General features: G+C 42.7%; 1 protein-coding gene and 1 pseudogene across 4 annotated transcripts; both read left to right on the top strand.

The window, feature by feature from the left end:
- The first annotated feature begins 65,258 nt into the window (after positions 1–65,258).
- Positions 65,259–251,231, top strand: lrfn2b (leucine rich repeat and fibronectin type III domain containing 2b). Of its 4 annotated transcripts, XM_070986869.1 has the most exons (5): positions 65,259–65,770; positions 118,841–118,901; positions 182,545–182,617; positions 224,187–225,583; positions 247,900–251,231. In XM_070986869.1, exons 4-5 carry the CDS (start codon positions 224,208–224,210, stop codon positions 248,864–248,866), a joined length of 2,343 nt encoding a protein of 780 aa, XP_070842970.1. In that variant the 5' UTR covers positions 65,259–65,770; positions 118,841–118,901; positions 182,545–182,617; positions 224,187–224,207; the 3' UTR covers positions 248,867–251,231. The 4 variants fall into 4 exon arrangements, with proteins under 4 accessions (XP_070842970.1, XP_070842972.1, XP_070842971.1 ...); XM_070986871.1 differs by lacking the exon at positions 182,545–182,617 and having other exon boundaries at positions 65,290–65,414; positions 247,900–249,038; XM_070986870.1 differs by lacking the exon at positions 182,545–182,617 and having other exon boundaries at positions 65,290–65,770; positions 247,900–249,038.
- Positions 251,232–278,450: 27,219 nt separating this feature from the next.
- LOC139348083 (uncharacterized) overlaps positions 278,451–280,664 on the top strand; it is a 7,132-nt pseudogene continuing 4,918 nt past the window's right edge.

Genomic DNA, 280,664 nt, shown 5'->3' with positions numbered 1-280,664 from the left:
AGCCTAGACATATGAACAACTTTAGTCACTCTTCTTACTCTAAACATACATGAACTATTCAATTCTATTTTTATTGCAAGTGTGTAAAAAAAAAAAAAAAAAAAAAAAGCATGTGTAAGAGATGTTTATAACCTGGCTTATCGAACGCATTTTTTATTGATATTGATGACGTGTCTATCGCGAGACATATCGCTATCGTCTTATCGCCCAGCCCTAGACAGGTAACAAGGCAAAGCTGTTGTTATTCGAAGATTGAGACTGTGGGATTGTGTTTGGACTCTCTGAATGCCAAGGTTTGTACTCCACTGCAGCTCTGTACTGCTAGCTGCTGGTGTATGTTTGTGTGGATGTCAAAACTAATAATTGACGTGAAGTAATTGGGGCAGGACTTTGATAAGCTATAAGGTTTTTCCCGTAGCCCTTTTCGCTCACGTGATGTATTGCAAAAGATGTTATTGCAATTTATGTGAGATGAAGTGTGCTTAACATGCCCAATAATAAATAAAAAAAATATAGGCGGTTTCATTGTTCAAACCTTTACCACATAGACTACAGTATAGTTTTGTGGTGGTGGGTATACAGAGTATACCTGCAGAGCTGATGATCTCCTGAATGTAATCATTAAGGACCAAGCCTTACTTGTCTTAAATAGGCCTATGTTAATGAGCCAGGGTTGGCATAAAATCAAACAATGTCCCACTCAGGTGAAGATGTTGTGTCAACAGTTTGACGTGAACAACAAAAGGACAATAAAAAAAAAAACAGATATTATTCAAAGGGAAGGGCATAACAAATCACACATTTCGCTCTTATCCCACAAATAATTTTTGGGATTTTTTATTTAGCCCACTAAGGTAGCTCTACATTTCTAAATCAAGTATAGGGCTTATATTTGGTCAAAAAGTCAAATTTCTCAGTAACAATTGACTCTAATGGAAATTGGGTGTCATCACTGCAGTCACTTTCTCAGAGCGAAACTGAAAGAAATATTATCACACGTGCTGTCACGCAGTATTTTTTCTCAAAACCAATAACAAACTTTCTGATAAGTGTGTGCATTTAATTTAATTTAATTTAATTTAATTTAATTTAATTTAATTTAATTTAATGTGGGGGGTGGGGGTGGGGGGTGGGGGGGGCAAGGGGAGGACCCGAGGTAAGAATTTAGATTTAACTCCCACAAAAACCTAAAATTCACAAGTCTATGTCTGCTTATCTAAGTTCAACACACCTTTCCAGACTATGACTTATCCGATTTGAAAAACTGTTAGGCCATTACAGTTAGCCGGCTCGCTAACGTTAGCATGACGTAGCGATAAAAGCTAGTAGACCGGGGCCGCACTGCTAACTGTCTGGTGTCTCCCAGGTTTTGTCGGATGATTTAAAGCTAACCAGGGGGTCATCTGTTGCCTGCTTTTCCACCGAAGTCTAAAAACCCAGGGAGCTGCTGGTCATGCCAGCTGTACAGTGGCTGTGACGGTCTACACATGGCTACCTGAGTCTTCAGCTGCGTTAGCAACTGAAATTTTTCCTTAAGTCTTGTTTCCGATGTCATGTATGGATAGGAAAACGACAATTTCTGTTTGTCGTTAGAGGGTGTGTTTTAAAGCTCATTTAAACACCACAGTAAATGCATCAGCACCGAGACAGTGCTGAGGTCTATGAACATTACTGTTTTTTTTTTTTAAGTATTTTAATTTGATTTTTTTTGGCCGTTTTCTTTCAGCTGCTATGATGCAGTGGGACCCCACAGCCACTGAATCAACCATAAGGACGGCTGCTGATCATTTAAAACATGCCCCTGGAAGAGTGGGGTGTGTGTGTGTGTGTGTGTGTGTGTGTGTGTGTGCGCGCACATGTTTTTTTGTGTGTGTTAGTGTGAGTTCAGTGTTTTATATTTTCATATACATTCATGTTGTTACAAAAGTTTTGCTTGTTTGTTGTGAGAGTGAGCTTGTGAGTGGGAAAGAGTGTTATTGTGTGTGTGTGTGTGAGAGTGAGATTGTGTGAGTGAGTTTCTGTTCAGAAAGTTCAGTGTTTTTCTAGATTTCTTCGTATAAAACTGTTTTTTTTTTTGTCATTTTTTGTATTACTGGTTTGTTACAGGTCATATTAAAAACAATTATGTCAGAAATCATGTCTGTTGTGGAAAATCCATGTAGAATGTTGCATCAGATACTGTTTACCGTGAAATGCAATGACTAGAGTGTAAAGAAGCTGTTATACAATGTAGAAAGCTTGAACAGGTGAAGTATACAACTTTGATAAGATGTTCTTACTAATAAACCCTGCAAAAAAAATAAATAAATAAATAAATAAAAAAAAATTGGAGCCAGAGAAAATGTGGGCTATGTTGACATACATTCAGGATTTCTGGATGTCCAATAATTGTCTAAAATGTATTGCAATGAGTAAATAACAATGCCCAAGACGCAATAATGTTCATTCTGACGCCTTCAATGAGGTCTTCATGATGTTAAACAACTTAGTTTAGTGACGCCTGTAACCTTTCTAACGTCCTGAAAACCTATTTTAATGTTGTCTATAACATTGAAAGTAAAACGTCTTTTCAACGTCTAGGAAAGATGTAGTAAAAACATTCTTTCTGGCTCCCTGTACAACATATGCCAGATGTTTAGTAATGACGTGCAGAAAACGTGTTTTAATAATGTCTATATAACATTGAAAGTTAAACATCTATTCAACATCTCGAAAAGACATAAAGAAACCTTTCATTCTGGCTTCTCTGAGAACGTCTTCTGGATGTACGAAGAACACATCTTCTTGACGTTTTTTGGACCACTTTTTGCTCACTGGGATAAGTCTCCTAACTGTTCCTAAGCAAACTAAATGCATGTAGTCAAGTACAAAACTTGAAACCATCCCCATTCCCAGCTCTAGTAAAGGTGAGTCACAATGGTGATGTCCCTCATCACACCTACTTTCAAACGTTATATCAGTTCTGAGTGGTTCATTCAGGTCAGGAAAAACAACCTTGCCATTTAGATAAAACCCGTGCTCTACACAGCGCTCACAGGCACTATAGCTTGTATGGCCCTTGATACCTTTTAAGAAGGCACGGGCAGGTGCATCACAGATGAAGGCACCTGGAAGAGCGACATTATAATGTTTCCCATTATAATCTAAACCCTGGGAAGTTAATAGCTTGAGGTCCTGAATAAAATCTTTCAAGTATTCACCAACAGAAGGGGGTTTGAGGGGCCTGCATACAGACCAATGATAAATACATCAGATGTCGGAATTTCTTTAATCTTGGCCAAAATAGGCCACAACTCATTTTTCGAGCTTTTGGAGAGGGATAAGCCATCATTGTTGACCCGGAGAGTTAGAGTGTCTACTACAGGAGGTGATTCACGAGATAGTTGTGAACTAATAGCATTTGCAACTCCAAATAGCCTGATTGTTCCAAATTTTTGCACTGGCTAAAACGCTAGTTGTTAACCATGGCAACAGAAACTCAGAACATATGTTAGTTTCTGTGTTGCTTACCTTACTTACTTACTTGCTTGCTTGCTTGAGTGAATGGTGGACAATATTTATAAAAACAATTTAGGATAGACTTACTTGCTTGATGCACATTTAATGATCAGAGTGAATGGTGGATAATATTTCTTGCGATAAAAACGATCTGTGGACTTTGATTCTTTGAAACAAAACACACAAGCGGTTAGAGGTGCACTTGCCCTCTGAAATGGTACTTTTCATCACGAAACATAACGTTAAGCAATCATCTCACTTCCCTCCACTGATTAGGCCTAATATAACAGCTGCAGGTTCTGTGGCTTCGCATTGGACGGGCATTATTCCTTACTTATAGGCCCTGCAGGAGTTTCAGGTGGTTCCAGGGTGTATCTTATATAAGCAATAATAAATTATGTAATGATGATTTTGGCTCTCATAAAAGTGTTATATATTATTGGAAAATGGACAATCTATCGATAAATGGAAGACCAGAAGGCAACTTTCTAAAAAACAAAATATGGGACTTCCAATGGGAAGTTTTTGGACAAATGAATGATGAAACAAATAACAAACAAGTAATTTGTGCTTCACAGTAGTAACAATAATTGTTATAAAAGATATAAAAGATAAAATAGCCTAGTAATACAGATGATGACAATAACAATAGCCTAACATTGATGATGATGATGATGATGATGATGATGATGATGATGATGATGATGATGATGATTGTAGTGGCTATCTTTAGTCAACATTTTTCTAACTTCTTAATCTAAGGACGACATGAGACGTTTTACACGTTGAGTCGGCTAGGTGGCAACGCCGACGGTAAAACAACCGTGTTGCTCCACCATCACTCGTTTATTCATGAAACGGAACTTTCACAATAAAATTCCACTTCCTCTTACTGTCTTGCTAATTAAGGGAAACTACACAGAATGAGAAAATAAAGCTCAGAGGGCAAAACAAACAGAAACAAAATCTCACAAAAGGCTCAGCAATATTCTTTAACCCTAAATTTAAACTCTCACATTTTTGCTCAACAATAACTACAATTCAACAATTCAATTCAATTCAATTTTATTTGTATAGCGCCAAATCACAACAGAAGTTGTCTCAGGACACTTTCCATATAGAGCTGGTACAGACCAAGCTCTTTTATCTACAAAGAAACCAACAATTCCCCCATGAGCAAGCACTTGGCGACAGTGGCGAGGAAAAACTTCCTTTTAACAGGCAGAAACCTCGAGCAGAACCAGACTCTGGGTGGGCGGCCATCTGCCTCGACCGGTTGGGTGAGAGAGGAAGAGCAAGAGAGGGAGAGTGAGACAGACAGACAGACAGACAGACAGACAGACAGACAGAAATGCAGTCAGAGGGAGAGAGAGAGAGAGAGAGAGAGAGAGAGAGAGAGAAAGAGAAAGAGAAAGAGACAGAGACAGAGACAGAGAGACAGACATGCAGTCACAGTAACAGTGACAGTGGATGTAATAACAGCAGTAGCAGTTGCAGTGGATGTCAGGCAGGGCCAAGGCAGGAGATGCAGCTGAAATCCACAATCCAGATTCAGCCACTGTCCATGGGAACCTGCAAGACGACAAAGCACAGAGACTCCGGGGAAGGAGCTAAGTTAGTAACACGCCGTGGTAGGACATGAGAGCGTGCGGATGGAGAGGGACAGAAGGACAGAGGAGCTCGGTGTATCTTTGGATGTCCCCCGACAGTCTAATCCTATAGCAGCATAACTAGGGGCTGGTCCAGGACAAGCCTGAGCCAGCCCTAACTATAAGCTTTATCAAAAAGGAAAGTTTTAAGCCTACTCTTAAATGTAGAGACAGGAAAACAGTAAACAAACTTACAAATGATAAATGGCGCTTACAATGATGATGAGGTTATAGACTAAACAAGTAACAGGGTGCTTCACAACAGTAACAGCTGGGGTCAAAAATAAGCCAGCCCCGGGCCCCATATAAGGCCCCAAAATGCCCTCTTATTTTGTCTTATTGTTTTTATAAAAATCTCTTTACAATATGTCTAATTCAGGGCTTCTTCGGCATGATGCTGCATTTCCAACATTGGCGCTGCTTCAGCATGAGCCGTTTTATTGTCACAACCATTTTATAAATAGTAGTTATGTCTACATACAGCTCATAGACACACACTGGGGTCTTGCGCAATGTCCGCCCCCAGCACATCTGATTGCTTAAACATCACAAATTGTAAAGTCAAATGTGAAGGCTGCATTAGAGATGTACATGATTACGGATAATGATAACATTTTTTTTCCTTGAAATTAGCTCCTTATGTCATCACCTCAATGGGAATGTGACCTCCACTTATGGTAAAAAGTTACACTGGAGGATTTACATATGTGCCAGTTATGCAGCGCAGCCCCTGTTAAGGGGACAAAAAACACAGACATCTGCATGTGCATCACCTGATGGTGGATGGTGCTGTGCTCAGCTGACTCACCTGCAGCTCACCTGTCAGAGAAGTCTCTGTCTGCCGTTCCTCTCTCCTCTCTTCCCATAAGGAAGTTACGTAATTTAATTACAAATTTTATGTAATTGTAATCCATTACATTACTGGGAGAAAATGTGTAATTAAATTACAGTTGCTTTTGGAAATTTCCATCCATCCATCCATTCTCTTGATTGTGATGAATGAATCAACCTCCAAGTCCCCAGTCTCTACTTGCTCTACGGAAGACATGACAGAGGGATTGAGGAGATCCTCAAAGTATTCATTCCACTGCCCGACAATATCCCCAGTTGAGGTCAACAGCTCCCCACCTCCACTGTAAACAGTGTTGACAGAAAGCTGCTTCCCCCTCCTGAGGCGCCGAACGGTTTGCCAGAAATTCCTCAAGGCCAACCGGTAGGCCTCCTCCATGGCCTCCCTGAACTCCTCCCAGACCCGAGTTTTTGCTTCTACAACTGCCCGAGCTGCCGCACGCTTGGCCTGCCGGTACCCATCAGCTGCCTCAGGAGTCCTATGAGCCAACCAGGCCCGATAGAACTCCTTCTTCAGCTTGACGGCATCCCTTACTTCCGATGTCCACCACCAGGTTCAGGGGTTGCCGCCACGACAGGCACCACCAACTTTACGGCCACAGCTACGGATGGCTGCATCAACAATGGAAGTGGAGAACATGGTCCATTCAGACTCAATGTCTCCAACCTCCCTCGGGATCTGGTTGAAGCTCTCCCGGAGGTGGGAGTTGAAAACTTCCCTAACAGCGGGTTCCACCAGACGTTCCCAACAGACCCTCACGGTACATTTGGGTCTGCCAAGTCTGTCCTGCTTCTTCCCCTGCCAGCGAATCCAATTCGCCACCAGGTGGTGATCAGTTGACAGCTCAGCCCCTCTCTTTACCCGAGTGTCCAAGGCATACTGCCGAAGGTCAGATGATACGACTACAAAGTCGATCATTGACCTCCGGCCTAGGGTGTCCTAGTGCCACGTGCACTGATGGACACCCTTATGCTTGAAGATGGTGTTCGTTATGGACAAACTGTGACTAGCACAGAAATCCAATAACAGAACACCACTCGGGTTCAGATCGGGGAGGCCGTTCCTCCCAATCACACCCCTCCAGGTGTCACTGTCGCTGCCCACGTGAGCAGCGAAGTCCCCCAGCAGAACAATGGAGTCCCCGGTCGGAGCACTTTCCAGTACCCCTCCTTGGGACTCCAAGAAGGCCGGGTACTCTACGCTACTGTTCGGCCCGTAGGCCGAAACAACAATGAGAGACCTATCCCCGACCTGAAGGCGCAGGGAAGCGACCCTCTCGCTCAGTGGGGAGAACTCCAACACATGGCGGCTGAGCTGGGGGGCTATAAGCAAGCCCACACCAGCTCGCCGCCTCTCACTGCGGGCAACTCCAGAGTCGAAGAGAGTCCAGCCTCTCTCGAGGAGTTGGGTTCCAGAGCCCAGACTGTGCGTAGAGGTGAGCCCGACTATCTCTAGCCGGTACCGCTCAACCTCCCGCACTAGCTCAGGCTCTTTCCCCCACAGTGAGGTGACATTCCATGTCCCCATAGCCAGAGTCGTCCAGGGTTTGGGTTGTCGGGGCCCCCGCCCACGACTGCCACCCATATCACATAGCACCGGCCCCTTCTGATCCTTCCTGCGGGTGGTGGGCCCACGGGAAGGCGGGTCCACGTCGCTCCTTCGGGCTGTGCCCGGCCGGGTCCCGTGGGCAAAGACCCGGCCACCAGGTGCTCGCCTGTGAGCCCCAACCCCAGGCCTGGCTCCAGGGCGCGGCCCCGGTGACGCCAATACGGGCGACGTACACTTCCTTGATTTAATTTCTTTCATGGAAATTTCCATGATTACAATTTTAGTCACATTTGGAAAATTGCCGCAAAAGCTCGTATTCATCAATAGTGTCTTTAAATCTCTTTTTCCTTTTTTTTAAATAAATCTTTATTTAACCCTGGATTAACAAATGTCAAATAATGAATAACCAAGGTTTTATGAATCTTTGTTAAGAGTTTGAAGAATCTAGATTATCTTGTCAATGAGAACATGCTTCAGGGGCTGAAGATCAGGAAAACCAAAGCTGAAACAAATTCAAATCTATTTGCACACATCCATGCTTTAGCACAATATTAGAGTTTGCAATATCCATAGCAAAGGATGTTTAATCCAATATGGATTACACTGACACTGACTACATTAGACTGGTAGATGCAGGGGCCCCCAAATGACTGTTCGCCTGGAGTCCCCAAATGGCTAAGTTCGCCACTGGCCAGGGGTATGGTAAAATAATTACATGAGTTGGATTTTTTCATTGTGGTTTGTTATTTTATCCGTCTGTTTTGCACTACTGTCATGAGACACCGAAAAGGCTCATAGCCCATACATAACGCTAATGGGTTATATAACCCTAAGCCCTTACTCAATCCTAAACAGCACTTCTTTGAAGGCACTTATTTTATGTTTTTAGCACTTATGTTTTACTAATCCCTCTTGTTTTATGTCTGACTCCTTACATTCACATCTTAGCACTTATAATTTATTCTTTTATTATACTGCACAAAGCTTGCTCTTTTTTAAGTAATGACAGCCTGAAATGTTACAGCAGAGACCCTGGAGAGAGAGGGGGGACTTTGATAAACATACAAGTTCCCGTGGCTGGCCTGCACTGTGGCCCAATCCTCCAAGCACATTTTATTTAACATCACACTGGGCCAGTCTTTTAAGTATTCCCAAGGATCAAAGATCCTTTGAGCCCCGAGAGCCCATGCCCCTCGGAGTGCTCCCCCAAGAGCACTGCGCCTTTATCTAAACCTAACTAGATGTGGTTGACCAGTTCTAACCCATGCCCACTGGCCTACACAGAACCCATACGGCACCCAGATATGGTTAACCAGTTCAAACCCATGCCCACTTCACCCATACATAACCCTAATGGGACCCAGCAATGGTTGCCCAGTTATAACCCATGCCCACTTAGCCCATAGATAGCCCATATGGGATCCAGACATGGGTGACCAGTTCCAGCCCATGCCCACTGAGCCCACACATAACCCATACGGCACCCAGATATGGTCCTTAAAACAGATAAAGTAATTATTGTAGGTGACTTTAATGTTCATGTCGACGTTGATAACGAAAGCTTTAGCACTGCGTTTATCTCAGTATTAGACTCAGTTGGCTTCCATCAGAATGTACATGAAACGACTCACTGTTTTAATCACACCCTCAACCTTGTTCTGACATATGGCATTGAAATTGAAGACTTAATAGTCTCCTCACAGTATCCTCTTTTGTCGGACCATCATTTAATAACTTTTGAATTCATATTACCAGACTACCACCCAGTCGGCAAAAATTCTTATACCAGACTCCCGTCTGATAGTGCTGTTGCTAAATTTAAGGATATGATCCCATCAGTATTTAATTCTATGCCATGTCTCAATACAATGGAGGATTCTTAAGCTAACGTTAGTCCCTCCCAGATTGACTACCTGGTTGATAGTGCTACAGGTTGATTGAGTATGACACTTGACTCTGTTGCTCCCCTAAAAAAGAAGAAAATTAAACAGGGGAGGTTAGCTCCATGGTATACTCCTCAAACCCGCAAATTAAAGCAAACTTCACGGAAAATAGAAAGGAAATGGCGTTCTACCAATTTGGAAGAATTTCGGTTCGCCTGGCAAGACAGTCTCAAAATATCCAGGAAAGCCCTCCGCAGTGCCAGGGCAGCCTATTACTCTGCACTGTAGGGGATACTAACTTAATTTGATGTTGCATTCGTTGATAAAATGACGGGGCACCACCTTCCTCAGCTAAGAAGGACTGCAGAAATTAACTGCTATAACGCTGATAAAATTCTAACGAATGAACTAACAGTAAAACAGTCTGATAATCTGAAGTGTAAACTCTGGATACAGGGATCGTATATATTCAGCTTAAAAGGACACCGTCTAACCAGGACTTAAATCAGAATCTCATTTATTAAGTACATTTATGGGTAATGAATAATGTATCATGAATGGTAAGACAGAAGATATGAGGTCATATGACATAACACAAAAGAAACTTATGGCAACACAATGGTAAAACAAGTTGACGATAGTGAGAAGTAGTTGAAAGAGAATAATGGGGACGCGAACACAGAGTTAAGGGACTAAACGACTAATGGAGAGAATTTGGATAACTTGACCATCTCTTAACCTCACGGACCAACTCTTATTCAAACCTGCTTAGCATGCCTACTTGACTGATGGCATCCCGGTGCGTTCTGCTCCGAACTAACTCGAAGATGTTCCAGATGTTCGTCCGTGGCTCGATCTGCTTGGTGGTCCAGTGGAAGGCCCAGGCACACCAAGGTGAAGAGCTGATGTTAGACGGTGACGTCTCTGGAACTGGTTCTATGGTGTCGGTTACAGATGAGGGACGGCTCGGGATGGTCATTAGCCAGACCAAGAATCAACAGCTGGCTGCAGAGTTTGGTTCGGTTGAGTCCGTAAAGAATTATTTTAGACTGATAGTAACAAAATTGATAGTCTCTTCGATGGCCGGTCGAAAAGGGTCTACAAAATTCTTATTATTTGACTAAAATTTACAGATACTAAAACAAAAAAATGTGACTTAGAAAATTAAAGTTTACGGCAAAACTATAGAAACACGTCTTCTGAAAAGTAAATCACGCTACTCGGTATGGCTTTTGAGTAGCTCGAAGACGGGAAAAACTTAACGAGCAAAACGACTGTACAAGACTAAGACAACTAAGAAGTAACAAACAAACTAAAACATAACGTAACATAACTTAAGACAAGACTGAGTAACGCGCATTGAATTCATGCTGCGGCTACAGACATTTAAATCCCGCTCCGGGGCGTGACTAATGGGCAGGCCGTCGCACACGTGAGACGGTTTGCGGCGCGCAATGTAATCTCGCCTCATGGAGCTCGAATTAATTAATGACTCATACGAGGGGCTCATCTACTTCTCACTATGGTCAATCACATATATTTTGAATGGACGATTTTCAATGACATTTCAACATTGTTCACAACATGTATTAGACAAGTCCTTTGAGTGGATGACAACATTAAACGATAATCATGGTAACAATTTATAATATCCATCCTAATATGTATGATGACTCAAGGTATAACTAACACAAAATAAAGAAACAAAGAAAGGCAGACTATATTTGCCCAAAATGATTATCACTATTACAGTTACTTATTAAACGCATCACATCAAACATATTCAACCTGACCGTTACGAACCTCTAGATGGCAGTATGGTTCCATGGTAAAAATTCAGACAAACTTTATATAACAGTTAAAATCACAACTTTGTCATTCTTCAAGTTAGAGAAACTGGAAAAACATCAATATTATACACATGTAGCGGCCTCGAAATTCCCCTAATCTCATGCTGGGGCCCTGGCGAGTCCGTGACCGGTCCCTGCTCTGCAGTAGGCGGGTTCGTGACTGTAATGAGATCCCCCGTGATGATGTCATCGGCGCGGGGCCAACTCGTAACGCCCCTAAGCTCCATTTGCGGAAACTACCTGCACTCACTCGATCAGTACACCAGGAGGAGCAGTCATTATAATTGGTTACCGTGTCAGCTTTGCTGAGTCGTTCATTAGATCTGCACATAGCCTCCACTGCTGTAAGAAAAACTGCTTGTCTAGTAGAGCACCCTGTGCAGTTTTTTAAATATAATTATGCTTAATCATCCACATTATTGTAGTGCTCGTTCACAAACTTCTTGGATCTGCTCATCTGCCCATCCTGCCTTTTCCTCCACATCTCTCTCCACCTTTGGAGAGGCTCCCAGCGCATCTCCGCGTGCCGAGTGATTTGTGCCCAGAAAATTAATCATGAATAACAGAAGTTGTGCGTCGTGTTTTTCTAGTATTTTGAACTGCTAAACAGTTAAATGTTTAATACTCTGCCTGATTCGCGGAGCCACTCAGCTTTTCAGTTGGTGGGTTTCCTGTTTGTAGCGCATTTTAGATTTGCGGGTCGCTATTTGATGCGGCGACCAGCAATATGCAGTTTCTGTATGTGTGTGTACTGTATATTACTGGACAGAAATCATTTACAGTGCACTGAAGAGGGAGGGACGGGAGGATGAAATGCCAATTTCAGCCTGTGATCTGATTGAACAGCCTCACGGAAGTGATATTTTACAGTTCTACATATTTTAATCTAACGAAATTCGTTAAAACAAGTCACTTGGTGCTTTCAAAGTCATGTCATTGAGCTGAAAGGTTCCAGATTTCGTTCGCCTTCACAGGCGGCTGCGGAGCGCAGCAGATGGCTCGCACTGCGCACTGCGATGTTCAACATCATAGGCTTAATATACTGTAGTTAATTATCACTGATCTTTTTCATCACTCTGTCTGTGTGACTGTCTGTGTCCTCTCTGTGTCTCTGTCTCTTTTTTCAGACTGTTCACGCAATGAATATAAACAGTAACTATTGAAAAAAAGTTATAGTCGCGGGTAAACATAGTACTCAGAAGCGCACCAAGAATGCGTTTTTTTACGTCAGGCGTTGTGCACGCGTGTTTGATATTAATATTGTGCCGCTGCACCTCAAATAAATGTTTTTTTGGGAAACGGAAATGTTCAACAGGACTTCATCATGTTAGACCAGGCAGACACAGGTTCTTACTACAACATCAACTCTCCCTCCGCAGCCAGCGAGCCTCATCCCCTGCACGGACACCTACATTCAATCATGAATAATCCTAATGGGCCAATCAGACCAATGAAAAAAAACAATGTTGTGGGGCATAAAGGGCCAATGGGCCAATGTAGATGGGCCAATCTACTTGTTTTTATTGACCAATCAGTTAACACACACACATGAAAACGCCCAATAAACAGTGAAATCAGTATCATGAGTATTTCTCAGATGATGATTTCTGTATCTATCTAATCCGTGGCATGCAATATTTCACCCCGATTTTGGATAAAGTATAAATCCAATTGTTTCATTGTTTCATATTTTGAAGTATTTCCACACAAAGCTGGTGGCAGACAGCCCGTTATGCACGTAAATAAATAAATATAAAGGCGACTAAATTGACAGTAGACATTGAAAAGTTTGTGATCCTTCTCTAGGCTGTGATATTTTGTTGATTCTTCATAATTTCCGGAGTAAAAAATGCATTCTTGATGTGCTTCTGAGTACAAAGAAGATGCACGTGATTTAAAACGCTTCACACTTAGACATCAGAAGCAAACACAGTTTTGCATCACAGAAGTTTACATTTCAGCTGTCGTGGCCAAATCTCTTGTTAACTTATTAAGCTCTTCCGCACAGTGTGACATCTATTTTAATTATTAGAGAGCTGCTCTAATGGCCACTGATAGACAGTCCATCCTATTCTATAAACTGTTGGTGGTTTGTGAACTTCACTGCATTTGTGCATTTGAAGCGATTAACTCCCGGCACACTTCAGAGCTGAGTAAACCTGTAGTTTCACTGACACATCGCGCATCATCACCACGGGCGTCATGATGTTCTCCTGTCTGTCACTCTGTCAGGCATGTGTAGTGTCGAGCCGGCCGCGTTGTTGGCTGAAAAGTCCGACCAGGAAATCTTGCGATCGCAAAAATTAGCGCATATTCAACCAATACTAATATGACTGTCTACTGGCCGCTTCCTGGTCTATTTTTGCCGAGAGCCGCGCGCCTGTTGCGGAAAACATAGGCGAGCCCTGGAATCTCCAGATGACGCGCTCTGCTCCTGCAGCTCTGTCTCTGTTCCAGCGCATGTAAAGTAAAATTAGGTCATCATTTTTGTTGATAATTATCAAAAGCAAACTCTATGTAAACAGATGGAGCCTGTTTATTCTTGGAGTCACAGGCTGTTTTGTAAAGCTACATCACTTTTATGACTCAGGAATGATTTTGTAACTTTTTTTTTCAAAGAAGAACATAACATGCAGCAAAGGGCTGAAAGAGGGAATTGAACCCATAGCCGCTGCAGAGAATTTCATACATGGGGCAGACGCTCTACCAACTGCACCAAATATCCGCCCATGATTTGGTAACTTTGAGCTGATACTTCATATTCTCAACTTAAAACTTGTTTTTTTTAAGATGGGAACTGAATCTTTTCGACTGTCTCTGTAATGTGAAGTATGCTTATTATCATATAGGAAGTGATTATATACAACTTTTTTACATGAGTTTGTTTTTTTTGATCGCAACAATCACAAAAACATTCATACAGTATATTGTAAGTTGTAAGTTGAAAAACTTAGGAATTTTCTGTTTGCAAATCGAAAATATGCATTAAAACAGGCTGATGGAAACACACATTTAAGACTTTTTTAAGACTTTGTGCGAGAAGTATTTTTCTAAGTTGATCTAAATAATCAACGTAAAATAGTTGAGTAACTGTGACTGCCTAACTACAAATAAGCCTACTAAAGCAGGTGAATGTAGTGGAGTAAAAATCTTTGCCCCTGAGATGTGTTCCTGTGAGGGACACGCCATCTCCTGGTGACACCCTGCAATTGAATGAAGAGGCGTGTTTATAGTGGATTCTGGGCACACCCCCAAGAGGAGGGGGGGACTGGTAGCTGGCTGGCAGCCGGCTGGGAGCCGGCTGGGAGCTGGATGGCCTCTGGCTTGGAGGGGAATTTCGAGGCTGCTGCATCTGTACATATTGTGAGTCCTGTAAGGTGAAAACATCAAAAGTTAGGTTCAACATAGAAGTTTGGTTATCCTGGAGTATTAGGAAAAAGCACACAAGCATACACCACAAGTTCAGGAATGTCCAATTTACAACCCATCAGCCCTATCTGGTTTGTGGATTCCTATGAGGCATGGCATTTGTCCCTCCAGTTTTACTGTCTTGATCTCTCTTGGGGCTATCAGGAGATAATTAGCATTGCCATGAGAAACATAGTGAGGAGAAGGTGAGGAGGGGGCAACCTTTGATGTTGAGGTGTCTGTGTCTCTGGCTTCCCTGAAAAGAAAACATGGAGGAGATGCCTCTTGTCCATACATCTCTGAAATTAACACCTTCCCTGTAAACAGTTCAAATGGTTAATAGCTCTTGAAAGTTGGGATGCTTTACAACCCCATTTCTCCTGAAGGAACGCAGAGAGGGTAAGAGAAGGTCAGTTAGAGGCCAGTTCTGCTACAGCACTAATAGAGGAAAATAAGAATAATCTCAGGTTTCTCTTCAGCACTGTAGCTAGGCTGACAGAGAGCCATAATTCTGTTGAACCATGTATTCCTTTAGCTCTGAACAGTAAACAGCTTCTTTAATGATAAAATTCTAACTATTAGAGACAGAATTCATCAGCTCCTGCCGTCAATAGGTACTGTTTTGTCTTCAAACACAGAAACCGTAGAAACTGTTACTCAGCCTGTCGCAGTTTTAGACTGCTTTACTCCCGTCGACCTTCACCAACTAATTTCAATAATTGCATCATCAAAATCATCAACCTGTGTTTTAGATCCCATCCTGACTAAGCGGTTTAAAGAAGTATTACCTCTAATTGACTCTTCAGTATTAGACATGATCAGTCTGTCTTTATCAACAGGCTATGTACCCCAGTCCTTTAAAGTAGCTGTGATAAAACCGCTTCTTAAAAAGCCTACTCTTGATCCAGGGTTTTTAGCCAACTATAGACCGATATCCAACCTTCCCTTTCTCTCAAAAACTCTTGAGAAAGCAGTTGCCAATCAGCTGTGCAACTTTCTAAACAATAATAGTTTATTTGAGGATTTCCAGTCAGGATTTAGAGTGCATCATAGCACAGAGACAGCACTGGTTAAAGTTACAAATGACCTTCTAATTGCATCTGATAAAGGATTTGTCTCTGTACTAGTCTTATTCAATTCAATTCAATTCAATTCAATTCAATTCAATTCAATTCAATTCAATTCAATTCAATTCAATTCAATTTTATTTGTATAGCGCCAAATCACAACAGAAGTTGTCTCAGGACACTTTCCATATAGAGCTGGTGCAGACCAAGCTCTTTTATCTACAGAGAACCAACGATTCCCCCATGAGCAAGCACTTGGCGACAGTGGTGAGGAAAAACTTCCTTTTAACAGGCAGAAACCTCGGGCAGAACCAGACTCTGGGTGGGCGGCCATCTGCCTCGACCGGTTGGGTGAGAGAGGGAGAGCAAGACAGACAGACAGACAGACAGAAATGCAGTCAGAGAGAGAGAGACAGAAACAGAGACAGAGAGACAGACATGCAATCACAGTAACAGTGACAGTGGATGTAATAACAGCAGTAGCAGTTGCAGTGGATGTCAGGCAGGGCCAAGGCAGGAGACGCAGCTGCAATCCACAATCCAGATTCAGCCACTGTGTAACCTGCAAGACGACAAAGCACAGAGACTCCGGGGAAGGAGCTAAGTTAGTAACACGCCGTGGTAGGACATGAGAGCGTGCGGATGGAGAGGGACAGAAGGACAGAGGAGCTCGGTGTATCTTTGGATGTCCCCCGACAGTCTAATCCTATAGCAGCATAACTAGGGGCTGGTTCAGGACAAGCCTGAGCCAGCCCTAACTATAAGCTTTATCAAAAAGGAAAGTTTTAAGCCTACTCTTAAATGTAGAGACAGTGTCTGCCTCCCGGACAAAGACTGGAAGATGGTTCCACAGGAGAGGAGCTTGATAGCTGATGCTCTGACTGTTCTGCTTTTTGAGATTTTAGGAACCATAAGTAGACCTGCATTCTGGGAACGCAGTGTTTGAGTGGGGCAATAAGGTACTATGAGCTCTTTAAGATAAGAAGGTGCCTGGTCATTTATGGCTTTGTAAGTAAGGAGGAGAATTTTAAACTGTATAAAGGATTTGTCTCTGTACTAGTCTTATTGGATCTTAGTGCTGCATTTGACACCATTGACCATGGCATCCTATTGCAGACACTGGAACACTTCATTGGCATTAAGGGAACTGCACTAAGCTGGTTTAAATCCTACTTGTCAGATCGCTCTCAGTTTGTACGCGTTAATGACGACTCCTCTGTGCTCACTAAAGTCAGCTATGGAGTTCCGCAGGGTTCTGTGCTTGGACCAATTCTATTCACCTTATATATGCTTCCTTTAGGTAAGATTATCAGGAAGCACTCAATAAATTTTCATTGCTATGCAGATGATACCCAGCTATATTTATCAATGAAGCCGGAAGAAACCAGTCAGTTAACTAGACTACAAGCATGTCTTCATGACATAAAGACCTGAATGACCTGCAATTTTCTGATGCTAAACTCAGACAAAACTGAAGTTATAGTAGTAGGCCCTAAACATCTTAGAAAGTCACTCTCTGATGACATAGCAGTTATGGATGGCATTGCGCTGGCCTCCAGCACCACTGTAAAGAATCTGAGAGTTATCTTTGACCAGGACATGTCCTTTCACTCCCATGTAAAACAAATTTCAAGGACTGCCTTTTTTCACCTACGTAATATCGTGAAAATCAGGCATATTTTGTCTCAAAATGATGCAGAAAAACTAGTCCATGCATTTGTAACATCCAGGCTGGATTATTGCAATTCTTTGCTATCAGGCTGCTCAAATTCGTTGCTGAATATTCTCCAGTTGCTCCAGAATGCTGCAGCACGTGTTCTGACAAAAATGAGGAAGAGAGATCATATTTCTCCAATATTAGCCACTCTGCACTGACTCCCTGTAAAGTTTAGAATAGAATTTAAAATTCTCCTCCTTACTTACAAAGCCATAAATGGCCAGGCACCTTCTTATCTTAAAGAGCTCATAGTACCTTATTACCCCACTCGAACACTGCGTTCCCAGAATGCAGGCCTACTTATGGTTCCATCCATCCATTTTCTCCCGCTTATCCAGGGCCGGGTCGCGGGGGGAGCAGTCTAAGCAGGGACGCCCAGACTTCCCTCTCCCTAGTCTCAAAAAGCACAGGACAGAACAGGAGTCAGAGCATTTAGCTATCAAGCTCCTCTCCTGTGGAACCATCTTCCAGTCTTTGTCCGGGAGGCAGACACTGTCTCTGCATTTAAGAGTAGGCTTAAAACTTTCCTTTTTGATACAGCTTATAGTTAGGGCTGGCTCAGGCTTGTCCTGGACCAGACCCTAGTTACGCTGCTATAGGATTAGACTGTCGGGGGACCTCCAAAGATACACCGAGCTCCACTGTCTTTCTCTCCCTCTCCATCTGCACGCTTTCATGTCCTACCATGGTGTGTTACTAACTTAGCTCCTTCCCCGGAGTCTCTGTGCTTTGTCATTTTGCAGGTTCCCATAGACAGTGGCTGAATCTGGATTGTGGATTGCAGTTGCGTCTCCTCCCTTGGCCCTGCCTGACATCCACTGCAACTGCTACTACTGTTATTACATCCAATGTCACTTTTACTGTGACTGCATGTCTGTCTGTCTGTCTGTCTGTGTTTCTGTCTCTCTCTCTCTCTATCTCTCTCTCTCTGACTGCATTTCTGTCTGTCTCTCTCTGTCTGTCTCACTCTCTCTCTCTTGCTCTCCCTCTCTAACCCAACCGGTCGAGGCAGATGGCCACCCACCCAGAGCCTGGTTCTGCCTGAGGTTAAAAGGAAGTTTTTCCTCGCCACTGTCGCAAAGTGCTTGCTCATGAGGGAATCGTTGGGTCTCTGTAGATAAAAGAGCTTGGTCTGTACCAGCTCTATATGGAAAGTGTCCTGAGACAACTTCTGTTGTGATTTGGCGCTATACAAATAAAATTGAATTGAATTGAATTAAGCCATGCCCACTGAGCCCACACATAACCCATACGGCACCCAGATACGGTTGACCAGTTCAAACCCATGCCACCTTAGCCCATAGATAGCCCATATGGGATCCTGACATGGGTGACCAGTTCCAGCCCATGCCCACTTAGCCCATATAAAACTCTTACCGGACCCAGATGTGATTGACCAGTTCTAACCCATGCCCACTGGGCCCACACATAACCCATACGGCACCCAGATACGGTTGACCAGTTCAAACCCATGCCCACTTCACCCATACATAACCCTAATGCAGGGGTGGACAACCTGTTCCGCAAAGGGCCGCTGTGGCTGCAGGTCTTCTTTCCAACCAAGCAAGAGCTCACAGTTTGACCAATCAGCTGTCTGAAGAGTGAGATCAGTTGATTGAATGAGTCAAGTCTGGTGTGCTGCTGCTTGGTTGGGAAGAAGACCTGCAGCCACAGCGGCCCTTTGTGGAACAGGTTGCCCACCCCTGCCCTAATGGGACCCAACCATGGTTGCCCAGTTCTAACCCATGCCCACTTAGCCCATATGTAACCCATATAGAACCCACCAAATTTGCCTAGTTCTAACCCATGCCCACTTAGCCCATATGGAACCTATATGGAAGCCAGACCAATTGCCCACTTCTAGCCCATGCCCACTTGGTACCCAGGTAACACACATTGAGCCCATATGGTACCCAGGTGGACATGTTGTCTGGCCACACACACACACACACACACACACACACACACACACACACACACACACACACACACACACACACACAAAAGTGAATCACTAGTATGATTTTCTAGATTATTCAACAACTGTTAATATAGGGAGATTTTGCACTTTGAATTTTGTAGTTTCTCAGGTATTTAAGTGTGTATTTTTTTGGTTTACTTATTGTGTTGAAAGTACTGAGTTGCTGTATTTTGTGTCACATACAATATAAATGTTTGTTTTTTGAGTGAAAAAAAAAAAAAGAGAAGTTAACACTTATTAATATGGCTGGTGGGTGGGAGTATGCAAATGTGCGGGCTTGTTACAACCTTTAAGACTGACTACAGTTTGTAGGTTAATTCTGATTTCATTTTCATTGTGATATGTTTGGAAGAGATTGATTAATAAAGTTCTGGGAAGATATACACTTTATCTGTAAAGAATAACATTGTCAGGATCATTTCATGGAAAGAGGAAAAAAATATTTTATTCCAACTTTAGGAGCAACAGTGTACATGCATGTCCATATGTGCAAATACACACACACACACACACACACACACACACACACACACACACACACACACACACACACACACACTCATATTCTCATATTGGGTGAGGGGTGTGACATGCAACAAGGTCACTGGCTGTTATCGAACAGGCAGTGTTGTAAGGGCCATACTGCCATGTGGCATGTAAACATTTAGCTATCAAGAACTCTTTATTATTGCCATTTTATTTTTAACATTATAACCATAAATCTAATAGTTTCTAGTATGGAAGCAGAGAAAGGCAAGAAGGACTTGAATCTAATACTATGTTACGTGCAGTAGTCTGCTTTCTCGCTCTCTCTCTCTCTCTCGCTCTCCCCCCTCTCTCTCTCTGCTGCGCATCTGAGGGCAATTGGCACTCAGGTCGAGAGAGGAGGAGGGGATAAGAGGGACAGGGAGTGTAGGGATGGGTGGCACATGGCACAGACACCTGCACAGGTGGTGAGAGGTTTTCTTTTGTTCCTCGTCTGTTCTTCTTTTCCCCAAGTAGGGTTGGTCTCCCTCATGCTCGTTTAGGTGCTGGGGTCTTCCCTTCTTTTGTTCTTTTTGGCCGGGGTCTCCAGCCCCTTTTGTTTTTCTTTAGGTTGTTCTTGTGTTTGATTAATAGTTTGGATTAGATGACCAATAAAGCTTGTGAAAAAAAAGCAATACTCCTAGTGTGGCGTCCTCCTTTGTATGTTGCTGCCTCTTACTCCCTATGGAGCCATTATTATTATTATTTTTTTTTTTGGTTGTCTGTATGGAGGCCATAACATATTTGGGGGCTCGTCCATTCATGTGTCTGCGTGGACGGTTGAAGTGCTGGTGGCATTGTTAAGTGCTGGTGGCTTTATGACTTTTTGTTTCTTTCCCGGTGTAAATTGATGCGTAGCTTAACACTGTGGGTTGTTACTTTGATACTTTGTATTGTTTGCCATCGTTGTGTATTGCCTACTTTTGTGTGCTTTTGGTAATTGTTGTGAGCACCATCTTTTTGGACGCCACTTTGGTTGTGTGGTAGTCTGTGCCAATTGTTGGTTTTTGGTGTATGTGTGTGCTGTGCCAGGTTTTGGGTGTTTTGGGCTTTCAGGCCATCCTTTGGGTTTTTTTTAACTTGGAGGGATTTTTTTTGTAATCGGTTTTTGTGCGCTGTGCTTATGGCTATGGAGTTTAATCTTGATGATTTTGTGGCACATCCTAGTCTTGATAAATTGCACCCTTGCACAAAAGGTCAATTAATTGTTATTGCAGATTATTTTGATGTCACCGTGTCTAAACAGGCGAAGAAACAGGTGATTAAATCCGAGTTATTGACCGTGTTGTCTGACAAGGGGGTTTTGCCTTCTGCTTCCACTGTGTCGGCAATGAGTCCACCTGCCGTACAAGAAGATCTGGGGGAGCAGATCACAACAGAAGTTGTCTCAGGACACTTTCCATATAGAGCTGGTGCAGACCAAGCTCTTTTATCTACAGAGAACCAACGATTCCCCCATGAGCAAGCACTTGGCGACAGTGGTGAGGAAAAACTTCCTTTTAACAGGCAGAAACCTCGGGCAGAACCAGACTCTGGGTGGGCGGCCATCTGCCTCGACCGGTTGGGTGAGAGAGGGAGAGCAAGACAGACAGACAGACAGACAGAAATGCAGTCAGAGAGAGAGAGACAGAAACAGAGACAGAGAGACAGACATGCAATCACAGTAACAGTGACAGTGGATGTAATAACAGCAGTAGCAGTTGCAGTGGATGTCAGGCAGGGCCAAGGCAGGAGACGCAGCTGCAATCCACAATCCAGATTCAGCCACTGTGTAACCTGCAAGACGACAAAGCACAGAGACTCCGGGGAAGGAGCTAAGTTAGTAACACGCCGTGGTAGGACATGAGAGCGTGCGGATGGAGAGGGACAGAAGGACAGAGGAGCTCGGTGTATCTTTGGATGTCCCCCGACAGTCTAATCCTATAGCAGCATAACTAGGGGCTGGTTCAGGACAAGCCTGAGCCAGCCCTAACTATAAGCTTTATCAAAAAGGAAAGTTTTAAGCCTACTCTTAAATGTAGAGACAGTGTCTGCCTCCCGGACAAAGACTGGAAGATGGTTCCACAGGAGAGGAGCTTGATAGCTGATGCTCTGACTGTTCTGCTTTTTGAGATTTTAGGAACCATAAGTAGACCTGCATTCTGGGAACGCAGTGTTTGAGTGGGGCAATAAGGTACTATGAGCTCTTTAAGATAAGAAGGTGCCTGGTCATTTATGGCTTTGTAAGTAAGGAGGAGAATTTTAAACTGTATAAAGGATTTGTCTCTGTACTAGTCTTATTGGATCTTAGTGCTGCATTTGACACCATTGACCATGGCATCCTATTGCAGACACTGGAACACTTCATTGGCATTAAGGGAACTGCACTAAGCTGGTTTAAATCCTACTTGTCAGATCGCTCTCAGTTTGTACGCGTTAATGACGACTCCTCTGTGCTCACTAAAGTCAGCTATGGAGTTCCGCAGGGTTCTGTGCTTGGACCAATTCTATTCACCTTATATATGCTTCCTTTAGGTAAGATTATCAGGAAGCACTCAATAAATTTTCATTGCTATGCAGATGATACCCAGCTATATTTATCAATGAAGCCGGAAGAAACCAGTCAGTTAACTAGACTACAAGCATGTCTTCATGACATAAAGACCTGAATGACCTGCAATTTTCTGATGCTAAACTCAGACAAAACTGAAGTTATAGTAGTAGGCCCTAAACATCTTAGAAAGTCACTCTCTGATGACATAGCAGTTATGGATGGCATTGCGCTGGCCTCCAGCACCACTGTAAAGAATCTGAGAGTTATCTTTGACCAGGACATGTCCTTTCACTCCCATGTAAAACAAATTTCAAGGACTGCCTTTTTTCACCTACGTAATATCGTGAAAATCAGGCATATTTTGTCTCAAAATGATGCAGAAAAACTAGTCCATGCATTTGTAACATCCAGGCTGGATTATTGCAATTCTTTGCTATCAGGCTGCTCAAATTCGTTGCTGAATATTCTCCAGTTGCTCCAGAATGCTGCAGCACGTGTTCTGACAAAAATGAGGAAGAGAGATCATATTTCTCCAATATTAGCCACTCTGCACTGACTCCCTGTAAAGTTTAGAATAGAATTTAAAATTCTCCTCCTTACTTACAAAGCCATAAATGGCCAGGCACCTTCTTATCTTAAAGAGCTCATAGTACCTTATTACCCCACTCGAACACTGCGTTCCCAGAATGCAGGCCTACTTATGGTTCCATCCATCCATTTTCTCCCGCTTATCCAGGGCCGGGTCGCGGGGGGAGCAGTCTAAGCAGGGACGCCCAGACTTCCCTCTCCCTAGTCTCAAAAAGCACAGGACAGAACAGGAGTCAGAGCATTTAGCTATCAAGCTCCTCTCCTGTGGAACCATCTTCCAGTCTTTGTCCGGGAGGCAGACACTGTCTCTGCATTTAAGAGTAGGCTTAAAACTTTCCTTTTTGATACAGCTTATAGTTAGGGCTGGCTCAGGCTTGTCCTGGACCAGACCCTAGTTACGCTGCTATAGGATTAGACTGTCGGGGGACCTCCAAAGATACACCGAGCTCCACTGTCTTTCTCTCCCTCTCCATCTGCACGCTTTCATGTCCTACCATGGTGTGTTACTAACTTAGCTCCTTCCCCGGAGTCTCTGTGCTTTGTCATTTTGCAGGTTCCCATAGACAGTGGCTGAATCTGGATTGTGGATTGCAGTTGCGTCTCCTCCCTTGGCCCTGCCTGACATCCACTGCAACTGCTACTACTGTTATTACATCCAATGTCACTTTTACTGTGACTGCATGTCTGTCTGTCTGTCTGTCTGTGTTTCTGTCTCTCTCTCTCTCTATCTCTCTCTCTCTGACTGCATTTCTGTCTGTCTCTCTCTGTCTGTCTCACTCTCTCTCTCTTGCTCTCCCTCTCTAACCCAACCGGTCGAGGCAGATGGCCACCCACCCAGAGCCTGGTTCTGCCTGAGGTTAAAAGGAAGTTTTTCCTCGCCACTGTCGCAAAGTGCTTGCTCATGAGGGAATCGTTGGGTCTCTGTAGATAAAAGAGCTTGGTCTGTACCAGCTCTATATGGAAAGTGTCCTGAGACAACTTCTGTTGTGATTTGGCGCTATACAAATAAAATTGAATTGAATTGAATTAAGCCATGCCCACTGAGCCCACACATAACCCATACGGCACCCAGATACGGTTGACCAGTTCAAACCCATGCCACCTTAGCCCATAGATAGCCCATATGGGATCCTGACATGGGTGACCAGTTCCAGCCCATGCCCACTTAGCCCATATAAAACTCTTACCGGACCCAGATGTGATTGACCAGTTCTAACCCATGCCCACTGGGCCCACACATAACCCATACGGCACCCAGATACGGTTGACCAGTTCAAACCCATGCCCACTTCACCCATACATAACCCTAATGCAGGGGTGGACAACCTGTTCCGCAAAGGGCCGCTGTGGCTGCAGGTCTTCTTTCCAACCAAGCAAGAGCTCACAGTTTGACCAATCAGCTGTCTGAAGAGTGAGATCAGTTGATTGAATGAGTCAAGTCTGGTGTGCTGCTGCTTGGTTGGGAAGAAGACCTGCAGCCACAGCGGCCCTTTGTGGAACAGGTTGCCCACCCCTGCCCTAATGGGACCCAACCATGGTTGCCCAGTTCTAACCCATGCCCACTTAGCCCATATGTAACCCATATAGAACCCACCAAATTTGCCTAGTTCTAACCCATGCCCACTTAGCCCATATGGAACCTATATGGAAGCCAGACCAATTGCCCACTTCTAGCCCATGCCCACTTGGTACCCAGGTAACACACATTGAGCCCATATGGTACCCAGGTGGACATGTTGTCTGGCCACACACACACACACACACACACACACACACACACACACACACACACACACACACACACACACACACAAAAGTGAATCACTAGTATGATTTTCTAGATTATTCAACAACTGTTAATATAGGGAGATTTTGCACTTTGAATTTTGTAGTTTCTCAGGTATTTAAGTGTGTATTTTTTTGGTTTACTTATTGTGTTGAAAGTACTGAGTTGCTGTATTTTGTGTCACATACAATATAAATGTTTGTTTTTTGAGTGAAAAAAAAAAAAAGAGAAGTTAACACTTATTAATATGGCTGGTGGGTGGGAGTATGCAAATGTGCGGGCTTGTTACAACCTTTAAGACTGACTACAGTTTGTAGGTTAATTCTGATTTCATTTTCATTGTGATATGTTTGGAAGAGATTGATTAATAAAGTTCTGGGAAGATATACACTTTATCTGTAAAGAATAAATCACATTGTCAGGATCATTTCATGGAAAGAGGAAAAAAATATTTTATTCCAACTTTAGGAGCAACAGTGTACATGCATGTCCATATGTGCAAATACACACACACACACACACACACACACACACACACACACACACACACACACACACACACACACTCATATTCTCATATTGGGTGAGGGGTGTGACATGCAACAAGGTCACTGGCTGTTATCGAACAGGCAGTGTTGTAAGGGCCATACTGCCATGTGGCATGTAAACATTTAGCTATCAAGAACTCTTTATTATTGCCATTTTATTTTTAACATTATAACCATAAATCTAATAGTTTCTAGTATGGAAGCAGAGAAAGGCAAGAAGGACTTGAATCTAATACTATGTTACGTGCAGTAGTCTGCTTTCTCGCTCTCTCTCTCTCTCTCGCTCTCCCCCCTCTCTCTCTCTGCTGCGCATCTGAGGGCAATTGGCACTCAGGTCGAGAGAGGAGGAGGGGATAAGAGGGACAGGGAGTGTAGGGATGGGTGGCACATGGCACAGACACCTGCACAGGTGGTGAGAGGTTTTCTTTTGTTCCTCGTCTGTTCTTCTTTTCCCCAAGTAGGGTTGGTCTCCCTCATGCTCGTTTAGGTGCTGGGGTCTTCCCTTCTTTTGTTCTTTTTGGCCGGGGTCTCCAGCCCCTTTTGTTTTTCTTTAGGTTGTTCTTGTGTTTGATTAATAGTTTGGATTAGATGACCAATAAAGCTTGTGAAAAAAAAGCAATACTCCTAGTGTGGCGTCCTCCTTTGTATGTTGCTGCCTCTTACTCCCTATGGAGCCATTATTATTATTATTTTTTTTTTTGGTTGTCTGTATGGAGGCCATAACATATTTGGGGGCTCGTCCATTCATGTGTCTGCGTGGACGGTTGAAGTGCTGGTGGCATTGTTAAGTGCTGGTGGCTTTATGACTTTTTGTTTCTTTCCCGGTGTAAATTGATGCGTAGCTTAACACTGTGGGTTGTTACTTTGATACTTTGTATTGTTTGCCATCGTTGTGTATTGCCTACTTTTGTGTGCTTTTGGTAATTGTTGTGAGCACCATCTTTTTGGACGCCACTTTGGTTGTGTGGTAGTCTGTGCCAATTGTTGGTTTTTGGTGTATGTGTGTGCTGTGCCAGGTTTTGGGTGTTTTGGGCTTTCAGGCCATCCTTTGGGTTTTTTTTAACTTGGAGGGATTTTTTTTGTAATCGGTTTTTGTGCGCTGTGCTTATGGCTATGGAGTTTAATCTTGATGATTTTGTGGCACATCCTAGTCTTGATAAATTGCACCCTTGCACAAAAGGTCAATTAATTGTTATTGCAGATTATTTTGATGTCACCGTGTCTAAACAGGCGAAGAAACAGGTGATTAAATCCGAGTTATTGACCGTGTTGTCTGACAAGGGGGTTTTGCCTTCTGCTTCCACTGTGTCGGCAATGAGTCCACCTGCCGTACAAGAAGATCTGGGGGAGCAGATCACAACAGAAGTTGTCTCAGGACACTTTCCATATAGAGCTGGTGCAGACCAAGCTCTTTTATCTACAGAGAACCAACGATTCCCCCATGAGCAAGCACTTGGCGACAGTGGTGAGGAAAAACTTCCTTTTAACAGGCAGAAACCTCGGGCAGAACCAGACTCTGGGTGGGCGGCCATCTGCCTCGACCGGTTGGGTGAGAGAGGGAGAGCAAGACAGACAGACAGACAGACAGAAATGCAGTCAGAGAGAGAGAGACAGAAACAGAGACAGAGAGACAGACATGCAATCACAGTAACAGTGACAGTGGATGTAATAACAGCAGTAGCAGTTGCAGTGGATGTCAGGCAGGGCCAAGGCAGGAGACGCAGCTGCAATCCACAATCCAGATTCAGCCACTGTGTAACCTGCAAGACGACAAAGCACAGAGACTCCGGGGAAGGAGCTAAGTTAGTAACACGCCGTGGTAGGACATGAGAGCGTGCGGATGGAGAGGGACAGAAGGACAGAGGAGCTCGGTGTATCTTTGGATGTCCCCCGACAGTCTAATCCTATAGCAGCATAACTAGGGGCTGGTTCAGGACAAGCCTGAGCCAGCCCTAACTATAAGCTTTATCAAAAAGGAAAGTTTTAAGCCTACTCTTAAATGTAGAGACAGTGTCTGCCTCCCGGACAAAGACTGGAAGATGGTTCCACAGGAGAGGAGCTTGATAGCTGATGCTCTGACTGTTCTGCTTTTTGAGATTTTAGGAACCATAAGTAGACCTGCATTCTGGGAACGCAGTGTTTGAGTGGGGCAATAAGGTACTATGAGCTCTTTAAGATAAGAAGGTGCCTGGTCATTTATGGCTTTGTAAGTAAGGAGGAGAATTTTAAACTGTATAAAGGATTTGTCTCTGTACTAGTCTTATTGGATCTTAGTGCTGCATTTGACACCATTGACCATGGCATCCTATTGCAGACACTGGAACACTTCATTGGCATTAAGGGAACTGCACTAAGCTGGTTTAAATCCTACTTGTCAGATCGCTCTCAGTTTGTACGCGTTAATGACGACTCCTCTGTGCTCACTAAAGTCAGCTATGGAGTTCCGCAGGGTTCTGTGCTTGGACCAATTCTATTCACCTTATATATGCTTCCTTTAGGTAAGATTATCAGGAAGCACTCAATAAATTTTCATTGCTATGCAGATGATACCCAGCTATATTTATCAATGAAGCCGGAAGAAACCAGTCAGTTAACTAGACTACAAGCATGTCTTCATGACATAAAGACCTGAATGACCTGCAATTTTCTGATGCTAAACTCAGACAAAACTGAAGTTATAGTAGTAGGCCCTAAACATCTTAGAAAGTCACTCTCTGATGACATAGCAGTTATGGATGGCATTGCGCTGGCCTCCAGCACCACTGTAAAGAATCTGAGAGTTATCTTTGACCAGGACATGTCCTTTCACTCCCATGTAAAACAAATTTCAAGGACTGCCTTTTTTCACCTACGTAATATCGTGAAAATCAGGCATATTTTGTCTCAAAATGATGCAGAAAAACTAGTCCATGCATTTGTAACATCCAGGCTGGATTATTGCAATTCTTTGCTATCAGGCTGCTCAAATTCGTTGCTGAATATTCTCCAGTTGCTCCAGAATGCTGCAGCACGTGTTCTGACAAAAATGAGGAAGAGAGATCATATTTCTCCAATATTAGCCACTCTGCACTGACTCCCTGTAAAGTTTAGAATAGAATTTAAAATTCTCCTCCTTACTTACAAAGCCATAAATGGCCAGGCACCTTCTTATCTTAAAGAGCTCATAGTACCTTATTACCCCACTCGAACACTGCGTTCCCAGAATGCAGGCCTACTTATGGTTCCATCCATCCATTTTCTCCCGCTTATCCAGGGCCGGGTCGCGGGGGGAGCAGTCTAAGCAGGGACGCCCAGACTTCCCTCTCCCTAGTCTCAAAAAGCACAGGACAGAACAGGAGTCAGAGCATTTAGCTATCAAGCTCCTCTCCTGTGGAACCATCTTCCAGTCTTTGTCCGGGAGGCAGACACTGTCTCTGCATTTAAGAGTAGGCTTAAAACTTTCCTTTTTGATACAGCTTATAGTTAGGGCTGGCTCAGGCTTGTCCTGGACCAGACCCTAGTTACGCTGCTATAGGATTAGACTGTCGGGGGACCTCCAAAGATACACCGAGCTCCACTGTCTTTCTCTCCCTCTCCATCTGCACGCTTTCATGTCCTACCATGGTGTGTTACTAACTTAGCTCCTTCCCCGGAGTCTCTGTGCTTTGTCATTTTGCAGGTTCCCATAGACAGTGGCTGAATCTGGATTGTGGATTGCAGTTGCGTCTCCTCCCTTGGCCCTGCCTGACATCCACTGCAACTGCTACTACTGTTATTACATCCAATGTCACTTTTACTGTGACTGCATGTCTGTCTGTCTGTCTGTCTGTGTTTCTGTCTCTCTCTCTCTCTATCTCTCTCTCTCTGACTGCATTTCTGTCTGTCTCTCTCTGTCTGTCTCACTCTCTCTCTCTTGCTCTCCCTCTCTAACCCAACCGGTCGAGGCAGATGGCCACCCACCCAGAGCCTGGTTCTGCCTGAGGTTAAAAGGAAGTTTTTCCTCGCCACTGTCGCAAAGTGCTTGCTCATGAGGGAATCGTTGGGTCTCTGTAGATAAAAGAGCTTGGTCTGTACCAGCTCTATATGGAAAGTGTCCTGAGACAACTTCTGTTGTGATTTGGCGCTATACAAATAAAATTGAATTGAATTGAATTAAGCCATGCCCACTGAGCCCACACATAACCCATACGGCACCCAGATACGGTTGACCAGTTCAAACCCATGCCACCTTAGCCCATAGATAGCCCATATGGGATCCTGACATGGGTGACCAGTTCCAGCCCATGCCCACTTAGCCCATATAAAACTCTTACCGGACCCAGATGTGATTGACCAGTTCTAACCCATGCCCACTGGGCCCACACATAACCCATACGGCACCCAGATACGGTTGACCAGTTCAAACCCATGCCCACTTCACCCATACATAACCCTAATGCAGGGGTGGACAACCTGTTCCGCAAAGGGCCGCTGTGGCTGCAGGTCTTCTTTCCAACCAAGCAAGAGCTCACAGTTTGACCAATCAGCTGTCTGAAGAGTGAGATCAGTTGATTGAATGAGTCAAGTCTGGTGTGCTGCTGCTTGGTTGGGAAGAAGACCTGCAGCCACAGCGGCCCTTTGTGGAACAGGTTGCCCACCCCTGCCCTAATGGGACCCAACCATGGTTGCCCAGTTCTAACCCATGCCCACTTAGCCCATATGTAACCCATATAGAACCCACCAAATTTGCCTAGTTCTAACCCATGCCCACTTAGCCCATATGGAACCTATATGGAAGCCAGACCAATTGCCCACTTCTAGCCCATGCCCACTTGGTACCCAGGTAACACACATTGAGCCCATATGGTACCCAGGTGGACATGTTGTCTGGCCACACACACACACACACACACACACACACACACACACACACACACACACACACACACACACACACACAAAAGTGAATCACTAGTATGATTTTCTAGATTATTCAACAACTGTTAATATAGGGAGATTTTGCACTTTGAATTTTGTAGTTTCTCAGGTATTTAAGTGTGTATTTTTTTGGTTTACTTATTGTGTTGAAAGTACTGAGTTGCTGTATTTTGTGTCACATACAATATAAATGTTTGTTTTTTGAGTGAAAAAAAAAAAAAGAGAAGTTAACACTTATTAATATGGCTGGTGGGTGGGAGTATGCAAATGTGCGGGCTTGTTACAACCTTTAAGACTGACTACAGTTTGTAGGTTAATTCTGATTTCATTTTCATTGTGATATGTTTGGAAGAGATTGATTAATAAAGTTCTGGGAAGATATACACTTTATCTGTAAAGAATAAATCACATTGTCAGGATCATTTCATGGAAAGAGGAAAAAAATATTTTATTCCAACTTTAGGAGCAACAGTGTACATGCATGTCCATATGTGCAAATACACACACACACACACACACACACACACACACACACACACACACACACACACACACACACACACTCATATTCTCATATTGGGTGAGGGGTGTGACATGCAACAAGGTCACTGGCTGTTATCGAACAGGCAGTGTTGTAAGGGCCATACTGCCATGTGGCATGTAAACATTTAGCTATCAAGAACTCTTTATTATTGCCATTTTATTTTTAACATTATAACCATAAATCTAATAGTTTCTAGTATGGAAGCAGAGAAAGGCAAGAAGGACTTGAATCTAATACTATGTTACGTGCAGTAGTCTGCTTTCTCGCTCTCTCTCTCTCTCTCGCTCTCCCCCCTCTCTCTCTCTGCTGCGCATCTGAGGGCAATTGGCACTCAGGTCGAGAGAGGAGGAGGGGATAAGAGGGACAGGGAGTGTAGGGATGGGTGGCACATGGCACAGACACCTGCACAGGTGGTGAGAGGTTTTCTTTTGTTCCTCGTCTGTTCTTCTTTTCCCCAAGTAGGGTTGGTCTCCCTCATGCTCGTTTAGGTGCTGGGGTCTTCCCTTCTTTTGTTCTTTTTGGCCGGGGTCTCCAGCCCCTTTTGTTTTTCTTTAGGTTGTTCTTGTGTTTGATTAATAGTTTGGATTAGATGACCAATAAAGCTTGTGAAAAAAAAGCAATACTCCTAGTGTGGCGTCCTCCTTTGTATGTTGCTGCCTCTTACTCCCTATGGAGCCATTATTATTATTATTTTTTTTTTTGGTTGTCTGTATGGAGGCCATAACATATTTGGGGGCTCGTCCATTCATGTGTCTGCGTGGACGGTTGAAGTGCTGGTGGCATTGTTAAGTGCTGGTGGCTTTATGACTTTTTGTTTCTTTCCCGGTGTAAATTGATGCGTAGCTTAACACTGTGGGTTGTTACTTTGATACTTTGTATTGTTTGCCATCGTTGTGTATTGCCTACTTTTGTGTGCTTTTGGTAATTGTTGTGAGCACCATCTTTTTGGACGCCACTTTGGTTGTGTGGTAGTCTGTGCCAATTGTTGGTTTTTGGTGTATGTGTGTGCTGTGCCAGGTTTTGGGTGTTTTGGGCTTTCAGGCCATCCTTTGGGTTTTTTTTAACTTGGAGGGATTTTTTTTGTAATCGGTTTTTGTGCGCTGTGCTTATGGCTATGGAGTTTAATCTTGATGATTTTGTGGCACATCCTAGTCTTGATAAATTGCACCCTTGCACAAAAGGTCAATTAATTGTTATTGCAGATTATTTTGATGTCACCGTGTCTAAACAGGCGAAGAAACAGGTGATTAAATCCGAGTTATTGACCGTGTTGTCTGACAAGGGGGTTTTGCCTTCTGCTTCCACTGTGTCGGCAATGAGTCCACCTGCCGTACAAGAAGATCTGGGGGAGCAGATCACAACAGAAGTTGTCTCAGGACACTTTCCATATAGAGCTGGTGCAGACCAAGCTCTTTTATCTACAGAGAACCAACGATTCCCCCATGAGCAAGCACTTGGCGACAGTGGTGAGGAAAAACTTCCTTTTAACAGGCAGAAACCTCGGGCAGAACCAGACTCTGGGTGGGCGGCCATCTGCCTCGACCGGTTGGGTGAGAGAGGGAGAGCAAGACAGACAGACAGACAGACAGAAATGCAGTCAGAGAGAGAGAGACAGAAACAGAGACAGAGAGACAGACATGCAATCACAGTAACAGTGACAGTGGATGTAATAACAGCAGTAGCAGTTGCAGTGGATGTCAGGCAGGGCCAAGGCAGGAGACGCAGCTGCAATCCACAATCCAGATTCAGCCACTGTGTAACCTGCAAGACGACAAAGCACAGAGACTCCGGGGAAGGAGCTAAGTTAGTAACACGCCGTGGTAGGACATGAGAGCGTGCGGATGGAGAGGGACAGAAGGACAGAGGAGCTCGGTGTATCTTTGGATGTCCCCCGACAGTCTAATCCTATAGCAGCATAACTAGGGGCTGGTTCAGGACAAGCCTGAGCCAGCCCTAACTATAAGCTTTATCAAAAAGGAAAGTTTTAAGCCTACTCTTAAATGTAGAGACAGTGTCTGCCTCCCGGACAAAGACTGGAAGATGGTTCCACAGGAGAGGAGCTTGATAGCTGATGCTCTGACTGTTCTGCTTTTTGAGATTTTAGGAACCATAAGTAGACCTGCATTCTGGGAACGCAGTGTTTGAGTGGGGCAATAAGGTACTATGAGCTCTTTAAGATAAGAAGGTGCCTGGTCATTTATGGCTTTGTAAGTAAGGAGGAGAATTTTAAACTGTATAAAGGATTTGTCTCTGTACTAGTCTTATTGGATCTTAGTGCTGCATTTGACACCATTGACCATGGCATCCTATTGCAGACACTGGAACACTTCATTGGCATTAAGGGAACTGCACTAAGCTGGTTTAAATCCTACTTGTCAGATCGCTCTCAGTTTGTACGCGTTAATGACGACTCCTCTGTGCTCACTAAAGTCAGCTATGGAGTTCCGCAGGGTTCTGTGCTTGGACCAATTCTATTCACCTTATATATGCTTCCTTTAGGTAAGATTATCAGGAAGCACTCAATAAATTTTCATTGCTATGCAGATGATACCCAGCTATATTTATCAATGAAGCCGGAAGAAACCAGTCAGTTAACTAGACTACAAGCATGTCTTCATGACATAAAGACCTGAATGACCTGCAATTTTCTGATGCTAAACTCAGACAAAACTGAAGTTATAGTAGTAGGCCCTAAACATCTTAGAAAGTCACTCTCTGATGACATAGCAGTTATGGATGGCATTGCGCTGGCCTCCAGCACCACTGTAAAGAATCTGAGAGTTATCTTTGACCAGGACATGTCCTTTCACTCCCATGTAAAACAAATTTCAAGGACTGCCTTTTTTCACCTACGTAATATCGTGAAAATCAGGCATATTTTGTCTCAAAATGATGCAGAAAAACTAGTCCATGCATTTGTAACATCCAGGCTGGATTATTGCAATTCTTTGCTATCAGGCTGCTCAAATTCGTTGCTGAATATTCTCCAGTTGCTCCAGAATGCTGCAGCACGTGTTCTGACAAAAATGAGGAAGAGAGATCATATTTCTCCAATATTAGCCACTCTGCACTGACTCCCTGTAAAGTTTAGAATAGAATTTAAAATTCTCCTCCTTACTTACAAAGCCATAAATGGCCAGGCACCTTCTTATCTTAAAGAGCTCATAGTACCTTATTACCCCACTCGAACACTGCGTTCCCAGAATGCAGGCCTACTTATGGTTCCATCCATCCATTTTCTCCCGCTTATCCAGGGCCGGGTCGCGGGGGGAGCAGTCTAAGCAGGGACGCCCAGACTTCCCTCTCCCTAGTCTCAAAAAGCACAGGACAGAACAGGAGTCAGAGCATTTAGCTATCAAGCTCCTCTCCTGTGGAACCATCTTCCAGTCTTTGTCCGGGAGGCAGACACTGTCTCTGCATTTAAGAGTAGGCTTAAAACTTTCCTTTTTGATACAGCTTATAGTTAGGGCTGGCTCAGGCTTGTCCTGGACCAGACCCTAGTTACGCTGCTATAGGATTAGACTGTCGGGGGACCTCCAAAGATACACCGAGCTCCACTGTCTTTCTCTCCCTCTCCATCTGCACGCTTTCATGTCCTACCATGGTGTGTTACTAACTTAGCTCCTTCCCCGGAGTCTCTGTGCTTTGTCATTTTGCAGGTTCCCATAGACAGTGGCTGAATCTGGATTGTGGATTGCAGTTGCGTCTCCTCCCTTGGCCCTGCCTGACATCCACTGCAACTGCTACTACTGTTATTACATCCAATGTCACTTTTACTGTGACTGCATGTCTGTCTGTCTGTCTGTCTGTGTTTCTGTCTCTCTCTCTCTCTATCTCTCTCTCTCTGACTGCATTTCTGTCTGTCTCTCTCTGTCTGTCTCACTCTCTCTCTCTTGCTCTCCCTCTCTAACCCAACCGGTCGAGGCAGATGGCCACCCACCCAGAGCCTGGTTCTGCCTGAGGTTAAAAGGAAGTTTTTCCTCGCCACTGTCGCAAAGTGCTTGCTCATGAGGGAATCGTTGGGTCTCTGTAGATAAAAGAGCTTGGTCTGTACCAGCTCTATATGGAAAGTGTCCTGAGACAACTTCTGTTGTGATTTGGCGCTATACAAATAAAATTGAATTGAATTGAATTAAGCCATGCCCACTGAGCCCACACATAACCCATACGGCACCCAGATACGGTTGACCAGTTCAAACCCATGCCACCTTAGCCCATAGATAGCCCATATGGGATCCTGACATGGGTGACCAGTTCCAGCCCATGCCCACTTAGCCCATATAAAACTCTTACCGGACCCAGATGTGATTGACCAGTTCTAACCCATGCCCACTGGGCCCACACATAACCCATACGGCACCCAGATACGGTTGACCAGTTCAAACCCATGCCCACTTCACCCATACATAACCCTAATGCAGGGGTGGACAACCTGTTCCGCAAAGGGCCGCTGTGGCTGCAGGTCTTCTTTCCAACCAAGCAAGAGCTCACAGTTTGACCAATCAGCTGTCTGAAGAGTGAGATCAGTTGATTGAATGAGTCAAGTCTGGTGTGCTGCTGCTTGGTTGGGAAGAAGACCTGCAGCCACAGCGGCCCTTTGTGGAACAGGTTGCCCACCCCTGCCCTAATGGGACCCAACCATGGTTGCCCAGTTCTAACCCATGCCCACTTAGCCCATATGTAACCCATATAGAACCCACCAAATTTGCCTAGTTCTAACCCATGCCCACTTAGCCCATATGGAACCTATATGGAAGCCAGACCAATTGCCCACTTCTAGCCCATGCCCACTTGGTACCCAGGTAACACACATTGAGCCCATATGGTACCCAGGTGGACATGTTGTCTGGCCACACACACACACACACACACACACACACACACACACACACACACACACACACACACACACACAAAAGTGAATCACTAGTATGATTTTCTAGATTATTCAACAACTGTTAATATAGGGAGATTTTGCACTTTGAATTTTGTAGTTTCTCAGGTATTTAAGTGTGTATTTTTTTGGTTTACTTATTGTGTTGAAAGTACTGAGTTGCTGTATTTTGTGTCACATACAATATAAATGTTTGTTTTTTGAGTGAAAAAAAAAAAAAGAGAAGTTAACACTTATTAATATGGCTGGTGGGTGGGAGTATGCAAATGTGCGGGCTTGTTACAACCTTTAAGACTGACTACAGTTTGTAGGTTAATTCTGATTTCATTTTCATTGTGATATGTTTGGAAGAGATTGATTAATAAAGTTCTGGGAAGATATACACTTTATCTGTAAAGAATAAATCACATTGTCAGGATCATTTCATGGAAAGAGGAAAAAAATATTTTATTCCAACTTTAGGAGCAACAGTGTACATGCATGTCCATATGTGCAAATACACACACACACACACACACACACACACACACACACACACACACACACACACACACACACACACTCATATTCTCATATTGGGTGAGGGGTGTGACATGCAACAAGGTCACTGGCTGTTATCGAACAGGCAGTGTTGTAAGGGCCATACTGCCATGTGGCATGTAAACATTTAGCTATCAAGAACTCTTTATTATTGCCATTTTATTTTTAACATTATAACCATAAATCTAATAGTTTCTAGTATGGAAGCAGAGAAAGGCAAGAAGGACTTGAATCTAATACTATGTTACGTGCAGTAGTCTGCTTTCTCGCTCTCTCTCTCTCTCTCGCTCTCCCCCCTCTCTCTCTCTGCTGCGCATCTGAGGGCAATTGGCACTCAGGTCGAGAGAGGAGGAGGGGATAAGAGGGACAGGGAGTGTAGGGATGGGTGGCACATGGCACAGACACCTGCACAGGTGGTGAGAGGTTTTCTTTTGTTCCTCGTCTGTTCTTCTTTTCCCCAAGTAGGGTTGGTCTCCCTCATGCTCGTTTAGGTGCTGGGGTCTTCCCTTCTTTTGTTCTTTTTGGCCGGGGTCTCCAGCCCCTTTTGTTTTTCTTTAGGTTGTTCTTGTGTTTGATTAATAGTTTGGATTAGATGACCAATAAAGCTTGTGAAAAAAAAGCAATACTCCTAGTGTGGCGTCCTCCTTTGTATGTTGCTGCCTCTTACTCCCTATGGAGCCATTATTATTATTATTTTTTTTTTTGGTTGTCTGTATGGAGGCCATAACATATTTGGGGGCTCGTCCATTCATGTGTCTGCGTGGACGGTTGAAGTGCTGGTGGCATTGTTAAGTGCTGGTGGCTTTATGACTCTTCCCTGGAGTTACCTGTGGGAAGGGAATAGTATCATTGTAATTTTTGTTTCTTTCCCGGTGTAAATTGATGCGTAGCTTAACACTGTGGGTTGTTACTTTGATACTTTGTATTGTTTGCCATCGTTGTGTATTGCCTACTTTTGTGTGCTTTTGGTAATTGTTGTGAGCACCATCTTTTTGGACGCCACTTTGGTTGTGTGGTAGTCTGTGCCAATTGTTGGTTTTTGGTGTATGTGTGTGCTGTGCCAGGTTTTGGGTGTTTTGGGCTTTCAGGCCATCCTTTGGGTTTTTTTTAACTTGGAGGGATTTTTTTTGTAATCGGTTTTTGTGCGCTGTGCTTATGGCTATGGAGTTTAATCTTGATGATTTTGTGGCACATCCTAGTCTTGATAAATTGCACCCTTGCACAAAAGGTCAATTAATTGTTATTGCAGATTATTTTGATGTCACCGTGTCTAAACAGGCGAAGAAACAGGTGATTAAATCCGAGTTATTGACCGTGTTGTCTGACAAGGGGGTTTTGCCTTCTGCTTCCACTGTGTCGGCAATGAGTCCACCTGCCGTACAAGAAGATCTGGGGGAGCAGATCACAACAGAAGTTGTCTCAGGACACTTTCCATATAGAGCTGGTGCAGACCAAGCTCTTTTATCTACAGAGAACCAACGATTCCCCCATGAGCAAGCACTTGGCGACAGTGGTGAGGAAAAACTTCCTTTTAACAGGCAGAAACCTCGGGCAGAACCAGACTCTGGGTGGGCGGCCATCTGCCTCGACCGGTTGGGTGAGAGAGGGAGAGCAAGACAGACAGACAGACAGACAGAAATGCAGTCAGAGAGAGAGAGACAGAAACAGAGACAGAGAGACAGACATGCAATCACAGTAACAGTGACAGTGGATGTAATAACAGCAGTAGCAGTTGCAGTGGATGTCAGGCAGGGCCAAGGCAGGAGACGCAGCTGCAATCCACAATCCAGATTCAGCCACTGTGTAACCTGCAAGACGACAAAGCACAGAGACTCCGGGGAAGGAGCTAAGTTAGTAACACGCCGTGGTAGGACATGAGAGCGTGCGGATGGAGAGGGACAGAAGGACAGAGGAGCTCGGTGTATCTTTGGATGTCCCCCGACAGTCTAATCCTATAGCAGCATAACTAGGGGCTGGTTCAGGACAAGCCTGAGCCAGCCCTAACTATAAGCTTTATCAAAAAGGAAAGTTTTAAGCCTACTCTTAAATGTAGAGACAGTGTCTGCCTCCCGGACAAAGACTGGAAGATGGTTCCACAGGAGAGGAGCTTGATAGCTGATGCTCTGACTGTTCTGCTTTTTGAGATTTTAGGAACCATAAGTAGACCTGCATTCTGGGAACGCAGTGTTTGAGTGGGGCAATAAGGTACTATGAGCTCTTTAAGATAAGAAGGTGCCTGGTCATTTATGGCTTTGTAAGTAAGGAGGAGAATTTTAAACTGTATAAAGGATTTGTCTCTGTACTAGTCTTATTGGATCTTAGTGCTGCATTTGACACCATTGACCATGGCATCCTATTGCAGACACTGGAACACTTCATTGGCATTAAGGGAACTGCACTAAGCTGGTTTAAATCCTACTTGTCAGATCGCTCTCAGTTTGTACGCGTTAATGACGACTCCTCTGTGCTCACTAAAGTCAGCTATGGAGTTCCGCAGGGTTCTGTGCTTGGACCAATTCTATTCACCTTATATATGCTTCCTTTAGGTAAGATTATCAGGAAGCACTCAATAAATTTTCATTGCTATGCAGATGATACCCAGCTATATTTATCAATGAAGCCGGAAGAAACCAGTCAGTTAACTAGACTACAAGCATGTCTTCATGACATAAAGACCTGAATGACCTGCAATTTTCTGATGCTAAACTCAGACAAAACTGAAGTTATAGTAGTAGGCCCTAAACATCTTAGAAAGTCACTCTCTGATGACATAGCAGTTATGGATGGCATTGCGCTGGCCTCCAGCACCACTGTAAAGAATCTGAGAGTTATCTTTGACCAGGACATGTCCTTTCACTCCCATGTAAAACAAATTTCAAGGACTGCCTTTTTTCACCTACGTAATATCGTGAAAATCAGGCATATTTTGTCTCAAAATGATGCAGAAAAACTAGTCCATGCATTTGTAACATCCAGGCTGGATTATTGCAATTCTTTGCTATCAGGCTGCTCAAATTCGTTGCTGAATATTCTCCAGTTGCTCCAGAATGCTGCAGCACGTGTTCTGACAAAAATGAGGAAGAGAGATCATATTTCTCCAATATTAGCCACTCTGCACTGACTCCCTGTAAAGTTTAGAATAGAATTTAAAATTCTCCTCCTTACTTACAAAGCCATAAATGGCCAGGCACCTTCTTATCTTAAAGAGCTCATAGTACCTTATTACCCCACTCGAACACTGCGTTCCCAGAATGCAGGCCTACTTATGGTTCCATCCATCCATTTTCTCCCGCTTATCCAGGGCCGGGTCGCGGGGGGAGCAGTCTAAGCAGGGACGCCCAGACTTCCCTCTCCCTAGTCTCAAAAAGCACAGGACAGAACAGGAGTCAGAGCATTTAGCTATCAAGCTCCTCTCCTGTGGAACCATCTTCCAGTCTTTGTCCGGGAGGCAGACACTGTCTCTGCATTTAAGAGTAGGCTTAAAACTTTCCTTTTTGATACAGCTTATAGTTAGGGCTGGCTCAGGCTTGTCCTGGACCAGACCCTAGTTACGCTGCTATAGGATTAGACTGTCGGGGGACCTCCAAAGATACACCGAGCTCCACTGTCTTTCTCTCCCTCTCCATCTGCACGCTTTCATGTCCTACCATGGTGTGTTACTAACTTAGCTCCTTCCCCGGAGTCTCTGTGCTTTGTCATTTTGCAGGTTCCCATAGACAGTGGCTGAATCTGGATTGTGGATTGCAGTTGCGTCTCCTCCCTTGGCCCTGCCTGACATCCACTGCAACTGCTACTACTGTTATTACATCCAATGTCACTTTTACTGTGACTGCATGTCTGTCTGTCTGTCTGTCTGTGTTTCTGTCTCTCTCTCTCTCTATCTCTCTCTCTCTGACTGCATTTCTGTCTGTCTCTCTCTGTCTGTCTCACTCTCTCTCTCTTGCTCTCCCTCTCTAACCCAACCGGTCGAGGCAGATGGCCACCCACCCAGAGCCTGGTTCTGCCTGAGGTTAAAAGGAAGTTTTTCCTCGCCACTGTCGCAAAGTGCTTGCTCATGAGGGAATCGTTGGGTCTCTGTAGATAAAAGAGCTTGGTCTGTACCAGCTCTATATGGAAAGTGTCCTGAGACAACTTCTGTTGTGATTTGGCGCTATACAAATAAAATTGAATTGAATTGAATTAAGCCATGCCCACTGAGCCCACACATAACCCATACGGCACCCAGATACGGTTGACCAGTTCAAACCCATGCCACCTTAGCCCATAGATAGCCCATATGGGATCCTGACATGGGTGACCAGTTCCAGCCCATGCCCACTTAGCCCATATAAAACTCTTACCGGACCCAGATGTGATTGACCAGTTCTAACCCATGCCCACTGGGCCCACACATAACCCATACGGCACCCAGATACGGTTGACCAGTTCAAACCCATGCCCACTTCACCCATACATAACCCTAATGCAGGGGTGGACAACCTGTTCCGCAAAGGGCCGCTGTGGCTGCAGGTCTTCTTTCCAACCAAGCAAGAGCTCACAGTTTGACCAATCAGCTGTCTGAAGAGTGAGATCAGTTGATTGAATGAGTCAAGTCTGGTGTGCTGCTGCTTGGTTGGGAAGAAGACCTGCAGCCACAGCGGCCCTTTGTGGAACAGGTTGCCCACCCCTGCCCTAATGGGACCCAACCATGGTTGCCCAGTTCTAACCCATGCCCACTTAGCCCATATGTAACCCATATAGAACCCACCAAATTTGCCTAGTTCTAACCCATGCCCACTTAGCCCATATGGAACCTATATGGAAGCCAGACCAATTGCCCACTTCTAGCCCATGCCCACTTGGTACCCAGGTAACACACATTGAGCCCATATGGTACCCAGGTGGACATGTTGTCTGGCCACACACACACACACACACACACACACACACACACACACACACACACACACACACACACACACACAAAGTGAATCACTAGTATGATTTTCTAGATTATTCAACAACTGTTAATATAGGGAGATTTTGCACTTTGAATTTTGTAGTTTCTCAGGTATTTAAGTGTGTATTTTTTTGGTTTACTTATTGTGTTGAAAGTACTGAGTTGCTGTATTTTGTGTCACATACAATATAAATGTTTGTTTTTTGAGTGAAAAAAAAAAAAAGAGAAGTTAACACTTATTAATATGGCTGGTGGGTGGGAGTATGCAAATGTGCGGGCTTGTTACAACCTTTAAGACTGACTACAGTTTGTAGGTTAATTCTGATTTCATTTTCATTGTGATATGTTTGGAAGAGATTGATTAATAAAGTTCTGGGAAGATATACACTTTATCTGTAAAGAATAAATCACATTGTCAGGATCATTTCATGGAAAGAGGAAAAAAATATTTTATTCCAACTTTAGGAGCAACAGTGTACATGCATGTCCATATGTGCAAATACACACACACACACACACACACACACACACACACACACACACACACACACACACACACACACACTCATATTCTCATATTGGGTGAGGGGTGTGACATGCAACAAGGTCACTGGCTGTTATCGAACAGGCAGTGTTGTAAGGGCCATACTGCCATGTGGCATGTAAACATTTAGCTATCAAGAACTCTTTATTATTGCCATTTTATTTTTAACATTATAACCATAAATCTAATAGTTTCTAGTATGGAAGCAGAGAAAGGCAAGAAGGACTTGAATCTAATACTATGTTACGTGCAGTAGTCTGCTTTCTCGCTCTCTCTCTCTCTCTCGCTCTCCCCCCTCTCTCTCTCTGCTGCGCATCTGAGGGCAATTGGCACTCAGGTCGAGAGAGGAGGAGGGGATAAGAGGGACAGGGAGTGTAGGGATGGGTGGCACATGGCACAGACACCTGCACAGGTGGTGAGAGGTTTTCTTTTGTTCCTCGTCTGTTCTTCTTTTCCCCAAGTAGGGTTGGTCTCCCTCATGCTCGTTTAGGTGCTGGGGTCTTCCCTTCTTTTGTTCTTTTTGGCCGGGGTCTCCAGCCCCTTTTGTTTTTCTTTAGGTTGTTCTTGTGTTTGATTAATAGTTTGGATTAGATGACCAATAAAGCTTGTGAAAAAAAAGCAATACTCCTAGTGTGGCGTCCTCCTTTGTATGTTGCTGCCTCTTACTCCCTATGGAGCCATTATTATTATTATTTTTTTTTTTGGTTGTCTGTATGGAGGCCATAACATATTTGGGGGCTCGTCCATTCATGTGTCTGCGTGGACGGTTGAAGTGCTGGTGGCATTGTTAAGTGCTGGTGGCTTTATGACTCTTCCCTGGAGTTACCTGTGGGAAGGGAATAGTATCATTGTAATTTTTGTTTCTTTCCCGGTGTAAATTGATGCGTAGCTTAACACTGTGGGTTGTTACTTTGATACTTTGTATTGTTTGCCATCGTTGTGTATTGCCTACTTTTGTGTGCTTTTGGTAATTGTTGTGAGCACCATCTTTTTGGACGCCACTTTGGTTGTGTGGTAGTCTGTGCCAATTGTTGGTTTTTGGTGTATGTGTGTGCTGTGCCAGGTTTTGGGTGTTTTGGGCTTTCAGGCCATCCTTTGGGTTTTTTTTAACTTGGAGGGATTTTTTTTGTAATCGGTTTTTGTGCGCTGTGCTTATGGCTATGGAGTTTAATCTTGATGATTTTGTGGCACATCCTAGTCTTGATAAATTGCACCCTTGCACAAAAGGTCAATTAATTGTTATTGCAGATTATTTTGATGTCACCGTGTCTAAACAGGCGAAGAAACAGGTGATTAAATCCGAGTTATTGACCGTGTTGTCTGACAAGGGGGTTTTGCCTTCTGCTTCCACTGTGTCGGCAATGAGTCCACCTGCCGTACAAGAAGATCTGGGGGAGCAGCTCCGTTTTAAACAGTTGGAGGTTGAAATGCGCCGTTTAGCATGAAAAGAGAGAGAACTTGAAAATGATTTAGCCTTGCGAAGACTAGAGGTGGAAGGACAGCTTCGCTTAAAGGAGCTTGAGTTACAGCATTCATCCTCACCCGGTGTGTCTCGAATTCAATCTGGTGAATTTGATGTTAATAAATGCATTCATTTTGTCCCTCCCTTTAATGATAAAGATGTTGACAAGTACTTTGTTATGTTTGAGCGTGTCGCAAACACATTAAAGTGGCCTAAAAACGTCTGGCCATTGCTTCTACAGTGTGTGTTTACGGGCAAGACTCAAGAAGCTTACGCATCCCTGTCACTCAAGATGAGTCTAGACTATGGGGCAGTTAAGTACACCTCACGCAGAGAGATAACTTTGAAAAATCCAACTTGTCCTCTGAAAGTGGTGTGCCTGTTGCCAGGCCTGTTGTTTTTCTGGTGAAGACAAATTTTCAGGGCGAGGTGAAGACTGGGAGTAAGGAGGGCGTAGACACTAAAGACAAACCAGTTTGTTTTTATTGTAACAAGCGTGGTCACACCATAAAACACTGTTTTGCCTTGAATAAATGGAACAAGTCTCCAAAGGCAGTTAATTTGTTGAAAACCGAAGCTTTGTCCGATCAGCTATCTTGTCCCGAACAGTCCATTTCAGCTGACCTTGAGGTCCTTTTATTATGAAAGGATTTGTTTCCCTATCAGAGGGGGACCTGAAAATCCCTGTCACCATTCTTAGGGATAGTGCAGCCTCACAGTCGGTCATCTTGGAAGGGGTGCTTCCGTTGTCGGCCCAATCCTCAGTTAATTCTGAAGCTCTGGTTCGAGGGTTTGGAATGCGGTTTGTGGGTGTGCCTTTACATACTATTTACCTTGACACCGAGTTGGTTAAGGGGTGTGTAGTGGTGGGAGTTAGTCCGAAATTTCCTATCGAAGGGATTTCCTTCATTTTGATAATCCACTTGCTGGCCATTTAGGCCTCAATAAAACTTACGATTGGATCTTGCGGTGTTTTTTCTGGCTGGGGTTGAAGCAGGACGTGAAGCAATATTGCAAAATATGTCATGTTTGTCAAATCTCTGGAAAACCAAATCACGGTCTTCCACTTTATCCAATTCCAGTCATTGCTGAACCTTTTGAATGGGTTGTTGTTCACTGTGTTGGTCCCTTTCCGCGCAGAAAGCTGGGAACAAGTTCCTGTTGACCATCATGTGCTCCGCCACTTGGTTTCCTGAAGCCATTCTCATGCGCATAATCACAGCTCCAACTGTTCCTGGGATGGCGGGGTACTACAGAAGCTTCTGTAAAAATTTCTTGGCTGTGGCGGCTCCGCTCAATGACCTGTTGAGTCCAAAGACTCACTTTCATTGGTCTGACAGTTGTCAGCGTGTGTTTGACTGTGTAAAAGCTTTACTAACTCATGCTCCAGTCCTGGCTGCGCCCACATTTGATCGGCCGTTTAAATTATCTGTTGATGCGAGTGATGCGGGGGCGGGTGCTGTACTCCTTCAAGATGGAGATGATGGGGTGGAGCATCCAGTGTCCTATTTTTCAAAGAAATTTAATCCACATCAACGGGTGTACTCGACGATTGAGAAAGAGGCTCTATGCTTATGTGCTTATTTTGGCCCTTTAAACATTTTGAGGTTTATGTCGGCTCTGCTAGTGTGCCCGTCGTTGTGTACACTGACCAGAATCCTCTTGTGTTTATTAATCAGATGCGAAACGCCAATCAGATGCTTATGTGCTGGCCATTATGTTTACAGTCTGTCAATGTGGAGATCCGGCACATTAAAGGCCGAGAAAATGTCCTGGCCGACACATTGTCCAGATGTTAGCTAAGGCGTGAATGATGTCCGAGGCATCCCCCCCATTCACGTTTTTAGGGTGGGGGTGTTATGTGCAGTAGTCTGCTTTCTCACTCTCTCTCTCTCTCTCTCTTTCTAAACAGCAGCTCATCATGGCGGAGGCTGAGATGAAATTCACCCGGTGCCTGTTAGAGCTACCAGAAGTCAGCATTAATGACGTACGTCGGATTGTCCGAGCGGCCAGCAAGACGCCCAGTTCTAAACTTCAAAAAGGTTTCAAGTTTTATGTGTCGTCGTATCTGTGTGATTTTGAAGGTAAGTTGCTAACGCGTATTCTTGCTAGCCTGAGCAAGCTGTGGCTGTCATATGTCCTGCTTCACGATAACTTCATGTGTTAGAAAGTGTGATGCTAGAAATGTCACTATTTTAATGTTTGTGTTTTTAACTAAAGTCTCAGGAAAAAATAGGGCATATGAACTCACAGTAAGAGCTCACTGCTACCGCTCAATGAAGAAAGCAGAGGCGCCACACCAGCTAAGAGTAGGACTAGTTAAAATGACACTGTTCAAAGTTCTGTTTCGTGTCACTTTCAACATTTTATTGAACATGTTTCAAAGGTTTGTTCAACACAAGTTCTATCCTTGGTTTTACTTCTTTTCCTGTTCAAGCTTTGCTTCAAAAAAGTTGGTAGCCAAATGCAGATACAGAGTAGCTGCGTGGAAATTAGCTTGGTCTGGGCTGTAGTAAACAAATGGGAGTTTCACACTTCGTAACATTTTGAGAAGTCGTGCTTTTACCTAACGTTATGCCTGCAAACGCAGTTCTTCAATCTGCATGTTCTAACTCAAATCAGGGTAGTGTTTCCCAAAACCTCTGTAGCCCTAAGTTGTTATGATCAACTATGCTTTTGGGAAACGGATCCCTGATCTGCAAAATTGCACCCTTCTTCTCGCCAACTCCTCTCCTCTAGCTGTTGCTCCTATTGCTGTTGAATGAATGAATGAATGAATGAAGTCTTTTTATTTCGAGCATGGTCATGGATATGAAGCATGAGACAACAATGAATAAAGTAACAATAATAATAATGAATAACGCAATAAATAAGGAAATAAAGAAAACAAAACAAAAAAAAACAAAAAGAACAAACAAAGTAATGAGTCCAACATGCTCGAAAAGGAGTAGGAAGAAGTAAAAAACTTATTTAATCCTACCCCATCCCTATTTTGTTATTACTATAATTGTTATCATAGTGAATTCGTTCTATACATGCATACATGCATATTCAAATATATAAATAGTTAGATATGTGGGTATCTACATATTATGATTTATTAAGCCAAGTTTTATATAGATATCAATATAGTAACATAGTAATAGTGGATAGTAAATAGTAATAAAATAGTAATGGTGTAGCTATAATAGTAATAGTAATTTCATTCATTTATAGTTTTTTGCGCCTAGACGTAGCCAAGAATGCAAGGACAGGCAAAAGGTATGCATATATATCTCCATATCTACATAGACATATACGTAAAAAAAACATAAATATCCATATATATACACAGTCAGATATGTAGATATCTATATATAATTTCTTACACAAAGTTTTATATAAGTATCAAAATAGTGATATAGCAACAGGGCAAAAAAAGGTATACATATACATTTCTCTATATACATATATATAAAACAAGTAAATATATAAATAGTTAGATATATAGATATTTACATATAATTTCTTAAATAAAGTTTTATATAGATATCACAACAGCAGTATAGCAATATACAGTACAATAGATACACACACACACACACACACACACACACACACACACACACACACACACACACACACACACACACACACATCTATCTATCTATCTATCTATCTATCTATCTATCTATCTATCTATCTATCTATCTATCTATCTATCTATCTATAGTCATACTCCGTTGTTTGTTATGCAAAATCTTTTCATTGTAGTTCGACATCTCTGAGTCTTAAAGTTTAGTTTTTCCCTTAAATCATACCTTCCCTCTCTTTCCTGGAACATTTTTTGTAGGTGACCCGGTAATAAATTGTTTCTGGCTTTGTACAGAAATTGTGCTGTTTGGAATTCTATAATATCATAAAGTTTTATTATTCTAGATTTGATAAACAGTGGATTGGTGTGATCTATGTAACTAACATTATTAATTATTCTAATGGCTCTTTTTTGTAGTATAAATAACGGCTCTAGTGAGTTTTTATATGTATTGCCCCACACCTCTGAGCAGTATTGTAAGTACGGTAAGATGAGTGAATTGAACAGAATGTGCAATGATTTGTGGTCCAGAAAATACCTTGCTTTGGCCATTACAGAGATGCTTCTGGATATTTTGGTGCAGATATGTTTAATGTGAGGTTTCCAGCAAATTTTGTCATTTATCATCACTCCAAGGAATTTAATTTCATGTACAGTTTCTATATCGACGCCCTCTATCTGTACTTGTGCTTGATGATTTATTTTTCTATTGCCGAATATCATTATCTTCGTCCTGCTTAAATTTAGTGATAGTTTGTTTTTGTCGAACCAATATTTAATCTTGATAAATTCTGAAGTGATGATGTCCAAAAGTTGCTGTAAATTCTCACCTGATCCAAATATATTTGTATCATCTGCAAATAAAATGAATTTGAGTATTTGTGATATGTTACATATGTCATTGATATAAATGATGAATAATTTAGGACCCAGCACTGATCCCTGTGGAACACCATACACAATGTCCATGCATCTTGATTGGTATTCTCCCATTTTCACAAACTGCCTCCTGCTTTTCAGATAACTTCTCACCCACTGTAGTGCCGTCCCCCTGATCCCGTATTTTTCTAGTTTACTGAATAGTATATCATGATTTATTGTATCGAATGCTTTTTTTAGATCAATGAATACCCCTACAGCGTATCTCCTATTATCTATGGCGTTTGTGGTTTCTTCTATTAGTTTGACCAGAGCTTGTGATGTTGACCGGTTACTTCTGAATCCATATTGATTGTCATTGAGTAAGCTGTTCTTCTCTATAAAGCTGTCTAATCTGTTATTGAAAACTTTTTCCAGAATTTTTGAGAATTGTGGGAGAAGTGAAACAGGTCTGTAGTTTGTGAAATGGTGTTTGTCTCCATCTTTATACAGGGGAACAACTTTAGCTATTTTCATATTGTTAGAAAATTGACCTGTTTGTAGTGACAAATTAAAGATGTGCATTAGTGGTTTGGAAATCCCATTAATTACCCTTTTTACTATTATCATGTCTATTTCATTATAATCAGTGGATGACTTACTCTTACATTCATTAACAATATTTATTATCTCCTTTTCTTCTACAGGCATAAGAAACATTGTCTTTGAATTTCTGGCTATTAGATTATCATTGGATGTCACTGGATCTTGAATTTCCTCTGATAGTTTTGGCCCAATATTTACAAAAAACTCATTGAATTTATTAACTATATCATTCATGCTATTTATAGTTTTGTTATCTTCCATAAAATACCTTGGATACTGTATCTGTCTCGATTTGTTTCTTATTATTGAGTTCTGTGTATTCCATATGCACTTTATGTTATGCTTATTTTTCTCTAGTAACCTATTATAATAATCCTTTTTACAGTTTCTCATGATATTTGTTAACTTATTTTTTATATATTTTATACTTATATTTTATACTTATTTTCAGTTTCCTAAGTTCTGTGTTTTATGAATTCTTTATAGTGTGTTTTTCTTTTTACATGCATTCTGCAATCCTTTTGACATCCATTGATTATCTTTATACTAATTGGACAATTTTTATCGTACAGATTTTTAAACACTCTCAGAAATTCATCATATGCTTTATCAGTATCATTTTCTTTATATATTGAATCCCAATCATGTTTTACTAAATCATTTTTAAGTGCCTCCATGGTTTCCTCTGTCCTGACCCGTCTGTACAGTGGTATCTTTTCCTGTTTGATTTTCATGTAGTTGTCATTATAGACTATAAAAACTGGAAGGTGGTCACTGATGTCATTTACTAATAGTCCACTTACTGTATCGTTATTTATTTCATTTGTAAATATGTTATCAATTAAGGTTGCACAATGGAATGTAATTCGGCTGGGTCTGGTAATTTTGGGGTATAGGCCAATACTGTATAGTGTATTAATAAATTCATTAGTCATCTTATGATTATTTGGATTCAACAGATTGATGTTGAAGTCGCCACCAATAAACATGACTTTGTGATTTGTTACTGTAAAATGTTCCTCCATCCAGTTTTTAAATGTGTCTATATTTGACCCTGGTGTTCTATATATACAACTTACAATAATGTTTTTCATTTTTTCTCTACTTATTTCTATTGTTATACATTCGAGTACATTTTCCACCACAGTTGACATATTTTCAATAACCTTATACTTATAATTTGTATCCACATACACAGCTACACCACCACCACTTTTGTTTCTCCTATTAATACACATTAGCTCATATCCTTCAAGTCCAAAATCCATGTCCCTTTCGTTGTTAATCCAAAATGATGTGTGAACTGATTTAAATAGACCTTGAAAGTTGGCATACAAGCTTCTGCTGTTAAAGTGTATTATTGAGAACTTGTTTTCATTCTTGAAAGTTCTGTTATACTGCTTGTCTGAATAGTAATGGCAATCATTGTTGATGTTCACAAAAAAGTCGTTTTCAGGATCAATATCATTTAATGTCTTGTGACTTGTTGTGTCTTTAATGGAGTTTAAATCCACATAGTCCAGTCTGTTTGGTAATTGTTGCAATTCAGCATGCGTAAGAGTTGTGTGGAGTGTCATATGTAGTATTGTTGTTCAGCATACCCTTTGTCCAGAATCTTGTGGTTATTTTGGTGTACTGGTGCGTGCATGAACGATCAGTTTGTCATAGCGCAGGTAGGCAATGTCCCTTTTCTCTCTGGCAGCTCTCAGCTCCGGCATCAGGTCTTTCCTTTTTTGTCTGACAGCATCTGTGAAGTCCTCGTTGATAAAGATTTTTGTTCCTCTGAGAGACTTTGCGCGTTGTAATATGGCTTCTCTGTCCTTGTACCTGAGGAGTTTTACAGCAATGGGCCTCGGTCTGTCACCTCCACCGGGTTTCCCTGTGCGGTGCGCCCTCTCCACCTCCCGCTTGTGCTGCAGCTGTAGTTTCTCCTTCAGGATTTTCATAATTTTTTCCTCTGTGTCTGCCCAGGTTTCTCCAGGTGATTCTGCTACACCATTAAATACAAGATTATTCCTTCTGGACTGTCCCTCTAGATATTCCATCTTGTCTGTGACAGTCAGCAAACTGTCACAGATTTTGTAAATATCTGCTTGTAGTGCATCACCTCGTACCGCCTGTTTGCTACCTTCAGCCATTAGATCATCGACTTCTTTTTGTGTGAACTGCAGGCTCACTTTGACCTCCTGTATTTCCTTGGATATTGCATCAAGTCTGGTGTTTGTAGATTCCATAATGATTTGGACAAAGCCTTTGAAGTTCTCTTGTTGTTGCTGGAGAAGAGCCATAAACATGTCCCTCTGTTGTTGTATCAGGTCAGTCACCTGACTGAGTGACATGTACTCCTCATCTGGCTTACTCTCCGCTTTTTTAGGTGGCATTTTAATCTCTGGCGGTGCTGATCCTTTGGCGAGCATTGGTGATGGAGTGGGCCTCCCAGCTGCTAGGCTAGACGCCGTCGGCACGACCCCGCTGGAGGCCACTGCTGGTGTTCACCCCGACCCGCGTCGGTGTTGCCGGCGTTAGAGTTAGCCCACTGGCTAGGATGTTGGCCTCTCGGCTAGCGCTGGTGTTGCCGCTGCTGGTGTTAGCCCCCGGCTATCGCTGGTGTTACCGCTGCTGGTGTTACCGCTGCTGGTGTTACCGCTGCTGGTGTTACCGCTGCTGGTGTTAGCCCCCCGGCTAGCGCTGTTGTTGCTTCGGCTGGTATGGGCCGTGCTGTGCCGTCGGTCTCCCAGCTGCTAGGCTATACGCCGTCGGCACGACCCCGCTGGGAGCCGCTGCTGTTGTTAGCCCCCCCAACCCGCTGTTGGTGTTCACTGGCGGTGTTGGGGCCCTGGCGAGCGTTGGTGGTGGAGTGGGCCTCCCAGCTGCTAGGCCAGACGCCGTCGGCACGATCCCGCTGGAGGCCGCTGCTGGTGTTCGCCGCGATCCGCGCCGGTATCGTCGCCGTCAGCATTAGCCCTCCGGCTTAACTGCTGGACTCACCTGGTGAGACACTGTTGTGGCTGCTGCTGCTGCTGCTGCTGCTGCTGCTAGCAACGAAACTGGAAAGAGGAGTGTGCACAACACGATCTGGAAAGAGGAGCGTGCTGGCCTTCGGTTACACCTCCGGCCTGGTAGCTAACACCAGTTGCTTGTTAGGCTATCTTTTCAAAATCCATTCAACTTCGCCTCTATGTATTTCAGGTGACATTACGTGACTCACAGCCAGTTGTTTTGGTCAACAGCCACAGTTCCTGTGTGGCTGGATGTGGAATGTGCAACCACTTGGTTGCTTTGATTCAGAGACTGTTTTGCTGTTTATCGGACTACAGTGTGTTGTAAAAATGCATGTTATTGACTGCCTGATGTTATTTCAGATCTAAACTTTACAAGGACTATAGTGTTGATCTCCCAGCCCCTTCCACCCTCAACCCTGGACCTGCCTACGCTGAAATAACAGCAGAAAATGTCCCCCTCATCTGCCAAATGAACATTTCAGCTGACAAGCCACTTGTTGATTCCATCTTCAGCAAGGTGCAAGCTGGCAGTGTGCTGTCTTACCAATACCCTCCGCCTCCAGCCGACAGTGTTGTCATCCATGAAGATGCACCTCCATTCCCTAGAGTGCCACTTGAGGGTTACCATCTGCAACCCACTGAGTGTTCATTTGTGCCTACACACCAACACCTGCATCTAAGCTCCCTGTCTGTGACCTTGTTGCAGTGCCATATGATTGAGGAGGCCACCAGAAACCAAAGTGCAACACCTGAGTGGCATTCACTGAGGAAGGAGAGGGTAACTGCTTCACATTTCAGGGAGGTAAGCCACGCAAGAGGTTCAAGTACTGCAGAAAACCTGGCTGAGAGGATGATTAGAGGGACAAGACAGACTGCACTCATGAAAAGGGGAATAGAAATGGAGGCAGGTACCTTAAAGGACTACGTGGTTCTAAAAAACCTGAACCTGACCAAGTGTGGGCTTGTTGTGCATCCAGATGCACCTTGGCTGGGTGCATCACCTGACGGGCTTGTGTTCGATCCACTTGAGCGACCATCATTTGGTCTTGTTGAAATGAAATGCCCAAATGCTCCAAGTTATGTTGATTGCAAATTTCTTTGAGTTGACCATGGAGAACACAAACTGAAAGAGAGCCACTGCTACTATTGGCAAGTCCAGGGACAGTTGCTCATTACTGGTATGCAGTGGTGTGATTTCGTTGTCTGTGCCCATGATGACATGTTTGTTGAATGCATTTATAGAGACAGTGCTGTGCTAAGGGAGATAAAACAAAAGTGTGATTTGTTTTTCTTTAACACTTACATGCCCAAATACCTCTCCATGTGCAAGTAATCAAAGACAAAAAATGATGACATAATCAATGTATTATTATTATTATTATTTTTTTTTTACAATTTATTATTTCAATTGTATTTCATATTGTATTTGTATTTGTATGTGACACATTTTATTCTGTGTTTTTATGTGTTAAAAATTAAAAAGAAATTACATGCAATCAATTGACATCACAGCCTATTTTTTCCATAGTTGTACAGGTCCTAAAGTATTCATTTAACCCTTGTGTTATGTTCACTTTTTGGACCCTTTGGTACTGTTCAGGTCAAATTGACCCAGGACATTATTATAGGTTTTAAAAGAAATACAAAAATAAAAATTAACATAAAAACCTCCAACATATATTGTCTTCATCTCAATTCCAAGCAATATAGATAACATACATGATAAATGTTTTCAATTAATCTCTGCTAGACAACATTTAGCAATGGAAGTGTCATTCGTTTTTTTGTAATAAAGTTATAATGTATGTAAAAACTATAATAAAGCCTTGGGTGGTATTTATGCTTATCTATGAAAAAATTAAATGAAAATGTTTTCATTGATGATTTTAAACTTATATTCTCAATTGATTTTCATCTTTATCTTATTATAACCAAAGCTGGAGAGCAAATACAGGTGAATAACATCAAGGGGAACACGAACCAAACTCTGACTGTTACATGAATGAGTGAATTAAGTGAATTGAATGGATGAATAAATGAATGAATGGATGAATGAATGGTTATGAAATACAAATAGAACACATAGAGCAAGACAAAACAAAAAGACAATCATTATTTACAATTGTTGGGGAACTACCTTAATTTGATGTTGCATTCGTTGATAAAATGATGGGGCACCACCTTCCTCAGCTAAGAAGGACTACAGAAATTAACTGCTATAACGCTGATGAAATTCTAAGGAATGAACAAACGGTAAACCAGTCTGATAATCTGAAGTGTAAACTCTGGATACAGGGATTGTATATATTCAGCTCAAAAGGACACCGTCTAACCAGGACTTAAATCAAAATTTCATTTATTAAGCACATTTACAGATGCAGCAGCCTCGAAATTCCCCTCCCAGCCAGAGGCCATCCAGCTCCCAGCCGGCTCCCAGCCGGCTGCCAGCCAGCCACCAGTCCCCCCCCTCCTCTTGGGGGTGTGCCCAGAATCCACTATAAACATGCCTCTTCATTCAATTGCCTCTTGTCACCAAGAGATGGCGTGTCCCTCACAGGAACACATCTCAAGGGCAAAGATTTTTACTCCACTACATTCATCTGCTTTAGTAGGCTTATTTGTAGTTAGGCAGTCACAGTTACTCAACTATATTACGTTGATTATTTAGATCAACTTAGAAAAATATTTCTTGCACAAAGTCTTAAAAAAGTCTTAAATGTGTGTTTCCATCAGCCTGTTTTAATGCATATTTTCGATTTACAGAAAATTCCTAAGTTTTTCTCTGACAATATACTGTATGAATTTTTTTGTGATTGTTGTGATCAAAAAAACCAAACTCATGTAAAAAAGTTGTATATAATCACTTCCTATATGATAATAAGCATACTTCACATTACAGAAACAGTCGAAAAGATTCAGTTCTCATCTTAAAAAAAAACCAACTTGATAATGAGAAGTATCAGCTCAAAGTTACGAAATCATGTGGCGGAGATTTGGCGCAGTTGGTAGAGCGTCTGCCCCATGTATGAAGTTCTCTGCAGCGGCTACGGGTTTGATTCCCGCTTTCAGCCCTTTGCTGCATGTCATCTTCCCTCTCCTGAACCACTTTTATGGCTGCTCCTCAGCTGTCCTATACACTAAAGGCCAAAAAGCCCAAAACATAACTTAAAAAAAAAAGAAGCTACAAAATCATTCCTGAGTCATAAAAGTGATGTAGCTTTACAAAACAGCCTGTGACTCCAAAAATAAACAGGCTCCATCTGTTTACATAGAGTTTGCTTTTGATAATTGTCAACAAAAATGATGACCTAATTTTACTTTACATGCACTGGAACAGAGACAGAGCTGCAGGAGCAGAGCGCGTCATCTGGAGATTCCAGGGCTCGCCTATGTTTTCCGCAACAGGCGCGCGGCTCTCGGCAAAAATAGACCAGGAAGCGGCCAGTAGACAGTCATATTAGTATTGGTTGAATATGCGCTAATTTTTGCGATCGCAAGATTTCCTGGTCGGACTGATAATATACATTTTGATGCATGAGGGAGATGGGAAAGTTGGCTTATCCATAAATGTAATTAAGTGTAATGGAAACATTTAGTGAAGTCTATAAAGTAGCCCGCGACACAATATTAATATCTGTGGCACAAATTGATTTTTAATTCCTGGAGGTACACGCTCCCCTCAGCCCTCCACCTATTTTACTGGCCATAGCTAGTCTGTGGGACAGTGGGGGCTGGCGACCATCCATTGAGTTAGAACAAAGGATACACTGTAATGCAAATAATGACTTTTCAGCCAACAACGTGGCCGGCTCGAGACTACACATGCCTGACAGAGTGACAGACAGGAGAACATCATGACGCCCGTGGTGATGATGCGCGATGTGTCAGTGAAACTACAGGTTTACTCAGCTCTGAAATGTGCCGGGAGTTAATCGCTTCAAATGCACAAATGCAGTGAAGTTCACAAACCACCAACAGTTTATAGAATAGGATGGACTGTCTATCAGTAGCCATTAGAGCAGCTCTCTAATAATTAAAATAGATGTCACACTGTGCGGAAGAGCTTAATAAGCTAACAAGAGATTTGGCCACGACAGCTGAAATGTAAACTTCTGTGATGCAAAACTGTGTTTGCTTCTGATGTCTAAGTGTGAAGCGTTTTAAATCATGTGCATCTTCTTTGTACTCAGAAGCACATCAAGAATGCATTTTTTACTCCGGAAATTATGAAAAATCAACAAAATATCACAGCCTAGAGAAGGATCACAAACTTTTCAATGTCTAATGTCAATTTACTAGTCGCCTTTATATTTATTTATTTACGAGCATAACGTGCTGTCTGCCACAAGCTTTGTGTGGAAATACTTCAAAATATGAAACAATGAAACAATTGGATTTATACTTTATCCAAAATCGGGGTGAAATATTGCATGCCACGGATTAGATAGATACAGAAATCATCATCTGAGAAATACTCATGATACTGATTTCACTGTTTATTGGCCGTTTTCATGTGTGTGTGTTAATTGTTTGGCCAATAAAAACAAGTAGATTGGCCCATCTACATCGGCCCATTGGCCCTTTATGCCCCACAACATTGTTTTTTTTCATTGGTCTGATTGGCCCATTAGGATTATTCATGATTGAATGTAGGTGTCCGTGCAGGGGATGAGGCTCGCTGGCTGCGGAGGGAGAGTTGATGTTGTAGTAAGAACCTGTCTGCCTGGTCTAACATGATGAAGTCATGTTGAACATTTAAGTTTCCCAAAAAAACATTTATATGAGGTGCAGCGGCACAATATTAATATCAAACACGCGTGCACAACGCCTGACGTAAAAAAACGCATTCTTGGTGCGCTTCTGAGTACTATGTTTACCCGCGACTATAACTTTTTTTCAATAGTTACTGTTTATATTCATTGCGTGAACAGTCTGAAAAAAGAGACAGAGACACAGAGAGGAGGACACAGACAGTCACACAGACAGAGTGATGAAAAAGATCAGTGATAATTAACTACAGTATATTAAGCCTATGATATTGAACATCGCAGTGCGCAGTGCGAGCCATCTGCTGCGCTCCGCAGCTGCCTGTGAAGGCGAACGAAATCTGGAACCTTTCAGCTCAATGACATGGCTTTGAAAGCACCAAGTGATTTGTTTTAACGAATTTCGTTAGATTAAAATTGTAGAACTGTAAAATATCACTTCCATGAGGCTGTTCAGTCAGACATTAACAGATCACAGGCTGAAATTGGCATTTCATCCTCCCGTCCCTCCCTCTTCAGCGCACTGTAAATGATTTCTGTCCAGTAATATACAGTACACACACATACAGGACTCTGCGTATTGCTGGTCGCCGCATCAAATAGCGACCCGCAAATCTAAAATGCGCTACTAACAGGAAGCCCACCAACTGAAAAGCTGAGTGGCTCCACGAATCAGGCAGAGTATTAAACATTTAACTGTTTAGCAGTTCAAAATGCTAGAAAAACGCGACGCACAACTTCTGTTATTCATGATTAATTTTCTGGGCACAAATCACTCGGCACGCGGAGATGTGCTGGGAGCCTCTCCAAAGGTGGAGAGAGATGTGGAGGAAAAGGCAGGATGGGCAGATGAGCAGATCCAAGAAGTTTGTGAACGAGCAGTGGAGGCTATGTGCAGATCTAATGAACGACTCAGCAAAGCTGACACGGTAACCAATTATAATGACTGCTCCTCCTGGTGGACCGATTGAGCGAGTGCAGGTAGTTTCCGCAAATGGAGCTTAGGGGTGTTACGAGTTGGCCCCGCGCCGATAACATCATCACGGGGGATCTCATTACAGTCACGAACTCGCCTACTGCAGAGCAGGGACCGGTCACGGACCCGCCAGGGCCCCAGCACGAGATTAGGGGAAATTCGAGGCCGCTACATGTGTATGGGTAATGAATAATGTATCATGAATGGTACGACAGAAGATATGAGGTGATATGACAGAACACAAAAGAAACTTATGGCAACGCAATGGCAGAACAAGTTTGGCGATAGTGAGAAGTAGTTGAAAAGGGATAATAGGGACGCGAACGTAAAGTTAAGGGATTAAACGAGCAGTTGAGAGAATTTGGATAAATTAGCAGTATCTTAACCTCACGGACCAACTCTTATTCAAACCCGCTTAGCATGCCTACTTGGTTGATGACGTCCCGGTAAATTCTGCTCCGAACTAACTCAAAGTTGCCCAGGTGTTTGTTGTGGCTCGATCGGCTTGGTGGTCCAGTGGAAGGCCCAGGCACATCAAGGTGAAGAGCTAATGTTGGATGGTGATGTCTCTCGAACTGGGTTCTACGGTGTCGGTTGGTTGGTTGGATGGTTGTTAACCCAGACCAAGGATCAACAGCTGGCTGCAGGGTTTTGGTTCGGTTGAGTCCGTGAAGAATTATTTCAGACTGAAAAAATTGATAGTCTCTTCGATGGCCGGTCGAAAAGGGTCTACAAAATTATTATTATTTGACTAAAATTTACAGACACTAAAACAAAACGTGTGACTTAGAAAAAAGAAAGTTCATGGCAAAACTATAGAAACACGTCTTCTGAAAGATAAATCACGCTACTCAGTATGGCTTTTGAGTAGCTCGAAGACGGGAAAAACTTAAAGAGCAAAACGACTGTACAAGACTACGACAACTAAGAACTAACAGACAAAACTAAAACATAACGTAACATAACTTAAGACAAGACTGAGTAACATGCACTGAATTCATGCTGCGGCTGCAGACATTTAAATCTCGCTCCAGGGCGTGTCTAATGGGCAGGCTGTCACACACGTGAGACGGTTTGTGACGCGCAATGTAATCTCGCCTCATGGAGCTGGAATTAATTAATGATTCATACGAGGGGCTCATCTGCTTCTCACTATGGTCAATCACATATATTTTGAATGGACGATTTTCACTGACATTTCAACATTGTTCACAACATGCGTTAGGCAATTCCTATGATTGGATGACAACATTAAACGATAATCATGGTAACAATTTACAATACTCGTCCTAATATGAATGATAACTCAAGGTATAACTAACACAAAATAAAGAAATAAAGAAAGGCAGACCAAAATGATTATCACTATTACGGTTACTTATTAAACGCATCACGTCAAACGTATTCAACCTGACCGTTACAAACCTCTAGATGGCAGTATGGTTCCATGGTAAAAATTCAGACAAATTCAATTCAATATTCCTTCATTCGTCCCTCGAGAGGAAATTCTGAATTTCACAGCAGCATCAATAACAGAATAGAATATTAAAAGACAAAGTGCATGCAGTTAACACAAAGTATATACAAAAGGGTGTACCGGGAATAGTATTTACAGACTTTTATGTCCTGAAATCTTATTTCCAGGTTATTGCACAGATTGTTTCCCAAAAAATTGTTCAGTTCAGTTATTGCACAGAATGTTATGCAGATTATTGTGCTGCCTGCTTGGAGCAGTTTCTATTGTAAAGTCTGATGGCTGCAGGACGGAAAGACCTGCAATACCACTCCTTCACACACGTTGGATGTAGCATCCTGTCTCTGATGGAGCTCCTCAGTGCAGTGAGTGTGTGTTGGAGGGGGTGGGAGTCATTGTCTGTCATGGAGGACAGCTTGGCTGTCATCCTCCTTTCCCCCACCTCCTCCACCTGTTCCAGAGGACATCCCAGGACAGAGCTGGCCTTCTTGATGAGTTTGTCCAGCCTCTTCCTGTCAGCTGCTGTGATGCTGCTCCCCCAGCAGACTACACCGTAGAACAAGGCAGAGGCCACAACAGAGTCATAGAAGGTCTTCAGGAGTGCCCCCTGCACCCCAAATGACCTCGGCCTCCTGAGCAGGTAGAGTCTGCTCTGTCCTTTTTTATAAAGTGCAGTGGTGTTATGAGTCGTCCATTTTGTTGTTCAGATGAACACCCAGGTACTTATAAGATGTGACCATCTCAATGTCCCTTCCCTGATTTTCACTGGTGATGGGGGAGAGTGCGGGCGCCGACGGAAGTCCACAACCAGCTCCTTGGTTTTATCCGCATTGATCAGCAGGTGGTTCTGCTGACACCAGTTCACAAAATCCTGAATGAATCCTCTGTATGACAGACTTTATATAACAGTTAAAATCACAACTTTGTCATTCTTCAAGTTAAAGAAACTGGAAAAACATCAATATTATACATATTGGGAGTCCTGTAAGGTGAAAACATCAAAAGTTAAGTTCAACATAGAAGTTTGGTTATCTTGGAGTATTAGGAAGAAGCACACAAGCATACACCACAAGTTGCTTCAGGAATATCCAATTTACAACCCATCAGCCCCACCCAGTTTGTGGATTCCTATGAGGCATGGCATTTGTCCCTCCAGACAGTTTAATTGTCTTGAGCCCTTAGGGGCTATCGGGGGAGAATTAGCATTGACATGGGACATCCTGGGTAGGAGATAGCCCATGAGGTAAAGACGTTGACCTTTCCGCTCTCCCCTCTGAAAGAGTGTCGAGGAGAGTCCACTGAACTGGACATCCTGTCTCTCTCCGAAATCACATCTCCTTATAAGCAAACCAGATGGTCTATAATTCAATCGGTTAGACTGGTTTACAACTCCGTTTCTCATGAGAAGTCAGAGAGGGTAAGAGAAGGTCAGTTAGAGGCCAGTTCTGCTACACAATGCATTATTTACAGTCATTATTTACAATGCATTACCATCTGTTTCTCAGCACTGACATTACTGATTGCTTGCCCAGGCTTTAACCAAGGGCTTTTTCTGATAGTTGACCAAAAGACAGGCAACTGTGTAAAGTTGATTGATGCTGCCTGTGAGTGAAAGGGGGATTACTGTACAGAATATTTTATGCTCCTTCACCCTGCGAATGAGACGTTCCACGTGGACTCTAAGTCTGGCCCAGACAGTTATGCTCTTTTAGATAAGAAGGACGGTATGTGGACTTTGCAGGGCACACAGTCTTCCACAAGGAAACCCTTGTCGGCCATAATGGCCAGGGCTGGGTTTAGGAGAGGCACAATACTGGACTGCTTCAGAATCTCCTTATCACTGATGGCACCCTCATAGAGAGATGACACGAATGTCACTGCTCTGTGAGGGGCCATCCCAATCAATCCTTTGAATTGTTGGTTTCTTTGTAGATAAAAGAGCTTGGTCTGTACCAGCTCTATATGGAAAGTGTCCTGAGACAACTTCTCTTGTGATTTGGTGCTATACAAATAAAATTGAATTGAATTGAATTGAATTGAATGTACAGTGTGATTAGTAGCTTGAGAACACCTCACTCTGAAGTAGAAGAGAATTTAGTGTTTGACAACGTAGCTCTGTACAGTCTAGAATGATCTGAGTGTCGGAGTAATCCTTAAACACCAGGTGAGCTCTCACTGTCTCCTCATCCAACCAAATACCCACAGCCCCTATCACAGTATAAAGGAAATAAGCCCATGTGTTGATGATGCGGCTTACAGTGGATTGGTGGACTTTGAAACAGTGTGCCAAATCCTTCTGCATCAGACCCAATGACAAGTAATTCATAAAAAAAGGAAAAACTCATCAATGGGTTGAAGAACCTGAGGATAAAAACAGTTCATCATTACCTTACACCAACCAGTCATATCATTATGACCACCTGCCTAATAAGGGGTGGGTCACCCATTCTGCTGCCAAAGCAGCATGCATTGTGCATTCTTTCACCTTTTTACCAGAACCTGCGTTGACAACTTGAGCAATATGAGCCACTGTATTGGTATCTGGTCTGTTGGATCTGTTCAAATTGCAGAATTTGTTAATGCTGGCTCTGATATAAAGGTGAAGAGCACACAGTGTATGCTGTTTTTTTACAGCAAATGGTTGGGACCCGCCAAGTATTTTATTTTGCTGTGTAGATGGTGAAAGAGATGTACTCCTGTGCCTGATGGCATGATTTTATTTTACTTTGTTAAGGAAATAAGTACAATTCTACAGCCTCACCCTGAGCCCTGACAGCCTTACCACTGTTATATATGGCTGAGCAGTGTAGCCTTGAAATGCATTTTAACTAGCCTAACTTAACTTGACATAAGGATCAGTCTGAAAATGCTGGTTGTTATATGCTTAGTAGTACTAGAGACAACAGGGAAATATTCACCGTTGCACTTGCAGTATGAGGGACATGACTAGTTTCAACACTCCGTGCTCTTGTCACCCGTACAATGTTGTGGATGGCTGGCTCTACTTGTTTCCAAAAGGCCATCAGGTGGGCGTGACTGGCAAATCTGTAAGACATTAGGTAAAATTAATAACTTTATTCAAATCTATATTTGAGGCACCAGAAAAGGGCCATAGCATTAAAGATGCTAAATGTGGGCGGAAATTATGTAAAAACATTACCATCAAATCTAATTTGTAAGCAGTGGGAGATGTGTCGTGGAATGTGAAGGCCAAATGCACAAACCACAATCAGGCCCAAAACACTCAAAAATAGCCGTCCAGTTGTTCTCAAAGGAATCCTTCTTTTTTAACGAAATGCCCAATAAAGATAAAAATTGTAAAAATCCAATAAAGATAAAGGGTGTCGAATAAAATAGAGGATGTCCAATAAAAATGAAAAAGAGTCGAATAGAATAAAAAGGTGTCCGATAAGCAGTCCGATAAGAGTCCGATAAGAATGAAACTCTGCTGGAGTCAGAAGTCCGACAAGAGTCCGATGAGAATAAAACTCTGCAGGAGTCAGAAGTCCGAGGAGCAAAAATACTTTATTGTGCACAATAAAGGGGAACACGCTCAGAAACACACAAAGTGCAATCCTGACAAGCTCCGAAGTACAATGGTCAGTGCTCTATTTTTATACACTTCAGGTAGGTGTTTACCACGCCCTGTGGGCATCTTTTGTTTTTTGTGAGTTGCTTCTCATCTTACACCGTAAGGTCATCTCAGGGCAGCTGCCCTGACCTTAAAATCCCCTATCTTTCCCAGATTTGCATTGTTACATCAAAGGTGCATCCCAAGGAGGCAGTCACTTTATTTTTCTCTCTATTCTTCCCAAATTACATCATTATCTTTTGGTTTTTGTTTCATACTTAAAGTAAAAAGTTTACAACTTTATTGCAGGCACAGAGTATATAACAGAAAGCATAAAAACAATACTTTGGTCATTAAGTGCACATAAAGTGATTATGAGAACTTTCAATCCATCAGTGATTATAGTAAACACACAATTCTAAAGAATATATGCTTTAAGGTTACTTCAGGACAGGTTATGTTAGGTCACACAGAGTAGCAGCTGCCCGAACACTTGCACACCCCCGAAGGGGGTTTCAAAATCTCAGGAGTAGCAGCTGCCCATACACCTGCAAGGCCACGAAGGGGGGTTTCAAAATCTCAGGAGTAGCAACTGCCCATACACCTGCAAGGGCACAAAGGGGGGTTTCAAAATCTCGGGCTACGAACACTGTCCTCAAAATCTCAGACCATGAGCATTCTCCTTCCGTCATATCCATGATCACTCCGCCTTCTGTCTCAGTGTATCACAGATTCATGCTCAGTATATTGGCTGTGGCCAGGTGTCATTCTGAGGGCAGTGCATCACAATAACACACTTCATCAGAGCTACTATAAGGCTCAACAAATCTATCTTCTTCAGTCATTTGCTACCATTGATTACAACACTATATTCTATTTCTCCAGTGAATACATGACATCATCACATATCTGTTAGAAAAATTTACACTACAATAGTGGCATGTCAAACGTGGGATATACTACAAAGGTGGTTAAGATATAAGTCTGGGTAAGTCAACCCAGAGATTGATGTAAATCTGATAGTAGAGAAGAGCCCAATGGCATTTATTTAATTAAGAGAATTAAGCCCCGGGCTCTTCTGCTATCAAGTTTATAAATGTCTGTTAACTTACCCAGACTTAGAGATTGACCACCTTTGTAGAAGTAGGTTGTACCTCAACGATCTTGTCAACAAAGTCAAACATGGTTATTTACCTTGTATAGAATCGTATGTCATCATCTGATGCAGAAAAACACTCCAAACAAAACTTGCTGCTGAGAGTAATGTCTTCGATTTTTTGTCGGAGCCGTGCTATTTCTGCATGCAGTTCGTCGTTGGCTTGGAGAGACAGATCCAGTGCAGCAGGCTCAGCAGTGGCACAGTAGTCATGGTCAGGGTATTGTGATTGTGGGTCGTCATCAGTCATTAAATCATCATTCATGTCGTCATGGGTAGGTCGGTCTGTTCTCTCCAAAACCCCAAGCCTTGGAGCAGAGACAGTGGAGGGCTCCATTCTTCAGTCCCCGACGTCCATCTGGAGTCTGTGGCTATTTGTAACTATAAATTTGTCACGTCTGATGTTAATTACCCAGCGGCTTTGTAACTCCTTATCTTTCAGGAAGGTGTGGAAGCTGAGGTAGGAGTTACACCTAGCCGACGCCGTGCATAAGGGTACCCAACAGTGGTGGCTGGCTGTACTACCAACACGTTTCTGGAGTGTAACTTTTGTCTGTCTACACGTCATCGTAAATGAAAAATAAACTAAAACTAAAAACAAATACAAACATGAGGAAACATAACGACATCGACGTGACCACAGAAAGACTAGCGTCGCAGTTAGCATCACACTCTATGGGTGCCGGAAGTAAACATGCGTCCTGAGATTTCAACGGAAGTTACGTCATGTTTCTACGTGCAACTAGCCTATTGGCACTCAAATAGAGAGAGGAGGAGGGGATAAGAGGGACAGGGAGTGTAGGGATGGGTGGCACATGGCACAGACACCTGCACAGGTGGTGAGAGGTTTTCTTTTGTTCCTCGTCTGTTCTTCTTTTCACCAAGCAGGGTTGGTCTCCCCCATGCTCGTTTAGGTGCTGGGGTTTTATTGTTTTAATTTGTTGTGTTAGTTTGGGCTGGAGGTTGCCGGTAGTTACATTATTCGTTTCTTGGTTTATTTTAGGTTTAGGTTGGCGGTAGGTAGGTTAGGGGAGAGACAATGGGAGGGACGGCCCACTGCGTGGCTGGCCCAGCGTCTTCCCTTCTTTTGTTCTTTTTGGCCGGGGTCTCCAGCCCCTTTTGTTTTTCTTTAGGTTGTTCTTGTGTTTGATTAATAGTTTGGATTAAATGACCAATAAAGCTTGTGAAAAAAAAAAAAAAAAGCAATACTCCTAGTGTGGTGTTCTCCTTTGTATGTTACTGCCTCTTACTCCCTATGGAGCCATTATTATTATTAATTTTTTGGTTGTTTGTATGGAGGCCGTAACAACTATATTGTCATATTTGGATCTAATAATTCAAGTGCAGTCAGAAAATTGCTCAAATTGGATTTGTGAAATCCAGATCGAAATTTAAGATGAACAATTAAAATGTTTACATCTGGGATACCAGGGGTGGATCATACATCTGACCAATCAAGTTACATTCAGTCAGTTATGATCCAATAATAAGAACTTCAGAAGGCAGGCTGGAAAGCCCAGCACTGGAATTTTCTTTTTGAAGTTGTGTAAACATACCTGAAAAGGGGAACTACATTTCAAAACTGAAAATTACCCATAGGAGTTTTGCAGGATAGATTTCAATCCACATAAATTCAGAAAATGACTCGTGTTTACATTAGGCCTACGTATAATATTTATCTAATCTGCACAATTAGGTATTCAGCAGCGTTATAAAATGCAAGTTGAAACAGCATTAATAAATTATTAAGAAGATATTAAGAAGAAGCCATTACTGAGAATTTGTTAATCTGCTATAAAGACTGCCTTTGACAAGGTTGCACTCAGTTTTTAACTCCCGTTTTGCAATAATTCCTTGGTATTGTTAGGATTGTTCTTAGCATCATTAGCCTATTATGATTATCATCTCTTATAGAATTGCTAGCTTGGCTGTCTGAGTATGATGACGAACACCAGTGTTTGCAGTTTAAATGTGTCACATGTCCGTGAAATTTCAGTCCAACTGCCGTGTCTACCTCTCTCTCTCACTTGCTCTCTGCCGTCAACACACAGCGCAGCCAGTACGGAGAGAGCTACAAATTGCAGGTATTTGCAGTTAAATCAAGACGCAGACTGCAGCACAGAGCACGGAGATCTTTCCACTCTGCAAAGATATTATTGTCTTTCTTCCCACCAGCGCAGTGTGAGTGGTTATTCATTTAGACGCTTGTTAGAACAGAAATGTCTGACTCCGGGAAAGTGTTTATGTTGTTCCGTGTTCTCAGACTTACAATTGCCGACATTTGGAGCCGATCGATGTCAGGAACAACTTGAGTTGGTTGTTCACCAGTTGTGTTCTAAGAGCGAACAGGGAGCAGCGGAGCGGTACGCGCCTCTGTCGATTTTCACGCTTTTAGTTCGATTATACCGGGAATCCAAGATGGGAATGGGAAAAACAAACGGTACTGGAATTAATGTATAAGTGAAACTACAATGCCTTGATTATCAACTGCATCTTCTGGACAGGGATACCGTCAAACGCCTGATAGGCAGCAGGAGGTAAGTCGCACTAAGCCACACTGAGAGTCCTTTGCTATTCTGTAACTTACCGTGGATGTTTACGTGGAAAATTAACTATACATTTTTAACTGCCCGACACATTACCACGTTGTCTGTGCATGTAACCTAGTAGATGTTGCAGCAGGGAGTCAGTTAACGGTCGTGTTACCGTTGTGTCCTTATATCTGTGAAACCAATGCCTTTCCATTATCTCCGCCTTTATCGGAGTGTCCTATTTAGCTCAGATGGATCAACGCTGTGGTTATTTTCCTACATGCGTGATCCCAGGCTGTTAACATACTGTAGGTGAAGAGATTCTCCAGTTAATAAACAGTATCTCTCTGCTCCACAACAGCTCTACTTATTTTCGCCAGATAAATAAAATACAGCTGGAGTGTTCAGCCAACATTATATGTCATTGTTCTTAAAGCATCTAAGTGTTTTCATATCTTCAGGCAGATGGCTGCACAGCACATACACTGTACCAGCATAGTCCTAATGGATTGAAAAAAAGACATGTTACTTGTTCAGCTGTTTCTCCAAAGATCAAGTTAGCTGATTTAAACCCACTGAATCAGCAGCAGGTAAATCTGCCCGATGCCAGCCTTCTGCTTGATCATATGTGTGCAGCTTCATTATTGAACATTATGTGCACTTGGAAATCAGTTCTCCTCTCTTGTCTCATTGTGGCCACAGGAGCTAAGAACTGTAAATGTGTGTGGCCTTTATCGAGACACTTCATAGATTGCAACCTTGACTTTTCCCATGCTTCTTGATCAGGTGTGTGTGGGCAGGCTGAGGGGGAGAGGGAATTCAGGGCCCTGAATAATACATGGCCTTGCACATTCCTCTTTGTGGTGAGGTAGACACAGATGGGGGCTGATGACTGGAAGTTGTTTGCTGGGCTTCAGCTTTCTTGCAGAGGATTGGGATGTATAGACAGGCAGTGTGTATTCAGATGACGTAGCCAAGGGAGGGAACCTCCGGCCTTAATCCTACTGTCTACTAAGAGATGACCTTTGCTTCACGCGGTTTAGAGCCATACTGTAATTTACTTACCATTAACCTTTCCATCACATATTTTGCTCTCATGCTAGAGATGGCAGAGCTGCAGGAGCCAGAGCACCGCAGTGTCCTGATTGTTTGGACACACACACACACACACACACACACACACACACACACACACACACACACACACACACACACACACACACACACACACACATTAATCTACCTCATCATCCATCACTGAGTTCCCAGGCGAGGCCCCTTTCAGAACTATGACTTGCTTTACCTTGTTAGTGCACTAAAATGGAGTATGAGGAAGAGTGCTTTACTGTGAGCATGAAATATGTCAAGGGACATGAGTTCTTTAGTTTTTCATATTCTAGTGTTGCAGAAATGAGAAACTGGTTTCCTGTTGTCTTAAATCACTGCTATTGCTCCAGCTCAGCACTTGGGACCAAGTATACTGGTCTCAGCAAACAGTTATCTTCACTGTAATTCATTTCTGATGACAGTATTAGTTCTTTACCTGAGAAGAGATTTGTTGTGTTGTGCCTCAGGGTTTTTTTTGTTTTTGTTTTTTTTACTGCTAAAAATTCTGTGTGCTCAATGTTGACCAGGTTGGTCTTTGGGTTCTCAAATAATACCCTCTCTAAGCAGCCCCTGGGCCTCTCAGCGGATATACTTGCTATAAATAATGGCACATATGTCACCATGCTCTTTACTTGCGAACACTAAGCCACATGCTGAGCTCCATAGGGACCAGAAGAGAGCTCTGTCTATGTCTTAACTAAGGCCTAGATACAGACTAAGTCACACCTCACTCTCCATCAACCTCTTCCAGAGCAGTATTTTCATTTGGCCCTTCCTCACTGCTATCTCTGCTCATCATCTCTCTCTGTCTGGTTAGCCAGAAACACCAACAGTCTCCAAAGAAATTGTTAGCACATTTGCAACAGAACATTCCAATTTCACAGCAGCATCAATAAAGTGAATAGAATGTTAAAAGACAACAAGTGCATGCAAGTAAACACAGCAAGGATATACAAAAGGATGGTAAAGAAAGAGAAACGTCATCCTAAAAAAATTGTAAATAGTATTTACAGACTGTTATGTATCGGAAAATAGTATTTACAGGCTGTTATGTACCGACAGACTTTTATGTACTGAAATATTGCACAGATTATAGCACAGGTTATTGCACAGATTGTTTCACACTGTGCTATAGTGTGCAATACTGTGCTCATGTGCTCATAAATGTCATTATAAAACTACTCCAGTACAAAGGGACCTGATAGGTGAGTCAGCTGAGCAGGCAGGTGACTGAGGGGCTGTGTCAACAGTTTGGAGATATTTTAGGATAAGAAATGATGACAACCAACACAATACAGAGTTCAAGGAGTTTGCTAATTCTAGCTGCGGGAAGCAGCAACAACCAACTTTGCAGCAAATGCTGGAGAAAATGTCCATAGACAACCCATGGAAGGTACATTGCACTGGATGACCAGCACTTGTCAGCTGTAGATAATACAGGATTTCATCATCTTCTTGGTGCTTGGGGACAAGGTATCAGATTCCAGCCATCACCACATCACAGAAACCATATTATGAGCAGAACAATTACACCACAACAATTACACCACTCACCAGAGGACCCTCCTGGAACAGTTCCATCAGAGATGTCAGTATGAAAAATGAACTCCTCTGATGAATTGGAATCAAATTACCATTACTGATGTGACTGTTCTTCAAAATTTGGGATGAAAATTTGTGGTAAATTTGAAATAAATTTGGGGTAGAGCATGGAAGCACATGCACAAATTACATTGCCTACGGAACGTTCTGTCATCACTTTCATAGCATCTTCACCACACAGACAGTGGTGCTGGAGAAATACCTATTTATAGGCCTTTATTATAGACAGTGTTTCCTCTAGGATTTTTTTCAGGAGCAGGGACAGCATAAATAAATGACACTTGACTTCAGATTTTACTTTTGCAACCTATTTATTGTATGGCCAGTTGAAAATTGCTTTTTAAAGGCTGAATGTTTGTGTTTGTGTGTGTGCGTGCGCTGTGTCTGTAACCCCCACTCCTCCCCCTCCTGCTCAGTGCGTACACACTGAAACCACCACACATCGCGTAGTTGACCAATCACGTGTGGCTTGAACAGAAAAAAAGTCGAGAAAAAAAACAAAAAAACCCCCCAAAGCTGCTCTCGCTCCAGCTCCCAGACAGGAGGCTCCAATCGTTCACTTCAAAGAGTGGCTCTAAGAGCCGTTTCGTTTGCGAGCGACACATCACTACTGACTAGCGTCATCTTCATCTTAGAGGAATATTTGAACAAGCTCACCTGAAAATGCAGTCAGCAGTTACATTATGGCATGTAGATATTAACTTAATGCTATCAATTAGTTTACTTACGTTAGCGACACTGAGTTGGCACCGGGCCCAATTAACTTAAGCTACTGATATGTTACATAATGTTAGGCCTGGGTGATATATTGATTTTTTCGATTAATTCAAATTTTTTGCTGTGGATGATTTAAAAAATAATAAATTCAAGTTTTTTCTCCTCTTGCTATGACGCGCCTTATGCCCCCCAGGAGCTTCCGTGGCCAGGAGCTCCCTCCCCCTCCCCTTTTGTTTCTTTCGCAGAAATGCACACACACACACACACAGCAGCAACATGGCTATTGCTAATGAGAGCGAGTAATGAGTAATGAGTTGGTGCTGGTCGTGCTGTCTACGTCTTACAACACATGTATGTTTAGTGCCGTGGAGACCTGGCTTTGTATGGCCAATGTTCCATATTATAGAATAAAACTGTTGAGTGAAATCCCAACTTCTCCGCCTGTCGACTCTCTGAGAAGGGTTGCCACCTTGGATTTTGGAAAAAGAGGGACAATTGACCAAATGTTTGGGGCGGGGGGCTCGGACATTATTACCAGTTCAGACTAACCAAATTAACATGAAATTTGGACATAGGAGACAGAAACAAAGTCTTGTTAATACATTTAATCATTCAAGGGTCAAAATCTCACACACGATGCTTACTGCTAGGCAAACCAGGGTAGATGTAGGCCTGCACCAGCTGATAAGTTTGATGAGTCACCCCAGCCGTGAGACATCTGAGTTCAGCAGCCATGCCAACACACTAGAACACAGAGAGAGACATCACAGCCATGTTTCACTCCATGGTACAAACTGGTAAGCTCTGCCACTGCAATCTTGTCTTCTTCTGGTGAACCTTTTTTGGTCATAAAAGTTGCAATGGCTGCCTGTTTTTGTTTATTTGATACCACAACTTGATGCTTTTTTGTTTTCGCGTGGATTTCCAAAGCGTTTTTTCCTTCATATTTTCCAGAGATTTTTGCCGGACACAAAACACAAGTGGCGGAAAAATGCTCTTCCTGGGTCGGCCGTAGCCATTCAAACTCTGAAAGTGTCGCCCAGTGAGGATTGTAACGAGTATATCATTTTTTTTCGTGCCAGTGGCTTACATGAATTTGCTCCTTCTCCTTCCTCGTCGGTCGTCTCTCCTCCCATTTCAAATCAAAACGCCAAAACCTGGTGAAAAGAAGACGGACGCCTGCTAATTCAGCTTGTTCTGTCTCTCTTCCGTCAAGTTTCCCTCCCTGCTGCTGCTGCTGCTGCTGCTGCTGCTTCTTCTTCTTCTGCTGCTTCTTCTTCTTCTTCTTCTTCTTCTGGTTTAACGGCGGTTGGCATCCAGCTTATTGGTGCATTACCGCCACCTTCTGTTCCGGAGTGTGGACCAAACAGTAGACTTACAGTCTTATTCCTTTACCCAACTGAATCAAAAGCCATATTATACACATAATATGGAAATTAAATAAAAAAACAAAACATAACAAAACAAAACAAAACAAAACAAAAACCCCCACCTTACTTTAAACCCTCCATACCCATGTCATCTACAACCCTCTATTCTTTCATCCCTGCTTATCCATCAAATTCTATCATAAACCCCTGTCCTCCTTAAGAATTCTATCAGCGCCCTAATCTGTGCCCTCTCTCCCATACTTAGCAATCCTTTCAATATGAATTCCTGTATCCCTAAGTCCTTCATCCTATTCATGTATATATACTTGTTTTGAATTTGCCTTGCACCTGTTCTAATACTTTATACACTTTACTGATGCTGCTGTATATTGGAATTTCCCCTCATGGGACTAATAAAAGGAATATTGAATTGATCATCTCCTCTCTCTCCACTTCATACCTCCTACACCTCAGAACTACATGCTCCACTGACTCCTCCTCCTCCTGACACCCCTCACACAGGCCTGTCTGGTGCTTCCCTATCAGTTAAAGGGTTTTATTTAGTGCACTATGCCCCAACCTTAACCTTGTCAACACAATCTCCTCTCTCCTGTATCCACTGCTCATCCTCCCACCTCTAACACTCTTTTGAATTTGATAAAGATGCCTCCCTTTCTCCTCTCCATCCCACCTTTCTTGCCACATTACATTGGTCTTTTCCCAGACTACACTTTTAACTTCTGCTTTGCTGATACTGAGCTGCATATCTACATTTCCTTTCATTAAAGCTCTCTTAGCCAACTCATCTGCCCTCTCATTCCCCCTCACCCCTACATGCGCTGGAACCCACAGGAACTTTACCTGACCTCCCTGATGAACTATTCTTGTAACTGACTGAAGGACTGAATACAGTATGTCTTGACGGCTGTTTGAATAGAATGACCTTAAGCTTGCTAGCACTGAAGATGAATCTGAACATATCAATGCCTTATCCAGACCAGCTTTCTCCACCCACCGTAGCGCAACCAGCACTGCCACCATTTCCACTGTGTACACTCCTAACTTATTAGATGTTCTTCTATTAATCCCAATTCCTTTTGCTGGCACTGCCACCCCAAATCCTGTCACTCCTGTCTCAGGTTGTTTAGCACCATCTGTGTATATATGTGTAAAATCACTATACTCTATACTTACTATACTTCCCTACTTTTAGCTTCTAACAAATACCAGTCAACCTCAGGCCACACAAGTCTCCATGGAGCCACCTCTGGATAAACTACTGTTGGACTTACATTCAGATTGAATACTCCAAATTCTTTTGCGATATTATTCGCTTCTCTAGCAAAGTTTTGTCTCTGGCTCCTCCCATCCTCCCAGCACTCCTTCAAGACTCCCTTCGTGGGATGAGAATCATCGTGCCCCTTCAAATTAGCCCAGTAGTTTGTCATCAATTGCCTTCTTCTGATTTCTAGAGGCATTTCACCCAGTTCTACCCGTAGGGCAGGAACTGGTGAAGTCTTTATTGCCCCACTACACACTCTCAGAGCCTGTGCTTGAATCACATCCAATTTGTTTAAAAGAGACTTAGCTGCTGACCCATAAGCCACACTGCCATAATCAATCACAGACCTTATCAGTGCTACATATAGCCTCTTCAATGCTGAACAGCTTGCACCCCATTCCCTTCCAGTCATACATCTCATAACATTTATTACCTTTTTGCATTTCTCTTCAATTCTCCTGAAATGATCTGCCCATGTTAGCCGTGAATCAAAAAGACTCCCAGAAATTTAAATGTTCCAACCCTTTCTAATGTTTCCCCATACATCTTCAACTTCATCCCTTCCTCAATTCTTTTCCTGGTGAAAAATACTGTTTGTGTTTTTTCCACTGAGAACCTGCACCCCCAATCATACCCCCACTCCACCACTTCATCAATTGCACCTTGAACTTTCCTTATTGTGTGCTCCATGTTCTCTCCTCTTTTCCACAAGGCTCCATCATCTGCAAAAAGTGATCTGCCTATATCTGGCTGGCACTTTTGAAAATATATCGTTGATCATGATGATAAAGAGTAGCGCTTATCACACTCCCTTGAGGTGCACCATTTCCAACTATATACTGACATGACATTTCTGACCCAATGCTACCTGGATTTTTCTTCCAAATAGAAAATCCTTTATCCAATTAAAAACTCTCCCACCAACACCCATCTTGTGTATTTTTATCAACAACCCCTCCTTCCGCATCATGTCATAGGCTTTCTCAATATCAAAAAATACTGCAACAACTGATTCTTTATTTGCCTGAGCCTTCCTTATTTCAGACTCTAACCTTACCACTGAATCCATGGTATTCCTGCCTTTCCTGAAACCACTCTGATAGCCTGCCAAAAGTCCCCTCTTTTCAAGTTCATAAGATTATCATCATTACCTTACACGTTTGTTGTCAACGCTATTGGCCTGTAACTACTGGGTTTGGATGGATCCTTGCCAGGTTTTCTTATTGGAATCACGACTGCTTCTTTCCAGGCTCCTGGTAACCTTCTGTAGGGGAACTACCTTAATTTGATGTTACATTCGTTGATAAAATGACGGGGAACCACCTTCCTCAGCTAAGAAGGACTGCAGAAATTTACTGCTATAATTCTGATAAAATACTAACGAATGAACTAACGGTAAACCAGTCTGATAATCTGAAGCACAAACTCTGGATACAGGGATCGTATGTATTCAGCTCAAAAGGACACCGTTTAACCAGGACTTAAATCAAAATCTCATTTATTAAGCGGAATTATGGATAATGAATGATATATCATGAATGGTACGACAGAAGATATGAGGTGATATGACAGAACACAAAAGAAACTTATGGCAAAGCGATGACAAACAAGTTGGCGATAGTGAGAAGTAGTTGTAAGGGGATTATAGGGACGCAAACGTAAAGTTAAGGGATTAAATGAGCAGTTGAGAGAATTTGGATAAATTAGCAGTATCTTAACCTCACGGACCAACTCTTATTCAAACCCGCTTAGCATGCCTACTTGGCTGATGACCCGGTAAATTCTGCTCCGAACTAACTCGAAGATGCCCAGGTGCTCGTCCGTGGCTCGATCTGCTCGGTGGTCCGGTGGAAGGCCCAGGCACACCAAGGTGAAGAGCTGATGTTGGACGGTGATATCTCTCAAGCTGGGTTCTACGGTGTCGGTTACAGATAAGGGACGGCTCCGGATGGTTGTTAACCCAGACCAAGGATCAACAGCTGGCTGCAGGGTTTTGGTTCGGTTGAGTCCGTGAAGGATTATTTTAGACGGATAGTAACAAAATTGATAGTCTCTTCGATGGCCGGTCAAAAAGGGTCTACAAAATTATTATTATTTGACTAAAATTTACAGATACTAAAACAAAAACATGTGACTTAGAAAAATGAAAGTTTATGGCAAAACTATAGAAACACGTCTTCTGAAAAGTAAATCACGCTACTCGGTATGGCTTTTGAGTAGCTCGAAGACGGGAAAAACTTAAAGAGCAAAACGACTGTACAAGACTACGACAACTAAGAAGTGACAAACAAAACTAAAACATAACGTAACATAACTTAAGACAAGACTGAGTAATGCGCACTGAATTCATGCTGTGGCTGCAGATATTTAAATCTCGCTCCAGGGCGTGTCTAATGGGCAGGCCGTCACACACGTGAGACGGTTTGTGACGCGCAATGTAATCTCGCCTCATGGAGCTGGAATTAATTAATGATTCATACGAGGGGCTCATCTGCTTCTCACTATGGTCAATCATATATATTTTGAATGGACGATTTTCAATGACATTTCAACATTGTTCACAACATGCATTAGGCAATTCCTATGATTGGGTGACAACATTAAATGATAATTATGGTACAGTTTCATCCCAACATGTATAATGACTCAATGTATAACTAATACAAAAATAAAGAAATAAAGAAAGGCAGACTATATTTGCCAAAATGATTATTACCATTACAGTTACTTATTGATAAATGTGTCAAGTCAAGCATGTTCAATCTGACGGTTAGGAACCTCTGGATGGCAGTATGGTTCTATGGTAAAAATTCAGACAAACTTTATAAAACCGTTAAAATCACAACTTTGTCATTCTTCAGGTTAGAGATACTGGGAAAACACCAATGTTATGCGTACAATGAGTCCTGTAAGGTGAAAACATCCAAAGATAAGTGTAACATAGAAGTTTGGTTATCCTGGAGTATTGAGAAAAAGCACACAGCCTATGCCAGAAGTTGCTTCGGGAATGTCCAATTTACAACCCATCAGCCCTATCTAGTTTGTGGATTCCTCTGAGGCATGTCCTTTGTCTCTCCAGACAGTTTAATTGTCTTGATCTCTCATGGGGCTATCAGGAGAGAATTAGCGTTGCCATGAGAAACATAGTGAGGAGAAAGTGAGGAGAAGGCAACCTTTGATGTTGAGGTGTCTGTGTCTCTGGCTTCCCCGAAAAGAAAACATGGAGGAGATTTCTCAGGGCCAGACATCTTGTCTCTGAAATTAACACCTTCCTTGTAAGCAAACCAGATGGTCTATAACTCAACCAGTTAGACTGATTTACAACTCCATTTCTCTGGAGTATTGCAGAGAGGGTAAGAGAAGGTCAGTTAGAGGCCAGTTCTGCTACACCTTCCCTCCTCCCATACTCTGTTATAAAGCTGCAGCAACTTCACTAATGCTCCTTTCCCCAAATACTTTAACATGCTGTAGCACACCTGATCTTTCCCTGGAGAAGTGGGTCGTGATCTCTTTATAGCCCTCACCATCTCTGCCAAGGTAAATGGCTCATCGATCATGCCAGCCGTATTTTCCCTCCTGTTTAAGACCCCTGGATACTGAGTCATAGTTCTTTTTCTTCTCTGTTTCCCTTCCTCTGACAAATTTTCTCAGCTATGCACCTTTACAAAAGCCTTAGCCATGATCTCTGCCTTTTCCCTGTTGGAAACTGCTGTCTCCTCCTCAGATGTTATGACCGGATAGTCCAAATCCCTTCTATCCCCTCCCATCTTCTTTATCATTCCCCATACTTCTCTCACTGGTGTAGTTCTTCCTATCTCATCACAGAAATTCCTCCATCTTGCCCTCTTAGCTTGACGTATTGTTCTTCTTACCACTGCCTGTGCCTTTATGTACTGAATCAAATTCTGCATGTTATGGGTTCTTTTAACTTGTCTGAATGCTCTGTTCCTATTTCTTATAGCCTGATGACATTCTTCTGTCCACCATGGTACCATCTTCCTGTTCCTCTTGTCTTTACTCTTGGGTATAGCGCCATCTGCTGCCCTTATAATTGCTGAAGTTACCTGTTTATTTATCTCATCAATGTCTCTAAGCATTTCTATCCTGTTCATTGATTCCTCACTCAATCTCTGAAACTCATCCCACTCTGCTTTTTGAAATACCCATTTTCCGATTCCCTCACTTTTTCTCACTTCTACTCTCTCCCCCACCATGCATAAGACTGGGTAATGATCACTTCCTATTGTTGATGTTGTCCAAACTTCCCAGCTACTGATTCCAGCCAATGTGTTAGACACTAAAGTAATATCCAGTGCTGATTCAGTACCCGCTGTTATGATTACCCTTGTTCCTCTGCCATCATTCACACACACCAAATCCCTTTCATCCATCAAATCTTCAATTTCTGTCTTGTCCTTTTATCCTTAATAGGCTATCTAAAATCAACCTCTTACATGGATTTTAGTAGTTAATTATAACCACTTTCTCCCCTCTTTCCCATACTTCCACCATGACATATTCCTGGCCCACTCCTTTTTCCAGTATCCTATATGGAATATCGTGTTTGATAAATGTAGCACAACCTCCTCCTCCCCCTTGGTTTCTGTCTTTCCTTATCACTGTATACCCATGTATCACAAAGTCTAGATTTGGTTTTAACCACGTTTCCTGCACACACATTACATCTGGTTTTTCATCCATCTCTTTAATGAAATGCTTGAATTCCTGGCCATTAGCCAGTAAGCTCCTGGCATTCTATTGTAGGATTATTACCATAATTAGTATTAAACCAACCCATGGTGTCTCCTGACTTGACTGATTAGTGAGGTTGTCCCTCACTTCTTCCCATGTCAGTCCTACTAATCCCAAATGATGCACTGCTGCTTTAACAATCAGCTGGACTTTTTCACTTTTTGATTTCACCTCAGCCGTGCTGTTGACCACCCCTGCAATGAATGTTACTAAATCCTTTTTATCCACATACATCCTGTCATTTGTTCTTGCCCCTCTCGACTTCCCATTACTCCTTAATCAATAGTTCGATTATTCTGCCCCCTTGACACTCTTACAGCTTCAGCATATGATATCTTTCTTTCCACTCTTACTTTTTGGATATTGTTCTCCCTTTTCTTCACATCCATTATCATCCATCCATTAACATCCATTAACTTCACATCCTCCATATGCTGTGTTATGGGCTCCTCCACAGTTACAATATTTTGGTTGCACCCCTGTTCCACACCCTCCATACTCATGGTCTCCCCCACACCTAGCACACCTCCTCTTCTCCTTGCAGTTCTTGGCTATGTGTCCAAACCTTTGACAGTTAAAGCACCTTAATGGTTTTGGAACATAAACTCTCACTGGGTAGCTCGTAAAACCCAGGAAAACTTTCTTAGGCACACACTCTTCTTCAAACTCAATCAATACAGTTTCACTATCCTTTTTCACTCCTTCTTTTGTTGTCTTCATTCTTTGCACATTCATTTTTTTTCCTCCTTTGATATTCCTCTTAAGTTCCTCCAAAGTCACACTCAGTGACACCCCTGTAATCACTCCTTTACATCCACCACCATTTCGTGTTCCCACCCTCCCTGTGCTTGCCACCTTGTTTTTCCCCAACTCTTTCAATGTGAGTGCCTTCTCAACTTGCTCTTATTATTATTATTAGCACATTTTACCAATAAATTGCCATCACTCAGGACCTTTGCAAACTGTATCTCTCCTATTTTATTTGCTAGAATTGTTGTTAGCACAAGGGGGTTAAGCTTCTTCATGTTTTCTTGTGTCTTTTCATTGAATCGTATGATGACAAAACAATTCTCAGGTTTCTCCTTCTCAATATGCTCAGCTCCTTCCTCCTCACTGCTATAACTGTCATCATTGCCGTTCTTCTTCCTTTTATTCCTCCCATTACTCCATCCACTCATTCTTCTTTCAAACTCCCAATCTCCCCCTTCCTCCTCATCCATATCCACCCAACTGCCTACTTCTGATCCATTCACGGAACAGTTGTGCTCAACCGCCAGGGAATTATTTTCATCTCGACTGGGGTTTCCCACACTCTGCTGATTATTTTTACCCCGTCCATGCCCGGCTGACGCCGCCGCCATCTCCTCTGACTGCTTCTCTCCACACTCTTGCTTCTGCTCATCCAACTCTCGCGATCGATCTCCAACTCCAACCGCTTCCTCCCTCCCTGCTTGGCTTGCGTGAGCCGCTTTCAGTGCTGGGGCGCGTCTGTGACATATGCATAGACGGGAAGCAAACAGAGACAATTTTAAATAACCACAGAAGCACAGGGGACCTTTTTAGACTACAGAACGAAGGAAATCAAATTAGGTTTTTGCATTTTCCCTAAAAAAACGGGATAAATTGTGTCCCGGGAGAGATTTTTCTTTTTCCCGGGACAGCTGGTAAAAAGAGAGAACAATTCTGGGAAAAACGCGACAGGTGGCAACTCTATCTCTGAGCTAACTCACCAACCGGAGCCTCCGCTAACTGCTAATCCTGCTAGCCTCTCCGCCTGCACCTACGCTTGTTACGCAGTGGCATGGAACTGGCTTGGGTTTGCAGCAACAGACGTGGAACAGGTGACTACATGCTGCAAAGTTTGTCTGAAGCCCATAGCAACAAAAGGCAGCAGCACAACAAACTTATTCCAGCATCTAAAACAGAGGCATCCTGCCGAGTGGTAGAAATGCCACTCTTTACGAGGGAACAAGACCGCTACGACCAACAAGCCTTTTTGATAACAAAAGAACAGCTTGCACATTTTCAAAGACGACACTCCTCTGACTCTCTGACCTGGTGCCTCGGTGCTTGACATGATGTCACTTTCAAGGCTGCGCTCTGGCTAGTAATTAATGTCAGACTCTGCTGTGAAGGAGGAGACATGCAGCGGTGGTGTAGTTGCAACAATAAAAAAACAAAACAAAACAAAAAAACCCGGCATTTTTTCCATCATTGGCTGTTTTTTCCTCCGATAACCGATAAAATTAATTAATGTATTTTAAAATGTATTGGCGATGGCAGCAGCGTACCAGATGGTGATGGAGGAGGTGAGGATGGACTCAATGATGGCTGTGTAGAAGTGCACCATCATTGTCTTTGGCAGATTGAATTTCTTCAGCTGCAGTAGGAAGTCCATCCTCTGCTGTACTTTCTTGATGAGGGAGCTGAAGTTCAGCTCCCACTTGAGGTCCTGGGAGATGATAGTTCCCAGGAAGCGGAAAGACTCCACAGTGTCAATAGTGGAGTCACAGAGGGTGATGGGAGCAGGTGAGGCTGAGTTCTTTCTGTAGTCCACAACCATCTCCACTGTCTTTAGAGCGTTGAGCTCTAGGTTGTTCTGGTTACACCAGGTCACTAGATGGTCAACCTCCTACCTGTAGGTGGACTCATCACCATCAGAGATGAGTCTGATGAGGGTGATCTCGTCCGCAAACTTCAGGAGCTTGACAGACTGGTGACTGGAGGTGCAGCTGTTTGTATACATGGAGAAGAGCATAGGAGAAAGAACGCAGCCCTGGGGGGATCCGGTGCTGATGGTCTTAGCGTTGGAGACGTGTTTCCCCAGCTTCACGCACTGTTTCCTGTCAGACAGGAACTCTTTAATCCACCTGCAGGTGGAGTCAGGCACACTCAGCTGGGAGAGCTTCTCCTGAAGCAGAGTTGGGATGATGGTGTTAAAAGCGGCATAGGTTCCTGCGGAGTCCAGGTGCTGGAGGATGAAGTGGAGGGCCAAGTTGACTGCATCATCAACAGACCTGTTTGCTCTGTAGGCAAACTGCAGGGGGTCCAGGAGAGGGTCGGTGATGTCCTTGAGGTGTGAGAGCACAAGGCGCTCAAAAGACTTCATGATCACAGAGGTTGTCATGTTTCTGTCCAGTAGTGATGATTACTAATGCAGAGACAAACCTTTGCTTCAACCGGATGGAGCCTTGCTGGTAGTGTTAACAGTCTATGCCCTGTGGCCAGGTGTTGCTTTAATGTAACAGTTGGCCTGGCTTGCTGTTCTAGTTAAGTCAGTAAAGGAGCAGCTAGGAGCAGTCAATTATAGCTGCCAGGCACTGAGCTAGAAGGAATGAATGCTGGATATAGGCAGGTCAATGCACAGCAGGACTCTCCTGCCCCTGCATGAGTCCTTATGTTAGACTCTCATCTGGACGATTGGACTGTCTCCTCATTTGCCATGATTATTAATAATCAAGTGAAACTGATAGCCGATATTTAGAACCGATATTCGTTTGCAGCAAAAGTGAAAATTTTGGTGTCAGAATTTAGAGTAACACAACTGGGATTAGAATGAATACAGCATACTCTTTGTTTGTTTTGTGTACACTGAAACACAGCGGAGGATGATGGCGGCCCACACAGTTGCTGCGGCTAGTTGCTCTCCCAGTTGGTGCTTTGTATGTGTGTTTGTATGCATGTTGTTTTTCGATTGGTGTACACTCAACCTATCTCCTTAAGATAGAAGCTTGTTGCAGAGTGTTACAGCCGAATTTGTCCGCTCACACAACATTCCAGCGGATCTAGCAAGGAGACTGGGTGCTCTGTGGACTACTCTCCCAGCAAGGAGGTTGCGGCGGCGGCGCAGAGACAGGAAGCAGAGGCGGGGCTGTAGAGGCGGGGCTGTAGAGCCGGTGCGCTAGCCAGGCTACGGCGACAGCCACATCGACCACCGCTACCCAGTCTCTTCCTCTCAAATGCCAGAGCACTCGTGAATAAGATGGATGACCTGAGGCTACAGATTGCAACAAACGCCGTAAGGAATACCAGCATTCTGTCGATCACTGAGACCTGGCTGCATTCATCCATTCCAGACAGCGCCATCGAGCTAGCAGGCTACACCATACAGTGCCGCGACAGGACGAGGGACTCCGGAAAGACCAGAGGAGGTGGGCTCTGCATGTACATTAATAACAGCTGGTGTACAAATACAGTGATTGTAGACAGCCACTGCTCCCCAGACCTGGAGTATGTGACTGTCAAATGTAGGCCCATCTACCTCCCCAGAGAGTTTACCGTTGTCATGGTAACAGCTGTATATATACCACCCGACGCCAATGCTAACTCGGCTAACAGACACTTATATGGCAGTATTAGCAAGCAGCAGAACTTACATCCTGACACTGTGCACATCATAGTAGGGGACTTTAACCATGTGGACTTGAAAAAAGTGCTCCCTAAGTTCCACCAACATGTCAAGTGTGCCACTAGAGGAGCCAATACACTGGACAAGGCATACACAAACATCATGCAGGGCTATAGGGCCACCCCACTTCCACATCTGGGCCAGTCTGACCACATGTCCGTGCTTTTAATTCCTGCGTATGCCCCTCTCAGGAAAACTGCTCTCACCATCACAAAAACTGTTAAAACATGGCCTGATGGTGCAACTCAGCAGCTGCAAGACTGTTTTGACAGGACAAATTGGGATATTTTCAAACATACAGACCTAGAGGTATTCACGGACAGTGTGCTGTGCTACATTAAGAACTACACTGTCACAGCGGATAAATCCATCCGGATCTACCCCAACCAAAAGCCCTGGATGACCAAGGAGGTTCAGCAGCTGGTGAGGGAAAGGAGAGCTGTTTTCAGGTCAGGCGACAGGGCTCATTACAGCACAGCCCGCGCTAACCTGAGAAGACAAGTCGGACTACAGGAGGAGGATAGAGGACCACCTGGACAGTAACAACAGCAGGCAGGTGTGGCAGGGGATTCAGCAACTCACCAACTTCAGAACCAACCTCGGTGCTGCTGAAGGGAACGCCTCACTGGCAGAGGAATTAAACACCTTCTTTGCTCGTTTTGAGGTGGAACCAGCAGAAGCAGCAACAACACATTCCACAGCTCTCAGCAGCCTGAGCCTCATAGTAGAGGAGCATCAGGTGAGGCGTGTGCAAAGGGCTCTCAACCCGAGGAAGGCTCCTGGACCTGACGATTTCACCGGGCGTGTACTGAAGGACTGTGCAGACAAGCTGACTGGAATCTTCACCAAGATCTTCAACTAGTCCTTGTTCCGGTCCGTCATCCCACTCTGCCTAAAATCCTCCACAATAGTCCTCCTACCCAAAGAACGCCATATCTCCAGCCTGAATGACTACCGGCCAGTCGCTCTCACCCCAGTGGTGATGAAGTGTTTTGAGAAACTGGTACGAGGCCACATTACATCACTTCTCCCCCCAAGTTTGCACCCTTTGCTTACAGGGCAAATAGATCCACTGATGATGCAGTAGCCACAGCCCTCCCTGTTGCACTGTCCCACATGGAGCAACCAGGGAGCTATGTGCATATGCTCTTCGTGAATTATAGCTCTGCATTTAACACCATCCTTCGCAGCAAACTGGTGCACAAACTGGGGGACCTGGGGCTTCCACATTCCACCTGCACATGGATTAACAGCTTCCTGTCAGCCCACAGCCAGAGGGTTAAAGTGGGACATCACACATCCACTGCCATCAGCCTCACCACCGGCTTCCCACAGGGCTGCGTGCTAAGCCCCCTGCTGTACAGCCTCTACACCCATGATTGTACCCCCACCCACCAAAGCAACCACATAATTAAGTTTGCCGATGACACCACAGTCGCGGGGCTCATCTCTGGAGGGGATGAGACCTGCGACAGGGATGAGGTGCTGCGGCTGACAGGGTGGTGCAAAGCTAACAACCTGCTCCTCAACATCACAAAGACAAAGGAGGTCATCATAGACTTTCGGAGAAAGAGCACGCACATCTTACCACTGACCATCTACGGGGAGGGCGTGGAGAGGGTGGAGGGCTTCCGGTTCCTGGGAGTCCATGTTGAGGAGGACCTGACCTGGAGTGTGAACACTTCAGCACTGCTGAAAAAGGTCCAGCAGAGACTGCATTTTCTGAGGGTGCTCAGAGGGAACAACATCTGCCAGAGACTGCTGGTGTCCTTTTATCGGTGCTCTATTGAGAGCACTTTAACATACTGTATTTGCATATGGTTCAACAGCTGCACAGTGGCCCAGAGGAAAGCACTTCAGGGGGCCATCAAAACTGCAGAAAAGATCATTGGCTGTCCTCTCCTCCCATTGGAAGCACTGTACCATGCCCGCTGCCTCAAAAAAGCACAAAACATCGCGAGAGACACTTCTCACCCTGGTCACCACCTTTTTGAACCTCTGCCATCAGGTAGACAGTTCAGGTCCATCAAAACACAGACAAACAGACTGAAAAACAGTTTTTATCCAACAGCAGTAACCTACCTCAACTCCCTAAAGCTGTAAAAAAAAACAAAAAAAACTGGGATGGTGCCATACTCTAGTGTTTTATCTTTCATCTTTTTATTATTTGGATGCACTGACGGGACTACATTTTTAATTTCGTTGTACTGGTTACAATGACAATAAAGTTCTACTCTATTCTATTCTGAGTCCAGGTGCTGTAGGATAAAGTGGAGGGCCAAGTTGACTGCATTGTCAACAGACCTGTTTGCTCTGTAGGCAAACTGCAGGGGGTCCAGGAGAGGGTCGGTGATGTATTTGAGGTGTGAGAGCACAAGGTGCTCAAAGGACTTCATGATCACAGAGGTCAGGGCGACAGGTCTGAAGTCGTTAAGTCCTGTGGTCCTTGGTTTATTGGGAACGGGGATGATGGTTGAAGAGTTGAAGCAGGCTGGCACGTGACATGTCTCCAGTGAGGTGTTAAAAATGTCTGTGAACACTGGAGACAGCTGATCAGCGCATGTGCTTCAAGGCAGATGGGGAGACAGAATCCGGTCCAGCTGCTTTCCGGGGGTTCTGTCTCTTGAAGAGTTTGTTGACGTCCCTCTCATGAATGAAAAGAGTCATCACTGAGGTGGATGGTGAGGGGGAGGGGGGGACCTTTAAGGTGGGCATTGGTGGAGGTGACTGGAGCTGGAGCTGTTGGGAGGTGGCGTGGGGGATGGTTGCTGGACTGTCCCTTTGTCTTTCAAAGCGGCAGTAGAACTCGTTCAGGTTGTTGGCTAGGTGTCGGTCGTTGATGGAGTGGGGGGCTTTAGGCTTGTAGTTAGTGATCTGCCTGAGCCCTTTCCAGACAGACGCAGAGTCATTAGCTGAGAAGTGGTGTTGGAGCTTCTCAGAGTACAGTTGTTTAGCCTCTTTCACCACCTTTAAACTTGTACTTCGACTCTTTGAATCTGTCCTTGTCCCCACTCCTGAAGGCCTCTTCCTTTGCCAACCTTAACTGTCTGAGTTTGGCTGTGAACCAGGGCTTGTCATTGTTGTAATTCACCCTGGTGCATAATGGAACACAGCAGTTCTCACAGAAGCTGATGTAGGACGTCACAGCCTCTGTGTACTCATCCAGACTGTTGGTAGCAGTCCTGAACACATCCCAGTCAGTAGAGTCCAAGCATGCCTGGAGATCCTCCACAGCCTCACTGGTCCATTTCCTTGATGTCCTCACTACGGGTTTGCAGAGCTTTAGTTTCTGCCTGTAGGCAGGAATCAGGTGGACCATGACGTGGTCAGAGTGACCCACTGCAGCATGGGGGACGGCGTGGTAAGCATCCCTGACTGTGGTGTAACAGTGATCCAGAATATTCTCCTCTCTGGTCGGGCATTTAATAAACTGTCCGTATTTAGGGAGTTTGTCAGTGAGGGAGTGAGGTCACCTTTGTTAAAGTCACCAAGATCAATAACTAAAGAATCGGGTTGGTCCGCTTCACATGCAGTATCTGGTCTGCGAGCATACACTGTGCATCCTCCATGTTGGCCTGCGGCGGGATGTAAACGCCGAGCAGAATGAATGAAGCGAACTCATGGGGTGAATAAAAAGGCTTACAGTTAATGATAAAAGATTCCAGGTCAGGAGAACAGTGCTGCTGGATCACTGTCACACCGTTGCACCAACCACTGTTGATGTAAAAAAAGATTCCTCCACCTTTAGTTTTGCCGGAAAGTTCCGTGTCTCTGTCCGCACAGAGGAGTTGGAAGCCAGCCAGCTGCAGCGTAGAGTCCGGTATTAATCCACAGAGCCACGTCTCGATGAAGCACAAAACCGCAGATGAAGAAAAGTCCCTGTTTCTACCCAACAGCAGTTGCAGTTCCTCCAGTTTGTTGGGCAGTGAACGTACGTTAGAGAGAAATATTCCCGGTAACGCTGTGCGTAGTCTACGCTGGCGAAGGCGCACCAGCGCAAAGGCCCGCTTTCCTCTCCTCCGGCATTTCACTGCGTGAGCAAAGGTGAGTGCACCTTTGACCAGAATGTCCAAAATTTCCACTGTTGGGAGCAGGAAATTAGGAAATAAATCCTCTGGTGTTGCTCCCCTGATGTTCATGAGCTCATCTCTGGTGAAAGAGCTCCAAGTACCGTCACAAAAAACAGATTTAACACACAAAATAAAACAAAACAACGCGCACCCACACATCGAGGCAGCTGTCCACGGTGCCATCTTGAGGCCTGTAAATAGACCAATAGTGACAAAAAGGAAACTGGGGCCCCGGGCGCTGGTCCATTTACCATTTGTTCAGTCTTCTTCTGCCCCTCTCAGAGCTCTCACAGCCCCAGCAGATAACAGCATAGAAAATTGCAGATGCTATCACAGTGTCATAAAACATTCATCACAGTGCATACTTCAAAGGACCTCAGTCTTCTCCGCATATGTAGTCAACTCTAGCCTTTCTTGTACATGACATCTGTGTTGTTAGTCCAGTCCAGTTTGTGGCTGAAGTGAATACCCAGGTATTTGTGCTCTACCATGAGTTCAAACCCTGGATGTTCACTGGTGTAGTCTGTTGCACCTTCTTGCGGAAGTCTATCACCACCTTCTTTGTCCTGCTGGCATTTAAGTGCAGATGGTTCCGTTAACACCATTTGACAAAGTTGGTGATGACCTCCTTGTATTCTAGTTCATTTCCCCGTGATACATGTCCAATGATGCCTGCATTATCAGAGAACTTCTTGAACTGACAGTTGTCTCTGTTGTGTCTGAAGTCTTATGTGTTCCCACATACATCAGTGAGCCTTACCCACCCGCCAATTCACCATGGTTCCTTCCTTGGATCACTTTTGATAGATACTGACCACTGCAGACTGGGAACACCCCACAAGAGCTGCAGTTTTGAAGATGCTCTAACCCAGTCGCTTAGCTGTCACAATTTGGCCCTTGTCAAATCTGCTCAAATCCTTACACTTGCTCATTTTCCTGCTTCTGACACATCAAGTTTAGGACAAAACTTGAATAAGTTGCACCATATGTCATCCTCAGTTTATACCCTGGATGCAGATGTTCACTCACCCCATTCGCTCCCGGCTCGCGGCAGTTTTAAAATACTCCCACATCTGCGTCCTCGGAGAGGGGCTCAGAGGGAGAGAGTGCAGAGGAAGCATCGGAGCAGCATGCTCATAAGAGAGACAGCAGTACGGTAGAATAAAATCTGTTTTCTCCTGTCCGTTGACTCGCACTGGTTCGTGCACCATCTCTGTTCCATCTTCCGCGAATCAGTGGGTTCGTCATTTGGATCACTCCATTGTTGACGGAAGCCAGTCTGCTTTCCACGCCGGACGCCAGCGGCCAGATTCTGGACCAGATTCCGGACTGACTGGACTGACTGACTAACTGAAAAGACGGTACAGTGTGTAGACGATTTCCCTTGGTTGATTTTTTTTAAAAAAGGCCTATAAACGGAACTTAAACTGAACTGAACGTTTTGGTTATTGTGGAATTGAACTGAATCGTTCCTGTTTTTTGTTATTGGACTGAAACAAAACCTGGAGTGGAATTTTGAGTTAGATTTTTGCCTGAGGTTGTGGATTGTTGATTTTGAGTTGGACTTTGGGGAAGGGGATTTGGTTTTCTGCATTGATTTTTCTTTCAATATATGGTCCTGAAATTGAATGAATTGAGTGTGTGTTTTCATTGTGTTTGTTGTTTAATGTGCAGGGGGTCTGTATATCTATACTGGCCTCCCTTGTGTGGGTTTGAGGTAAAACAAACAAACATTAACTAAATAATCACAAAAAACCAACTGACTGATTCCGTTGATACAAAATTAGCGTTCAGACTCAACCTGTCACATCCTGCTGCCTAATATATCCTACCCACTCACAGGTACCATGATGCAGAGATAATCAGTGTTATTCACCTGTCAGTGGTCATAATATTATGCCTGATCGGTGTATTTCTTTTAAAAAAAGGCTTGAAACTTATCTCCTCACTTTAGCCTTTAACTATTTATGGCATTCTTGATACAGACCTGAAGCTGTTACGTTTTGCCACATAATAATAATCCTAATAATACTAATAATAATGATAATGATAATACTACTACTAATAATGATGATAACCACAATGAGGTTAAACCCAGGGGAAGACATTTTGGGATAGGCTAAAATAGGCTTATTTCAGTGGTGAATCTGTGTCCATCGTGAAATTGGGAAACTCTGTTGTCTTGTTTGCATCAGGGGCGATTGTGCACATGAGGTAAAGCACTTTTTGAGTTCTTGCCTATTCAGTCTCAAATTGCTGACTGGCACTTTTTTAAAGGAATATGAAAATGAGTATGGTGACCTTTGATGCTTCTATTTTCATCCTTATTTTTATCTTATTTTACATAAATTTTGTATCCTTTTTGCATTCATTCTGTGTTTTTTCATGTCATTTGTCAAGAATCAGGATGACAGCTCATGGTAAAGACACAGTCCCTCATTTCTTTAAATATATTTATTTATTTATTATGGGATCTGCCCGTGGTATCAAATCCTAAACTGTCCTCCCAGCTCACTGGTTTGACTCAACTATGACATCATAATGATGTTAAATAAGGCAAGGCAAGGCAAATTTATTCGTATAGCACACTAGGCAATTCAGAGTGCTTTACAGAAGCATAAAAAAACATTAAAATCATACATTTCAAAGAAAGAAAGAAAGAAAGAGAATCGAAGAGAATAGAAAAATAAAAATAAAATATAATTAAAGGAAAATTTAAAACAGAAGCAAGTAACACTGCATGAAAAGTAAAATTTCCGTCAATTTCCGTCACTGTAAATTGCCGTGGAAGTTCTCTCTCAGCCCCTGTGACCATGAGGTGTTAAAATGCAAATGTAAATGCTGCAAGCTATACAAATGCAAATTGGGATTGTGTGTGTGTGTGTGTTCTGTGCCTACAGAAAACAAAGAATTTTTTTTTTTCATGAGGATTTAAAAGTGTGTTTAAATAATTTTATAGGGTACATACAGGATAAGTGTCCTGACTCTCAAAAGCCTTTAAATTTCCACTTAAATTGCTAAATCAAATGAAAGTGAAAATTTAAGCATCTACAGTTCTTCACAATCGCATTTTGCCACCACACCACCAGATGAACAATGCTTGCGTGATTACCTTGCAAAATTCCAGCAGGGTAAGTCCACTGATGATTCTTTAAGTAGGAATAAAAAGGGAACACACCAAAGTAGCTTTTCTTTTTTTAATTTCGATGATGTCAGTTTAAAGAAGTTTACATGTTTTAGAAAATATTCAGGTACAAAAATAGAAAATCAAAGTACCTAACAAAATCACAGCATGTTTTTCTTTCTACGCAACAAAAATGGTCTTACGAGAAATTCCGAGAGCGCGACCTCGCATATGATTGGACGCCTCCTCTGACGCAATGACATCGGCAGAAAACGACCTCAGAGTGTCTGTGAATGCGAATCGTGTTTGGATCAGAACAGTTACATTTCGGGTCCTGTTAAACTTTAACTCCGTTCATACAATGGCCGGACGTCGTCTTTAGTTCACCCCAGAAGGCACTCCTCTGCGACGAGTGGACGGCCTGGCTGCAGAGCGACCATATCCAGAAAGTCCAAAAAATTTAGAGAAGAAACTGCTGAGCGCCTTCAGTGGATTGTCTCGGCTGCTAACGCAGCTGATCGCGCAGTTGGTGAGGAGAATGGCCGTAATAAAAGCCAGACTGCTCGCTCTGGAGGAGCAGCCTGACCGAACTACAGCTGTGGAGATGAAGAGACGGGTGCATAAGTTGTAGTAAGTAACGTTAGCATTTAGTACTCCATTGTGCAGTTTTTAGGGCGCCAAACCTTTATTATTCTTACTGCACTACGTTCCGAACGTTTGGTAACCGTTCACGTTACATTTAACATTACAATGTATTTTGTATTTTAAAGGAAAAGGTGCGACGTCTGCACAATAATGATGGAAACGACAGGCGATATGAACCTGAGCAGGGGTAAGTTAATTAAATACACAGGAAATATTCTGCAGAATATAAGTAAATGTAAACGTTGCATGACCTGTACTTTTTGTGTTTTACAGACTAAACTCACCCCACAACAAAACGGTGACGTCATATTTGATGGCGACTTTAACTGGGAGTCCAGACATGGATGCTGTGGAGAGAGATGCTGTGGAGAGAGAAGTCCTTTTATGTAAGTTTTTTTTTATTTATTTAACCCCTTTCTGTTGTTTCTTGTTGTTGTTGTTTGTACTTTCCTGAAGCCTGTCTTAATTATTTCAAACCAATATATATTTTGTTCCAGCGGCCTGTAAGACATATTATGAGACGGTGCGGAGGAGCTTCAGGTATGCCCAGCCAGCTCTTTCAGGTCAGGCAGCAGCTGTGAAGATTTCAGCTCGCAGTTGACAAAGAAGGAAGCGGGTAAGAGTTACATGAATGCCGCTTTATTTTCACAACAACGTATAAATGGGCTGAATTTTATTTATTAGCTGCATTGTTTCTGAGAAACATTGTCACATATGTTATCACATGTTATTGTTTCTTTGCAGTACTAATATTATATTAATACCTGTATTTACAGCTTCTGGAAGCAAGAAGGAGTGTCCTAGCCACCCAGCAGGATTTTTGGCAGGGGGTCACTGCTGACATGATGTCTCATGACGAGGATGACACCGTGGAAGGGGAAGCTGGGTGGGTCGTAAAGCCTCCATCTTTCCACAGTCAGAGGCTCTCCCGACTCTGCCAGACACTTCAAGAGCGGCTGGAGAGCGTCCCAAAATATGTGGTGACACACCGCAAGAGGCTTTGCATTGAGTCCCCATCAAAGCGACCGGCACCAACTGTGTATGACCCAGAGGCAGCAAAAAGGCATTTTCAGAGGCCTTAGGCATGCACCGTAGAACAGTGGCATGGCCCAACCCAGAGACTGTGTGAACCCCCACATTTCCTTTCTTTTTTTTCCCTTCCCTTGTTAATGTGTGTGGCACAGTTTCATTAAAGACTTTTTTCAAAATGTTTCTGTCAACTGTGTTCTTTGTGTTCTACTGTGTGGTAGTGTAGAAGGTGGATCGCCAAATAAATGAATGAATCATCAATCAAATAAAATATATATATCATCTATATTTTATATATACATAAAGTCAGCAGGCCAGCCTGAGTAGATCAATGTCGGTAGCATTCATGTGCTAATTAGAGCTATTTGCACACTCGCGAAGGCGCAATTAACCACGCCCCCCGCCGACAGATGGTTCGTTTCGGACGATATTCGGAGCCGGCGAAGTTCCCCGTAAACTTGCTGTAAATCGCCGAAAATCAACGAACTTCGCAGGAATTTACGGGTCGAAAATGTGGTTTTTCATGCAGTGTAAAAGACAATAATTTAGCATTATAATGATTAAAACCATTGAGCAAATACATTTACTTTAAGTAAAAGCTGTAGCAAATAATAATGTTTTCAACCCTGATTCAAATGAGCTGACACTTGGTGCAGACCTCAGGTGTGCAGGGAGAATGTTCCACAGGTGAGGAGCATAATAACTGAAAGCTGCTTCACTTTGTTTGGTTCTCATTCTGGGAACACACAATAGACCTGTCCCTGATGACCTGAGGGGTCTGGATACCTCATATGGAGTTAATAAATCTAGAATATATTTTGGTCCTAGACCATTTAATGCTTTGTAGACCAACAGTCAGATTTTAAAGTCTATTCTTTGACTCACAGGAAACCAATATAGTGATCTGAGGACTGGTGTGATATGGTCCATTTTTCTGGTGTTTGTAAGGACTCGTGCAGCAGCATTTTGGATCAGCTGTAGCTGCCTAATTGATTTTTTGTTTAGGCCAGTAAAGACTCCATTGCAATAGTCCAACCTACTGAAAATGAATGCATGAACCAGTTTTTCCATGTCTTCTTTGAACAGACATCCCTTGATTCTGGTTATATTTTTCAGGTGGTAGTAGGCTGATTTGGTAATCAGCTTTAAATAGTTGTTAAAATTCAGGTCCGAATCAATAATTACACCAAGATTTCTGGCTTTATCTGTTGTTGTCAGTGACATGGAGTTAAGTTGAGCACTGATCTTTGACCTTTCATTTTTGGGTCCAAAAACAATCACTTCTGTTTTATCTGCATTAAGCTGAAGAAAATTCTGGCACATCCACTAATTGATGAATACACTCGTTCAGTGAAAGTAAGGGACTGTAGTCATGTGATGACACAGAAATATAAAGTTGTGTATCATCTGCGTAAATATGATAAGAAATATTATGATGCTTCATAATCTGAGCGAGGGGCAACATGTAAATATTGAAAGGAAGTGGTCCAAGAATGGACCCTTGTGGCACCCAACACATCATCTTTTTTCGTTCAGACACATGCTCACCAATTGACACAAAGTAGTCTCTATCTTGTAAATAGGATTTGAACCACTGTAGTACAGTGCCAGTAAGTCCCACCCACTTTTCCAGTCTGTCAAGAAGTATGTCATGATCAACCGTATCAAAGGCAGCACTGAAATCTAATAATACTAAGACTGAGGTTTTGGAAGCATCATTATTCAGATGTATGTCATTTACAACTTTGATGAGTACAGTCTCAGTGCTGTGGTGTGGACGAAATCCAGACTAAAATGCATTAAAAAGATTGTTCTGCATCATGAAAGCATGCGTTTGTTGAAAAACAACCCTTTCAATAATTTTTCCTAGAAAGGGAAGATTTGATATTGGCCTGTAGTTACTAATTACTGAAGCATCCAGATTAGTCTTTTTTAGGAGAGGTTTTATTACTGCAGTTTTCAAGGCCTGGGGAAACTGACCAGACTGAAGAGAATTATTTATTATCTGCAACACATCTGGAGCTATGCAATTAAAAACATTTTTAAAAAACTTTGTTGGCAGAGTATCAAGGCAGCATGTTGTGGATTTTAACTGTGATACAGTTTCTGTCACACTGGCACACTGTTGTCTTATCTGTGTCTTATCCTTGAAATTTTATCTGTAAAAAAGGCTGCAAAATCATTGCATGACTTGTTGGATAGTAGCTCAGGAGAGACTGATGCTGTGGGGTTTGTCAGTCTATCCACAACAGAAAACAAAGTGCGGGCATTATTACAGTTTCTGTTGATAGTCTCTGAGAAGAATGCTTGCCTTGCCTTCTTTAGTTCATAGTTATAGGTGTGGAGACTGTTTTTGTAAATTTCATAGTTAACCTGGAGTTTGGTTTTTCGCCACCTGCACTCTGCCTGTCTGCAGACTCTTTTCTGGACTTTGACCAGTGAGGTGTTTCTCCAAGGTGCCCTTTTCCTTCCTGACAGAACTTTGGTCTTAATTGGGGTGATGGAGTCAATAATAGTCATAACTTTGGAACTGAAATTATTTACAAGGTCATCAGTTGAAGCTGAGGGCAGTGTTGGTGATGGTGTAAAATACTGAGTGAAGACTGTTAACACTAATGTAACGTTTTTTGATAACCTCTGTTCCACTTTTGTTACAAATAGCAGGTGTGGCCATTTTAAATGACACACAGTAGTGATCAGAAAGAGCAACATCCGTCACCACAACCTCAGAGATATTAAGCCCTTTGGAGATCCATCCATCCATCCATTATCTATACCGCCTATCCCTTTCGGGGTTGCGGGGGGCTGGAGCCTATCCCAGCTACAATGGGCAAGAGGCGGGGTACACCCTGAACCGGTCGCCAGCCGATTGCAGGGCCACATGCAAAGACAGACAAACATTCACACTCGCACTCACACCTATGGACAATTTTAGAGTCATCAATTAACCTAATGAGCATGTTTTTGGTCTGTGGGAGGAAGCCGGAGTACCCGGAGAGAACCCACGCATGCACGGGAAGAACATGCAAACTTCACACAGAAAGGCCCCGTCTGACCCGGGGATCGAACCGGCAACCTTCTTGCTGTGAGGCACCCGCACTACCTGCTGCGCCACCGTGCAGCCCCTTTGGAGATAACCAAATCAAATATATAGAATAGAATAGAATAGAATAGAATAGATAAATCTTTTTTGTCCACCAAGGTGGAAAATTGTCTTCGGCTCACCAACATATAAAAACAGACAGCTCTAAGAAATACATAAACATACTAAGTAAAGTGACAGATGAAGGTACAAAAATAGAAAAATGTAGCAGTTCATAACCATTATCTGTGGATTGGTCACTTTGTTGAGTTGAGAATGCTAATAGCATTTGGTATAAAAGATTTTTTAAAAACGCCTTTGGCCAGAGGGACTCTGTAGCGCCTCCCAGACCTCAGGGGTTCAAATTGACTGGAGAGAGGATGAGAGCTGTCTGCCACTATTCTCTCAGCTTTCCTCCTCGTCCTTTCACTATAGAGGTGGCTAAGTGGCTTTTGGGGTTTTCCCACGATTTTGCTCGCCATAGACACAATCCTATTGAATTTGTTCTTGCACTTCACACTTAAATGACCAAACCACTCAGAAAGATGAAATGCTAGGACACTCTCAATGTGTGTGGTGTACACAAGTTCTAAAAATTTTGGGCTGACACCAAGACAGCTCAATCTTCTAAGGAGATTGAGTCGCTGAGAGCATTTCTTAAAGATAACAGCTGTGTTTTCAGTAAAACTCAGCTGGCCATCAAGAACTGTACCAAGGTATTTAAACGTATCCACTGTTTCAACAGGTTGACCGTCAAGCAAAGCTGACTTTATTGTCAGATCCTGCTTAGTGCAAAGACACATCTCCTTCGTTTTGGACACATTAATCACGAACTGGCTGTTTAGACACCAGGCTTCAAGGGCCCTAGTGTGACTAAGATAGAAGGCCTCACCAGAGGGGTCTGTTTTCTGCAGCAGACCAACTAAGGCCATGTCATCTGCATATTTAATCAATTTAAAATAACTTTCATTTAGTGTAAATTCATTTGTAAAAAGAGCAAAGGTGAAAGAACGCTGCCTTGTGGCAGCCAGTGCTTATAGTAAACACTTCTGACTGAGAGCCATTAACACAGACCCTTTGAGGGCGACAAGAGAGAAAATCTCTAATCCAAAGAATCAACCCCTTATCAATATTTAGATCAGCCAGCCTTTTCAGGAGAATATGTAGCTTCATAGAGTTAAAGGCTGCACTGAAGTCTATGAATAAGACCCTAGCATATCCTTTAGGAAGTGCAAGCTGCTTTGAGACTGAGTCTAGCAGAGTCAGCACAGCATCATCTGTGCCTCTGTCACTCTTATAAGCAAACTGAAGCAGATCTAGTAAGCTGGTCACTGTGGTGGTCAGAAGATCAACCAGAACTCTCTCCATTGTTTTACACAAAATGGAGGTTATAGCAATTGGCCGGAAATCTTCAGGTTTGCTTGCACCTTGCTTTTTTGGTATGGGCCTTATTATTGAGAATTTCCAGGATTTTGGTGCTCCTGTAACTGAGAGGAAGTTAAACAACCTGGTGAAGACTCCTTTTAGCTGGGGAGCACAGTCTTTAAGTAAACGGGCTCTCAGGCCATCTGGGCCAGTGGCCTTGTTAGGCTTCAATTTAAAAAGACTTTTAGCCACAGCATCCTCTGTAACAACAGTCGGTGATCTAGCAGGGAGATGTGTACAGATCTCATCACAATCTAGCTTGTCATTCACAGTATCAAATCTACAGAAGAATTGGTTCAATTCATCAACAAAACTTTGACTGCTGCATACAGGACTTTCACCTTTTTCACTGTTTTTTCCCAATAAAGTGTTTAGGCCTTCCCAGGCCTGTTTTATATTACCACTAAAATATTTACTCTCAATTTTATTTTTGTACTCAATTTTTGCCCTAAATATATTCCCTCTCAGCTGTCTCCTTTTTTCCTGTATTAATTCCAAATTACCAGAACAGAAAGCAGCCTTTCTTTCGTTAAGACAGGTTTTCAGTTTTTTGGAAACCCAGGATTTATTATTAGGAAATATTTTCACAGTCTTTGTTTCCAACACATAGTCCTCACAGAATTTAATATAAGATGTGATAGTGTCCGTGAGTTCATCTAAATCCTGACAGGCTTCAAAGATATGCCCTTTGTTATGTGTTGAATGTGTTACGTGCTGAGATAGGCCAAAGTGATCCAGGATGTTTAAAAGTTCTTTAGCACATCCATCTTTGAGATTATCAACATGAATGTTGAAGTCACCCACTAACACAACACAGTCAAAATCAATACAAACAACAGACAGTAGATTGGCAAACTCATCAAAAAACTTTGCATTGTATTTTGGGGGCTTGTAGATGGTTACGAAGACTGATCAACAGGGAGACTTTGATTGAATGGCAACGTATTCAAAAGATTCAAACTGACTGTAAGAGACTCTCTTGCATTGATTGCTATCATTAAACAAAATGGCGACTCCGCCTCCTCTCTTATACATTCTTACTTCACTTATGAAACTGAAATTTGGAGGGGCTGACTCATTGAGAACTGCTGTGCTGTTATCTTGTCCTAACCAAGTTTCAGTTAAAAACATAAAATCAAGCTTGTGCTTGATGATAAAGTCATTGATTAAGAATGATTTGCCTGCCAAAGACCTAACATTTAAGAGCTAACTTAAATGTGCTAAAAAGTCTAACATACCCATGTTTTAGAACATACTGTGGCTGACATGGAATACATGTTAAATTCGATGATGTGATGTTTCTGGAGAGATGGGCCGATCTTCTCCTCCTACCTATTGAGACATGAATCAATGAAGCTTCCGGCACAATGGGCCCTGGCTTTTCCTTTGAAAAGTCAGGCATAACATTTGCCTTAAAAGCTGGACCCAGAACACATCAGTTACCAACACAAATAGGTGGCTGTGCTGGGCTCTTACTAGGGGACTGGAGTAGGTTCAGATCAAGCTATGGAGGGGGTGGAGGTGGTGCCCGTCGGCGCTGTGGTGGTGGAGGGGGACAGGGTGGTTGTAGGGCACGGGGTGGAATTTGGGGGGGCAGGATCCCAGATGGGCGAGGAGTAAGCTTGATGCCAGTGCTGACAAGTTTGTTCATTTGGTCAATAAACTCCAGCAGGGGGGAGGAGGGTGATGGGACAACCAATGTAGATGATGAGCTAGATGGAGTTTGGGCAGTTGGAGATGGTGACCCAGGTGGAGTTTTACTGGTTGGAGTCAGTGAATCCTAATGAGCAGTGGCCTCTGGTGGAGGACATGAGGCATGCACTTTTTTGCTCTGGAATCCCTCATGGTTAGAGCACACAGGTGGGGGGAGAGTTGGTTCTCCTTCATGTTTTGGTGTTTGCTGCTTTTGTTTGGATTCCTCTTGTCTCTTATCCTTGGGAGTGGGAACAGTGTGACACAAGAAGAAAGATAGGTTGGAGGCAAAAAGTTTTACTCCTGACTTGTTTAGGGAAAGTCCATCTCCTTTGAAAAAATGTCCGCCGTCCCAGAAAAAGTTGAAATTGTCAATAAAATGCACTGAGTGGACATCACATGCAGTTGAAAGCCATCTGTTTACTGCCAACAATCTGCTGAATCTCTCTCCTCCTCCTCTGACTGGTGGTAAAGGTCCACTGAAGAAGACTTCAGCATTCAGAGAGCTCACTGTATTTAGCAGTTTACCTAAATCTCGCTTGAGCACTTCAGATTGTCGTTTCACAATATCATTTGCCCCTGTGTGCAGTACAAGGTATTTCAGAGATGGAATTTCTGCAACAATACTGAGGATTTTGTTGGTCATGTTGGAGACTGTATCATCAGGAAAGTACAACACTTTTGTGTTTCTGCTGTACATTCTTCCCACATCTTAAATAGCAGAATCACCAACAACCAGAGTCAGTAGCTTTCCTTATAGCTTTTTTTTTTTTAAAGTGCTTTAGAAATAAAGTTGAGTTGAGTTGAGTTGAGTTTCTAGCTTCTGACTTCCTGTCAGGCCTTACCCTTCTCTTTGAGTCAGAGAAGTTATCCAGGTTTTCACTTGGAGATCCGGGGTCCTGCAGTAGTGGAGCAAACCGATTTTGTAACTGCACACTAGCTGGTTTGGGAGCTTTGTTGCTCAACTTCCCTTTAGCTTTTATCCACGGCTGTGTCTTACTCTGCACAGGTGTTGAGTAGGATGTTAACGCAGGCCAGCCTGTCGCATCACAGATCTCTGGGTGCTGGGTTCTACCTGTTGGACGTCTTCCCGGATCAGCTGATTTACTCTTGAGCTTTGGCCCAAGAGCATTCCAGGGAGAACTAATACTGGCAGATTTATTTCCCAGTACACAGCCCTTTAGTTTCGAGGGAGCTGTATCAGAGCTAATTAGCTGGATGTTAGCATTCTCCAGTCCGCTGTTTTGAGTCAGCGGGAAAGTGCTGGACTTTAGTTTCCAACACCGCAACCTGCTGCAGAAGTTTGTAGAGGTCATCTGTGGAGAAAAGAGGCATCTTGGTGCTAATTAGCTTTAGCTGCTAGCAGGCTTTTTCTGTTGGTAGGCCGAAGCAGGCTTTTTCTGTCAGAAGGCCAGTGCAGAGTGTATCCTTGAAATATCAGAACTCGCAAGGGTCATCCACAACTTTTAAATGTTTGTCCATAAAATTTCAATTGCAATTTCAATTTCATTTGTATAGCGCCAAATCACAACAGAAGTTGTCTCAGGACACTTTCCATATAGAGCTGGTACAGACCAAGCTCTTTTATCTACAGAAAACCAACAATTCCCCCATGAGCAAGCACTTGGCGACAGTGGCGAGGAAAAACTTTCTTTTAACAGGCAGAAACCTCGGGCAGAACCAGACTCTGGGTGGGCGGCCATCTGCCTCGACCGGTTGGGTGAGAGAGGGAGAGCAAGAGAGGGAGAGTGAGACAGACACAGACAGACAGACAGACAGAAATGCAGTCAGAGAGAGAGAGAGGGAGAGAGCGAGAGAGAGAGAGACAGAGAGACAGACATGCAGTCACAGTAACAGTGACAGTGGATGTAATAACAGTAGTAGCAGTTGCAGTGGATGTCAGGCAGGGCCAAGGCGGGAGACGCAGCTGAAATCCACAATCCAGATTCAGCCACTGTGTAGCCTGCAAGACGACAAAGCACAGAGACTCCGGGGAAGGAGCTAAATTAGTAACACGCCGTGGTAGGACATGAAAGCGTGCAGATGGAGAGGCATTTGACTATGGTCGCTGGTGTCGCTAACTTCACGTTTCTCAAAATGGAGCTGCCAATGATCAGAGTTGGTTTCTCAGCGGGTGTGTCGCTGAGTGGGGAGAACCTGTTAGAAACATGAAGCGGTTGGTGGTGACCGGTGGGCTTCAGCTTGGGACTATGCTTCCTTCGAACAGTCACCCAGCCTCCCTGGTTTCCCGGCTGCTCGGGAGCTATCGAGGGACGGCTAGTAGGAGCTGCACTTGGTCGGTCCGCACCGGCTACGGGGGCCTGGCTAACTACAGCTAATGGTTTGGTTTCCATAGTGCAGAGCCGAGCTTCCAATTCACTAAGCCTCCCCTCCAACTCACCAAATAAACTACATTTATTACACGTACCAGTATCACTAAAGGAGGCAGAGGAGTAGCTAAACATGTGACACACCAAGCAGGAGAGAGCTGGAGAGGGACAGAGGGAAGCCATCGCTAGCTGCTAGGCTAAGCTGGTGTAGCTAGCAGACAGACATCACCAGTCACATCACCAGCTTTAAAAGCATTATCCCCCACAATAACAATAAGTAAGGTCATTAACGACTGACCCATGATGACTTAATACATTTGCATATGTTACAAATGTTCGTCTTGCCGTAATACCATACATAGACTCCCAAAACTGAAACAAAAAAAATTTATTGGTAAATAATTTTCATGGATTAGAACATAATAAAACACATAAAAATATTCTATGAAACAGAGTTTGAGTTTGAGAGTTATGAGTGTGTATGTGTATAAGGGAGACATAAAAACTGTAAAATCAGAATGTTTTATATTACTTGTTTTTTTTTCCTTACACTTTTTGTGAAATAATGCTTTGTATTTGCAGTCATTGCAACCGCACAAACATAACATTTACAGCGGGACAGTTACATTAGTAGTGTTACTTTGTCATCTCAGTTGGTGGAAGCAGCATTTCCCCAAATGTGACCTGAAGTACATTTTACTGCACAATGCAGTAGACTGAAATCTCTTGAGTCCAAAATGAGTCCAAACGAGTGAACTAAATGAGCCTGTCTGTTTTACGGCAACAGAAACTGATAAATTTGTAAATGAGAATGACTAAGTTGGTTTGGCTATTTTAAAATGTAGTGCAGATGTTGCTAGTGAGGACAGAATAGAGTTTTGGGCATAAACTCAGCAGAGTAATCAGACTAGCTGTCCCTTTGTGATATATTGTTTAATTGGTTGCTCCAAACAAATGAATAGATTTACCTGTTTGTTTGTTTGTTTGTTTGTATGTATGTATGTATGTATGTATGTATGTATGTATGTATGTATGTATGTATGTATGTGTGTGTGTTTGTTTGTTTGCAACATTTTAGTGTAATTGGACATTGCTTTCACATATAAATGGCATTTTTGAATTTACCCAGCTCAGTGGGTGCTTCATGTTAGTCTTTAGAATTGGTAATTGGTCAAGCTTCAAAAGCATTAGTGTTTTGTACATTGGTACCAAATGCTGAACTCAGACAAGGAGGAAGGAATAGTGTAAGAAAAAGTAAATGTTGAAAAAATGTGCAATAGGCCTGCACAATAGGGATGGGAATTCTGGCTCTTCCAGCTCTCATGAAAGAGCCGGCTCTTTCAGCTCCCAAGTGGCTCCTCAAGATTTTTTGTTGCTTAAATTAATTTATTACCAAAATAATGTCAAATTATGTGTAAAATTAATTACTAATCAAATCAGATCAACTTTATTTATATAGCACTTTTCATACATAAAATTGTAGCACAAAGTGCTTCACAAAACAAACAACAAAAACAAGAACCCCGCCCTCCCGCCCCCATATGTCCCTCCCACCCCCACCCACTGACAGAGACCCACACATCCACGCACACACACGCACACACACACACACACACACACACACACACACACACACACACACACACACACACACACACACACAGGGCCTATTAAAACCAAATAAATAGATGAATGAACAAATAAAATCAATTAAACGCCAGACTAAAAAGGTATGTCTTGAGCCTCCGCTTAAAAATATCAACGGTCTCTGCGGCCCTGAGGCTCTCTGGCAGGCTGTTCCACCGATAAGGGCCATAATGGGTGAATGCAGCCTCACCGTAGCTTTTTGTCTTAATTTGTGGAATGGTTAAAAGGCTGGTACCAGAGGACCTCAGGGTCGGATAAATAAGATGGCCCAAGACCATTAAGACATTTAAAAAACAATAAAAGAATCTTAAAATCAATCCTGAAGCGGATGGGGAGCCAATGCAGCGATTCTAAAACTGGTGTAATATGCTCCAGCCCTCTGGTCCTCGTCAGCACGTGCGAGTGGCTGAGTTCTGTAATAATTGTAGGCTATTGATGTTCTTTTTAGGAAGACCAGAGAGCAGGCCATTACGATAATTTAAATGACTCGAGATAAAAGCATGCATTAGCACCTCCGTACTTGCCTGAGAGAGAAACGGGCGGACTCTGGCTATATTCTTAAGATGGTAAGATGGTATCTTCGTAATATTCTTTATGTGGGGAATAAAAGTGAGCTCAGAGTCAAAAATAACACCCAGGTTCTTTACACATTGTGAGGGTTTAAAATCTTGTAGTTTTGGTAAAAGTTTCTCTCTCTGGCCTTCAGGACCGATGACTAAAACCTCTGATTTATCCTGGTTGAGCTGGAGGAAATTATCTACCATCCATGACTTTATATCTAAAATGCAGTTAAGAAGGGCATCAACTGGCCTTGTGTCATCAGGAGACACGGCGATGTACAGCTGCGTATCATCAGCATAGCTGTGGAAACTGATGCCGTGTCTCCTGATGACATCCCCCAAGGGAAGCATGTAAAGATTAAAAAGAAGTGGGCCTAAAATTGACCCTTGGGGGACCCCACATTTAATTTCATGTGTTCTGGAGGAACATGTATCCATACTTACAAAGAAAGATCGATCCGTGAGATAGGAGCGGAACCAGTTAAAAACAGTACCAGAGAGGCCAACCAGGTGCTTCAGTCTGTTCAATAAAATGTGATGGTCTACTGTATCAATGGCAGCGCTAAGATCCAGTAAGACCAATACTGCCAGTTTTTGGTTATCTAAATTGCACCTGGTGTCATTTAAAATCTTCAAAAGTGCTGTCTCATCTGTGGTTCATCCTAAAACCAGACTGAAATTTCTCAAAAATATTATTTCTCATTAAAAAATCATTTATTTGGTTAAAAACAGCTTTTTCTAAAATTTCACTTAAAAATGGTAAGTTGGATACAGGTCTGTAGTTGTTAAAAATGTTGTAGTCTAGATTGCTCTTCTTCAGAAGGGGCTTCACCACTGCCATTTTATAGGCAGTGGGGAAGACACCCATCTTATTCATCCTAAAACCAGACTGAAATTTCTCAAAAATATTATTTCTCATTAAAAAATTATTTATTTGGTTAAAAACAGCTTTTTCAAAAATTTCACTTAAAAATGGTAAGTTGGATACAGGTCTGTAGTTGTTAAAAATGTTGTAGTATAGATTGCTCTTCTTCAGAAGGGGCTTCACCACTGCCGTTTTATAGGCAGTGGGGAAGACACCCATCTGAAGAGAGCAATTGACTATGTTTAAAATCTGTTCCTCAAAGAATTCATAAAATGTCTTTAAAAGTGATGGGGAATTGGAAGGCCCATTTATACCCTCCGGATCCGGACAAAATCCGTCCGTCCGTCCCACACGTTGCCTCCGTAGGGGGCCTTCATACCTCCGTCCGTTTTCAGTGTTTTGTCAGTGTGTGCTCTTGGGTGCAATTTCGAGTCATAAATTACAGAGCCGTTGTCATGGCAGCCGTTGCCTTGTCAACGCTTCTGTCAGCATATACCGGCATCAGTAATGGCGTCAGTAGAGGAGGTTATTATAATGACAGTACTGAGAAATAGGAAAAAAAGAAAAAATCAGAGGTCTGCGGGGCGGTGGCATGTAAGGCCACTGAATGAAGACCTCACTCGTGTTGCCCATGCGGGAAATGAATGAAGAAAGGCATTTCTCCTACTTTTGGATGTCCGCCGCAACTTTCGACCAGTTGCTTCACCGGTTCTCTTCTTCGTCGGTTTTTAGTTTGACTCATTTTGCTCATTTTGACTCTACACTGCTCCCACGACTTCCAGTGGTTTCGAGTGGTTTTGTCCGGAGAGCTCCGGATGGCTAAGCTCAGAGCCGACGGACAAACTGACAGATGAAACAGCCTCCGGATACGGACAAAAGCGTCCGATATTTATTAATATCAGTGCTGGTTAAAAGATCGAAGGTGGAGAAAAGAAACCTTGGATTGTTTTTATTGTCTGCGATGAGTTTTGAGAAATGAGCCCTTCTTGCCAGTTTGACTGAGTTATTGTAGGTTTTGAGGTGATCCCGGTATATTTCATAGTGAACTGTTAATTTGTTTTTTCTCCACCTTCTTTCTGCACTCCTGCATTTCCTTTTCAGTTTTTTGATGTTGTCATCTCTCAACGGTTGTATTTTCTTTGTTCTTATTATTTTAGTTAAAAGTGGAGCCACTGCATCTAGTGATGTCTTTAACTTGCTATTAAAATCATCAACAATAAGATCAGGAACTGGCAGGAGCCGGCTCTGATCGTTCACTTCAAAGAGCCAGCTCACACACATCACTACTACACAAACAGAAACAAACAGAACTACACAAAAGGCTGATGAAGTGACTGAAAGTGAACAGGCTGGGAGATTGCCCAAATCCACATAACTCACTAGACACCGACTGACAGGGCATGGAGGGGAGCAAACGAAGGTTCAGGACCTTAGCAAAAAAAAGAAAACAGTCGGGAAGGGAGGCAAGCAGACAAAAAAAATAAAAGCAACAACAAGATATCAAAAACTTAAGTGTCACAACCACATGGATGAACTGAAGATTCAGTGAATACTGGGTGGGTGGCTGGTCCTTATATACTGTGGCTGCAGGTTTTAATGGTATCATTTGAGGCAGATGTGCTCAGGAGAGGAGGAGGCTGAACCAGGCCTGCCAGCCGCGCCTTCCAGTTATGACTTATTCAGACTACATGATTTTAGCTCAATTTTGACACAATTTTTTGACACTACTCCTGTAGTGTGACATGCCAAATAACCTGTCGTGTGGTGTCTGGAACGCCCCAGGGATGCAAAGACTATCATGACAGAATTTTTTGGCTTGACTCAACTCTCCAGAGGAGGGGTCAGGTGGGACAATGAAAGAGATTAAAAGTTTGTTGAGCTGTGGCCACAGTAGCCCTGCCTGTTTCATGACGTGACATTTCCCAGAGGGAGTAGGACCGAGTCAAAAAAGACAAATGTTGCCAAGAAATAGTGGAAGCTCTTCATCAGCCTGGCGAGTGGCTGGCTATGTGCTTCTATCCCTGGTCCTAACTGTAAGAATATGCTTATCTGTACTAACTCCAAATCTGACATTAAAGTAGTATTTTGATGCAGCCAACACAGCCAAGCCCGCTCCTTGTAGAATAAATAAATATTGTGCTGCCCCCTTAAGAGTTAGGTTATTGTGTGATGTGTTTTTTGTCCATGTAGGCTTGCCGTAGTTCTTTTCCAGTGAAGGAAGTCTTGAAGCAAAGCTGTTGTTTTTCTGCTCCCCATTTACTTTTTCTTGGCTGAACCCTAAAGAGCATATGTCTGTAAGTAATACTTACCTTTTCATGCTGAATTTACCTGTGATAGTCTTCTGAAACGGTTCATAATTTGTGTGGAAAACTTAAAAACGGGAGCGATGCTAACGCGTTAGCCGGTCTATGGTGTTTTTAATGTTAAGTTAGCATTAAGCTAATCGCTGGTTTGCTGTAGTGACTACTCAATATTTTCAGCACGTTTGTGTATATTTGTATTGTGCATAATAAGTGATGACTCAGCATTTGTTGTTTAAAAGAAAGAGTCAAATACATTATCTTTGTAACATTCTATATTCATTTCTGTATTGCAGTTTCACAGTGCTTCTGACAGTAAATATCTGAAAGCTTACTTGCTGACTCCTGGATGTTTATTAAGGAACCTGTTTATCTATCTGCCAAGCTAGAAATCAGCTCTACATCCTAGTAAGGGCAGAATAGTGAAAAGACACACAACTGACGGGTTACCTACAGAAAAGTGGATCTTCGTGGAAACTCACAGTTTTCTTCTGCCATCAAAGCTGCAGTAAACACAATGGAAAATAATGACATGTTTGAGACAAGATCAGTATGTTCCAACATCTCACATGTCAGTCAGCGTTCCTCTGCCAGTGCCATTGCAGCCAGAGCACGGGCAAAAGCAGAGGCTGCACGTGCGCAAGCGTCATTTGCACAAAGAGAAGCAGACATGATAAAAGCACAAGCATACATTGAAGAGGAACAACTAAAAGGTGCAGCCGAGGCTGCTAGAAAGAAAATGGAACTGCAAGCCATCCATCCATCCATCCATCCATTGTCTTCCGCTTATCCGGGGCCGGGTTGCGGGGGGAGCAGTCTGAGCAGGGACGCCCAGACTTCCCTCTCCCCGGACACTTCCTCCAACTCTTCCGGGGGGATCCCGAGGCGTTCCCAGGCCAGCGGAGTGACATAGTCACCCCAGCGTGTCCTGGGTCTTCCCCGGGGCCTCCTCCCGGTGGGACATGCCTGGAACACCTCCCTAGGGAGGCATCCAGGGGGCATCCGATAGAGATGCCCGAGCCACCTCAGCTGACTCCTCTCGATGCGGAGGAGCAGCGACTCTACTCTGAGCTCCTCCCGGGTGACAGAGCTCCTCACAAGGGAGTGCCCCGCCACCCTGCGGAGGAAACTCATTTCAGCCGCTTGTATCCGGGACCTCGTTCTTTCGGTCATGACCCAAAGTTCATGACCATAGGTGAGGGTAGGAACGTAGATTGACCAGTAAATCGAGAGCTTCGCCTTTCGGCTCAGCTCCTTCTTTACCACGACAGACCGATACAGCGACCGCATTACTGCAGCCGCTGCACCGATCCGCCTGTCAATCTCACGTTCCATCCTTCCCTCACTCGTGAACAGGATCCCAAGATACTTAAACTCCTCCACTTGAGGCAGGAACTCTCCCCCAACCTGAAGGGAGCAAGCCACCTTTTTCCAGTCGAGAACCATAGCCTCGGACTTGGAGGTGCTGACTCTCATCCCAGCTGCTTCACACTCGGCTGCGAACCGCCCCAGCGCATGCTGAAGGTCCTGGCTCGAGGTAGCCAACAAGACAACATCATCCGCGAAAAGCAGAGACGAAATCTGCCGGCCCCCGAACCGAACCCCCTCCGGCCCCTGGCTGCGCCTAGAAATCCTGTCCATAAAAATGATGAACAGAACCGGTGACAAAGGGCAGCCCTGCCGGAGTCCAACATGCACCGGGAACAGGTCCGACTTACTGCCGGCAATGCGGACCAAGCTCCTGCTCCGGTTGTACAGGGACTGTACAGCCCTCAACAGAGGGCCTCCAACCCCATACTCCTGGAGCACCTCCCACAGAATGACGCGAGGGACACGGTCGAATGCCTTCTCCAAGTCCACGAAGCACATGTGGACTGGTTGGGCAAACTCCCATGAACCCTCAAGCACCCTGTGGAGGGTATAGAGCTGGTCCAGTGTTCCACGGCCAGGACGAAAACCGTATTGTTCCTCTTGAATCCGGGGTTCGACTATCGGCCGGATTCTCCTCTCCAGTACCCTGGAATAGACTACCAGGAACTGCCAGGAACTGCAAGCCAGTCTGCATAAACTGAGGCTAGAGAGTGCGGCTGCAGCCGCCATTGCTGAAGCTGATGTTCTGGAAGCAGCTGCGGAGAACGAATTTGGAGAGCTAGATCGTGCTAGCCTAAAAAGTGAATACACTGAGCATAAGTATGTGCAGAATCCAAAACCTGAACCTCACCAAGATTCAAAGCCACTGGAACCCACATCAACACCAATGCGCCAGCTAACAATGGACGATGGTGAGACAGCTGAAAACGATACGGGGGAAGATAAAGAGGAGCCAAGTGAGATCAGCTGCTATGGATTCTGTGACTTACCCGTTCAGCAAACATCCAAACTGAGGAACGATGCTACTCCATTTTACCCTCATGCTCAAAACTCATCAAGGACTGGCCACCTGAAGCGGGAGCATCAGCACGGTTTAAATCCATCCAAAGACACTTAAAGCCACCAAACGCAGTCACACAACACTAGACCATTCAGTGGTAGCTACCAACCTCCTGAGCCACATAAAGGTGCAGCTCCTAGAACCGAAGAGCCCCGTTCATCATCTACAACAGATTTGGCCAAGTATTTGATACGTCGTGAGATGATGAGCTCCGGGTTGTTAAGGTATGACGATCATCCTGAAAATTACTGGGCCTGGAAGGCATCTTTCTGCAGTGCTACGGAGGACCTAAACCTAACAGCAAGGGAAGAGCTTGATCTGCTTTGTAAATGGCTCGGGCCAAAATCATCCGAGCATGCAAAGAGAATACGAGCAGTCCACATTCATGATGCAGCAGCTGGTGTGAGCATGGTATGGCAAAGGTTGGAAGACTGCTATGGAGCACTGGAAGCGATAGAAAACGCACTCCTTAAGAAGGTGGATGATTTTCCAAAAATCACAAACTGAGAAAATCAAAGGTTTAGAGACATTCTCTTGGAGCTTGAAGCTGCCAGGGTGGATGGATTTTTACCTGGTCTCAATTACCTGGACACATCTCGTGGCATCACTCCGATCATCCAAAAGCTGCCATACTCCATGCATGACAAATGGGTCTCTCTAGCATCTCGGTACAAGGAAAGCCACCGGACGTCTTATCCACCTTTCTCCTTCTTCGTTTGTTTGTGATCAAGCCAAAACACTCAACGACCCAAGCTTTGCCCCACTCACAGGCGGTTGGAACACAGGAAAGGTAGAGCATTCCTTTAAACACAACATGAAAGCGCCCGTCTCGGTCAAAAGGACAGTCGTCTCAGTAGACTCTGACAGCAGCCATGACAACCCCTCAGAAAAAAGGATGGCTGACCCAGACAAACAATGCCCGCTCCACAACAAACCACATCCCCTTAAGAAGTGTCGTGGTTTCAGGAGCAAATCCTTGGATGAGAGGAAAGCCTACCTTAAAGAGAAGAATATTTGCTATAGGTGCTGTGCATCATCCAGTCACCTAGCCAAAGACTGTGGACAGAATGTTCAGTGCAGAGAATGCAATTGTGACAGACACTCTACTGCACTACATCCAGGGCCGGCTCCGCGGATAACTGAGACCTCTGTAACCACAAGAGATCAAGGCGGGGAGCGAGGGGAAGAGGCCCTTCAAGCTGTCATGTCAAAATGCACTGACATCTGTGGGACTACAGTCAGGCCAAGATCGTGCTCTAAAATCTGTCTCGTCAGAGTTTATCCAGCAGGCCAGAGAGAGAGAGGTGTTAAGGCTTATGCTGTCCTGGATGAGCAGAGCAATAAGTCCCTGGCAAGAACAGAGTTTTTTGAACTCTTTGGTATTACGCAGGGCACGGCAGCATACACCCTGAAGACCTTCTCCGGGGTCATTGAAACTACAGGGCGACGAGCAAACAATTTCATCATGGAGTCATTGGATGGTAAGACTCACATTCCACTCCCTACACTAATCGAATGTGACATGTTACCAGATGACAAGTCAGAAATCCCCACGCCTGAGATCGCCAGACATTATACACACCTCAAGCGGGTCATGGATAAGATCCCAGCTCTAGATCCCTCTGCAGCTATCCTTATCCTGCTTGGCCGAGACATACCACGGGCACACAAAGTTCGAGAACAATGCAATGGACCCCACGACGCCCCCTACGCCCAGCGTCTCAACTTGGGCTGGGTGATTGTAGGAGAGGTCTGTCTTGGAAGAGCCCACAAACTGGATTGTGTCAATGTATACCGAACTAATGTGCTGAGTAACGGGCGCACCTCTCTGTTTGACCCCTGCACTAACAGCCTCCACATCAAAGAGAAGCTTGACACTTCAATGCATCGCCATCAATCTCCAAGGGCTAACGAGATGAAAGACTTGTTCGATGAAAAAGACAGCCTTGGTGAAGGAGTCTTCCAGCATACGCCAAGTGATGACAAGCCTGCCATGTCCATGGACAACAAGGCCTTTCTGGAAATAATGGACAGGGAGGTCTTCATGGATGACTCAAACAGTTGGGTGGCGCCACTACCCTTCAGAGAACCAAGGCGCAAACTCCCTAACAATAGAGTGCAAGCAGTCAAGCGCATTTCAACACGACGCCACACTCTTGGAAAGAAGCCAGACATGAAGGAACACATGGTTGCCTTCATGCAGAGGATCTTTGAGGCAGGTCATGCTGAACCAGCTCACCACTCAGTGAGGATCAAGAGTGTTGGTTCTTACCAATCTTTGGAGTTTACCATCCACGTAAGCCAGGTCAGGTACGAGCGGTGTTTGACTCCAGTGCCAAGCAGGACGGTGTCTCCCTTAATGACATTCTGTTGAGTGGCCCTGACCTAAATAATACACTTTTGGGAGTCCTCACTCGTTTCCGTAAGGAACCTGTGGCAGTGGCAGCGGATATAGAACAAATGTTCTACTGCTTCAAAGTCTGCCAAGAACACCGTGATTTCTTACGTTTCCTCTGGTTCGAGGACAATGACCCTGCCAAAAAGATCACAGAGTACTGCATGACCGTACATGTATTTGGCAATAGCCCCTCTCCTGCTGTCGCCATATACGGCTTGAGGAGAGCTGCCATGCAAGGTCAGGAAGAATATGGCATGGAGGCAAAACAGTTTGTCGTAAGGAACTTTTATGTTGATGACGGACTTGCCTCCTTCTCCACCGACGATGACGCCATCCAAGTCCTGAAAAAGACCAAAGAAATGTTGGCAGACTCAAACATCAGACTTCACAAGCTAGCTTCCAATCATAATGCAGTGATGGAAGCGTTTCCATCCGAGGAACGTGCTAAGGAGCTGAAAGACCTGGAGCTAGGTGTGGATGATTTACCCCTGCAGAGAAGCCTAGGTCTCAACTGGCACCTTCAAACTGACAGCTTTACCTTCCTTGTCTCTAGAGAGGAGAAGCCATTTACCCGTAGGGGTATCCTCTCTACGGTCAACAGCATATTCAATCCGCTGGGGTTTGTGGCTCCAATCACAGTACAAGGCAAGGCGATACTCAGAGAACTATGTATTGAGCATTGCGAATGGGACGCCCAAATACCTGCTGAAAAAGAGACACAGTGGAAGTCTTGGAAAGACTCACTCAAAGCACTTGAGCAACTCCACATACCAAGGCCATACCTACCTGTTTCCTTGCTCACCACACGGTGCAGGGAACTATGTGTCTTCTCTGATGCATCCACCGTGGCCATCTCTGCAGTAGCCTACCTCAGAGCAGTCTACAATAAAGGACAGTCACGTAGGATTCTGCATGGGGAAATCAAAATTAGCACCACGTCACTCACACACTGTGCCCCGTTTGGAGCTTTGTGCGGCCGTGCTCGCAGTCGAGCTAGTCGACATGTTAGTGGATGAACTAGATGTCGAAATCCACACAGTGAAGTTCTACACTGACTCCAAAGTTGTGCTGGGTTATATCTATAACACCAACGTGTATGTTGCTAACAGAGTTGCACGCATCCGGAAGTCCTCCCAGCCGGAACAGTGGCACTTTGTCAGCACGGACCACAATCCTGCAGACCATGGTACACGACCAGTACCAGCGGCACTTTTGGGAGAGACAAATTGGTTTTCAGGACCCTCCTGGCTAAAAAAAGATGATGGAGCTACACTTATTCAGCCAGAGTCCTTCGAGCTCATTGAACCAGACGCAGATGCAGACGTGCGTCCACTGATTGCCACCTTTGCTACAAAAGCTTCTGAAACACTGCTTGGTTCACACAGATTCGAACGCTTTTCCAGCTGGAAGCGGCTTACACATGGTATAGCCAAGCTCATTCAGAAAGTCAGATCCTGTTCTAGAGCTCCGGAAGGAGGTATTCCAAAATCAGATGAGCTTACGCAGGCAAGGATTGTAATTGTCCAGACTGTACAGCAAGAGGCCTTTGAAGGGGAAATAAAGAGCCTGTCTAAAGGAGAGATTGTCTCAAAACACAGCCCTCTCAGAAAGCTTGATCCCATCTTGGATACTGATGGAGTGCTGAGGATTGGAGGCCGCGTGTCATCAGCTGCAATCTCCTGGGAAGAGAAACATCCGATAATCATCCCTAAAAACAGCCACGTCGCTACCTTGTTGGTGCAGTATTACCACGAACGAGTCACACACCAGGGTAGGCACATCACTGAAGGGGCGGTCAGGTCTGCCGGGCTGTAGATTCTGGGAGGAAAAAGACTCATATCCAGCATCATACACAAGTGTGTCACTTGCAGAAGGTAAAGAGGGAGCATGGAAAAACAAAAAATGTCTAACTTACCTGCTGATCGTCTGACCCAAGCTCCTCCATTCACTCAGGTTGGATTAGATGTATTTGGACCATGGAGTGTCTGTGCTCGATGTACCAGGGGAGGCCTCTCAGAAAGCAAGCGCTGGGCCGTCACGTTTTCCTGTTTGGTCACAAGGGCAGTTCATATGGAGATCTTGGAGTCTCTGTCTACATCAAGCTTTATAAATGCGCTTAGAAGATTCACGGCCATCAGGGGTCCAGCAAAGCTCTTTCGTTCGGACCGAGGAACAAACTTTGTTGGCGCATGCAAAGAACTTGGCATAACAACAGAAAATGCAGAGCTTCAGTCTTACCTCAAAGACCAAGGCTGTACTTGGGACTTCAATCTTCCACACTCTTCCCACATGGGCGGAGTGTGGGAAAGAATGATAGGGGTTGCTCGACGCATTTTAGATGGCATGTTGCTCAAAGTGCATTCCCCCAGCCTTTCTCATGAAGTTCTTGTCACGCTGATAGCGGAGGTCACTGCTATAATTAATGCACGGCCGATAGTTCCTGTGTCATCAGATCCAGACATGCCCACTGTACTCACTCCTGCTATGCTCTTAACACAAAAAGTTGACTCTGTGTCTGCTCCTTCAGGAGACCTTGACCTTAAGGATCTCTACCGGAGTCAGTGGAAGCAAGTCCAGGGCCTTGCAGATTCGTTCTGGAAACGATGGCGTCAAGAGTACCTGGCGACACTCCAGCCAAGAAGGAAATGGCAAGCAGACCAACCTAGTCTGCAAATTGGTGATGTTGTGCTTCTAAAGGACAGCCAGGCCAAACGGAATGAATGGCCTACAGGACTTTAGTAAATACCTTTCCTGGTCAGGGCGACAGGGTCCGTAAAGTGGAAGTGAAAGTGGTTAAAGGTGATTCCCCCAGGGTGTATACAAGACCTGCTTCGGAAGTAGTGCTGCTACTTAAAGGGAAATAGTGGTATAGCACATTATACCAGGCGGGGAGTGTGCTGCCCCCTTAAGAGTTAGGTTATTGTGTGATGTGTTTTTTGTCCATGTAGGCTTGCTGTAGTTCTTTTCCAGTGAAGGAAGTCTTGAAGCAAAGCTGTTGTTTTTCTGCTCCCCATTTACTTTTTCTTTGCTGAACCCTAAAGAGCATATGTCTGTAAGTAATACTTACCTTTTCATGCTGAATCTACCTGTGATAGTCTTCTGAAACGGTTCATAATTTGTGTGGAAAACTTAAAAACGGGAGCGATGCTAACGCGTTAGCCGGTCTATGGCGTTTTTAATGTTAAGTTAGCATTAAGCTAATCGCTGGTTTGCTGTAGTGACTACTCAATATTTTCAGCACGTTTGTGTATATTTGTATTGTGCATAATAAGTAATGACTCAGCATTTGTTGTTTAAAAGAAAGAGTCAAATACATTATCTTTGTAACATTCTATTTTCATTTCTGTATTGCAGTTTCACAGTGCTTCTGACAGTAAATATCTGAAAGCTTACTTGCTGACTCCTGGATGTTTATTAAGGAACCTGTTTATCTATCTGCCAAGCTAGAAATCAGCTCTACATCCTAGTAAGGGCAGAATAAATATGGAAATAAAATGACTATATGTGTTGTGTTGCCATTGCCAATAGAGTTAACAGCTTCTGCCCACTTGCACAAGTTGTTAATCACTTCCCATTTTCTTCATAGTGTGTATATCCAGTGCAAGTTTTTTACTATTTATATTGTTCATAACAGTTCATACCAGTATGAAGTCGTTTTTTTTTTTTACTCTGATATGTAGCTTAGACTTGACTTTGTTGATCCCAACTTGGGAAATTCTTTTGTTGCAGCAACAGGCTAAACATACACACAAACACAGAATATGTACAATAAAGGAGAATCAGGATGAGAACAACACTAGATAGATAGATAGATAGATAGATAGATAGATAGATAGATAGATAGATAGATAGATAGATGGCTCCCCTTAATGAGACATGAACTCCCCTGAAAGGATGATTTGTGAAATTGTGTGTGTGTGTGTGTGTGTGTGTGGGTGGGGATGACAATAAACAAATAATAAAGTTAATCAACATAAAAATAAAAGTTCTCCAATTAATTGTTTACAGAAATAAATCTCTTCTTACACAATTTTTGCCATGTATTTCTATCTTTCTGTATCATCATCGTCATTGACGATGTGTTCAGGCTATTATTGATGTATGTTCTCATCATGTGTGAGGTTGATTCACTCTAGTAATAATGATTATGATGTACTAGCATTCGTTCTATTCTTGCAATCACCATTGAAGCGTGGCGGCGCTATATATATATATATATATATACACACACACACACACACACACACACACACACACACACATATATATAGGGCCTATAGAGTAAAACTTACTATGACCAACACACAACTTGTGTCTCTCGCATGTGTCTTTCTCATATGTCTTTCATTTACCAAGAAAACAGTGATTTCTGATTGGCTTAGTTGCATCTCCCCAGAAAATGGATTGGCTTAGGTTACATTAGTCAAACAAACTCAAAATACACTGGCCCATTAGACAAGATATGGTAACTCATAATTAGTTATTTGGCAGACACTTTTTTTATCCAAAGCAGCATACATATGAATTCACACACCAATGGCATCGGGGTTCAGTATCTTGCCCAAGCCGAGACCAGGGTTCTGGTCCGACAACCAACACAAGTCTGCATTCACCCACTTACACACTCAACACGAATAAGTTGCACCATACTAGTCACGTCACACCAGCGCACGCACCCCTAGAGAAAACGCCTGTCATCGTCTGTTACCCCTGATGCAGACATTCACTCACCTCATTCACTCCCGGCTCACGGCAGTTTTTTTAAATAGTCCTGCATCCGCGTCCACTGTGAGGGCTTGGAGAGAGAGAGAGAGAGAGAGAAGACTGACTGACTGACTGACTGACTGACTGACAGTTTCCGTGAGTCAATTATTTTCGTTGATATTTTTAAAAGGCCTATAAACTGAATTTGAACTGAACTGAATGTTTTTGGTTGTTCTGTAAACAAAGGAATTGAACTGTTTTCCTTCTTTTTTGATTGGGAAAACCCAGAGTGGAATTTTGAGTTGGATTTTTGCCTTAGGTTGAGGATTTTTTTGAGTTGGACTTTGGGGAGAGGGGGGATTTGGATGTTTCTGCATTTTTTCCCCCAATATATGGTTTTGCATTTGACTGATTCGAGTGTGTGTTTTATTGTGTGTGTTGTTTAATGTGCAGGGGGTCTGTATACCTATCCTGGCATCCTTTGTGTCGGTTTAAAGTAAAACAAACAATCACGAACGATAATCAAAACAAATTTAAAAGAAAAACTGAACTCAAACGACTGACTGACTCGATTTAACATCTTAAATGCCAGGAGAGAGACCTGGCTGGCACCCCTAAAAAATCAACATCAAAAATAATTAGTGCTGTCAGTCGATTAAAATATTTAATCGCGATTAATTTCATGAATGTCATAGTTAACTCGCGATAAATCACAAATTAATCGCACATTTTTATCTATTCTAAATGTCCCTTGAATTATCATTTTAATACTCTTATCAACATGGAAAAGTGGATAGGCTTGCTTTGTGCAAATGTTTTTTTATTGAAAACAACAACGTGTAGTGTTGTATTTCACACTAACATTCTCACTTTGAACAGTCATTCACATTTGAATGAATCAAATCTCACACAATTTGACACTGTCAATAAACAGATGACAAAAAAAAAAAAAAATATTTGGTTACAAAAAAGCCCCTTCAACAACCCTTACTAAGGGATCAAAACAGGGTGATCCAAAATAAAGTTACAAAATGCACATCATTGTAAACTAGGAATCCATATGCCTCTGCCATCCATTGTCGCCTTGTTTTGACCAGGAGGTGGCGGAGAATTCACATTGGCTCTGTGTTTGGCCATCAAGTGGTATTTCAGACTGGATGTGCTACGGTGATCAGAATCAGAATCAGAATCAGAATCAGAATCAGAATCAGAAAAAGCTTTATTGCCAAGTACGATTATACACATATGAGGAATTTGCTTTGGTGAGGTTGGTGCGTGACACATCTATTAAAAAGAAGCTATCAGAACAGTAAAAAATGTAACAGTAAGTAAAAAATATAAAAATAAGTAAAAGTTATAACAATATTAGAAACTAACTGTAACATTAAGTAAAAAATCTAACAGTATAAATATATGTACACAAGTGATAATTCAGTTCACACCAACAATACACACAGATAACTTTGGTCTTGTCAGTCAACCCATCTGACAACTTGAAACTAAACCTTCCATTCAGAATCTTGTTTGCATCCACTTTTGTTTTGTTTCCTGTTTACAACTGGTTCCAGCTTATAACAAACTACAAGTTCACTAGGTCACAAAGAGTGTTAATCTCACATTAAAAAAAAGACACTGTTAAAATTGATTTGCGTTAACGCGTTAATAATGCAATATTTTTGACAGCACTAAAAATAATACAAAATTAAAGTTCCCAGACTCGACCTGTCACAATACAATGGTAGGTAGGCCACCTGCTCTTTATGAGTTTTAACCATTCACACACAGAATCGGCACAGCATTTGGGATTCAATATCTTGCCCAAGGATACCTCGACACGTAGACTGCTGAGGATAGGGATCGAACTACCAACATTCTGATAAGTGGACAAATGCTCTACCTATCACAGCCACCCCAAGGTAGAGTGTAGTGAAGGGGGCAAACACATGGCCCTCACCCTGGAGATTATAGTTTGGGTACCATATGAGTCAGTTCTTATGTAGTTGACTTAAATACAGTATGTCCAATTTTTTAATTTCAGTTTTGGTGCTGAAGTTTGGTTAGGTTTAGGCAACAAAACTACTTCTGCCAAATGTCATGCATTGACCATGATTCTCACACAACTGACACTTAACAAGTCTATTTTCTTGTGAACTGAAAATCTGATAACTGAAAACATCATGGCATGTAAAGAGGACACAGACAGACAAGGTGAAGTAGCACTGTGCCACAGCAAGTTATTCAGACCATTGGGGAGAGAGCAAGAAATACACACAAGTTGAATTGAAATATAATATACTGTTCGCATGTTGCTCAGCAGGGTGCCACAGTATATCTCCCTTCTCTCACGTTACAGGGAGGCTCTGTGTCTCTATAACTCTGGAGCTTTCTCATGGTTCTTAGTAAGAGATTTGTGGGTCAGTGTAATGCAAAAATATTAATGTAGTTATATGCCAATCTTGAAATCTAGTAATACAACAGAATATAACATTTTTGGTTAACATTATACAGCTTTGCCAACATGATCTCATGCTGCATGAACAAATTTAAAGCCAAATAAGGGAAAGACTCAAAGCCACCCCTTGATGAAAAAATATTGTTGTAACATTAAATAGGCATTCTGTGCATACAGGACAAAGAATCTGAATCAGAATCAGAAAAAGCTTTATCGCCATGTATGATCTTACACATATGAGGAATTTGTTTTGGTGAAGTTGGTGCATGACACATCTACTAAAAAATAAACTATTAAAGAAGTAAAAGAAATAACAATATAAATTGTCTTTCTGTGTGAAGTTTGCATGTTCTTCCCGTGCATGCGTGGGTTCTCTCCGGGTACTCCGGCTTCCTCCCACAGACCAAAAACATGCTCATGAGGTGAATTGATGACGATAAATTGTCCGTAGGTGTGAGTGTGAATGTGTGTTTGTCCTTACATGTGGCCCTGCAATTGGCTGGCGACCGGTTCAGGGTGTACCCCGCCTCTCGCCCATTGTAGCTGGGATAGGCTTCAGCCCCCCGCAACCCCGAAAGGGATAGGCGGTATAGATAATGGATGGATGAAAATATATATACAGAAGTCTGTATTGTTTTTTTTTTTTTCCCCAGAAGCACAGTCTTTTTTTTTTTCCAGAAACACTGTCTGTTTTTTCAGAAAGAAGTCCAAGCTGAGCGCTAATGTAATGCATAGAGTTATGGCAATGTCAGTGTGACAAGATGAGGCACAGGTGAAGTGTGAAGAGTGTCGGGGGGGGGGTTCCGGGCCTTGTCGATAAGGCTGACAGCAGGTGGGAAAAATCTGTTCTTGTGGCAAGAGGTTTTGGTCCCGATGGACCGCAGCCTCCAGTGAAAACCTTTATGATTTATCTTTTAATGTGATTAAGAAAATTTAGGTTAGATTAATTAGGCTAACCAATAATGTGACCATAGAACCATCAGTGGAGCTGAGTACTACAAATACGAGTGTGTATACATACGTGTGTATACATATGTGTGTGTGTTTGTGTGTGTATATATATATATATATGCAATTGTAACAGTTACTTTCCATACTGCACACACACATATGCACAGAAATACCAGCTAATATTTTTAAACTTACGACTAAGATAAAGGAAGCAAACTGTTAAAGCGCCAGAGGTACTTTTTGCAGGTCTGAAATGACATTGAACTGTGGCCAAGGGTTGGATTCAAGTACAAACAAGTGTGGTTCCTCCTTTTCTATAATTTGAAATTTTGTGTTTTGTGAAATGTCATGGTGTTTCCTGATATGTGATTTTGTGAAATTTTGTTGAGTTTTCTGAGGCTACATTTACGCGGAAACAATCTGAACAGAAACGCGAAAGTGGCATTGCGTTCTCACTTTTTATTCAGTGTTTTTTTGGGGGGGGGGGTCTGCATGCATATAGTGACGCAACAGTGTGTGGAATCAGAGAATGTAAGGGACGGGCTCTGGCAAATTGAAGCACACTTGCGTTTTTACCCTTTAGACAGGTATGTGACGTTGGAGCATTTTTAAGATTTCCACTCTGGAGGGGGGTTTCACTTTTTTTGTGTTTTTAAGCCCCCAAAACGCCATTGCTATCTAAACGAAAGACACATCCGATAAAATATTTTAGCGTTTTCACCCGCTAGCGTTGTTGTGTAAACGGGGCCTGAGATGTCATGTGTGTTTTCACCCGCATGGCCACTGTACAAAGCTAATATCGTGTCTTCTTCTTGCTGAAGGGTAAAATATAAAAGACGACAAACTCATTCAATTCAATCATTCAATTACTATCTTAATTTTTTGGTTTCTTGCAAGCCAGCCGTGCCTCCTTGAAATTTCATGCATATATAATTAATTTGCAACAGCAAATACGTTTTATAGTGCCAACTGGATTACGTTTCTTAATAACATGATAAAAGGAAATGTTGTTAAATTCACATAACAGACAAGTGTAAAAATGTGTATACCGAATGTATATTCACTGAGAATATATTTCATTAATTTTCCACCAAAATAGGCAAAATGCCTGAATAATTTCTTAGGACCCCAAATGCAGACCAGAGAGGGAATTTATCAATCAAAAATAAGAAGACTGAGGTCCTTTAGAGTATGTAGGACACTGTTAAAAACATTTTATGACTCTGTGGTGGCATCTGCAGTTTTCTATGCAGTGGTCTGCTGGGACTGTCAGAGCTCTGACAGGGACAGAGAAAGACTTAACAAACTGGTCAGGAGAGCTGGCTTGTCCTGGACTGCCCCTGGACACCGTTTATGTGACTGTGCTTGCTCTTTGTAATACTTTCTGGCTGTAACAACTAAATGTCTCCGGTGTGGGATCAATAAAGTCCTATCTATCTCCTTCAATGACAGTTCCCTTCACATTCAATGTAAGTCATTACTTTCTTGCTGATTAGCTCCTAATCATCTATTGTTTGAAGATGTTTTAAGATGTCAGCTTGGGCTTTCTGAAATTGTGACTGGGACAATTTTTTTTTCACATTTTTATTGTTTGGTTAACAAAAAATAGCAGATTAATTTGAAACAGATATAACTGTTAGTTGCAGCCCTAATCACACCCACGTTATCAGGGAAATTCAAACCATTTAGTTTACCCTGATTATATAAAACCACTATAAGTTATTGGTATAAACAGATTTCTCAGAGCCGCATACTGATTCAGCTTTGACCTACTGTTCTTGTAGTACCTCTCATATTTTGACAACTGCTCTCACACTTCCTTTTCAGATGAAATTTCAGCTCTGTGGTAGTTGTCTTTTAACTGGCATATCAGTTGTTTTCATTGTCTGCTGTTCAACTCAGTTTGATGCTTACACTTTGATTGACACTTCAAATCTTATCAATACTTCAAGTGTAACTGAAAATAAAATACATGTTAAAGCAGTTATATCCATTTAAATTTTTCAAATTCTAAGTTAATTTGTAGCACAACAGACACAAGAGAACACACTTTTTTCATAAAATGTAGCCTTTTGTATTTGGGTCACTGGACTTTAAAAACTGATCTTCATGTTTGGTGTATTCTTTTTACAGAAATGCCCTTGAACTCCACTGTAAAACATTGTCCCTTCAACCACATCTCAGCAATTATCAGGTGAGTAAATGTTTATCATACTTTTGCGTACTAAATGTCTTGACAAAATCATTTCAACCATAACCTTCTTATGATCATAATAATTTGGACCAAAGAAGCTTTATATAAATAAATTTTAACATTCTAAGTAGATCATTACTGAATCCTGGCTGGAACTTGGGTTGCATGTTGCATGCAGAACTTCAAAGCAAACTTTGCATCTTGCTCATAATTTTGTTAAGACTCCCAAACACAATTGTACATCAAGGAATTATAAGATACATCCTGATTTGATAGTGCTCCACAGAGTGCTGGATTTGATAGAAGCTAAGTTCTACCAAAACTATCCAAGACTCTCCACTGAATGGTTTTTCAGATGATGTTTTGGGTTACAGAATGAATACTGCAACCTCTAATGACTCATTTCTAGCCAGTACCGGACCTGATGGAGGAAAAGCTCTTCCTGGCCGATATCACCATGATCTAGCAAGCCAGCAAGGCAGCAGATTTAGATAACTTAAGCCCACCAAGAGCCAACAAAACTTGTTGTGGCTGGTTCAGCTCATTCTGTCGACTTGTGGTGATGGTTCAGTCTTGGCTGTCAAAACTCATTTTTATATCTACTTGACAATCAGCATTTGTCCCTGGAAATGTGTGAAACAGTAATGTTGTCATGGTTTGGTTTGTCAGCCATTTTTAACAGAGTTTCCAGAATTTCCATAAATTTAGCTTATATATTTATATAATATTTATATAATATATTTATAATTTCTATATCATGAGCAAACAGAGACCGAGAATAGGACTAGAACATTTGTATTTGTGACAGTGATATTTAATTTGAGCTTTTGTTTGGCAGCCATAAACTCATCAGGACTCATTGAACTGCTTTATGTTATTCGTTGAGATTACTGCCTGTGTTCCAGCAGAGCCCCAAGAACTCATCCTGTGACTCACTACAAGTCACCAATCCATTATTTATACCCTCTGAAAACATCAGAAAGGTTTTCTTGTCCACATGTCATGCTGGTGTTTGTTGTTTTCATGAGTTCAATGACATGGGGTGCTTCATAATCAATGGATTATGCAGTCCTGGGGTTCCTGTATCCCTTTACCCACTGAAGTGCTAACATACAGATTGGAGGACTGATTTATGATGCTGCTGGTTAGATGGAAATTAATAAATTGTAACGTTTATAAGTATAAACAAAGAATTGTACCTACTAGGGCTGGGTGGTTGGATGAATATATCGGCTATATTTTTCTCACTTTATTTTGATTGTGGGCTGCTGCTCGGTGACAGACTCTCCATCAGTAACCCACTGACACAGAGAGGCCAGCAACAACAGTTGGTGACTTTTGGAACAGTGGAAAGTGTTGGTTCACAACTGCCTGCCTTTGGGCCAGAAATGGTCAGGCAGCAGTGTCCGACCTGCAGTTCATGCATAATTCTGGATCAATTATTGGTGTCTTCACAAAGGATTCAAGAAATAGGCTACACAAGGTTTTCAAAGCCTGATGTGATGTTGTTTATTCAAAGCAAAGACAGTTCAAACAGACACCGGGGTCCTGCACAAAACCTCTCAAAAAACTCTCAAAAACCGTGACCCTCAGGTCTTCTACAGCTCTTTATATACTCTAGAATGCTCCTCCTTTGTTTTCCTCCCATTTCCGAGAAACCCCAACCCATTCTTTTAAAATTCATTCTTGGTTAACATTTGAATTGCAGAATGCACCTTATTGTTTAACTGCAATTCAAAAATTTAAGAATACATTCATAGTACAGTGAAGGCTGTGGCTCAGGAGTGGTCATCCACCTATCAGTGGTTCTATTCCTGTCCTTGGCAGTCCACATGCCGAAGTATCTTTGGGCAAGACTGAACCCCAGTGAGTGGATGATGCTTGTAATGAGCAGTTGCCTTAGCTGCCATATGAATGTGTGTGTGGACGGGTGAATGCAGACTTGAGTTGTAATAGTGCTTGAAAAGTGAGTGGTCTTCAGACAAGAAAAGCGTGTAGTGTAACTAGGGGAACTACCTTAATTTGATGTTGCGTTCGTTGATAAAATGACGGGGCACCACCTTCCTCAGCTAAGAAGGACTGCAGAAATTAACTGCTATAAGCTGATAAAAATTACTAACGAATGGACTAACAGTAAACCAATCTGATAATCTGAAGTGTAAACTCTGGATACAGGGATCGTATATATATTCAGTTCAAAAGGACACCGTCTAACCAGGACTTATATCAAAATATCATTTATTAAGCAGAATTAGGGATAATGAGTGATGTATCAGGGATAATAAGACAGAAGATGGAAGATGATATGACAGAACACACAAGAAACTTATGGCAACACAATGGTAAATAAATTGGCGATAGTGAGAGGTAGCTGAAAGGGAATAATGGGGACGCGAACGTAGAGTTAAGGGAATAAACGATTAATGGAGAGAATTTGGACGAATTGACCGTCTCTTAATCTCACGGACCAACTCTTATTCAAACCCGCTTAGCGTGCCTACTTGACTGATGGCGTCCCGTTGTGCTCTGCTCCGAACTAACTCGAAGACGTTCCAGATGTTCGTCCGTGGCTCGATCTGCCTGGTGGTCTGGTGGAAGGCCCAAACACCAAGCTGAAGAGCTGATGTCGAACGGGGCTTCTCTGGAACTGGTTCTGCGGTGTCGGTTACAGATGAGGGACTACTCCGGATGGTCGTTAGCCGGACCAAGGATCAACAGCTGGCTGCAGGGTTTGGTTCGGTTGAGTCCGTGACGGATTATTTTAGACTGATAGTACAAATCAAGAGTCTCTTTGATGGCCAGTCGAAGAAGGCTACAAAATTTACTGATGTTGAACAAAACGTTTGGCTAAACAAAAAGGTTAACTTGAAAACTTGCGGCGAACTATAAGAATACGTCTTCTGGAGATAACTTACGCTACTCGAATGGTTTTGAGTAGCTCGAAGACGAACAAACGAGAACAAAACAACTGTGCAAAACTTAAGAAAAAGAACTAAAAGACGAAACTAATCGTAACGTAACATAATCTAAACAAAACTGAGTAACGCGCACTGAATTCATGCTGCGGCTGCAGACATTTAAGCCTCGCTCCTGGGGCGGGTCTAATGGGCCGGCCGTCGAACATGTGAGACGCTTTGTGATGCACAGTCGCCTCAAGGAGCTGAATTAATCAATGACTCACACGAGGGGCTCATCTGCTTCTCACTATGGTCAATCACATATAATTTCAATAACAAATTTTCAATGACATTTCAACGTTGTTCACAGCATGCATCAGGCACTTCCTATGGTTGGGTGATAACATTAAATGATAATCCTGGTACAGTTTCATCCCAACCGGTATAATGACTCAATATATAACTAGTACAAATATAAAAGAAATAGAAAGAGATAAAGAAGGAAATAAAGATAAGAAATAACGAAATAAAGAAAGGCAAACTATAATTGCAAAAATGATTATCATCCTTATGACTGTTCCTTAATAAAAGTCTCATAAAGCACAATCAACTTCAAACCCTACGAACCCTTAGATGGTAGAAAGGCTCCATAGCAGAGCCTCAGGCAAATCTTTAAAACAAAGTTAGATTCACAGCTTGTCATGGGACATGGGAAAACATGGGCAGCATCCAGATCATGGGCTTAGTCCTGTGAATATATCCAGCGTTGATTCATACAGAGATGCAATTGTCAGGTATACCAAGAGACAAAGTCCTCCGGCTTACAAACAGTTAATTTCAAGGTTGGCTACTTTGCAACACATCAGCAGACTCTGTTTGTGGATTCAGTTGAAACCTGGCCTTTGTTCTTCCCAGCCAGCTTTACTGTATTGGGTCCTTTGGGCTATTGGGGGAGTGATTAGCGTTTGAGTGGGACACCCTGAATAGGTGATAGGCGTTAACCTTTTGGCTCTCCTTTTTCAACATGTGAGAAGAGTACTTCACTGAGCCAGACATACTGTCTCTCTCTTTGAAATCTGATTGCATTATAGATAGACCAGATGGTCTACTATTCAATCAGCTGACGGGCTTACACCTCCGTTTCCCTTGAGTATCACCAGAAAAGGAGGGAAGGAAGGGGTCAGTTGGAGGCTAGTTCTGCTACAAGCGCTATACAAATACAGTGTGTTTACCATATTAGTCTTGCTGCTGCTGCTGCTGCATGCAGTCCTAGCCATTAATGCAGCGTCTGTTTAGTTTACATAGATCAGATTTTAACTGTATGAAATGTTCTTTGTGATTGACATAAGGGTGAGGGCTTTATTATGTGCCTACCCACAATTTGAGGCCTAGCAGACAGGCCCCCTGTAAGCTGCATAGTGGTATTGCTTAGGGATAGGGACACAATATCTACAGCTAAACTTGTCTTATTATCAATAACACCGATTGTCTGAATGTGGAAGTATGCAAATATGAGCAACTTGAAACAGAGAAAGAGAAAAAAAAATGTTTTCAGATATGTTGTTCAGGTTTAGTTTCAGTGCTGCCTCTAATGTTCTATTTATCTGCATATAAGTGCTTTTTAGCTGTATTATTTGCAAGCTCAAATTGGTGAGGCTAACTTAATATACAAAATATCAAGTATATGATTTAAAAGCAGTGACTTTTGGGTTTAGATACCAACTGAAGAGAACCAGTATGCACTCTATTGGTTCACAATGCTTTTATAAGTGATGGATGAATTATTCAGATGCCTTACTTAAGTGAAAATACTAATACCACACTGTGAAAATACTCCACTTCAGATGAAAGCCCTGCATTCAAAATCTTACTTAAATAAAGCTATAAAAGTGTTGGAGCAAAATATGCTCAAAGTATCAAAAGTTAAAGTAGTCAGTGTGCAGTAGAGTGATTCCTGTCACTGTTTTGCTATTATATGATATTTTTGTATTAATATTACTACTGCATTAACATCTCACTGAAGAAGAATTCATAATTTAGCCCCTTCAGAGACAAAGTCTCTAAAGCTATATCCTAAAGGCTTCAGACATTTAGATATTCACCTGCTTGGCAGTTGATGTACATTAATCTTGTAGTCCACTGATTGGATAATTTAGCCAGCATTTACATCCGTCGAGCTGTGATGCTTGCGATGCTTGTTCAAAATTCTATTGAATTCTGAGTGTCAGCTAGTTACAGCAGCTCCGTCGCTTTTCTCTGTTTCAGTGTTTTGTTTTGTGTTTTTTTTTTTTTTTTGGGGGGGGGGGTGTTTTTCTTCTGTCACTAGTCTCAGTTGATCACGCCCACTTTAGGGATGTACAACTTGTGAGACTCGTGATTTGCTTTTCACTCTTTCCTGGACTATTTAAGACAATATCAGGAAATCTGTTCAGCCATGGCTCAATTGTTTACACTCAGGAACAGCTGTTAGTGCTGTGCAACATGAATGTACTCCAAGTGGAAAGACCATGGATCCCCACAAAAATAAGGAGAAGTAGGAGGGGATGCAGGGCTGGAGTGAAGTGCTGTGAGAAAAGATGGTAAAAATGTGAGATCTCTCCCTAATAAGATGGACACGCTAACAGTGCTAACCAGACTGCAGAGAGAGTACCTGGAGTGTAGTATCATGTGCTCCATGGAGACTTGGAGGATGGATGGGCACACAGCAGACTCGCATGTTGTTTTGAATGGATTTCAACTGCTGAGGGTGGACAGGAGAGCGATGGAGAAAGGTAAGAAGAAGGGTGGGGTGTTTGAGTAGCAAAGCAGTGTTTGTAAACAACAGATGATGTAATCCAGGGCACATCACTGTAAATGAGCAGCATTGCATAAGAGACATAGAGCTGCATCAACTCAGAAGGGGGTTTTTAGATCTGGGGAGAAAAGTGAGGAAGGTGCATAGGTAGCCATTGACAGCTGTCACATTCAGAAGTTCTCAGAAAGCCATTGTTGGATGTGTTATATATACATTATATTTATCTACTGTGCAATTGTGCAAAACGCTGTACCTGATTATTCATATCTCAAAACAAAACATGCAGTTTAATTTGATGTGCAATTTTTTTTTTCCCTTAGCAATATTTTTTAATACCCCCCTTTTTTGAATAAAATGTACATATATATAGCTTATTTTATTTTATTTTTTACTCTCTACTACGTCTATTTTTTAATTCCTGCTACTATTGCTGCTGTCTGCAACAGCCACATTTTGTTTGTGACTGACGACAAGGGCATCTTCAGAGATCTCATCAATGACTTGCCTGTGGGTCGCTCTGTGGATGAGACTCTATGCCTGGTCCAGACCTTCCAGCACATCAGCGAATATGGATTGTGCAATGCAGCCTGGAGACCTTAGAGCAACAAAATCATCCCCAATGTCGGGAACAGTGTTGGAGCTAGTTACTCAAAAAACTAATATATTACATATTACTCTCAAAAATAGTAATGCCTTACTTTACTTTATTACTCCCTGGAGAAAGTAACTAGTTATAGTACTAGTTATATTACTAGTTACATTTTTTTTCTTAATTACTCTATAATTACGCTATCCCCCCCTGCTATCGGTATTTTGCCGATTATCTTTCGAAAAGACAGCGATTCGACGGTAGAAAGAGGTAACATTTCTTCTACTACGTACGAGGCAAAAAGATTATTTATCTCGGATTTTGATGTCGGTAGTACTTTATGTTCAAATGAAAGTTTTTGCTGCTTGCGGGGCTGCTCGTTCATGTCACTCCATCGCTTCGCAACAAGCTTGATGTGTCTGTGCTGTCGCTCCAAAGTTGGAGGTAGAGTTACAAACGGTGGAGAGCAGCTTTCTCCCCGGGCAGAGTGTGCACTTCACCATCAAGTTATTTTCCTTCCATTGAACATATTCAAAATAATGACTGAATCTCCACCCGTCGAAATTAGCTTTCTGCTGCTGGGAACCTTCCTCTGAAAAAGAGCTTGCCGTTGTTGACGCTTCCATTTTTTCTGATCTGTCTTTGCGGGTGCCGCTCTGCTGCCGGGTGTCGACCAATCGGTGATGGTAAATAACACCTCGTGCCAAACCCAGACCAATCACTGTTCCATTCACGCCCCCTTCCCTTTCCTTCTGTTCTCTGTGTTGTGTGCGTTGTGTGTGATGAAGGTGCTACTGGCAAATGTAACGCAAGTAACTAGCTCGGGAAAACTGTAATATTATTACCATTTTCAGACGAGTAATGCCTTACACTACTAGTTACTGAGAAAAAAAGTAATGTTATTACAGTAACACAGTTTTAAAACTTGATAGGTAAATCCTTTGTTACAAACTTATCTTTTTACATCCAATGTACAATAGTACATAGTCGTGAAGGAATCATGCTGGTGCCTGTGTGTATGGCTGGCCTTCTGCTGCTCCTGCAATGTTTGGTGTTTTTAGTGTTTTTAACCACTGGCACTAAACAAATCGAGTCTCTGTTGGTGTATGATCGCCAGTCCCTTTTGTTTCTCCAGCAGAATGTCAGAGATCTAGGTGCTTTTAATCATGGTGGACAGAATACTTTGCCCCTGCTCCTGGCGGGGATTCCGCCTCACCTATACCGAGCCTCGGCCCTACCTTCTCGGCGGAAGTGTCTCTGGCGTCGCGGCAGATGCAGCAGTCTATTGGTGAAGCTGAAACTCCGGCTGGCATGCCCTTCGTCCATTTCCCGGACAGGACATGGATTATTCCCTCCTTTTGCTGTGCCCCGGTGTTTCCTGGATCCCATCGATGCCTGTCCGGTACCTGTCACCAGCTCATGTGAGGGATTCCAGCCCCGCCGCCTCTGCCCTCTTCGGCTCTCTCAGCACGGGGTAAACCACCGGCTCCTGAGGATGCTGCCCCGGGCTCCCCGAACCACCGGACCACAGGCCCCAGCTCCCACCAGGATTGGCTTGGTGAACGCTAGATCCCTGGTGAACAAAACCTTCATCGTGAGGGATTTCTTCAGCTCCTGTGGCCTGGACATCCTCTGTGTGACAGAGACTTGGATCGGTGCCGGTGAGTGCAGCGCTCTGGTGGAACTTCTACCTGCCGGCTGTTCCTACTTTAACTCCCCGCGGACGTCGGGTCGTGGAGGAGGAATGGCAACGGTTTACAAAAACAACTTTACATGTAAGCAGCGCACCGCCTCATCCTCTTTTTCCAGCTTTGAGGTGACTTTATTTGAGGTGGGTCGCTCCGACCTGGACTTCTCTGGTCTTCTGGCTGAAATTATGCACAAAAGAATGACTGTGTTCTCCTTCTCGGGGATTTTAATATTCATGTGTGTTGTCTTGATAAGCCATTGGTGAAGAAGTTTTTAAGCCTAATTGACTCTTTTAATTTGGTGCAGTGTGTATCTGGTCCCACACATGAACATGGACACATATTAGACCTTGTTCTCTCTCATGGGTTATCTGTGTCTAACTTGGAGATCTGTGACGACGTGATTTCTGATCATATGTCTTGTTTGAAGTTGCTCTCTCCTATGCTTAAATCCAGCGCTCCTGCTCAGAGACGTCAGATTTTTAACTCTTGTACTGCCGGTCAGTTCTCTGTGGCTTTTGATTAGCTCTGTGTCCGTCCTGCCTCTGTTAACACAGAGGAGCTCAGCACCTGGTTTCACTCCTCCTGCCGAACCATACTGGACTCTGTGGCTCCATTAAAAACTGTGCAGCCCAAAGCTAAATCTGAGCCCTGGTTTAACAAAAGAACTCACGCAGCTAGATGGGAGTGCCGCAAAGCTGAGTGCAAGTGGAAGATGGACAAGCTGCAGGTTTCCTTCCAAATCCTAAAGGACTGTTGGTGCTGCTGCCAGAGCACAGTTAAAGAGTCCAAAAGAAAATACCTATCAAATATCATTGAGTCCAATTGTCACAACCCATCCATCCATCCATTATCTATACCGCCTATCCCTTTCGGGGTTGCGGGGGGCTGGAGCCTATCCCAGCTACAATGGGCGAGAGGCGGGGTACACCCTGAACCGGTCGCCAGCCGATTGCAGGGCCACATACAGATGTAGCGGCCTCGAAATTCCCCTAATCTCATGCTGGGGCCCTGGCGGGTCCGTGACCGGTCCCTGCTCTGCAGTAGGCGGGTTCGTGACTGTAATGAGATCCCCCGCGATGACGTCATCGGCGCGGGGCCAACTCGTAACGCCCCTAAGCTCCATTTGTGGAAACTACCTGCACTCGCTTGATCAGTCCACCAGGAGAAGCAGTCATTATAATTGGTTACCGTGTCAGCTTTGCTGAGTCGTTCATTAGATCTGCACATAGCCTCCACTGCTGTAAGAAAAACTGCTTGTCTAGTAGAGCACCCTGTGCAGTTTTTTAAATATAATTATGCTTAATCATCCACATTATTGTAGTGCTCGTTCACAAACTTCTTGGATCTGCTCATCTGCCCATCCTGCCTTTTCCTCCACATCTCTCTCCACCTTTGGAGAGGCTCCCAGCGCATCTCCGCGTGCCGATTGATTTGTGCCCAGAAAATTAATCATGAATAACAGAAGTTGTGCGTCGCATTTTTCTAGCATTTTGAACTGCTAAACAGTTAAATGCTTAATACTCTGCCTGATTCGCGGAGCCACTCAGCTTTTCAGTTGGTGGGCTTCCTGGGTTTCCTGTTAGTAGCGCATTTTAGATTTGCGGGTCGCTATTTGATGCGGTTACCAGCAATACGCAGAGTCCTGTATGTGTGTGTACTGTATATTACTGGACAGAAATCATTTACAGTGCGCTGAAGAGGGAGGGACGGGAGGATGAAATGCCAATTTCAGCCTGTGATCTGTTAATTTCTGACTGAACAGCCTCACGGAAGTGATATTTTACAGTTCTACATATTTTAATCTAATGAAATTCGTTAAAACAAGCCACTTGGTGCTTTCAAAGTCATGTCATTGAGCTGAAAGGTTCCAGATTTCATTCGCCTTCACAGGCGGCTGCGGAGCGCTGCAGACGGCTCACACTGCGCACTGCAATGTTCAACATCATAGGCTTAATATACTGTAGTTAATTATCACTGATCTTTTTCATCACTCTGTCTGTGTGACTGTCTGTGTCCTCCTCTCTGTGTCTCTGTCTCTTTTTTCAGACTGTTCACGCAATGAATATAAACAGTAACTATTGAAAAAAAGTTATAGTCGCGGGTAAACATAGTACTCAGAAGCGCACCAAGAATGCGTTTTTTTACGTCAGGCGTTGTGCACGCGTGTTTGATATTAATATTGTGCCGCTGCACCTCAAATAAATGTTTTTTTGGGAAACGGAAATGTTCAACATGACTTCATCATGTTAGACCAGGCAGACAGGTTCTTACTACAACATCAACTCTCCCTGCGCAGCCAGCGAGCCTCATCCCCCGCCGGACACCTACATTCAATCATGAATAATCCTAATGGGCCAATCAGACCAATGAAAAAAAAACAATGTTGTGGGGCATAAAGGGCCAATGGGCCGATGTCGATGGGCCAATCTACTTGTTTTTATTGACCAATCAGTTAACACACACACATGAAAACGGCCAATAAACAGTGAAATCAGTATCATGAGTATTTCTCAGATGATGACTGTATCTATCTAATCCGTGGCATGCAATATTTCACCCCGATTTTGGATAAAGTATAAATCCAATTGTTTCATTGTTTCATATTTTGAAGTATTTCCACACAAAGCTGGTGGCAGACAGCACATTATGCACGTAAATAAATAAATACAAAGGCGACTAGTAAATTGACATTAGACATTGAAAAGTTTGTGATCCTTCTCTAGGCTGTGATATTTTGTTGATTCTTCATAATTTCCAGAGTAAAAAATGCATTCTTGATGTGCTTCTGAGTACAAAGAAGATGCACGTGATTTAAAACGCTTCAAGCAAACACAGTTTTGCATCACAGAAGTTTACATTTCAGCTGTCGTGGCCAAATCTCTTGTTAACTTATTAAGCTCTTCCACACAGTGTGACATCTATTTTAATTATTAGAGAGCTGCTCTATTGGCCACTGATAGACAGTCCATCCTATTCTATAAACTGTTGGTGGTTTGTGAACTTCACTGCATTTGTGCATTTGAAGCGATTAACTCCAGGCACATTTCAGAGCTGAGTAAACCTGTAGTTTCACTGACACATCGCGCATCATCACCACGGGCGTCATGATGTTCTCCTGTCTGTCACTCTGTCAGGCATGTGTAGTGTCGAGCCGGCCGCGTTGTTGGCTGAAAAGTCATTATTTGCATTACAGTGTATCCTTTGTTCTAACTCAATGGATGGTCACCAGCCAAACAGGCTCCCAGCCCCCACTGTCCCACAGACTAGCTATGGCCAGTAAAATAGGTGGAGGGCTGAGGGGAGCGCGTACCTCCAGTAATTAAAAATCAATTTGTGCCACAGATATTAATATTGTGTCGCTGGCTACATTATAGACTTCTCTCAATGTTTCCATTACACTTAATTACATTTATGGATAAGCCAACTTTCCCACCTCCCTCATGCATCAAAATGTATATTATCAGTCCGACCAGGAAATCTTGCGATCGCAAAAATTAGCGCATATTCAACCAATACTAATATGACTGTCTACTGGCCGCTTCCTGGCCTATTTTTGCGGAGAGCCGCGCGCCTGTTGCGGAAAACATAGGCGAGCCCTGGAATCTCCAGATGACGCGCTCTGCTCCTGCAGCTCTGTCTCTGTTCCAGCGCATGTAAAGTAAAATTAGGTCATCATTTTTGTTGATAATTATCAAAAGCAAACTCTATGTAAACAGATGGAGCCTGTTTATTCTTGGAGTCACAGGCTGTTTTGTAAAGCTACATCACTTTTATGACTCAGGAATGATTTTGTAACTTTTTTTTTCGAAGAAGATAATATGCAGCAAAGGGCTGAAAGACTGAAAAACTATGCCAAATCTCCGCCACATGATTTCGTAATTTTGAGCTGATGCTTCATATTCTCAACTTAAAACTTGTTTTTTTTAAGATGGGAACTGAATCTTTTCGACTGTTTCTGTAATGTGAAGTATGCTTATTATCATATAGGAAGTGATTATATACAACTTTTTTACATGAATTTTTTTTTTTTGATCGCAACAATTCCAAAAACATTCATACAGTATATTGTAAGAGAAAAACGTAAAAATTTTCTGTTTGCAAATCGAAAATATGCATTAAAACAGGCTGATGGAAACACACATTTAAGACTTTTTTAAGACTTTGTGTGAGAAATATTTTTCTAAGTTGATCTAAATAATCAACGTAAAATAGTTGAGTAACTGTGACTGCCTAACTACAAATAAGCCTACTAAAGCAGATGAATGTAGTGGAGTAAAAATCTTTGCCCTTGAGATGTGTTCCTGTGAGGGACACGCCATCTCCTGGTGACACCCTGCAATTGAATGAAGAGGCGTGTTTATAGTGGATTCTGGGCACACCCCCAAGAGGAGGGGGGGACTGGTAGCTGGCTGGCAGCTGGATGGCCTCTGGCTTGGAGGGGAATTTTGAGGCTGCTGCATCTGTACAAGGACAAACAAACATTCACACTCGCACTCACACCTACGGACAATTTAGAGTCATCAATTAGCCTAATGAGCATGTTTTTGGTCTGTGGGAGGAAGCTGGAGTACCCGGAGAGAACCCACGCATGCACGGGAAGAACATGCAAACTTCACACAGAAAGGCCCCGCCTGACCCGGGGATCGAACCGGTAACCTTCTTGCTGTGAGGCACGCGCACTACCTGCTGCGCCACCGTGCAGCCCTCGTCACAACCCGCGTGTGTTATTTAAAACCATTGACACTGTTCTTAATGCCCCACAGCCTGTCAGCTTGGAGGCCTCTTCTGAAATGTGCGATAGCTTCCTGCACTTTTTCATTGATAACGTTGCTACTCCTAGGGCTCTCATCTCAGCTCCTACATCTGATTCCTCTGACCCTGTCCCATTTTCTGTAGCTCTTGATAAGTTTGAGCCCGAGTCTCTGTCGTTTTTAGAAGATCTGGTTGGCCATATTAAGCCGTCAGGTTCTCCCTGTGACGCTGTCTCTCCTCGTCTTTTTAAAGAGGTTTTCCTTAGTATAAGACAGTCAGTTTTAGCTATCATTAACAGCAGTCTGTCTTCTGGAGTTGTTCCCGTACGTTTTAAACATGCAGTGGTGCAGCCCCTACTTAAGAAATCTGGCCTTAATCGCAGCGCATTGGCCAACTTTAGGTTGAGTTAATTTGCCTTTTATTTCTAAAATCTTGGAGAAAGTTGTGCATGCTCAGTTGAAGTCTTTCCCGGATAAGCATGGTGTCCTGGAGGTCTTTGAATCTGGTTTTAAAACTCTGCATAGCACTGAGTCAGCTTTGTTAAGAGTTTTTAACGATATCCTCCTGGCTACTGACTCTGGTGACCATGTAATCCTGATTCTGTTGGACCTAACTGCAGCCTTTGACACTGTGGACCACAACACCCTAGTGGCTTGGTTACATCACCTAGTGGGCATCTGTGGTACTGCACTGGAGTGGTTCAAGTCTTATCTGGCCGACAGGAGTATGAGTGTAAGCCTTGGAAATTCGGAGTCCAGCTTATTTTGGAGTCAGCCAGTCCTCCCTCGCATGCCTCCAGCTGATGCAAAATGCAGCCGCTCACCTTGTAACTGGAGTGCGTAAGAGGGAGCACATAACTCCTATCCTGGCCTCCTTCCACTGGCTGCCTGTGCACTTTAGGGTCCATTTCAAGATTCTTCTATTTGTTTTTAATTCCTTAAGTGGTCTCATGGCAAACTAGGTTTTAGGTAATTCAGAAATGGTGTCTCCATTGCAAAGCTTGTCCACGAGAGAGCACTGACAAGTTGATTCTTCAGCTGTATGTAAATGTCCCACTTAGTGTTTCTCTTGTCACAATTAGAAGACATTAAATTTAATTTTGAAAAAAATCTAAGGGATGTGTATAAGGTTGTTATGTTGCTTCTTAATCTAAATAAAATTGGTTGTCTTGGTTGTGTACAAGTAAAAAACACAAAAAATATTGTCAATGGAATGAAAAGGAGAAAACAAATGAGGCCATAATACAAGAGAATGACGGGAAAGTAGCAAGTGTGAGCTGCAATATTTGCTTGAGGGCCATATATGTCTACATGTTGGCAGTGTACTTGGAGGGTGTCTGGATAAGAACTTAAAACATAACAAATTGATTCATGGAATAAATTGGAGCTTATGGGTGAGGGAGGAGGGTAAGTGTGAAAAACTGCTAGCTCTCCTTGAGTTTCACAGATTGTGATATCAGAAGTGGGAAGCAGATACGGTGCGTGTGCAGGATTAATAGCGTTTGCTTTGCCCCAAGGGAAGGATTGCATTTTGCAGTAATGAATTGCAAGCCAGACAACCTTCTTGGGTCCGCTACCTCATGTGAGCACACATGATAGATATATATTGCGTTTTCTTTAGGCATGTGGACTGAGTAGTTGGCGGATATCTAAATTCTTGCTCTTCATTTCCGACCAAGCAAAGAGCACTGCATGCTGCTCTATACTAGTCGGTCCCAGTCTGGTTTCTCCTGGCCTCATTTTGTCTGTAACTATTTTGCCAATGTCACAAAAAATTGTTATATCTATTTGTTTTCCCTACTAGGGACAGCATGACCCAAAAAAGTATGATATCCTTATGTAAAAGGAAGAAAAGTTCCAAAGTTTTACTCAGTCTGCATGGCAGAGGATAATGAGAGAGCTAACTTATGTGTCAAAAAATGCAAATGCTTCTCACAGAGCTTTTTCCCTTTAAGTAATTCTTTCTAGAGGGGAGTGAGAAAGCTGTATGTCAGTAAGCTGTAATAATGCGGACCGGTTTCAAGTAAAGCAGTATTTTTGATGGCCCAGCATAGAAACAAATAAAAACAAATTATTAAAAATACAACTCACCACTACACTGAATGAAGTTGTTGTAATTAGTGGGAGCCTGTTTGTTTCTCTTCAACGTGCTGGTCCCATCTTGGGGTAATGGGTGATAAATAACACCCGAAATGTGTTATTTATGCCCAGTGTATTTCGTAATTTTGTTTTGGTCGCCATCATTGCATGAAATCCCGCTTCACAAAGATAGGATGTTGGAAATGGAAGCAAGGCATTCAGTGCTTTTTGGCAATCTCTGGATATTCCGCCTTGACTTTAATCCAGAGCACCGGCAGAGTAGTTGTCTGAAATATACTTTTAAGACCACTGTCATTTGCAATCTCCAGCAGCTGATCTTCTAGCACTAACAGGGTCGATTCACCTGGTTTGTTCACAACTGGGTCCTAGATCCAGTCTTTCAAAGTCTGTGGGTCCTTTGTGGTTGGGAAGTACTTTTTTTTTTTTTTTTAACTCATTTTTGCTAGCTTGTGGGCTTACTTTTTTACTATTGTACTACTGGACACAATGGATATTATGTTTTTAACAACACTGCAATGTAGGGGCTGATCAGAAATTATCCAGTGTTAATGTTAATGCATTAATGTGTGAACTCTGCAGCAACAACACACAACTCTCTGTACAGCAGTCAACCTCACCCTGACAGCGATGTCAGTGATAGGGAAATAGGGAACAGGACTGCTGTGAATGATCACCAGCTACACTGAATGAAAGCAATTTATTTATTTATTGATCAATCAGAAATTTTTTTAGAAATAGAAAATACTTATTGTACCTACTCATAATATTAGGTATGGCAGAGGTCCTCAATTACATTTGTGTAAGGGCCAGAATTTTACTGTGGGGGCTGAATTAAAGAAATAATATTAATTTAATTAATTGTATTAATTAATTGATCATTTAAACCCATCGTTCTATTACCAATGAATGAGTCCTCATCTCATCTTCTGGGACTTAATACAACAGTTGGCAATGAAAATGAATCCAAGTGAACCCTCTTGCACCGTCACTATTTTCTATTACTACTGCAAAGTGGATGAATGTAAAATACAGACTTTTTAGTTAGTTGAAGGGGTTGGCAAGAAAATCTACACTCATTCTCAGAATGGACTGGACCTCTTCTACTGATGAGTGGAAGAGGTGAGTGGTGAGTGAGTTCATTAATTTTCTGGATGCAAATGGTTGACCTGGTTGATTTAGTTATGTTTCAATGAGAGCAGTGGTTCTAACCTTTTAAGTTTTAAACTATGTGATGAGCTGACATGCCTCGGTAAATCCTTAACCTGAGGGAAATCCCCTGCTATATATTTGTGATTCCACCCGTACAACAATTCAATTCAATTCAATTCAATTCAATTTTATTTGTATAGCGCCAAATCACAACAGAAGTTGTCTCAGGACACTTTCCATATAGAGCTGGTACAGACCAAGCTCTTTTATCTACAAAGAAACCAACAATTCCCCCATGAGCAAGCACTTGGCGACAGTGGCGAGGAAAAACTCCCTTTTAACAGGCAGAAACCTCGAGCAGAACCAGACTCTGGGTGGGCGGCCATCTGCCTCGACCGGTTGGGTGAGAGAGGAAGAGCAAGAGAGAGAGAGTGAGACAGACAGACAGACAGACAGACAGACAGACAGACAGACAGACAGAAAGAAAAGCACAAATGCAATTAGTCATTTGGCAAACGCTTTATCCAAAGCAACATACATATGAATTCATACACAGATGGCACAGCATCAGGGGCAGTTTTTGGGGTTCAGTATCTTGACCAAGGATACTTCAGCATGTGGACTGCTGAGGCCAGGGATCGAACTACCGACCTCCTGATAGGTGGACGACTGCTCTAACTCTTGAGCCACAGCACAGCAGCCCCTACTAAATACTGTGCATAAATCACCTTATGGGAAGAGTTTGTCTGTGAGGAATAGCCGAGTGGGAGAGAAGCACTCCTACCTGCGAGTCTTTCCAGTTGTTTGCAGCAGAGCTCCACAAGGCCTTCAGTCTGGGGGCACAGGGAGCCGCTGCAGCCAGGGGCCTCCTAAGTCTCCAGCAGGGGTTGCAGTCGGTGTCATAGACTTGCACACCAAGGCCTGACAAAGTGACTGGACTGTGGCCACTCGTGATGTCTTCAAGCATGGGCTGGCAGAATATATCAAAGATGAACTTGTTTTGGACAAACTCCCATCATCCATGGATGGGGTCATCCAGCTGGCAACCCAGGTGAACTTGCACATCCAGGCTCATCGACAGGAGAGGTGTTGGGGAACACCAGTATGTCAGTTGTTGACTGAACGCCCTCGACAGTCACCTATTGGGTCCAGTCACACACCAGACCGCTCCTGTCCATGTCCTGCTCTCTCGAAGCCATCCGAGACAATCCAGGCCACCACACATACCTCTCATCCTGGGCTTCCATTGGCTCAAGCAGTATTTCAGACTGGATGTGCTACGGTGATATTTCAGTTCACACTGACAATACACACAAATAACTTGTTCTTGTCAGTCGAACCATCCGGCAACTTTTTGAAACTAAAATTTCCATTCAGAATCTTGTTCGCATCCATTTCGGCATTTCGCGCTTGACATCCACACAAACAAGCCGACTCTTTTACAGCTAGCAAGCAGGCAAGACCAAACACGTGGGTGGGGCGTGCCTATTGTTTTGTTTCTGGTTTACAACTGCATCCTGTAGTTTCTCTTACATTACTAGCAGTGGCCACAGCTTATAAAAAACTCCAAGTTCACTAGGTCACAAAGAGCGTTAATCTTGTGATAAAAAAAAAAATGACGCCGTTAAAATTGATTTGTGTTAACGTGTTAAGATATTTTTGACAGCACTAGATATAACACAAACAACTGGATGAAGAAGCTATAGCAAAATAATAAAAGGAGTGAGATGGCAACAGTGAGAAGTAGTTTGAAGAAAATTGAGGACACGAATGTAGTGTTAATTTCTTGAATGAATGACTAAGCGAATCTAATGAGAATTAAGATTGTTTTAGCCTACGACACCAACTCCTATTCAGTGCAACAAGGAAAATGTCTACTTCTGTGCCAGCGGTGCTCTGATGATGGCCTTTCCCAAACTGACACAAAGGGGGACAGACAGATGGGTTGAGGCTGGCTGAGGGACTCCAGTCAAAGGGGTTGACGACCGTATGGTAAAACTTCTCGGTCAATAAAAAAGGTTCAGAATATTTTTGATGGCCGGTCAAAAAATATCTACAAAAATGTTATTATGTGATTACCTTAATGGTTAAAGAAAAGAAGACTTTGGCTTTAACTTTGAAAAAGTTATGTGGTTTAACATGGCGAGCAAAAGTGGACAAAAGATTACAATAGGAGGGCAAAAGAAAAAGACAAGAAGAAGTAAGCATTTACTTCTAAACGGGGAATATACCCTCCGGCACTCTGGGGTGTCTGTGAAAAACAGGCCTTCGCTTACTTTAGAATGATTTACAGGTGAACACTGTTATTTCATCCTATAGAAAGAATCATCTGCTTCTCACTATGGTCAATCACAGAGTTTAAATGATCAATTTTCAATCACACATCAACATTGTTTACAACATGTATGTTGACACCAATATACATGCATCAGATATATTTTGTTGATTAATGGCAACATTCTTCAATACTAATACTAACTTACATGATAACAAATAATATAGCTAACAAATAGAACAAAGGAACAAGGAAAAGCAGATTATATTTGGTGAATTAAGCACCACTAATTCTAACTGTCTCTTGTCGCGTATTTGAAACCTAATCACTTCTAGTCTCTAGATGGCAGTATGGTTCCATGAGTTTAGTGCTGTGGGAACATCCAAAGTTGAATCAAACACATTGTTTGCATTATCCTGATGTGGTAGTAAAGCACACAAAACAGTTTGCTACAGGAATGTCTAATTTACAACCTGTCAGTACTATCTGAGTCTTGAGACCTGTAAATTGTCCATTCAGATGGTTTTAACACCTTCATCTTGTGTGTAGATGGAAGAAAAGATTAACATCTCCATGGAAACAGTTTAAGTGATAGGTAACCCTTTGTAGTTGAAATGTATTTCCTCTCCAGCTCTCCTGAAGGTATGCAGGAGGAAAAGGTGAGATAAAGGCTACTTGTTCTCTGACACTGGTGATGCCTTTTCCACTAACCAGTGCCCCAGCAGTGTTCCAGGCTCTGGTAAATGACATCCTCAGAGATATGCTAAACCGCTTTGTGTTCATCTACCTCAACAACATTCTGATCATGCATGCATCATGTCCAGACTGTCCTACAGCATCTTCTGGAGGACTCGCCTTTCGTCAAAGCAGAGAAGTGTGAATTTCACGTCCCTTCTGTCTCCCTCCTAGGATACATCATGGCTAAAGGCAGAATTCAGATGGATCCAGCAAAAGTTTCTGCTGTCACCTCCTGGTCTGCCCCCGAGATAAGCAAACAATTACAATGGTGTCTGGGGTTCGGCAACTTCTACAAAGGTTTCATGTGAAAGTACACTTACATTGCCACTTCTCTTACGAGTCTCACATCCTCCAAAGTGACTTTCCACTGGACCCCAACAGTGAAGGTGGCCTTCCAGACCCTCCAGGCACAGTTCATGTAAGCACCCATCTCCAAATCCCCGACCCAGAGTGCCAGTTTGTTGCGGAGGTTGACACATCAGACTTATGAGTGAGTAGGGGCCATGTTATCCCAACACTCTGCCAATGACCAGAGGCTCCACCCATGTGCCTACTTCTCTCAACATCTGTACCCAATGGAGAGAAAGTAGGACAATGGTAACCAACAATATTGGTGGCCAAAATAGCATTGGAGGAGTGGTGACACTGGCTAGAGGGGACCAAGACACCTCTCCAGGTCTAGACCGACCATAAAAATCTAGAATGGATCTGCACATCTCAACTTCAGACAGCCTTGGTGGACGTTGTTCTTCACTTGATTCAACTTTTCTCTTGGCCTGCATCCCCCAATGGGGGCACTCCTCCAAGCTCACCTGCCATCCGGGAATTCAATGGACCGGACATGTCCTACGCCAACCGTGGCCCTCACCGGATGGTGACATCAAGGGCCTTGTTAATGTGTGCAATTTATACAACTGGCATAAACCCTCTTACCGTTCTCCTGCTGGTGTCCTCCAGCCTCTTCCTGTCTTGCATTGCCCCTGGTCACATATCGTCACTGTCCGATAAAAAACACGTATCTCCACTTTTAACGATTTTGACTTTCCATTAGCTAAGGAATATTCACATTCTCCCTCAGCAACAGGTAGCATTGGGGATCCAAGTGACCAGTGGAAAGACGTTTTATTACATCATATATTTAACACGTATCTCCATTGGGTGTCAGAAGTGTCCATCAATGCGCGTATCTCCCGCCTCTGGTGTTGGCTGTATATCAGATGATTTGCCATGTCCGTAAACACAGACTGTATACCGTCAGTACTTGGCAGACTTATTATAGCATCTAACGCTAGGCTAATGTTGTCCTTGCATCGAGCGATGCCGTTCAAAAACTTTTTATAACCATGACAGTGTTGTTTACGTTAGATTACTGACTGAGATGTATTCATTGACGTCTGATGTGTCTGTTATGTGCACTGTTTTCTCCTTTTCAGGCTAGACATGTCTCTCACGTTAGAGGAGCTATGTGCAATAGCAAGCAGCAGTGAAGCGATAGACGATAAACTCTGTGATTTCCTTGAACCGAGTCAGACTGATGCATGCGCGTTAATACAGTATTAGATGACTCTTCGCCTATATGGACTAATACCAAAAAAATCTTAGATTAGGGTAATGTGCTATGTGGAAATGTAGGATAGCCTGCTATCAATAGTTTACGGATTTAGTGGGACATGAATGGGAGACTCGAGGCTCGTAAATGACCGGACATCATTGGAACGCATTATTTAAAAAACACGTATGTCCAATGTCACTCACAACAAAGCACGTAAATCCGATTAAAATACTAAACGGGTTGCTAATCACCGTGTAACTATAGGTTTTCATTTCGAGTCCTAAGTGTGTCTAATTACTGTGTTTTGGGTTTAATTTGTAAGTTAATTGACGAGTAAAACACTTTTTTCATGCTCCTGAAAAAAACGAGTTTTGGAGATATGTGCTTTTTATCGGACAGCAACGATATCTCCCTAGACTTTGTCACTGGACTCCCTCCATCCCAAGGTAAGACGACCATTCCGACAATTGCGGGCCACTTCAGTAAAATGACTCATTTCTTTCCTCTGCTGAACTGGTTCTACTTCACGTTTTCCATCTACATGACCTTACGGTGGACATGATGTCAGCTAGGGGACCCCACTCCACATCAGAGCAAACAATATACCCCTCCCCCGACCTCACTCAACAGGAGCCACCCCCCAAGTCCCCCCTCTCCTGAACAGCACATCAGGTGAGAGAGGAGCTTCGGAGGATGAAAGCGCGCAAGGCTACAGACCCTGATGGCATCAGCTCCAGACTGCTCAAAGACTGTGCAGAACAGCTCGGTGGGGTTGTTCTGCACATCTTCAACCTGTGCCTCAGTCTGGAGAAAACTCCAGCCCAGAGGAAAAATTCCTCTGTGGTTCTAGCCACAAACACCAGAGAGAGCAAAATAACTTTTAACAAGTAGCCTTAACTTTTCACCTGATGAAAACCATGGAGAGGATCATACTCAACCACCACTGACACCTGATGAGCAGATCTGGACCCCCTACAGTTCTCATATTGACAAGGCATTAGTGTGGAAGACACGGTCATCTACCTGCTTCGCAGATCTTTTTTCCATGGGAGAACATTGGGAGCACTATGAGGATTATGTTTTTTAACTTGTCCAGTGTTTTCAACACAATCCAACCATCATTGCTCATTGTGAAGCTGGAAAGAGCTGGAATAGACTGCCACCTGGCTGTGTGGACCATCAACTACCTCCCCAACAGACCACAGTATGTGAAACTGGTTGATTCAGTAATTCAGTGGTCTCTCCCTTGCTCTTCATCCTGTACACATCAGACTTCAGACACACTGACCGCTGTCATGTCCAGAAGGTCTCTGATCCATCGTTGGATGTGTATCACAGGGGAATGAACTGGAATATAGGGAGGTCATCACCAACTTTGTCGAATGCTGTTAACTGAACCACCCACACATAAATGCTATTAAGACAATAAGGTTGTGATATATGTCCACAGGAAGGCACTGGTAAAATCCAGGGATTGGACATCAAGATTGTGGGTGAGTACAAGTGTTTTGATGTTCACCTCAACCACAAACTGGACTGGAAGAACAATACAGATGTTCTGTACAAGGAGGGCCAAAGTCCATCTTTCCATCTAACCCATTCCAAGCAGCTCCTTTTGCAACAGACTGCTACATCCACTGTGTAAGAAGGAAAGTTTCTACAGGTACTTCATTCCAACGGCTTTCAGACGGTTTAACTCCACCATCATTTAACATTGCACTGTGTTGATGTTGTGTTATAGATTCCATCACATCTGTGCAACTTATCTTCTGCAGTATTCTGTATTTCTATTTCACTTTGTTTTACCTTTTACCTATTTTTACTACTACTACTACTACTATTTCTACTACTACTACTACTACTATATTCTTCACAGTGTTATATATCTTCTACTGTGCAATTGTACAAAGCCAGTGAACTTTACATACACTAAATACCTCATCTGTTCACCTAAACTTTTTTACTTTTTTTTTTTTACTGGACTTCTACTTACTACCTGTTGCACATGTCACTTGTTTACATACCGTGTTACACATGTTTTTATAGTTTCATCGAAATTGCTTGCAGTACCTCATACTGTTTATACCTTATGCCACTTGCACTACTTGCATGTATTTATATTTTTTTGATATTATGACTATTTCCACTCCTGGTTAGATGCTACACTGCATTTCGTTCCCTCTGTGTTGCACTCTGACAATGACAATAAAGTTGAATCTAATCTAATCTATGTGCATTTCAGATCCCCTGTGAAATTGAGCCATTCTTCACAAGGCAATATTTTTATACTCTCTTTACTTTGTATCTTTTTTTTTTTTCATTGTCCATATGTTGTTTTTCTACTTCTACTACTTTCTATATATTCTTCCTGTTCTAACAAATAACTTTCCCTGGCATGGGATCAATTAAGTCTTACCTAGTTACAAGAAGTTTACTCATCTGTAAAGAGTCAAGCAAAAAAAAAAAAAAACAGGACGGGGCACTTCGGAGGCCCATCGGATTTCAGCTGGGGTCACTGACCCCGTGGCCCCGCCCCTGGATCCACCCATGTACTTGGTTAGGTTTCGGCAACAAATATTGTGTCTAATATTGCTCGGGTTGGGTGTACACTGGAGTTAGCTGAAAGTCTGGTGTGTCATATATAGACACAAAAGGGTAACTTGTGGATCTGTATGAGATGCCGAGGGATGCAATAGAGCATTGGTATTTGACAGTCTGGGAATGAGACCAGGTCTTTCAGGAATGCTGTTTTCATACCCAATCATATTATTACTTGTTACCTGTTGACTCATGGACTGTTCCAAACAAGTGTTTCTTGAGCATTCTGTAACATTCCCAGTCTTTTGTTGCCCCTTTTTGAATGTGTTTGAAACATAGTGCTGGCATCGCATTCAGAATAAGCATATATTTACAATTACGGTTTCAAATTAAGTTGACGAGGTAGGACAGTAATTATATTGTCTTTGTACTGTTTTCAATTGAGTATGTCAAAAAGGAGTAGAAGGTTATCACATTTTGTTTTAATTATTTTTACACAACGTCCCAACTTTTTGGAATTGGGGTGCAGGACTACTATTACTTGACCTGGTACTATTCCTCATACTGTTGATATTGTATAATGTGCTGTACCATGTTGGGTCACAAACCTACCAGCCTTTGGGCCAGAAATGTCAGGCAGCTGATGTAGTGAACATGTAGTTCAAAAATACTTCTGGATCCATTATTGGTGTTTTCATGAATGTTTCAAGAAATAGGCTTCACAAGGTCTTCAAAGTCTTATGTGAGGTTTTTTTATTTAAAGCAAAAATAGTTTGAACAAACAGTGGAGTGCAACCTGGGGTTCTGCAAAACAAACGCAAAACTTCTCTGCAAAAATCTCCTCTAGCTCTTCTCATGGTCATTCTGGTCCTCTACAGCTCTTTATATACTCTAGAACATGGGTGCCCAATGGGCATGGTGGCACAGGTGGTAACACTGTTGCCTCACAGCTAGAAGGTTTGAATCCTGCTGTGGGCGCTGGTGGCGTGTCCTCCACCATGCCTTCAGTGCCTGTTGCTTGAGGAAAAAGGGAACCTTTCTGTGTGGAGTTTGCATGTTCTCCCCATGGTCACCTGGGGTATCCTCCATAAAAATACCCCCTCTAAAAACATGCAAGAAGATCACCACCTGACCAATGGTGACAACAAGGAACTGGTCCCCGGGCGCCGGTCGGCTGGCAGCCCACCGATCCTGGTCCGCCACGGAGGAAGCATGGTCCAAGGATGGGTTCAAGGCGGAGAATAAATTTCACATATGCATGGCGTGTGCAGTTTCCCCTCCTAACTTTGCATGTTGTGTGTAAAAAATGTGACTAATAAAGGGATTTCTTCTTAAGTACGTCGATCGCAATCTACCGGTCAATCGCAAAGGTAGTGTGGGTAGATTGCAAGGCATTAAATACATACATTAAATACATACAGGGCAGCCAGTCTGACACCTGACCTTTTCTGACACATGGGTCACCGCGCATGCGCATACAATACATACAATGCAATACAAGTGCTGCAAAACTCCAGCAAGCTAGCGAGTTGCCAAGTTAGCCTCCAATTTAGTTCTAAACGTAAGAAAGGGTATAAAAATGAGTGGGGGAGCTGGACTAAGTAAGAAGCCAAAAACTTACCACTTCCATACGGATTGGGAGGAGGACTTTTTTTTTCCACTGTCATTTTCTGTACTAGTACCATTACAACCAAAAGCACCTTGAGTCCTTAACTGTGCTACTATACCTAAAACTTCTGCTGAAAGTGCAGTTACTGTGATTATACTTTGACTATTCCTACAAATACCACTACTATCATACCACTGCTACAACTACTGCTGCATTTATCATCAGTCCTATGACTACTATACTCACTCACTACTACTCTTATTACTTCTGGTACTGGTATTCAGTTTAATTCAAATTTATTTATATAGTGCCAAAAAAGAAAAGAAGTTGTCCGAGAACACTTTCCAGTGTCAAGGAAAAACTTCCTTTTAACAGGCAGAAACCTCAAGCAGAACCAGTCTCTGGGTGGACGGCCATCTGTCTTGACCGATTGGGTTAGATGCATTGCACCCACAGTGAAACACGGTGGAGATTCCATTATGGGGTTCCATTATCCAGTATGGGGTTGCATTTGTGGAAACGGCGTGGGCAAATTAGTGAAAATTAATGGTATCATGAACAAGACAGTCTACCACAACATTTTAGTGCATCATGGAATCCCTTCTGGACTGAATCTGATTGGGCGTGAGTTCATATACCAACAAGACAGTGACCCCAAGCATACTTCAAAGCTGTGCAGAGATTATTTGACCAAGAAAAAGGAATCTGGAGTACTGGAACTAATGGACTGGCCAAGTAAAAGTCTGGATTTGAATCAAACAAATTTGGGATTTCGTAGTTCCAAAGATTGATCACACAAAAGTTTTACCTAAAGCAAGTCTGTGGGAACAGCTAGAAACTATTTGGAACTCAATAACAAAAGAGACTGTCGAAAATATATATATGATACATAAAAACAATGCCAGCAGAATGCAAGCTGTTATCAAGGCCAAAGGAGGCCATACAAAATATTAAGTTTTTTGGTTATTATGTGTGGAGGACCACTAAAATATTTATGTTTTCTCGTTTTTATGACAGGTGGTCTAATAAATTTGTTAAGCACTGTATGTACATAATGCAGCACTATGGATCAAATAATAACGGTATAACTAAGAGTAGTAGCAATTGCAGTGGATGTCAGGGCCATGGCAGGAGACGTAGCCTTAATCCACAATCCAGGTTCAACCACTGTCCATGGGAACATGCAAGACAAGAAAGCACAACGATTCCGGACAAAAAGCTAAGTTAGTAACATGCCTGTTTTTCTGCATCATTTTGAGACAAGAGGTAGGTGAAAAACGCAGTCTTGTTTTTGAAGTCCAGCGCAATGCCATCCATAGTTGCTATATCACCACATATAGTGAGCTTCTGTGTTTAGGGCCGAGTATTGCAATTTCAGTTTTGTCCATATTTAGTAATGATAAGTTGCAGAGCAGGGGCCTCATTTATAAAACTTGCTTATGCAGAAAACGGGGCTTGAAAGTTGCGTACGCAATTTCCCATGCAAAGGTTGTGATTTATAAAAATAAGCTTAGCGTGAGAATGTGCGCTTTAATGTCATCACATATCAGACTTATAGACCCACGTAATCATTGACACCCAAGTCTGCAGTGTTATAGATGTGTTCCTTTAATGAGCTGTTAGGCCTACTACTGTATGCACAATGTTCATATATCATACTTCCATCTTCAAATGATACAGAGCGGTGGATGGCACTGATGGATTAGTATTAATTATGACAAGGTGTGTAACAATCATTCAATTTGCTGAGTAAGCATATAAATAGTGCGGTGACACTCGTGCGTAATGCTGCACTGCTGGAAGATCACGCAAATAATAGGATCAGGATGGAGAGAAGTTTTAGGGACCACGGAGATTTCCTGGCCCATGATGATGACTGGCTAATAAGCCGATTTAGATTCCCTAGAGCGATACTCTTGGATCTATGTGCTGAACTGGGCCCAGTGTTTGATAGACCTGCTGGAACCGCGCCATCCCAAACCAAGGATCGTGGCTATCTTGGTGTCCAGCGGTGTGGGCTCGGGTGCGCCCTTGCCCCCACCAGTAGCAGATGCGCTTCGACGGTGCCATGCCACTTTCTTCTTGGCCTCCACTTTCACATCCGACCACTTCTTTTTAATTTCTGCCACAGACCGCTCTGTGGCACTGGAACTATTCACTGCGGTGACGATGTGCTGCCACTCATTTTTTTAAATTTTATTCGTGACACCATTACTGTGACCACCAAACAAAATATGCTTTCTGGCCTCCACCTCACCCACAAGCACCTCGATTTCAGTCTCCGTAAAATTTCTTTTTCTTTTCTCTGCCATGATCGAACGTAAAATGCCATTGATCCGCAGGCATATTTATATGCAAAGACATTCATGAGGTACTTTGCATTGACCATTCATGGTAAAATGTGGGTGTGTCGGGGGCGGGATGTGAAGTGAATCCACCTACGCAATCTTCCAGGTGGAGCGTGATTTATAAAGGGGAAATTGCATGCAGGTGTGAGTATGTACGGTTTTATAAATCCGAATATTTATTGGTGTACGCCATTTTCAGCTTTTGGGCGTATGCACACTTTTAGTGTGGATTCTATGCAATGTTTTATAAATGAGGCCCCTGGTCTTTAAAATACACTTGGAGTTAGGGTAAATGATTGGCTTCGTCTGGCTTCATTGATAGATATAGCTGGGTATCATCTGCATAGTAATGAAACTGTATGGAGTGTTTCCTGATAATTTTGCCCAAAGGAAGCATATATAGGGTTAATAGAGTTGGTCCAAGCACAGAATCCTGCAGAACTTCCCAACTGACACAGAGGAAAAACACAAAAAAACACCACAAGGGCAATAACTCACTCAGGAGGCGAAGAAAGTGTCCAGGAGCAAACTCACTAGGGAACCAAGAACACTGGAGACACACGGAGAGAGAGACAGGTGATCGAAATCAGGAGCTAGACTAGTATGGCAAGAGCATAGAGAATAGTCTGGCACAGGAGTCAAACTGGAGCTGGCTTAAGAAGTCGGTTGATTAGCCGATAAGGCGCAGGTGTGTCAGGTGTGGCTCGCTCCTGAGTAGATCGACACCTGCCTCTCTCTCATGCGCTGCCTGCTGACAGACAGGGAGGAAGGAAAATAATGTTAGACTGGGAATGAGGGAAAACAAAACACCAAGAACGAATCATGACATATGACACTGCTTGTTATGAAGGAATTGGGTCTCTGTAAATTATGATTTCAACCTGATTTACATTCACCACTAATACCAGTACTATTCTACTATCCTACTATTATTACAACCATTACAACAACAAAAACAAGAATAATTAACAGGCATCATATAATGATGAAAATAATGAATAATTATAATATAAAAGATGGAATTATTTTAAGAACTATAACTGTAAGCATACTGTTAAAGACTTTACCTGTATGCATTTTACTGATGACTTAACATGTGTGCCTGCTGTTCTACAGTATACTGTCCTTCTGACTGCTACAGACACAGTGACATCTGTCCAGTCCTACTAGCTGGAGGTTAAACACACCACTCTCTCTCTCTCTCTCTCTCTCTCTCTCTCTCTCTCTCTCTCTCTCTCACACACACACACACACACACACACACACACACACACACACACACACACACACACACACACAATGGCAACCCTCAAGTTAGTAGCCCTGAGCACAGACCTTTAGACTGCTGCCACAATGTGTCTGTGTGGAGGGAAGAAATTGAAAGATCCAAAGATGCCAAAAAGAACCAGCATGGGATGTGATGTCATTGATACAAGACATGAGAAAGACACCTATGGGAGTTTTGTTCATTGGGCTGTCAGAACGATCTCCCTGTATTGATGTCAAGCAGCCGTTGTTTTATTTGTGATGTTTCCCTCAGAGGCCCTGGATGAAAATGAATTAATGAATAGAAATGAATAAGCAGATGTTAGTTAATTAAGTCAACTGATATATTTTCTGTCAGCACACAAAAACGTCACTCAATATCTCCCTTTCTTCCGGGTCTTGAAACAGTCCAGAGTTTATTATTGGAGGATAGGATCCCAGATAAAGTTCAAAGCAACTGCAGTTTTAAATTTGAATTATTATTTCATTCATTGCATTGGATTGTGACACTGCTCAAAGCGAAACATGCTGCCTTGCGCACATTATCTTGACATTTGTGCAAGTGCAAAAGTGCAGTTACAAGTGCTGAACCAACCTGTTTACACCCGTAACTCGTCACATGTGGATGGTTGGTCGAGATCCCTTGGTGTAATTTTTTAAGGCACTGGGTCTCACTTTAGCATTCTTTTTCAGTTTCAGACTTCTGTAGACAAGCAATTTTCAAGTATGTTCAGTAATGTATGTAACATAATGTACGTAAAAAATGTATGTAACCATTGTATTTATTGTAAGTCAAATCATGATCTTTTCCTAAACCTAACCAAATAGTTTTGTTGTCTAAATCTAACCAAGTAGTTTTTGTGCATACACCTAACCTCACTGCAACAGTTTCACAAAGTTTACCAAGTTTATTAGCTAGTAAGCTTATTTTGAAAGTCTAACTGGATGTTACATATTTGTTATTGACTGTGACCATGGAGCCCTGCATGTTGATAATGTTGCTATAGGGGTACCCAGTGTCCTAAAATGAGACCCCAAGGTCTTTAGGTCTTTTCTTTGACCAGGTCTTTATGTGAAGAGTTGGAAGTGAGAATGTGCTGGCTGAAGTCTCCAGTTTCTGAGAGGCCTTCCTATCCTTATACTATTATACTGCACTGTTAAACTATTGCTGCATTCATAATGCCAACTAGTGTTGTTCAGTCCATGAATCAACAAATGCCAGGATGAGACTAACTGATTTTTTTTGCCTTGTGAGATGTGAAATTAGTCAATCATAGAGTCATGTCCCTTGGCCAAGAGAGGCAATATCCCTGAGAAATACATCCATAATAGATGCTTTCTGGATGCATTTATGTCCAGTGTCACACATGAAATTTGCCCTCTATGTAGCAAGGCTGTGGTGGTTAGGGTGGAGAATAAGTGTGAAGCATGATGTTAAGGTTTGTGGCTGAGCAAAAGGCGAGTGAACCCAATGATGCAAACTTAACAAAAGGCTGAGTGGAAACAGTCCAAATGATTTATATACAAGTGTAAGGCAAACAAAATTCAACTAAGTACAAACTCCAAAAACAAAACAAGGAAAGCCACACTTAAGGGATGATGCCACAAAGACAAAAGGAAACACAAAGACATAGACATACAAAGACATACAATCATAAGGGTGGGAAAAATACAGGCAGTAAAGTAAACTGAGACCCATGAGGGATGACTACCAAAATAAACAGGAACTCACAACTAAATAATCCAATCCAGGCTTCATCAAAATATTGACAGGTTTGTGTGATGATAGTGGTGGCAAAGTACAAGTTGGACCCCGGGCAATCCCAGCTTGCTGTCTTTTACATAGGAAGCATTCTACCTGAACATTATTCTCCTTTCATATCGTCGTGTTTACGGTTGTCTGTGGTACAGCGCTGGGTGTTCCTGTTGCTCAGTTTCACAGAGCACATCTTTGAAGTTGTCAAATTAGAAAAGTTAGAACATGCCAGTCTTTTTGTAATGACTTTGTAAACAGCAATTGTGGCACCCACCTCTCAAGTTTGTTGGGTAAGGCCATTATTAGGCTACAGTCTCACCCCAACATAACACTGAACCCTAAAAATTAATTAAGGATGGTGCATCAGATTTATGCAGTGAATGGTCTTATGGGTAACCACAGGCTGCAGAAGAGCATAGAGGAGCCACACCTCCAGCTGTGCACCCCTGCATGTCAGACAAACTTATTGGTCGATTGGGGCGGCTTAGAGTGGTTGTCCACTTATCAGAAGGTCAGTGGTCAATCCCTGGTCTCAGCAGGCTACATGTCAAAGTATCCTTGGGCAGAATACTGAACCCCAATTTGCTCCTGATGCTGTGCCATCAGTGTGTGAATGGTTAATGCTCATAATGAGCAGGTGGCCCAGCTACCATTGTATGAATGTGTGTGTGAGTGGGTGCATGCAGACTTGCATAGTAAATGTTGTGGCCGTGGTTGGTGATCTGCTCTGATTTTGTTCTGTGTGTTTTTTCAGGGCTGGAACAAGGCAGGGGCAGGGCTGATCTTTGCTGGGATTGAGCAGCTCCTGACACACCTGTCACCTATCTCCCCTAATCAGGACTCTCCTTCTTAAGCATGCTTCTCCCACACTCTGATGCCAGATGGTCACATTGCTCATGCTTGTGTTTCTCGCCTCAGCATTGATCTCCAGGTTCCTGCCTTGTGTTCTCCAGCCGTCTTGCCTTCGTGCACGCTGTGATTTTGTGAGTTTTGTTTTCCTGCCTGTGTGCTAACCTGTTACGGAGTTTTTTGTTCTAAGTGTCTGTCGAGTGGTTCTGCAGCACTTTTGGTTCTTTTGTTTGCCTGTGTGCTTTTTCCCTCAGCGGAGCTTTTGTTTCCCACCAGTGACTGTCGAGTTCTCTCCAGCACCTGAGTTTCATCCTACCTGTGAGTTTTTTCCCCGAGTGGAGATTTTTGTTTTTTGTGGTGGCTGTCGAGTTTTCTCCAGCGTATATTTTTTGGACTTTTGCCTGTGTGCTTTCCCTTAACGGAGTTTTGTGTTTTCTCATTAGAAGCTGTCGAGTGTCCTCCAGCAGAGACTGCCCTCTCCGTTCCCGTTATATCGGCTCCCTCAGTTGTTACTTCTTTTGTTGTTACTTTTCTGAAATAAACTGTGATTTCCATCTCTGCATTTGAGTCCTGCTTCCAGAGTCCGTAAAAGTACTTTAAGTGGTTGTCTGACTAGAAAAATGCAATATAAAATAAAGTCTATTTGCTTCCTGTTGGGAAGCAGATTCAGCACACATGTATAAACAGAGAGCAGATTCAAGTGTAGGAGAATTAGGTCATTAAACCTTTGGGTTTAATGTTTGCACTCGTTAATATAAAAAGAGGCACAAACCTTCCTCAGCTCAGAAGGATTTTAATTATCCTTGATGGACATGACACCAACAGTTTGGAACTCCAGTTCTGTGTCTGAGAGTTCAACTCTACAGATGAAGTATGGTTGAGCATCATGAAAGGGAAGATGGCGATGGCTTTTGATGGCTTAGTGTATATCACTTCCCCATCAATACCCTCAGGAACCAGCAGAGGCATGCGTCCTATCGCTGGGATTGTAGGTTTGAAGTCATGAAACTTAGTACTGACTAGCCAGCCCAAAGGAGTGGCTTTTGGTACCAGTATGTCTTCTGTGGTGCGATTATTCACCAACAACTAGGTTGATCTGTAGCTTAGTTCCATCAGAGGAGTGGCCTCAATGGAGAGTCCCAGTTCAAAGAAAGTGATGAGTGATAGTTGAAAGAATGCCTGTGAATGTGTACAGCATTGGCCATGTTTAATGTTTAGCCTCAGGAACACGTCCTTGGTGTTTGGTCGTATGACCACATGTTGGTCGGGTGTCACCTGGGAAGCTTCTGGAATGATTTGCCCGGATTTCATGTTATCAGGGTCAGGGGGATCTGTTTCTTCCTCAACCCCTGTCAGAGACCAAAGGATATTGTGGACTGCATCCACCTGAGTATTCAATCTGACAAGTACATCACTGTGGCATATTTGGAATGACCATAAAAGCATGAGCCAATTCCCTATGACGCCACTTCAATTTTGATAAGCAGATACCACTGGCTGCCAAAGTTGTTTGAGGCAGAGGATCTGCAGGAAAGCGGGACGGGGCTTTCACAAGCTGAATGCTAGAATGGACTTGTACCAGTGTCATAGAATTGCCAACTGATAGCTGACTTGTCCGCACAGAGGACCCGTTAGTGTGAACGCCGTTGATCACTCGTGGACAGTATTTACTGTCAGCGGTAGTGTCATCAAACTTGCACAAGAAAGTATCTCATTCGGTCAAGAGTTCTTTTTGACCCGGAAGGTCGCTTCATCATCATTAACATTTCAATCAACAACAGCCCTATCACAATTGGTAACGTTTATGGCCCGAATACTGATGACCCATCCTTCTTTCACAATTTTTTTTCTTCCATCTCACTCAACTCAAACTGCCCAATCATAATAGGAGGTGATTTCAATACAGTTATCAATCCGTCAATTGACAGAAGCAACACCTCAAACAATAAACGTACCTGGCAATCCACAGAAACAATAAAACAGTTCATGAGTGATTTTGGTCTTGGCGATAGTTGGCGGCTGCAACACCCAGCTGCAAGACAATATTCCTTCTTCTCAGCGGTTCACCAATCATTCTCATGCATTGACTTCTTTCTCACCAGCAATTCAATTATATCCAATATATCAGACTCAATTATTCACCCTATTATTATCAGTGATCATGCCCCGGTAACATTTACATGGAACAGAATCAACCTGCACAAACCTAACACTAGATGGCGCTTTAATACATCCCTTCTCAATGACTCAGAATTCGACAGTCTCATTAAAAGGGAGTGGGCATCCTTCCTAGAGATAACTGATTCTTCAAAGTCGACTCCGTCCATTCTCTGGGAAACCGGTAAAGCAGTTCTGAGAGGTATAATCATTTCATTTTCCGCTCATAAAAAAAAGAAAGAAAACCAACAAGAAGCGGAACTGGATCAAAAAATCAAGCAGCTCGAAAACATTATATGCATACAACCCAACAGAAACAACTCAGACTGAACTAAGAAAATATAAATTCCAAATGAATGAAATTATGAATAAGAAAACTCAATTCCTAATACAAAGACTCCGGCAGGAACATTTTCACCACAATAATAAATCTGGTAAATACTTGGCAAACGAAATTAAGCAACAAAAGGAAAAAACATTTATCTCCGTCATTAGGAACTCAGCAGGGAAGCCAACACATTCACCAGAAGACATAAACAACATTTTCAAAGATTTTTATGCAAACTTATACTCGTCAGAAAATGACCCAGACCAACAAGACATTAACTCATTTCTCAACAGCACTGACCTCCCCGATCTTACTCAAGACCAAGCCGCTATACTTGACTCACCAATAACCGATAAAGAACTTTCTATTGCCCTCAAACTAATGCCAAATAACAAATCACCAGGTCCTGATGGCTTCCCTGCTGAGGTCTATAAACACTTCTGGTCCATTTTAGCACCACTATTCCAGAAAGTAATAATCGAAATAAAACAAAATTCAAGGTTCCCGGCAAGCATGAATACAGCCACAATTTCACTCCTTCTAAAACCAAAGATCCATCACTACCTGCCAGCTACCGCCCAATTTCTCTCCTCAACGTAGACATAAAAATCATTACAAAAACTTTAGCTCACAGAATGGAAAAAATAATCTCATCCATAATCCACCCTGACCAAACCGGGTTCATCAAGGGAAGACATTCATCTAATAACACACGCAGGCTCTTCAATTTAATGGACTACTCACAACAACAAAAAGAAAGAACCATCATAATCACATTAGATGCAGAAAAGGCATTGGACAAAGTTAACTGGTTATTTTCTTTACTCATTACTAAAACTATAACTGATAACCTTCTCCGTTAGATGAACTTACCACTTTCACTTGTGGGTAGAATAGCAACAATCAAAATGACAATACTCCCCAAAATAAATTATCTTTTCGCCATGATTCCAACCCAACCCACCCTCTCTTGGTTCAGATCTCTTGATTCAATTATCACCAAATTCTACTGGAAAAACAAAACACCAAGAATCAAACTAACAACTCTACAAAAACCAAAATCACAAGCAGGTCTTGCAGCACTGAATTTCTATCATTACTTTTTAACAAATCAACTGCAATATATATTCAAATGGATCCACCCCCTTCAGTCAGACAACACATGGTTAGACATTGAGCAGACAGCTTGTAATAACATTACCATTTCAGATTGACCCTTTCTCAGTCAATCCACAAAACACCATCACTGTTTTAAAACATTAACCATATCAGCAACTCTGACAGCCTGGTGGAAATTCCATAAAGTCACAAACTCCACCCTGGCACCATCTACATTCACCCCTATATGGAATAACCCGGACTATCTCAGCAATAAGAAACCGCTTTACTTCAGGTCTATCAAAATAACATTAAGGTCTCATTCACACACCTGGTCCAGGAGTACGGCATTGGGAGCAATCAATTTCTGGAATATCTACAGCTTAAATCATCGATTCAAGTTACACAGTCTATGGCTACCAATCTTGATCTACCTCCAACAAGCTTAAATTAATTAATATCCACTCAACAAAAAAAACTCCTATCCAAAATATATAAAATAATATCTCAGTTGGATAAAACCATATCCATACCTACAATAAAATGGGAAAAAGATTTATCGATTGCTCCTGATGCCGGTTTCTGGATCCAAATTCGCAAAAACATTTACCTCATGACAAAGAATGCAAATTTACAACTAATACAATACAAAATACTCCACAGAATTCACTTCACTGGACAAAAAATGTTTAAAATGGGTTTCACATCAGAAATTTGTACTAACTGCACTCAAAATAATCTGGACAATTATATACACACCATCTGGCACTGCACACCCACTCAACAATTCTGGTTTGAGGTCACAAAGTCACTCTCTGCCTTCCTGGGCTGCCACATCCCTCTATCCCCCACACTCTGTTTACTAGGGGATACATCAGCAACTAGCCTATCCATATCAAACAACAAATTACTCCTCATAGCCCTAACTATCGCCAAGAAAACTATCCTCATGAACTGGAAATCAAAAAACAACACAAACATTACACAATGGAAAAATTTACTTATGGATTATATCTCTATGGAAAACTTACCTGCCCCCAACCAACACACTGCAATAGAGCCCCTCTCCATCTGGTCACCACTCATCACCTTTCTACAAACCTGATTCACTCATCTATTCAGTTAACCTGCATCTTTTTTGCCTGAGAACCAACCAAAATTTACGGCCGCCTCATCAGATAGGCGTGCATTCATGTAGACATGCACACTCACACACACACAGGGAAATGTAACTAATGACTAAATATTATTTCATAATAACTAGCTTATTACTATGATTACTCTTATTGTGGCAATGATTATTACTTTATTATAGTACTGCATTATGTGTATATGTATGTATATATGTATATCTATATATATGTGTGTGTGTGTGTGTGTGTGTATATATGTCATTTATTTACCTATAAACTTATTCATTATGACTGATGATGATTATGACTCAATAATGTTATTCTGATTAACATTTGAGAAAAGAAGGGATAAAAGAAACATGGGAAAAAGAACAAAAGAACATCTACTTATTTTACACAATTTCGCCCCCTTTATTATTACCATTACTGTTGTTATTGCTATTGTTGCTGTTGTTACTATCATTATCATTATTATTCTTATTATTATTTTAAATATTATTATTATTATGTATTTAATTTTTATTTTTTTATTTATTTTCTCGTATCTTTTATGGTGAGGATGATGGTGATGTTGCTGATGACAATAATAATTGCTGTTGTTGTCGTTGTCATTATTATTACTACTCATATTATAAATGTTATGGTTAGCACTATCCTTACTATTATTGCGACCTTCATTATTGAGGTCACTATCAGCAATGTTTTTTTTCACTTGTTGTTGTAAGGATGACTGTGTCTATACCTACGGTGGTGATGGTAGTGGTGGTGGTGATAATACAGTGATAATTACTGTTGTCATTACTATTGTTATTGTTATTATTGTTATTAACATTGTTATTATTACTATTCTAGTAAGTATTTCGGTCATTATGGTATATGCAACGGTTATCGCTGCTATTGTTACTGTCACCACTACTACCTTTATTAAGGTCAGCATCACTATTGTTCTTCCTCCGTTATTTTTATTAGTATTATTATTAGCAGTATTTAGAATTTATATTTTTTATTATTAACTGCTACTATGGTTGCTGTAAATGTTATTAATGTTATTCCTACTATTTACATTTCCAGTACTACCATCACTGCTCAACTCCTAAAATTTTACTCTAAATGTTTACTCAATCGTGTCATGATAAATATGACGTGTTGACGGTGTTGAAAATGGCATTGTAATGATAATAATAATATTGACCCGATGAACTACTTACTTATAAGATATCTACAATCAGTATATATCCTTAGTTGTTATTGTTCATACCAAATTATTGTTATTACCATGCTATTACAGTAATTACTAATCATACTATTATTATTATCATTACTACGACCTCTACTTCTACATATACAACTTTATTATTGCATATGTATTAAAGAATACACTGCACCCAGCAACATTCCAACATTCAACTTGCTTTACACAACTGTTACACTAATTTATTTATTTTTATTTATTTTTTTATTTATTAATTTTGTTAAATTAATTAATTTACCTAATTATTTGTTTCCATTATTATTATTATTATTAGTTATCTAGACATTTTTTGTATATAAAGGGGAAAAGAAGGGAAGGAAGACAAAAAAAGGGGGAAAAAAAGAGGACATATGGAAAAAAGACAAATGATTAAATGACTGAATGATAAAGATACCCACATAACCTTCCCACCCACACAAGCAAACCTCCTCCCGCTGGATCTCGTGGTTATCAAAGATGAGTGAGGCGGGAGGGGTCCCCAGTCGGCCAGTTCCCTCCCCAGGATCTGGGGGCGGCTGAGCGTGATTTTACCCCTTCCTCCCTTCATATGACTATTTGATTGAATAAAGAAAAAAACAAAATACATATTTCTTCACCCAAACAAACAAACCCGGCGGCTGAGTGAGGTGTTTCCCCTGCCTATAACAAAAACTAAAGAATCACAAAAACTACTAAAACTTGACAAAGATAAACTCAGTTTAAGACAGAGGGGGGTTGCCCCATTGTTTATTTACTATTATTTATTTATCTCAATGTTAATTTAATTTTTCAATTGTTTAGCCCAACCCCTTCGGAAATTTTTCCTTTGTACATTTCCCCACCACAACTACTTTCAAGCCATCTCTCATCTTCTATCTCTCAACACATGCACACTTCCACACACTTATGCCACAAAGCCGGTCAAATCATAATGAAACAAAAGCAATGCATATACGCACGCACACACAAACTCACACTGCCCTTCAACACCCTCAACATACAATGTGAAAATACTCCACTGGTGCCTGCTCGTCTCTGTTTTGTTTGTTGTTTTTTGTTTTGCCGTGTCTTCACTGTGTTATTTGGATGCTTCTGTTATGTCACATGTCTCATGTCACATTTTTTGTCCTGTATTGCATCACTTAATAAAAAAAAGAAAAAAGAAAAAAAAAGAGTTCTTTTTGGGGCCATGATGATGTTGGGGTGACATTTGGAGTCATTTGTGACGTTTCACCCTCCCCAGTGGCCTCTTGCTGTTCCATTGGGGTGCTCTGACTCCCAGCTTCAGTTTCAAGGATGCAGCATTGAACCACGTCTTGCTGGATAGAAGAGATGGGCAGAGTCTCTAGCTTTTCAGTCTCTCAATTGGATTTTTCCTCATCTTCTGATGATTCACTACCATCATCACCAGTTTGAGTGGATTTCAACTCACAAATTTCTCCTTCTGCCTTAAGAAGAGATTGTGTTGTTTCTTCTAGAGACTGTTTCTGTGTTTTATTCTCTTCCTGCAGGTGGTTAACCTTGCGTTTGTAGGCTCTGAACCTACCTGTTGCCTGTTCTTACAGTTTGTATGAACTCCTGAGCTGGGCAAACAATGCTACTGCCATACTTCTAAGCATTTTAGACATTCCTTTGTCTTTAAGTTTAGTAGTCAATGCTGTGATTATTAATTGTGACATGACAGTTTCCAGATCATTGGGTTATGTATTTGGTCTATGTAACCAGGCAGTAACTCTCTGGTCAGATCCATCAATGCTGATTTCAGGTTATCAAGAGTGTTCCCCTGACTGGAGGATTCAAACTGATCTGAATCAGCCATGTTTGAGTCTGGTTTTAATGGTGTTTGAGGGTAGCTTGGTTAAAGAGTTTGAGCTTGTGCGTGTCTTTAAGAAGAAGAAGCAATAGCACAAAAGCAAAACTAATAAATGATTCAGTTCAAAAACAAACAAGTGTGTTAATTTCAAAGTTATATTTAATTTAAATTTTCCTTTGTAGGTACACAGATGTACTTCTAGCTTTTCTTTTTGAAATTAACAATTATGTTAAAACTCAATTTTATAAATTTAATTTGATTTTCTGATAAAATCAATTAAATGAGTGAACTGAGGTTCTGTTTGTTGTTTGAATTTGTGAGTAATTCACTGTAGTAACAATCAATTGATTAATATTAGCATAGCAACATAGATTTAGTTTATTAACACTGCATGAATGGCAATTTCCAAACTTTGAATTAAATACAATGATTAAGATTGTAGGTGACAATTAACTTAAATGAGATACGAAAAGAAATGATTGAATGAGTAATTCAAAAATTCAGAGATTAATAAAAAATGTGATACAGTTGAGCTAATGCAGTTCACACTATCATTAATTTAAAACACAAATTGAATAACACACATCAAACTCAGTTAACCAAAATGCCCACAAGAGGATGGTATTATGTTTCTGTCTCTCTAAATGGTCAATCTCAAACAGCCAGCAGGGGCGCTGTGGTTATCTTTACACACAGTATAAGAAGACAAGGGTGCAATACATTGAAAGTGCGAGGGGTGGCGCTGGAGAGTTATAAGTGGGTCAATACTCACTGCACTGAATTGTAATCAGATTGCTGCTACGATCAATGTAGAAGAGGAATAAGAAGAATCAGAGGGACAATCCCCTATATTTGTCACACATCACATACACGCAAACACGCCATGCAATTGGTAAAATACGTCCTCTGCGTTTAACCCATCCTGGTCGTCCTTCCTCTGCAGCAGACCAGGAGCGGTGGGCTGCCATCCGACCGGCGCCCGGGGGCCCAGTTTCCTTTGTGACCTTTGGTCAGGTGGTGATCTTCTTGCATGTTTTTAGTGTTTTTTTTTTTTTTTTTTTTTTTGAGGAGGAGGATACCCCAGGTGAACACAGGGAGAACATGCAAACTCCACACAGAAAGGCCCCTTTTCTTGAGCAGCAGTCACCAAAAGCATGGTGAAGGACACGCCCCCATGCACCCACAGCGGGAATTGAACCCGGGACCTTCTAGCTGTGAGGCGACAGTGTTTCCACCATTCCACCGATACGGCTTAGACAAGAGTTCACTCTTTTATCGGCGGGTTACTGCATAAACAAACTAGCAATTGATTTTCTTTTATTTTCAAGTTCGGCATTGTTCACAACTTCTGATTAAAACAGACTAAGATTCCACGCTCTTCCAAGCCTCCACTGCATTCATGCAGCTGTCTCTTATCAGGTAGCTAATCTGATATAGGGAATTAGGTCTTTAAATCTTTGGGTTTTACGCTTGTGCTTGTTATTATAAAAAGGGGCACCAACCTTCCTCAGCTCAGAAGGATTTTATTTACTTTTGTTCTTTTAATGCTGATTAATAATAATTAATGAATTAATGGTAGATCAGTCTCATCATCTGAAGCGTAAGCTCTTGATACAGTGATTGTCTATTTCCAGCTCAAAAAGACAGTATCCAACACCGACGGCTTGATTTGGCTTTAATGGGTAAAGAAAAGAAGAGAAAAATTATGTGGTTTAATGTGGCAAGCAAAAGTAGACAAAAGATTACAGTAACACGCCAATAGGCGGGCAAAAGACAACCAACGAGCAAAAACTGAAGTTGCTAGAACTAAATAATAACTAACATGCCAAAGAAGTGGCATCAGTAAAGAACAAGTTAAGAGTGTGTCTAGAAAGCTAGAAACATGGGAAAAGCATTGATACCATACAAATTGTCAGTTTAGTGCTGTGAGAACATCAAGTTGAATCAAACATATCCTATATCCCATATGCTCACACAGCCAGCTTTGTTTCTTGGCATTTCTTAATATTATCGCTTGCCGGATTTTACTTTTCTAGCTCTTGCCCAGTGGACGCATCAACTGATTGCATCTGATGGACTGAAATTTTGATGGATCTTCTCCCCACCGAACGCACAGGGAAGTTGTTCATCTTTTTTAAAACCATTCATCAACTCATTCAATCTGCTCACTCGCTGTAGCCTACAGATTCTGTTTGGAACAGTCTACTTTCACCTGAATGAATGAATTGGCTGCCTCTATTGCCTTTTTCTCTCGATATGCTGAGATACACACTTAATGCGAAGGCTCTGCAACAATGTCGCAAGGCTTGTATATTTTACCGGAGAAGTCACGCTCACAGATACATACATAGAAGCTCACGTTGGTGCTACTGTGCTATAGATCATAAGGACACTCTCTCTATCTGCACAAAGTGGCGTGACAGTAGAAGTCATTCATGCAAACACACACAGCATGGTATAACACCAGCTCTTCTGCGCTCATGTCCAGTTATCACCTGCTCTCCTACTACAATGAAATTAATCAAATTAGGCCTTTTTAACGCCAGATCCATTAATAATAAACCACTACCACTTGGCCAAACCATTGCTGACAAGAATTTGGAGCTTCTCTGCCTCACTGAAAGTTTTCAGAAATCAAATGAATATCTGGCTCTTAACCAGTGTGCTCCTCCTGGCTACAGCTACCTCGCCTGCCCTCGCACTACTGGAACAGGAGGAGGAATTGCCGTGATATACAATAATACTGTTTGCATCACTGCGTGAAAAGCCACATTTCCGTCAATTTCCGTCACTGTAAATTGCTGTGGAAGTTCTCTCTCAGCCACTGTGACCATGAGGTGTTAAAATGCAAATATAAATGCTGCAAAGCTATACAAATGCAAATTGGGATTTTGTGTGTGTGTGTGTGTGTGTGTGTGTGTGTGTGTGTGTGTGTGTGTGTGTGTTCTGTGCCTACAGAATACAAAGATTTTTTTTTTTTCATGAGGATTTAAAAGTGTGTTTAAATAATTTTATAGGTTACACACAAGATAAGTGTCCTGACTCTCAAAGGCCTTTAATTTTCCACTTAAATTGCTAAATCAAAGTTGTGAAAATTAAAGCATCTACAGTTCTTGGACAGTGGTCACAATTTTTCGCATTTTGCCACCACAACACCAGATGAACAATGCTTGTGTGATTAGCTTGCAAATTCCAGCAGAGTAAGTCCACTGATGATTCTTTAAGTAGGAATAAAAAGGGAATACACCAAAGTAACTTTTCTTTTTTTTTTTTTTTTTCGATGATGTTTACATGTTTTAGAAAATATTCAGGTACAAAAATAGAAAATCAAAGTGCCTAACAAAATCACAGCATGTTTTTCATCCTATGGTCTCGCGAGAAATTCCGAGAGCGCGACCTCGCATATGATTGGACGCCTCCTCTGACGCAATGACGTCGGCAGAAAACGACCTCGGCGCGTCTGTGAACGCGAATCGAGCTTGGATTAGAACAGTTACGTTTCGGGTCCTGCTAAACTTTAACTCTGTTCATGCAATGGCCGGACGTCGTCTTCAGAAAATGTTTCTGTCAACTGTGTTCTTTGTGTTCTACTGTGTGGTAGTGTAGAAGGTGGATCGCCAAATAAATCAATGAATCATCAATCAAATAAAATATATATATCATTTATATTTTACATATACATAAATATAACAATATAATAATTATTTTTAATATATTAATTTATTATATAGTATTTAAATTAATATGTAAGATGACCAATAGCAGCAGAGTTGTCATCCAATCATATGATCACTTACTCATGTGATTGGAGTTGCTATCCAATCACATGATGGTTTCCTTTTAAAATGCCTGTGGAATCATCCAATGGTTGTTTGTGAAGTCAGCAGGCCAGCCTGAGTAGATCAACGTCGGTAGCATTCATGTGCTAATTAGAGCTATTCGCACCTTCGCGAAGGCGCGATTAACCATGCCCCCCATCGACAGATGGTTCGTTTCCAACAATTTTCGGAGCCGGCGAAGTTCCCCGTAAACTTGCCGTAAATCGCCGAAAATCAACGAACTTCGCGGGGATTTACGGGTCGAAAATGTGGTTTTTCATGCAGTGCATTGTGAAAATCACAGATGTGCCACCTCTCACTTCCTTTGAATGCATGCCATTAATCCTATCCGGCCACATTTCTGTCATGGTAGTGCCCCCCCCATGAAAAACACAATTCGTTTCAGGAATCTAAAATCTGTGGACACAACCCTACTCTCCAGTGCCATGTCAAATCTCCCCACCACCGGCTCTGTTGCTACCTTCAACTCATACTTGGTCTCTGTTCTAGATGAAGTTGCCCCATTAAAGGAACGCACAGTGTCCTATTTCAAATCCTCTTCCTGATATAATGAAGAGCTTCGCTCACTTAAAACTCGAGCGCCAGTATAAGAAAACCGGTCTAAGAGTTCATGTCCAGATGTTCCAACAGCATCAAAAGGATTACAAAACCGCTCTAGTCTCTGCCCAGTTGTCCTACTCCTCAACTCTCGTCAATAGTAGCAGGGACTCACGAGTCCTGTTCTCTACAGTTAACTGGTTCCTCCGACCTGCCACACTGCTGTTACCTCCTCCACTGAGCAGTGCAACAACTTCCTTCATTATTTCTAGAGCAAAACTGACTCCATCAATAACACTATTCTCACTTCTGCTCCTACCAACACAGCTGCTGTGTCTGATCACCACATGAGGAACACCACCTGCTCTCTTGACCATCTCCCAACATCTCTGGTCAAGATCTGCCTACCTGCTCTGGTGCTATCCATCACAGCCATCATCAATACATCCCTCAGCACCGGGATTGTTCCAGATGATCTCAAATGCACAGCTGTCACTCCTGTTCTCAAAAAAGTAGGTGCCAGCCCATCCAAGCTGTCAAACTTCAGGCCCATATCCAACCTCCACTTCCTGGCCAAAGTCCTAGAACATGTTGTCTCTAGCCAACTTCAACAGCACCAAGATCTTCTAGAACCCTTCCAGTCTGGTTTCAGAGCAAGACATAGCACTGAGACACCCTTAAGGTCACTAACGACTTGCTGCTGTCCTCTGACTCTGGTGCTAACTCCATTTTGATCCTCCTGGAGCTGAGTGCAGTATTTGATATGGTCAACCACAACATCCTTCTTGACCATATGAAGAACCTCCTCGGCCTTACTGGATCAGCTCACAACTGGTGTCGCTCCTACCTCTTTGGCCACTCCCACCATGTCACCATTGGGTCCAGTATGTTGGAAATTATGGAGATACGCCAAGGTGTTCCACAAGGCTCGGTCCTTGGGCCGTTGTTCTTCTCTATCTACATGCTTCCATTGGGCAGCATCAGCCACAAATATGGCCTTGACTACCATTGTTATGCTGATGATACACAGCTCTATGTGTCCACGAAGAACAGCGCCATTCACAAAGCCACCTTGGTCCTCGCCAGCTGCCTACAGGACATCAAAGCCTGGATGCAAGTTTTCTCCAACTTAACTGTGGCAAGACAGAGGTGATCCTACTTGGTACCAAGACCACGCTGAAACAGCTTGCCAACTTCTCTCTTGAGATTGATGGTGTTAAGGTCCTCCCCTCAACCCAGGTTCATAACCTGGGAGTGTACCTTGACAGCCAACTCTTATTTGATGCTCACATCAAGCATATCACCAAAGTCTCTTATTTCCCTCTGAGGAATATCACTCGGATTCACTGCTTTCTCTCACAACCTGCCGCAGAGCGCCTCATCCATGCTTTCATATTCTCCTGGTTGGACTACTGCAATGCCCTTATTGTGGGGGCAACGGACAAGACCATCAATCAGCTGCAGTACGTCCAAAATTGTGCTGCAAGGCTTCTCACTCACACCTCTCCCCGTGATCTCCCCTGTGCTCTTCAACCTTCACTGGCTCCCCATCCACCAACGAATTAACTACAAGGTACTTGTCCTCACTTACCAAGCCATCCACTCTACCAGTCCTTCCTACCTATCTGAACTCATGTTATGCCCCAGACTAGGGGAACCAGGACACAACACAAAAGGGCTCCCCTCTTCCTCCCAGCTCCCAAGAAAGGCCGGTCACAACTTTCTGCAGTCTAACAAGGTTTTTATTTATTTAATCAAGTAGCAATGGCGTCGGGGAGGGCATGGCCAAAATAACAAACAAAAGACTTCCATTTTGTTGAATCTTACCTGTCCAAAGTAAAATAAAATAAATTACAAAACTCTAATCCTCCCTAACCAAAACAGGAGAAAAATCAAGTAAACTTAAACGGCTTCCCTCCCCTACAGCTACTATACGACTCACCTCGTTAGGTTAATATTAATATTATATTTATAGTATTTACAATAATAACAATAACAGTTGACGAACACACACAATCTCAGCTACCGGCCACAGCGGCAGCAACACCATCTGACACAGCCCTCTCTTGGAAGCGGAAGGATAAGCAGGAGAGGGAGACAGTCCACCGACCTCCCCTTTGAGTAGCAGCACCGGCCAATCACGCCTCCCGACCTTTAATAAGGGCAGAGAGAGCAGAGCACACACACACACATACATGCACGCACACGCACACGCACACGCACGCACGCACACACACACACACACACACACACACACACACACACACCCTCTTGTGCCCAGGATGACACAGAGCATCCAGGATGGACCAAACAAATGCAACAGATCATAACAATCATAACACTCATCACTGTATCCCAGCCCACATGCACCCTCCGCTCCTCCAGCTCCATCACCCCTCTACAGCCTCACTACAGACTGGTCACCATGGGAGGTCAGGCCTTCAGCTGTGCTGCACTTGCGCTGCACCTGCGCTCTGGAACCCCACCTCAGTTAGGGAGGCCAAGTCCATTTCCTCCTTCAAGTCGTTCCTCAAAACCCACATTTTTGAAAATACCTACAAGGACTTCCTATGAGGAGGAAGAAGAGTATCTGGGAGAAGGGGGCATCACATAACACCAATGCCCAGTGATTGCTTGATGTGAAAAGCAGATCACAGTAGATCAGTAGTCAGCAGAACAGTAGAACAGTAGAACCAGTAGAAATTACCATTGCAGACATCCAAGAAAGAGTATCTAAGATGAAGAGCTGGACAGCATCTGGGCATGATCCATGCCTACTGTCTCAAAAAGCTAATCGCACTCCATGAACGACAGGCAGCACAGACAAGTCAGTGGCTAGGATTGGGAACCCACCCAGAGTGACCTGAACCAAGGCCGTACAGTCCTCATCATGAAGGACCCACAGAAGGGCCAGTACCATCCAACTACCGGCCTATAACCTGCCTGAGTACAACATGGAAGCTCCGGTCAGGCATCATAGCGGCTAAGGTGAGTAGGCACATGGATAAGTACATGAGTAGAGCACAGAAAGGGATTGCCAACAACACCGGAGGAGCCAAACACCAACTACTGGTTGACAGGGCAGTCACCCAGGACTGTAAGACCAGTACCAACCTTCGCCTGGATTGACTACAAGAAGGCCTATGACTCGATGCCATACACATGGACACTGGAGTGCCTAGACCTGTATAAGACCGACAGGACACTTCATCAAGAACTCAATGGGGTTGCGGAAAACAACTCTGGAAGCCAACTCACAGCCAGCCCCTGCTGTTCCGCATAGGCCTAAACCCCCTCAGCCAGATCATCACCAAGAGTGGCTTTGGATACCAATACCATTCCTCTACATGGATGACATCAAGCTGTATGCCAAGAGTGAGTATGACATTGACTCCCTCACTGACATCGGGATGTCATTCGGACTGGATAAGTGCAGAAGGATGGTGTGCAGAAGAGGGAAGATGATCACCACTGATGGGGTTGAACTTTCACAGTTCTTGAAATTTTCCGGATTGACTGACCTTCATGTCGTAAAGTAATGATGTACTGTCATTTCTCTTTACTTAGTTGAGTGGTTCTTGGCATAAAATATGGATTAGAACAGTAGTCAAATAGGACTACTCACTGTATAGACCTTTGTACCAACCCTACCTCTGCACAACACAACTGATGGTCTCAAACACATTAAGAAAGCAAGAAATTGCAGAAATTAACTCTTGACACTTGTTAATCAAAAACCAAACCAGATGACAACCTCATGAAGCTGACTGAGAGAATGTCAAGAGTGTGCAAGGCTGAAGTCATTGTGATGAGGCAGAAAGCTGGATATCCGACATAGAGAACAACACACAACTAGTGACTGACCGCAAGCTATATAGCAAGTGCATAAATACTTTGTGGAACCATGTGGAGGATTTAGAAAATGGAAGTCATTGTAACAATGTGAGACTGCTAGGTCTAACCGAGGTCACGGTAGGGGCAAACAGAAAGGCATGCATCGAAAAGATCCTGTCAGAGGGACTGGGCATGGATGTTGACAGTGAGTTTGAAATAGAAAGAGCACACCACTCCCCTGGATCGTGGCCGGATGACGGTCAACTGCCAAGATTGATAATGATCAAATTTCTGCATTCTACTGTGAGCGATAAAGTTCTCAAAGCTGTGCGAGAGAAGGGGGGAGCAGTATGGAGTGGATGCAACATTTCCCGTTTCCCAGACTTGACCAAGGAGCTAGCCGAAAGGAGGAAAGCTTTTTCAATGGCCAAATGACTGCTTCATGACAAGAAGGTGAAATTCAGGTTCCCCCCTCCAGCAACACTGAGAGAGGAACAGAAAACTTCAGGATGCGTCAGAGGCTGTCAAGTTCATCGAGCAACAAACATCTGAGATGGTGAACAATGGGCCTACCGGGGACAATTTGGATGGAGAATGAAAGGAGGATGAAGATCCGCGAAAATTAGGCTGCAAGGAGAGGTATGGTGGGGGTGGACAGTATTTGTGTGGCTATCTGAACTAGAGAGCTAGTCGGACATTCCACAGACCAAATTGATTTGTTTTTCTTTTTTCATTTTTCTTTCAAATTTCCTTTGGACTGAACTAAAGGGGAATGAGCCTCAAGTTGGTTGTTGTAGACTTTTTTGTGTTTTTGTGTTAAGGATGCTAATGGTAGAATTATGGTCTCGAAACCATCATAAATAATATGCAATTAATACTCTGCAATATCTATGCCCCCAATAGAGAAGACCCATCTTTTTTCATGAGATTAATAGCATACTGGGGAATGCACAAGGACAAGTGATTATGGCAGGAGATTGCAGTCAGGTTCTAGAAGGTGCACTTGATAAAATCAAATTTTCAGGAACCTGAACATCAACACCCAAAGATAGAGCTGCCATTCATACACTGATGGAAGACAATGGTCTGATTGATGTATGACAACTGGTCAACCCAAAGAAACGAGAATGTTCCTTGTACTCCCACTGCCACAAGTCCTACTCACGAATAGACATATTTTTGATATTCCTCTGTCATTGACAGCAATATTAATGCTATGTCCCTTTCAGACCACGCACCTGTTGAACTATGTATTAACCTACAGTCAGATAGACTAAGACAAGGTAGATGGAGGATGAATACCTCTCTGCTGCATGATGATGTATTTAATAATGATTTTTTGACATCGATATTGGTAGCACAGACAGAGTAGCAAGGGTCTGGGAAGCATCAAAGCTTATGTTAGAGGCAAGATCATTGCACAAACTTCCAAGAAGAAAAAAGAACATAAATATACCATTCAGAAAAAGGAAGTACAGTTAAGTGCAATGGAAAGAGAACTAGCCAGACATTATTCTGATAGCCTGTTTAATGACATTTGCAAATGCAAATTTAAAATACATGAGATATTTAATAAAAAGGCTGAATATGCTTTGTTTAGACTGAAAACAACATTTGAGTCAGGGAAAAAAAACAGGCAAGCTCCTGGCTAGACAGCTCAAAGAAGAAAGCTCTGCACATGTAATTCCAGCAATTCTCCCTTGGAAGAAGTCATAAGAGACCCCCTGATCTTCAGAATCAGAAATACTTTAAACTATTTCCCTCCGGGGATCAATAAAGTATATCTGATTCTGATTCTGGCTCACCGGCTTCAGAACAACCAGCAATAGAGGAGTTGAAGGCAGCGTTGACAGGGCCAATGAACTGAATGTGCTTTTTAATACATTTGACACTGTAGGCCTGGCTCATCCCCCCTCCAACTCCTCTGCTGCCTGTCCTGGAAGACCACTATCAACCACTGACTGGAATCTGTATGGATTCTGAATGGAATCTGTACAACACTCTGTTCAACATGCACCTTAACTTGCATTCAGTTTGCACTGGACAATTTCACATTTAATTCTACTTGCACTGGTCATCTTTACTTTTAATCAGTGTCAGTGTCAGTTAATCACTGGACAGGTGGACATTTTGTACCTTTAACTTTTAATTCTTTGCTTGCTGTGCTTTCAGACTATTTATTGCATGCCTCTTACAATTTGTGAAATATGCTGGAACTTGTGAATTTCCCTTGGGGATGAATAAAGTATCTATCTATCTATCTATCTATCTATCTATCTATCTATCTATCTATCTATCTATCTATCTATCTATCTATCTATCTATCTATCTATAATGAAGAAAATAAAGAAAAACCATTCAATGAGAAGGTGTGTCCAAACTTTTGACAGGTACTATATATATTAACTTAAAGTTGAATGTGTCATTCATGTGACCACTCTCATTTTTTGTTCTAATGTCACTGGGTCACAGAATGCCTCAGTAGATCATTATACACTGTTGGTCTGATGGACAGGTAACATAACAGAAATAAAGCTGGCATAGTCATTCACTGGTGCGCTGACAGTATGGCACATGGGTGATGTATTCACTAGTTCCTTGGCAGAGCAGCTGTAAGTTCTTTCCCTGGGTGACTCAGAGGATGACCATGTCACTTTGATTAGGAACCTGGTCGTGCACTATTTATGGAAAAAGTAGTTACTCACTCACAGTAATTGTGACTTTTTGTAGACTGTTTTGGAACCCAGGGAACTGATTGCAGTAGGTCTAATATATTGAGTAATTACATTTATACTGGATGATTTAGCATCTCACAATTTTATGCTAAGATAGTGTGCCCTTAATGAAGCAATGTGGAAAGTAAATGTGGAGGTCAAGGTGTTGGTTGGTCATATAGTGAATCCATCATAGCCACATAGTATTGAATGTTGATGTGTGTTTCTGTGTGCTTTATTTGGTGGGTAAGAAAATCAGATGAAATACAATATTTATATGAAGAGAAAGCCACTGGAAATGAAACATAAGCAAGACAGCTATGAGACAGACAGAGTAAGAGAGGTATGTGGAGCAGAGCATCAGACATCAGTGTTGCAGCAGTCCCAGGTTTGGAGTTCTTTTCACATTTCATTAGCCAATACTCACTATTTCAAATACAAAAGCATGACCCACCCTAACTTGAATACCTAAGTAAAATGATGGTAGGACTATAAAACTACTCTTGCATCCATGATGAATAAGAATAATAATAATTGATGATAATGATATTGTTAAAACCCATCATAATCATCCCTAAGGCATTCTTATTGTTACAAAGCAGTGAACAAAAAGCTTAGAACTAGTGACACTCCATAACATCTGTCAATCTATCATCTTACAATGATCCATGTAAAAACACTAACAATAAAAGCAGAGAATCTATGTCTTACTCAAAGCAAGCATTGATCTGAATACAAAAGTAATAGTGGATTACAAAATATTCAAAATTGTTAAAAAAAAACATTAGTAGATTAAAAAGGAAAAGACAACATAATGATGAGATGGTGTTTACAGATGTCTAAGCGCACAGCCTTAAAATATTACAAAAGTAACCCTATCCGTTCTCTAATTGCACTTTGTTAGATCTCAATCTCAAACATATCCCTCGCTCTCGACAGAACTATCAATCAATGAAACGTCCAAATTTCTCTGAAACGGAAATTCCCATTCTCCTCCAGTCTCTCTCACTACCTGCTGTGGGGCCTGGATTGCTATGTGTCTAGCCCTCTGAATCATCAGTTTACAGCCAGTTAGCAAAAAGGCACACAGAAAAAGGAATACGAACACAGCTATTGCAAGAGTGAACAAAATTTTCATCAAACTGTAACCGCAAGAACCAAAGGTATCTGACAGATCTCCCCAATTGAAGCCATGACTGATGTGTTTAGAGGCCATTCTCTCTTCTGCCATGGGTTCCCTCCTCCTTGTGATTGGCTGGGGGCAGGGCTAGCCTGCATCTGGATGCGTGGATCCAGTCTGCTGTACCCTCGACCTTAAGGGCTGTTCTGGTTGTCACCAGCACCTGGAATGGTCCTTTCCACCTACACTCTAAAAAATAATCAGCTGTCTCAACAAAAAAAAATTGATGTAACAATTTGCGTAGATCTTTGTAAGTTATTTCAGCTTAGCTGTTATTGAGTTAATGCCACAAGACTTCTCTAGTAAGGCAAACTCAATTACTTTAGTACAAGCAACATGATTTGCTTTGTCCTCTTCAAGCTTGATCAAATTGAACCAACCTAATTTTAATTGTGTAAAAATTACTCCTTTTAGTTATTCTTACTTATTCTTTTCCTTTGATTCTACTCAGAAATGTCTATGCAAATTGTTACCTTATTTTTTTTGAGAACTAGTAACTTATTTATCTAAGTCAGAATAAATTATACATTGAAATACCAGCTTTATGATCAAACTGTTTATTCAAACATGACAGACTGGGTGCATATTGACATACACAAAACTGTAGCCTCCATAAAAAATGACATAAAACATCCCTGTAAAACTGTCTCAAAAAGACCTAACATTTTGACAGTCATGCTGATCAGACTGTTTTGACTTATTTGCATCATTAAAAGTGCATTATTTTGAACTATAGGTGTATTTAAAAAAAGAGCTTGGTCTGTACCAGCTCTATATGGAAAGTGTCCTGAGACAACTTCTGTTGTGATTTGGCGCTATACAAATAAATTGAATTGAAATTGAATTGAAATTTAATGAACTGTCAACAGTACACCTATGTTACTCAACAAAACATTGCAAACAAATTTGCAACAAATTTCCTCTTTAATTTGAGGATAACATAACTCTTCACATTTTCTTTAGTACAGCAGTCTATTTTAGCGACATTACCTTAGGACTGGTTTTCAGATCATCCAGCTCGAGGAATATCTTTTGAAACACTTCAAAAGTATTTTTCAGTTGTTTTGGGTAGCTGAGGTTGAGTGTGTATTTCAGCCCCATTACAGGCACAGGCTCTGGTAATAACCACATCTGTTAGGACCTCTGTTCTCTCTAGGACAATCTTTGCACGGGCTGGATTAGATTTTGTGCCACCTTGCATTGTGACAATCTTCATCAGTTCGTCTGTACTACGCCCATCGCCAATCTGGTAGGTCAGAATTAAAATAGATGTTTTAAGGGTTTGCAGAGGGTTGGAAAATGCCACATATAGTGTTTACTAAAGCTTTCTACTAAAAAATTTCACATTTGTCTGGGGCTATGGCAACACTGTGTGTCCACTGGTGGAGAGTAACTTCCCTGCCCTGCCGGAGCAGGCTAACATCTCTGTGGATCCTCAAGTACTGTAAAATGTGTTCTTCTTTTGTTATTTTTCCATGTCTTATGTATAGGTATTCACAATTATTTGATAGTATCATAATATGATTTTTAAATGTGTATCGGTGTAGTGTTTTAAATTGTTTGTCTCCATGTATCGTTGCCATTTTGTTCGTCCCGGCCAAAAAAGGTGCCAATACCTGTATGTGTGTCCAAGGTAACAAGGGAAATTGTGAGAAACAAAGCACTTTGTGAGGTTCATTTCTCATGAATATGCAAAACTTTTCCCTGTGGCACTTTTGGTTTTCACTGTGACTTTTGTCTTTTTGTCATGTTTTAAGATAAGCAGCTCTGTTATAAACACTCTCCGCCATGATCAGCAAGCAAACAACATCTCTGTCAAGTACAGTGGTGTCTGATTTACCTGCTCTTTGAAGAGCTCCTCCTCCTTTTCCTTAAGGTACACCATTAAGCCACAGATGGTGACCTCCCTTCCCTCCCTCTTGTCTCCACAGAATTGTCCTGTGAATAAGAAAAAGAATGTTGAACTGGTCTTCTAGGAAAATGTGTTCTTGATAATAACATCAAAAAAAAAAAACAAAAGAAAAAAAAAAACAAAAGGCTGATGCTTATGAGGCCTGGTGTGAACCATCTCACTTATTAGTTTTAATTTATATTTTTGCCCATTTTATTATTATTTGACATATTATTCCCTTACATGAATTAAAGTTGTAAACAGCTACCTTTTAATACATCTAGGAGACAATAAACAATCTTAAAATTGACTTTAATTCACATTTCTGGCCACCAGTAAAATTTAGGTCCATTATTCACTCTCCAGTTACACTGAAAAGCACGGCACTATCAATAGCCAAAGATGTATCAATCATGATCAAGAACCCAACATCACCAAAGTGGATATCCTATTTGAAAGTAACTACATTTCATTTATTCATACCTCTAGGGAGTAGTGGTCCAGCTTCGCCAGAAATGTTGTCTCCAGGCTAACAGTGGTGATCCTCCTGAATTCTTGGTTAATCTGTATAAAAAAAAAAATAAAAGGCACAAATAGGCACAGCATTTAATGTATGCAATTTACTCAAAAACAACATGTACTGTAAGCTGTCTTAGGAAAAAATATTTACCTGAGCTGTGTCAAAAAGAGCAGGCCATCTTTCTTTCAGGTCACTGACAGATGTTTCTTGATTAACAACTTCCTGCCTGCGAATCAAGAATGTCTTTGCTATCTTTTCACTGATGAGCTGACAGTTATCCCTCTTCCTCACCTCATTGAGGAGCTCCACTCTTTCATGTTCCAAACTTTCTTCTGTTTCTCCTTGTGAGTGAGGGGGTAAATAGTTAACTTCTGACTTTTTTTGTCTTTTAACATTCTTTGCAGGTGTTTTCTCATGTGGTCGTTTCTTGCTGAGAGAATTCACATCAAGTTCAGGGCATCCATGCCCTCTCAACTTGGTTCTATAGTTTCCTATTTTATATTTTAGTCTCTATTGCCATGCATAGCATCCACTATGTGATCCTGGTTCTTTCAGGCAAGGATGCTTCTGAATCAGCGCCTCAGCAACATCCAAATACTGCGCACTTGTTGGGTAGGCAATATACCGAAAGATGCTTTCAGCATTCTCTCGAGGATGTCTGAATGTATTGAGGTAAAGTTGAGTGGAATGCCATCCTTCCTGAAAGCTTCATTTCCAGAGGCAAGCATTAGCTCTGTGTCATAGGAAAAGTGAGGTACAGGAAATTCAGTTGGCCACTGCTGTGATTACTGAATCCAGTGTTCAGGTGATGAGAGAATCAGTGTATCCTGTAGTGATGTGTTGGTCGTGAACGAAACGGCTCATAGATCCGGCTCTTTGAAGTGAACAATGGGAGCCGGCTCCTGCCTGGGAGCTGGAGCGAGAGCCGCTTTTTTTCTCTCTCTATTTTTTTTTTTTTTTCTGTTCAAGCCGCACGTGATTGGTCAACTACATGATGTGTGGTGGCTTCTGTGTGTCGACACTGAGCAGGAGGGGGAGGGCGGGTGTTACAGACACAGCGCACAGAGAGAACGAGAGCAGAATCAGAATCAGAATCAGAATCAGAATTCCTTTATTGATCCCCGAGGGGAAATTGTTTAATTGTTTGAGCGAAAGAGAGATCTGCTACAGAGAGAGAAATGAAAGATGAGGAAATGAGTGACAGCAGGAAATGTAGTCAAATTTGGATGCATTTCAACTATGTTGACAATACAAAGGCAGAGTGTAGAGTGTGCAAGGTTAAAATCTCGTATCAAGCAGGCTCTACAAATAACCTGCACAGGCACATGAGAGCTGTACATCCATCAGTGCAGTTAGAAGAAAAAAGACAAGAAAGTCAACCTGCTACTCATGAAAGTGCTAGTTAGTCTACTGCAACTGCTGCTGCTGGAGTGTCTACAGCATCATCCAGTTCACCACCACAACCACCAAGACATACAACCCTCTATGAGACAATTTGTGCAAAAGGCTATGAACCCAGTAAGACACAATTGATGAAGAGCTGGCTAAAATGGTTGCATGTGATTTCCAACCATTTTCAGTCGTGGATGACAAAGGATTCAGAAGCTTCACTCATTCTCTCAGTCCAATGTATGTAATTCCAAGCAGGAAAACTCTCTCCCACAAAATGATCCCAAGCCTATATGACAAGAGAAAGTAAAAAAAGCCACTACAGTTTGCCTGACAACTGACTGCTTTACGTCCTGAACCGCCACAGCCTACATGTCATTTACATGCCACTTTGTGGAAAATTACAAAATGGTGTCCTGTCTTCTAGATTGTTTTGAGTTCAGTGACAGACACACTTCTGAGAACTTAGCAGAGGAGCTGCTCAAAGTGGCAAAAGAATGGGACGTGCAAAACAAAGTGGTTTGCTGTGTTAGTGACAATGCAGCCAACATAACTAAAGCAATCAAAATCCTGAAATGGACCCACCACCCATGTCTTGCACACACAATTAACCTGTTTGTAAGAGATGCTCTGAAGGTGATGAAGCCCACTATGAACAAAATGAAGGCGATAGTGGAATTCTTCCATAGGAGCACAGCAGCCACAGAGAAGCTCAGATCTACCCAGCAACAGATGGGCTTACCTGAACTAAGGCTCAAACAGGACTGTATTTCAAGGTGGAATTCAACCTGTCATATGTTAAAACGGATTTTGGAGTCCAAGGATGCAGTCATCTCTACCCTGGCTGTTATCAATGCACCTGTTGATCCTCTGAGCCAAGAGGAATGGGAGGTACTGCAGGCAGGAGGCATGCACTGTTCTGGAGCCGTTTGAGCAAGTCACAGTGGAGATCAGTGCAGACAGGTACAGTGTACAAATGTTATCACATTATTATTGTTATTATTATTCAATTCTTATTATCATTTTTTCTTAGTTGCTGCATTATTGATATGAAAAACAGATTAGACATGAATGGAAATAATATAGACTGCTAAATAAAACTAAACACAATTTTAACATTTATTGTTTACTCTTTTTCAGCTATGTTACAGCCTCCAAAATGCTGATCCTGTGCAAGGGTCTGCAGAGAGTGACAGCTGAGCACCAGACCAGAGTAACCAAAGGGAAAGTGACAGAGTTAGTGGCTGCTCTCCTTGCATCCATGGATAGAAAGTTCCACAGAATGGAATACAACAGTATTCTCTCAGAAACCACCATGCTTGACCCAAGATTCAAACAGCTGGCCTTTAAAGAAAACAGAGCGGCTGATGAAGCTCTTCAGAGAATAACTGCAGCAGCAGCAAGATACAGCCAGCCAACTCCACTGCCAGGGGACCAAGAGGGAGAAGAGGCAACAGAGGACAAACAAGAGGAGCCACAAGCATCTGCTATTTGGAGGTTCTTTGATCAACGAGCAACTGGAGACACTACAAGAAGGAATCCTTCAGCAGATGCAGTACTGGAAGTGAGATCTTATCTCGAGGAGCCTCTTTTTCAGAGAAGTGCAGACCCACTGAGCTGGTGGGAGACCAAGGCTTCAGTCTACCCACGTCTTACACACGTGATGGTACAGAGACTGTGCATTGTAGCAACATCAGTCCCCTCAGAGAGAATCTTCTCCAAAACAGGGCAGATAATAACAGAGAGAAGAAACAGAATCAGCCCCTCAAAGCTGAGGCACTTGGTTTTTCTTAATGCCAATCTTCACTAAAGACTAGCTGAAACTGTTACCTGGATGCTGCTTTTTGCCACTGCAACACACTGTGGTTGCCACCTGGACAAACGAAATGCTGGGGAATTTCATTTGCAGTGCTTTTTTTATGTCTTCCTTCAGCACAGTCAGATCCATAGTTGAAAGTTTTGATGCCTGGAGAGACAGTGGAACAATTGCGCCACCATGTAGATGGTGCGCAAGCATTAACATGCTTTACAGCAGGCGTCTCAAACTCATTCCACAAAGGGCCGTGTGGCTGCAGGTTTTTCCTCCAACCAATCAAGAGCACGCAGTCTGACCAATCAGCTGTCTGAAGACTGAGATCAGCTAATGAAATGAATCAAGTCTGGTGTGCTGCTGCTTGGTTGGAAAGAAAACCTTCAGCCACTCGGCCCTTTGTGGAATGAGTTTGAGACCTGTGCTTTACAGCAAGAGACAACAAAATGTTTCGGCTTAAAAAGCTGTGTTTAGCTTTAAACTGCATAGTCCACAGAGATACAAGTGGACCAAAATCCTTTATTAGCTGTCGGTAATGCTCTAGAAAATGATGCTTTGGAATAAGTCTTTCCTGAGGGAAAGGAATCTATGTCAATGCTCAGAAATCTTGCTTTCAAGGAAACAAATTGTTAAGTCTGTATGGACAGGAGAAAGGACAAGTTCAACTATGTCCTTAAGGTTTTGAAGGACCCAGCCATGAGGGTTCACTCTCTGGTACTCTTTCTCCAACTATCAGGGGAAGGAGGCGAAGCAAAGCCCAATTTTCATGGGCATTGCCACCAACAGCTTTTCTTTTAGCAAAAGTCAATGGAACTGCTTGTGGTGCATCAGATTTATCTGCCCATCTGTATGGGAACTCCTTGATCAATTTATTTAGTTCATCAAGTGTGAAATATTTCCTTTTGATTAAGGAACAGTTAGTTAGGCACAGTGCTAACTCAAAAGGTACAGTACCTTCAAATAGGTCATGGAGTAAATCAGGTGGGTAGCCAGATAAAACATTAAAATGTTTGAGTTTTTCAGTCAGTGGGCACTGTTTCTTTACTCCATAACACTGAGACACACTTGTCTGTGCTGTCTGAACATGAGACCAGTGCTCTTGCATTGTTCTAGGATAAAATGTGTCAACTAACTTCACTTACTTGGAACTGGTATCTTTCTCCAAGACAGAACCTGCAGATGTGTGTTGCTGAGAAGCTCTACACAAATCCTCCAAAAGAATGGGCACCAAGGTTAGCTGCAACATCACAATACACAGCACCTTTGACTCGAATGCCTAATGAAGGAATGTAAAGTCCTTCTTCTCCAAGGACTTCTTCTTTTTGCAATGGCTGTAACACAGCATCAAACTTTTTGATATCATCTGCCTTGCAGAAAAGTGCAAGGTATATTGAGGTCAGTGATGATCTGAGCAGTGGTGGCACATTGGCTAAAACCCAATACACAGCAGTAATTTTGTGCTTTTTTCTTGAAGTGCCAAGTGGATTACACGCTTCAAAATCATCCACATACAGAATAAGAGAAATAGCGGGATTATTTTCTGATAGCAATGTATTGTTCTTAAAATGTCTGCCAATTTGAAATGAATTGTATTGACTGTCAGAACTGATATCTGCTTCACAACTGTGTGTGAGCCAATCCTGGATTTCTTTTTTCTCCAAAACCTCATGCAAGGACTTCAAAATAGGAACATACTGGAAACTTCTCTGCTCCCTGGCACTGAGCATATACTCTATGGGTTCTACCACAGAAAAATGTTCCTTGAAGTATTCTCTTCTTTTGTAGGAGATGGAAAAAGGACTATTACTCCTTAGGGCTGATGTAATTGGGTTGCACTCACATAGGTCTGTTACCATCTCTGAGATGATCAAATCATCAACCTCACAATTATGCTTCTTTAAGCATGACTGTAAAATCTCTTTTAAAATAGGACCAGAGGCTGATGAAGAAATAAAGTGTAGTTCTTCAACTAACTATATCAATACAATGTTGTGGTACATTGAATATGCTTTCCTACTTAAGCAGCAAGTGGACTACATGTTTTTCTATTAAATTAGGCAATTCTCTCATTTCATTCTCTTTAGCATCTTCACTCACTGCACCCTCGGTATCACCCTCATCCACAGGATCGTCCCCTGCATTTAGAGGGTTTATCTGCAAAAGCTCAGGTTTGAAGTCATCAAGAGTGTGAGGATTGTGTTTCCAGCTCCTCTGAGAGGCAAATGTTCCATGAATGTTTGTTTTGAAAGAACAATTTTCAAAAACACAACACACAGTATCCTGTTTTTTTAAATGATGGCCAATGTGCTCAAAGTATACTCTTTCTGTGGAGATAGTGTTTAAAAAGCAACATGGACATTTAAATGATAGTACAGTGGACAGTGTCCCTGTGTCACAGGTCGAGTGACTTCTTGACAGATGGATTCGCAGGCTGCCCCATGTTTTAAATGAGCAATAACACTCCCAATAAAGACAAGGGAAAGATTCTCCACCATGGCCATGTCTAAGTCTGTAATGCTTTAAAAGATCTGTCTTTCTTGTTGTTTCAAATTTGCAAATTTTACAAATCCACATCATTTTAAAAACTAGCAAAGGTTCTGTTTAAATTACTTTAAGACATCCCTTTATTAGTCACAGTCACAGACAGAGTTACAGAGGGGGAAACTGCACATGTCATGCATTTGCGTTTCTCCGCATTTAACCCATCCTGTCACGTCCTTCCTCCGCAGCAGACCAACTAAGACCATTCAGAAGGCTGTAGTGCCTACAACTCGTGACACATCAGCATTACAGTAAATTTTATTTTACTGTTTTTGAATATTCAAGATGAAAAACTAGAAAAACAAAAGCTAGCAAAATAACATTCCTGTGGCATTTTTGCTACGCTTCCTCGCCCGTGTTTTACCACTGCACTTGCTAATGCTATGGCTCACTCAACTAATGGAAAGCAAGGGCTCAGCCATGCAGCACGTTAAAACTACTGCTATAGAAATTCAGCGCCAATTAACACCATTTTGCTGCCACCATACAACAAAACGACTAACGTTATGGCCAAATTACGACATTAATGAGCTATAAGTCTAACTCCCCCCTTTTCCTACATGTGCAGGACCATGAGTAACATGAGCAAGCACATGCAGGAGAGATCTGGGGCAAACAGGCCAACCATCGGGGTGGAGCCACAAGCCTGACTTGAAGCCTGAATTTCGAGTACAACCCTTGCGTATCCAAATGTTTACCTATCAGCGCGGTTTTGCATTTCCACAACATCATTAATGGAAGGCACACGCATTGGGTTCACTGGCTACGAAGAAAATAGTTGGTGAACCATGGAGGAGGAGGAAATGGCAGCTTGTTTGGCTGCAGTGTCAGCCAGCACATTTCCACATGTTACAGGATCAGACCCTGATTTATGTGCAGCACATTTGACAATTGCGAGTTGAGATGGGAGCAAGATAGCCTCTAGCAAGTTAGCAACTATAATGTGATGCTGAATAGGCTTTCCTGAGGAGGTTAGAAATCCTCTCATCTTCCACAACTCACCAAAGTCATGTGCAACACCAAATGCATACCTCGAATCAGTGTAGAGTGCAACTTTATCCTTGGCAAGATGGCAAGCTCTAGTAAGAGCCCACAATTCTGCAGCCTGGGCTGAAGTACCATTAGGTAATGCTTGGGCTCCCAACACTTCCCAGTCATTCACCACTGCATAGCCTGCAAGAACTGTGTTATCCGTTTGTCGACAGGCTGAGCCATCAGTGTAGGAGCCATCTCCCTTTTGATGCTTATCATCACCATTTGCATGTTGAAGCATTTGTTTGCCATTTGATGCTTTGCCACCTTGGGAGAAAACTTGATTTCTGTATAAGCCCATTATCTTGCTCATTGTCTCCTTCCAATTGTTTTCACATTTGATTCCAGCATGAGTATCCCATGTTTTAATAAATCTCTGGATAAATTCTGGTAAGGGCTGTTTATTTCTTTGCACACACTGGGCAACTTGTAAAAAATCGATGCAAGATTGTGCACATGCAGTAATTGCGGTTTTAGCATCTTCAGCTAACCAATCATGCAATGTTTTGCTTACAGGCCATAGTCCATCCTGTATTAGGAAACACAAATGACTCTTCATAGTGTCCATTGAACACCGTATGTGAAGGATACTAGCTGCTTCACGTCTGGTACTAGGCAGTTGTAAACAGTGCATACTAATCCTCCAGATTGCCAATTGGATTTGGGGCTTTGTGTACCATGTCCATAATTTCTGATGGGGTCCATGGTTTACACACAGCCATGTCTCTTATCATGATTTTTGGAGCTGTTAATACTGGCTCTGACCCTTTTATTTTTCTGTCTAGGGATCTAGTCACTATTGGGATGCGTTTCATGTGTTTAAGTGGCATGCTGCTCTTTTGTCTTCCACAAACTAACATTGCTCCTTTCTCTGTGTCTTCAGTAAATGCATATGATGACGTTGGTCCCTGTGGATGTGTGGCTGTGAATGGCACCTCCTCCTTGGAGGTGTCTATTTCTAAATCTGAGTCAGTTTGTGTTCTACTCTCACCCTGTGCAGAGCTCTGACCCTGATCTTCTCCCTCTTCTTGCTCAACTCTATGCATTTGACTTGCTGTCTCTGGACTCATTTGGGATACAGCGAAGTCATATAACTTGTGTCACTACTCACATTCACATTGTCACATTGTCACATTGTCTTGGAAGACAATCTGACAAAGTCCAGTTGCGATCGATTGAATGCCCTGAAGCTTACAATGACCTGGATGAATGAGAATATTCACAGGCATCACAGGACTTTTCATTCACTTTCACATTCGTACAGTACCGCTCCATCCCTGCCTTTGCGATCCTATCTCCTGCCACACACTGACAGTCTCTCATGTATCTGTAATCCCATCTTGGATTTCCTTTGCAATCATCCATCATTAACTCAGCCAGTCACAGCTTGAGTTCCTCAAAAGAACCTTCATACAGCCATTCACCCTTTATCCATTCACACGAGTGCAGTGAGAGGCATCGCACAGCGCCATTTTCTCTGTCTTCCTACTCCAGCAGCTGATCTTGGAGAGAACATAGCCTCATGTGAACATGTCTCATTTTGTGAATTATCTTGTATTTGCCTACCAGTGGACTGTTGTCAAATCCTGAATTACCACATTTTGCCCGATTATTCAAGGATTTGTTTCTAGCCTCGGCTGTGGACTGATTATCACCCATTTTACAACTTTCACTTAATTTATCAATGGCATTTTCAAACAACAAACAACAATATGTCAACAAACACTTCTGCAGCATCTAAATCTCCATAAATTTGATTTAGAGTCGTATCAGTGTTACAATTTCTGAAGTTTATCTGGATGAAGCTCTATAAGAACTCTCCGTCTGGTGTCTCTTTTTTTCTTCTGTGGTTCTCAGACACAACAGAATTTTTTTCTCTCTCTCTCTCTTTATACATGTACAGTTACAGATCCACGACATCTCTTGATCACACCGAAGCAAGCATTTCTCAGCCGCCCCAGAACGTCTTCCCATGCATGTAATCTCACTGTGGGTCTTATCTGCCAACAGGGTGCAACCCAGAGTTGCCCCAGAAACCACCGTATTCATAAATCTTTATTCACTGTCACCAACTGACGACTGACATTTTAACATTGTCAATTAAAGGAGCTTCTTCAAAATTTGTAACACTCCTTAGAAATTTAAAACCACATTGAATCCAGTCACATAAGCTCACTTAATCTTTACGATTCAGAACCTTTTAGCACTTTTATTAAACATCTACACATCAAACAATACTCCCAGACAAATTAGCCAGGTATCCGGCTGAACTCACAGTCCAGCTGGTAGTGCCCAGACAATGATTTCTGTCCTTTTAAAGCCTCAGAGGTTCATAGATTATTTCAAATCAAAATGCAGTTTCTTTTTGATCTTGTCAAACACAGACATGGCAAGGCAAAGCAAAGAAATCTTTAAAATGCACTTACCAGTCTTGTTGAGATCCTGTTCGTGACGCCAAAATTGTGGTGGAAATTCTTGTGAACTGAAGGAGGGAGTTCACCAGGAGACTTCAGATGTGTTATGCAAAGTGTTTATTGCAGGCTTGATGCATCAAAGACAAGTTGATGAGCAACACAATGTCCACAAGTGAACCAAGGTAGTGGCACACCAAATTCTGAAAATGTCCCTTCTAATGGGGTGTATTAATACCCCCAGTGTCACATGGTTTCCTTTCTACTCCTTGAACTACTCCCTCTTATGGATATTCTGTACCCACCTTCTACATTTGTGGAACTCTATTGGATAGTTAAAACCAAACAATAGCTCCTACCATACCTATGTATGCCCTGACATCCAACCCTCTCACTGAGAACACTTTTGATCTAATTCCTTTAAAATGTGACCTCGAGCATTCCTCCTTGAATTGGTCTGGTATCTGTCTGTGCAGTTTATCAAAAAGACCTTGGCTACCTATGTAGTAAGAGCAGGGGGAGAGAATTTCTGTCTGCTGTCTGCTAGAATGGCCTCTAAATATTATGCTAATGTGTCTCTGTCTGAGGTCTCTGTATTATCCAACCTTGAGAGCTTTGGGCGCCTAACTGTACACAAGGCCTGTGATAGAAAACAAACCCCCTTGTCAGCCCATTATGCAGAAAGAAAATTCAGTTGAATAATAAAAATATGACTCTATGAGTGGAGGAACATAAACCCATGAAAGGCATCATTTGGCAGCTGATTTGCTGGTTTGGGAAACCAAAAGTAAAATCTGAGGTCAATATGATAACTATGTTATTAAAACTATGGAAAATCCTATCTTCAGCACCACCTAAAATACTCTTCTTAATCTACAGCATCAACTTCCCCATCACAGAAGGAGTAAAGTTCATCTAATCGTTCATCAATAAGTATATAGAGTTTTTACATAAGAGTTTTGTTTGCACTGATGATTGCCAAAGACCTAAAATAGGAACAGCAATCTGAACCCAGCCATACTCATGACCTCACTAGCTTCTACACTAAAAGTTTAAAACTAAGCAATGCAGTGTGAAAAATTTGGACTTACCCAGAATCTGTCTATGCCAAAAGTAGAACAGAGGAGAGCTCTGAGAGCTCTGAGAGCTCTGAGATCAATGTAAGGTGTTAATGAACCTGTGAACAGTAGTTTGCGGAATGTCCTAGTTTGCGTAGCATAGTTTGGAATCTGAAAGGCGTAGACATTGATTGATTTAAGCATGATTTCTCTGTCTACCCACAGGAGCTTTTGATGGTAAGGATGTGTCCAGAGTCTCAGGCACAGCAGAGGTGTGAAGATGGAGTTCTGACCTCAGGTAGTTCTTCCTCCTCATAATACTGACAGTATCCACAGTGAACATTCAACATGCTCTCACTCTAACTAACTCACACATATGGACACTTGGTCAGTTACTTTGTGTCAATTTTTAAGGCACTGGGTACCACTGTAGTGTCATTTTTTAATGTGCATGGTCATCTGACAGATTTCTACAGACAGCCCATTCTCACTCTCAAATGATGCAGTATAAAGAGCAAGAACAGTCTGAATTTGGAGGGGTTGGGGTGGTTGGATGGGTCAAGCACACTTTGAATGAAATGAAATAAAAATGAAAACAGCATTAAACATTTGATTTTAAAAGACTTAACCTGCTCTAAAGTAGACAATATTCTGTCAGAATTTGACTCAGGGACAAGGACCCAAAAGCAAAACTCGAAGCCGGCAGTAAGGTTTAACAAAGGTTTTACTAGGAGAAAACAATCAGACAAAAGGCGCTAGCAATGGAGGATACAAAAAATAACACACAACGCTCTCAAAGGAGGTTACAAAACACAACAAAAAGTGCTTTCTGAAGAGGACCAAAAATATAAACTCAAAGCACACAAATTCAACAAACTTGACCTGAAGATCTCTTGGAGCCTTACGGAACACATGTGATCATGACACAAGACGAACTGACACAAGACAAAGGGAGACAAGGACTATTTATACATGAGGGAGGGGTGAGACCAATCAGGGTCGGAGAGACAACCACAGTGGAGGGAAAATCACACAAAGGGAGGAAGTCAAGTGCCTGAAACGAAAGGGAAAAGTTGAGTACAAAACAAAGTGAATGACAAGACTAGACATCCATCCATCCATTTTCTATGCCGCTTATCCCTTTCGGGGTTGCGGGGGGGCCGGAGCCTATCTCGGCTGTCAACGGGCGGGAGGCGGGGTACACCCTGGACCGGTCGCCAGCCGATCGCAGGGCAAGACTAGACATGAGTGATTAAACTTGATGTGAAAGTGCTCAACAGAATTAACACATTTTACGTGACATGATATATTCAAGTGTAATAAAGGAGACAACACTGCCTGTCTACTGCATTGACATATAGTTGACATTTATTTACTTCACAGTCTAAAGTAGACAAAATTAAAATGAAAATTGAATTTTACAGATATTTTTGCAGAAATAGTTTACAGACATCGAGCTTGGCTGCTGGACTAAGTGATAGACTTAATTACTCACCCTCATTGTGGATGTAACTTAATATGTACAACTTGAAGCTTGCAGGTGCAGATGAAAGTGTGTTGACATTTATGCAAATCTGGTGACATCACAAAAAATATGTCATTGTCTATAGCAGGTGTGAATTAAGTGAACTGACTTTACCAAGAGAAACACATCACAGTGGACGAGACATCCTAACTGAAGACCCGCATTGATGATAGCACTGGACCTGCAATAGACTAACGGTGCTGCTTCTTTGATGGCATTTGAATATTGTCCACTTTAGAACAGGTTAAGTCTTTGAAAATCAAATGTTTAATACTATAATGCTGTTTTCATTTTCAAGCTGTTATTGCATTGGATTGCATTTTTTTTTTTCAAGAAAAGGAGGCAACTAAAATTTGAGAGCCACACTTTCAAGGATGGTGTCAACTTTCTGGCAAGTTTCTGGCAATTCCAGCACTGGTGCCAGTGTTGAGATCTCATAAATCTATTTTCATGTCGTTTTGTTGCAGTGTTACATCATAATTTTGTCCTGACATACAAGTAGTAAATATCTCTAGGAGTTGAAACCATGTTAGATGAAATAAGTTTTGGAATTATAAAAATTATAGGAATAATCAATGATTAAACATTTAGTTTGTTCAAGACAACCCAAGACATTTCAAGTCAGCACCTTCGGTTCTCAGAACTTGTGATTGCCATTATTTATTTATCTATTTATTTATTTATTTATTTATTTATTTATTTATTTATTTATTTATTTATTTATTTATTATGAATGGATGACCAGAAAAAAATAGCCATCAGTTGCAGCCCAATTAGTTTTCAAAACAAAGCAAAGAATATAAATATAACAGCCTTGGGCCATTTAATAGGAAGCATGCCTCGCTTTAAGAGGTGGCTCAAGAAAAATGCTTCCATCAGTTCACCATTAGATAAAATATTTTGAAAAGGAAATGAGCGTTTGTCCAGACAGAAATGTGAGGCTTGAATGAGGAATGTCTATTAGTGTAGGCAATCTGCCGAGAAAAACAACAACCTCTGCAGAACTGCTGAATTTTTCAAGGACCAAATGTGGTGAGAGAAAATGAGGTACAGAGGATTTTTTTCCTCAACAGAGATCAAATAAAAACAAGGAAATGATCAGGAAGCCATTGCACTAAAATATGTTAGTTGAGGAAAAAAAGGTTACATTCTCAGTCTGAAAGCAAACTGGTAGAGGTGTGGCCAGTAACTTTTCAATATCATGATCAGCTCTCACTGAGCTGATATAGAATGGGATCAGAATTTGAGCAAGAGAGCTGGGGCCTCATTTATAACACTTGCTTACGCACAAAACGGATGTGATTTATAAAAATAAACTAAGCGTGAGAATGTGGGCACCGGTATGCCAACTTTGATGCTTGCGTATGAACATTTTGGAGACAGGGGGAACTGGCAGTGCAGATGACGAGGTGGTGAATTGAAGCCAGATTGATCTCATACATTTAATGTTATCACATATCAGACTTATAGACCCGCGTAATCATAAACACCCAAGTCTGCAGTGTTATAGATGTGTTCCTTTAGTGAGCCGTTAGGCCTACTACTGTATGCACAATGTTCATATATCATATTTCCATCTTCAAATGATACAGAGCAGTGGATGGCACTGATGGATTAGTATTAATTGTGACAAGGTGTGTAACAATCATTCAATTTGCTGAGTAAGCATATAAATAGTGCAGTGACACTCATGCGTAATGCTGCACAATGGATGCGCTGGCACTGCTGGAAGATCACGCAAATGGTAGGATCAGGATGGAGAGGAGTTTTAGGGACCACGGAGATTTCCTGGCCCATGATGATGACTGGCTAATAAGCCGATTTAGATTCCCTAGAGCGGTGCTCTTGGAACTATGTGCTGAACTGGGCCCAGTGTTAGATAGACCTGCTGGAACCGCGCCATCCCAAACCAAGGATCGTGGCTATCTTGGTGTCCAGCGGTGTGGGCTCGGGTGCGCCCTTGCCCCCACCAGTAGCAGATGCGCTTCAACGGTGCCATGCCACTTTCTTCTTAGCCTCCACCTTCACATCTGACCACTTCTTTTTAATTTCTGCCACGGATCACTCTGTGGCAGTGGAACTATTCACTGCGGTGACGATGTGCTGCCACTCATTTTTTTTTTTTTTAATTCTTTTTTAAATTTTATTCGTGACACCATTACTGTGACCACCAAACAAAATATCCTTTCTGGCCTCCACCTCACCCACAAGCACCTCGATTTCAGTCTCCAGAAAATTTCTTTTTCTTTTCTCTGCCATGATCGAACGTAAAATGCCATAGATCAGAAGGCATATCTATATGCAAAGACACTCATGAGGTACTTTGCATTGACCATTCATGGTAAAATGTGGGTGTGTCGCGGGCAGGATGTGAGGTGAATCCACCTACGCAATCTTCCAGGTGGAGTGTGATTTATAAAGGGAAAATTGCGTCCAGGTGTGAGTACGCACGGTTTTATAAATCTGAATATTTTTTGGCATACGCCATTTTCAGCTTTTGTGGGTACACACACTTTTAGTATAGATTCTATGCAATGTTTTATAAATGAGGCCCCTGATCTTTAAGCCCACTTGTCCAGAGGCAGCCTGTGTGCACAAAGACAGTGAGGAGGTGGACTCAGGAGTCACTGCAGGACTGATTTGAGACAATGGGACTGGAATGTGTTGTGTGAGCCACATGGGGAGGACATCAACAGCCTGACAGAGTGTATCACAGAGTGCATCAAATTCTGTGAACAGACCATACTGCCAGCCTGGACTGTATGCTGCTTTCCTAACTAAAAGCCCTGGATCACCAGTGACCTGAAAAATCTGCTTAATAGTAAGAAACAAGCTTTCAGGTCAGGGAACAAAAAAGAACTGAGGAGTGTTCAACACAAGCTGATGGAGAAGTTGAAGCAGAGCAGAGATGCCTACAGGAGGAAGCTGGAGGCCAAACTCCAGCAGAACAGAGTTAAGGGTGTGTGGACAGGAATGAAGGGGATCATGGGGCTTAAGGCAAGAGACAGACCAGTAGCCAGCAGCCTTGAGAGGGCCAATGAGCTAAACCATTTTTTCCACAGATTTAGTTCACCGCGAGTGACCTTGCATTCCCCCACCCCATCACACCTCACCACTGTCCACAACGGCCTCTATAACCCTACCTCTGCCCAAGCTTTCTCTCTTCAACCATCAACCTACCCTGGTTATTTTGAACTGGGCCCCCAGGCGCCGCTGTTGGCTGGCAGCCCACTGCTCCTGGTCTGCCATGGAGGAAGGACTTGCTGGGATGGGTTAAAAGCGGAGAAATTAATTTCACTTAAGCATGGCGTGTGCAGCTCCCCTGAAATTCTGCATGTTGTGTTGTGATTAATAAAGGGATGTCTTCTTCTTATCCCTCCCTTGGACTCAACTCCCACATCCCCCACCATCCCCCACAGCACCCCCTCCACTAGCACCATCCCCTACCTGACTGCGGGTCAGGTAAGAAGACAGCTATAGATGCTGCATCTGGACAAGGCCACTGGCCCTGAAAGCATTAGTTTCAGAGTCCTGAGGACTTGTGCCAGCCAGTTGTCCATGAACCTGGGACACCTCTTCAACCTGAGGCTTCAACCTGGCCTCCATGATTACTGTCCCATTGCCCTTACACCACTCATGATGAAGGTGCTGGAGAGGCTGGTCCTGGCCCACCTCCGACCGCAGGTGAAATCATCACTGGAGGACCCTCTACAGTTCGCCAACCAACCCATCTGGGTGTGGACGACGCTATCCTACACCTGGATTGTATCGGCAGCACTGTAAGAATCACTTTCTTTGATTTCTCCACTGCATTTAATACCATCCAGCCACTGCCTGTCAACACGCCCGCAATCTCCTGGATTACTTACTACCTCACAGACAGGCCACAGTTTTTTCGACTGGGCAGTGTTTCTGTCTGTCTAACTCCTCATTGTGCCACCTACAGAAGGTTTCGGACAACTCAGCGGTGGTGGGGTGTGTAAACAATGGATGAGAGGAGGAATATGGAGCAGTGGTGAACAATTTTGTGGAATGGTCTGGTAGAAATCACCTGCTGCTTAATGTGGCCATGACCAAGGAGATGGTGATTGATTTCAGAAGGAGCAGGATGACCACACAACCACTGTGTTTTCTGGGGAAGAATGTCACAGTGGTGGAGAATTCCAAATGACTTGGAAACTAACTAAATTGGAAAACTAACATCAACTCTATTTCCTTAGGAGGCTCAGACCATTCAACGTATGCAGCAAGATGTTGGAGATCTTCTACCAGTCTGTTGTTGCCAGCGCACTCTTCTTTGCTGCAGTGTGCTGGGGGAACAGCATCGGAGCCGGTGACACCAACAGACTGAATCAGGAAGGCGGCTCCATTATTGGCTGCAAATAAGATACCTTTGAGGAAGTGGTGGAGAGGAGGACATTGGACAGACTGTTATCCATCATGGATAACCCTGAACATTCTCTTCACCACCTCATGGACAGACAGCAGAGCTCCTTCTCTAATAGACTGCTCCAGCTCCGCTGTCACAGGGACAGCTTTATATATAATATAATACATATTATATAACTAGATATTTAGGTATACTACTAATATTTTTTGCAATTGCTGTTATTCTTGTTTAAATATTTTGTTATAGCATAGTTTGTTGTAGCATACAGCTACAAGGTGGTAATTCTTTTTTCACCCTGTGATGGATGTTAAGTAAAATATAGCAAAAATGCAGTAAATGAACAAAGCAACACAATAATATGAGTTAATGTTGGAAACCAGGAGCACAGGTAAGCAGACCACTGACAGGACACCAGGAGAAGATGTCTGCCAGACTGCCAACTGGGACCAGGACCTTACATGGCATCAGCTAACCAAGCTGTTGAATAGACATCAGACTCACAAACTGGGGAGATATTAGCCAACTCAGGAGTGGGAGCGACATCCGCCTCACACTCTGGTGGCTGGAAAGTCTGGAACTAGAAAGGCATCAGCCAGGGTGCTGGGTAGCAGAATCTCCATGGCATGGGGCAGTGGAACCTCCAAGGTGCTGGGCAGTGGAGAGGACATGAAGTTGAAGGCAGGAAGCTAGCTAACTCAGGAACAGGACATTGCTCAAGGCTAGGAGGCCAGTGGCTTGCTGTATTTGGAAGAACAGCTGGCAGGTGGCTAGAAGGCCAATTGGCTAGCTGATTCAGGAGCAGGAGATGACATTAGAATAGCAGGCTGAAGTAGCATAATAGCTGGCTGAGAAGCAGAGTGAAGACTAGTTGGCTGAAAACTGGCAGACTGGGAACCTGGGGCTGAGGCTTGAGCTTGTAACTGTGGTAACTTGTGGTGTTAGCAAAGTCCTTGACCCACACAGGTATGGAGTTACTTAGCCAAGGCTTAGAAGACAACGTCTCCCATGCCACATTCCTAGCTGCCTCTCTGTATTTACTACAAAAAGGCTTCCTTCAAATAAAAAAATCTTGAATCACCACATTTTATTAAATAGACTCAGAAACCTGGTGGGCCTCTCTGGTACTGTTTTTAAATGGTTTTACTCCTATCTCACAGACCGTTGTTTCTATGTAAGTTTGGATACATGTTCCTCCGGAACTCGTGAAATGAAATGTGGGGTACCCCAAGGGTCAATTTTAGGTCCAGTACTTTTTAATCTTTACATGCTTCCCCTTGGGGATGTCATCAGGAGACATGGCATCAGTTTCCATAGCTACGCCGATGATACACAGCTTTACATTGCCGTGTCTCCTGACGACATGGGGCCTATTGATAACCTTTTAAACTGTATTTTAGACATTAAGTCATGGATGGCAGAAAACTTCCTACAGCTCAACCAGGATAAAACAGAGGTTTTAGTTATTGGTCCTGAAGGCAAGAGAGAGACACTTTTACCAAAACTACAAGGTTTTACACTATCACAATCTGTTAAGAACCTGGGCGTCATTTTAGACTCTGAGCTTAGTTTTATTCCTCATATTAAAAATATAACAAAGAATGGTTTTTATCATCTTAAAAATATAGCCAGAGTCCGCCGGTTTCTCTCTCAGGCTAACACGGAGGTGCTGATGCATGCTTTTATCTCCTGCCGTCTAGATTATTGTAATGCCCTGCTCTCTGGTCTTCCCAAAAAGACTATCTATAACTTACAATTACTACAGAACTCAGCCGCACGTGTGCTGACGAGGACGAGAGGGCGGGAGCACATTACACCGGTTTTAGAATCGCTGCATTGGCTCCCCGTGTGTTTCAGGATCGACTTTAAGGTGCTTTTATTAGTTTTTAAGTGTCTTAACGGTCTTGGGCCATCTTATTTATCTGACCTGTTTTTATCATACCAGCCCTCGCGGATCCTGAGGTCCTCTGGCACCGGCCTTTTGATTGTTCCAAGGGTTCGGACCAAAGCCCACGAGGAAGCAGCATTCAGCCATTATGGTCCGAAGCTTTGGAACAGCCTGCCAGAGTGCATCAGGACTGCAGAGACTGTTGATATTTTTAAAAGAAGGCTCAAGACTCACCTTTTTAGTTTCAACTTTCAATTGATTTCTTATACTCTTTTAACTCAGACATGTTTTATCCCAGTACTTTGTCTTTTAGCTCTTAGGTCCTTTTATTTTATTCAATTTTAGGTTTTAGGTCCTTTATTCTATTGTCTTTTAGGTTCTAGGTCATTTAATTCTATTGTCTTTTAGGTTTTAGCTCCAGTGCTTCCTCATGGGGGGCCTCCGCACTGGGAGGGGTGTCTGGTCTGCCCGCCGGGGCGTCGTCCTGGGGACCCCTCGGGCCCAGAGGACTGGGGGGCTCTGCACTGCGTGTGGAGTCCACCCCGGTTTGTCTGGGTTGGGGGTCTCCGTTGTGGCGGCGCTCCCTGTGGCCACGGCCGGTGATCCTTTGCAGTGCGGATGAGCTCCCCGTAGGTGGTTTACTTTTCCTTTTTCCTCTCATGATGCCTCAGTGCCCTGCCATTTTCGTTGGGGTGGGTGTGTGTGGGTATGTGTATGTGTGTGGTTGTGTGCGGGTGGGTGTGTACATGACGTATGTCTGCCGGTGTGTTGGGAGGGGTAGTTGCTTTTATATTGCTATGTTATGTTTTTATCTTTTGTCAAGCACCTTGTGCTGCATTTTTATGTATGAAAGGAGCTATAGAAATAAAGTTTGATTGATTGATTGATTGAATATCCTTGATGCACAAGAGATCAGAACATAGCTGTGTGGGGTCTGGAAAGCACCCCCCTCACTAAGGTGAAAAATACATCGAACATTGTTGTCAATTGAGAAACAATGGTCTACGAATGCAGGAAGTTTATTTTTCTTGTTTGGTGCTTTTATTTTGACTAACCTCTCTCTCTTTGAGGTCAACTTCTGGTGGTGTGTTTTCGTGGAGTGCACACATGAGAATTAGGGCTGGGGGTATCAATCTAAATATCGATAGTATCGATACCAAGGTTCCTATTGGTATTGGATCGCTACTAGCATCGTCTACAAATTTCCCAGCGGGGCAACTGTTGCGGTGAAGGCTAAGATGACCCGTTCAATGAGAAAAATAATAATAAATAACAGTCAGATAGCTAACTGTATAGTGTTACATTGTATTGTTTACTTTGGTTTTCCTGTTCAACCACTAGATGGCAACACCAGACATGAATTGTACATACTGTACAGTATTTTTGTATAGCTATATCAAGTTAAATGTCTCAAATACAATAAATTAGGTTCCACAATAAAACACTTCCACCGTGGTCGTGAACAGATATATTGTCACTGGTTTGCGTATGAAATCACTGTTAGCACAGTCTACAATTTATAGGCACCATGGATGCCATAGCAATAATCAAGTCAAATTATACTATCATCAAAACTTTCCAGAACATTTTCAGTATATACAGTATTTGGCTGGCAATAGGCAATCAATACAACTATTTACAATTCAACATTTGGAGAGTACAACATAACACAACTCACCATTTAATAACACACTCACTCATCACTTACTGAAATTTTGATTGCCTCTCTTTCAAGCAGGCAAAGTGATCAATTACCCTCTCATTGAAATCAGGCATGTTCCTGACAAGTTCCCACTCCATGGAAAGCATGGCCAATGTTGCAGTTGCTAGCCATGTCGCTCTTGCAGTCTCCTGAGTCCCAATGCGTGCGCACTGTGAGTATCTTTTTTCTTTTTTTTTTTTCTTTTCTTTTTGTGCGCTGTGCATATTGTCCGAGCACGCATCAGTATGACAAAATCACGTTGGGGCAAGCCCTCCCGGGCCCCATAGAAATTAATTGTAGGGTCCAAGGGAGCGGGGCGTCTGGTTGGAAAGTGATACTTTGGCTGCTGATTGGACAATAATATTAAGACTTAGTAAAATAAACTCTTTTTTCTCTTTTTTTTTGGTGTGGCTTAAGGAGGGCGGTGCACTACGCTCCCTTTGGGCCAGCCGCCCCTGCTGCAGCTGATTGGGAAACTGCTACATGTGATGTGTGCAAGAAAGTAATTTGCCACTGTGGTAACACCGCAAATTTGCACAAACACATTAAAGCACCTCACCCTCGGGAGAACTCCAAGCTACCAAAAAAGTTAAGGAAGGAGGAGGAGGAGGAGGGGGGAGATCCCCAAACACACACAAGACCCCTTCCAGGGGCCTGGACAGACAGAGGTCTCTGGAAGAGGCTTTTCATCCAAAAAATCAGGAGTATCCAGGTAAACTCCAGCATTAAGTTATGTTTTTCACAGTGTAATTGGTGATCAGAGAGGCCATTTCAGCAGACTGAATAAACTATTATCATATGTTCAGCCAGTTTTTTCCACAGTTAGTGGAACTCAAAAATATACACTTATATAAAGATATATACCTCAAACCTGAAATATGAATATGGCTGAATGTAATAACCCTTTGTGTTAACTGTTGAAAAACAAATTAGTATCCCTATTTAGGCTACATGCAGATTACAGTTACAGATTTAATTATCTTAATCATTTTGTTATTTCACCTAGATAACTCACGAGCCATGGATATTACAAGGACCATTGCCGAGATGATAGTGAAGGACCTACTGTACAACCCATCTCTGTGGTTGAACAGGAGGGTTTTAAGAGTCTAGTGACACTTGATCCCAGCCACAGGATTCCAAGTAGGAAATATCTTTGTCCTGTGTTTTATCATAATCATAATCAACCAACTAAATGCGAAATCACAAAATTATTCAATGATCATGTTATTTCAAGTAAAAAGTATCGGTATTGGCAATACAAGCCCTGAATTTACTTGGTATCGGATCACTACTAAAATTCGCAGTGTCGCCCACCCCAGTACAGTCCACATAGGGAGGCCATCACACTGTACAATAGCAACTTAAACAGATAATCCACCAACCTCACAAACCCCAATATTTTACATATTATCTGCACTACTACAATATTGCATACGGGCTACTGTTTACATTTACTTATCATCTGAAACTGCACAGATTTTTTGCTGTAAATACTTGTTTATATTCTCAGTTAAATTGTTTTTTGTTGTCTTATTCTAATATTATATAATATGTACTATACATTATAATACAAATTATAGAACTATATATTTACTTATATTTGGTTCAGGGGTGGCGCCAGAGAAATTTGATTGCATGTGCTATGTGTGTGCTCCAACATTGACTGGGGGTGCTCCTAGAGATACAGTATGTGCACAAGCACACACATAAACAGTAGTAACTACACAACGTTAATATAGTTTTGCAAGTATTCCAGAACTGTAATATTATGCCACTGTCTGACATTCACTTAATTCAAAAGCCAAAGGTTATGCACAGATCGAGAAACAGTGGGATTTCAATTACATTATTTTTTTTATTGAAACGCAATCTCTCGTGTGTCTCCCCCGGTGTCTCCTTCCGGTGTCACACCTAAACAGGTCTGTGTGACACGATTACTATTGACACACTAATTAGGTAACTATCTCAAATCAGAACTGCATGAAAGTGGAAACATCCATATGTACTTATCAAACAATGTTTAAAACCATTGTGCCATGAGAGACAAAAACATCAAAATGCAAACACAATAGATAACATACTTGCAAAAAGCATATCAAAACAGCAACCCATCACCATCGGAAATTAAAAAAACACTCCCCTTGTGCCCTTTTAATGGTATATTGAATTGAATTGAATTGAATTGAATTGAATTGAATTGAATTGAATTGAATATTGATAGCCAAAAGTCCAAGGTTACTGCTATGAGCATCTCTGCTACTGCTCCTCAGATAGGTTTTCAAACAGCAGAGACAGGAGAAAGATCGTTCGCAGGAAGAAGATGTAATGTCAGGGATATACAGAGGAGTTTGTACAAGTCCATAAATGCGTCCTTGTATGGTGCCGTGAGTGTTCAAAGTTCCAAAGTTGTGTTAACAGAGTGTCCCTCTTGTGATTTTCTTTCGAGAAGACGTCGGGCTTGATGCAACTCTGCATTTAAGTTATCCTAAGCAATGTCATAATTCTGTGCCATAGTCAATAAGCACCTCTGATCTCAAAAAGATCTGTGCTTTGGGTTTAGAGCTGAGACCCCTGACAGCAGATGATAAAAAAGCACATGAGATAAAATGTCATAAAAATATACTTTGTTTAATGATTTTTTATTGGATTTCATGGGGGTGCTATGGGGGTGCTATGTTACCACTAGGGGGAGCTGAAGCACCGGCAAGCCCCTCCTTGGCGCCGCCTATGATTTAGTTCAATTTTTAACAAACTGCTGTTATTCCTGTTTATATTTTTTGTTACTTTTTTCAACAATTGTTATATATTCTGTGATAGTCTGTATGTTTAATTGCTACTGCAACAAAATAATTCCCCAAATTGGGATCAATAAAGAAGCAATCTAAAGTCAGCCTACTGAAACTAGGGTTGTCCCAATCCGATCACGTGATCAGAAATCGGGGCCGATCGCGTGACTGCAGACTTGATCGGATCGGACGTTATGTCCCGATCAGGTATCAGGTAAATAATATATATACATATGTATATTTATTGTTATTTTTCTCACATTTACAATACATGGGCTAGTGATTAAGGATAAATGAGAATAAAATAGTATTTATTAACTACCAACGTTTACAGGCCGGGTCTGTGTCTGTGACAGACGCGACTGAACAGCGCATGATCTGAAATGATACTTTGTATCACGTAACATAACGTTAAGCAATCATCTCACTTCCCTCCACTGATTAGGCCTAATATAACAGCTGCGGCCGACCGAGCTGCAGGTTCTGTGGCCAAAGCCGGTTACCTTGGCAACGCATCACAACGAGAGATATTAAATCGTCCACTCAGCCGCTTCTTGTGAAAAACTTACGATTTTAATGGAAAAAAACAACATTAACGTATTAATAATTGATTTAATATTTATTTCTTTCTTAAGTGACCATGGTATAAGTGGATAATGCCCTTCAAGGTGTCCATCATCAGAAATGAAAGCGAAGTCCATTCATCCGTGTGGGACGCTTCACGTTGGATGGTTCACACCTCTGTGTCGTCCATTCATTTCTAATAATGGACACCTCGTCGGGCATTATCCCTTACTTAATGTTGCGCTATTCCTAATGTGAAGAAAATTTTATTTTATTTCTGTGTTCTGTTCTGACTTGAGACTGTAATTCAAGCTACCTCAGAAGTTTACAATACACTGCACCTACAACCTAAAAGACAATAGAATAAAAGACCTGAAACCTTAAATTGAATAAAATAAAAGGACCTAAAAACTAAAAGACAATGTGCTAGGGTAAAACATGTTTGAATTAAAAGAGTATAAGAAATCAATTAAAAGCCAAACTAAAAAGGGGACCTTTGAGCCTCCTCTAAAAAAAATCAATGGTCTCTGCAGTCCTGATGCACTCTGGCAGGCTGTTCCAAAGCTTCGGACCATAATGGCTGAATGCCGCCTCCCCGTGGGCTTTGGTCCGAACCCCTGGAACAATCAAAAGGCCTGTGTCAGAGGACCTCAGGAGTACGCGAGGGCTGATATGATAAGAACAGGTCAGATAAATAAGATGGCCCAAGACCGTTAAGACACTTAAAAACTAATAAAAGCACCTTAAAGTCGATCCTGAAGCACACGGGGAGCCAATGCAGCGATTCTAAAACCGGTTTAATGTGCTCCCGCCCTCTGGTCCTTGTCAGCACACGTGCGGCTGAGTTCTGGAGTAATTGTAAGTTATGGATAGTCTATTTGGGAAGACCAGAGAGCAGGGCATTACAATAATCTAGACGGCAGGAGATAAAAGCATGCATCAGCACCTCCGTGTTAGCCTGAGAGAGAACTCTTTGCTACATTTTTAATATGAGGAATAAAACTAAGCTCAGAGTCAAAAATGAGGCCCAGGTTCTTAACAGATTGTGAGGGTGTAAAACCTTGTAGTTTTGGTAAAAGTGTCTCTCTCTTGCCTTCAGGACCAATAACTAAAACCTCTGTTTTATCCTGGTTGAGCTGTAGGAAGTTTTCTGCAATCCATGACTTAATGTCTAAAATACAGTTTAAAAGGGTATGAATATACATGTTAATATAAGAGCCATTGGTTAAAAAAAAATTAATGCATAAATAAATAAAAATAAGGGACATCCTGGATCTTATTCTTTGCTCTTAGTTCGTTTCATAATGTCTTGTAGAAGTATCGGATCGGGACTCAGTATCGGCAGATACTCAAAATCAAATGACTAGGGGGCAAAAAATGTGATCGAGACATCCCTAACTGAAACTGCTCTGCTTAAGGTTTCCAATGATACTTCAATGCATGCCATTGCAGGGGAATATTCATTTCTATTGCTGCTTGACCTGAGTGCAACTTTCGACAATGCAAATTGTTCTATTGTCCTCGGTCGACTTGAGCAATGGGACAGGTATAACAGGTTCTGCCAATGGGACAGGTATAACAGGTTCTGCCCTGGACTGGACTTTCTATTTGTCACAGAAATTTTTCTGTGGCCATTGAGTGTTATGTCTCCTCATCTGCTCAGCTGACGTGTGGTGTAACCCAGGGTTTTTGTTCCTATTTACTGTTATGTGGACAATGCTATTGTTTAATTGCTTCACTTGTTTCCAGTGTTAATCCAGTAAAATCCCCTGATGACCTTGAACTCAAACCGGAAGTGAGGCTGTCAGAAAAAATAAACATCTGAACTGGCAGAAATGTATTCATGCAGTGTCCAAGCTGAGACAGGGAACGAGTGGGAGAGCAGCGTGATAAATGCTTGCTGTACTGGAGGAGGCATTCAGACAAGAACAAACACTCACTTTCCCACAACACCTCTATCTCTGCCTTTTTTCTCTTTTTCTCTCATACAAGTGCATAGACCATCATGGGGTGTTTGAGACACTGCTTCTATAGACAAGGCAAAAATGTAGTTGCAATGGTGTTAAAAGGACATACGCCTTTGCAGTGTCCAATGGCAAATTCAGTTACAGAGTTAAGAAAATGGTTGAGGGGAGAAGGAGGAGGAACATGGCAACACTCAAGGAGGTTACTTTTTGTTAATCTGACATCATGGCAAAAAGCGACAGTGACACAATCTTGGATGGCATGTAAGCTAAAACATGGAGTTCTATAAAGATGATTGACTAGTGAAGAGAGGCTAAAACAGGGCTGATAATTTTGTTGTCTAGTATATGTTAAAAGTAGCTTTGTTTTGTACTAGCTGCATGTGTGAGGTTTTTTTTTGGGGGGGGGGGGGGTTGCTTATTTTGTGGCTCAGCTCTGAATATAGTGAATTACAAAATCCATCCAGTACTTTATTTCTGGGGCCAGATCAAATGATGTTTAATGTTGCACTCAGAAGGAGTGGGAGAGGAAGGTAGCTCCAACAAAGCGGGTTTGAGGCAAGGCATGTGTTGTTGTGGCAGGAAGACACTGAAACTCAAAAGCATACTTAAGTGGCAGTCCAAAAACAGTTTGCATTAACAACTCAGGAGGAGAGGAGACTCACAATGAACTTACAAAGACACTGGCAGGGATTCAGGACAATCTGGCAACAGGTAGGAGAGAGCTCTCTTTTATTCAGTGCTTAGTCAGCATCAAGTGCATCACGTGAGCACCTGACAAGGTGGAGCTGGCTGGGTGTAGGCAAACACCCAGCTAGAAAGACAGGCGAGAACAGACAGGCAACAATAACGCTGGGGTAAAGGAAAAAATAACACACTGGGAGAAAACTGGGGGGTATTCCAGAAAGCGGGTTATGTGAAAACTCAGAGTAAGTTAAGCCTGAGATGAGGGAAACTCTGAGTTTTCCGTTCCAGAAAGAGGAGTAACTGAAACTCTGAGTCAGTCACCATGGTAACAGACTCTGTGACCATAACCTGCTCACTGGCAGGTTTATAGGTTTCTATAAGAAACCCTGAGTTTCTACCTGTCTCCTCCCACATGAAGAAAGCTGGTAGACATAGATGGCCCGTTCATTCCCAATCCGATTGATATCGAAGCCCAACTGATTCGTAACACTTTACATCGCGAGATAATCTTCTGACCCAGATTAGATGTCCTGTCATTTCCAGAGGAATATCTGTTCGAACGCTACCGCTTTTCCTCAGACGGTATAATTTATCTGGATAACATTCTCCGGCCATACATTACCAACCTCACACACTGCGGGCGTGTGCTCACATCATGACAAATTTAATGCATAGCGCTACATTTTTTTGCAAGCAGTAGTTTTTTGTATGACACTGGGGATGCAGAGCGCTTCTGAAAGGCAACAGTGTGTAGAGCTGTGAGGAAAGTGGCCCTCGCACTGAAACGCCTGTTACCAATGATGGTAGTTTTCCCCGGACACAAACCTCTTAGAAACATCAAAGAGGAATTCCACAGGATTGCAGGTAACTGATGTAAAAATCATATATTCTATTATTTTAAATTATGATATACATTCTGCTGCGACCTCAGAGTGGGTTCAGTAGCTTAATTAGCTATCATTTTGCGGCTCCCACATGTGAGAGGATGCATAGATGGGACACAAATTCCCATTACAGCGCCTGCAGAAAACGAAGGGGACTATTTGAATGGAAAATCCTTTTACAGCATCAATGTCCAGGTTTATGACCTGCCATCTTTAAAATGATGTACATACGTGAAAATGTATGCATTACAATACACTGTAACTCATGTCATTCTCTGCACTGTGAAGATCATATGTGATGCAGCCTACATCATTACAAATGTAGAAGCCAAGTGGCCTGGCTCTGTACATGACTCCCGGATCTGCCGGGAGTGTAGTCTGAGCAACAGATTTGCACGCAGTAAGGAAGCTAAAACTTTGTACAAATGTTCTTTGTCCCCCTTTTTAATGCACTCACATATGTCTTCTATAATTACAGGAGAGTTTGATGGCTACCTACTGGGGGATCGAGGCTATCCATGCCAGCCCACTCTGTTGACCCCTTACCCTGACCCTGAGCCGGGGCCCCAACAACGTTTTAATGTGGCCCACTGCAGGACTAGAGCCCAGGTTGAGATGGCCATAGTCATACTCAAATCCAGGTTCCAGTGCCTGCGTAAGCTCAGGGTCACCCCAGAGAGGGCATGTGACATCACTGTGGCATGTGTTGTTCTCCATAATATTGCAACTATTAGAGGAGAGCAACACCCTGCCATACAAATGAATGACCCTGAGGATGACCATCCCATCCACCCTGCAGACATGCAGGATGGAAGGGCTGTAAGGGACCTAATCAGCAGAATTAGAATTTTGCAGAATTTTGATTAAAACAGTCAAATAATGACAAATTCACATGTGTTTTTTCCTAAAAGTACAAAAGCAGCAGTTAGGATTTATAATATAGTTCCATCCATTAACATATTTCACCTTTGAAGTGCACCCACCTCAACTGGCATTCCAGTAATAGAATTTCAACGTCTGTTTTTCCAATCTGGCGATCCAAATAGACCATTTCCTTTTCACTTTTCTCTATATGCTTGATGAGGTGGACTCTATATAACTGGAAAACATATGGACGACATTTAAAGCCTACAGTTCTACATACAGATTTAACATGGTATTGACCAAAAATCTCACTGTGTCAAGCTGCGATGTGGAAGTTGATGGACGCTCCTCCTGGTGATGCCCAGCCATGTTCTGTTGAAGGACAAGAATGTGGTAGTTGTTTGTCCATTATCTATGCTCATCACTTCAGTGTACATGTCCAACTCATAATTCCACTCATGAATGTAAAGGAATGTGAATGGGTAGAGCACTGCTAGTAGCTATACATAATATTAAGACACACTTCAGTAGGCCTCTCTGGATCTCTCCCTGTGGCAGCAGACAGCGTTTCATCATCATCATCATCATCATCATCATCATCATCATCATCATCATCATCATCATCATCCTGTGATACAGGAAAAGATACTGTTTCAGAATATTTTGAACTACCATTTGAAGCTAGATCTGAGTATGGAGTACTTCCAGCTGCAAGGTGTTCAATTGTTTCCGTACTAGGAGGCTGAACGAGGCAGATGACTCCATCCACAACTGTTGGGGTGGAGATTTCATATAGTTTCATATATAAGAAGTGTTATATATGTTTTATTTTTTTAAAAAGACACAAATGTATACTTGCATCTGATGTAGGCACTTGTGTCCTGGGGGGTGACAGGCTCAGATGAGCTTCCCCCGGGGATGCCTTCAGCCACCGGTCGGTCACGGTTTTGACTGAGGGCCAGCTCCTCAGCCTCTGTCAGAGGTGGTGGAGGTGGGCCTCCACCCGTTTTTTGGGCCTCTGCCTTCTTTCTGTTGGCTGAGCAGAACTCAAATGTTTTTTTTTTTAGATTAGTATTTTATTGAGTGTTCGTGGACACATCGTGACATTTTTAATGACTTCAATAGGTATAAAATAAAAATGTGTAGATATTGTATCAAGTGTTAATGTACAAAGTGGGATATTAAGTGAGATGACGTGTTAAAACAACATTTTGTTAGGGCTTTAAATTACTACTTGAAGTAGCCACTGATTTACTTTGTTTAATAGCCTAAGTCAAGTAAGAAAAAGAAAAAGAAATTAAAATCAAAGTGAGGTACAATCATAGCCTAGCAAAATATGCCTTACCTTTTTGAATGATGTTTTTATATTTCATTTTCAGCTGCTTCCAAGTCCGTTTCTCCCCTGTTGGATTGCACCTAAATGAAAATTTGATTTTATTCCTATTCTCATTCATAACTGTATTCTACGATCTTAAGTACGGTTAAATGTTAAGTCAGTGGAATACACTTAAACTTACGCGTTGACTCGGGAAGCAATTTTTCCCATGCCGTTTCTCTCCTTCGCTGCTGCAGCGGTATTACATTTACGCCGAAATATGTGGTCATACTCCGCATAGGCCTGCAATAACACCTCCAACTCCAGCGGGGTAAAATAACTTGATCTTTTTTTGTTAGTTGTCATGGTGACTCGTGGTATCGGGGCTCCATTGATGATGGCTTTTTATAGCGGTTGTGCACGTGCACAACTTAAGGTTAACATACTCAGAGTTGATTGAACTACAGATGCAGCAGCCTCGAAATTCCCCTCCCAGCCAGAGGCCATCCAGCTCCCAGCCGGCTCGCAGCCGGCTGCCAGCCAGCTACCAGTCCCCCCCCTCCTCTTGGGGGTGTGCCCAGAATCCACTATAAACACGCCTCTTCATTCAATTGCAGGGTGTCACCAGGAGATGGCGTGTCCCTCACAGGAACACATCTCAAGGGCAAAGATTTTTACTCCACTACATTCATCTGCTTTAGTAGGCTTATTTGTAGTTAGGCAGTCACAGTTATTCAACTATTTTACGTTGATTATTTAAATCAACTTAGAAAAATATTTCTCGCACAAAGTCTTAAAAAAGTCATAAATGTGTGTTTCCATCAGCCTGTTTTAATGCATATTTTCGATTTGCAAACAGGAAATTCCTAAGTTTTTCTCTTACAATATACTGTATGATTTTTTTGTGATTGTTGCGATCAAAAAAAACAAACTCATGTAAAAAAGTTGTATATAATCACTTTCTATATGATAATAAGCATACTTCACATTACAGAAACAGTCGAGAAGCATCAGCTCAAAATTACGAAATCATGTGGCGGAGATTTGGCGCCCTCTTTCAGCCCTTGCTGCATGTCATCTTCCCTCTCCTGAACCACTTTTATGGCTGCTCCTCAGCTGTCCTATACACTAAAGGCCAAAAAGCCCAAAACATAACTTCGAAAAAAAAAAAAAGTTACAAAATCATTCCTGAGTCATAAAAGTGATGTAGCTTTACAAAACAGCCTGTGACTCCAAGAATAAACAGGCTCCATCTGTTTACATAGAGTTTGCTTTTGATAATTATCAACAAAAATGATGACCTAATTTTACTTTACATGCGCTGGAACAGAGACAGAGCTGCAGGAGCAGAGCGCGTCATCTGGAGATTCCAGGGCTCGCCTATGTTTTCCGCAACAGGCGCGCGGCTTTCGGCAAAAATAGACCAGGAAGCGGCCAGTAGACAGTCATATTAGTATTGGCTGAATATGCGCTAATTTTTGCAATGGCAAGATTTCCTGGTCGGACTGATAATATACATTTTGATGCATGAGGGAGGTGGGAAAGTTGGCTTATCCATAAATGTAATTAAGTGTAATGGAAACATTCAGTGAAGTCTATAAAGTAGCCAGCGACACAATATTAATATCTGTGGCACAAATTGATTTTTAATTACTGGAGGTAGGCGCTCCCCTCAGCCCTCCACCTATTTTACTGGCCATAGCTAGTCTGTGGGACAGTGGGGGCTGGGAGCCTGTTTGGCTGGCGACCATCCATTGAGTTAGAGCAAAGGATACACTGTAATGCAAATAATGACTTTTCAGCCAACAACGCGGCCGGCTCGACACTACACATGCCTGACAGAGTGACAGACAGGAGAACATCATGACGCCCGTGGTGATGATGCGCGATGTGTCAGTGAAACTACAGGTTTACGGGAGTTAATCGCTTCAAATGCACAAATGCAGTGAAGTTCACAAACCACCAACAGTTTATAGAATAGAATGGACTGTCTATCAGTAGCCATTAGAGCAGCTCTCTAATAATTAAAATAGATGTCACACTGTGCGGAAGAGCTTAATAAGTTAACAAGAGATTTGGCCACGACAGCTGAAATGTAAACTTCTGTGATGCAAAACTGTGTTTGCTTCTGATGTTTAAGTGTGAAGTGTTTTAAATCATGTGCATCTTCTTTGTACTCAGAAGCACATCAAGAATGCATTTTTTACTCTGGAAATTATGAAAAATCAACAAAATATCACATATCTAATGTCAATTTAGTCGCCTTTATATTTATTTATTTACATGCATAACGTGCTGTCTGCCACCAGCTTTGTGTGGAAATACTTCAAAATATGAAACAATGAAACAATTGGATTTATACTTTATCCAAAATCGGGGTGAAATATTGCATGCCACGGATTAGATAGATACAGAAATCATCATCTGAGAAATACTCATGATACTGATTTCACTGTTTATTGGCCGTTTTCATGTGTGTGTGTTAACTGATTGGCCAATAAAAACAAGCAGATTGGCCCATCTACATCGGCCCATTGGCCCTTTATGCCCCACAACATTGTTTTTTTTCATTGGTCTGATTGGCCCATTAGGATTATTCATGATTGAATGTAGGTGTCGTGCGGGGGATGAGGCTCGCTGGCTGCAGAGGGAGAGTTGATGTTGTAGTAAGAACCTATCTGCCTGGTCTAACATGATGAAGTCATGTTGAACATTTCCGTTTCCCAAAAAAACATTTATTTGAGGTGCAGCGACACAATACAAATATCAAACACGCGTGCACAACACCTGACGTAAAAAACTTCTTGGTGTGCTTCTGAGTACTATGTTTTCCCGCGACTATATAGTACTGTTTATATTCATTGCGTGAACAGTCTGAAAAAAGAGACAGAGACACAGAGAGGAGGACACAGACAGTCACACAGACAGAGTGATGAAAAAGATCAGTGATAATTAACTACAGTATATTAAGCCTATGATGTTGAACATCGCAGTGCGCAGTGCGAGCCGTCTGCAGCGCTCCGCAGCCGCCTGTGAAGGCGAACGAAATCTGGAACCTTTCAGCTCAATGACATGACTTTGAAAGCACCAAGTGACTTGTTTTAACGAATTTCGTTAGATTAAAATATGTAGAACTGTAAAATATCACTTCCATGAGGCTGTTCAGTCAGATCACAGGCTGAAATTGGCATTTCATCCTCCCGTCCCTCCCTCTTCAGCGCACTGTAAATGATTTCTGTCCAGTAATATACAGTACACACACATACAGGACTCTGCGTATTGCTGGTAACCGCATCAAATAGCGACCCGCAAATCTAAAATGCGCTACAAACAGGAAGCTCACCAAATGAAAAGCAGAGTGGCTCCGCGAATCAGGCAGAGTATTAAACATTTAACTGTTTAGCAGTTCAGAATGCTAGAAAAACGCGACGCACAACTTCTGTTATTCATGATTAATTTTCTGAGCACAAATCACTCGGCACGTGGAGATGCGCTGGGAGCCTCTCCAAAGGTGGAGAGAGATGTGGAGGAAAAGGCAGGATTGGCAGATGAGCAGATCCAAGGTTGTGAATAAGCACGACAATAATGTGGATGATTAAGCATAATTATATTTTAAAAACTGCACAGGGTGCTCTACTAGACAAGCAGTTTTTCTTACAGCAGTGGAGGCTATGTGCAGATCTAATGAACAACTCAGCAAAGTTGACACAGTAACCAATTATAATGACTGCTCCTCCTGGTGGAGTGATCGAGCGAGTGCAGGTAGTTTCCGCAAATGGAGCTTAGGGGCGTTACGAGTTGGCCCCGCACCGATGACGTCATCGGGGGGGGATCTCATTACAGTCACGAACCCGCCTACTGCAGAGCAGGGACCGGTCACGGACCCGCCAGGGCCCCAGCACGAGATTAGGAGAATTTTCGAGGCCGCTACATCTGTAACTCTGATCAGCTGTTCTGGAACCGGAAACTCAGAGTTTCCCATCTCAGGGTAAGTCAACTCAGCGTTCAGGGATAAACTCAGAGTTTGTTGAACCACCTACCTGGAATACCCCCTTGGTCTGTAGGATCGTAACATACAGAGGTTTGAAGTTAAAATCTCCCCCCGCCCCCCAAACAGTTGTGGATGGTCTCATCTGCCTCGTTCAGCCTCCTAGTACTGAAACTATTGAACAACCTGCAGCTGTAAGTATTCCATACTCAGATCTTGTCTCAGATGGTAGTTCAAAATATTCTGAAACAGTATCTTTTCCTTCATCACAGGATGATGATGATGAAGAAATGCTGTCTGCTGCCATAGGGAGAGATCCAGAGAGGCCTACTGAAGTGTGTCTTAATTAGTGCTGTCAGGCAATTAAAAAAATTAATCTAATTAATTACAGGATTTGTAATTAATTAATCTAATTAATCGCATTTTAATCTCATATCTGCTAAAGGTCCCCAAATAAAGAATTTGAATTCTAGGATATTACAATTCACTGACATTCACATTACAGCTGGTGAATTCTTTTCATCACTGTAGTTCTCGACGGTAGCTGGAAATTAGAGTCAGATGACGCTATCTGAAACGCCTCTTTTAGGCCCTCGTCTTCCACGATTGAAATCGGCCTGCAATCAGCAGCAACCCACTTTGCGATTGAGTTTGTCAGTTTTTCTGTCGTGGTTTTGCTCATTCGTTTTCCTAACTCAGCAAGTGTGGGTTGGCGGAGTGAGCTCACGGTAGCACTAGCGGCCCTAGCAGCAACTACATGTTTACATGTGGCGTTTAAATGATAATTCAGGCTGGAGCTGCTACGGTGATAGGAAAATTCTTTTTTACACAAGGTACAAATCACTGCGTTCTTGTTAATAGTCCCGTCTTTGTTCTTTTTATAAATAAACTTGCCGTTCAAAGGTCCAAGTAGGCTTGCCTCGCTCTCCGGTGTCGCATCCACGTCTGTTGTCACCCTGCTTTTGACTAGTAGCGCAGGTAGGATGCAGCCCACGGGTCACTCAAAGGGCCAAATTTAAAATGCTTGCGCATTGACTTGCCACTCATGATTAATTGCGTTAATTTTTATAGCGTGTTAATTTGCAGCGTAATTAATTAATCTAATTAACGCGTTAAACTGACAGCCCTAGTCTTAATATTATGTATAGCTACTGGCAGCGCTCTACCCATTCACATTCCTTTACATTCTTGAGTGGAATTTGGAGTTTGACACGTACACTGAAGTAATGAGCATAGATAATGGACAAACAGCTAGCACATTCTTGTCCTTCAACAGAGCATGGCTGGGCATCACCAGGAGGAGGATCCATCAACTTCCACATCGCAGCTTGACACAGTGAGATTTTTGGTCAATACCATGTTAAATCTGTATGTAGAACTGTGGGATTTAAATGTCGTCCATATGTTTCCCAGTTACCAGTGAAGGAGTTTTATAGAATCCACCTCATGAAGAGTATAGAGAAAAGTGAAAAGGAAATGGTCTATTTGTATCGCCAGATTGGAAAAACAGACGTTGAAATTCTATTACTGGAACGCCAGTTGAAATATGTTAAGGGATGGAACTATATTACAAATCCTTTGTCTTTATTTTACTGTTTTAATCAAAAGTAATTCTGCTGATTAGGTCCCTTACAGCCCTTCCATCCTGCATGTCTGCAGGGTGGATGGGATGGTTATCCTCAGGGTCATTCATTTGTACGGTAGGGTGTGGCAGAACAACACATGCCACAGTGATGTCACATGCCCTCTCTGGGGTGACCCTGAGCTTACGCAGGCACGGGAAACAGGATTTTAGTATGCCTATGGCCATCTCAACCCGGGCTCCAGTCCTGCAGTGGGCCGCATTAAAATGTTGTTGGGGCCCTGGCTCAGGGTCAGGGTAAGGGGTCAACAGAGTGGGCTGGCATGGATAGCCTCGATCCCCCAGTAGGTAGCCATCAAACTCTCCTGTAATTATAGAGGACACATTTGAGTGCATTAAAAATGGAGACAAACAACATTTGTACAAAGTTTTAGCTTCCTTACCGCGTGCATATCTGTTGCTCAGACTACACTCCCAGTAGAGCCGGGAGTCATGTACAGAGCCGGGCCACTTGGCTTCTACATTTGTAATGATGTAGGCTGCATCACATATGATCTTCACAGTGCAGAGAATGACATGAGTTACAGTGTATTGTAATGTATACATTTTCATGTACATACATAATTTTCTAAGATGGTAGGTCATAAACCTGGACATTGATGCTGTGAAAGGATTTTTTGTTCACATAGTCCCCTTCATTTTCTGCAGGCGCTATAATAGGAATTGGTGTCCCATCTATGCATCCTATCACATTTGGGAGCCCTGCAAAATGACAGCTAATTAAGCTACTGAACCCACTCTGAGGTCGCAGCAGAATGTCTATCATAATTTAAGATAATAGAATATATGATTTCTACACTAGTCACCTGCAATCCTGTGGAATTCCTCTTTGATGTTTCTAAGAGGTTTGTGTCCAGGGAACACTACCATCATTGGTAACAGGTGTTTCAGTGCGAGGGTCACTTTCCTCACAGCTCTACACACTGTTGCCTTTCCGAAGTGTTCTACATCCCCAATATCATACAAAAAATTACTGCTTGAAAAAAAAATGTAGTGCTATGCATAGAAATTGCTGTGATGTGAGCGCATGTCTGCGGTGTGTGAGGTTGGTGATGTATGGCCGGAGAATGCTATCGAGAGCGGTAGCATTCCAACAGATATTCCTCTGGAAATGACAGGACATCTAATCTGGGTTGGAAGATGGGCTTCGAAATCAATCAGATTGGGAATGAATGGGCAATCCATGTCTAACAGCTTTCTTCACATGGGAGGAGACAGGTAGAAACTCAGGGCTTATAGTAAACCTGCCAGCGAGCAGGTTATGTTCACAGAGTCTGTTACCATGGTGACTGACTCAGAGTTTCAGTTCCCTCAGACAAAGACAGAAAGAGATGAAATAGAAGGGAGTTGCCACAATTAGGGAACAAAATAATTGGGAACCATAGCTTTGACATCACTAAAATGAATCCAATTCATTAGCACTTGGATGAAACATTTACAAACCATCAGATTAGCTATTGCTATATTTGTGTGTAAAATCAAAAGTTAGTGAACCTGCAATGTCATTGATAACCCTTTCAATGTGTGGACAAATACAGCAAGCACTGTCATTTAAAGTTGAAGCAAGAAGTGGATCTATAAGTTGTGATGGATGTTTATGACACTTTAGGTTATAAATTTAGTGTTGACATTTTTGTCTTCATTAGGGTTTGATTGGAGGTTTCTTTACGACCTGTCTGCTTTCTGAGATCTCAGCCATTACTTTGGTGACTAATACTATCACTTAATAGAACTGATGTTCTGAGCTACAAAAATAAACCTGAATTGCAGTAACCATTAGATTTAGTAAAACATCAATCCAAACATGGAAACATCCCGCTGTCTCAGTGTTTTGCTATATTCTTTGTTGTAAACACTATTTTTAAAAATGTAATACATATATTATTATTATTATTAGTATTATTATTATTATTATTATTATTAGTAGTAGTAGTAGTATTATAACGCTATTCTCCATTGATACTGCCAGTCCTGCCAGTTTCTTTCTCGACTGTCAGTAGAATGTCTAAAACGTAAAATGACATCCTGTCACTCTATATCTGGGAAGAATTTCCACGTAAAAGGGCAGCTCACTGCCTTGCTGCCCTGTTGAGGGGTAGGTTTCTTTATTTAAATGCTGGTGTTCTTTGGAAGCAAAGTGGCCCATAATGCTGTCACACCAAGGAGGAAAGAGACTTTTCACAGCACTCAGTAAGAGGCTTAATTTGTCAGACAACAGACAAGCAATTTCATGATGTCACTTTTACTTTTTTATTTATTTCCTTTTTAAACTTATTAATCTTTTGAACACAGCACCCTACAAACAGGGTTCAGAACCGGGTAACAGAGAGGGAGTCTTTTTATGGAAGTCTTTTTTTCCCTTGAGCTATAAAAATTCCATTGAACACAACATAAATGAAGCAATCATCTTCATGCAGGTTCAAGTTGTTGATGATGCTGTGTGTAGTCAATCCATACGTCACACTATGCTGCAAAATCCAAACTGCAATATAGAGTCAGAAACTGCAGGAATAAGTAGTTCTGAAATTGTGCCATACAGTAGATGTATGTTATGTCCATTAGATTGAATTATTTAAACGTTTTTATTTTTTCTAACAAATTATGCTACCAGTTTGTAATGGCGTGTTACTGTAAAGAATAGCATACCCACTTTTACCTTTAGCCATTGCTATGGAGAGGGAGCCGGTCAGAGGTGCAAGATGTAGAAAAGTCACACCTTGTTGAAGCAGTTGACAACAAAACAAAAGAAAAAACGTTTTTACACTTAGGGCTGTAAGAGTGTGGAATGAGCTTCCAGAGGAGGTAGTGCAGGCCCCATCAGTGAATTCTTTTAAAAATAGACTAGATAAATTTTGGTCAAATAAGGATTTTTTTATATAATTATAAAGCAAGTATATGATTTTTGTGGATTTGGATTATTTTTGAGATAATGTGGGAGATTATCCTGGATATGTTGTTACATGTATTTCAGTGATATGTATGCATTATTGAGGTTTTTATACTTTATTATATACAATATACTGTATATTGTATTTTGTTTTTTTGTTGTTTGTTTTTTTTTGTATGGTTGTTATTATCTTAAATCTGATGTAGAGGATTTATATCCTGTATCAGATGTATTTTCATTAAATTTCATTAAATTAAATGTCATTATTTTTCATTAAATTAAAATTAAATTTCATTAAATTTCATTAAAAGCCTCTACCAAGCATTGCCGACCAAACGAAATATAATTCATACTCCAAGAACTTATGAGGGCATGTAATGAAAACACGAAAGTAGCGCATGTCCACTTTAGTGCGTCACCACCTCACACAAACCACACAAGCCTGGTGTAATATGAAAGCTGAGAATCCAAAGCTCCTGGTTGTTTACATAAAAAGGAGGGGCTTCTAGAGTGGGGGGAGCGCTCTTCATGCAATATATCTCTGGGGTTACTCCCTTCTGGATCGTCATTGGTGTTTCTATGGTGAACTTGGGTGCTGCGCCTCGAATCTCTTGCCTCTGACTGGTCAACAGAGGTGTCTATCATCAAATTCGACCACTGGGTTGATGAGACATTGACCGGTCTAACTGCGCTTTTAGTTTCAGTGTACCTTGTCATTTACACATGAATGGGCAGAGCGCACACAGAGGACACTGCTGGCCAGCACTACTGGCCATTCGCCTCCGGCTGAGAAAAAGTAGCAAACGACAGCACATGCATTCAAATCTAAAACATGGGTGCTATTATTGGTTGCAAATACTGGTATGCAAGGTTTCTTATTTCTTTAGCTAGACACATGCATGATTTTTGGTGTGCAACAATGCAATCAGAGCCTGAGAACATATGCTTCCAGAAAGTGCTAAAGGTCACATTATCTTTACCTGCACTTATGATCATAGTTTATGATTGCAGATAAAATGCATCTCCAGATACTCACCTTATGTTATGCATAATAGTTTACAAGACGGATGCAGCAGCTGGATGAAAGGCCTCCATGCATGATCGACCATCCAGGTTTAGAACCTGTTTACCTAAATGTTTTCTCGCTGCAGAACACATACAACATTTACAAGGCTGAATACAGCTATGGAGGATAGAGCAGTGAGTTTTATCTATAATACCCTAATAACTTCACTGATCTTACACCATAATAAATTAATAAAGTCAGCCAATGCTACAAATTCAGATCATATTTTTTCTTGAACATACAGCCAAGTTTATCCTAAGGAAATACTGTATATTACACATGAATTCACATGAAACATCTTACAGATATACAAGAAATATTTATTGACCGCAGTCATGAATATTTGTACATGGAAATACAGTACAAGTGAAGGACTTACTGAATCCAAATTCAAAAAATGTGAATATAGATGTTGACTTCATTTAACCTGTTGACTAAAGGAGCCTTCACATGATAAGAAATTTGCTCTTCGCTCACCGCCAGGTAGGGCGCAGAGGCGCTGAGCGGAGGCGGCGGAGCTTAGATATACGTCATCAACAAGTGCGAGCGATTCACTGTTGCTAGGCAATGCAAGTACTTCCTCTCACTCCGGAAAACTAATCGTTGTTTGTAAATTATTATACACAATGTATTTGAGTTTGTCGCAAAAGAAGGCCCTTGCAGTAGCGTGGTAGTAGTAGTCGCTATTCCAGGCAGACGCAGTAGTCACTGCGTCTGCCTGGAATAGCGAACATACACAAACAGCTAAGCTAACATTAGCATTGTATTTAGTTTAACGGTAGTTCGTAAACACTCCCTGGAGCTGTTATCTCATTGGTTGCACTTTGAAAGGTCAGCGGCAAACAAGGTCAAATTTAAAGTAATTTGAACTTTGAGTGCAGCGGTAAGCGGCAGATCCGAGCGGTGCACCACGCCGAGGGTAGCGGTGCCACTTAGTCGGGCGCCAGCGCTCTCTCCATAGGAAAACAATGGGACAACCGGCGCAAAATGTTTTTACCGCTGATCATGTGTAGGGGCCTTAACATAATGTAGGCATCATCATGTGTTGTACTTGGCATACGTCAGGAGTTTCCTGACGCCCAGGGAAGATATGGAGGCTTCACCCCCCCCCCCCAACACACACACACACACACACACACACACTGAATCTTGACACAAAGTATCATTTACTATATTATTCAACAACTTGTTTTACACTTTGAATTTTGTAGTTTCTCAGGTATTTAAGTGTGTTTTTTGGTTTATTTATTGTGTTGAAAGTTCTGAGTTGCTGTAAAAAAAGAAGTTAACACTTATGAATGTGACCTCAGTCTTCACTGGTTTGGCTCTGCATTATGCCTTCCTGGACTTTGGAAAGCTCAGTCTGAAAAGGGAATCCCCTGATGATGTGGTGGCTTGTCCGCATTGTCAGCAGCATTTTTGCTGCAATGCAGTGCATTACAACATAATTCCTTGCAGGACACAGTAGCCTGGACAGCTACAACAAGTATATTGTTATGATAACAGGGCATACCTAGGAGTACAACATGACAGCACTGTTACAGTGTAAATTCATGCACTGAAGGCTGCAACAGCTAACTGCTACACTTGATCAACAGCAGGTAACTGTAATGATGCACTGGCCTATATAAAAAAAGAGACTTTGTCTTACATGTATAGCTATGCCACCAGCTACATACAGCATTAAAAAGGATCACTCATTAATAAACTCCAAGAGAAGAAACTCATTGTTTTGTTTGCCTGGAGTGTAAATTGTGCTGTGACGTAGCAGTCTCAACCACACACTTGTTTTGCCCTGGCCTATGCTAACATACTCCAGTTTAGAAAATATTTCCAAATGCATTGTTTTGTCAAATTCCCGAAGCTTAGACCCAATGGAGCGTCTGTGTATGTATCGCTTGACCGACTGGGTTGCTGGGTTTGCATATGGAGCCCATGCTGATTGCTAACTAGAAGCTAGCGGTTTAGGGTTGCCACCCGTCCCGTAACATACGGAATCGTCCTTTAATTGACAGTTAAATGTTGCGTCCCATATTGAACCAATACGGGACGCGATTTGTTCCATATTTTCACAAATGTCCAATACACATGTCTGTCACACACATCAACACTAAATCTAACAATGATGAACAAAATAAAACACAGGAAATACTAAGGCCAACAAAATTGTCATGGCAGGATCTACACAGGACCCCAGTTGTGTGTCTGTGCCTCACTGCCTGCGTATGTTGCTGTCACGGTTGCCTAGAGACAGATATCACACACCTCTTTTATTAGTGTGGTTTAACTATTTGGATCACCTCATCTGACCTATCTCATTAACTAGGTTAATTGATTGTGCAATAACTAAGTTGTGTGCATATGGCACTTTGTTATATATTTTCCTCATTGTATGTTAAATAGGGATGCATGTAATTACGGCTTTATGTAGCCTAATTAACAGCACTTAATATGCAACAATGTTGCACAATAAAGAATGTGTTCACTGGTAATAAAGCATTTCAAGCTTTAAGTATGACTAATTGCTTTCTTGATCACCCCTTTACTAAAAACAGTGGCACAAAATAAAACATACCACTGCTGCGGGCGCCCCACCCCACGGGGGCCGTGGTGGTCATGGCCCCGAGGAGCTGTGGTGAGCGTCCCTTATTTTCATTTCTGAAAGGTGGCAGCCCTATAGCGGTTAGTTAGTTTGTGCTATATAGCAAAACACTACTTGGCTAGTTCATGTAAAACTGCAAAATAAACACAGCTAAATATTTGTAAATGCTGACATCTCAAACATGCATTAAAGCATTCGCAAGATCAGAAACACAAAATGTTTGGATTCTGCTGTAACTTGTGGTTTGATGTACCAGAAGCTAAGGTAGCAGCTAGCTATCCTTTGATGGCTGAAGTCGTAGTCTTGAAGCTAGTGGTTAGCCTTTCATCATTCTCCATGGCAAAACTCATGCTACAACACACAACAGTTTGTGCTAATCTGCAGGTATTCCATGCAAAGTTGGAAGTGACCGCTCCTTTAGAAAAAGTCTCCTGGCTAATCCTGCCTCATACGGACCAAGGTCGAAGAAACAGTCTCAAAGTGGTTAGCACACACCAACAGGTTTTTGCCAACTGTAGCAGGGACGTTGCCTTCTGCACTGGCTTTAAAGGGAGCCAGTGCAGAGTGACTAATATCATTTTTGTCAGAACATGTGCTGCAGTGTTGTGGAGCAACTGGAGAATATTCAGCAATAAATTTGGGCAGCCTGACAGTAAGCAATTGCAATAATCCAACTTGGAAGTGACGAATGCATGGACTAATGCAGAGCTGATAATGTTCCAACCAGCCAACAGGCCAGAGACAAGGAACACAAACACCTGAGGGATGCCCTCAAAACTTGTGGTTATCCCAGCTGGTCTTTTGTGAAAAGTTCAGCCACTTCCAGAAAGAACAGGGTGACAGAGGAAGAGAAGAGAGACAGACGGCATAATATTGTCATTCCATATGTGTTTGGTGTATCAGAGAAACTCAGGCGAATCTTTAACAAACACAACATCCCGGTACATTTCAAACCTGGGAACACTCTCAGACAAAGGCCGGTGCACCCCAAAGACCGGACACCTCATACTCAGAAGAACAATCTGGTGTATGCAGTCCAGTGCAGTGAGGAATGCACAGACTTATATATTGGGGCAACAAAATAGCCACTGAGCAGACGCATGGCACAACACAGAAGGGCTAACTCTTCAGGTCTAGACTCAGCTGTTTACCTGCACCTCAAGGAGGAAGCACACTCCTTTGAGGATAAAAATGTGCATATTCTGGACAGAGAAGACAGATGGTTTGAAATAGGAGTGAGAGAAGCCATCCATGTCAAGGTTGAAAAACCGTCTCTGAACAGAGGGGGAGGTCTGAGACACCACCTATCTCCCACATACAATGCTGTCCTTTCATTTCTTCCAAAGAGATTCAAAAACTTAGCCTCTGAAAATAAACAACAAAGCCATTCACACATGGCTCAAGGAGCCTTCCAATGACAAGAATGGGACACTAACGAGGCAGACGACTGTCGTTGACACCCAAGGGTCGCACCCTACCCCGCCTTAATGGGGGATCGTTTGCCTCACAATAGAGTGATACCATCCTTGGTTTTGGGGGGTTGGCCTCACTCAGAGGATAAATACTTGAACCTAACACCATTTCATTAGCCTAGAGTTGTCCTATCTAGTCTGGTGCGCATGAACTGATGAAGCCTGCTCGGATGAGAGGCGAAACGTCTTCCAAGACAAACTGACAAAGTCTAGTTGCGATCGATTGAATGCCCTGAAGCTTACAATGACCTGGATGAATGAGAATATTCACAGGCACAATGCATGGACTAGTTTTTCTGCATTGTTTTGAGACAGATTGTGGCTGATTTTTGTACTGTTACATAGGTGAAAAAAGGCAGTCCTTGAAATTAAGTTTACATGGGAGTTGTTTATGGCCTAATAATATAACTTCAGTGTAGTGGCCATCGAACCACAAAAAAGGCCACTGGTGGGAATTAGAAGTCATTTCCAACGTGTAGTGTAGCCAAAAATGAGGTCTGCCACGACATACTATTCAATACTTTATTTAGTTTTACAAAGATTAAAAACACTGACAAAAGACAAAAGTGTACACTTTTAAAAAATGAGCGCGTGTTAAACATACAAATTATTTATATTGCCCATACAGGCCGACATGCATGGATAAAAAACTGTATGGCTTCCCCTGACCCAATTTCCATCCGTAGCTCACCTGTGGCTCCCATATATAGGTCAAGTGATTGTTTACCTGCCAATCACCAGGTGAGATGACGACATTCACACAACCTATCTCACTCACTCACACACACACACACACACCATGCACAACACATAACACAATTAGCCACAACACGCCAGCCCCTAATTGTTACCATAGCGTAACAATTACACCCTATAAAATGTGGCACCAATTATGAGTCCATAGTGCAAGTGTGTGTCTCAGTTCAGTCAGCATGTCCATAGTTACGGACAACCCCGGAAATTTATGTCAGTCTTTTAATCAGCTTCCTGAAGAAGGCAGATTTTAGTGATCAGTTGCTCCAGTATGCTGCACTTGGTCTGGACTTCGACAGACCGAACCAGTCCATTTGTGTCAAGAAAGGTCTGCAACACCCTTCCCAACAACCAGGATTGACGCGGGGCAGTAGAGTCTGCTACGATGACGATATCTCCTGTAACGAAGCTCCTCTTGTCCTTTGACCACCGTTGATGCTCCTGTAGCAGTGGCAGGTACTCCCAAATCCATCTATACCAAAAGAGATCTGCCAGGAACTGAACTTGCTCTTTCTCATACTCCACCATGATGTGATGCAGCAGGGGTGTTAAAACTCCTTTTCACTCCTGACTGAAGTAGCTATTTTTGAATTTTCTTGTGATTCAGAGCAGACAGAGCTTCTCTCAGTTCACGTTCTGCTCCCACAAAGTTGGTTCCATTATCTGTTCTAATGTGTGACACTTGACCTCTTCTAGAAAAGAACCTGCACAGTGCATGAATGCAAGAACTGGTGTCTGAGTGTACCATTTCCAAATGCACTGCATGACTGGCTATGCAGGTGAAGATAACCCCGTCGCGTTTGATGAGGCTGCAGCCAACCTTCACCTCAAATGGGCCAAAATAGTCTACACCTACATTTGTGAATGGTGGGAGATCGGGCTGAAGTCTTTCCTTAGGTAGATCTGCCATCTTTTGCTCAGCCAGCTTTCCCTAACAACGTCGACAGACAGCACGGGAGGAGAGAATCTTTCTGGCAGCAGCGTTAGCACTAGTGATCCAGTAGTTTTGCTGAAGCCTGGAAAGCAGGTGGTAAAATGAGAGTGGAGATGTGATCTTTAGCAAGAATAACTGGGTGTTTTGTGTCATCTGGCATTGCTGCTTTGCTAAGTTTTCCTCCTACTCTCAAGAGTCCTTTTTCCAACACTGGATCGAGTTTGTAAATATGACTATTTTTCTTGACTTCAGATGTTCCCCCTTTTCAGAGCAATTATTTCATCATGAAATCTATCGAGTTGACAGAACTGAACAATTGCTTGTTCTGCAGCTTCAATATCCTCTGTAGACAAAGTTTGGTTACCAAGTGTAGTGCTGAATCGGAGCATCTCCTTTTCCACAGTGGGCCACTCTCTTTCGTTCTTGAAAAGAAAGTCATGAATCCATCTGCTGCATATACGAAAGTACTCGGCTTTCACACCACGAAAGGCCTCATCCGCCGGGTTCTGCTCTGTGCCAACATACCTCCATTGTGAGACAGCAGTGGTTTCTCTTATGGCAGAAATCCTATTGGCTACAAAGGTGCAAAAGTGCTTAGTTTTGTTCCTGATGTATTTCAGCACTATTGTGCTATCTGTCCAGAAAGTTGATGTTCTCAGCTCTAACTGTAGCTCTGCTCTCAGCAACTTATCAACTCTGACTGCAAGCAGAGAAGCTATTAGTTCCATCCTTGGGACTGTAACCTTCTTTACTGCAGCAACTCGTGCTTTTCCTAGCATGAAGGCTAGATGGGTCTTATTTCTTTCGTTTTGCAGCCTCAGGTATGACACTGTGCCATAACCATTGTCACAAGCATTGGAGAAATGATGTAGTCAGGTGCTTGTGATTTGCCCAGAAAACCAATTGGGTCATACACTGAGCTCACCATGGACACCCCACCCTACACCAAGATACCCTGTCTTGTGGGTGGCCTTTCCTTGATTGCCAACTTGGCCTTGAAGGTGTCAGTTTCCGCACACCACAGAAATCCCAGAATCCCAGAGTTCTTTCAACAGGGAGACTTTCTCTGTCCAAATCAAGCTCTTTCACTTCCTTGGCCTTTTTTCCATGTTAATGGACTCCAGAACTGAACTACTGTTGCTGATCCATTTTATCAGCTGAAATACTCCCAAGTTGCATACAGCTGTCAGGTTTCTCACTAGGGCTTTGGCCTCTGCCTCTAAAGACAGGGACTTCAAGCAGTCATCCACGTAGAAGTTGTGCTTGATGGCGTCAATCACATTTGCTGGGGAATTTGCTCTGTTGTCCTCAGCAGTTTTCCTTAGGACAAACTAGCACAGCTAGGCAAACAGTCATTCTGTATACAGCTAGGTGTTGTGTCAGTTTGCTCTTGATGAAACCTTGCGAGGACTCCAAGCAAGGAACTTGTCACTTGTCACACAAAGCGTTCTTGCAAAAGAATTTTTACTTGTTGATAGCCCCTGTCAGGTGACATGTGTTGACAGCTCTTAACCAACTCACTGGGTTGCCCCTTTGTGTACTGTTTCAAAAAACATAAACAGTCTGCAGCGCTGGTAGCCTTTGCTTCTACTCCATGCTCAAATGCTCTTATGAATGTTCGGTACTCCAGAGGGTCCCCATCAAAGGTTGGTATATCCCTTGGAGGTAATGACAATGTGGACTGCTTTTGTACTAGCAGGGCTGTGATGTTGTTTTGTCTCTGCATGATGTTGAAGAGATTGTCTTGGCCATATTGGCTTGCATTGAATTTGCATATTGGTTAGTTTCCTACATGAAATGAGTGGCAGCTTCCTGAGTGTAATCTGTTGTATAATATGTCTGCTGGCATTCTTGAAACAGTTTGGGCTCAAAGCTTTAGATCCATTTACTTTCGAAGTTGTTTCTTTTGTCGCTGTCTCCATTGGCAATGTGACTTTGCTGCCACCTATTGATGGATGATTAACTGATACTTTGACTCCTTGGGCCATGCCCCCATTGACATAGCAGCTTTACTGTCTCCTGCTGCTAGGTACTGGAATTGATCATTTGAATCCTTTAGTTGCGCTTCTATTGCCATTGCAGCTTTGCTGCCTCCCCTTGGTGGATGACAGTACTGAGAGCTTGTGTCTCTCTGCTGTGTCTCCACCAACAGTGTAGCTTTGCTGTCTCCTTTTGGTAAATAGTTGAACTGATGCTTTGAACTTTGTGACACTAATCAATGGCAGAGGGTCTGAGAGAGGATTTCCTTTTTGAACTTTCCAGACAAGAATTCATTCTATCCGAATGAGCTCAAGAGCTCTGTTTATCAGAACCTCTGTATTTAAGCACAGTAACCTTGTGTGGGCAGCAATTTTACTTTGCAACTCAAGCATTTGTCTCCTTTGTCTGATCTGCCCCTCTTGAGCCTTCAGACCATGTCTTTCTTTGAGGGCAGCTGCCATAGCATTGAGAGCAGCCACTTCAGCCTCTGCCTTGAGACATGTAGAGGAGGTTGATGACCTTGAAGACTTATGGCTGGAGCGGCCAACTGATGAGCATGTTTGATCACCAACATTATAAATGTTACGTTAATAACAATATTAATATCATCAACGACCACAGCATTAATATAAGCCACTGCACCATCACCGTCACCATCGTCTGGTGCATCATTACCACTACCATCGTCATGTGTAAATTGCAATTTCAATCCCCAGGTCGGGCAGGGCCTTTCTGTGTGGAGTTTGCATGTTCTTCCCATGCATGCGTGGGTTCTCTCCGGGCACTCCGGCTTCCTCCCACAGACCAAAAAACATGCTCATTAGGTTAATTGGTGACTCTAAATTGGTAACTCTAAATTGTAAGGTATGAGTGTGAGCCTGAATGGTTGTCTGCTTCTATATGTTGCCCTGCAATCGACTGGCAACCAGTTCAGGGTGTACCCTGCCTCTCACCCGTTGACAGCTGGGATAGACTCCAGCCCCCCGCAACCCCGAAAAGGGATAGTCGGTATAGAAAATGGATGGATGGATGCATCATTTCTCTGTTGCTCTGCATTCGGGTATCAAATCATGCATTCTGTTTTGTCATTTCCTCTTCAGATATTAATGGTTTCAAACACTCATGCAACTCCATTGTTTCCACCACCAATCTCAAAAACATTTCAGACATGGATTGCACTTCAGACACATTTTTACTTGAAAGCATCAGCTGTTCAATATTCTTTATTAGGTTGTAAAGTTTCTTTCTCCTGGTATTTCATTCCTTTTGATTTGATATTATTTTTGCTTCCAATGCTTTAACGGTGAGTTTAGTCGGCTTCTACCAAGCGCATCTCCTGCTTCACGTTGATTGACACATGCATTACTTTCCACGTGACTCATTTTGATATGGAGTAATTGCTGCTGAAAGCTTTATTTAGAATTGTAGCAGGATTTACCCAGCCACTGGTGGGAATTAGAAGTCATTTCCAATGCGTGGTGTATCCAAAAACGAGGTCTGCCATGTCGTACTATTCAGTACTTTATTTAGTTTTACAAAGATTAAAAACACCTACAAAAGACCGGGTGTATTCATTTTAAAGACAAGCTTGTGTTAAACATATAAATTAATTATATTTCCTATACAGACTGACACACTCGGTTGAAAAACTGTATGGCTTCCCGTGACCCAATTTCCATCCATAGCTCACCTGTGACTCCCATAGGTCAAGTGATTGTTTACCTGCCAATCACCAGGTGAGATGACGACATTCACACAACCTATCTCACTCCCATACGCACACACACACACACACACACACACACACACACACACACACACACACACACACACACACACACACACACGCACAACACATAACAAAATTAGCCACAGCATTCAGTTTTGTCCAAGTTTAGCAAAAGAAATTTGCAGGTCATCCAGGTCTTGTAGTCTGTTTAACTGATTGGCTTCTTCTGGCTTCATTGATAAATATAGCTGGGTATCATCTGCACAGCAATGGAAATTTATGGAGTGTTTACTAATAATGTTCCCTAAAGGAAGCAGTAACTTCACTGTTACTGTGACTGCATGTCTGTTACTGTGTCTGTCTGTCTGTCTGTCTGTCTGTCTGTCTGTCTGTCTGTCTGTCTGTCTGTCTGTCTGTCTCTCTGTCTCTCTCTCTGTACCAGCTCTGTATGGAAAGTGTCCTGAGACAACTTCTGTTGTGATTTGGTGCTATACAAATAAAACTGAATTGAATATATAGGGTGAATAGAACTGGTCAAGCACAGAACCTTACAGAACTCTGTTGCTGGCTTTAGCAAGGCATAGAAGAGTGATCATTAACACGTACAAACTGAGAGCGATCTGAAAGGTAGTATTTAAACCAGCTTAGTGCAGTTACCTTAATGCCAATGAAGTGTTACAGTCTCTGCAATATGACACCATGGTCAATGGTGTCGAATGCAGCACTAAAATCTAATAAGACCAGCACAGAGAAAAGTGCTTTGTCTGATGCAATTAGAAGGCCATTTGTAACTTTAACTACTGGTGTCTTTGTGTTATGATGCACTCTAAATCCTGACTAGAAATCCTCAAATGAAGTATTGTTTGTATGGTTTCTATGTTTGAAAATAAATCAGTACCTGTTGAGGACAGGAGGTGGTGAATTCTGTCTCTAATAGTAAGAATCTTATCATTAAAGAAGCTAATGACATCATTATTGCTGAGGGCTAAAGGGACACATGGTTCAACGGAATCATGGCTCTCTGTCAGCCTGGCTACAGTGCTGAAGAGGAACCTAGGACTGTTCTTATTTTCCTCTATTCGTGCAGAGTAATTGGCTGAGTCACGATCATGGGAGGAACACATTCATCGTGTTCAGACCGCCCTGCAGTGCCTTTTGGAGTGGCCTTTCCAGTGGCCATCCCTGGAGGAGGATGTCAAGAGCTTCGTCAACGCATGCACAGTCTGCAACCGGCACAAGCCGCCCCATCAATCTCCCACTGGTCTCCTCCAACCCCTTCCTATCCCTCATCGTCCTTGGTCACACATCTCCCTGGACTTCGTCACTGGACTTCCTCTTTCCCAGGGTCATTTTGACTGTTGTGGATCGCTTTACTAAGATGGCTCATTTTGTGCCCCTCCACAAACTACCCTCTGCTAAAGAGACTGCTGATCTGGTACTGCAGCACGTCTTCCAACTACATGGGCTCCCGGCTGACGTGGTATCGGATAGGGGGCCCTAGTTTACATCTATATTCTGGTGGGAGTTCTGCAGCCTGCTGGGGGCAACGACCAGTTTATCATCCGGATTTCATCCTCAGTCCAATGGCCAAATGGAAACTGCGCTGCGCTGCATGGTCTCTCAGAACCCTTCTTCCTGGTCACAACAAATCCTCTGGGTAGAATATGCTCACAACTCACTCACCAGCTCTGCCACAGGCCTATCACCCTTCCAGTGTGCATATGGTTTCCAGCCCCCGCTTTTTCCTGCCCTGGAGAGAGAGGTCTCCTGTCCATCTGTACAGAGGTTCATCCACCGCTGCCACCGCACTTGGTCCCGAGCTAGATCTTCTCTGTGCATCGGGTCGCTACATCACCATCGGCAACCGTCATCGGTCTAGGGCTCCAGAATACCACGAGGGTTTGGTTATCCACCAGGGACCTTCCTCTCAGGACGGAGTCGGCGGTAAGGCTGAGTCTTCCCCGCTCGATGAGAGTTCATCCTGCCTTCCATGTGTCCTGAGTCAAGCCAGTAAAGGAGAGTTCACTCATGCCCGCTGAGCCACCACCTCCACCGCCCCAGCGCATCGATGGTGGTCCTGCCTACTCTGTTTGCCGCTTACTTTGCTCACGACATCGGGGTCGGGGTCTACAGTACCTAGTTGATTGGGAGGGTTACGGCCCAGAGGAGAGGTCGTGGGTTCCCGCTCAACACATCCTGGATCGAACCCTTATCACTCATTTCCACCAACAACACCCGGATCAACTGGCCAGGGCTTCTGCAGTCTCAGGAGGGAGGGTTCAGAGAACCAGGGTGATCCTGCCACTCGAGGAGGAGGAGTCATCTTCTGCAGGATTTGGATCCTCCAACGAAGTGGATTCCCCCCTTGGGGGTCCCTCCACTCATCCTGCGGAGGGGGACGACAGAGAGATGTCAGAAGAGTACTAATCCTCCGCCAGACTCCTCTCACCCTGCCCTGTTTTGGACGTCAGGAGCCGCCCCTTGAGGGGAAACTAGGCTATTAATTCTGCCCGTGAATATAAAATTTCTTAAAGCTCTACAACAGCTTGGATTTTATTTCATAGTTTGGTCACCATTTCAAATTGCAATAATAAGATTGTGCATGATAGTCACACTTCACACTGAAGTCTCCAGGTTACTAACAACATTCATTCTATTTGTTCCATGGTATTCATCATTGTATTTTATATAACAGTTCCACTGTTTCTATGTTCATCCTGCCTTTTATGTGAAGTGTGTAATTTTTGTAGTTGTCATATACTTTCAGGTGCAGTTCTTGTGTGAAAGGTGCTATACAAATAAAGTCTCTTCCTCCACTTTCTTCTTCTTCTTCTTCTTCTTCTTCTTCTTCTTCTTCTTCTTCTTATTAATTATTACTTAATGTTATTTGCTACTGCAACTCCCTGCATCACCCAACCTCCTTACGTGCTTTAGGTTCCATTTTGTTTTGGTACTTTATCTGAGACTTACTGGTGATGTATGTGTTTATTAAAATGTAACTGATGTGGAAACTTTTATTTGTTCTGTGGTTTCTGTGGCAGACTCACAGGGCGATATGCCCTGAACTGTTTCCTGTGGAATGAGAGGTTTGCAACGGATGCAGCTGCACATATGTGCTACTGGCTTAGCCTTCCCTTTTAAAGAAGGTGCCCTGGTCTGTAACCTATGTATGTGACATAGTCTAGCAGGCTTGATGGGGGAAGTGAGTATTGCCCTGTGTGTGAGAGAACTGCCAGTACTTTGCTGTACATGCTACCAGGGGTAGCTAAGTAACTTAGGCAGCCATTAACTGTGTGGATACACCCAGGTTGCAGCATCATAATTACTGAAAGGCTGTGTGCTGTGTTTGCTGCCATGGAAAGGAAATAAAAAGCCCTATTCTTCACACTTGGTCCAGAATGTGAAAAGCTGGTTTGCAGTTATGAACCAGGTTAAAGTAAATTAAAATTGCCTAAAAGAAGAGGTCTCCCAACTACAGTTTGGAGCCATGGATTGGGACAGGTAATAAATATAATCATATATATTATCACAATAACAGAGGTGGGCTTTACAGGTAGAGTAGTATATGCATTGTGCAGGAGTTTGACCTGAATCCTGAAATTAAACATACCTGAAAGGTCAGTGCAAGTGACAGTATGAGTCATTATTTTACTTGTTTTTCTCCTCCAAGTTTGTCCTGGAGGTTTGTTTCCTGTCTGATTGTCTGACCGTTTGTGTTTCTTGTCCCATCACGCTTACTTTTAATGACCAACACCATGTTCTGAGATAATAGAAATTAACATTCATTTAAAAGACATGACAGCATTTGACACATTTACAGCCAGTGGTAACACTTTTTGGTAATACAAATTTAGATGGAAAAGGTTCTTCTTGTGAGAACTCATGAAGAATATTCGTACCATTGAGGAATGTGTTGGAAGAAGTAATCCCACCTTAAATGAGGCAGAGAAATGTTCAGATTGATCTCATTTAGAGATGAACATCCATCCATCCATTTTCTATGCCGCTTATCCCTTTCGGGGTTGCGGGGGGGTCGGAGCCTTTCTCGGCTGTCAACGGGCGAGAGGCGGGGTACACCCTGGACCGGTTGTCAGCTGATCGCAGGGCTAGAGATGAACAGATGTTTAGTTTTTTGGCCTTTTGTGCCTAAGCGTCCTCTATGGTCTTTCAGAAGGGCTGTGCTGAATTGATGATAAAGTTTCGGGATTACCATTACCTCATTTTATTTTTCTATTTCTCACACAGGTTCCTTTGTATGACTCTACAATGGACCATACCATCCCCAGCCTGCTAGTCCTGGGAGCCATAATGATGATCACCCATGCATGCCCCAAGCACTGTGTATGCCAGAATCTGTCTGAGTCCCTGGGGACATTGTGTCCCTCCAAAGGCCTTCTTTTTGTGCCTCTGGACATTGACCGCAGTACAGTGGAGCTCCGTCTGGGAGGCAACTACATCCTACGCATTACACAGCAGGACTTTGCCAATATGACTGACCTGGTGGATCTGACCCTCTCCAGGAACACCATCAGTTACATTCAGCCTTTCTCCTTTGGTGACTTGGAAACACTGCGCTCACTTCATCTGGACAACAACCGCATGATGGAGCTAGGCCCTGATGACTTGCGAGGCTTGGTCAACCTGCAGCACCTCATCATTAATAATAACCAACTGGGACACATCCATGACAAGGCATTTGAGGACCTGGCACCTGCCTTGGAGGATCTAGATCTCTCCTACAACAACCTGATGTATCTGCCCTGGGACTCAGTCAGTCACATGATTAACCTGCACCAGCTTAGTCTGGACCACAATCTGTTGGATTTTATCCCGGAGGGTACCTTCACTGACCTGGAAAGGCTGGCAAGATTGGACTTGACCTCAAATCGCTTGCAGAAGTTACCTCCAGACCCCATCTTTGCCCGTGCCCAGGACTCAATGATCATGACCACACCATATGCACCTCAGCTGTCCCTAAGCCTGGGTGGGAACCCACTGCACTGCAACTGTGAGATGCTGTGGCTGAGGAGGCTTGAGAGAGATGATGACCTGGAGACTTGTGTCTCCCCTCCTGCTTTGAATGGTCGTTACTTTTGGAATGTGAAGGAAGAGGAGTTTGTCTGTCAGCCACCTCTCATTACCCAGCACACCCACAGAATACTGGTCTTGGAGGGCCAGACAGCCACTCTAAGGTGTGAAGCAACTGGAGACCCTTCTCCTGCCATCCACTGGATCTCTCCTGATGATCGACTGCTTGACAACACCTCCCGAACTGCAGCGTACAGCAATGGAACACTTAGCATCACCATCACAACCTCCAAGGACTACGGCACCTTCACCTGCGTTGCCAATAACGTGGCAGGGGAATCTACTGCTTCCGTGGAGGTGTCCATCGTCCAGCTCCCCCACCTTAGCAATGGGACTGGTCAACCAGCACCACCAAAGTCACGCCTCTCTGATATCACAGGGACCAACAGAATCAGTAAAGAGACTCCCAACAGCCAATCAGAGAGGACAGTGTCTGTCTCTGAGGTGACAGCTGTTTCAGCACTGGTCAAGTGGACAGTGAGTAAGTCAGCGCCCCAGGTGAAGATGTACCAGCTCCAGTACAACTGCTCCGATGATGAGGTTCTGATCTACAGGTAAACACTTGCACATTTTTTTGTAATCTTAAAGATTAGGCACAATTCTTATGAGAGTTTATGAAAAAATTACACCAGGTAATTGATTGATAGATTGTGCACTAAATGTTTTTAAATATTTTTATCTGACCAGTTAATCAAATGACTTAAACATGTAGTGTTTAATGGGTCATTGGTACTGATAAACTTACAAATGACAGAGACAATTATAACTGGGAGACTTTGGCAGAAAAAAAACTACAAAGGAGCTACATTGAAGCTATTATTATGACACCATGGCAAGTGAGCAAAAAAATGAATTTTAATCAGCTTCAGTGTTGATAATTTGTTATGTTTCACCTTGATGGAAAGACATTTTACACAGCAGAAATACTCTTCTTTTAGGAGCTGTCTGAAAGAGCTATCTGTCTACTTTGAAATCCCAGAAATTTGGAAATTACAGTTGGCATTATGGCATTGTCTATATTTCTCCAATATTTATGCAGCACTAGGTTCATCTACATCACTAAAATATTAGGAGGGAATGACATCTGAATGAAAGGCTCAGCACAAGACTCAATATATAGAATGTTGTGTTTTAGAGAAGCACCTGATCTTAAACAAAGACAGATGCATTTCCCTTAAATACTGAATGATGTCCATTCACAGGGTGACATGTTTTTAGATTCGCAAAGCTAGACTTCCCAGTGGAATACATGCTATTGTAATGTTTTACACTGATGTTGGAACATCCAGGGGATTCATCCATCATCCAGTGTCTATGTTGTCAATCAAATTGTTTAACAGCAGCAAAGCAACTCCTTTCCTTCCATCACCTTTTCATCTGATGTCTTCCTCACTAAGGTCAGTGCTGTGCTGAGCTTGATCATGCTCAACAGTCCCACAATAATGGGAATTTCTATCCTCAGGAGGTATACATTTCTGTCAGTCCAGCATCATTTGATGGGGATGAAATGCTAGATGAAGCTTGTATGCTACAGACACAGGGCTCTGTTTTCGATTCCGCTGCCGGCACGGCACAGGGTGCGCACCTCACACAGTGGTGTTTTCGTGCAGCACAGGCAGGCACAAAGCGCACTTGGTATTTTGGTAAACCGAGGGGCACAAAGGTATGCCAGGATGGGCGTTGCGGCGCAGTAGTATAGTGATCACAGCACAAACAGCAGGATCTGTTGGAGTGTATGAACCTGAGGTACACAAAGCAGGCTGGGGTCAGGAATGCAGGCCAGCAGACAAAACCACAGGCAATAATACAAAAAGACAGCAGCAGTCATTAGTTGCCAGTTGTTAACATTTGGATTAACAGACAATTCTCCAGGACTGGGTGCACAGCCAGTGCTTAAATACTGTGGCAGTGTTGTGGATTGTTAAACCTGAAGTTTAAAGCCACAAAGGGCCAAAAATCAGAATTCAGCTGTGTTCAATTGTTCAGTTCATGGTGTTCAAAAAATCTCCAGGAGTCAGAAATCTCAAGAGCAAAAGACTTTATTGCCGGCAATAAGGAGAATAGTTCAGATATGCACAAGGTACAAACCTGAAGGATTCTGAGCTGCAGTGGTCTGCGCTCTACCTTATATCCAGTTCAGTTTAGGGTTTATCACACCCCCGTGGGCATCTTCTCTTTGTTTCTAGGTTTTTTCAACTTTAGACCATTAGGTACTCTTTTGGCAGTTGATGTTCCTTCGATTTCTCTTTTCTTTCCAGATTAATGCTGTTACATTAAAGGTGCAGTCTCAGGGTGCAAGAACATAAGAACATAACACACAATAGTATTGTCATTAAGTGTACTTCAATCATGAAGTGTACTTCAAAACCATGGTGAGATTATAAGAACATTCATTCCATCAGTAGTTATGGTAAAACACGCAATTATGAGTTGCAAAAAAATACATATTTACTGTCAGACAGTAAGGGCACTTTGAGTTTACTAGGGTAAAGTTCACAGCACAGAGGAGCAGCTGCTGAGACACCTGCACACGAAGCAAAGTCCCAGGAAGCATGCGCATGAGTACCATCATGCCTCTACTCAATGCTCAGCACAATAGCACTACACGATTGTTGCAACAGCCGTTTCTCTGGTCATCAGTGCTCTGCTTACATCACAACACGGTAGCTGACACATCTGTTTCCCAAGTCATCACATGCCTGCATAGGAAAAAATGTATACATCTGTTTCTCAAATCATCACGTCTACATAGGAAAAAAATATACATCTGTTTCTCAAATCATCACGTCTACATAGGGAAAAAAATATATTACAGCAGCAGGTGACTCTTGATTGCCAGATTGGAGCGGTGTGATCAGGAGAGGAGGCAGGGCAAGGAGAGTGAGCAGACCTGCCAGCCATGCCCTGCAGTTGCACACACACACACACACACACACACACACACACACACACACACACACACACACACACACACACACACACACACACACACACACACACACACACAACCACAGGCAGTCTTTTTACTTTCAGTGGAGAGTGCAATATTTTCAGATATTTTCTGAATTAAAGTGCATTTTGAGAACCTGTCTAGCAAGAAATGTGTTTATTTTCATAATCTTTGTTCAGTGAATGTGTATGAATTTTTTTTACCTGTGATAAAGATTTTTTTTTGCGTGTCAGGAAATGACCAGCGATAACGTATTTCTTCTTTTTCATCTTTGGATTTCTGACAGACTATGGGCAACTGCTCCAGCTGTGCATTCACTCCTATATTAACTGCCACCCGGAACTATTTTCGTCAGTGCCAGTTCCCATGTCACGGTTTCTTTGAATGATGTCCTAAATGTTTATCAACACAAAGACACCAAAGTATCCTTGATAATTCCACAGTATGACAGGTTCATGTTATGGCCATCTGTTTTCATTATATTACTTTTGAATCTCAACGTGTTTTATTGATGACGTGGCTCAGTGTTAATTTTTGTTTTATTATTGTATCATTCAATGTTTTAAGAAAGATGATTTCATACTAAATATCCTAAGCCTAATATTGTTGGATATATAAAATTATATGAGCAACTTCACATTTTACAATGCTTTAAAATGTCCTTTATCTATGACAACACCTATAGTGCCTCATTTAGATTTTTTTGTAACTTTTTTGTTACATTCTCAACCTCAATCAAATCATTTCACATTAATTTATTTCACATGGAAATAATAATAATAGCCAATTAAAATAGTAACAATTATAATGTTTCCAGTGCAATATGTGCACAATAACCACATCTTTTCTGGTTATGTCAGGATATTGAATGCTTCGAAGCCCTTTTGACCATCTGACTCTGGTTACCTCACAGAGAACTCATGCTATAAACAACAAATTACAAGCAATGTAACTAGCTGTCATCACTTTATTAGCAGAGGAGCTTCAGTTGTGGGGCTACACTTTTATAAATACCTGGGACACAATATGTTCAATTAAGATACAAATATATTTCTGACATCTTGTTTGACAAGCAGCATAGTACATTTATCTATAAAACACACAGAATCCACAGGCATTACATACATGTGAGAAGTGTCTCTTTGTGTAAGTGATAATTGTGGGCAAATAAACAAAAGCAAGCACAACAGAATGATTTGTGTATGAACTTTACTTTTATTATTTATTATGAACTTTATTATCCTGCTTTGGCCAGTAAAGGTTATCAAATTTGAAACACCAGTATCAGAGTATATGATCACTTTAATTATTATTAAGGAAAGAAAACAGACCTTTTGGAATTGTCATCTCATCTGCTCACCTGCTCTGCCAGTAGTTTTCCACACTCAGCCACGCCCACCTATCAATTCACCTGATCACACATGTGAAGCTCATTGCAATCAGCCCAGCACTTAAGCGGCTCTCCCACTGGTCAGTCACTCCCCACCATTCCACCTCCTCCTGTCAGCGAACCCTGAGTGGGCACCCCTAAACGCTACGCTGGAGATCCAGAGACTTGCAACACTCCATCTTCTTCTCTCTGTAACCAAACACCTTCACCTCTGAGCAAGCTAAGGTGGCATTCACCATCAACCACCTGATGGAGCAGATGGTGGCTGATTACTCCATAGATTTCTGAGCTAAGGCTTGCTAAAGTGACAGGAACTCTGCAGCACCTTTCTGCACAGGTTGGCTGAATATATGAAGGATGAGTGGGTTTCCCATGACCTGCCTTCATCGTTGGATGGAGTGATTGAACTAGCCACCAGAGTGGATCTTCATCACTCCATGGACACATATATTTATGACTTTTTGGCAGCTGGCATTATTCATCCGTCATCTTTGCCCACTGGGGCGGGGGTCTTCTTTGCTGGGAAAAAAGATGAGAGGCTGAGACCTGCATTGATTATATGGGTCTGAACGAGATCACCGCAAAGAACCACTAACCCCCTCTGTTAATCTCTTTAACCATCAAGCTCCTCCAGGGGGCCACCGTCTTATTGAAGCTCGACCTCAACAATTCCTATCATCTGGTGCAGATTCAGGAGGGTGGTGAGTGGAAGACAGTCTTCAACACCCCCACTGGACACTATGAGTATTTAATGATGTCTTTCGGTCTCACCAACTCCCCAGCGGCCTTCCAGATGGTGATGAATGACGTACTCTGGGACATGCTGAACCGGTTTGTGTTTGTGTACTTAGACACTGACACCCACTAGCAGCTACAGTGGTTTCTGGGGTTTGCAAACTTTTACAGGCACTTCGTCTGCAATTACAGCACCACAGCTGCCCCCCTCACTGCTCTCACATCTTCCAAGATGTTTTTTTTTTTTTCTCTCCAGCTGCCCAATGCTGACAATTCGTTGTAGATGTGGATGCATCAGACGTAGGGGTAGGAGCGGCCCTGTCCCAACCCTCAGTCACCAATCAGAAGCTCCACCCCAGTGCTTTCTTCTCACAATGACTATCCCCTGTGGAAACATTGACATTGGCAGCCCATCCTACGCGGTTCCTGTCTGATAGCTTGGATAGCATCCTTTTATGATGACAAAGAGATTTATTTTTATACTTTTCAGTAGCATTGAGTGAAAGTTTAAAAATGTTTGCCACATGTTAACAAGTTAAAATGAATGCAGGTTTGCACTTGATGCCGATACAAGATCAGTATTATTATTTTATGATGACAAACAGATTTATTTTTATTCTTTTCAGTAGCATTGGGTGAAAGTTAAAAAATGTTTGCCACATGTTAACAAATTAAAATGAATGCCACATGTTTGCACTTAAGTGTTAAGGTTTGTATTTTGAAAATAAAGTTGAGAAATAGAGAGACTTAAAATGTGTTTTGTCTTTTTCTCACTTTTAGTGTTTTATACCAACTGTAATTAAACCCCAAAACCATGTTTTCAGCTGAAAACTATTATGTCTACATATTTAGTAGTGTCTTTATATTTTAGTATCTGACATAATGACTTATGATGCAGCATAGATTCTTTTAAATGCATGCAAATGTGTTACCCTTTAATTAACACCAACAATGAAGCATTACAATGAAGTACGCTGCATTACAGATGCAACCATATGAACTTCACTTTACTTAAAGCACACAATGATAACTTATGATCGTTCATGGAGTATTATAGCATCCTATGAGCCCTTACAACAGTCTATTGTTGAGGTGTGTGTATAGAGGGGTACAAGTAGTCAAAGCGTATTATAAGCCCCATCAGTCAGTCTGTAGTTTATAACCTTTCAAGAGCACTCATAAGACCCTTGGATTTATAAGTCATTATAAACTAGATTTATAGTTATTCATGACTGTTGATATAGTGCACCATAATGCATTATGATTTATTATGATGAGCATTATAATTCACTACGAATGCGCTCATAATGCACCATAGATGTGGTCTTCTTAGAAAGTGTTACCGTATATCCAGGAGGCTTCTGACAGAATGCATAGGCTTCCATTTACACAACCCTAGATATTTTATGTTCTGTTTTTGATTTTTATGTTTATGTTATGTTTTGTTTTATGATTCTTGGTTTTGGGATTTTATGTCAGCGGGACATAACCCATTTGTACAAATGCAACAAACAACAAAGAAGAAGAATTACATTGTCACTGGGGAACTCTAAGAAATGTGCTGGGCTTTGAAGCCATCTGACACTGTAAAACTTACATTTTTTTGTTGAAATAACATCATCAGTTGCATAAAATAATACAAATAAAAAACAGCTCAGATATCTTCACGATGCAAAGACCATGATTCAAACAGAAAGCTACATGGTCTCAGTGATAGCAGAGTCCATAGGAACCACCATAGCAACAACAGAAAATGTATTTCATCTATTTTCCTGGTGTGAAGGAATCTTCATAATAACTAACAAGCTAAAGATCATACACATTCACTGAATGAAGGTTATAAAAATAATTTCTCTTGCGAGACATAGAATTTTACGCCTGAGAATTTAGTTTGGACACAAAAATGCAGACCAGAGACAGAGATATAAAAAATAACACAATTTATTTTAAACACAATGGGTGAAACAGAAAACACACTCATAAGGAGTGGATGCAGAAATTAACAAAAGGCGCACTCGAGTGGGGAGAAACTAAAGAAGCTCCAACGAAGCAGGTTTGAGGCAAGGCACACACTGATGCTGCAGAAGACACGGAAACACAAAAAGCACACTTTAAGTGTCAGTCCAAAAACAGTTAACATTAGCAACTCACAGGAAGAGGAGATGTAGTGATGAGTGTAGCGTAGTCCTCACAATGACACAAAGACACAGCCAGGGATTCAGGACAATCCAGCACAGGTAGGAGAGAGCTCTCCCCTTTTATCCTGTGCCTTAACCTTAGGCGAAGGAGGAGGCTGGGTATAGGTCAGGGGTGGCTGGCCAATAGTGGGCGATAGTGCACCGCCCTCCTTCAGCCACACGAAAAAAAGAGAGAGAAAAGAGTTTATTTTGCCGGTCTAAGTCTTAATTATTATTATTGTCCAATTATCCAGCAGCCTGAACATCACTTTCCAATCAGAAGCCCCGCCCCCTTGGGGCCATTTCAGCCAGATTGAAAATCACCCCAGGGGCTCTCATAGACTTGCATGTTGAGATTTTTTTTTTTCTTTCAAATTCTGCACCCCACAATAAATTTCTATGGGCTAGCCCCAACGTGATTTCGTCATACGCACTGATGCGTGCTCGGACAATACGCACAGCGCGCGGAAAAAAAAGAGAGAGAAAAAAAGAAAAAAAGATACAGCGTGCACACGCGTAGGGACTCGGGAGACTGTACGATCGACATGGCCAGCAACTGCAACATTGGCCATGCTTTCCATGGAGAGAGAACTTGTCAGGAACATGCCTGATTTCAAATTGTAATTGATCACTTTGCCTGCTTGAAAGAGAGGCGAGCAAAATTTCAGTAAGTGATGAGTGAGTGTGTTATTAAATGGTGAGTTGTGTTATGTTGTACTCTCCAAATGTTGAATCGTAAACAGTTGTGTTGATTGCATATTGCCAGCCAAATACTGTATATACTGAATATGTTGTGGAAAGATTTGATTAATTACAGTTTTGATGATAGTATAATTTGATTTGATTTGATTATTGCTATGCATCCATGGTGCCTATAAATTGTAGACTGTGCTAACTGATTTCATGGGCAAACTCGTAGATGATGTATCTGTTGATGGCCAAGGTGGAAATGATTTATTGTGGAACCTAATTTATTGTATTTGAGACATTTAACTTGATATAGCTATACAAAAATACTGTACAGTATGTACAATTCATGTCTGGTGTTGTCATCTAGTGGTTGAACAGGAAAACCAAATTAAACAATGCAATGTAACACTGTAAAGTTAGCTATCTGACTTTTATTTATCATTACTTTACTCATTGAACGGGTCATCTTAGCCATTATCGTAACAGTTGTCCCCCTGAGAAATTTGTCAGGAGCCGCCACTGGTATAGGTGAACACCCTGCTAGACAGACAGAGGCAAATATACAGGCAACAATAATACTGGGGAACAGGAGAAAGACATATTCAGGATAGAACAGCTCTGTAGCAAAATTAAAAGAACGTTTGCCATGCTCTTTTGTTTCACAGAAAGAAACTTTTCATGTGGTATGGCCAATGGAAAATAGTAGGTGAATAAAATATGGGCATCTCAAAAGAGCTGTTATTGTGAAACTAAATGTTTTTGCTTTGGTCCAATGCAGCTGTTACATGCTAATCTGAGACTGGGTAGTAGCTTATGGTGGGTTATATAAGCTAATGTTTAGCTAGATATAACTGTGTATTACAGTGTCAGTTTGCAGATTTCGACTGTTCTGTACCTGTGCTACTATTAGATTAGGTATGAGGATCTTAACAGGCAAGTGTATGTGCACACATTTACCAAAACACTCTTTATAAGGTCAGATGTTTTCAACTTGTTCTCCTCTCCCAACTTGGCAAAATAGAAATTTTAATTAATATAGGTGTGACTATTAAATCTATTGTGACATTTTACGTTTCAAGCTATTTCAAGCCAGTACACATCTCCCTTGGCTGGTTGCAGGTTTACGTAAGCTATGTGGATGTCAGATTTATATCAGAGACTGTGATACAAGCCACGGGCCTAAAGTGGCAACATATTCAGTACAACTTCCTCATCCTAATGCATTCATCTATTACAATTTGATGAAGATGTTTTACTGTGACCAGGATATATTAAAGGGTATAGACACAGACACAGAAAAAATGTCAGGGCCCATTTAATCCTACACAATAAAGCTGGAGAGTCTAAGAGTGAGGAACAGCTAGTGAGAGGCCATTAAGGATTTTGATTTTATATGCATATTCAAATTTCTCAGATCATCTGAGTATTTAGGCTGGGGTGTGTACTTGTTGCCTTTAAAATGAATAAATAACTAAAATAATAATAATAAAATATATATATATAAACGGGCTGCACGGTGGCGCAGCAGGTAGTGCGCGTGCCTCACAGCAAGAAGGTTGCCGGTTCGATCCCCGGGTCAGACGGGGCCTTTCTGTGTGAAGTTTGCATGTTCTTCCCGTGCATGCGTGGGTTCTCTCCGGGTACTCCGGCTTCCTCCCACAGACCAAAAACATGCTCATTAGGTTGATTGATGACTCTAAATTGTCCGTAGGTGTGAGTGTGAGTGTGAATGTTTGTTTGTCCTTGTATGTGGCCCTGCAATCGGCTGGCGCCCACCAGCCGCCTCTCGCCCATTGTAGCTGGGATAGGCTCCAGCCCCCCGCAACCCCGAAAGGGATAGGCGGTATAGATAATGGATGGATGGATATATATAAACTTGATTAAGGCTAGGGACAGCTGTGGCACTTTTGATGTCATGATTAAAAGACTACCTTGACTACTGTAAGAGACAGGATGAACACAGTAGGCTCGCATGACAAAGTTTAAGCTTTGTTGAGCCATCCCATGAGGTTTTGTGGCTCTACAATAACATCACTCCACTCCAGCCTTTACTCCTGACAGCCATGCGTCATAATTGACATGACCACTAGAATTTTTTGTCAGTTAAGTGTAAACATAATTGAATTGAAGGCATCCAGGATAGCCTTTTTGTTGAGCAAACTGTTGGTCAATGTCCTGTATGCTTATAGTGCAGTGCAGTTTCTGGCAGTTTTCCCAAAACCACTCCTGTGTTTTCTTTCTGTCATTGTCTTGTTGAAATGCAAACCTTTGCTGCAGCCTGAGATTCTTAGTATTCTGGATATTCGGGATATAGTATATTCAATTCTCTTACCTGCTGCCAGTGACTCCTCATCTGCTCACCTGTGCCCTCAATACTTTTCCACACTGAGCCCTACCTACCTGCCTGCTCACCTGATCACACACCTGAGACTAATAGCAATCAGTGCAGTATTTAAGATGCCCTGCCAAACTCACTCCTTGCCAGACTGTCATTGTTCTCATGCAAGACTCTCCAGCTATTTCATATGGACTGATCTTCTGTTGCTGAACTTGCCTGTTTCTGAGCACGCCTGTTCTCCTGTTCCCCGGTAAATATCTCAGCCTTTTGTCTCCGACCACAAGTCTTTCCTTACCCTTCCTGGATTTTTATTTGCCTGAGACTGTTGGTGCATACCACACCAAACACTTAAAGAGACTCAAAGACTTGAATCTTTGCCTGTCTTTGACTGCTTGGTGTTTTATCCACTGTGCTTTACTAGAGACTCTGTTTTGTTGCTGCTTATCTGGACCTGCCAAGTCTGAGATTAAAGTTAGTTCAAGCTATATCCGAGTTGTGGAGCCTCCGCACTTGGGCCCAAAACCCTCCTTGTTACAGTTTTCTCTCTAAAATGCTGTATATTTTTCTGCATCCATCGTTTCATCTATTCTGACTAGTCTCCCAGTCCTTGTTGCAAAAAAATGCCAATGCTTTCACCACTGCGTTGGACCTTAGGGATGGTATTAATCCTCTAGAGTCGATGTTTTCTTGATATTTCTATTAATGTCTTGTGGTAATACAGCACAGTAATAAAGTTCAAATGCTGTTGGAATCTATAGACTCTCCTCTTCCGAGTCCTTAGTCTGATGAGATCATACCTGACTCACAGCAACCTTTTGGAGGCCGAGAACAGAGCTTGACAAAAGTCATCTACCTCTCACCATTGTTTAACAGGTGGATTTGTGTGACTGTCTGCATTTTGTGTGAAACTATCTCCTGGACACCCAGGAAATCACAGTACCTACCATCACACAAACACTGCAATTTTTGTTCAGTTGACATTGGAGAGGCTTGAAGAATAAATTTTCAACAGCATTAGTAAATGGATTGTATTTTATAGCTCTTTTCTAGTGCATAGATGGCGCTGTGTTAGGTGGCAGCCTGTTGCAGTAGCTCCATCGTTTTTGTTCGTTTTTTGTTCATTTAGTGTATTTTTCTAAATTTCTTTTAATTTCTATTTCCTTACTGCGTTTTTGGAAACTGTGTTGCGATGTTCACGTGCAGTTTTATAACCTTTTTTAGTGGCCTAACCCTAACCCTACACTCTTTGTAACGGAGGGCCATACAAAGGGGAGTGGGGGCATTGTTTACACATACGAGCAGCTGATTGCGCTGTGTAAACCCACGCTGCTGCCCGGAGAGAGGATTGTAGTCCTGGACGAGCTGAAAAGACAACGAGAGCCGGAGCCAAACGGAGGACAGAGGCATGGAGATACGGACTGTCCGTTCCGGTGATCATCACGGGGAACGTGAAGTCCTTAGCAAGTAAGACGGACGAGCTTGTCGCACTGGTCAGGACTCAATGGGATTACTGGCAATGCAGCCTAATGACTTTTACAGAGTCGTGGTTGTATTCAGACTTCCCAGACCGGAGCGTGGAGATACCTGGCTTCAGCTGTGTGCTAGCGCACAGAGACGTGGCTCAGAGCGGTAAGAAGAAGGGAGGAGGAATTGTGCTGTTTGTGAATGAGAAATGGTGTAATCCCGGACATGTTACCGTCAAGTAACGTTTCTGTAGCCCGGACATTGAGCTGCTAGCTGTTGGGATGCGACCGTATTATTTGCCTTGGGAGTTCACATCCGCCATTGTGATCACTATTTACATCCCTCCAAAGGCCACCACCACCCCCCACCCCCCAGGCAGAGCTGATCACAGCCTGGTGTTATTAATACCTCAGTATGTCCCTATTGTCCAGAGGCAGCCTGTGTGCACGAGGACAGTGAGGAGGTAGACTCATGAAGCTAATGAGTCACTGTAGGACTGCTTTGAGACAACAAACTGGAATGTGTTGTGTGAACCACATGGGAGGACATCAACAGCCTGACTGAATGTATCACAGAGTGCATCAAATTCTGTGGACAGACCATACTGCCAACCCGGATTGTACGCTGCTTTCCCAACAACAAGCCCTGGATCACCAGTGAACTGAAAAGTCTCCAGAACAAGAAGAAACAAGCTTTCAGGTCAGGGGATAAAAAAGAACTGAGGAGTGTGCAACACGAGCTGAGGGAGAAGCTGAGGCAGAGCAGAGATGCCTACAGGAGGAAGCTGGAGGCCAAACTCCAGCAGAACAGAGTGAAGGATATGTGGACAGGAATGAAGGAGATCATAGGGCTCAAAACAAAAGACAGACCCGGCAGCCTTGAGAAGGCCAATGAGCTAAACTGCTTTTTCAACAGATTTAGCTCACAGCCAGGAGTGCCCCTACAGTCCCCTGCCCCTTCACACCTCCCCACTGTCTACAATGGCTTCCACAACCCCCCTCTGCTCAAGCTCTCTCCCCCCAACCCTCAACCCTCCCTGGTGATCCCTCCCTTGGAATCAACTCCCACAGCACCCCCTCCACTAGCACCATCCCCTACCTGACTGTGGGCCAGGTAAGAAGACAGCTGGAGAAGCTGTACCCGGGCAAAGCTGCTGGACCAGATGGCATTAGTTCCAGAGTCCTGAGGACTTGTGCCAGCCAGCTGTCCTTGATCCTGGGTCACTTCTTCAGCCTGAGCCTGCAGAGAGTCTCAGTGCTTTGGAAGACATTCTGTGTGGTTCCTGTTCCAGAGAAGAAATCTCCATCTGGCCCCAACGAGTACAGACCCCTTACATTGCTCATGATGAAGGTGCTGGGGAGGCTGGTCCTGGCCCACCTCTGACTGCAGGTGAAATCATCACTGGACCCTCTACAATTCGTCTACCAGCCCCATCTGGGTGTGGATGACGCCATCATACACCTGCTGCAGCGTGCTCACGCCCACCTGGATTGTAGCGGCAGCACTGTGAGGAGCACTTTCTTTGATTTCTTTAGTGCATTTATAATACCATCCAGCCGCTGTTCCTGGGTGAGAAGCTACGAGTGATGGGAGTCGACGCGCCCACAATCTCTTGGATTACTGACTACCTGACAGACAGACAGACAGACAGACAGACAGACAGACAGACCGCAGTTTGTCTGACTGGGCAACGTTCTGTCTGAGACTGTGGAAAGTAATACAGGAGCACCACAGGGGACTGTTCTGTCTCCTTTTCTCTTCACCTTGTACACCTCAGTCTTTCAGTACAACCCTTCATCGTGCCACCTACAGAAGTTTTTGGACGACTCAGCGGTGGTGGGGTGTATAAAGGATGGCCAAGAGGAGGAATACAGAGCAGTGGTGGACGATTTTCCATCGGAGTCGGTGACACCAACAGACTGAACAAAACTGATCAGGAAGGCTGGCTCCGTTATTGGCTGCAAACTAGACAGCGGAGCTCCTTCTCCAATAGACTGCTTCAGCTCTGCTGTCACAAGGCCTGCTTCAGGAAATTATTCCTGCCACGAGCCATCACACTTTACAATAGAAACTTTAGAAATAGTTAATCCAGGAACCTCACAACCCCAATACTTTACATTTTTGTCTGCACTACTGCGGTATTGCACAACATTTATTTGTATTTAAAGTATATTTACATTTACATTTAGTTTCTTCTTGTATTCACTGCTGCTTTTTCTGTATATGTATTTTTGTCACTTTTTTTTTTTAATTCTTGTATATATTCTATGCTCGGCCGTATATTTTTTGTTCATTGCTACTGCAACAAAACAATTTCCCAGATTGGGATCAATAAAGAAACAGTCTAAAGTCTAGAGTCTAGTCTGGCAACCAAACCGACATACCTATGAATTCACACACTGAAGGTACAGCACCAGTGGCAGTTTTGGGGTTCAGTATCTTGCCCAAGGATATTTCGGCATGTGGACTGCCGAGGCCAGGGATTCAACCACCGACCTCCTGATTGGTAGACAACTGCTCTACCACCTGAGCCACAGCCACCCCACACAGTGACAGACAACACTTATTCAAAACATTTCCTTTTAGACATTTGTTGTACATTTATCTACTATTGTATTCATATAAGACTAACCTAAGACTTTGGTCGACCCATTACGAGCATCAAAACAAATGGTCCACATGGGTAATGTATGTTTTCACAAGAGACTTGAAGAAGCTCTTCAGCTGTAGGACATAGTGATCTCTTTACATGGTGATCTAGGACAAGAGGGTGCTACATTTTACAGCTGAGATGTATCTGCAAATTTTGATACAGAATGCCTGCTTATCCTGTTATGTGCAAGTATCTTTAAATTGTGAATTTAAGTAAAATAATAATAATAATAATAATAATAATAATAATAATAATAATAATAATAATAATAATAATAATAATTTAATCAAACCAGAGGTTCTAATGGTCTGAGAGTTGTTCATCACATGCCTTCTTACGCCCAATTAACTCAATTAGGTGCAGGTGGACTCCGATCCATCTATTGATGGAAATAAGATGCAACAGATCAGTTGCAAGTGTCAAAGCATAGGGTCAGAAAACTTAAGTAAACTGGGATATTTCCGTTTTTTATTTTTGATACGTTAACAGAACACTCCAAAAACCTGTTTTTGCTTTGTATTTTGTCTACACTCATGAGAAAAAAAAAAAAACATAACAAATTGCTGACAAAGGCCCGGTGGCCAGATCGAATGGAGTTTGGTAACTCGTTCCACCACCGGGGAACCGCAGAAGAAAAAAGTCCAGCTAGACACTTAGGGCCTTTTTGAGTTGGCAACACCAGGTGCCGTTCCTGGGCGCACTGCCACATTCTACAACAGAGGCCACATGCTCTTTAAAAGTAGGTTGGTCATCAATCATGACACTGAAGTTTCTGGCAGATTTTGTGGGAGTGAGCAGAGCTGAGTCAAGCTGGATACTGATCTGTTGTTGTATAGAGGGACTGGCTGGGAACTTAGTCTTTGACAGGTTAAGCTGAAGGTGGCGTTCCTTCATCCATGATGAGATATCTTGCCTCCACTGTCTGGTTTTTGCAGTAGCCATGCTGCCATCATACTCTCTTCCACCTTTCATTTACAATGAGCAGTGACCATTTGGGAAACTCTCACTCATTCACTTACTCAGCAAGTCAGGTACTGACTTACACACCCAGGCAGCTACCCCAGCTATGGTGCGGTACACAGAGATTTGTTCTCTGCCATGTAAGCTGTAGTTTGTTTTGTAGTGACAGCTTGGTTTGGGGTTTAATAGCATTTTGTCAAAAACTAATTCTCGAAAGGCTGGAACTGCAATGAGATTTAAATTGCCCCAAGAATAAAAATGAAGCAAGCTTTATCTTGAATTATTTTTTTTTATAAATAATTAAAACACAATGTCTATTATGCTTTACTCATTGAATGGTAGAGAAAGAGGGCTAGACAATCTTGCATCCAAGGGCTTCAGAGTCACAGCTGAAGCAATTATTATCCATACTCCTACACATAATTGTTTTGCTTTATATACTTACCAGTTTAGTCACAACTTTAAAAATTAACTTTCTCATCTATTCAAATTCCAAGATACATGTACCCTGTGACTCTTTTAATATTTTTACCATTCTTAGTAGAGATGATGAGATGATCATAATCAGTATTTTTTTGCTCTGGTGAAAAACATGAATGTAGTTTTATATGCCTTAAAAGTCCTATATTATGAAAAACTCACTTTTTCTGGGATTTGGGGTGTTATCTTGGTCTCTGGTGCTGCCACAAGTATGCAAAGTGTGAAATAAGACCATCCATGCTTTTTTGAGTGAGATACAGATTTCGGAAAGCACCCTGTCTGCAGCTTCCAAATGAGCCGATCAAATTCAGCCCGGACACTGATGTAAGAAGCTGGAACATTTGCATATTCCCACCCACCAGCCACCACCCCCCTCCCCATCTCTTCTCCTATTAAGGCATAAGTACGGTGTCTCTCCACCCACCAGATACAGCGCTACCTTCTCACAGATATACCATTTCCTTATCGAAAGCACCATGTTAGGAATCAGCATGTGGAGGCGCCACGTGCAGTGTTTTGTTGTTGGCTGTAAAGACGAGCGCAAAACGCTTCATCGGCTCCCAGCTGCAGAGGACAGGCGTGAATTCATTTTTGAAGGCAACGTCCCAGCTACAGTTGGCAATCTGTATATATGTATATCTGTATATCTGTAAAATGTTTCATGTGAATTCATGTGTAATATACAGTATTTGCTTAGGACAAACTTGCCTATATGTTCACTCACTCATAAAACTCACTGCTCTATCCCCTGTAGCAGCTCTGTATATGTTGTATGCGTACTGCAGCGAGAACACATGTAGGCTAACAGGTTCTAAACCTGGAAAGTCGATCATGCATGGAGGCCTTTCATCCGGCTGCTGCAGCCATCTTGTAACTTATTATGCATAACATAAGGTGGGTATCTGTAGTGACATGTTATCTGCATGTTATCATACATTGCGATCATAAGTATAGGTAAAGATAATGTGACCTGTGGCACCTCCTGGCAGCATATGTTATCAGGCTCTGACTGCATTGTTGCACACTTTCCACATGTGCACTGATCCCAACAAATGAAAAAAATCATGCATGTAGAAAGCTAAAGAAGTAAGAAACCTTGCATACCAGTATTTGCAACCAATAATAGCACCCACCTTTTAGATTTGAACGTGCGTGCTCTAGCTAGCTACTTTTTCTCAGCCTGAGGTGAATGGTCAGCAGTGCTGGTCAGCAGTGTCCTCTATGTGCGTTCTGCCCATTCATGTGTGAATGAGACAGAGGGCTGAACAGCACAGTTAGACCAGACAAATTTGATGATCAACACCTCTATCAACCAGTCAGACTCAAGAGAATCGAGGGGCAGCACCCAAGTTTACCATAGAAACGCCAATGACGATCCAGAAGGAAGTAACCCCAGAGACAGTATATCACATAAAGAGTGCTCCTCCCACTCTAGAAACCCCCTCATCTTTATGTAAATAACCAGGCCCTTCGGACTCTCTGCTTTTGTTAGGATCCTACCTTCCTGTCTCTCCTTTTGTGTCTCCTCCCCTCTTTCCCTGTGTGTGTGTCTGTCTGTCACCCCTGTTCCCGTGGCTGGGCATCCCTGTACCTTCAGCCGGCTCCGCCTCCAGGTGCTCACCTGGAGCACACTTCCTCATTGTTTGGAGTATTTAAGGAGCATGCAGTCTTCTCCCAGTCACCGGATTATTCTCTCATCCTCCTATGACGGTGTTCGGTCTACTGGTTATAAGTGTCGGGGATTTATTCTCCAGTGTAACATTGTGTTTCGTCAGCGTCCTCGAGCGTTTCTTTCCGACGCTTCTAAGGTTCACTACACGTTCGGGTGATTACGGGGCAAAGCGTTGATTTGGGCGGAGGCACTGAACTCATCAGTAGACATTAGTTCGCTCTCTTTCTCTGAGATTGAGAGGAGACTGAGACTGGTCTTCGACCATCCTGACCATGTGGGTAATGCCTCCAGCCGTGTGCTCAGGCTATCACAGGGCAATCAAGCCGCCGCCGATTACGCTGTCGAATTTTTGACCATTGCAGTTGACTTGGGGTGGAATGACACCGCTCTCCAGGGAGTGTTTTTACATGGACTCTCTTAGTTGTTTCAGGAAGAGATTGCCACAAGAGAGAAACCCACAGACATTCACGCCCTAGTGGACATGGCAGTGCAGCTGGATAACCGGCGGAGGGAGCAGTCTCGGCATCATTCCTCCAGAGCCACTGCGCCTCCTTCAGCTCGCTGGCAGTGTACTGCGCCCGTCTCCCCGGAGCTCGGAACAAACCATTCCGCCACCGCTCCACTTCCGCCTGAGGGCAGAGAGGAGCCTATGCAACTTGGTCAGACCCGCCTCTCCTCCTCCGAACGCCGACAGAGGATTCATGCGGGTGAGTGTGTGTATTGTGGACGGACTGGTCATGCTCTTCCTGCCTGTTCGATATGGCCAAAAGACGAGGCTCGTCAGTAGCGCGGGGGATACTGATGAGCCCTGTCTCCAATGACTCTGTTACCCCCAAGACTCGCAAATTCCAGGCCCAAGCCACTTCGGGTGCGAGGGAGGTGGTTTGTTCTTTGCTGGCTCTTGTAGACTCTGGTGCCGAAGAGAATCTCCTTGACGAGAACATGGCTGCCGACCTCGGCTGCCAGCTGGAGGAACTTGAAGAGCCCCTCAAGGCATACGCGCTTGATGGAAAAATCATGGCCCAGGTAACTCACCGCACCACTCCCATCAGATTAACTGTGTCTGGTAATCACCATGAAGAACTGTCACTATTAACTGTTCACTCTCCACACTCACCCCTGGTTCTCGGTCATCCCTGGCTCCAAAGACATTACCCTCATATTGATTGGAGTCATGGAAAAATAGTGGGCTGGAGTTCGTTTTGTCATGCCAAATGTCTCCGTTCAGCCATTCCTCCCACAGGAGGAGACAAGGGGATCCCCAAGGTCCCTCCTGAACCACCGGACCTCTCCCTCGTGCCCGCTGCCTATAATCACCTCCAGGAGGTTTTCAGCAAGGAACGGGCGCTGTCTCTGCCACCTCACCGTCCGTACGACTGTGCCATAGACCTTCTTCCTGGCGCCCCTCTTCCCTCTGGTCGGTTGTATAATGTTTCTTGACAGGAACGAGAGGCGATGGAGAAATACATCCAGGAATCATTGGCGGCAGGAATCATCAAACCCTCCACTTCTCCGCTTGGAGCGGGTTTCTTCTTTGTTGAGAAGAAAGACAAGTCTCTCAGACCTTGTATAGACTATCGGGGGTTAAATGAAATCACGCCATGTAACAAATATCCCATTCCTCTCATTAACTCCGCCTTTGACTCTCTCCAGCAGGCTACCATCTTTACCAAGCTTGATTTGCGCAACGCTTACCACTTGGTGCGCATCCGGGAGGGGGACGAATGAAAGACCGCCTTCAACAGACCCTTGGGTCACTTCGAGTACCTCGTTATGCCCTTCGGCCTCACCAATGCCCCTGTGGTGTTTCAGACCCTGATCAACGACGTTCTACGGGACTTCCTCAATAGATTTGTGTTTGTATATCTTGACGACATCCTAATCTTCTCTCAGTCCTTGGAAGAACACGTAGGCCATGTCCAGCAGGTTCTCTCCAGACTGTTAGAGAACAGGTTATTCGTAAAGGCTGAAAAGTGCGATTTCCATGCCACTACTGTTTCATTATTCAGGATGGCAACCTGATGGCCGACCCAGAGAAGATCAGGGCAGTAGCAGAATGGCCTGTGCCGGAGACCCGGAAGGAGTTGCAGTGTTTTCTCGGCTTCGCCGACTTCTACCGGAGGTTTGTGTGGGATTACAGCAAGATAGCCATTCCCCTGACCAAGTTAACTTCTGCTAAAGTGAAGTTTGACTGGTCAGCAGAGGCTTACAACGCCTTCTGCAAGTCTCTGTTCACCTCTACTCCTGTCCTCATCCAGCCCGATCCCTCCAGACCGTTTGTCGTGGAGGTTGATGCTTCTGACAGTGGGGTAGGGGCTGTTCTCTCTCAGTATGCCAAGTCGGACAACCGGCTGCACCCGTGCGCCTTTTTCTCCTGTCATGTCTCCCCTGCAGAACAGAACTATGATGTTGGCAATCGAGAGCTGCTAGCGGTTAAGCTAGCCTTGGAAGAATGGAGCCGTTCGTGGTCTGGACTGACCATAGAAACCTGGCCTACATCAAAGCTGCCAAGCATCTCAACTCCCGGCAGGCCCGCTGGGTGCTATTTTTCAGTCAGTTCAACTTTTCACTCACCTACAGACCAGGTTCCCGCAACACCAAGCCGGATGCCTTATCCAGACAGTTCTCTCCTGCTGACGCCACTACTGAACCAGAAAGCATTCTTCCTAAGGACCGCATCATCGCCTCTCTCTCCTGGGAGATTGAAGGAGTGGTCAGGGAGGCCCAGCATCAACATCCGGACCCAGGTAACGGTCCACGCAATAAGCTTTTTGTCCCTCATACTGTCCGTTCTCAGGTGTTGCAGTGGACGCATGCACATCAGCTGGGTCTCCTTGCTGCGTCGCCACTGGTGGCCTACTCTGGAGGCTGACACACGGGAATACATTGCAGCCTGCTCCACTTGTGCTCGGGGCAAGGCCTCTCACAAAGCACCGGCTGGACTTCTCCTTCCTCTCGCTGTTCCCAGCAGGCCCTGGTCTCACATCGCCATCGACTTTGTCACTGGACTGCCTCCCTCCCAAGGTAACTCTACCATACTTACCATTGTGGACCGTTTCTCCAAGGCCACACATTTCATCGCTCTCCCCAAGCTTCCCTCTGCCCTAGAGACAGCAGAGCTCCTGGTCTCCCATGTTTTCGGAATGCACGGAATCCCAGCAGACATCGTTTTGGACCGTGGGCCCCAGTTCTCTTCACAAGTTTGGAAGGCTTTCGCCAAGGCCCCGGGCGCCACGGTCAGCCTCACATCCGGGTTCCATCCCGAATCCAACTGGCAGACTGAGAGGGCGAGCCAGGACCTGGAGACGGCGCTCAGGTGCATCTGCGCAGACAACCCAGCAGACTGGAGCCTGTTCCTCCCCTGGGTGGAGTACTCCCACAACTCTCTCACCTCGTCAGCCAGCGGGCTCTCTCCTTTTGAAGCCTCCCTAGGCTATCAACCTCCTCTTTTTCCTGCACAGGAGGCGGAGATCTCTGTTCCTTCCATTGCTGAACATGCTAAGAGGATCAGGGGGTTTTGGCAGACGGCTACCAGGGTGCTCAAGCATAACCAGGAGGTTAAACAGCGGGCTGTGGACTGCCACAGGTCCCCTGCACCAGAATATAAAACAGGTCAGTCCGTCTGGTTGTCTACCAAAAACATCCGTTTAAAAACAGAATCTCGTAAGATGTCTCCCAGGTACATCGGACCCTTTCCCATCACCAAGATCATCAACCCTAAGGCAGTCACGCTCAATCTCCCGGAATCCATGAAGATTCATCCCACCTTCCACGTCTCCCAGTTGAAACCTGTCTACTCCAGCTCTCTGTGTCCTCCATCTGAGCCCCCCCCCTCCCCAAATCATTGATGGGGATCCAGTCTTCACGGTGCGACGCCTTGTGGACGTCAGAAGACGGGGCAGGGGGTTCCAGTACCTCATCGATTGGGAGGGGTACGGGCCTGAGGAGCGCTCCTGGGTGCCCCGATCCTTCATCTTGGACCACAACCTCAACGATCGATCATGAGGAAATTTCTTACAATTTTGTACTAATGTTCACAAAGTGCTAAAAAATTACCTTTTGGTGGTCAAAGGTCAAGGTCACTGTGACCTGTCATTGTCAATTATTCTCTGGAATCATATATGTCAATATAGAGACAACTTCCTTTACTCCAAAACATGTGCTTAATATTTAATATATTAAATCTATTCAAGGTCTTCACTATATATATGCTATATTTGCCTGGATGCGCATGGATGTAAACTGCAACTTGGCTGGAGGCATACAACCGCTAGGTGGTAATTTCTTGTGTCAGCCTACCATAATCCAACATTCATATCATCATAGTAGTATTATTACATTATAGTACGGTTGTGGAAATTCTCTGCTGCTGGTGAAGAATGAAATAGAGACTTCTGCCGGCCGACAAGGTTTTTATTTTCTTTGCAAAGAAAAGGTCAATCATCACATGAGCGGTAGAATGAAGAAAGACCCCAAGCATGGGGAGAGCTAAACATTTATACCTTAGGAACGCCTCCCCTACCCAAAGGTGTGTATTTGCACCTTTTGGTCTGCCGTAGGTATCGGAGCCGACTACCTAAGGGGTTGCTCACACTGGAGGCATCCTGCAGGACTTTGTATATAGATGTTAAGAGGTCTAGACATCAGAATTTAAAACACAAAAGGACCTGATATCCTGGTGAGGAAATGGGAGGTGGGGTGTCTCAAGTAGATGAAGTACAAAGAACTGAAATTGCCATTACAGTACTCAGCTCTACCATACAGTTTTAACCAGAGTCAGCGTAAAGGTTAGTAGAACTGGGTCATGACTGATATGAATCCCTGCAGGAAACCATGGGTCTGGAAGTGAATAACGTTAAACTAACATTTAAACAGAAGCTGTGATGTAACCACAGCAATACAAGCTCCAGTCCTCTGCTGCTGGCCACTGAAAGGCTCATCTCAGGCAGTTGTCAGCCTTCTTTCTCTGGGGCTCCTCAACACCTTGCTGATAGATGTTGAATCAAGAAGGAACATTCCTTTCTCAGCGCATGGGCGCATCCACACACATTTGCACACACATGAACATTACATAGACTTATATTAATTTACTGGAGACTTACCACTAACTAACCCTTACCAGTTAGTTAAGTTTTCATGTATTGAATTTACCTGTGTACCCTATTTGGATGCTGATGTCAGATGGATCAGCTGATGCTGATGAGGTAATTAACAGCATTTACTGTGTCACTCCTCTAGGTTTTAACAGATGTCTCGGTATCTTTAAAAGAGATATCAGCCCAGGCTATTGCAGAAGACCTCTTAATCTTATGCAATAATTAATATGCAGTTATTAATTGTTTTTCCTGTCTTTGTGTTAAGGATGATCCCAGCCTCAAGCAAAGCTTTCTTGGTGACACATCTGGTTTCCGGGACCCACTACGATCTGTGTGTGCTGGCCACCTGGGATGACAGTGCCACCACGCTCATGGCCACTAATGTTGTGGGTTGCACCCAATTCTTCACCGAGGATGACTACACTCAGTGCCAGCCTCTGCCCAGCCCGTTGCCAGGAGGCACCTTGATCCTGGTGGTGGGGGGCATCATCGTGGCCACTCTGCTTGTGTTTATCATCATCCTCATGGTGCGCTACAAAGCTGCAGATACTGAACCCCCAGTGGGAAAGCTGGCCACTGTCAGTGAAACATACTCTCAGACAAATGGGGGATGGCTCAGCCAAAATGGACTTCTTATGCCCCAGTCTCAGTCTCAGCTTCAGCTTGAGCCAATGGTCAAGGCCAAAATGACTCAGCAGGATGAGGTGGTAGAGTTCAAGTGTGGCTCTCTCCAGAGCAGCCTCACCTCTTCTTCCTCTTCCTCAGGCTCTATGGCCAGCCCCAACAGCACACTTGCCAACATTTGGAGGTCAACTCCCTCCAAGCCCCAGTCCAACTTAGACCACCTCCTCGGGGCCCTCACCTCACTGGAGTTGCGAGGGGCGCAGAACTGTGACCTGGGAGCCTCCAACAGTAATGCAATGATTGTAGCAAAACTCCAAACAGACAGGGAGCCACTGCTGGGCCAAACACTGGACTCCAGCCTCAGCCGGCTCCTCATGCTACCTCTGGACTCCAAGCCAAAAAGGAGCCAGTCCTTCGACATAGGAGATGTAACAGGTGTCAGAGCCACCCAGCTGTGCAACAAGCCACAAAAGATCAGCAATGTCTGGACTGAGAGGAGCCTCTCTGTAAATTGCAAGCTGCTGCAGTGTGAGGAGGAGGAGGGGGTCACAGAAGAGAGTAATGGGACAATAGACAGTGCTGACTGGGTGATGGAGAGTACTGTCTAGGAAAGATGGAGGACCATCATACTGTCAGACACTACTCAAATAGACGGCCAAGCCAGACCTGCTGGTCTAAGAGCATTTGTCCTACATGGAAAGCATTTATTTTCATCCCTTCCAGTCCACTGCTCAGACTGATGTGAGACAAGATGAGGGGTTTTCACTATCATAGCTAATACAAACTTTAGAAATAAGCATTTTGGACTGTTTTGTACAGATATGGATTGAATTTGCAGCTAAAAGTGCTGCCTGTTACAATATATTGGGTCGTGCCCATGGACTGTTACTATACTGTATCTAATGAAATTGAAGTTTTGTATTTTTTGCTCGTCAAACACAAATGATCCATTATTGGTCTTCTTGACACAAGAGCAAGGTGTGACCAGTAAAAAATATGAAATCTTTTATTATCAATTCAGCCTCATTTTAATTTCCTACTGATGCAGTTGAACTTTCTCTGAATGAATGACCCCAAGAGACAAGCTCTGGGAGCTTGTCTCTTGGGGTCCTGAGGTGTGGGTGCAGAGAAGGAAGACAGCCAGGCCAGGTTTTCCAATTTAAATTCACTGTATTGAATTTACAGGACAGCTTACTCCAATAGCCAATGCATCAAAACAAAATAGGAGCCTTAAATCAAACTGAGGATAATCGTCTTCTCTTTCACAAAACCAAAAAAGGACTGCTCTCTCTTTGTTTCGGTGCTATCTCTTCTTACACACACACACCTCTCTCTCTACCCTTCACTCTCACTCAGGCAATCAGCTCATCCCATTCAACTAGGCTGCAACCCTTGCCCTGACTGCCCTCCTGACCATGGGTTTTGTAGTTCTTTAGTGGCTGCCATGATGGGTTGTAGTTCTTGTTGCAGCCATTTGGAGGGAATGTATCTCCCCTCTATGACACAACCTCTCATGACATCACAATATATAGACGTGATCCTTTGATTCATTAAGATTTGATAAGTTGTATGGGATTTTATTTATTATAAACCCATCATCTCCTAAAATACTGGTGTACTATATGTGAAGATTCAGTTCACATTAGAAAAGAAAACTGGTACAATAGGTTAGATGTTCCAACATAATATACACCTGTTTGGTTTGTGTAAATCTGATTTGTTAGGTCCAGAAGAAAAATAAATATTTTTTATGGGTTTAATTGTTAATAATTTCAAATCAAGTTTTTTGAACATGCACTCCTTTTTGGTTATAGCATCCAATAAATGTCCCAGTTCACTGAAACCAACCAGACATTCATTGTGATATTGGATGCAATGACAAAGTCAGAGTATTTTTACAGGTTCATTCTGGATCATTTCATCTTGAATCTTATTCTTTGAGTGTAGCCATCTTTCTATCAGCAATAATAACACCGCTCACCAAAGTCATTCTTAAGAATCACCGTCACATCACTATAACCAAGCCCACCAGGGCAAGAAAGAGTAGCTAGACCATCAGGCAGTTCCAACCTGCCTGCCTTGCAAAATGTAAACCAATATGTTATACAGATTATTTAAACCAAAAGTTCCCAACCCCCTACCACATTTACTATCAGGCTGGAAGAAATAGTAATAATGTAACTGCATAGCCTGTCATGGACTGTTTTAATTACCTTAAACTTGAGTCAGTCTATGCTGTAGGTTTGTCTCCTTGCCACTTCATCTGCAACAGCATACTGACTCTGAATCAATATAGGCCATCTTTATGTGAGTTAACCATTCCATCAACCATCTTTCAGCATTCAGCAAGACATGAAATATGTTGTTTTAAGTTAGTAAGTAATCACAATAAACATTAACCAAATTGGGACATCCTTTTGGAAAATTATTATAAAGGTGCAAACCAGAGCCACAGTGTCAACAACCACAACATACCCCTCTCTCTTGCCCTGTTTCCTTCCCAAGTTGAATAAAACCAGAAATCCCCTTTATGCACTCTACACATTTTTGGGAAAGTAGCTAAAATTAGCCAAGTGAATAGCACTCATTATATCTACACATTGTGTACGATACCCACATCTTACACAATTTGTTTTGAGATTGTGCTTTCAGTCATTTTGTACAGTACACTTCTTTCAAATGGTTAACATGAGATTTGTTGACTATGTTCCTCCACATTCGCCACATTCATTGGTTGTAAGGTCAAAAGATTCCTCCAGTTGGTTATTCAACATACTTACTAGGAGTTTACTAGGAGTTTGATAAATAAAACTAATCATCTATTTGATAAGTTAATTGTCTGGAAAGTTCTGTTAAACATGTTGTTTGCTTTATTGCCAGGTGTGTCTGCCAAGCTGACCCATGAGACAGTTTAGTTCACTTCACACTTCAGTGTATACACACATGCTGTCACTTCCCCCATGTTTTTGTTATAATAAAAAAAAAAATAAATAAAATTCAACCATACTTCAGTTGGTGTGTGGCAGATGAACTTTACAGTAGGAGAAGAGCAACACCTTCTCTGTGTTGTTGTACTGGAACTACACACATTTCTTACCTGGAGCTTTAAAAAATGTGGTCAAATGTATTGGTTTTGCTACAAAGATAAAATTCTCTTGAGACAGCCATGTGATGTCAGAACATTTCCATATGAGCAGTATGAAACTCACAAAACAAAAGCAGCGTGGAAGTGCAAAAGTTAAAGTGGGTTGGAATTGATAAGAAGAAAAAAACTTTATTTTTACGGCAGCTCAAAGTGCTCAATAACAAAGTAATCACATCCACCAAGTGCCTCACATAAAAAAGGACAGAATAAACATAAAATTAGGGATAGCACTTTAATGTAAAAGAAGATGGATAATAATAATAAAAGTAAAAATAAGGATGAAAATAGAATAAAGAGAACGCATAATATAAAATTGAAAATGTATCTTACTTGATCTTACAACAATGCTAATGACAGCAACATTCACTCTAGGCTCAGAAAGCTGGATACCTTTAATTATTGGAACTCCTCACTTAGGAGATGGTGGATGTAAAGTTGAACAGTGTCAATTTTATTGCCTCACAACAATTAAACAATCCTACAACAATGCATAAAATTGAAAAACAACAACAAAACCTTTTCAAAATAATAAACAAATTAAATTTCAAATGAGAGTGTCCCTTCTTTGGGTAAAAGTAGAGTTCAGTTCCTCATGAAAAGAGAGAAAAGAGATCAGAGTTCTCTTTAAGTTGTGTGCACACTGCTTCTGTGACTACCCGGGTAGGTTTTTATAGTGTGTTGTGTCTTATCTGTATGAGCGAATGGAGTAAATTGATGATCTGAAGTTTGCTGAGGCTGAACCCACGGCTGGCCACACCGTGTGTCCGGTCCGTCCACATTCAATTCGTTGGCTCTGGCTCGCCACTGAACCCGCCAGGGTTCAGGATCAGACAAATCAATTCCTAGTCCACAAGAAAAACAATCTCCACAGACAGTGTAGAATATATACATTACTATCTCTTATTAGTATCTTTCTGTTTATCAAATGACCTCAAATTACTTTCATCACTCATCATATCTCTTCATATAAAATAACTACACAGCTTCAATCATTGTGAAATGAACTGACATACATCACAATCAAAGTATTTTAGTGCAAACAAAATAATTTATCATGAATTCACAACCTGTATTTTGATGACACAATAAAATCATGTACCTTTAAAAGACACTATATTTTTAACCAGCAGCAACAACAACTAACATCGTCTTGAATAGTTAACAGTGATACAGTCTGTACCAAAGTGGAGGCTCTATGACTTCGATTGGTTTACAGAAAATATCAATCAACAACAGTATGGTGTGACAAGCAACCAGCTAATATTAACAAGCAACATGGAGATCTAGCCTCTTAGCAACAATGGCTAATCAAAGTTCACAGTGAAAGAGCTCATTCAATGAAAGCGGCTCCTTCCTTCAATTAAACACACAGGACTTTGTCCTAACAAACAAGCAACTTAATAACACACAATATATGAGGCTTAATCGGATTTGTGATTTTTACATCATTTTTCACACCGGGACTGGCATACAGGCACTAAGTCGTCTTCGCAGTGAAGTACAGAGTGGGTGCGCCACCCTCTGGCAGGCATGGAACCACACCTCTAAACTACATGGATGGGTTTAGTATCCATATTTTTTATGTGGGTTACAAAAACAAAACCCAAAGAAGAGTAATGATAACAACAATAACTAGACAATTTCCCTAGAAAATTTTGAAAGGGCTACTGCCTGAGTGTGTACGTTATGATGAGATTCTTCAGAGTTTTCAAACAATTAATACTAGTAGTGGGCTGCATGGTGGTGCAGCAGGTAGTGCGCATGCCTCACAGCACCAAGGTAGCCGGTTTGATTCCCGGGTCGGGCCTTTCTGTGTGAAGTTTGCATGTTCTTCCCATGAGTGTGAATGGTGGGTGTACCCCGCCTCTCGCCCGTTGATGGCGAGATAGGCTCCAGCACCCCCTGCAACCCCGAAAGGGATAGGCGGTATAGAAAATGGATGGATGGATAATACTAGTAACATTATGATATTATACACAAGGAGCACACCTACAACAAATGTTCCTTTTTCAAGTATTTATTTATACAGCAACCTATGCCTTTTCAAATGAGATGAGATGATGTGAGATGTTATGACCCCCATAGAAATGGCTCAGAAAAGAGGTCCAGCATAATTAAATGAGGAGTTTTTTAGCAGAAACAAATAAGTTTATTAATACAAATGAACCAATCCACCCAAAAAAACAACCTCAACCAACAAAAGGACTGATGGGCCAGCCAAACTGAACAAAAGGAAGGAAAGAGCTCCAGGCCAGCCCACATAGAGCCATCGGATCTGGGATATTTCCTCTACTGTGAAAACATCACAACTAAACCCTAACGAAATAAAGCCATGAAAACAAGACTACTGGGGCCCGTTTCACAAAGGAGGTTCAACAAACTCCGAGTCTAATCCTGAACCTTGAGTTGATCTAGCCTGAAATAGGAAACTCAGAGTTTCCAGTTTCAGAACAGGTGATTTGAGTTAGTTCAATCAACGAATATCAAAGAGTAGGTTAACTCAGAGTTAAGCGCGTGCACCACGACTATAAAAAGCCAATATCAATGGAGCCCCGATTCGACGTGTCACCAGTGGCGTAGATGACGTAGGGTTGGTGGGTTTTGTAAACCCATGGGCCCTCTTGTGGGGTTTTTTTTTTATTTTTTAAATGTAATGTCGCCGCGGTTGACCCACGCAGCTGCAGGTAGCTCGGAGTGTAACGTCAGACTGGGTCACTGCATTGTGTTGCATATAAGGGGGGATACGAGAGCCCCCTCCCAATTTGAACTGATCCATGCATCTATTGATTGTGATTGGCTCAGCCGCTCAGACAGCGACCGTTATTTTTCTGGAAAAAAAGAAAGAAAGAAAGAAAAACAAAAAGCAAGGTAGAGGCAAAGATGCTTAAAAGAAAAAAGCCACCAGAAAAAAAGATGTGTGGTGCAGATAAGCGGAGGGCAAAAAAGAAGAAGAAGTTAATTGAGGATGCGGCCAAATGCACAAACCTGACAGATCTCTTCTGTCATGGTGGGAGCAGCCAGGCCAGTGACGACACGGGTCCGAGCAGCAGCACGGCCACAGCAGGTAAACAAGCACTGTCTGCTGTAACACTGCGCTATCATAACCTCAGACTTGAGACTAGGGTTGTCACAAGAACCGACACTACCGGTAATCTGAACGTGACCGAACCTGGATCCGCTCCAGCTGCTTGGTGTGGCCACAGCCACAGGTGAAGCCCATAAGCATGACGCGCCGTGTGTCTTTCTCTGGTCAGTTGTCATGGGAACAAGACGCTCTGACGGTGGTGTGCATTTAGACCATAATACGGTTTGGAGCAGAGGCAAACAAACGTGTGTGAATATATAAAACGGAGCTGAAGAATGAAACAATAAGTTGCAGTTCAAGTTAAGTTCATTGCAAATGACCTGCACCGGACCTATCCGAACCTTGAAAAATTATATAGGATCTATCTGACTGTTCCAATAAGCAGTGCGCAGGCAGAGCTTTCAGGCACTTTCAGTCGCCTTAAACTAATTAAATCATACCTGCGTTCAACGATGAGTGAGTCTCGTCTCTCAAACCTGGCATTACTTTTCATTGAGAGAGACCTTACTGAGAGGGCTAACTTTAACGATGTTGTTGAGACATTTGCTACGATGAAGAAAAGAAAAATAAAGTTCTAGACTAAGTCAAATCGTGGCAGAAATGCAAAGTTCTCAACTCATTTATTTTGTATTTTTTCAATAGCCCTTTTTGCTGTCATGCAGCTGCACTTTTATGTAAACCAACGTTTACTGAAGTTATTCTTAGATTTCTATGCCTGGTGGTGCAACCTTAAGTTGTTTATTGGAGCCAAGTTTTATTTTGTGTATTGTATTGGGAAAGTGTTGATATGCCCATCACGGGAGTGTCATGGCACCTTAAGTTATTTTATTGTAATTTTATTTTGTGTATTTATTTGTATCGGGATTGTGTTGGGAAAATGTTATTTATGTGTTGTTATTTATGTTATGGTGGTCATGTATGTCATTTATTTATTTATTATTTTGCCTGTTTGTATAGGGTCTGGGGAAAGAGTGGGAACGGATAGCAATAAAACAAGGCAGCTATTTCAACTCTAATCACTGTCATGGTGTATTCCTGGCTTACTTATTCCTTACTTTTTTGGCTTTTTTGTGTCCTCTATTCGCGTGTGCAATGTCGGGCCCCTTTGACCTCAAAACCCATGTGCAATACAGCCTAGCTACGCCGCTGCGTGTCACCATGGCAACGGGGAAGAGGAGGGCTGCGTTTTTTACCGCACTAGAGCTGGAAATCTTAATGCGCTTGTATGGTGAGTGTGAACACGTTTTTTGAAAAAAGTGCAACACCGCTGCAGCTGCAAGAGAGAGAGAGAGACGGCGTGGGAGAACATTGCTGCTCGAGTCAATGCGTAAGTTAAAATGCAGTCCTTTGCATAGCTCATTAATTTATTTCAAGTAGGTGCAATCCCGTGGGGGAGAAGCGCACTTGACAGCAGCTTAAGATGAAATATAAAAACATTGTTCAAACAGATAAGACCTATATACATAATTTAATGGGGGTACCTCATTTTGATCATGTTTTACATTGTAAAGTAAATATTAAGTGGCTGTTGTTTTATCCCCAACATAATGCTGTTTTCACACACATAAATGTCTTCTCATCTATATCATATTCTGTTAAATAATTAAGCCTATTTAAACAAACACAGACTTCTGCTCAGCCAACAGAAAGAAGGCAGATGCCCGCAAAACGGGTGGTGGCCCAGCACCGCCACCTCTAATGGAGACAGAGGAGCTGGCCCTAAGCCAGAATTTAGGAAGGGCAGTGGCTGAGGGAATCCGTGGAGGGAGCTCATCTTCAGAGCTCACCCCCCAAGACACAAGTGCCTTTTTAAAATGTAATATGCCTAGGCCTATATATCTTTTTTAAGCCTATTCATAAAAATATTTATTTCCCTTTCATGTCTTTTTTTTTTTTTTCTTTCTTTTGTCCCAACAGATTCTGATGGTGCAATCTGCCTGGTGGAGCCCTCTCACGCCACAACAGACCTTGTGACTGTAAGTAGGCAATACTCCAAAGATTTTGCCAAATGGTAGTTTAAGTATACTGAAACATATCACTCATCTAGGATGAAGAGCATGAGGAAACTGTGTCTGCTCCCTGTCTTACATTTGAATAGACTGGCACTGTCCTTCTCATCATCTCAACGTCTCAGATATTGCTGACCCCTTATAAATAAATAAATAAATAAATAAATAAATAAATAGTTACGTAAATAGTTGAATAAATAGATACATTAATATATACAGACTTGAACTTGATTAGAATGATAAGCATCATATGACCTGACGATTTCCAGCCAACACATAACACCATGATTAGTGTGTAAAGTAACTTAAATTTGTTTGACACACGTAACAATTAAAATGAAGACAGCATGCACCCATGGAGCCTGCTCAATGGGAACATGCTTAGACACAACATGTATGTGAAAACAATTACACAAGCTATGAAACAAAATGCCACATATATATACACATATATAAAGGTGATTAGATATAAAAACCAGTAGCCAGAGCCAGTAGGTATAGTGAAATAAAAGCCAGAAGTTGACTGGAAGTAATAACATTAAATAAAGTTAAAATGCACCCAATGCGCAATCACAGCATGAGACGTGATTGATAAATAAATAAATAACATCAAATAAAGTTAAAATGCACTAAATGTGCAATCACAGCATAACTCGTGATAGATAAATAACGTGAAATAAATAAAGTTAAAATACACCCAATGTGCAATCACAGCACGATTTGTGATCGATAAATAAATACCATTAAATAAATTATGTTAAAACCAGATATAGTCAAATAAAAGCCAGCACTTGGCTGGAATAAATAACATTAAATTAAGTTAAAATGCTCTCAATGTGCAATCACAGCATGGTATGTGATTGATAAATAAATAGCATCAAATAAATTATGTTAAAATGCACCCAATGTGCAATCACAGCATGCTTTATAGATAAATAAAAAACATAAATAGTATAAATAGAACGTGCACCCAGAAATTGATTTTTTTCAGACAGACTAAATAAAATGCATCCCAGAATGATGACAACATTGTTGTGTTAAAATAACATATTTGCACCCAGAGACAGCCATTTTTTTTTGTACCCAGAGCCAGTAGGTATAGTGAAATAATAGTCAGCACTTGGCTGGAATAAATAACATCAAATAAATTACGTTAAAATGCACCACATGTGCAATCAAAGCATGATACGTGATTTATAAATAGATAAATAAATAACATCAAATAAATAAATTTAAAATGTACTAAATGTGCAATCACAGCATAACTTGTGATAAATAACAAAAAATAAATGAAGTTAAAATGCACCCAATGTGCAATCACAGCATGATTTGTGATTGATAAATAAATATCATCAAATAAATTATGTAAAATGCACCCAATGTGCAATCACAGCATGATTTGTGATAGATAGAAAAATAAATAAATAGTATAAATAGAAGAAATAAAACAATATGTGAAACAAAAATGTCATAATTTAACATTTCATCCAAGACATAATTACCACAGAATGTGGCAGAATGTGTTGGCTGGAGAGGCTAATAGCCAATCAAAGTACAATCAACTGGACTGTGATAACTGTAATACGTTTCTAGAACACCTAACTGAAGACATTTATCAGGATGTGAAATGTAAATGTGATCAGATTCAGATTCAGATTCAGATTCAGACAGAGTTCCTTTATTGATCCCTGAGGGGAAATTGTTTTTTGTAGCAGTGCTCCATACAAAATAGAATTATAGAATTATAGATTAGAATAAGATTAGAAAGAAAGAACAAGAAGAAATATATATATATATATATATATATATATATATATATATATATATATATATATATATATATATATATATATATATGAAATATACAACACAATAAAATAATACAGCAATAAAACAAATATATATACATATACTGAGCAGTTGGATGTGCAAAAATTGAAGTAGGATGTGCAAAATTGAAATGGAAAATATATATTAGAATTACTATATATACTGAATATTGAATGTGCAAAATTTAATTAGATGTGCAGAAACTGAAATTGGAAAATATACATCAGAACAGACAGTGACAGTGAAAGCCCAAGAGCCAGTCAGAGGGAGGAGTTGTGTAGGTTGATGGCCACAGGCAGGAGTGATTTCCTGTAGCGTTCAGTCCTTAGTTTTGGTAGTATGAGTCTTTCACTGAACGTACTCCTGTGTCTGGCCAGCACATCATGAAGTGGGTGTGAGACCATGATAGTCCTTAGCTTATTCAGCATCCTTCTCTCTGACACCACCGTCAGAGAGACACACTCCATCCCCACAACGTCACTGGCCTTGTGGATCAGTTTGTTGAGTCTGTTGGCGTCTGCCATCCTCAGCCTGCTGCCCCAGCACGCAACAGCATAGAGAATAGCACTTGCCACCACAGACTCATAAAAAATCCTGAGTATAGTCCGACAGATGTTGAAGGACCTCAGTTGCCTCAGGAAATAGAGACGACTCTGGCCCTTCCTGTAGAGAGCGTCAGTGTTCTTTGCCCAGTCCAGTTTATTGTCAATATGTACCCCCAGGTAATTGTAATCCTCCACAATGTCCACACCGACCCCCCGTATGGAAACAAGGGTCACAGGTGCCTTGGTTCTCCTCAGGTCCACTACCAGTTCCTTAGTCTTTGCCACATTTAGTTGCAGATGGTTCTGCTCACACCATGTGACAAAGTTACAGATGGAGCGGCCTCGAAATTCCCCTAATTTCATGCTGGGGCCCTGGCGGGTCCGTGACTGGTCCCTGCTCTGCAGTAGGCGGGTTCGTGACTGTAATGAGATCCCCCGCGATGACGTCATCAGCGCGGGGCCAACTCGTAACACCCCTAAGCTCCATTTGCGGAAACTACCTGCACTCGCTCGTTCAGTCCACCAGGAGGAGCAGTCATTATTACCGTGTCAGCTTTGCTGAGTCGTTCATTAGATCTGCACATAGCCTCCACTGCTGTAAGAAAAACTGCTTGTCTAGTAGAGCACCCTGTGCAGTTTTTTTAAATATAATTATGCTTAATCATCCACATTATTGTAGTGCTCGTTCACAAACTTCTTGGATCTGCCCATCCTGCCTTTTCCTCCACATCTCTCTCCACCTTTGGAGAGGCTCCCAGCGCATCTCCGCGTGCCGAGTGATTTGTGCCCAGAAAATTAATCATGAATAACAGAAGTTGTGCGTCGCGTTTTTCTAGCATTCTGAACTGCTAAACAGTTAAATGTTTAATACTCTGCCTGATTCGCAGAGCCACTTTCAGTTGGGTTTCTGTATAGTGTGTGTACTGTATATTACTGGACAGAAATCATTTACAGTGCGCTGAAGAGGGAGGGACGGGAGGATGAAATGCCAATTTCAGCCTGTGATCTGTTAATGTCTGACTGAACAGCCTCATGGAAGTGATATTTTACAGTTCTACATATTTTAATCTAACGAAATTCGTTAAAACAAGTCACTTGGTGCTTTCAAAGTCATGTCATTGAGCTGAAAGGTTCCAGATTTCGTTCGCCTTCACAGGCGGCTGCGGAGCGCAGCAGACGGCTCGCACTGCGCACTGCGATGTTCAACATCATAGGCTTAATATACTGTAGTTAATTATCACTGATCTTTTTCATCGCTCTGTCTGTGTGACTGTCTGTGTCCTCCTCTCTGTGTCTCTGTCTCTTTTTTCAGACTGTTCACGCGATGAATATAAACAGTAACTATTAAAAAAAAAGTTATAGTCGCGGGTAAACATGGTACTCAGAAGCACACCACGAATGCATTTTTTTTTACGTCAGGCGTTGTGCACACGTGTTTGATATTAATATTGTGCCGCTGCACCTCAAATAAATGTTTTTTTTTGGGAAACGGAAATGTTCAACATGACTTCATCATGTTAGACCAGGCAGACAGGTTCTTACTACAACATCAACTCTCCCTCCGCAGCCAGCGAGCCTCATCCCCCGCACGGACACCTACATTCAATCATGAATAATCCTAATGGGCCAATCAGACCAATGAAAAAAAACTATGTTGTGGGGCATAAAGGGCCAATGGGTCGATGTAGATGGGCCAATCTACTTGTTTTTATTGGCCAATCAGCTCACACACACACACATGAAAACGGCCAAGAAACAGTGAAATCAGTATCATGAGTATTTCTCAGATGATGATTTCTGTATCTATCTAATCCGTGGCATGCAATATTTCACCCCGATTTTAGATAAAGTATAAATCCAATTGTTTCATTGTTTCAGCTGTCGTGGCCAAATCTCTTGTTAACTTATTAAGCTCTTCCGCACAGTGTGACATCTATTTTAATTATTAGAGAGCTGCTCTAATGGCCACTGATAGACTGTCCATCCTATTCTATAAACTGTTGGTGGTTTGTGAACTTCACTGCATTTGTGCATTTGAAGCGATTAACTCCCGGCACATTTCAGAGCTGAGTAAACCTGTAGTTTCACTGACACATTGCGCATCATCACCACGGGCGTCATGATGTTCTCCTGTCTGTCACTCTGTCAGGCATGTGTAGTGTCGAGCCGGCCGTGTTGTTGGCTGAAAAGTCATTATTTGCATTATAGTGTATCCTTTGTTCTAACTCAATGGATGTTCACCAGCCAAACAGGCTCCCAGCCCCCACTGTCCCACAGACTCGCTATGGCCAGTAAAATAGGTGGAGGGCTGAGGGGAGCGCGTACCTCCAGTAATTAAAAATCAATTTGTGCCACAGATATTAATATTGTGTCGCTGGCTACTTTATAGACTTCACTAAATGTTTTCATTACACTTAATTACATTTATGGATAAGCCAACTTTCCCACCTCCCTCATGCATCAAAATGTATATTATCAGTCCGACCAGGAAATCTTGCGATCGCAAAAATTAGCGCATATTCAACCAATACTAATATGACTGTCTACTGGCCGCTTCCTGGTCTATTTTTGCCGAGAGCCATGCGCCTGTTGCGGAAAACATTGGCGAGCCCTGGAATCTCCAGATGACGTGCTCTGCTCCTGCAGCTCTGTCTCTGTTCCAGCGCATGTAAAGTAAAATTAGCTCATCATTTTTGTTGATAATTATCAAAAGCAAACTCTATGTAAACAGATGAAGCCTGTTTATTCTTGGAGTCACAGGCTGTTTTGTAAAGCTACTTCACTTTTATGACTCAGGAATGATTTTGTAACTTTTTTTTTTTTTCGAAGAAGATAATATGCAGCAAAGGGCCGAAAGACGGAATCGAACCCGTAGCCGCTGCAGAGAACTTCATAAATGGGGCGGACGCTCTACCAACTGCGCCAAATCTCCGCCACATGATTTTGTAATTTGGAGCTGATGCTTCTCATTCTCAAGTTAAAACTGTTTTTTTTTTAAGATGGGAACTGAATCTTTTCAACTGGTTCTGTAATGTGAAGTATGGTTATTATCATATAGGAAGTGATTATATACAACTTTTTTACACGAGTTTGTTTTTTTTGATCGCAACAATCACAAAAAAATTCGTACAGTATATTGTAAGAGAAAAACTTAGGAATTTCTTGTTTGCAAATTGAAAACATGCATTAAAACAGGCTGATGGAAACACACATTTATGACTTTTTAAAGACTTTGTGCGAGAATATTTTTCTAAGTTGATTTAAATAATCAACGTAAAATAGTTGAGTAACTGTGACTGCCTAACTACAAATAAGCCTACTAAAGCAGATGAATGTAGTGGAGTAAAAATCTTTGCCCTTGAGATGTGTTCCTGTGAGGGACACGCCATCTCTTGGTGACACCCTGCAATTGAATGAAGAGGCGTGTTTATAGTGGATTCTGGGCACACCCCCAAGAGGAGGGGGGGACTGGTAGCCGGCTGGGAGCCGGCTGGGAGCTGGATGGCCTCTGGCTTGGAGGGGAATTTCGAGGCTGCTGCATCTGTATCCACAGCGGCCCTGTACTCATCCTCATCACCCGTGCTGATACATCCAATTATCGCAGAGTCATCAGAAAACTTCTGAAGGTGACAGGTCTCTGTGCAATAGTTGAAGTCCGTGGTGTAGAGGGTGAAGTGGAAGGGAGAGAGAACAGTCCCCTGCGGGGCCCCAGTGTTGCTGACCATTCTGTCTGATGCACAGTGTTGCAAGCACACATACTGTGGTCTGCCAGTCAGGTAGTCCACAATCTAGGACACTAGGGGGGCATCCTACTGCATCGCTGTCAGCTTGTCACCCAGTAGAGCTGGACGAATGGTGTTGAATGCACTGGAGAAGTCAAAAAACATGACCCTCACAGTGCTCGCCGGCTTGTCCAGGTGGGCGTAGACACAGTTGAGCAGATAGATGATGGCGTCCTCAACTCCAAGTCGGGGCTGATATGCGAACTGGAGGGGTCCAACAGTGGCGTGACCATGGGCCGGAGCTGCTCCAGGACAAGTCTCCAGAGATTTCATAATGTGGGAGGTCAGTGCCACAGGTCTGTTGTCCTTTGAGGCCCTGGGCCGTGATATCTTTGGCTCAGGAATGAGGCACGATGTCTTCTACGGCATGGGGACCCCCTGGAGACTTAGGCTCAAGCTGAAGACATGGTGAATAACTCCACACAGATGGGGGCACAGGCTTTGAGCACCCTGGGGCTGACACCATCAGGGCCTGGAGCCTTGTTTGAGTGGTGAAGTTTCATTAGCTGTCTTTTCACCTGGTCAGCAGTGAAGCACACTGTGGAGGTGACAGGTGGGGGAGGTGTGGTGTCGTCCTCTGGTTGGTGAGTGAAGGTAGTCTGACAGTCTGAGGAGGTGTGAAGAGGGCTCACACAGGATGATGGGGGTGTGTGAGAAGGAGGAGGGGGGGGGGGGGGGGGGGGGTGTGATGGTTGATGGTTGTCCAGGACAGACAGCAGAGGAGTCAGAGGGAGGATGAGCCAGGCCTGAAGTGTCAAATCTATTTAAAAACAGATTCAGTTCATTTGCCTTGTCAACGTTGCCTTCAACAAACTGACTGAGGATGTCTTTGATTGTCACCCACGGCTTGTTGTTTGGATAACAATGGATAGTCCTGGCTGGGACAGTGGAGTCCTCACAGAAGGTGATATAGTCCGTGATGCACTCTGTGAGCCCATCAATGTCCTCCCCATGCGGCTCACAAAGTGCCTGCCAGTCTGTCACCTCAAAACAGCCCTGCAGTGTCTGATATGCACAGTGTTGCAAGCACACATACTGTGGTCTGCCAGTCAGGTAGTCCACAATCTAGGACACTAGGGGGGCATCCACCTCAAATTGTTCTGCTGGAGTTTCTACTCCAGCTTCCTCCTGTATTTCTCCTTAGCCTCCTTGATTTTCACCTTCAGTTCCTTCTGTATCGTTCTCACCTCCTCCCTGTAGCCCTCTTCTTCTGATTGAGGATGTCTTTGATTGTCACCCACGGCTTGTTGTTTGGATAACAATGGATAGTCCTGGCTGGGACAGTGGAGTCCACACAGAAGGTGATATAGTCCGTGATGCACTCTGTGAGCCCATCAATGTCCTCCCCATGCGGCTCACAAAGTGCCTGCCAGTCTGTCACCTCAAAACAGCCCTGCAGTGTCTGATATGCACAGTGTTGCAAGCACACATACTGTGGTCTGCCAGTCAGGTAGTCCACAATCTAGGACACTAGGGGGGCATCCACCTGCATCGCTGTCAGCTTGTCAGGTAGTCCACAATCTAGGACACTAGTGCACACAGTGTTGCAAGCACACATATGTCCTCCCCATGCGGCTCACAAAGTGCCTGCCAGTCTGTCACCTCAAAACAGCCCTGCAGTGTCTGATATGTCTCCTCTGACCATCTCCTCACTGTCCTTGTGGTCGTAGGCTGACTCTTCACCAGCGGCACATAACAGGGAGTGAGGTGCACAAGGTTGTGGTCTGACCTGCCCAGAGGGGGGAGGGGGGAGCAGCTGTATGCATCCTTGACGTTAGCATACAGCAAGTCCAGGGTTCTCTCCTCTCTTGTAGGACAGCTCACATACTGCGTGAAATTGGACAGTGTTGTTGCCATGGTGACGTGGTTGAAGTCACCCGAGCTAACGATGAATGCACTCGGGTGTTGAGTTTGCAGACGGGCCACGGCGGGGTGAATGACGTCACATAAATCAGGGTGTTCTTTTCAGTTGTGGAGTCTGAGTGTAACCTCTGGACTAGAACAAATCTCTTATGCTTTTCTTTCCTTTTGACAAGAGATCCTCATTATAGTCCCCACGAACAACAATGGGCTTGTGATTAAGTAATTCCAGTGAGTCCTAGAGGCTTTTCATGTTTGGCAAAAATTTTCCCAAACTGAAATTTGGCGGTTTGTAAACATTCGCCAATAGCACTTTGACTGGAGCCTCGATTTTCACAACAACAAACTCTAAATCAGTGACATCTTGCATTTATCTGCAAAGCTCTGCTTGAAAATCGCTTCTACAGTAGACTGCAACTCCACCTCCATCTTTTTTTGCCATGTCCACACAGGTGCTGTATGACACCTGTCTGCTGCGTGTGAACATGTCGTATCCCTCCAGCTGGAAAACTGGGGACACAAAGGACCCTGACAGATGTGTCTCTGTGAGGCACAACACATCTGCAAGTCTGAGTTCATGATGTGCTTTCAGGTCCACAATTTGAAATGGAAGTCTTTGTGTGTTGTGGTGGCTGATTGTCAAAGTCTTTAGAGTTTGGTCCATTGATTTAAAGAGTCAACCGGGGTCTGGCACTCTGGAAAGATGCATGATTCATACTTTCCAGAGCTGTCTTGATTTCGGGGTCAGCATATATCTTTTTCTCATCAAAGTCTGTAATGGGAAAACCTTGAAGGGAAGTTGTGTGGCTCAGAACAACATAAGTCATTCCTGGTTCGAAAACACATTTGAGGCACATGACTGCCAACGCCATGGTCATGCCTTGCACTTTGTGGGCAGTACATACAAAGGCCAACTTCATCAGAAACTGACGTCGAATGACTCCTTTCTTGCTCCTACAACCTCTGCTGTAGGATTGTCCAGCTGCAGCCCAATCAGCCTCGCAGCTTTCGGGTCACATTCACTCATCACAATGTGTATGATTGTTCCAAATCTCCCATTAACAATCCCATCCTCCACATCAAGATTCCTGGTCAACATAATGTGTACACCTTGAGCAGCCATTATGTTGTCAGGCAAGTCTCTTTTGCTTCCTTTGAAGTTGTCAGGTAAGATCATCATGCAGCCTGTTCTAGGGTCTTTTCTGTAATCTTGGGCTGCAATCTCGACAACATTCTCATGGAGGGCGGCTACAGTACTGACATTGTGACTGTTAACTTCTTTGTTTCTGGCGTAGATGTGTAGCCCTTCTGCTGGACAATCCTTGCCATCAGCCACTGCCTGTGTGAGCAACTGTCTGTCTTCATCACTCAGACAATCTCCCTTTAGCTTCACTCGAAGGCGGTTCAGGAGTTCAGCAAAAGCTCGATCGTCTTTCTGTCTCATGATCTCTGTCAGGTTGACCATAGTGAAGTAATCCTTCAGGAGACTGAATTCATTCTCCTCATACACACACAGTGGCTTGGCTCTGCCGAGGGATGGCAGTTGGTAAAAGTCACTTTCACCAAGGACAGACATTCCTCCAAATGGTTTCCAGTTTCCTTTGATCTGCTGAAATTGCCAGTGGACGTAGGCAAACAGCTCTTTGGAAACCATCGATATCTCGTTGATGATTCATCTAGTGCATTTCCAAGGCCCTGATATGGTGGCTTCAAGGTCCTTGGGAGCCTCATGATGGAGTGCAACGTTTTGCCTGAGATGTTGAAGGCTGCTGTGCCAGTGAATGCAGTCTGCAACACTGCAGGCTGGGACATGTCGGCCTTGTCCCAGAATCTGGGGAGCTCACGCAGAATCCTTGTTGCCTCCTGGTGAATGCACTTGATGACGTGGGATTTGCCACAGCCAGCTCTGCCCTTCATAAAATAATAAAACGGGTCTGGATCGTGGCCCCAGACATGTTTAGAGCACCACTGATGCACACTGTAGAATATCGATGCCTGTGTCTTGTTCAGACTCTGATACATCTTTCTCATGTAGTCTGGACTCAACTCTGGTGCATCTATTATCGGCATGAAGCCCCTCCTATTGTTGTTGACTTCATAGTTGGGGATGTCTTCATTCTCTTCATGCTCTGTCTCCAAGGGTTCGCACTCAGCAAGACACTCCAAGCGGTCCAGTTCTATCTCGGGTGCATAGGTGTTCCAAGCATTAAGAACTGGACCACACTGCTGAAACTGTTGGAGTGCTGCATCGATGTTTTTGCCTCCTCCTTCGTATCATTTTTTGTATAATTTTTTGGCATCTACAATACAACTGACATCCATATCACCCCTTTTGGCGCACTTATAAATCTGTTCATAAGGGGTTTATTGTTCATCAGTCAGCTCATCATCAGATCTGTGTGGGAGATAAAGCTTTAGCAGCCTCCTGTAGAACTTCTCTGGTGTTTTCTTTTCTGAGAAGCAAGCAAATCTGATGAAGGCTGGTCTGCCTACAGTTCTCTTCTGAATGAACCCGTTCTCATTTTGGAGACGAATGCCACTTTTGGTTTCAGCTTGCTGGTCACACACTACCCTGTACTCTGATGCAAACTCAGCCAGACACATACCTTCAAACAGTCGCCCAACAGGTCGGTCTAAGTACTTTTCAGGCACTCCTGACATACACACCTCCTCTGAACCTGGTTCCATGTTTTTGAGTCTGTTGATCGGGTGACTCATTTTCAGACCATCCTCATCAGTCTGAAGGAACACAATGGAATGAGAGCACTTCTTCAGGTGTAAGCTGCAAGTGCAAACTGCAGCTTCTTGAGCGCTGATTGTTTGTCCTCTCTGTGTTTTGCATACGCCTGCATGATCTGCTTCATCTCATCACGCTCATTGACTTTGGATTTTTTGACATTTTTGTTGACCAAATTGTGGTATTCGGTCATCTCGTGCTCTGGCTTGGAAACATAGGACATCATGTACTGTAAGGAAGTTAGTCTTAACTGATTATAAATAAGGCAATAAGTACCAAAATAAAATACTGCAGTTATCTTTAGCAACTTAAGAAATTCACTCAGGGTTATTTACTCTCCCACCACAATTATGACCGTTGATTTACATAAGAACAACAACAAATAATTTTCTCAAACAAATAAACCCTTATAAAACTGTTACCTTAGGAACTTTCTATCAGTAAGACAAGTTTTTGTACTGGACGCTCTACAACTTATAGCTTAGTAAAGCGCTGACCTTTGTTATTTAGTCTCTTTTCTCCAAGTGAGATCTTTACTCTTCACACAAGTCCATCTTTTCCACTGAAAGTCTCTAAAACTCTTGCAAGTCTCCATTCGCCTCTGGGCGCTTGTTTGTCCATGTCCAACACAACATCACCTACTTTTAGATTCCTTTTTGGTGAGCGCCACTTTTGCCTTGAAATGATGTTGTGAACATATTCCTGTCTCCAGCGGCTCCAGAACTGCTCTGCAAGGTACCGCACGCAGCGCCACCTCCTTTTGCCATATAGGTCCTCCTTTAGGAAAGCACCAGGTGGGGGCAGCAGTGCATTGGATTTAATTTGCAGCAGATGATTGGGTGTGATTGGTTCTAAACTGTCAGAGCTGTTAAAGTTATCAGCAGTCAGGGGTCTGCTGTTTACTATAGTCATGGCTTTGTGGAACAAAGTCCTTAATGAAGCATCATTTAATCTACAATGAGCAAGTGACAGAGTGGTATTCAGTACACTTCTGACTGTCTTGATCTGACGCTCCCACACTCCCCCTACATGACTGGAGTGGGGTGCATCCATCACAAAGCCACATTGTCTTTTGGAAAGGTAAGTGCATAGTCTCATAGTCTGTTTCCGTCCTTCTGTTGTCACAAACAGATCAAAACAGTCCACTGCACAGTATGTGAAGGGAGGAGAGGCCTCTAAGCGTTGTGGAGGTAGGTCACTCATCCTCTGACCCTCTGGAGCTTTGCGGAGTCTGCGGCAGGTCACACACTGACAGATGAATGAAGCAACAGTTTTACTCATTCTGGGAATCCAGTAGCCATTAGATCTGATTTCATTTATGGTGAATCCCTTTCCTTGGTGTTTTACTTTGTCGTGACAGCGAGATATTATGAGCTTAGTCGCATAATGATCCTTTGGTGTCACGATGGGGTGTCTGAAAGAGTCATTTGTTGGTGATTGCTGAAGTCTCCCTCCCACCTTGAGGAGACCATCTGTGTCCATGAAAACATCAAGTTTAAACAGTTTGTTGTGACATGGGAGCTGTTTTCCTTTGTTCAACAGTTTTATTTCCTGTCCATATTTTTGACTCTGCACATCACGAATTATCACACGTTCAGCATTTTCTCGTTCACTCGCCGTAGCTGGTGCATTTGACTTGACATGTCTAGCTCTTCATATGAGACATGCTACAGCTTTGATTGCTTTGGACCATTATGAGAACTCAGACGTTCAGCAAGACTTGCAGTGTCTGTGACTTTAGTTAACATTGTCTGTACTTTTCTGACTTCTGGGTCTCCTAGGACCAGATCCAGCTCAACTGTTTGTGGAGTGGGCAGTTCATCTTTCCACAGAAAGGCGGGACCAGTGAACCAGCTAGACTTAATTAACTCATTGACAGTTATGCCCCTTGATGCACTGTCAGCTGGGTTTACTTGGCACATAAAACCATTGCTGTGGGGTTGTACTTTCTCTGATCTTTTGGACCCTGTTTGCTACAGAAGTGTGGAAACGACGTGCATCGTTCTTTATGTAGTCCAATACCACCTTTGAGTCAGTCCAGAAATATTCTTTCACATCATAACACAGTTCTTCCCTTAAGATGTTACTGACTGAAACTGAAACTACAGCTGCTATCAGTTCAAGTCTGGGGATTGTGGTCAGTTTTGTTGGAGTGACTCGAGCTTTTGCTATTACTAGAGAGCAGTGAATCTCATCTTTAGCATTTTTGGCTCTCAGATACCTACATTGTCCATAACCACTTGAGCTCGCATCTGAAAAGTGGTGCACCTCAATTTCTTTCAGCTCCCCAAAACTAACAGGTAGGTAACAGCGTGGTATGTTTAGCCTTTCCAGATTTAGAAAGTCACTTTGCCAATTCTCCCACCTTGGCTTTAGTGTGTCCGGTAGGGGGTCATCCCATCCAATACCGGGTTGGCACATTTCTTGCAAGATTGTCTTTCTGTTTAATACATATGGCGCTAAGAATCCAAGCGGGTCATAGATTGACGCAACAGTGGATAGAATGCCTCTGCATGTGGCTGGCTGGATTTTTAGCATGTTATCAAATCTGAAACAGTCCATTTCAATGTTCCATTGGATGCCTAGTACTCTTTCTTGTGGCATGTCTTTGAATGTTAAGTCCTTTGTGTTGGTGTTTACAGCACATTCTGATGGAGGGATGCTTTGCAAAACAGTGTGATTGTTGGTGATTGTTGGAGATGGCCCCCTGTGCCAACTGTATTGCTCCTTCCACTGTGTTTGTGCTTGTAACTCCATCATCGACATAAAAGTCTTTCTCCATGAACTGTGAACCTGCTGGGTGCGAGTTGCCTTGCTCTTTAGCTAAGTATTTCAGTCCGTAGTTTGCACAGCCTGGAGACGATGTCGCACCAAAAAGGTGTACTTTCATTCTGTAGGTTTGAGGTTGTGTGCCTGTATCACCGTTTTTCCACCAGAGGAAACGTAGATAGTCCCTGTCCCTTTCATGGACATGAAACTTTTCTATATCGCACATCAAAGCAATAGGATGTTGCCTGAACCGTAACCTCTTCAGTACGGTGGGGGTTTCAAGAGTGGGGGGAGTGCTCACATCAAATGCCCTATCTTTGGGCTTACTTCCTTCTGTATCGTCATTGGTGTTTCTATGGTGAACTTGGGTCCTGCCCCCTGAATGACCAAATGGGGGGGGGGGCTACTGACTACTGTAAGTACACAGTTAGTTTCACTTCTCCGTGTCATTCACAAGTGAATAGGCAGAGTGCTTACAGAGGCTCACAGACGACCCTGCTAAGCAGGCCGAGGTGTTATTTTACTGTTTTATTTGTATTTCGTCCTTTCATGCGGGTAAAAACAACAGAAAAAAGAAATTGGCTGCTACAGAGAAGATTGGTAGAGAGCCTGCAGAGAGATAATGGTACTCCGCCCAGACGAGCGCCTGTGGGAAAACCTCCATAAAACTGCTCAAGTTCATTATTTTGGCATGTACTTTTGTACAATTACTCATCAGATATGACTTTACTAATTCATAGAAGAATTTGGCCTTCATCACATGATTTAAAGGTGGTTTTTACTCAAAATAATGTTTTGTTTTTTTTAATTAATAATTTCTACTGTGTTCAAGATGAATTTACTCTGACATAGTAACATATATTTTGATTCTGACACTTCTGTAGTAATCTCACAGGTCTTAGCTTTCTTTGAGACCAAGATTATTCATACAGCCCTTGTAGTTGTGAAGATATACTCTATTTTGGGTAGGTCATTTGGGAGAAGAGGCAGACAAAATAGGCCTGGTACTGAAGAGGAAAGGGAGACCTAATGAGTGGAGATTAATGACAGGTGCGTCTGGCCGCCGCTCACTTCAGATGAGATCAGCCCCACCCCTGCCACGCTCCAGCCCTGGGGAAACACAGAGGTAGAATCAGAGCAGATACGAAAAAAAACAGCCACAACAGAATGGACAGCAACGCCAGGACCTGGGTGAACAGTTTTGACAGGAAGTTTGAGCCTTGATCTGTCTGAATGGATTTTGGCAACCTGAATGTGGAGAAGAAGTTTATGAGAGCTTTGATCACAGCTTTGGTTTTGAGGGTGCGCAGCGGAATGGCCTTGGGATAACTCAGCACATCAAAGTCACAAGGTATTGGTGGTCAGATTTGGATTTTGGAAGTGGACCTACACAATCGAGGATTATTTGTTCAAATGGTTCACCTAACACTGGAATTGGTTGCAGTGGAGCCGGAGGAATCACTTTATTTGGTTTATCGCAAACCTGACAAACGTGGCATGAACGACAGAATTTGGTCACATCACTTTGAGATTTGAGGGAAAATACTGTTTTTCAAGCATGTAGTGCATGACACCCAAAACTTCAGGAATTTTTTAAAACACTAGCAAACAGACACCAACACATGCTGGCATACTGTCTTAGTGCTGCATCTTCTTCAAACCTCACCAGCAGACATCAAGCGTCTTGTCTGTGATGGCATCAGGGCTTCCTGATGTTATAAAGGCATATGTTGAACACATGACAGACAGCAGCATTATTTACAGCACATCAGTTGTCAGTGTTGATGGAACTGATTAAGGTGTGGAGATACCTGCCTGAAAATAACCTTAATAATGTAATTGTATCTAAACCAACTATTATACAATTAAGAATAGGATATTAAGGATTAAGGATCACCCTGTTCTTCTTCAGAAATGCAACAGTGGCCTTAGATGTGTGTTTTGGATCATTGTCATGTTGGAAAAGTGCACGATGACCAAGTGCACAGAGTGATGGTAGCATCTTCTCTTTCAAAAACATTTATCTTGGTCTCACCACTCCAGAGTATATAGTCCCAGTAGAAAAGAAAATTAACATGCAAGTTCACTGCAGTTCGCTAAAGAAGTAGAATGCCAAAATGGGCTGGTGTTTCCCGTGACAAAGTATGACGTTCACTGCAGAGGAATGGCATGCATGGGTGTCGTCCATGAAGAAAGCCTCTCCTAAAGCCCATGCACAAAAAAACCCGCCTAGAATTTGCTAGGGCTCATGCTGAAAAAGATGAAGACTACTGGGACTCTACAGGACTGTCTCAGAAAATTAGAATATCATGATAAAGTCCTTTATTTTCTGTAATGCAACTAAAAACATGAAAATGTCACACATTCTGGATTCATTACACATCAACTGAAATATGGACAGCCTTTTATTGTTTTAATATTGCTGATTATGGCATACAGCTTAAGAAAACTCAAAAATCCTATCTCGAAAAATTTGAATATTTCCTCAGACCAAGTAAAAAAAAATTTATAACAGCAAAACAAAATCAAACATTTAAAAATGTCAATTAATGCACCCAGTACTTGGTTGGGAATCCTTTTGCACGGATTACTGCATCAGTGCGGCGTGGCATGGAGGCAATCAGCCTGTGGCATTGCTGCGGTGTTACGGATGCCCAGGATGCTTCAATAGCGGCCTTTAGCTCATTTGCATTGGTGGGTCTGGTGTCTTTCATCTTCTTCTTCACAATACCCCACAAATTCTCTATGGGGTTCAGGTCAGGGGAGTTGGCAGGCCAATCAAGGATAGTAATGCCATGGTCAGCACACCAGTTACAGGTGGTTTTGGCACTGTGGGCAGGTGCCAGATCATGCTGGAAGATGAAATCATCATCTCCATAGAGCTGTTCAGCAGACGGAAGCATGTAGTGCTCTAAAATCTCTTGGTATACAGTTGCATTGACTCTGGACTTGATGAAACACAGTGGACCAACACCAGCAGCTGACATGGTTCCCCAAACCATCACTGACTGTGGGAACTTCACACTGGATTTCAAGCAACTTGCATTTTGCTTCTCTCCTGCCTTCCTCCAGACTCTGGCGCCTTGACTTCCAAATGAAATACAAAACTTGCTTTCGTCTGAAAAGAGGACTTTGGACCAATCTGCAATTGTCCAGTGCTTCTTTTCCATAGCCCAAGTCAGACGCTTCTTCCGTTGTGTTGAGTTCAGGAGTGGCTTGACCATGGGAATACGGCTATTGTAGCCCATTTCCCGGACACGTCTGTGAACAGTGGCTTTTGATACCTGGACTCCAGCTTCAGTCCACTGTTTTTGAAGCTCCCCCAAATTCTGGAAGCGGCTCTTCTTCACAATGCTGTTAAGGCTGCGGTCATCTCTCTTGGTTGTGCAGCGTTTCCTGCCACATTTCCTCCTTCCAACAGACTTTTTGTTAATGTGCTTTGAAACTGCACTCTGTGAACAGCCTGCTCTTTTAGAAATTTCTTTTTGTGTCTTACCCTCCTGATGGAGGGTGTCAATGATGGTCCTCTGGACAGCAGTCAGGTCAGCAGTCTTCCCCATACTTGTGATTTAGTTTACTGAACCAAGCTGAGTGTTTTTAAAGGCTCAGGAAACCCTTGCAGGTGTTTCGAGTTAATTAGACAATTCAAGTGATTGGTTAGCCTACTGGTTAGCCTAGTTAGCCTAGATACTCTAATAATTTGAGATAGGATTTTTGAGTTTTCTTAAGCTGTATGCCATAATCAGCAATATTAAAACAATAAAAGGCTGTCCATATTTCAGTTGATGTGTAATGAATCCAGAATGTGTGACATTTTCATGTTTTTAGTTGCATTACAGAAAATAAAGGACTTTATCACAATATTCTAATTTTCTGAGACAGTCCTGTATACTCTGGAGTGATGAGACCAAGATAAATGTTTTTGGAACTGATGACGTCAAAACTATATGGTGTCGCAAAGGTGAGGAGTACAAAGAAAAATGCATAGTGCCTACAGTGAAACATGGTGGTGGCAGTGTCCTTATGTTGGGCTGCATGAGTGCTGCTGGTGTCAGGGAGCTGCATTTCATTGATGGTATCATGAATTCACAGATGTACTGCTCTATATTGAAAGAGAAGATGTTACCATCACTCTGTGCACTTGGTCGTCGTGCACTTTTCCAACATGACAGTGATCCAAAACACACATCTAAGGCCACTGTTGCATTTCTGAAGAAGAACGGGGTGAAAGTGATTCAGTCGCTAAGTATGTCTCCTGATCTGAACCCAATCTAACACCTATGGGGAATTCTGAAGAGACAAGTTGAGCATCACTCTCCATCCAGCATCCAGGCTCTAAAAGAGGTTGTTGAAGAATGGAAAAAGATAGATGTTGCAATATGTCACCAACTTGTTCATTCCATGCCTAGAAGACTTGGTGCTGTCCTTAAAAATCATGGAGGTCATACAAAATACTAGATGCAGTAGTTTTTGTTGTGGGGTGTATTCATTTTTTTCTAACAACTAATATGAGTAAAACTGAAGATTTTGATCTGTTATATTATTACCCTTCTTTCATGTTATGAGTTTGAACAGATGTTCTATAAAACTCAGTCTTGCCAAAATTTTGGAAATTGTTCTTGTGTTCAATGAGATATTGATTGAAATCTTACCTTTCAAAGGGGGTGTACTCATTTATGCTGAACACTGTAAGTCTTGCTCAGCGTCCCATATTATCATATTAAACTAATCTCCCTTCAAAAAACACTGATGAAATACATGTGAAATAAGCATTCATAATCTGATTAATTCACTGATTAAACTAGGCATACTCTCAGGGCTATTGATTACTGGCAGTTTATGGCAGGAACATCCTCAGCTGGCTAGACCATATCAGAGCCAACATTACATCGACATACAGCCGCATCCTTAAGATGGACTTCACTAAGAAGGTCAATACTTTTACCTGTTAATACTAAATTTCTACCTCAACTAATTAAGCAATATAGCAAGATTGAGAGTGTGGTTGGTAATGGATATACTCATGACTGCTCACCTCCATTAGCAATGAACTCAGCCAGATTTTAATCAGTGTCCTGACAGCTCAGGAGGGTGCTGCTCCGGACCAAATGGTGGCTGAGGTCTTTCACAGGTACAGTGTTGCAGGTGTGCCTCCACCTCAGCTCCTGTATGTGGACTGTGACTGCTGCAGGGAGGGCAGTGGACAGACCAAACTTAAACAAAGATTTGCTTCGTGGCCAGACTTGGTGGTTAAGCTGGACATTTACCACTTCATGCATCCCATTGCAGAGTGTTGCACGAAAGATGCACATCCGCTGTACCCCATCTTCATAGCAAAGCTGTGTAGCAGAACTGGCTTCTAACTGATCTTTTCTTACCTTCTCTGCAATACTCAAGAGAAACTGAGTTGTAAACCAGTCTAACTGGTTGAATTATAGACCACCTGGTTTGCTTTTAAGGAGATGTGATTTTGGAGAGGGACAGGATGTCTGGTTCAGTGGACTCTCCTCCACACTCTTTCAGGGGGAGAGCGGAAAGATCAACACCTTTACCTCAGGAGCTATCTCCTACTCAGGACGTCCCATGGCAATGCTAGTTCTTCTCCGATAGCCCATAAGGCTCAAGACAATAAAACTGTCTGGATGGACAAATGCCATGCCTCATAGGAATCCACAAACCAGATGGGGCTGATGGGTTGTAAACTGGACATTCCTGAAGCAACTTGTGCTGTATGTTTGTGTGCTTTTTCTTACTACACCAGGATAACCAAATCTCCATGTTAAACTTAACTTTTGATGTTTTCACCTTGCAGGACTCATTGCACGCATAATGTTGATGTTTTTCCAGTTCCTCTAACTTGAAGAATGACAAAGTTGTGATTTGAACTTTTTTCTAAAATTTGTCTGAATTCCTACCGTGGAACTATACTACCATTTAGGGGTTCGTAGCAGTTAGGCCAAATATGCCTGATGAAGCATTATTAATACGTAGTTGTACTAGTATTAATCCCTTTGGACATGTATAAGTGTCTGTCTCTCATCTCTTTTATTTTGGGAAATTATATCTTCTGCCCTTTCATATGTTTAGAATGAGTAGTTGTTATTTTGAATTGAATTGTTATTTTGATTATTGTTCAATGTCACCATCTAGTCATAATACTTGTCTAATACATGTTGTGAACAATGTTGAAATGTCATTGAAAATCGTCCATTCAAAATATATGTGATTGACCATAGTGAGAAGCAGATGAGCCCCTCGTATGAATCATTAATTAATTCCAGCTCCATGAGGCAGGATTACATCGCGCGCCACAAACCGTCCTACGTGAGCGACGGCCTGCCCATTGGACATGCCCTGGAGTGAGATTTAAATGTCTGCAGCCGCAGCATGAATTCAGTGCACGTTACTCTGTCTTGTCTTAAGTTATGTTACATTATGTTTTAGTTTTGTTTGTTACTTCTTAGTTGTCTTAGTCTTGTACAGTCGTTTTGCTCTTTAAGCTTTTCCCATCTTCGAGCTACTCAAAAGCCATACTGAGTAGTGTGATTTATTTTTCAGAGGACGTGTTTCTATGGTTTTGCCATAAACTTTCATTTTTCTAAGCCACACGTTTTGTTTTAGTATCTATAAATTTTAGTCGAATAATAATAATTTTGTAGACCCTTTTCGACCAGCCATCGAAGAGACTATCAATTTTGTTACTATCAGTCTAAAATAATCCTTCACGGACTCAACTGAACCAAAACCCTGCAGCCAGCTGTTGATCCTTGATCTGGGTTAACAACCATCGGGAGCCGTCCCTTATCTGTAACCGACACCGTAGAACCCAGTTCGAGAGACATCACCATCCAACATCAGCTCTTCACCTTGGTGTGCCTGGGCCTTCCTCCGGACCACCGAGCAGATCGAGCCGCGGACGGACACCTGGGCATCCTCGAGTTAGTTCGGAGCAGAATTTACCAGGACGTCACCAACCAAGTAGGCATGCTAAGCAGGTTTGAATAAGAGTTGGTCCGTGAGTTTAAGATACTGCTAATTTATCCAGATTCTCTCAACTACTCGTTTAATCCCTTAACTTTATGTTCACGTCCCTATTATCCCCTTACAACTACTTCTCACTATCGCCAAACTTGTTCTGCCATTGCGTTGCCATAACTTTCTTGTGTTCTGTCATATTACCTCATATCTTCTGTCGTACCATTCATGATACATTATTCATTACCCATAAATGTGCTTAATAAATGAGATTCTGATTTAAGTCCTGGTTAGACAGTGTTTCATTAGTGTTTCATCAGCGTTATAGCAGTTAATTTCTGCAGTCCTTCTTAGCTGAAGAAGGTGGTGCCCCGTCATTTTATCAACGAATGCAACATCAAATTAAGTTAGTTCCCCTACAGCTGTCATGCTGTATTTTTGAGTGGGATGGAGGTGATATGGCTCTGCTGCAGCAGGCCAAGAGAGAACAGTTGAGACTTGAAGGTGTCCCAGGAGCAGAGACACTGCATGAAAAGTCACATTTCCGTCAATTTCCGTCACTGTAAATTGCCATGGAAGTTCTCCTTCAGCCACTGTGACCATGAGGTGTTAAAATGCAAATGTAAATGCTGCAAAGCTATACAAATGCAAATTGGGATTTTGTGTGTGTGTGTGTGTGTGTGTGTGTGTGTGTGTGTGTTCTGTGCCTACAGAATACAATGATTTTTTTTTTTTTTCATGAGGATTTAAAAGTGTGTTTAAGTGTCCTGACTCTCAAAGGCCTTTAATTTTCCACTTAAATTGCTAAATCAAAATTGTGAAAATAAAAGCATCTACAGTTCTTGGACACTGATCACAATTTTTCGCATTTTGCCACCACAACACCAGATGAACAATGCTTGTGTGATTAGCTTGCAGGGTCAGTCCACTGATGATTCTTTAAGTAGGAATAAAAAGGGAACACACCAAAGTAACTTTTTTTTTTTTTTATTTTCAATGATGACACTTTAAAGAAGTTTACATGTTTTATACAATATTCAGGTACAAAAATAGAAAATCAAAGTACCTAACAAAATCACAGCATGTTTTTCATTTACGCAACAAAAATGGTCTCACGAGAAATTCCGAGAGCGCGACCTCGCATATGATTGGGCGCCTCCTCTGACGCAATGGCGTCGGCAGAAAACGACCTCGGCGCGCCTGTGAACGCGAATCGAGCTTGGATTACAACAGTTACGTTTTGGGTCCTGCTAAACTTTAACTCTGTTCATACAATGGCCGGACGTCGTCTTCAGTTCATCCCAGAAGGCACTCCTCTGCGACGAGTGAACGGCCTGGCTGCGGAGCGACCATATCCAGAAAGTCCAAACAATTTAGAGAAGAAACTGCTGAGCGTCTTCGGTGGATTGTCTCGGCTGCTAACGCAGCTGATCGCAGTTGGTGAGGAGAATGACCATGATAAAAGCCAGACTGCTCACTCAGGAGGAGCAGCCCCGACTGAACTGCAGCTGTGGAGACGAAGAGATGGGTGTGTAAGTTACGTAAGTAACGTTAGCATTTAGTACCACATTGTGCAGTTTTTAGGGCACCAAACCTTTATTATTCTTATTGCACTACGTTCCGAACGTTTGGTAATCGTTCACGTTACATTTAACATTACAATGTATTTTGTATTTTAAAGGAAAAGGTGCGACGTCTGCACAATAGTGACGGACACGACAGGCGATATGAACCTGAGCAGGGGTAAGTTAATAAAATACACAGGAAATATTCTGCAGAATATAAGTAAATGTAAACGTTGCATGACCTGTACTTTTTGTGTTTTACAGACTAAACTTGCCCCACAACGAAACGGTGACGTCATATTTGATGGCGACTTTAACTGAGAGTCCAGACATGGGTGGTGTGAACAGCAGTCTTTTAAACCCTTTCTGTTGTTTCTTGTTCTATAAGAAAGTCATAGAATTCACATTGAAAGCCCAACTTGCCCAGCACAACAAAACTAAAGACAGACAAACAAAGAAATTTCAGAACTTGCAGTCAAGACATAACACTTCCAACATACAATTGCTCACCTGGAGGCAAAAAAAGTGAAGACTCAACACAGTTGAGTGAGTTACAGAATAGATGGGTTAAGAATCTGTCTGACAGAGTACTTACCCAGCCGGAGAAGGAGGTTTTAGCTAAAGGATTGAATTTTGCCATGACACCACAACAAGTCCCAATAGTTGATCTGATCACGGCAACAGAATCAGCTATAAAGAAAAACAACCAAACAGAAACAGAAGGTGAACAGCTCAGGTTGAAAGTGTCGGCAGCTCTCTCCAATGCTAAACCTCCCCCTTCAAACCTCACCTATGAGGAAAGAAAAGCCGTGGCATCACTGAGCAAGGACGAAAACATCACAATCTTGCCAGCAGACAACGGGAGATGCACGGTAATTCTTAACACAAACGACTACCAAGACAAGATTCTTTCACTACTCAATGACAGTAACACATATGAATGCCTGAAACGAGACCCAACCAGTGGGTACAAGAGAACAATCATAGAATATCTGCAAAGTTTACAGAAAGAAGGAGCCATTGACCGTTTGCAATATCACAGGTTATACCCACAAGAGTCCATCCCAGGCATCTATGGACTCCCAAAAATACACAAAGAAGGAGCGCCTCTCAGACCTATTGTCAGCAGCATCAACTCTGTGACATACAACATTGCTAAGTTTGTGGCCAACATCTTAGCACCACTGGTTGGCAATACGCCACACCACATCCAGAACTCTATGGACTTTGTAAATAAGGTCCGGGACTTAAAACTAGACCCATCAGAAACAATGGTTTCCTTCGATGTCACATCGTTGTTCACCTGCATTCCAACTCAGGATGCAGTGGAAACAGTGAGGTGGCAGTTGTTACAAGACAACACTTTGCAGAACAGAACTACCCTTAACCCAGAGCAAATATGCAATTTACTGGAACTCTGCTTAAAAACCACCTATTTTCAATTTAGGGGGAGGTTTTACAGGCAAAAACATGGGTGTGCGATGGGTTCACCAGTATCCCCCATTGTGGCTAATCTGTACATGGAGAACATGGAAAGAACGGCCCTGAACTCTTTCAAAGGAACAACACCAAGTCATTGGTACAGATATGTGGAGGACACGTGGGTAAAAATCCAAAGCCAAGAAGCGCAAGCCTTCACCGAGCACATTAACTCAGTGGACAAGAACATCAAATTCACTCGAGAGGATGTCAAGGACATGAGTTTGCCTTTTTTGGACTGTGATGTCCACATCGGAGAGAACAGGAGCCTCCATATTGGGGTTTACAGAAAACCTACTCACACAGACCAGTACCTCCTTTTTGACTCACATCACCCACTGGAACACAAACTGGGTGTTATCAGAACTCTCCAGCACAGAGCTGATAATGTTCCAACCAGCCAACAGGCCAGAGACAAGGAACACAAACACCTGAGGGATGCTCTCAAAACTTGTGGTTATCCCAGCTGGTCTTTTGTGAAAAGTTCAGCCGCTTCCAGAAAGAACAGGGTGACAGAGGAAGAAAAGAGAGACAGACAGCATAACATTGTCATTCCATATGTGTCTGGTGTATCAGAGAAACTCAGGCGAATCTTTAACAAACACAACATCCCGGTACATTTCAA

Source organism: Chaetodon trifascialis, chromosome 19 (assembly GCF_039877785.1).
Source record: "Chaetodon trifascialis isolate fChaTrf1 chromosome 19, fChaTrf1.hap1, whole genome shotgun sequence".
Classification (NCBI taxonomy): domain Eukaryota; kingdom Metazoa; phylum Chordata; class Actinopteri; order Chaetodontiformes; family Chaetodontidae; genus Chaetodon; species Chaetodon trifascialis.
The sequence above is the reverse complement of the archived record's forward strand: the minus strand, read 5'-3'. Positions and strand labels throughout refer to the sequence as shown.

Excerpts from the sequence above, each read along its gene's own strand:
- lrfn2b (XM_070986869.1), top strand. The coding sequence starts at position 224,208 with ATGGACCATACCATCCCCAGCCTGCTAGTCCTGGGAGCCATAATGATG. Across the intron at positions 225,584-247,899 it reads GATGAGGTTCTGATCTACAG|GATGATCCCAGCCTCAAGCA; the intron begins GTAAACACTTGC and ends CTTTGTGTTAAG.